At 41.0% G+C, this 288,358-nt stretch overlaps 3 protein-coding genes and 1 pseudogene across 4 annotated transcripts; all 4 read right to left on the reverse strand.

Annotated features, from left to right (window-relative positions):
* Positions 1–3,076: 3,076 nt before the first annotated feature.
* On the reverse strand, positions 3,077–176,033 carry ARHGEF12 (Rho guanine nucleotide exchange factor 12). Of its 2 annotated transcripts, XM_010597933.3 has the most exons (41): positions 175,625–176,033; positions 93,608–93,631; positions 92,247–92,332; positions 90,497–90,553; positions 71,391–71,489; positions 70,676–70,725; positions 67,827–67,884; positions 64,961–65,139; positions 63,471–63,548; positions 62,008–62,127; positions 60,344–60,484; positions 54,948–55,022; positions 52,254–52,346; positions 49,971–50,081; positions 49,583–49,681; positions 46,864–46,906; positions 46,453–46,558; positions 45,654–45,791; positions 45,122–45,154; positions 44,663–44,777; positions 43,048–43,153; positions 41,478–41,690; positions 37,435–37,567; positions 37,092–37,127; positions 36,619–36,773; positions 35,380–35,526; positions 33,064–33,149; positions 28,642–28,767; positions 26,102–26,216; positions 24,588–24,688; positions 20,889–20,966; positions 19,715–19,790; positions 19,070–19,237; positions 17,955–18,042; positions 17,462–17,548; positions 17,078–17,157; positions 16,567–16,800; positions 13,554–14,024; positions 11,812–12,128; positions 10,470–10,539; positions 3,077–9,887 (listed from the first exon to the last, which is right to left on the reverse strand). In XM_010597933.3, the coding sequence occupies exons 1-41, from the start codon at positions 175,654–175,656 to the stop codon at positions 9,877–9,879; spliced, it is 4,635 nt and encodes a 1,544-aa protein (XP_010596235.2). In that variant the 5' UTR covers positions 175,657–176,033; the 3' UTR covers positions 3,077–9,876. The 2 variants fall into 2 exon arrangements, with proteins under 2 accessions (XP_010596235.2, XP_010596236.2); XM_010597934.3 differs by lacking the exon at positions 90,497–90,553.
* A 4,004-nt stretch (positions 176,034–180,037) lies between these two features.
* Positions 180,038–185,112, reverse strand: TLCD5 (TLC domain containing 5). The gene is made up of 2 exons (XM_010597932.3): positions 184,578–185,112; positions 180,038–183,390 (listed from the first exon to the last, which is right to left on the reverse strand). The coding sequence occupies exons 1-2, from the start codon at positions 184,774–184,776 to the stop codon at positions 182,852–182,854; spliced, it is 738 nt and encodes a 245-aa protein (XP_010596234.1). The 5' UTR covers positions 184,777–185,112; the 3' UTR covers positions 180,038–182,851.
* Positions 185,113–196,198: 11,086 nt separating this feature from the next.
* Positions 196,199–226,377, reverse strand: POU2F3 (POU class 2 homeobox 3). Its single transcript, XM_064268331.1, has 11 exons — positions 226,341–226,377; positions 218,536–218,678; positions 217,150–217,252; positions 214,755–214,837; positions 211,681–211,863; positions 211,132–211,273; positions 209,631–209,767; positions 207,792–207,953; positions 198,702–198,768; positions 197,239–197,374; positions 196,199–196,238 (listed from the first exon to the last, which is right to left on the reverse strand). Exons 1-11 carry the CDS (start codon positions 226,375–226,377, stop codon positions 196,199–196,201), a joined length of 1,233 nt encoding a protein of 410 aa, XP_064124401.1.
* A 35,265-nt stretch (positions 226,378–261,642) lies between these two features.
* LOC100660134 (large ribosomal subunit protein eL22-like) lies at positions 261,643–264,916 on the reverse strand (annotated as a pseudogene).
* Positions 264,917–288,358: the final 23,442 nt, after the last annotated feature.

Genomic DNA, 288,358 nt, shown 5'->3' on the forward strand with positions numbered 1-288,358 from the left:
ATATTTCATTTTTCTCCTCAAACCATCTTCAAACACTCTGCTCCCACAAGTCCTTGTTTTCTGACACAAAGCAGGGAATAAGTTAATCAATTAATCAATCAACTCTTTAGTCACTGCTGCCAAGCCACTCTGGCTCAAGATAGAAAGATTCCTGCTTATTTTAATCTGTCTAGACACACCCAGCCTTATTTGCAATTCAGCACAGACTTCTCTGAAGAGAAAGGACGAAAAAGATGTTGAGAATGTCAGTTAACCATAACTCACGCTTAAAGACCCAGAGTCTTACCCCCACATACTCCTAATGGAGTACAAATATTCCCACAGGAAGCAAACATTTGGCTCGCTATGTATTGCAGCTAAATGTCACTGTCTGCCCAACCAAGGTAGAATTTATCCCAAAGAGACCAATTACTAAAAGGAAAAGAGCAAAGACCGTTGAGAATATTTGAGTCCTTTTTTTTTTTTTTTTAGTTCCAGTAGGTGGCAAGACATGGAAAGTTTTGTTCCACATCCTTTCCCTTCACTTTAGCTGTTAGTTTGTAAATATTTGATTGCATGAAAGCTTCCAAGTTCTCTGGGACTTATTCTTGCTGACTGGACCAGTTTCCCTGATGGTACATTTGCTTGCTAAAGAATCAATCCAGCTAGCTCATGTCCCAGGGACTCAGCTTTTAGGAAGTCTCCAAATTGCATAAACCTTTCAAAACAAGCCATCAGTCAGGACAGGAGCTGGAGTGGAGATAACATCTGTCAGTTTCTCCTCAGCCTAATTTCAACAGGTCTCTCTGAACCAGGAATGTCAGCTCTTTTCCACCAAAGCCCCCAAGTTTCTTGTAAACTGGCAGTGAGAGTAGGATTAAAGAAATGAAAATAATGTTTCACCAGCCTGCAGGTAACACTGAACTAGGGGAAGCTATCCAAAGAGAAGTACTCCAAGGAATAGGAGAATTGTCCGAGGACAGACTCCTGTGGGTGATATTAAGATCATACTTTTTTTTTTTTAATTGTGCTTTAAGTGGAAGTCAGTCTCTCGTATAAAAACTTATACACACCTTGCTATGTTCTCCTAGCTGCTCTCCCCCTAATGAAAGAGCACCCTCCTTCTCTCCATCCTACATTTCTCATATCCATTCAGCTAGCTCCTGTCCCCCTCTGGCTTTTCATCTCGCCCCCAGACAAGAGCTGCTCACATAGTCTCATGTGTCTACTTGAGCCAAGAAGCTCACTCCTCACCAGTATCATTTTCTGTCTTACAGTCCAGCCCAATCCCTTTCAAAGAGTTGGCTTCGGGAATGGTTCCAGTCTTGGGCTAACAAAGGGTCTGGGGACCATGACCTCCGGGGTCCCTACAGTGTCATTTAGGCCATTAAGTCTGGTCTTTTTACAAGAATTTGAGATCTGCATCCCACTGTTCTCCTGCTCCATCAGGGATTAAGATCATATTCTTATTTGAAGCAACACACAAGGTTGGGAAAGAAAAGAATAAAGCTTACCTGAGACTACTCAGCAAGTCGGCAGTAAGCGCTGTCTCTGTGGTCCTGTGTTGTCAGTTTCACAGATGGGAGAGTCGAAGGCACTTCCTCAGTGTACAGTGAGACAGCTGAGGCCCAGATGAAACAAATGACTTGTTCTAGATTAGAACACCAGCTAATATCAGAGCAGAGACTAGAAAGCACTGTTTGGCTTGGTCTTGCTTCCTTGGTATGCATGCCCTCTCCCTTTGCAGAGGAGAAGGTGGAGAGAAATCCAGAAACCTTGCCATATGCTGGACATTGTAATGTCTAGGTTGGCTCTAGAGTTCGCAGGAAAGGTCTCAGTGTACTATAATGATCTGCCTATCAAAATCAGTAAACAAGGCAATCAATGCATTTTCAGGAAGACAAAATGCAAACGCTCATGAAATACAACTTCGTCTTCCATTAAGAATTAAAAAGAATGTAAGCAGCCTCGTGTATTTTGAGGTTAAGGATATTTCAAAACTACCAAGATCTAGTTTTAACTAGAAGATAAACTCAGGCAGTATTAGCATGTTACATATGGAAAGGGGCTTTCAGCAAGAAAAAAATCACTACAGTTACACATAAGTGTTGATGTTTCTAGAACATTCAATACTACCACACCGTACCCCCTTATAACAGTAGCACCAAGACGGCACAAGTCCAATATACAGGCTTCTCTAAAAGGAAGGTTCTTACTAAATCAAATGGAAAGTTTTCTTTCTTCCTTCGCATCTAGGAAAGTAATTACGTTAAACAAGTATATTATCATCAAGGTCAGCAAACCAATTTTTAAAAAAATGAACACAAACACACACACACACATACCTAAGAGCCTAGGGTTTACATATACAGAGCCATTATAACCATTAAGTCAGCAAGAGAGGTTTACACGTTCTAAATTCATTAATCGTAGTTTTCCTCTCCAACTTTAATTACCCAGATCCTCGAAGGAAAGAAAAAAATATTTGGGAGATAACCAACCACATGCGTGGCGATTTCTCATTTAATTAATCTTCACAACAACTCTGCTGAGTTAAGTATTATTTGCCTCATTTTACAGATGAGAAAATGGAAACCAAGAGGGCAACCCTCTCAAGGCCACCCAGCAAGTAAGTAGAAGAGTTGGGACTGAATCCAGACGGTCTAAGGTCAGGCTCTTTTCACTATACCAACAGTTATCAAAGTGTGGTCTGCAAAACCTTGAGGGTCCCCAAGACTCTTTCAGAGGGTCTAAGAAGTCAAAATTATTTCATAAAACTACTAACACACCACTTGCTTTTTCACCGTATTAACGTTTGCACCAATGGTGCAAAAGCAATGGAGGGTAAAACGGACAGCTTAGCACAGATCTGTATTACTAACACTCACTTGTGATACAAACAATGACATTTTTACTTGAATACCCTCATTGAAACTGTAAAAATTAGTCATTTTATTAAATCTCAATACTTGCGTACATATCTTTTTAATATTTCTGTGTGATGACACGGAAAATATGCGTAAAGCACCCCGTCACATACCAAAGTGCTTGTGTTTCAGGAAAAAGTACTTGTGGAACTGTTTATGCTGAGAGCTAAACCAGTCGCCTTTTTTTTTTTTTAATGGAAGACCATTTTTACTTGAAAAAAATCACTAATAAGCAATTACTATTCAGATGTGGGTATCTGGCAGGCATTTTCTCAAAAACAAAGAAAGTGAGCCTGTCATTTCAAGGAAAACAACTGTATTTGTTGCCAAGGATGAAATCCAAGTTTTCAAGGACAAATTAGAATTATGGGAAATTTGTATCCACCACCCTGAGATTTTTCCGATGAGGTCAGTAGCGATATTAACAAATGTCTTTTTTTTTTTTATTGTATAAAGAAATGTGTCATAACTTTGGAAGACCTGCATAACTCAGTGAACTAATACTTTCCAAAGGTCCGATACAGGATGTTACAAAATCATGCATGGGTAAAAGATCCCATCTTTTGCACATTTCAAGTTTAAATTAGACCGATGGGCTTTAATGGAAGAGTACAAAAAGTTCTTTGGTTTCAGATTTCACATTGCAGTAATCCTTTAAGAAACTACCGCTTTGTAAATTTTGGTGTAGCATCAAAGAAGAATATTCACTATTATCTGAAAAGGCCATTAAAATACTCCTTCCTTTCCTAAACTTATATTTGTGTGAGGCTGGATTTTCTTCATATACTTCAGAGCAACATATCACAAAAGACTGCATGCAGAGCCAACGTGATAACTCAGCTGTCTTCTATTCAACCAGACACTGAAAGAGATTTGAAGAACTATGGACATCGCAATAAATTTTTCCTATTGTGGAAAATACAGGAGTTTTTCATAAAAATGGGACTTACGTTATCATGTAACATGTTTAGTATTATTTCTAAAAGACTTAATAGATGCTTCAGTTTAATAGATGCTTCAGTTTTCTCATTTTAATTTCTAATAAGGTAAATGTCAATATAATCCACATGAAAATCAGCTCCTTAATAAAATAAAGGCTTCAATGATTTTTGAGCATAGAAAGGGGTCCTGAGATAGAAGAGATTGAGAACTGCTGTACTATATCATGCTACCTATCTTTAATATTAAAAATGATAGAAAAAAATTCTCTGTAGAGATACTTTTGTAAACATTTTATAACAGATTACCAAGATGTACCCTAATTAGTGTTACTGAGCAGGGTGTGTTCAGGCAGCCCCACCCCTATGGTCCCTGTGCAAAGAAAGGAATACCCTCGAATAAATGTTCTAAGGGAAGCCTTAAATTATTGGTAGGTCCTAAAGCACCCTAATCAAACACAGAAAGGCTAGCAAGAGAGCTTTACCGGTTGTCTTCCAGTCAATTCCCACTCGTAGCAACCCTATGGGACAGAGTAGGAGTGCCCCATAGGGCTTCCGAGGAGTGGCTGGTGGATTCAAACTGCCAACGTTTTGGATAGCAGCCTGAGCTCTTAATCATGGCACCACCAGAGTTTTCCCCACTTTAAATGATTTCAAACCAAGGCCTCAGCTGACGCTAAGGTAATGCTGATATCTCACTAGTAATAAAACCATTACACTCACAGAGACTCTACAGGACAGAGCAGAACTGCCCCACAGGGTTTCCGAGGCTGTAAATCTTTATGGAAGCAAACTGCCACATCTTTCTCTCATGGAACAGCTGGTGGGCTCGAACTGCCAATATTTCAGTTAGCAGCTGGTGCTTAACCATTGCACCACCAGCTCTCTCTTCACTAGTAATAATAGGTGGCAAAACAAACATTCCCTGACAACTAAAATCAAGAAAGTGCTTTCAACTAGTAATAATAATTATACTTGACATTATGGGGGAAAATAGGAAAGACATCCAGCTATTTATCTGTAATGTTTTACAACACTCACCATAGCGGGAAGACATGCTGAACTGAAAAGCAGCTTTTTAATCAGGGTAGAGCCTCTTGTCTTTCAAGTTGGTATTAAACCTTTGGAAAGCCAGTCACTTGGCTTGAAAGAGTTCAGCAAAAAGTCAAGATACTGCTCACATGCAAATATAGTGTCATTTTCTCCATTTCTACTGGATGATGGCTAACCCTGGTGGCATAGTGGTTAAGAGTTCGGCTGCTAACCAAAAGGTTGGCAGTTCAAATCCACCAGGCGCTCCTTAGAATCCCTTTGGGCAGTTCTACTCTGTTCTGTAGGGTCACTGTGATTCAGAACTGACTCGACAGCAATGGGTTTGGTTTGGTTTTGCCGGCTATCTAGGAGCAAGTGAGAATGGTATAGGTATTGTTCTATCACAAACAGGTGAACTGCTCTTATGCAAAGCACATTTGAATGCCGTTCATTTTTTACATGTTTAAAAGATCCTTAAAAAATACTAAGTGTTTTTGTTATGCTCTATTAGATCTGGTAGCCAAATGTGCCCTGTGAATGACTTAAAACAAAAACACCATCTCAAGGATAAGTCAAATCACGTGTCTACTTCAAAACCAACCTGCAGAAAAGACCAAAACTGAGTGAGCTTTCTGGGTAAACTGGTATCCACTAGAACATAGAAATGTTCGTTAGGAAGCCTGGGATTGGGGGATAGAAATGATAATACTTTTTTTTTTTTCTTCTTCTTTTCATTTAGGGTAGCAGTAGGCCAAAGTTATCGTCAAGTGAATCATAAAAGCTGCCCCAGACACTAGGCGTTCCCCAATCCCGGCTTGCCAGTTTTCTCGTGGAGGTTTGTAAGTTACTGAGATCAACTGGCCACTCTCACTAGTGAAGATGCTCCCATGAAGCAGGAAGTAACCACCAGGCAGGTAAATTAAGGCCTCCTCTGCTCCTCAACTTTTCTAATATAACTAGCACAAAGAGAAAAAAAAACAAGAATACAAATAAAAAGTCAAGTATTTGGTTCCTTTAAGCTTATTTAATATTTGAACTCTCATTTTCTATTTTCCCAGACCCCAGAAAACAGAAAGTTTTTAGATGACCAATATTTTGTTCCAGAAACATACAGCCTTATCAGCTAATTCATAAAAGAGCTATTTTACAAAGGTACATCTGGATAATTAGAACAATAAAGTCTTTTAGGCATTTCAAAATGTGATCAGTAAAAATACATGATTATTAATAAAGATTTTTAAAAGATAGTTCCAGATTTTTTTTTTAAAGCAATTTCTGTTAAAGAGTACATGATTGTATGGTGAACAAGGAGAATAAAATGTTCTAACAGGAAGAGGCTTATTAAAAATAACCAACAGTGTGCACATAACAGTTACCATTTCTGCAGTATGTCCGCTTAGCAGTTGGCGCCTGGGAACGAGGGGAGGGCTTCCTTCTAGGAGGTGCATTTTTTTCCTACCAACTTATGATCAAAACCATCAGTACCACTGGAGGAGGCATAAGGAAACAGCACAAGAAACTCTTCTTGAAAGAGAACAATTTTGTAGATCGCTTTGAAAAGGAGGGGCAAAATCAGGAAAAAAAAAAAAAAAGCTCTATGATTTACAAAACAAAAATTGTAATACTAGGGGGGGATACGAGCCAGCAGAAAGTTCCCGGGAAGGTCCCCTCATTTCTGGGTTTTGAGGTCCTCTGCACAGGTTGGTGGTGCCCTGTGTGGCAGACGGGAAGGAACGAGTGACCAAAGCTCTAGTCGCTCCAAACAACATCACACATCAACTTCAGAGAATACAGCTTCCCATTTAAAATATGTAGGCCCGTGTAATACACCAAGTTTACCAACACCAAAGAGAAAGAGAGAGAGAAAAGTATGCAAGGAAAAGAAAACTGGCTGGAAGCATATTTTCTTTAGCTTCCAAAAAGAAGAAAATGGACTTTTCTCCTCTACTGTCACATTAGCCCTGCCACCCCCTGAAACAAACAACAACAAAACTTTTTAAAAGGGGACCTGTCCTTTCTAACAGTGCTAGTTATTTTAGGGGAAGAGAAAGCCAAAAAACTATTTATTACACCATAAATAGTTAACATTTTAGGTCCTAAAAGCCAAGATAACTCAAGCAGTCCAAGTTAGCTGATTTTATAAAGTATGCAAAACATATGGCTTCTAGGACAGTAATCACGATTTTAAATTAGAGTACTTTGGGGGCTTGCTGATTTGCCTTGATTAACTCTGTTCTCTGAAGAGGAAGGAGACACTCCAAATGTAATTTGCCACTTAATAGCAGAGGAGCCATTAAGCCCCCAGGAGAGAGCGCAGTGTCACAGCAGGTCACTTCAGTAGCTAAACCCCAGCTCTCCAGCTCTGGGAAGGCTGCCTTGTCCACCGTCCTGTGTCGTCAGGTAAATGAAGTAGATTCCAACTTGTAGTCACACAGCTTCGCGAAAAACACTCTGAGAGTAACAGAGTAACAGGTCTCACCCAAAGACAGGATGAATATCGAATTCCATCATCCCGAAAGGCTGATATAAGTATCAAAGTAAAAATGGATGCGACTGTAAGGAAATTACAGTCAAAATGAAATGAAAGGTGTGGGGTGCCAGGCTGGGGAGGCGGAGCGAAGACATTAAGCCGGTAAGATGAAAACAACACTCAAAATTGTGGGATCTTTTCAAAAGAAAACTTCGTCTTGGGGGCTTTATTTGGAAGGAAAAAAAAAAATGAATTTATTCAGAAGTACTAGAGCTACGGTCAAAGTATCTTCCCAGTTAGCCCTGTTACTGTTCCCAGGGGAGGTTAAACTGGGCAACAAGAAAAGCTAAGGCCAGGTTATTGGCTGAGCTAAAAGACAACCGAAAACTTTGCTTAACCCACAAGCTTAATTAAGCACTACAGAATTACGTCATTACCCTGTAGTGTCTGAAGTTCAGATGAAAGTTCTATTATATTTACCTTTCTCCTGATTACCTGCCAGCTGACAGTGTTAGTGTCAAGTGGCTGCAGGTGTACAGCTACAACATTTCAGCAGCCCAGTGTAACCATTTGGTTTCTACTTGCTTCTCCTAAGAGATACAGATCGTTTCCGGTCCCAAGCGTCACCAGATAAGCCTCCCTTTCTAAAATGTTTTTATTTCCTTCTGATTTAAGTTATACTTGATATACAACTCACAAGATAATTCTAGTTCATAGATGAGGTCCAAAGATCCAAGGGGATCCATCTGAAAACAGAGATCAGTTTTGAAAAGACAGAAATAGCCATCTGGACATAGACGAGCTTGTTAAGTTGCAGAAGTGTTTATAAAAGTAGTTGGGAATCCTTACTATTTGTCATAAGAAAAAAAAAATTTTTTTTTTTGACTGCAGGAAAATACCAATTACATCCTGACTACTACCCACAGAGACCAGAGGGCACTATAGAAGGCTGTGAGCAGTGGACGAGTTTCTTGTATATTAACAGAATTTACAGATTTGGCAAATGATTTGGTTTCAGTTGGCAGAAATACTTCAAAACATATATATACCTGATGTACAAAGAAAACCACAGAAACCCAATATAATTGAAGGAGTTCTCAAGTGACAATTCTGAAACATTTATTCTCTGTAGGGTGTTGCCGGTACCACCGTCATCCCAGAGCAGGCAGTTACCAACGCCTTGCCTGCAGTATCCAGTGTATGTTCTGGTCTGCAATTTTGAAGGTCAGCCATGCACCAGTGTGGAAAGAGCTCTGGCAGTGAAGGCAGAGAGTGTACTTCTGGAGCACGTTTTGGGCAGTTCTGCCTTTTCCACCTCCTCTCTCTCCACTCCACCCTTGGCTCTCCTTCTGACTCAGAGAGCCCTTTGGCACCATCAGTGCAAAAATTAGAGTCAAACCTCCAGGTACTAAAATTTTACTGGCCTTAGAATCAGCAGTACCCGTGGCTAATGACAGCCATGGTTTAACTCAGTAGTGATTCAGTTAGATAACCTTCCCAAACTCTTTACCCACTCCCATCCCACCCTTCCTTAGCAACCCCCACCCCTACCACCGTCTGAAGCAGTTCCATTTGTTTTTACTTCCTGCTTGAGCTGCAGGGATAATTTTACACAAATGCCAAAGTCTAATGTATAATTATAAAAATGAAACAATACCAAGAATAACAAATTTATAGTCAAGAAAATAAAATTTGCTTTCCTTTCCCTCCCAAATCCCAACCCTCAATAGAAAAGAAGACAAGAGAAGAAAACATACCCATTTTCAAGTGCCTGGCTATTTAGTACACTGAGGATTCCTATTAATTGGGGGTTGATGCCAGCTACAGAGAAGAGGTGCTTGCCTCGCGGGGGACCTACTCTCTGACCACCTGCGTAGCACACAGCTCTCAAGTCCTCTGCACGTAAGAGCCACACAGCACACTGTGCCCCTGAGGTGACCCTCAGAGAGGCAGCCTAACTGAACAGCAGAGAGCAAGGAGTACCCCTTCCTCGTCCCCCTTCTCACTTCCTCATCTTCTTCACCTCTCTACCCAACCTCCGAAAACCCCATCCAGAACTCTGCTTCAGGAGCAGTTGATCCTTGGGTGTACTAAATACAATGGGCTAAAACTCTCACTACTTAATTAAAACAAAACATGGCAGAATAAAAATTAAAATGTGCTTTCAAATACGGAATGAAGTCAAATAAATACATTTGATTTTTTTTTTCTTTTTCTTAAGTCTAAGTACAATTTCATATCCTACACCCAAAGCTCTGTACATTTGGTTTTTGTTCAGAATCAAAGTGAATTTCCAATAGTGAGGAGAGCAGAGTGAGAGAACGGACATCCCCTCACAGACAGACTAGTGCAGCTGCCAGACTGTGAAGAACGAGTCCCGCTTTGGGCACACTGGGACATGGCCAGCCCCAGGTGGTTCACAGGCAGACCCTCTGGCACACTCTCTGCGTCCACGCTGGAGCCGGGATGCGGTGATACAGCGCTGATGCTCAAAATCCAACAACCTTCAGTCCCTCCAGGACGCGCGGCTCTAACTTTTATCTGAGAAGAATACAGATAAGTGGGGACCACATTAAGGGGAAAGAAGAAATTAACACTGTAAAGAACAGCTATGAAATACGTGGGCGTGGTTACACCTGCTTCTAAATCAGAGCAGCTCCCTCTGAAAGGATGTGCGCAAATGGGTGGAAAGGACTGCACTGAACAGATGCGTTTCCAGTGAAGGGGTCACTGTCCTCCTCATCGGGGCAGACACAAAAGCACTGCATCACCCAAGGACACCAATCCTCCACCACTAGCGAGTCCCACGGGCACCAGCAAATCTTGCACCAAAACTAAGATTTACTAGGCTTACCGCCGCCCCGCCTTCTGCTTTTGAAAAGGTAGAGAGCGGAGGGGGCGGCCTGGGAACTGACAGCAGCAGTTCCTCTCTGAGAGAAGGAAAGCTGAGTCAGCAGACCACAGCCTCTGCGTGATCTACAATGTTTAGAAATACGCAGTTTTTTAAAAAACAGCAAAGAAATGGAATCTCAGAAGGTTTTCGCTGTAAAGAATAATAAATCATTTTATTCAATGTAGTGCTCAGGCAGGGTGATTCTGAAGTCTAGAGTCCTTTTCACATACCTGAGTGCTTGTCTGTGAGGGCTGATCCAGCCAGCCTTTGGCAAAGAATGGTGTAACTTTCCTCCACCTTCTGTAAAATAAAACCCATATGTTTTTCACTTAAACTTGATGGGGAAAGAAAAAAAAAAAAAAAACTTCTGAAAATAATAAAGGAGGCTTTTTTTTTTTTTAACATTATAGGTATATGCTTCCAAGTTTCAACATTAACATTGTTAGAAATTTTCTTAGTGGGGGGAATAGTGAACTTTATTCTTTTATTCATTTTTCTCTTCAATGAATAACTTCAAACTTTCCTATGTAAAAAAGAAAGCGAAGAGGGGACAACCATACAAGGTGATTTCCTCACCCCCAGAAGTTGCCCTAAAGTAGTCCTATATCATATGGTATGATAAACTGTATTAGAAAGGACCTGCCCTCAATTGCCTTGTGGATATTTCACCTCATCTCAGCAATGGGGTGATACTGCATACCTATAATTATATGAAACAAGGGGAAACCTAGCATATAAAGTTAAAGGAAAAACGGAGCAGCATCAGATTTTAACTTTGTCCCCAACACCTCTAACTACTTGAAGCTCTTATTTTTCCAAATGTAATGAAATGGGTTCCTGCAGCTGTGTCTACTGATGGCAAATGTGAACAGGGTCCTTTTCTCAGAAATTACTATACAAGCCAGTTTTAAAATAGTGGCTAAAACAGGGCTATTTTCAATTACCAGTTAACAAAAATCCCAGTCATGGCCTGGTTTTTAGATTATGAGAGTCACCGAAGCCAATTCCTACCTGTCACAGCGTCTGGGAAACTACCCACACCGCCTAATGATTCACAGATAATTCATAGGTTATGGCAAGTTATAGCATTTCCCGGCCTAGATGCCTGACTATACAAACCCCGCCTATCTATGCTTACTGTTCACATCTTCTCATGGAGGATAGCCAACAATCCCAAATATATTTTGGTTCTTAAACTTGAGAACTCATATAAACACAGTTTATAGAGCTACATCTTTTTCTGTTCCTGTGATTTATAACCAGAGAAATAATGCTGATCTCAGCTTTTAATCCAGGTAGAAAGAAAGGCCTAGTGATCTACTTCCAAAACTCAGCCACTGAAAACCCTATGGATTACAATGGTCCAATCCCATTGTGCACTGGGTTGCCATCATCTGGGAACAGAGTCAATGGCAGCTAACAACAACACTACTCATGGATAGGATCAAAGAAGCATACAAATCTAGAACCTGAACAAGTTTACTGACATCAGCATTTCAATCATTCTGTACTTCCCCTCTGCCAAATGGGTTTCTTATAATCAAGTCCTGAGGATGCTGAAACTGGAGGTACCTTTAAGTGTTCAAGGTCAGCCTCTATCTTATGGATGTACTCCATGATCTGGCTTTGTGAGTCTGCACAAGAAGAGGGACTCTGGATCTCAAAACAGGAATCCTCCATAGCTCCCCAGCGTTGCTGGACCAGGAATTCTGGGGTGAAGGGTGAGCTTGCCCCATCAGAATGAGCATCTTGGGGAGAATGCTGCTGCTGGTAGGTAGAGTCCGTAGAGGGGATGCCTGCCGTAGGCTGCAGGGGAAGCGAGGAGACAACCTCCTCATCTGTGGAGCTCTCCTGCACGGTCTCATAGCCATCAAGGATGAAGTAGTTTCCTGTTGATGGGAACAGAACACTTTGATGAGATTAGTACTATCATCATCAAATCAGAGAACAGAGACGGTAATTTGCTGGAACAATAAGGCAACACGATGATAAATGAGAAAAGACTGAAGTTGTCAAGGATTTCATTTTACTTGGATCCACAAATCAACACCCATAGGAACAGCAGTCAAGTAATCAAACACCATACTGATTTCTGCAAAAGACCTCTTTAAAGTGTTGAAAAGCAAAGATGTCACTTTGAGGACTAAGGTGCGACTGACCCAAGCCATGGTATTTTCAATCGCCTTATATGCATGTGAAAGCTCGACAATGAATAAGGAAGACTGAAGAAGAATTGATGCCTTTGAATTATGCTATTGGCAAAGAATATTGAATATACAATGGACTGCCAGAAGAACAAATCTGTCTTGGAAGTACAGCCAGAATGCTCATTAGAGGCGAGGATGACAAGACTTCATCTCACGTACTTTGGACATGCTATCGAGAGGGACCAGTCCCTGGAGAAGGGCATCATGCTTGGTAAAGTAGAGGGTCAGTGAAAAAGAGGAAGACCCTCAATGAAATGGATTGACACAGTGGCTGCAACAATGGGCTCAAACACAGCAATGACTGTGACGATGGCACAGTACCAGGCGGTGTTTTGTTCTGTTGAATGTAGGGTCGCTATGAAGTGGAACCAACTAGACAGCACCTAACAACAATTTGCTGACAACTTTGAAGTTTATTAAATGGGAAAATGCCATTAATTCCTTAATTCTCAAATTTAGTTTTAAATACATTTTATCACTTCAGATTATAGCTAAATTTAGCAAAATTTCAAGGCAATTCCTAAATAATTTATCAGTTAATATTTTAAAAGTTAAAAGTTGATAATTACAAAGCCCCTATTTGATCTTGCCACCACTCCCCCTGCCAAATCCCTCTCTTGTCTCATCTCCAACCATTTTCTCCCTTCTTCTAGCCACGTGACATCCTTGCTGTTCCTTAACCATAAGGAGCTTGCTCTGGCCGCACAGCCTTGGCTCCCCTGCTTCTCTCTGCTGGAGCACTCTGCTCCCAGTTGTCGACGTGGCTTGTTCCCTCACTTCACCCAGGTCTCTGCTCAAATGTCACCTCATCGGAGGCTCTCTGCCTGATCACTCTACCTAGAACAGCACCTCCCTGCCTCCATTACTCCCTTTCCCCCGGGGCTGACTCATGTTTCTTCCTATACTTCTCACTATCTGACATCTACTTATTTGGTCACTTATTTATCATTACTCTTTCCCCTACTAGTACTCGTGCTTCATGAGCAGAGGGATTTTTCTGTGCACACACACACTGTAATGCTAGAATAACAAAACAGCACCCATTTCTGCACACATGACATCTGTTAACAATCCAAATTAAGGTTTCAATGGGGAAAAGAAACTTGCCTGAGATGCGTGAATGAACATCCTTCTCTTCCTTTTTAATGGCTCCATCGCCTTCGGATGGATTATCATCACTATGTGCTTCACGGGCATCGAAAAAGTGCTCTCCACTCTCATCCAGACCCCCTTCAGGCTCCGGGCTAGGCATCTCTGGGGTCATATTCATATGGTCCATGACTACAATGTTACCTGCCTGGCTATCATGGGATGCCAGTACCACTGAATCCCGTGGAGCAGAAGATTCAGTTGAAGTCCTCGGACTGCAATAAGCAGAAATGTTACCAGTTCCAGTTCTAAAGGGCATCTGTCCTTCACCAGGATGATAGGCTTTAATATTTTCAGAGTTCTGGATTCCACTCTCTGCCTGTACCCCCTGAGAGGCTGTCCTAGATCTCGGGAAATGGTGCCAGTCTTCCTGAGTGCTCCTCTCAGTCAAACCTAGCTGGTGTACCAGCAACTGCTTCAACAAACCCACTGAAAGATTTAGGAAGGAAAAAAGACAAAAAGCACACTCATTACTATAATCTCAGACTGCCAGAATTACATTTGCTGAATTGCCAATTTGTACCTCAAAAAGTATCTTTTTAGTAAAATAGGATCAAATATTAATTTCATATAATCATGGTTTTGTTTTGAAAAATGAAATAGGGCACCATTTTCTAGAGAAGATTTAACATTAAACTAGAATGGAAGAGATCTAAGCATAGTCTTAGAACTCCTAAATAACTATGCCTCTATTTTTCATTCCGTATAACTGGAATAACACCCCAGAGGTACTTCTTAAGGATGTTGAAAGCCTTGGTAAGCCAGGAAAAAAAATGCTAGAAGTTCTGCTTTTTCCAGAAGCAGGTACTCTACACATAAGCGTTATTTCTTTTTCTAATTTTCTTAGATACACAGAACATTTATATTATCATTTTATGATAACCCAAAGAATCCCCCTAAATGATGAAGAAGGAAATAAAAGTGCCTCATAATAAAATTTAATTCCAATGATCTGGTCCAAAAACCCAGTGCCCTCGAGTCGATTCCGACTCATAGCGACCCTATAGGACAGAGTACAACTGCCCCATAGAGTTTCCAAGGAGTGCCTGGCGGATTCGAACTGCCGACCCTTTGGCTAGCAGCTGTAGCACTTAGCCATTACAGCACCAGGGTTTCCAATGATTTGGTCACATGTATAATTTCAAAGAATAAGGAAATATTTACCAGTGTTTTAAAAATTACCTTACTAGTGGCACAGCTTCTTGAGGTTGTTGAAAATAAGAACCAATTGAATTTTGAATGGACAAAGTGATGCAATGAGGTCACTCACATCGTGATAAAATTACTCAGACAAATTTAGTCAAACCATCAGAAATCATTAAGACAATGCCAATTTAAGAGAATTCAGAGTAAATTAGGTTTTGAATAACTTTACCAATTCCTTTACATCCTTTTTTTTTTTTTTTTACATCCTTTAGGTAAACAGTTTCCGTGTAGGTTGAGTCTTTGGCCCTCCATCTTTCTGCTCTACATTCACCTCCTCAGAGCTTCTATGAAGTTTTAAGGCTTTGAAACTCAAACCCACCTCTTCCCTAATCTCTCTCCAGAGTTCCAGTCCTAGAACTCCAACTTCTTGGTAGTCACATCCCCTAAATCCCTTGTCATTCCTTATCTTAATCTCAACATGTTTTAAGACTGGGCCCATAATCTCTGCCAAACAAAAAAAGAAGTGTGTCTGAGCTGGGGGTGAGGGAAGGGGGGCGTCCCTTTCTCCCTCTTATTTCTCACAAGAATACTGAAAATACCTCAGTATTCCCTTTCCTTTGCCCTCACATTCAAAGTCAATTCTTTCAAGTATTGGTTGACACCATCACTTCATTTTTATCCCTTCTGATACCACTCTAGTCTAAAACCTTTTAGCCTCAAGCCCAGGGTACTACCCACAACAGCTTATTTAGTAACTGCACCCCGCACCCCCCTCCCCACCCCAAAACTTCTTTCCATCATAATCCTTATGTGGCTTTCCCAGATTAATCTTTTTTTCATTAGCCATGCTAATGAAAACTCTGAATGGTTCTCCACAGCTAGAGGAATGGTTCACAACTTTTTTCCCACCTCAGTATACCTGGAAGATGTGCTACACTCCCACCTGTAACAGAGACATAGCCTATTAGTGATTCTCCACCAAGCTGGGAAGGGAGGGGGCAGCTATGGAGTGACAAGGGCCACACACTCTCATGTGTATGTGTATGGGGGTGGGAGGGGTGCTGGGATGGGAGGAAACAGGGCCAGCACAGTGAAGAATACTAGAATCTCCGCAAGAAAATGTAGTTTGAAAAAGTCCTCAAAACACTGCGACGTGTCATCCCTAAAGTATGGAGGATTCAAGATTCACGACAGCTGGGCTCAACAGCACATCTTCATCTTTCCAACCTTATCTCACATGATTCCTTTAACTTATACATTCTACCTCAGCCCAACTGGTCTACTCACTAAAATCCATTGCCAGTGAGTAGATTCCGACTCATAGCGACCCTACAGGACAAAATAGAACTGCCCCGCAGGGTTTCCAAGGAGCGGCTGGTGGATTCAAACTGCTGACCTCTTGGTTAGCAGCTGAGCTCTTGACCACTGTGCCACCAGGGCTCCAGTCTACATGCCACTCTCTGAAAACCCTCAGAGTTTTCTCCCCCTATGCTTTGGACCTACCATTATTCCCATCTAAACGCCTTTCATTCCTCTACACACTTATCTGAATCACACCCATTCTTCAAACAATAATCACATCTCCCTTGTTCTCTGATGCTTCCCCCTTCTATAGTTAACCCGACACAGGCCAACTGTGACATATCTTCATTGATAAAAAAGGAGGGTGAGGGTGTTGTTTCTACCATCTTCCCAACTAAACTAAATTTCTTAAAGGTAAAAATCACAGCTATTACTTCTTTGGATTCTCCGTAAATGCCTGGAAAATACATTATACAACTTAGTCCTTAATAAGTATTGGTCATAAGGCGTGAATAAAACTTACAATTCCTTAGGGCGTCCAATGCCCACCGTTCCTCTGAGACAGGAAGATGCGGACCTGGGATTGAGATTTGGTAACCGACTCCAAGCTCCTTTAGGGCCCCATCTGCGTGCCGCTCCTCTGCAAAGGGTCTCTCAGCTGCCAAGAACTCGTCAACCTCCGGTTTCTCAGCGGTGCCCAGTGAACGAGCCTGAGCTTTTGAGGACATTAAGGGAGACCCTAATCCCAAATCTCTGTCTGTTCAATGGGAGAAAAGGTAGAGTGTATTTTAACAACACTTAACTTTTAACATGAAGCATTCAGGAAACACTTGGAAAAAAATAACCACATTTGCTACAGAGGTAGCTGTTAAATAAAACACACAGCACTCTGGGCAGGCAGAAGGCTCAGAGCGAAGTTTGGAAAACTGAATAGCTGATGCCAGAATCTGCATTAACCAAAAGAGTTTTAACGTTTCTTTGCATTTTAAAAGACAGGCTCCATTCTTTCAGGTTAACTTAAAGGAAGTGTCTACCTGGACTCTGCAGGCCAGTGCCTGAAATGCCACGATGTTCCCCTTTTAATTTTGAAGGTTCTTCTTCATCATTGTCTCCTCTGTGGGACAAAGAAAACAATCTTTCAGCTTCATGAGGTACTTAAACACCATTGCAACAAAATTAAGAATTAACTATTCCTTTTCTGACCAAAAATACAAAATAGCCAAACCCGTTGCCTTCGAGTCAATTCCAGCTCACAGCAACCCTATATGACAGAGTAGAACTGCCCCATAGGGTTTCCAAGGAGCGGCTGGTGGATTCAAATTGCCAACCTTTTGGTTCGCAGCTGAGCTCTTAACCACTGCTCCACCAGGGCTCCAAAATACAAAATAAGACCTATAAAGCACAAAGGGAACACTCACTCGCAAGGTGGTGACTCTGGTAATGGAATTGGTTTTGTGGATTGCTCTTTCACTGATGCAGCCATCCGACAGATTAGGTCCTGCCAGCTGCAGGAAGTATTAAAAGAACCCAAAATACAAAAGGGGAGGGAAAAAGAAACACCCTTAAATATACTCAGCAAAAATCAAAACAAAACAAAAACACAACACCTAAGAGAACTCTACCTTAAAGAAAAGCCTGACATCATTTTGGATATACTACCCATTAAAAAAACTTCACTTGACACTTCTGAGAATTTTTTCTTTTACAAAAAAGACACTTCCAACAAAACAGAATCAAAATAAAAGACTTTCGAAAAGAGCATCTCTGAAAGAGTAACAGGGGAAGTGTTTGGTTTCCACTCCAGTCTTTGGTTTTCAAAGTCCTACTAAACAAAGTCAAGTTTGTTAAACAGTATACCTCAGGATAAAGATGAATATTAGTTGGGGTAAGGCAGCTAAATCTAATACTTACACGGTCTTTTCAGAAACTGTCTGAGCCACTAGTTCATAAATTTGGGCTCCATTGTCTGACATGGAAATGACGAATAACGCTTTGTTATCTGGGGGGGAAAAAAAGACAAAACTGACTCTAACACTATGACCTACAGCAGACATAAGAAAGGTTTCTAGGACCTTGGTAATATTCTGCATCTTAATCTAGATAAAGGTTATATGGGTTCACCTTGGAAACACGTATTCACTTTGTAAAAATTCATCAAGTCGTATACTTAAAGTGTGCAACTTCCCGTATATTATACTATACACAGGCTACTTCAGTAAAACAAAGATTACAAAAAGTAACAGGGGTCCCACAGGATTATCAGACACAGGAAGATATCAACACATCTAAATCACTGCACTGAACGCTACTGCTCTTTTGCGTTAATTCGGGATTGCCCTCTCGGTAGGCCGTTAATAACACTCGATGGCTGTTGAGTAAAGAGGCCATTAATTTATCTTGCCATCCCAGAGCTAAAAGGTTTTCAAAGGGATTTCATCTTTAATAGTTAAAATATAACTTGCCAACTCATTGATTTCAAAAACCCCAAACGATACTCACCTCCTTCAGTTTCTGCTTTATTTTTACCAAATCAAAAAACACCACTCTAATGAAAGCTTTTTCATTGGGATTACTTGTTACACACATAAACGTCTATTCTAAACTGCCACCAAAAAAATCTGTCAAAACAACTACCTAGTGAAGTGGTACATGAAAGATTTAAGACCCTAAAAAAGTTACTTAATACAAAAAGCCTGTGTGCTAGACGTGGTGATTAGATTACCCCGGTTCACTGTCTTCACTGGTATCTATCAATGATATGAACACAGAAAAAAAGACCACAGTAATCTGCATAAAGCAAACTACATAAAATGTTTCGAATGCAGAAAATCACTCAGAGGATCTAGGCATCCGAAATCATTTTGGGGTATAAACTCTTACTTGAAATTCACTATACGTAAAATTAATCTAATTTGCCTAAAAATATAAAATGAGCAAAACTCTATGCCAGGTATGCTGCTTAAACACTACCTTCTGCAACTTCACAACAAATCTGGAGATTAGCGTTGCTCAGTGGGCATACTTGCCTGTGGCCACTTGTCGAACCAACACTGTATTCAGCTTAATGACAGGGCTAAACGTGTGTTTGCTATCAGCTGTAGATGCCAGAATCTTACTGTGACACCTTAGCACCAGTCTATCATCCTGCTTTTGTAATAGTACAAGAATGTCTTCCAGCAGCAGTGTGTATAGGTCTAGAAACAAAAGCAGGAAAGGTGATAAGTACAGAAGTTAAGATGTGTTTTCTAAACTTCGTAACAACTTGACAGACATTTTACATCTTAAATGTACAAATTGACTTGTATGTTGCCTTTATTTCATTTTTTTAATCATTTATTTTTACTGTAGTTCACAGAAGTGTCAGTCTGTGACAGATCTGAAATTGAAAAAATGTTCTTCACCACAGATAGTTTGAGATGCACTAATCTAAGGAAAGCTTATGAAAAACTCATTAGAATACAACGATGATGAAAATAGTACTCAATCATAAAGTCTTCTGCAGAATATTTAACGGACTTCAGGCCTAAGCAGATCTACAAGTGCACAAATGACACAAAGTAACACTGCTAACCGGACACTGGTAATTATCTGGCCTTCCCTTTGGCATGAGGAGATTTTCCTGTTCTTTCCCTTCTCCACTTCCCCAAATCGGCATGTAACATTAGACCTACCAATCGTTTTATCTCTATTCACCTTCCAAACCAACGGCCCTTCATGAATCATCTTCCTTTTTGTTAAATCCAAATTCTGCAAAAATAAAGAGAATTGCACACAAATTATTTCCCAGTGTTCAGTGAGATGATATTCTGTATGATCTAGTCTCTTTTTTCAAGAAATTCTTAACAGATACCACTTACGTTCACTATCATTACTGTTGTCTATTTTGAAGACAGAGTAAAGACCAAGTTAAAGTAATCTGCATCAATTTTCTAGAAAGGTAAAGGTGTCTTCCAGAAAAACATTCAGGGGTACTGCCTTCCAAATCTCAGTCTAAGTAGCTGAGAAGATCTTAGGAAGTTACATTCAGCCACTAGATTCTTAGCCCACCCCTTAATTTTTCCGCGAATAAGCAGATGGGGATGATGCCTGTGCTAGTCTGTCAGGGACCTCGGAGATCCAAGGCCCTAGTTCCAAAGGCGTCCTGAGAAACACAGCATTCATCATGAGAAGTCCAGGCAATATGCAGGCTTGCATTAAATACGAATAATTCATTAGCAGGAGAATCACCTTCTAGGATAAGAAGCTCTAGAAAAATGTCATTCTCTGGAAGCTAAGGGGCTAAGAACACTAGCATACCTCCTGAGAAGCTGTTACGTATGACATGAAAGTCTGTTTTGAACAGTCACTAAATCTGCCAAAACAACTACCTAGTGAAACGGTACCAGAAAGACTTAAAATCCTCAAAAGTTACTTAATACAAGGGTCAACATACTAGAAGTAGCAATTAGTACATAGTGTACTATCATTTCTATAACAGTTTGAGGTTTAATGCTTTTGAAGAGCTTCATGGAAAAACAAGTTATTTTTCTTTACTCGACGATCTAGAAAGTTCCCGCATTAAACAGTACTACACCTATTCAAACTATAAAACACAAGAAAATTAAATTTAATAACTAGCGTTCCTTAGTCTCCCGCCAATTCCTGTCACATAAAGTTAGTTTCGCACAAAATATCTCTCTAAGGAAAGACTAAAGTGATCCTTACACAATCAGAGACTTAAAAGAAATAAAACCGTCAATAAAGAACTCCTTCAGGTGATATGTGTTCCCACTGAGATGTTTTATTTAAACGCCAGGTCTTTAGTAAATTTTATGTTTTTAAAATTATGATTAGACCATCTCTCACCCTGAGCTCTTCCACATTCGGGTACTCCGACAGCTTCAGACTGGAGGTATCGAGGCGACGCTGATAATCTTCTAAGCGCTGAAATTAGACAGGTTGAAGCCAAGGTTACTACTTTGATCATCAGCGACCTCCCTATTCCCAAATAAAATGGACGTTTTAAATTTGCATTTTACTGGGCTCTCAGCAATATTAGACAGGATTGACAACACATTCTTTCTTAAAACACCCTCCGAACTGTTGAATTGGTAATTCTCAACAATAACAACAAAATTAATAAAATTAAGAAGAAAAAACACTCTCTGCCCTTGGCTTTGGTGATATTACACTCTCCTGGTTTTCCTCCCACCTCTCTGATTGTTCTTTCTCAATCTTTTTTTCAAACACACTGCCCTCTAACTAGCTTATATTTATTTTTTGAATATGCAAATCCTACACACGGTACAAAATTTAGAAGGTAAAACAAGTCACACAATACAAAGTAAGTCTTCCTCCAGCCCTGTCCCCTTGCCCTCTAACTTCCTCTAAAGAACAGATCTCTAGTACCCATTTCTTGAGGAGCCGTCAAGAAGGCTAATAGAATATCTGTGAGTATAAATGTATGCTTGTCTCTGTGTATGTGTGTATCCCAAAACCCAGTGCTGTGTGTATATATATCTATATATCCTTTTAAAAAAACTAAATGGTAGCCTAATATATTCATATACATATTCCTGTGTGTGTATCACTTATTAATATATCTTGGAGATTATTCTATGTTACTGGAACATGTAGAGCTGCCTCATTCATTTCAATGGCTGCCAAGACTCAACTCTGAAAGAACTACAATCTACTTAACTAGACTTTACTGACGGACATTTAGGTTACTTCCAACCTTCTACTATAACAAGCAACACCACAATAAAATGGCTTCCAACATGCCTTTACACAAGTGTGTTGAAATGTCTGCGTGATAAATTCTTAGAAGAAGAACCCTTGGGTTGAAGACTATGTGCATTTTTCCCCAACATCATAAAAATTTCCAAACATATAGAAAATTTTGAATATGAATATGAATACCAACATGTCCTCCACCTACATTCTACAATTCATATTTTGCCATATTTGTTTTATCAATTATCTATCCCTCTATTCACCAACCCATCTTATTTTTTTGATGCATTTCAAAACAAGCTGCAGGTATAAATACACTTCACCCCTAAACGTTTCAGTATGCATATCACTAATAAGAATTCAGTATTTGTTCACAGTTTAAGTAACATTTATATGCAATGAAATGCACACATCTTAAGTGTACCTTTCTATGAGTTCTGGCAAATGCATACATCTGTGCAAGGCAAACTCCTATCAAGATATAAAATATATTACACCACGGCCTCACCCAGCCTGAGACCGGAGGGACTAGATGGTGCCCAGCTACCACTAGTGACTATTCTGACAAGTGACACAACAGAATGTTCTCAGAATGGGAGAGAAATGTAGAACAAAACTCAAATTCCTAAAAAAACCTGACTTACTGGACAGATAGAGACTAGAGGAACTCTGAGAGTATTATCCTAATATACGCTTTGAATTGGGAACTGAAACCACTCTTGGAAGTCACCTTTCATCCAAATAAAAGATTGGCTTATAAAATAAACAATATCACCCATGAGTAAGTACTCCTTTAAATAATCAACTATATGAGACCAAATGGTCCACATTTACCCTAAAACAAAGATGAGATGGTCAGGAAGGGCAGGGAGGCTAGATTAATGGCAACAGAACAAACAGAATGGGAATAATGAGAATGCTGACACACTGTGAAAAATATAACCAATGTCATAAAACAATTTGTACAAAAATTGTTAAATGGGAACTTAATTTCACCTAAAACACAATTTAAAAAAAATTATCATCATCCCAGAAAGTTCTATCGTAGTTCTTCGCAGTCAGTTTTTATCTTTTATACTCTATTACATGCGTATACCATCACTGGTTTATGAATAAAGCTGCTATAAATATTCTTAGACAAGTCTTTTTGTGGACATATACCTTCTTTATTCCTGGGATTCCTGGGTAAATCACTAGAAGTAGAATTTCTGGGTCAGAGGTAGACATATAGGTATGCTCATTTTTAATTTAATAAATACTGCTAAATTGCCCTCTGGAGTTATCTATTGCACTAAAACATACATTTGAAAGTACTTGTTTTCCTACAGCCTCACCAACACAACTGTCATCATACTCAGTTCGTAAGAAATTTACATCTATGTCCATAGATTCAATGAGCCTCTCTGTGGTCACAATCTTAAACGTTTATCTTCAGCACAGTTCTCTTAGAGCTGGACTCACATAGCCAATTGCTTACTGTTGATTGACCTCCACCCACCTGACATCCCAAACTGATCATCTTCCCCACAAATCTGGGGCTTCTCCATTCTCCTATCCTGTTCATTCAAATGTGTAAGCCAGACGCCTGGGATTTATCCTTGACGTCACCTCTTCTTCGAATCCTACCCTAAATCAATCACCAAGTCCTGTCAGTCCACCTTCTATATACATGTCCAATTCTTACACTTCTCTAAGCTACCATCACCTCTGGCCTTGACTGCTGCAATGACTACTAACTGAGCCCTTTTCGCCCACTCTCTTGCCCCTGTGGCCCATTCTCCATGTAGTTCAAATGATACTTCTAAAGTGAAAATCTGAACATGCTACCCCATCCTTAAATGTCTATAATGAATTCCTATTAGAATAAAAAAAAAATCTTCAACGTGGTCTCCAGGCCCTATATGATTTGGCCCTGGCCCACTTCACCTCATTTCACACCACTCTGACTTCTGCTTTGGGCATGATCCACATTAATCTCTCAATTCCTCAAACAGACCATGCTTCCTATTACCTCAGGACTTTTGTACATGCTATTCCCTATACCTGGAAGGTTGTTCTCTTCCACATCCTTTGGCTTCATTTCTACTCATTCTTCAGAGCTTGGCTCAAATGTCAATTCCTCAAGGAAACTTTCTCTGATAGCTATCACCCAACATCCCCAAGCTAGGCTAGGCCCCCTAGTTATACACTCGTTACTGCTGTTAGCTGCTGTTGAACTGGCCCCTCACTCATGGTGACCCCACGCAAAACGGAACAAAACCCTGCCCAGTCCTAACCATCCCCATGATGAGTTGTGGACTGAACTATTGTGATCACTGGCTGCTTTTTAGAAGTAGATCAGCAGGCCTTTCTTCCTCATCTGTCTTTACCTGGACGCTCCGCTGAGGCCTCTTCAGCATTATGGCAACATGCACGCCTCCACTGATGAACAGGTGGTGGCTGCACACCAGATGCACAGAGCAGGGCTCAAACCCGGCTCTCCCACATGGGAGGTGAGAAGGTGAGAATTCTATCACTGAACCAACAACATCTCTTGTATACTCATAGCATCCTGAAACTCTCCTTCATAGCAGCTATCACAATGGAGAAAAAACTTGGACTATAATCTATTTAATACAAACAACCAAATATAATGCTCAAAAAAGTCAAATATAACTTTAATGTTCTATCACGAAATGATCCGGACCCAACTATCACATGCACAGTTAACAAATGTCTTGCCTTCAATTATGTAGTGATAGTTTCTATGACTATTTTACAGATTCCACTTAATACTAACTTCATATTCTCACTACGTCAGCCTGTATTTTCTTGCTTTTCCCTTCTTACCTGCTTGTTTTCTGCCTCCTTGACAGCCTGATTTACATAATTTAAGATCTGACGGCAATGATCTGCAGCTTTCTTCACCCTTTCTCTTTCTGTTGGCCACTCTAAATATTCAGGGGAAATCCAAAATGGAGGAAATTAGAAAAGAGTTACAAAAAAAGAAAAAATATATATATGTGTGTGTGTGCATACATATACACACATATATATACATAACTTCATTTTATTCAACAGTGATAAGAACATACTAAGACCTTGTATATTTTTATGCCAAGCTAATACCTATGGCAGAATCTCAATTCAGATAGTCTTTGGGCAAGTAAGCCTTTTTATGACTGTACTTTAAACATAAATACTAATCTTTAAAAAAAAAAAAAACATAGTATAGAATCCAAGAAGTGATGCTTTGCACCAAGTATCAAGGACACTATGTTATATATAGCTCCAGGGGTGGGTCCCACTCCCATCAAAAGCTATACAAATGGGGCCCTCCCCTGCCCCGAGATCCACAGTACATGGCCTCCATGATGTGCAGTGGATCTTCTAAGCCATATTTCTGAATGACAACACAATTCAAAATAACCTCAAAAAAGTTTCTTTAAATTTGAGATTGTTTAAAGAAAAAAAAAAAAAAGATTACAGCATTTGTATCATTGAAAGAAAATGAAATTTACCAAAATGTGTTGATGTCTACAATGTAAACAATACCAAAATCAGAATATTCAAAATTATAATCATCCAAATCACAGTCCAACTACACTGAACTGATTCATTCAAGTATAAAGGTTAATTTATATGAGTACAAACCACTTTTGTTATAAGGTACCATAATTTAAAATTTTCCAATTATGCACTCAAATTCTCAGACATAATAAACAGTTTGGTTCCACAGACTTATTAATGAGATTTAGGTATAAGAGCCCAAAGACCAACTAAGAAATTCAGATTCACTTCATGTTTCAAAACAGGAGAGCTGGAATTACAATGCACTCTAAACCTTGCTTCCTTTCCGGAGCCTATGTTAGTCTGGCTTAATAAAGTACATATATAGACACAAAACGTCTCTTTGATCCAGTGTATGCTCTCTTCAAATCAAATATAATATCTACTAGAACAAGGGTTGACAATTTTTTTTTTCTGTAAAGAGCCAGATAATAAATATTTTACACTTTGCAAGCCATACAGTTATTGTTGCAACTACTCAACTCTGCTGCTGTAGTGTAAAGGCAGTCACAGACAGCATGCAAACCAATAAGCATGGCTGCGTTCCAATAAAACTTTATTTATAAAAACAGGTGGTGAGCCATATTTGACCCACAAGCCAGGATTTGTCAAACTCTTTACTAGAGCTACTAATGGAGCACATTAAACCAAACAGCCTGAAGAAGACTTGATTATATCTTGTTAGAAAATCTTGCCATACCATTTGGAAATCCAATCTGGACACTGAGAGATTATTTAGCAGGACATGTTATTTTTTGTTCCTAAGCTTTTTTATTTCAGTGAGAATGCTGTACCTGTATATTTGGCAATATTATCCAATAAAAGAGGATACTTAGTAAGCCTCTGCATTTGGGTGGGAATGATATCCTTCAGTTGCAGACGACGACACAGCGGATTACTCTCAGCATCCTAAAATTAAAGTCAAATAATTAAATTCTTATAGTCCTAATTCTTATTAAGACCGTAATTACCTGACATGCACCATGTATTCCCCATATATGTCTACACCATCATAGTTCTGACTATTAAATAGAGATGGGAAAAAGGTGAAGATGTCTCCTCACCAAGCTACACTCTGCTTTCTCCCTTAATCACATAATAGGAAAAGGGGCCTTTATCATTAAACCAAAGACTTCTTTGTTTTCTGTTTAAACAAGGAACGAGAGCACCTATAATCAACTCTAAGAATTGCTCTTGTGTGACAAAAGGGTTTCATCCTCACCTATTCAGAAAATCTCATCACACTTTCCGTGATTGGCATTCCTAACCAAAAATTAATCAGCTAATTTGCTCTCTGACTTTCCATGTAGGCATAATGAAGTATCAGTTTGGATCTGTCAGCTCATCTACGCCAGGGGTCTGCAAGGGTTTCTATAAAGGGCCTGAGAGTAAATAATTTAGACTTGGGAGGGCATATGATCTGTCACGGTGACTTAACTCTGCCCTTAGGGCACAAACACAGCCATAGACAATAAGGAAATGAATGGGCATGGCTTTCAAGATTCCCACCCTCTGGTAGTACCAGTGGAACTCCCCTTGAATATTGCTGCAGCCTATGAATATGATGGGATATCACTCCCATGAGGAGGTTACTAATCAGTTTTCTTGGAGTTAATCAAAGTCAGAGGAACCTTTAACCCTTTCAACACCAATTATTTTCTGCTTTGAATTTTCTGTTGATACCATGTGTTTTAATGAATGGAAACATGCTGAATCATTGGGTGTGTCTGAATTTTTGGTAAGTAGTATAGACTTTTTTTCTTGCCCCCTCCTACAACCCTACCCTCAGAGTACAGTGGTACATATGTGTACCCCTAACTCGAACCCCAGAACCCAGAGGTACGTATCTGTACCACTTAAAGATTTTTCAAAATCCCTACTTTACCCAAAAAGAAAGATCAATTCAGTATCCCCTCATACGATGCCCTGTAAAAACAGTGATTTGCAGCACACACCTGTTTCTTGGCTTTCAAACAGTCATAAAGGCCCCTGCTTTGTGGCAGCACACACTATCAATGGAAAAGCAGCTTCCTAATAAACCCCAGAGGCTGAAAAAGTAAGTGGTCACTACACGTACAACAGGTAATGAAAGAGTAAAAAGAAAGTAAAGTGTCAGAGAGATACACCTCTCCTTACCTGAAAAAAAATTTTTAAAAAAGCAAATATCCATGTTGTGAACTATCTATGGGGACTACAGCCCAGAAGCGTAGGTGTTCTCTAGGAGCTGGTCCTGGCTAACAACTACAGGAAGATGCCAATTCAGTTACACAGCCAGTGAGCTTAGAAGATGACCCTGAGCTTCAGACAAGAACTGCGGCCCCAGCCAACACCCTGGATTTCAGCCTGGTGAGACTCCAAGCAGGGGACCCAGCTGAAGGAAACCCAGACTCCCAAACCACAGAAACTGTGAGATAATAAATTTGTGTTGTTTTAAGTTGCTACGTCTGTAGTAATTTGTTATGCAGCAATAGGAAACTAATACATTATGTTCCAATAGAGCTTTATTTACAAAAACAGACAACAGGCTGGATGTAGCCCATAGGCTGTAGTTTACCATCCCTTAATATACACCAACATACAGGTAGTCCCCAACTCATGGTGTATGCTAGTTAGGGTGAACTGCACCAAAATACACGTAGTCCCCAACTCACGGTGTACACAAGTTAGGGTGAACTGCACCAACACACAGCTAGGCCCCAATTCACAGTGTATGCAAGTTAGGGTGAACTGCACTTACAGCCGTCTTTTTTTATGCTTCGTGTATTTTTTAATGTATATATGTATCTATCAAAATATATCTGTAAGTTTATATGTAATGTTTTCAACCCCTCAAAGACAAATAAAGATTGTATTTATAAAGAAATTGATAATAAAAGGCAATAATAATGAAAACTCAAAAAAACAAAAAACGATTTATGTCAAAACCGACGTATGACAGCGTTGTCAGAACGGAACTCCATCATAAGTCAGGGACTAGCTGTATCTCTCAGTGGATACACCTGTTGTTATATTCTTCCCTGGGCCTGATATTAGCCCATTTTAATGTTTTGACAGTGTTCTTTTAATAGTGTGTGTGAGTCATTTCCTGGTAATATTCCATGGCAATGTGGAATTCTATGACAAGTATTTTAATCCTGACCTATATTCTTTATTATTTACCATTCCAATATCAACTTTATATCTGCCAGTAATTTAAGGAATAACTTATAGCTTTAAAAATTGTTAACATAGATATAATCCTTGTAAACAATTTAGACACAACTCCCCAGTGTTTTCTATAATTGATAAAAACTTGCATTAGTTTTTTTTTTCTTGCATGAATCACTCAACTCACTTGCACAAAAGTCTGGAATCGAGAATCCTTTTTCTGACGAGACTTGATCATTTCCAGAGCGAAAGGTTGGTTACTACAAAAGGTAGCAGCAGCATGTTTCAACTTCTCCTCTCCTGCTCCGCTGAACTGTGCCAAGAATGTAAAGAAAACAATCGAGAATGGGATATTGAGCTTATATAACGCCAGGCAAAACGACAGACAACCACAATCCTGTTCAACATTCAAGTAAGTATTCCCAAGTGACAGGAAAAACAGAACTATAGATCTATGTGGAATATCCATGTTTATCCATTAAAAAGGCTGACCTTGCATATTATAGTTTATGAAGAATATGTTCAACATTCTACTGTGGCGAGTAGCGTCCGGGGTCTTAAAAGCCTGTGAGTGGCCATGTAGGATACTCCACTGGTCTCACCCCTTCAGGAGTAAGAAAGAATGAAAAGAACTAAAGATACAAGGGAAAGATTAGTCCAAAGGACTAATGGACCACATCTACCATGGCCTCCACCAGAATGAGTCCAGCACAACGAGATGGTGCCCGGCTACCACCACTGACTGCTCTGACAGGGATCACAATAGAGGGTCCCAGACAGAGCTGCAGAAAAATGCAGAACAAAATTCTAACTCAAAAAGAAAGACCAGACTTGCTGGCCTAACAGAGACTGGAGAAACACTGAGAGTATGGCCCCCAGACACACTTTCAGCTCAGTAATAAGGTCACTCCTGCAGTTCACCCTTCAGCCAAAGATTGAACAGGGCCATAGGGAAAAAAAAAAAAAAGACTAAAGGGACACACCAGCCCTGGGGCAGGGACTAGAAGGCAGGAGGGGACAGGAAAGCTGGTAGTAGGGAACCCAAGGTTGAGAAGGGAGAGTGTTGACGTGTTGTGGGGTTGTTAACCAACGTCATAGAACAATGTGTGTACTAACTGTTTAATGAGAAACTAGTTTGTTCTGTAAACCTTCACCTAAAGTACAAAAAACTAAAAGGCTGACCTTGACATATCCAGACCTTTCCTGATCACATTCCAATGTTCTCTTGCTCTCAGACTACCACAACTTATTACCTTTCAGTCTGCACACTTATAAATTAGACAGAAAGGTTGATGTTTGGGGACTACGAGACAACAAACACCTGGAAACTGAAATTAAATTTTCATTTTCTTGGATCCTGACACCAGCAGAAAAATTACTCTGTGACTGTTCCTGGAAGCAAATCCTTGGGATTCCAGCTTTCTCTCTTACTCACTATTTATGAAACAGGGCTTCGAACCAGTTCAATGGTTCAGTCATGGCCAATATAAATAAGGCAGGGCTTCAAACCAGTTCAAAGTGGTTCAGTCATGGCCAATGGAAACAAGGGCAGCATACACATTGTGCAGCAAGCAAATCTCTTGTGTGTCGGCTTTTGACCCAAGTAGGAAACAGGCACCAGTGTCCCACTCGAAGATGGCAGCTGATCACGCCACTGTGTATGTCACCCTGCACAGTCCTGCCAATAACCGAGTCTCCCGCATCAGGAACCTGTAAGGAGCCAATAACTAATCTCCTGCATCAGGAAACTTTCAGAAGCCTGATTGATGCAGGAGACTGGATTATTGGCAGGGCTATGGAGAGCGATACATATTCAAAGTGGCATGGTAGGCCACCATCTCTGAGCAGGGCATTGCTGCCTGTTTCCTACTCGGGTCAAAAGCCAACACACAAGAGATTTGGTTGCTATGCAATGTGCAATGCTGCCCTTGTTTCTATCGGCCATGGCTGAACCCCTTCTAACCAGTTTGAAAGCCTGCCTTGTTTCCCTTGGCCATGACTGAACTGTTTAGAACTGGTTTGAAGCCCTGCTATGAAACCCAGAAACAGGTCATAACTTTTCTGGGTTGCAGTAAAATTAAATCATTGCCGTTTCACCTGTGCAGAGGCTGGAGCCGACTTGGGGGAGAGACCCACGAGTACGTGAATCTCTTTTGCCAAGTATTATACTTTTAACTGATATTTTTTAATTTGTAAGTTTGTGTATGCCATTTTAAAGTTTCTGATAAAACGCCTACTGAGTGCTCCATTCACAGTAAGTACTCTCGTAAACCACAGAGGTAATAAACTCTTTTTTAACACCACCTCAACATCTGTAATAACTGGTGTATGCTTTACACTTTTCCATACAATCTCTTATTTAAAGCCTTATTCCCAAAAGTTTGTACGTGAAGATATTTTGTGAAAAATTCTTTTGTAATGGGTTTGTAGATAAAATTCCGAGTATTTTTCTTTTCAAGTAGGACACACAGAAAGTGATATTTTAATAGGTTACTCCAATGTTGTATTCTTAGTCTATGAAAAATATGACACTTAACACGTTTAAGGATAAAACTAGCAGCATTACTGGCATGTTAGTCAATCAGAGGGCCATAAGAATACTTAAGGCAGCTGGGCTTACAAAAGAAAATAACACCCCTAACCTCAAGCAGTTCCACAGCAGAATAGCGGGAGTAAATCTAAAGGCCTATTGATAATTTTTGCTTTTTGGGATTTCTGGCCAATGCTTTTTTCTAAATTAATCCTTTGTATGTAATAGTTACAAGCCAGGCTGCTTAGTCCATTCTGTTTTTTCCTTAACTTTTTATGGGTATATCACACTGATCAAGAATCCACTTCTTTCTGCATGTTCTAAAAAAAATTCTTTGTCCTCTCTGCTCAGAAGTTTCTCCACTTCACCCTGTAGATCTATGCAGTGCAGTCCAACGAACCATGACAGGAGGACCAGCTGCACTTCTGTGCCTTATCAATGATGACTCTCACTTGATACTTGGTGTTAAACATTATTAACAGGAGATGCAACTGTTAAGATGAGTGAAGCCACTTAAGAATCAAGACATGCTATCTTAAGTCCACATGACTTGCAACTTTTTAATCAAGTTTGACATGGAAATGGATGCTACATTACGTAGTATTACAAAATGAAATGATAATCTTATAAAATTTTCTGTTTTCGGTTTCAACTTGAGCAGTGTACTGTCAAGCCAATAGAACTAGCTATAAGTTTTCTTTGTTATACTGAGATCAAGACGCAAAATGAAAACCGACAGCCACACTGTCATAGAGTAGCCATAGATAGAAGTCAAATCTTAATAACAACATTGCCAAGGTGGGCCTGAGGTTAGAAAATGCTTCGGAGAGTTGAATAGCTGCAGCAGGAAACTGGTTTATGATTCCTTGCTTCTGTTGTATGAGCTGAACGGCTAAGGAGAGATCTACTAATTGGATTAGCAGATTCTAAGCCAGATCTCACCACCAATGACAGGAGTAAGATGATTGTTTTAGTCGACTTCCTAGTCTTGAATCTTTTAAAAAGTTATTATTGTAGAATTAACACAGTCTTGTTGCATTTCCCCAAGTGGTCTATATGTTGAAGCAAATTTCTGTGGGCATATCTAAACAGTTCTGTTCAAATTATTGGAAGACTCTGGGGTGTACACCACAACTTTACTATCATTTGTAGCCTTAACTGCAGTACTTTCTTTAAAAGCCTCAGTCAAATGCACTTTTTCCTAGTAAGGCACTCTGTACGTTCTAGTTTAGGTCTCCCTGTTCCAGTAACAACTTGCACTTTGACATTTTTGTAACACTTATCATACTAGAAAGAATTAATGACTGTTTTCCTGTTGACTGTAAACTCCAGGATCTGCTTTGATCACTACTATACGCTCAGCACACAGCACAGTGCTTGGCACAAAAGTACATACGGCATTGTCGAGAATACACTGACAGCGTCAGACGTAAAGATAAGCAGATTATGACAAACTGCTGCCACATCCTCTGGACTCTTTCCTTATACTGTGAACAAGATTAAGCAATCATCACTTTTCCAGTACTGGTGATGATAGTTTTGGGGCTATGTAATTGCCTAGTGTTGTATATTAAGATTTCTAGATTTGGAAAACAGAAGACGACTAAAAATCTACATCAGATGAATTATTTCTATCAAGATCTATATTACTGTATATTCTTTAAAACACAAAGGACTAGTGTCTTTAATTTGATGAAGAAGCTGAATATATGCTCTAGACAGTTTATATTAAAAAAGTTTGCTGTCCGGAGGCAAGACAAGAAGGCAGAAAGGAAAAGAGTTGGTTGAATGGACATGGGAAATCTGGGTTGGAAAGGAGGAGTGTGCTGTCACATCATAGGGAGAGGAACTAGGGTCACATAACGATGTGTGTATGAATTTCTGTATGAGAAACTAACTTGAGCTGTAAACTTTAACCTAAAACACAATAGAAAAAAAAAAAAAGTGTGACATTTACAAAGCTTAACATTATCATTACAAAACGGTTGAGTTTGCATATTTGGAAAGGTTAGTTACTCAATCTTGATTCTCATCAATTGTCTGTAATGATATTAAAAAAAAAAAAGGAAATTTCCTTACCCAGCTCAGCAAATCTTCCCCAATCTGATCAATAACAGAAGTCTCATTCCTCTTTCGAACAACCTTCATTTGTTCATTCAATCCAACTAAGGAAAAAATTAAGTATGTAATCATTTTAAGCTGAGTATAACAAGCTAAATTTTCCAAGAAAGGATTTTCAGAGTAGTAGAGCTGCTTCCAATATCCTTAAATCTGGACAGAAAGCTTATACATCTATGAATCTCTGAGCTCTATCAGAAAAACAGGTGCCAAAGCATGAAACAACACCTCTGGAACTAGTACATTACACACAGTGCAGTTGCATCAAACATGCATTTAACATCAAGACCCCATCTATAATCACGCTAGAAGAGAACTTAAATTTAAATAGTGCACCTGACTCTGCCTACTGTTCCTCTCAAAATGTCTATGTGCACAGGCACAGGGAGGAATCGAGCCTGACTCTGGCAACGCATAATGGTGAAATCAAAGATGGCCCAGAAAGAAGTAAAAGGCATCCCATTTAGTGGGCAGGAAGGGGAGGTGATGACATGCTTGACGAAAAGAAAGACTGAAAAATTAGTTAAGCATCATAGAGAAACAATGACTTAAAAAAAGAGGAAATGATACGACTCTCTACAAAAGTCCAAGACAACTATAACCAGGGAAAGCCAGCAAGGTCAAATTTTTGTATGCCTACTCGAGTGCTCCAAGTAACAAAACAATAATTCAGTTCCTGAAAATTATCCCACCATGGGATTATATACTATTACTATTTACAAAACACACTTATACATTAAAGTAGAGGGTCAGGGAAAAAGAGGAAGATTCTCAACGAGAAGGACTGATACAGTGGCTGCAACAATGGGCTCTGACAATGACTCTGAAGATGGCCCAGGACCAGGTAGTGTTTCATTCTGTTGTGCATAGGGTCGCTATGAGTAGGAACCGACTTGACAGCACCTAACAACAACAACATTATTATATGGGACATATCTTTTGAAAAACATATATACTGTAATTCTATTATAAGAACTCAGGATATAGTCTAAACAGAGAAGAAAATATTCTCTGATGGTTACAAGAGCAGGGAGGGAGAGGGGGACTCACTACTTAGACAGTAGACAAGAACTAATTTAGGTGAAGGGATGGACAACACACAATACAGGAGAAGTCAGCACAACTGAACTATACCAACAGCAAAGAAGTTTCCTGAATAAACCGAATGCTTCAAAGGCCAGAGTAGCAGGGGCCAGGGTTTAGGGACCATGGTTTCAGCAGACACCTAGGTCAACTGGCATAATAAAAACTATTAAGAAAACATTCTGCATCCCATTTTGGAGAGTGAAGTCAGGGGTCTTAAACACTAGCAAGTGGTTATCTAAGATGCAACAATTGGTCTCAACCCACATGGAGCAAAGGAGAATGAAGAACACCAAAGACACAAGGTAAGTATGAGCCCAGGAGTCAGACTGGGCCACATAAATCAAAGACTACATCAGCCCGAGACTAGAAGAACTAGATAGTGCCCAGCAACAACTGATGACTGCCATGACAGGGAGCACAACAGAGAATCCCTGAAGGAGCAGGAGAGCAGTGAGATACAGACCCCAAATTCTAGTAAAAAGGCCAGACTTAACGGTCTGACTGAGACTAGAGGAATCCTGGAGGTCATTGTCCCCAGACCTTCTGTTAGCCCAAGACAGGAACCATTCTCGAAGCCAACTCTCCAGACAAGGATTGGACTGGATTGTAGACAGAAAAATGATACTAGTGAGGAGTGGGCTTCTTGGATCAAGTAGATACATGAGACTATCTGGGCACCTCCTGTCTGGAGGGGAGATGTGAAGGCAGAGGGGGACAGAAGCTGACTGAATGGACATAGAAACATAGGGTTGGAGGGAAGGCATGTACTGTCTCATTAGGGCAAGAGCAACTAGGAGTATACAAAAAAAAATAAAAATTTTTTTTTCAAGGTGTATATAAGGTTTTGTATGAGAGACTGATTTGATGTGTACACTTTCACTTAAAATAAAATTTTAAAAAATACATACTGTAATTAATAGGAAATTTAAGAAAATTTTCAAGGGTAATTTTGACTACTCATATTTTTTACTTTATGTACTGACTTTAGATCCTAAGCTCTACACAAAAGGTTAATTGTGGGAAAAAAAGATTCAAAGATTCAATCATTTCTTTAGGTTCCATGCTCACATATAATTTCAGGAGCACTAACATGGATACATTCACAAAATTTTACTCTTATGGTACCTTTATACTCACAATCTCTTCTCTATGGAAATGTTAGGGACAAAGAGCAGAGTCAATTTCTCTTACTATGAAGTTGAAGAATATCTTCCAAATTTGAGAAAATTTTCCGTAGTTCTGAAGGTGACAAAATTCCTTCCCTGGACACTCGCTGATAGAACACTTGATCAAGAACCTTCAGTGTTCGGACATGAGCTCTTTCAGTGTAGAACAATTCTAAGCAGAAGAAAGGAGATAAGAAATGTTACCTTACTTGCAATCATTTCATGGGGCCAAACATCAGCCACATCTGGAAGGAAGTAGCAAATGAGTTACATAATAAATGAATTAGTTTAGAGAGGAGGCAATGGCTCAGAAGTCCCCTTCTTGAGTCCATGAAACTCTCCTACATACTGGCTCTGACAGTTGAATACTGACAAGTGAAAACTATCATTCAAAACTACTTTGTATTTAAAAGTTAACAGTGTACCCTAAAACTCGGCCGTCTTTTCTGTTACAACTACAAAACTAGAAAACCATATGCTCAGACATCATACAGCCTTTATACTGAGTCCTTTTCAGAAATAACAGTACTTTTGGTTATCTTGGGGCCCTGGCGGCAAAGTGGTTAAGTGTTTGGCTGCTACCAAAAGGTCAACAGTTCCGATCTACCAGCTGCTGCTTGGGGAGTCAGAATCGACGCGACAACGGGTTTGGTTTTGGTTATCTTATCTGCCTATACACCCTCATTTTTGGAGTCAGACTTATAATTTCATTATTTCTCAATGTTATTAGAGACGGGAAGGATATTCACTCAAGTCACATGCTAAGGGCAGCAGAGGGCACAGCACCCATGTCACATATCTGCCACAGGCACGCTAGGGTGAAATAAAGAACGCTGCACTAGGATTAAGGACGACCAGGATCAGAGTTTTCACCTTATTACTTATCAGCTGTATGATCTTAATTAACTCAACTAATTTCCCTGAAACTTAGCTTCCTCACTTATAATTTATGACTAAAAATAAGAGGATGGGGTACGTGTTATCCAAAGCATTTTTCAAGTTTAAGATCATAATGCTATAAACCTTAAGTATCCTAAGGCTAAACACCTTTCCCTCTAAAATTATCAGTAAGAGTCAAAGAACCATTTGCATTTTTTTTTAGTTGAAGCGTTCAAAGATCATCTACCTAATGTAATTTTCACTTTACTTTAAAAGGCTAGCAGAAACTTGGAAGCAGACTCCAGGGCTGACGGGTTTGCTTCGCCCCTTACAAAACTCAATATATAGAAACTGAAAGAACAAAACAAAAATTGATTAAACTCACCATTAATCACTTCCTGTCTTTTGATCTCACAAGGTTTTAGTTCCAGTAACACTTCTCGACTAACAAGCTGCTGCCAGTTGGGTGGATCTGTCTCTAAGTCATTTTCAAATTGTTCATCCTCACTTTGACTTTCTCTAAAGGCTATGCTGTCAAATCTAATGAAAAGAAAATGATGAATCCCATTTGAAAACATCAGGTGGACAACGGGCAAAAAGACAAGTCTTCACAGTCAGATTTCTAAAGTATGGCTTAGCACAGAGCCTGAACGACCATCATCTCCTACCAAATAGCTAACGGTTGTTATACGCACCTGAATGGATGGCTTTTGAATGACCTGTGCTCATTAAGAACTTTCTTTTATACTGTCTAACAGATTAATGTACAGGACTGCTTTCCTTTAAAACTGGGACCTTAGGAGAAAGACAGATTTTTTTTAATGTGCATTTACTGAAAGCTACTTAAAAATTACTTACTTTCGAAAAGGCTTTGGTGTCCCATGTTCAATCGCCCTAAACAATGAAAGGTAAAGAGTCAACATGAAAACAAAACAGTGATCAAGAAATTTACGCCGAAGATACTCAAAACCGGATTAAATGGCAGTAGCTTGATAATCAGTTCTTCTGGGTAGTGTAGTGATTTAATAAAATATAAATTAAAGAAAATTTCAGTGCCTATCTAATATTTACTGCCAAAAAGTGCTAGCGCTTTCCCAAAAATTACATACAGTAAAAAATCCCAGAAAGTACAGGAATAATATGCACTGCAGAAAAACTTGAAGCACTTCCCCAACCCTCTCCAAAGGCCTGGCTGAATTACCTTTCTACTTCACACTCCTCCTCCTGCACCTGGTCTAATGGAGGAGGTGGGAAATCGAAGACGGTATTAGGGGTACGAGGTGTGCCATCTGTGGAGTCTCCAGATGTTGGTGGTTCTCCAACTTGCTTTGACCCTGAAAAGTCAAAAGTCAGACATTCAAAGAGTATTAATAGTAAAGTCACTGATTCCAAAATAAAAAATTAGTCCCCAAAAGAACTTCAACTGAATCCATAGGCACATTCTTATATAAACAACCGTAGATTAGTTAAAACAAAATTTTTAATATATCAAATTCTAAAATGCACTAAAATATAAATGTAAAAATCATTTGTAATCAGTTTTTAATATATCGATATAAAACACGGCAACAACTCAGAGTTCAGAAGAGCTTGTGATAAGCAGCAACATTTTCCTACCCCATCCTTTTCTATCCCCAGTGCCAGCCCTTTTTCGTGGTTTCAACTTTGAATTCTTTCAGTGTTCCAACTCCAAGTAATAACCTATGTCTTTTTCTTGATTGATTATCTTTTAGGCAATATCTATTTCTTCCTCCCTGACAATCTGGTTCACTTATACTTCCCGTCTTCACTTCCTCCCATTTTGTTCCAAAGTTTAATAATTATATTATTACAATTATTAATGGTGTTATTAGTTATTACCTAAATTAAGATGATACAATCATAATCTATATTTTTGCTCCATCAAGGAGTTAGCATCTCAACTCTATCCTATACTTCATCAGTTGTTTTAAAATCCTGTCACTTTTTATTTTGCTTCATGTTTACATCATGGTTTATTTCCTTGCTGTCAAAATAATATAATTTATTAAGTCTCAAATTTTTTCATCTCCTACATCATACTATCAACTGCTTCAAATCCCCCCTTTTCTTAAAAGCTTTCCTATATTCTCGAGCTCCAGCCTGGGGCAGTGGCGACCTGCGACAACCACCATCATCCTAAAACTTTCCATCACTGCTTTCCTGGGTTGTCTCCTGGACCCATAAGATTTTCTTAATTTTTCCTCTCATTTTGCTGGAGTGTGTATCCTCAAATAATTTCCAAGCAAAAGGTGTGTTTTAATTAAGCTTTCAATCCTTGCTTCTCTAAAAATGTCTGTTCTTTCTTCATATTTGTTAGGGCAGTTTGGGTGGATACAAAGGAGCCCTGGTGGTACAATGGTTAAGCACTCGGCTGTTAACACAAAAGTTGGCAGTTCAAACCCACCAGCCACTCCTTGGGAGCAAGATGTGGCAGTCTGCTTCCTTACAGATTTATAACCTTAGAAACACTACAGAGCGGTTCTACTCTGTCTGCTGGCATTGCTGTGAGTTGGAATTGACTCGATGGCAATAGGTTTTGTTTGTTTGTTTGTTTTGGATGGGTGGGTATAGAGTTCTAAGTTTAAAACCAGTGTTATTCAGAAAGTTGAAGCCAGTGTGCCTTTGCATTTTAGCACCCACTGTCATCATGAGAAGTATGATGCAGCATAATCCCTCTTCTCTTTCTCTTAGACGCTCTTAGGACTTTTTCTTTATTCCTGGCACACTGAAATTTCCAAGGACATTTTAGGTATGGGTCTTTTTTTTTTTATTATTATTCATTGTAGTTGGTTCTTGGGGAGCCCCTTCAATCTAAAAACATGTATTGTTTTTCAACTCTGGTAAACTTTCTTCTATTGTGTTTTGTTAAATATGTTTCATCCATTTTCTCTGTAAAAATATAATGTAAAGAGATGGATATTGGACTTGGACCTCTGTAATGGCTATCTATATGTTTTTTTTCTCTCAAATTTCTACGCCTTTAATGTTTCCAATCTACATTCTGAAATATTTCCTTGACTTTATTTTCAGGGACTTCTTTTAATTCTGGCTGTAGTAGTGGTTTGGAAGTATTGATTTCTCAAAAAAATAGCACACCCATTTTCTTCTGGTGCATAAATGATAAACAGCTCGTATCACACAATGCAGGGGTCAGAAGCTGCTGACACAGTTGTTTTGATTACAGACCTTCAATTAAATTCATCATTTTCAGCTCTACTTATTATCCATGTGCTGCGTAACTCATCCCAATTCTAAGACCAAAGTCTCTTCAGGGATCCAGTGGGCGTACTGGCTTCCATCCTGGGCCCCTTACACAGATTATGGATTCTGGCTTCCTTTTCATTCTTTCATCTATCTAACCACTCTTGTTTACTTTCTTTCTCCCAAATATTTATTGAAATCTCTTATTTGCTGGTAATGTTTTCCCTTCCTCTACTTCCTTTCACTCTGCAGTTTTTGTTTATTCCTTTAAATAAACAAAACCATTGCCTTCGAGTTGATTGCAACTCAGAACAACTCTATAGGACCAGGCAGAACTGTCCTATAGGGTTTTCAAGGAACAAGTGGCAGATTCAAACTGCCGTTAGCAGCCCACCTCTTAATCACTGCACCACCAGGGCTCCACTCCTTTAACTACTATGTTTTTATTTCAATGAACTATGGGAGTCTTCAAATATCAATGAATATACTCAATCCAACATCTTCAAAATTCCGTATTTGACAACATTCCCAGACTTTTCTCCAAACGTCATTTTCATATCTTTCTCTTAAACAGAAACCTGTCCATCCCTACCCCTGATCCCAGAAGAGGGGAGTTACCTCTCCTGCTACAGTCCTTTCAAACAGATGCCGGCGCTTCTGTCATACACTGTGTACTTCAGGGTGGTGAGGAAATGGATACGCTCCTTGTTCCTCAAAACTGATTTCAGACTATTACCTTGCTGCCTCTTCTTATCAAATGCCTTGCTCCACTGAGGCTCACACCCTCTGGATATTATCATGCCTCCATCTTAACAACAATCATCCACCAACACTGAGCCTTGGCTGCTCGCTCGGTCTTCCTCTCCATGTAGACAGCACACTAGGGGACCTTTGCACCCACACCTATTGAATTATTCAAACCCCTGGCTCCTTGGTTCCTTGACTTCTTCATCTCCAGTAACCTCCTCTCTGCCACCTCCATGACCCATACACACAGCCTTATCCTTGATCTTGTCGTCATGAGAATCTGAACCACCTCTAAAATCACTAATACAGACAGGCATGCTCTTCTTCAATCAAAGCCACCTATTTTCCCAGCTCGCTTGTTAAGACATCCATTATAACAAGTATGAAGAAATACGGTACGATTTCTCCAATAAGCTCCTTTCCCAATTATCGGCAACAACTACTTCATAGCACTCTTTACTCTTCAAACCCCTTTGCCCTTCTTAAATCCCTACTCTCAGCAAATAACCTAGCCCTTCACATACCCTCTGCCTCCCATCTCCTTCTCAAGCCTTTCTTCTGTTGGTGATACCCTCTGTCTCCCACATTTTCAACCTCTTTCTCTCAACTGGCTCCCCCTTAGTATTAAAAAATCTAGTATCTCAGACTTTAAAAATGTCTTCCTTAGACCCCCCATGTTGCCTCTACCTACTGACCAGCCCCTCAACACTCTCTTTCCTGTTTCTTTATGGGACTTAGCACAATATGAAGCTTTTATTTGTAGGACTGTCTCCCCCTGAGACTAAGCAGCATCATTACCGCATGCTAACATCTAATGCAAAGCTAATGCCTGATGCCTGGCAGAGAGTTTAATGAATCTTTTTTGAATGAGTGAGAACTAGAAATTATCACTCAGCATGTATTTGTCAATAGGTCCTTCGGTGGCACAAGTGGTCTGCCCTCAACTACTAACCTGAAGGTTGACAGTTGAAACCCACCCCACAGCACCATGAAAAAAAAGGTCTGGAGATCTCCTTCCATAAAGATTACAGCCAAGAAAACCCAACAGGCTAGTTCCACTCTGCAACACATGGGGTCGCCATGAGTCAAAACCAACTCAACAGCAATGAGTTTTGCTTTTTTATATTTGTTGCTGGTTGTGGCATGTTAAGATTTTAAAACTAAATTAAACTGGGGTTCAGTCTTGACTAAGTAACCTGCTACTAGATTTTCCAGTTAAGGTGTTTGTTCTAAAATCATGATACTTAGTTAAATTGAACTATAGCATTAGCTCACCCATATCATTCTCTTTCCCTCCTTCCTGGGAAAGAGTGGTCCCTGCAACCACAGAGGACGTGGGATTGGCAGGCAGATATCCAATATCTGGTCCTTCATTTGCTATTCCACTCTGGCGCAACTTAGCAGAGTCTTGAGTCTCAGGACTCAATGATGAGAGTGTGGATAAATGTTTAGGATGGCGCTGCTTCTGTAGTTCCATGGCTCTGCCAACTGAACAGAAAGCAATGGTTAGCGATATGGGCCGCAAAACAGTTAAACAAAGATAATAATGTAAAAGGATCTGAAAAATGCCTGGGACCTGGTAGGCCCTAGAAAAATATTAGTTGAATTATTATACAGAGTCAGAAATAGATAGATGGATAGACAGACAAATGGAGGGAGAGAGAAAAGAGGTAGGCAGAGAAAGGCAAAGGAGAAAGAGGAGGAGATGGAGGAAGGATGAAGAGAAAAGGAAGGGAGGAGACGAAGAGGAAGGGTTATGAGAAAAGGAGATGGGGACAACAACAGTGGGGAGAGCAGAGAGGGAATGCTCAGAGACAGAAGCAGATTCCTAAGGAGCTGAGCTCGTGTGTAAGAGTGAAGGTAAAGCCTTAAGCTCTGTGAACGCTTAGCAAGCCTCCCACCCCACTTCTGCCCAATGCCCACAGCTGTCTCATCACGATATGCCTCAGGCCATCCAGATGATTTCCCACTCTGTTCTTTATCCCTGTTCACATCAGTCACCACAAGAGGCTAAAGTCTCTCAGGTCATCATCCTCCACAGCACTACACACCCTTACACAGCTTTGTACAGTCCTAATCTAACCCTATCTCCCCTAATTCATAAAATCCTTCTTCTGTACCCCTAGAACTCGTGGTTAGTATCTGTGAAATCCTCCATCTCCTCAACCTGCTCTCTGAAAATTTATTTCATCTTCTGTGTTTCTCAACAAGGGGCGCTACTGGCATTTCAGTGAAAATTCCTCACTGTGTGGGGCATTCAGTATCACTGTTCACAACACCCACCCCAACTAAGGTGATGTTTTAAAATGTGGTACTGCCAAGGTTGAGAACCACTACCTGATCGAGTTAAGTCTCTCCCCAGTACCACCCTCCCTAATTCTCCTACAGCCCTCTTGAGTGGGCTGACCTCTCTCCATTGACCTGGGGGTGGAGGAAGATCATGAAATAAAGTACATTGGAGAGGTGGAGAGATCGCAGAAGAAATGTGGAGACAGTCAGTAATATAGGTATAAAGAGATTAAACAAAGTATGTTGGAGAGATCTATGTACACTTTTCTTAATTTAACCATCACAAATTGAATGCAAGCAAAATCAGAATACATAAATTCTGCCATGAATAACTGATGTGATACTGTACTGCCATTAAAGATGTTTATGACAATTATGTTGCAACATGGGGGTACGCAGTTCAGAAATAACACTGAAAGGAAACACGGCACATTGGAAGCTCAGTGGGGTTAGATTTAAGTACACTCTTTTCCAGTAATTCATCCTAGCTGAATGAGTCTCTGATATAAAGACTGCAGGGAACGGTGCGAACGCAGCATTTTAAACTTCAACGTACTCGCACTGTTGTCATGGCGGCTTGGTCTCCTTGGGGGTCCCAGGATGCTGGTGAATCCTCTTCGCTTCCCTTTTTCTTCGCCTTCCCTATCTTTCTTCATGCTGTGCTAGAGTGGATATATACAATTAAAGATGTAAGAGATGTGTAAAGAACAGATGTCTTTTTACTGCTTTCAAACACAGAAATGCAATCTAATGGTGAGTTGACAGAAACTGGTTAAATACAAATGGAAGACACACACACACACACACACACAGAGAGCACCCATCAGAGGTGAGTATACAGCATTGTGTATGCATCAAACTCAAGATGTCTTCTCAGATCCTTTAGAGCTGACAATTTTGGAAAATAAAAAGGTAGTTTGATAACACATTTACCAGGAACTTGTTCTAAGCAATTCACTCACATTTGACAAATGTTTACGCAGCTCAGAATGTATGAGGGTGCTTGGCTAAAAGCTGGGGTTACACTGATGAAGACATAGACAAGGTCCTCACCCTCAATCTAGCAAACATTAAACAAAAACACAAATAATTACAAACTGTAGCAGATACTAAAAATGAAAAGTCTAAGGCAGTGAGCTGGGGACGGTACTCTGTGTAAACCACTATTTACACTTTTTGCACTGTCTAATAATTCAGTCTTAACTCTGGATTTCTTACTGGATTTTGACTTTCTTGAGAACAAGGACCATATCTTACATCTATTAGGATGTCTAACGCTAATTTGACGAATAAATAAATACAATTAAGAGAAGGAAAGCACTACAACCAAATGTAAAGAGGCACAGAGGCCCTTAGTCTCATGGGACAATTCAGTCAGTTGGCATAATATAGTTCACAAAGTTCATGTTCTGCATTCTAGGTGAGGTGAGTAGCATCTGGGGTCTTAAAAGCTTGTGAGGAGCCATTCAAGATACAACTATTAGTCCCTACTTGTCAGAAACAAAAAGGAAAGAAGGAAACCAAAGTCTCAGAGGAGAAAGTAGTCTACAGCGCTAATAGCCTACATAAGCCACGGCCTCATCTACCCTGAGACCAAAAGAACTAGATGGTGCCCGGATACCACTATCGATCGAGCTGATCAAGGCCACAACAGATGGACCCTGATAGAATGGGAGAAAATCTGAACAGAACTCATTCTTAAGAAGTCCAGACTTTCTGGACCAGTTGAGACTAGGAGATTCTCTGAGACTATCACCCTGAGATACTCTTTAAACCTTGAACTGAAACTATATATCCCAAGGTCACCTTTTGGCGAAATGACAGATTGGCACACAAAATAAAGGATATTACCCATGAGTACGGTACTCCATTACAAAACCATCTCTTTGAGACCAAAAGGTCAACAATTACTCTAAAGGCAAAGATGAGAAGATAAGGATACAGGGAAACTAACGTACTGGAAATGGAACTACCAAAAAGCAATTAAAAAGAACACTGACACACCATGAAAAATGTAACAAATGTCACTGAAAAATCTGTACAGAAATTGTAAAATGGGAACCTTACTTGCTGTGTAAACTTTCACCAAAAACACAGTAAAATATTATTTAAAAAAAAAAAAAGAAAGGAAGCACAAAGACTTGAACACTCCGTTATCATTCCAGTCTCACCTTGATTTTTGGAAGGAATCCAATCCGACCTCGCTTGTGCTCCAAATTTCGAGGTTCTTTCACTTTTACACCCAAATGCTTCATGTACATGAGAATAACATACTGCATTGTTGAACTGGAAAGGAAGGGATTAGTAAAATAAGACTTCTGAGATGGGGCGTGATTAGAATAAAGACATAAAATGACATCAAACCCAAAACTCCAACTCTGGAATTCTTGGAGTTAATTCATCAAGCAAAAAATAAGGAATTATCTATTCACTGCAGACAGGAAGGGATTCCATTCAAGAAGTCACTAGAATATGAATCAGATAAAAAACAGGCCACCAGAGGGAGACCACAGCCTATATTTTTAAGTTAAAAGAAAGAAGTCATAATTTAGGGCTGACAGGAGAAAACACAGTTTGTTTGTTTGTTTGTTTGTTTTTCTTAAAACCCCAGGATTAAACAGTTATATTACCTTTTATCTTCTTCTATGGCCTGAGCAGTCATCCTAAAAGCAAAAATGTTAAAAATGAAATATGAAAGTTTAATAAAAGAGTTGTTATTATACTCAGATACCTGAAACAATAGAACAGAGTCAAATGCCTTGGTCCCTATCCTAATGTCCCCTAGAATAAAATGCCAAAAGGGACTCTAATCCACAAAGGGACTACGTGCTTTTCATGCTCATGTCATCGAATGTACATGTTACGTAGCAAAAAAGTATTTCCAAAACCAATGAAAACATTCAACCTATTTTTGATCACCGACTAGAAATTTTAGAGTTACTCATTTAATCAACATCCAGAAAAAGAAACACAAGGACTTTACCAGAAATAAGATATCATCAGAGAGGGGGAAAAAATTCCAGCTTCTCAAGTATTGTGACAAAATAAACAGCTCCATGCATAATCTGACATTCCTTCTAAATTTGTTCAGCTCATACTTCAAGCATAATTATGTGGCATCTCAGTAGAGAGGGCGTTTCCACATATACTTCTATTACTTACAACACTTCTTCAATTTTGGCAACGATCTGTTCTGCACATGCCCGTTCCTTCTCCAAAGTTACCCGGTCCTTGTCTCGCTCTGCATCGAGTTTAGTCAGCTCACTTTCAGCCAAAGTCAGCCCCATACTACGCTTTTGCCTAAAAAGAATAGGAGAAATTTCCTCATATAACTTAAGAAAAACTATCTTCCTCTGGAGTTGGCTCATCGGACTCCCCACAGCTATGAGTTTCTAGCTACAGGCAAAATGACACAGTGTTCTACATCTGTACCCATGTCACCTAGGATGCCAGAGGAAAAAAATTCTAGAGACACTCACTCAACAGAACACACATCCTAAAGGGACACACTTAGCACAGAGCCAGTACTGAGCTCAAATTCTGAAAGCTTACGGAATGGGGACCATGGGCTCTCAGTTCTACTCTAGCCCTTTGACTCCAGATGTTCATTCTACTTGTAATATGGTGATAAAGACCGTATACGGTTTACCTGGCACTAAGGTAAGGATGGAGTCCCTGGGTTGGCTGCTTGACTACTAACTGAAAGGCTGGCTGTTCAAACCCTCCCAGAGGCATCTCAGAAGAAAGGCCTAGTGATCTGCTTCCAAAAGGTCACAGCCTTGAAAACCCTATGGAGCAGTTCTACTCTATACACACAGGGTTGGAATCAACTCGATGGCAACTGGGTTTTCTGGTTTTAAGATAAGGATTAAATGTGTAACATTTCCCGATCAAAAAAAAAAAAAAAAAAAAAATTTAATTCAGAATGACCTTATTAGCTTATATCTACTGCCAAGATTACCGGAAATCTTCCAAGTGCCTTTGAACTTCTGGGTGAACTCTTTCTTGCATAGTTTGGATATAATGGCGATGCAGATCCTCAGGAATAAGCTCTGGTCTTCTCTTTTCTGCAAAATGGAAAGGAAAGAAGCATTCCGTCTAAAGGTATGTTCTGTGCATTACAGCTGGCAAGGGGTCAGCGCTATCTGGGGGAATCCGACCCGAGGGGCAGCCGAAGAGAAGTGCCTCAGCGCTTTTCACCTCTCTGATTTCAGAACTCGGGTTTCATTAACCTTAAATGTATTATAAACTTTCCTTCTCTTTCAATTCGTGTGACCAATTAGACACCACATGACACAAAAAACTTTCTTTAAAGATGAGCTACATATCTACAGAAAAGTAATTTTCCAGGATATTGGTGCTCCCAACTTACCTAGGTCTATAGATATTTCATCAGGAACAGAAACTTTCAGGTGCTAAAACAAAAATGCAAACAAAAATTGAAATAGCACAAAGGGATTTTCAAGATGTATATAAGTGCTTGTATAAACTAAAAGGATATAATACGACTTGGGATACCTGTTCTTAAAAGCATACTCATACATAAACTCATTTATTGAGTTCCACTCATCCAAATTTCACAGCTTTGGAGCACAGTATTGATTAAACTTGAAAATAAACCCTCTTCCCAAGAACCATACTGTAAAGAAAATATCTACGGTCATTTCACTAGGTTACTGAACGCTTCTGCACCATATTTATTCCTAATGAATATGCTGCCTTGGGCTTTTTAGAATCATTGGTTTATATAATCAGTTATATATAATTTTAAGTCAATACAGATAAAATCTAAACAAAGCGTCTATTATCGTATGAAGATTTACTGATATATGACCATGATTTTTATTTTCTGTATCTGAGATATTCACACTACAGACCATGATACTCACAGTCATTTTTCCACATAAAGAATTGTCACATTAGTCACACGCCCAACGAGAAGGTGTTGTAGGACAGTGTTGAGTTTTTGGAGTCTTCTATCTCCAGTAATTTATTGCTGAACTAACTAAGGGGGCTATCTTATAATTTACCTCGTCTTAGCTAGGATTTTCACCATAATAACTGCAGTTTTTGGTCCCATTATCAGAAGGTGGTTTTCCCTCATCAGTTTAGAATCTGTCTTGAAAAAAATTACTCTGCATTAAGAGGAAATGTCTTAACCTCTTCGCACTTATTCTGGAGAGCAGACCCACTTAAGTCATGAGCTTCCAGAAACGAAACAATTCCTACGAGACATGAAGTTTTAAGTTTGAAAGAATCACTTCTAAGAATTAGATTTCTCTTATTCATTTAAAGAACAACGAAATGGGTTTCAAAGCTTCCTCTTTAACTGAGACTGCCACGCGGTTGCACAAATCAACTTTCTTAAAAACACATCTAGCGGAAGTGCACAAAGTAGACAAAAGTTCATTTGTGTATGTGGGTGTTTATATAAAATAAATATCACTTGTAGCACTAAAAGAATGTGAAAATTATATAACTAGAGTTCTGATTTCACTTTGATGATATATAGCTCATGGGTAGCAAAACATCAAGTTTTAACTTAGCTTGGAGCTCCCTTTAAGAAATGTGAGATTCAAATATACTTGAATATATTGTCATTTCTTCATGGGAGCAAATTATTTTAATAAAAATAATGCATAATAGTTTAAATAATGGCAGCACATCAGAACTGTAATTCATTCAACAAATATTTAAGTGCCCACTACATGCCAGGATCTGTTCAACGTTGGGGACACAGCAGTGAACAGACAGAAATATATGCCTTAATGGAATTAACACCCAGGGCAGAAGAGGAGGAATATAGGCAAAAATAAATACATAATTTCTATGGACAGAAATAAAGCAGGAAAAGTGCCAGAAAATGAAAGGAGTGAAATCTGAGGAGGTTGGTCAGGGATGGCCTCATTGGGAAGATAACTGTATTTAGCAGTGTGAAGGTATGCAGACGACTTTGTAAAGGAATGCAAAGAAAATGGGGCCAACCAGGAGAGATTGGTGGAGCCGAAGTGTATTTGTGCGTGTTTGTTTTAAGATAGGAGAAACAACGATATGTGAATGATTCAGCTGAAAACAAAACACAGCTGATGCAGGAGAAAGAGGAAATAATTGCTAGAGTGAAGTCTCTGAGTAGGTGTGAGGAAACAGAAACCAGTGCACACGGGGAAGAGTTGACTTCAGGCAAGACCACGGACAATCCATTCATGCCACCAAGGGCAGAGTATATGGTCTGAGAGAGTGAGGAGATGAAGGCAGTAGGTGTTCTCTTCTACATGCTTTAAATTTCTCAGAGAAATAGCAAGGTCATCAGCTGAGAGAAGAAGAGAGGAAGTGACAGAGGTTTCAGAAGACAGAAGGTACATAGCAGTCATGTAAGAGAACTGCAAAAGTGGAAGGACTAGGAAGTGCACCAGGAAGCAGCAAGGGCTAACTGCTATTTACCCTGTAACAAGGCTAATAATAAAACTAACTAGAGTTTAAAAACTTTGCTAAGATTTCTATTGGTAAAACACTATTACTGTTTGTTTCACTGTTAAGATCTTTTTCATCACCTTTTACTTAAATTTGTGCCTCCAAACTTCACAGAGGGCAGCCACAGTTCAATTATGCAAGTATTATCCCCTGCATCCTAATATATAAACATATATCATACTTGACATCTTCTTCACTCCCTCACTCTAATTAAGCACATGTATAAACCCCAATACACATATATACACCTACTGTGAGAATTCACATGCCTACAACTGATTTAGAAAGGATAAAAAAATAAGTCAAGAGTAGTCAATAATTGAATATAGGGGTGAAGCTATGGGACCCAATTATTTTTTAAGGAGAGACTATCAAACACAACATCCAATGCACAAGAACCAGAAAACGAAATAGGTAACTGGGACCTCATAAAAATTAAATACTTATGTTCATCAATGGACTTTATCAAAACAGTAAAAACAGCAATCAATAATTGAGATGTAATACAGATGTCAGAAAATACAATAAAGTCCAAAAACACAAGGATGGAAGGTTAGAAGCAGGAGGCCAATAATTCAATGTACTAAAGCAAAGATTATAACTTTAATTTGACAACTTACTGCAGATCGATCCAGGAAGAACTGATGAAACTCAAGGAAGACTCGACGAGTCTCCTTGGAATTGGTCTGTTTATACAGGTCTGAATAGAGATAACAGAGCTGCCGCAGAGAAAGTAATAGAAAAGTTAAAGTTAGAAATCACAAAAAAATGTAATCTGCTACATCACTGGGTAGGAATATTTGGAATAGGTAGGTCACCATAACCAATGTACTTGTGAGCATGTAACCAAGTCTTTAAAAAAAATTAATAACATTTTAATTATCTTTTACTTTATGTATATAACTGGAAGACTGAAAAAAGGCTCACTTCTCACGCAAATGTGAAATGCATAATGGTATATAAATCAATATAAGAACTCTGAATTGGCTAAATCATAAAACATATTACCAATGTTGCAGGGTCAAACTGTGAAACCACATGGTGTAAGAAAACAGCCAAATGAGCAGGACGAGATTTTAGCAGTTCAATGCTCTGGAAACAGCTGCACTGTCCATTGATCTAGAAAAAGAAATTATTGAACATCAATAACTTCAACACACAAATCAAAAATGCACTGTAGGCTCAACTTCACCTAACTGTCCAAATTCTACTCTGACCTACCCTAATTATTTTATGCTTTAAATCAGACAGAAAGGATTAAGTTAGATATTACGAAAATTCAATATTTTAAAAAATTCACTAGAATTTATTAGCAACATAGGCTATGGACTCTCTTCCTCTCAACATGCAACATCTCTCGGGGAGAGATGGGAAAAAAGACCGTCTGCAGAAAACGGAAATTGAGGAGATGATTTTCAGGAGCTTCAATATTTATAAATTGATTTTTTTTATCGGGTACTACTCTGACATATACGGGGTCATGATGGGTTGGAATCAATTCTATGGCAACTTTTTTTTTTTCCTCACCATTCAAATATCAGTATATTAAAAATAGTTTAAAAACATTTCTAAAAAGACAATGGAAGGCCTTTTGCCTAACAATGAAATAGCTCTTCCGTTTACTTTGGGACTAATCACAGAAATGGTGGTAGGAAACAGAATTGTATGATTTTAAGTAGGGAACTCCTAGAATACTTGTATATTCCCTAAATACAATGAACACAGAAAACAGTAAGAGTGTAGGTAAACTAGCATCACAATTTCCATATAGTTTTTCATCTTCACAAAAATAGAGAAGAAAGTTCATCTAAGAGAACAGACAAGAATCCTTCACTTTCCCATGTGGGGAGTTTGTAAATAACTATTGATTGCTCCATGACCTAACTCTTAAAAACCTCCCCCAAAAGAAAACTTCAGACCCAGATGGTTTTATTGAAGAATTTTACCAAATAAATTTAAGCAACAAATAATACCAATTTTATATAATCTCTTCCAGAAAACAGAAAAGGAGGGAACACATTCTATAATGCCAGAATTACCCAAATACCAAAAAACAACAAGCAGTGACATCACAGAATAGACACCACATAGAAAGAAACTACAGACCAATATTCCTCAGCAGAATATTACCAAATTGAATCCAGCAATACATAACAATAAAACATCATGACCAATTGTGGTTCGCTCCAGGAATAAAAAGTTGGTTCCATATTCAAATGGAGTTCCTGGGTGGTGCAAATAATCAACATGCTCAGCTGTTAACTGTAAGGTTGGAGGTTTGAGTCTACCCAGAGGCACCTTGGAAGAAAGGTTTAGCAATCTACTTCTGAAAAATATGCCATTCAAAACCCTAAGGAGCACTACTCTGACATATACGGGGTCACCATGGGTTGGAATCAACTCAATGGCAACTTTTTTTTTTCCCTCAACATTCAAATATCAATGTAATTTACTATATTAACAGACTAAATAAGAAAACTCATACGATTATCTCAATAGATTCAGAAAAATCATTTAACAAAATTCAACATCCATTCATGATAAAAAAAAAAAACTCTTGGCAAACTAGGAACAAAAGGAAACTTCCTTAACCTAATAAAGGCATTGACAAAAAACTACAGCTAACATCAGACTGGTGAAGAGACTGAGTGCTTTCTCCCTGAGACCAGGAATAAGGCAGGGATGTCCTGTCTCATCACTCCGATTCAACCTCATAGTGGAAGGTCTAGCCACAGCACTAGGGCAAGAGCCAGAAATAAGAGATACACAGATTGAAATATATTTGTCTATGTAGAAAACCCCGAAGAATTTACAAGAAAAAAAAAAAAAAAACTCCTAGAAGTAACAGGAGAGTTTAAGCAATATTGCAGGACACAAGATCAACAATCAAGCTGATCGTATTCCTATACATATGCCACTGATAAACAACTGGAAGAATTTGAAATAAAAAAATACCATTTATAATAAAGCCAACAGTATTCCTATACATAAACCATCAACGAACAATTGCAATTTGAAATAAACAAACAAAAAATACCATTTATAATAATACCCACCAAAAACCGAAGTACTTAGGTATAAGTCAGTGACCTAACTCTCATCAGTTTTAAAATCCAAGTCATTCCTATCGGTGAAAGCTGAAATAAGCAATTAACTTAAGGGACTACCAGCTCTGATATTTAGCTTTCAGCCCTTACAAAGTTATTTCAAGCTCCAGAAAGTGTTAAGTTTTGCAGTAAATCAGACATCTCATAAAATTAGTAACTTATTTTTTAGAAAAAATGTCATCACCTGTTCATGTTCAGTGCCAAAATCATCATCCTCTGCCCCAATAATATGAGGTGTTATACGGGTTGAAGGACTCCCGATAAGTGACTGAGTATCCTGGTAGCGTTCAGAGAAAAGGAACAGAAAAATTATCCGATGGTCAAATTTCAAAGAAGGAATAAAGCCAAACTGATACTAAAAAAAGACATGATTCACTTAACTTTTAAAATTATTAAAGCCTTGGGGTTATCTTCTTATTTATGTTTCAAGGTACTTTATTTACAAGGAGTCCCTGGGTGGCATAAAAGGTTAAGGGATCCACTACTAGCCAAGTGACTGGCATTCTGAACCCACCCAGAGGCCCCTCAGAAGACAGCCTGGTTATCTGTTTCCAAAAGGTCACAGCCTTGAAAACCCTATGGAGCAATTCTATTCCGCACATGTGGGGTCACCATGAGTCAGAATCAACTTGAAGGCAACTAAAAACAACTTTATTTTCAAAGTAGTAGTTCTCAAATTTTCAAGGCCATGAATCCTTTCAGCACAAAAAACCACCATAATAGTACTAATTGCTTTTCATGGGAAAAAGCATTTCCTCTGGGAACAGCAAATACCCTTTACCCACTCACTATACTGTTGTTGTTGTTGTTGTTGTTGTTGTTGTTGTTGTTGTTAGGTGCCATCGAGTCGGTTCTGACTCACGGCAACCCTATGTACCACAGAACGAAACACTGCCCGGTCCTGCACCATCCTCACAATTGTTATGCGTAAATTCACTGTTGCAGCCACTGTGTCAATCCATCTCACTGAGGGTCTTCCTCTTTTCTACTGACTCTGTACTTTACCAAGCATGATATCCTTCTCCAGGGACTGATCCCTCCTGACAACATGTTCAAAGTAAGACACAGTCTTGCCATCCTTGCTTTCAAGGAGCATTCTGGTTGTACTTCTTCCAGGACAGATTTGTTCATTCTTCTGGCAGCCAATGGCATATTCAATATTCTTCACCAACACCACAATTCAAAGAAATCAATTCTTCTTCAGTCTTCCTTATTCATTTTCCAGCTCACTCACTACCCTCTCATTATAGCATTGGTTATCTGATTCTAATCACTTTCTGAATACTTCACTTATTAATTCACACATACCTACACCTTGTTACAGAAAAAACTGAAGTTGATTTACATAAACAGTTACAATATAAAAAAGTTAAATTAAAAAGAAAGTGAATGTGGACAACAGGACAAAAGGAAAATGATAGCAGAGATGATAAGACAATGTTAGCAGAAAGGTTAATACACCTCAGAAGTACTACCAAAAGATTTCCATTAATGTCACATAATTTAAAGTCATTGCTGAATCCTACTACTATTTTTCATTTTTAATTCACTGTCATGAGTGTATAATGCAAGGTTTCTCAGCTTTGGCATGTGGACATTTTGGGCCAGGTAAAAAAAAAAAAAAAATTTTTTTTTTTTTTTTTTTTTTAATTTTTGTTGTGGGGGTTGTCTTGTGCATTGTAAGATATTTAGCAACATCCCTGGCCTATACCCATCCATTAGATGCCACTAGCAGGCCCCCAGTTATGACAACCAAAAATGTTCCCAGACATTGCCAAATGTTTCCTGGGGGGGCAAAATTACTCCCAGTTGAAAATCACTGGCATAATGCAATAAGATTTTCCAAGGAATCACACAAACACTGCTATAGAAACAGAGATAGCAAAACGGCAGCAAGAAATTGCAGGTCAGCAGATAGCATCCCCATGCAACAGCTCTCCACTCATCAACTGACTTTACTAAGTTGGATTCAATGTGGTCAAAGGCAGTGCAGAGCCATCAATGTGCAATATAAAAAACACGGGTTGTCTGAAAATCACAAGTACCAAAATCAAAAAGACCATATACCATTAAGAGAAATAAGAATTTGGGGAGAAAAAGGAAATGAAGAAATAAGTTTGGTTCAAATACGACAGCAGTTAAACATGTAGGACCTGGAGGTCAGCAAAAAGGGTAAGGCCAGAAATAAAGATCAGCATAGTTGTTATAGTTGAAACTATAAGCAGATTCACAAGTTATAAATGGAGTGAATAATACGTAGCTGTTGCTTTTTCCTCCTTAAGTATGTTGCAACAGTGTGTACTTGCATCTCTGAAACTTGATTCTGTCTTTTTTACTATTTTTTTTTTACCCCCAGAGCTTTAATAATTAAAAAAAAAAAATCAGGTAGAACAACAGGAATTTGTTAAGAGCAGCAGTCAGACAACTTTTGATTTTATATTTGATTAGATGTATCTTGGTTTTTAATAGTCCTTTTGTTGCTAATTAATAATCTGTGCATCGCAAAATACTTTTAAATTTTTTACTAAAAAGATTTGAACAAGCCTAATTAAAAAATAAAATCAGAACACTAAAAGCATTCAACTAAGAATATGCAAAATTATCAGGCACGTCTATTATCACTTAAGTACCAGGACAGCTAAAGAAAGCACTGAACCAAAAAAAAAAAAACCAAACCCAGTGTCGCCGAGTCAATTCCGACTCATAGTGACCCTACAGGACAGAGTAGAACTATAGAGTAGAACTGCCCCATAGAGTTTCCAAGGAGCGCCTGGCAGATTTGAACTGCCGACCCTTTGGTTAGCAGCCGTAGCACTTAACCACTACGCCACCGGGGTTTCCAAAGAAAGCACTAGCACAGTATGTATTCCATACTCACGGTGTCCGGAATGACTTCGCTTTTGTCTGGGCTTTCTTCTAGATAAATCCTCTCTTTCAGGCCACTCCTGGGGCTCTAAGGCAAAAACGACATTCAATTAATTTCAACTGGCTCACCAAAAAGGAATAAGGAAAAAAATCGTGAAAGAATGATGTTCTGAATTTCATGTTTGTCTCTGGGGCTACTAAATATCTTTCATGTAATACCTGGCTCTGCTACTTTCTTCCTGGCTTTGGGCAAGTCACTTATTCTCTCAACTTTTTAATTTCACATCAATAAAACAATATAGAACCCAAGGCACAATTTAAAACTTTAACAAGATAGAACCAAGAGAACAGTTTAACCTAATCTCCAAACCTGGAGGCTAGATTTCTACCAAATCACTCTAACTGAATATATCATACAGCTCAAACTTACTACATCAAAATCAAACTCTAGCCACTGCCTTTAACCCCTTCCTCAAACCGTTCTTTCTAAGTTAAAAGCATTTTGTCCTATTTACAGAAATGAAATTAAACTTCTGTTTTCTGTTACTACCTCATGTGAAAACGGGTAGGTAGATTTTTATAAAATTTACGGGTATGTTTGGGATGATCTAATATAAAATATAGACTATGTAACATGCAGAAAGTTCACTTTGGAGGAATAGAAACACCTCAGAGCATCAGGAGTCATCCTTCAGAGCAGCTGGAAATGAGAAACAAGAGACTTGTATAAGAATGCCAATACAGAAGACACATGCTACCTATATGTGTACCAAGAGACCACAGACAGAGAAAACAGGAGTTTCAAATACAAGCCCCACCTTGGAGAAATGGATGACTCTGGGTCTCAGAAATAAGACATAAAAAATAAGACTAAAATCCTGTCACAACAAAAAAGCAAGGAAGCTATCAAAGACACTGGGGGATCTCGTCAAAAGAACACAGATGACAAAATGAAGGGACTCGCAACCAGTCAAAAAGGGACAATCTGAATGTCAAAAGGAATAATGACTGTAATGTACTGAAATACAACAAGCAAATATGTTAAAATCTGAGTTAAACACATACACACAAACACATACACGCCCCTGATCTGTCACCTGGGGAGTTTGTTAGGGGATTGACTCTTCTCAAAACAAACACATGAAGGGAAAGAATTCAGTATCTTGTATTCCTGTGTAAGCTGTATTTTAGTGTAACCCAGCAGCTAATTGGAAACCCTCGTGGTATAGTGGTTAACCATTACCGCTGCTAACCAAAAGGTCAGCAGTTCAAATCCACCAGGTAGTCCTTGGAAACTCTATAGGGGCAGTTCTACTCTGTCCTATAGGGTCGCTATGAGTCGGAATCGACTTGACAGCAATAGGTAACAGTAACAGCTAATAAGGGAAAATTTTCCTCTATAAAATAATTCCATCTAATAAATGCATAAAAAATTGACAAAATTATAATATCATCATCTTGAAACCCCCAATTTAATAACGGACCTAGGCATTTTGATCATTAATGGCAAGTAAAAACATTACAGGAAAGCCTGATGGGGCACTGCACCGACATAATGAAGGAATTGTGCTGACATAGCCTGAACACATTAAAGAAACAACCAGACAACCAGACGTTCACCTCCTAATAGGATGAAGTATGAAGTACACAGTACCATCTACGAATAGTTCTTGCCAAATAATAACAGCAGCCACCACTGCCAAACTTTAATTTGATCAAGACTCCAGCTCTAACTATCAGTTTTCAGGAAATATAGACAGAAAAATATGTTAAGCACCATGAAAACACAATTAGAATGTGGGTTATTCTACTGGACACGAACCAGTTTCTTTAACACAAAAATAGCAAGGAAAAAAAAGAACAAGGGTGGAAGTATTATAAATTAAAATGACTCCTCAACAAAGTTAAAGTGAAAAACTTGAATGAATTCTAATTCAAATAAACCAACTGTAAAAACTTCATTGTAAGACAATTGGGGTAATCAAAGTGGATGATATTAAAGAAACATTAATTGCTAAGGTTTGATAATGATATTGTATTACTTATTATATTATCTATTATTATACTGGAAACCCTGGTGGCGTAGTGGTTAAGTGCTATGGCTGCTAACCAAAGTGTCGGCAGTTCAAATCTGCCAGGTGCTCCTTGGAAACTCTATGGGGCAGTTCTACTCTGTCCTATAGGGTCACTATGAGTCGGAATCGACTCAATGGCACTGGGTTTTTGGTTTCTATTATTATACTATTGTATATTATTAATTATATTACTTGATAATGATGTTTTTAAAACCCTTTTTATCTCCTAGAGATGCATACCGGTAAAATAATACCTAGGATTTACTTTAAAATAGCCCCGTGTTTGGCAGTGTGGGGAATGGGGGATGCAGACAAAGCAAGTCTGCGCAGGCATTGGTGACTGCTGAAGCTGGGTAATTAGGTACATGACTGAGGATCACTATCCATTCTCTCTACTTCTGAATATGTTTGCAAATTTCCCAAAATACACGTTTTCTTTTTAAAAATATCAGCCACAAATTGCAAATCAGAGTGGCAGACACGCTGAATGTTAGATGATGATCTGTGACCAGTTTGCTTCTCTGATGAGAACTGGGCATGTGGACACTCTTAAAGGCCTTCTCCAAAGTAAGCAAGAGCAGGGATCTTTCTTCTCTTTTTTTTTAAATGATAAATGATTATCAGAAACTCCACCAGGAGGTTATATTGTAAATATGAGTAGGAAAAAAAAAAGTGTTGACTCAAAAGGTAAGAAAACGGATTCCTATAAACTTAATACAGTACAATTGAAATAAACATGGAAATCCATAAGCTAAAAGAAGCAAATTTTTAGCCTCAAATGGACATTTGTAAGAATTAAACCAGTTTGTTATATGTTCAGTAGATATCCTAGTTTGGGCTTTATCATCTCTCCTGGATTTCTACAATTTTAGTTTCTTCATTTGGCCTCAGTTTCCTCATCTCTAAAGGGGTGATACTGCTTCGTCACATTTAATTTGGGGATATTATGAGAGTTAAATAAGAATATCTGTAAAGTATGATGTACATTCTCTAACTAAAAGTAAGTAATCAGCAAATGGTAACTAGTAGCCATTCTACACACTTGTTAAGCATCTGTTAAGCCAAACATTCTTCTTTTCTTACAGATCTCCTTCCCTGTCTCTTGACCCTAATTCATTTTCCATACTGACATGTTTTTGATATATATAGGCCTGACTGTCCCTCTCCTCTGCATGCAAGATAAAGACTAAACCCTTTACTTATTCTCTCATTTGTTCATTTTGTTGTTAATTTTTATTAAACGCTAATTACATGAAAAAAAAAAAAAAAACCCAAACCTGTTGCTGTTATGTCGATCCCAACTCTCGGTGGACCGTATAGGACAGAATAGAAATTTCCCCATAGGGTTTCCAAGGAGTGGCTAGTGGATTCAAACTGCGGACCTTTTGGTTAGCAGCTGAGCTCTTATTTACATGTCAAGCAGTCTTAATTCACAGGAATGCCCATTTCTACACTCACCAGTTCACTCTTTATATTATAAAGGTATCTTTCTAAGACACAGACTTGATTGTAATATTCCTTACAATTCAACATAGAATTCAAACTTCTAATTCAGATCACTTGTTCTGAATTCATATAATCTGCCAAGCTTTGGAAACAGAAGGCTGAACAGACAGTCGAATCCATTAGCCACTCCTTGGAAACCCGATGGGGCAGTTCTACTCTGTCCTATAGGGTCACTATGAGTTGGAATCAACTCAAAGGCAACAGGTTTGGGTTTTTTGTTGTTTTTTGTTTTTTGGTGCTCTCATGGAATTTCCCATCTAACCGTAGACAAGCCATGAGCACACAGAGGAGAGGCAGTCCTAAGTCACAAAGATGGGTTCCTGAAAGCACTCCTGTTACTACAAGCTGAACCCCTGTATGACTTGGCCTCAAAACTTTGCTTCTAAGATAATCCTAGCCATTTCATCCATAACCCAAATATACCAGGCTGTCCTAAAGTTTTCACTATTTCCCCAAAATGTTACATGTTTCCACATCTCAGTGACTTTGTTTATATTTAGGGTATTAGTACTTTGGAGCTAGGTGAAGGAAGACCACGAATTGCCTGGGTAAGTCTGGCAACTTCGTTAACTCCCTTTAGCCTCTGTTTTTGTTTTGTTTTATTTTGCAAAGTTATGTTAACAATAGTGCTACTTCATTAGGTTGTTTTGAAAATTAACTAAGATAAGGAATGTAAAACATTTATCATAGTTATGGCAATAACTGTTAGCTATTATGTTAGCTATTATGAATTTTTTTCTTAAGTCGAAACTGAAATTTTCCATGAAAATCTTTAGCCTACCCAATCACAATTTTTTTTTTTTAATTTTCCTTGCATGAGGAACTGAGTCATTGGGCCTAAACCTCAAAAGTTGGCCTGAATGATGCCTGAGACTAGTGGCTTTCAAATTTTTTTACCACGACCATTCAAAGAGATAGATTTTACATTGTTACCCAGTACACACATACATGTAAACAGATACACACGTCTGTGTACGTGTGAAATCAACAAAAGTCACGAAAAAATAACACTTTCCTCTTCTATACGCAAAGCACTCGTATTTCCTATCCTATTCCTCTTTCAGCCTTTTTGCTGGTCCCAACTCACTAAACTGATTTTCATGACCCGGTGGCTCAGACTACTTCCCCCATTATTTAAAGAGGTTCATCCATTTTCCAGTCGTCATTGCTACCACTGCACACTACTTAAAAGTACTGCTGAGGAAACAACACTGAGCTCAGCTTTTAATTACTCCTATGACAATGGCGCTTCATCATAGTCAACTTAAAATATTTCATTATCACCTTCTGACAAATACCCATGTTCAGTTGGCAGTTTCTGGGTTAATCAAGAAAGATTTGTTACTAAACATGGGTTATTAACTGAAGCCTATCTAATTTTTTTTTTTTTATAGGACTAGGGCTTTTCCTCTTGGTAATGACAAAGTGTCCCATGATTCAAGACTGAGTCACTCTGACCACAAATGGAATATTAACGTGCTCTTAAAGATATCAACACTTGGCCTCTCGGTTCAGTAGAATCACTGACATTATTAACTTCTCTACCCACAAACAAGATGCCTGCTGGGAAATTCCAGCCCCTCAAAAGAAACAACATTTGGCAATGGGTATCCAAGGGAAAAAGTGAACTCTGGAATTAAAAGCTCATATATACATAGTGTCCAGAATTTCTGCTCATCAAATTGCTATGTTAAAGATGAACTGCATGCAAAAGAAAAAAAAAAAGTAATAGGATAACACTTTAATCTGCATAACTTAAAATCAAATTTAGAAAGGGGCTGTGAGAGAGAAGACAAGAAGACAAAGATCAAGAACACTTCATGCTTACATCTGCATTGTCACTACTGGGCCGAGAACCATCGCCACTGCTGGAGTCAAGTCTGCCTAGTCCATCACCAGGATCTGCTTCCACGTCACTGACCGTTACTGCATCACATAAAGGCTTGGAGGGTGTAAATACAGCTCCATCCTACAACAGGTTAAAGAAAAAACAAACAACTTTCACTACAAACCACACATAGAAACTGACCTGCATTACAATCTAAATGGAGATTGTTAAAAGTTGGACACTCCGGTGTGATCAAGAATGCTTAAAGCTTTAAAAGTAAAAAGCGTAACTACAAATTCTAAAACGGCATGACCTCAAAGACAAAAAAAGTGACATCTGAATAAAGGAAATACAAGGTGAAACTTTGAAATAGAGCAAAAAGATAAAATTGTTTATCGACTTATATAATTCATATTTCCTGCCTATTAGTCTTTACCCCTTAAGATTAAGATTATTATGCAGTACTTCTGGTTACGTCCCTTCCATTAACTCAGAATTTCAAGAAGTTGCCAATTTGGGGACACAATGCTATACCATAAATTATCGTAAGCTTTTAGATCAGGAACCACATTTTTCATATTTGAACAGACTAACAATGTTGTCTTTGTTCAACTGTCCACATAACTGAAGCATAATACTCCAACTGGATAGTGAAACTACAAATTATGGAAAAATTAATGAATAACATGTAATGAAAAGTACACCAAACCAGGAAGTCAGGAGAATTTATAAACTATGTGGCCTTAAATAAGTCATTTAACTAATCTAGGCCCTAGTTTTCTCAACTGTAACATGATTTTTCAGCTTTAAAGTGATCGGATTAGGCTGATGATGGTTTAAAAAAAAAAAAATCCTTTTTGTTTTCTATGAGTCTGTGGCTTTCACATACGGATCTAACCCAGCAACAGTGACAAAACAGCTTTTATCCATTTAAAATGGTGTAGGCAACTGGATCATTTAGCTTTAAGATGAGGTATGAGGAGCTTATAATTAAAGTTTCTTTTCATAGGTCAAATATCAGTATTATAGAAGATAAATTTGGTTGACATACAAATGCTGAGCTTTCCTTTTCTAACGAGACCGTTACCTCGGTAAGTTACACCCATGCAGCAAATGCTGTTTACAAGTACAGTAAAAACACAGTCATTCAGAATATGAACATGCTTTGAAATCATCAGACTGAGTTTGAGCTACATAATCTTAAACAAGTTATTTAATCTAAGTTTCAAAACGTTTAACATAAAACGGGGGAAAAGCAGAAATTAAAATCAGAGGGTTCTTGTGAAGATTAAATAAGAGAATGCCTGTCATTTTGTAAAATATTAAGTCCCTACTTAAAAAAGTATCGATTGCTATTCTGTTTCAAAATGGCAGAATGAACCACAAAAAAAGTTCACAGGTCTATGTACATACTTTTTAGTAGTCTGTCACATCAAAGCAAAAGCACTCAATTGTTTTTTACATTTTTATGGAACAAAGAAACATGCTATCATGGCCAAGCAAACAATCAGAAGCCCACATTTCTTTTCATCATTATTTCTGTTACATCCTCTACAGGACATCCTGTTGTCCCATGCTATAAAAAATAACTTCTCTTAAAGGCACATTCCCAGAAGAAAATTCTCCTGCAAAACGTCGGGTAGCACTTTTAATAGTGATGCTACCTGAGCAGAGCCTGTGGCTTTGGATAACTGCTCTTGCAGCTGGGGAATGTGCTTCTTGGCCTCTTGGATCTCTTTTAGCAATCTTTGGGCAGGTGTCCGGTTGTAATCTTCCTGCAATGACTGAAAAGTTAGAAAAATATTTTGAGAATTAATTACTTATATCAACAAAACATAGAAAAATCCATGCTATAAGCATACAAAGCATCCATTCCACAAAACAGATGACAGCATCTTCCCCCTTTTGACCAGGATTCTTCTACAGAATCTCTGATCAAAATCGTCAGTCAACAGTAGCCAGGTACCATCCATCAGGCAAAGTACGCAGTCGTTCATGGAGGCAGTCAGCCACACATTCCATATCCTTCTCCTATTCCTGACTCTCCTCCTTCCTCTGTTGCTCCAGGTGAATAGAGACCAATTATTGTGCCTTAGATGGTCTCTTGCAAGCTTTTAACACCCCAGGCACTACGCAAGGAACTAGGAGGTAGAGTAGAAGCACTAAACACATTATTAGGCCAGTTAACTGGGATGTCCCATAAAACCATGACAGTAAACCTCCAAACCAAGGAAACAAATCCTCTGAGGTGTTTGGTTGTACATAAGCAGCTTCAGCTGCTACTCCTTTTTTTCTTTTTCTTGTCATTGTTGTAAAAATGTCTATCACACAACTTTTTCCAGTTCAACTTTGTATAGGTGTACAACTTATTGACGGCAATTGTAATAATTCCCTGTACAACTCTACCCTTAAACAATATGACTTGTCCATCACCGTTACCCCTATTGTCCCCCTCCCTCCCACCCCTGGTAACTACTAACAAACTTTTAGTCTCTACACATTTGCCTTTGTACATAAGTGAGGTCATACAGTATTTGTCCTTTTGTGACTGACTTATTTCACTTAGCATAACGTCTTCCAGCTCCATCCATATTCAAATTCTCAAGGATTTCAGACTTTCTGGAGCCAAAGGAGCTGAACGAACCCCTGAAATTATTGCCCTGAGATAAGCTTTAAACCTTAAACCAAAATTATCCCCTGAAGTCTTCTTAAAGCCAAACAATAGTTTAGCTTAACTAGTAGAAAATGTCTCCCTTGAGCATTACGCTCTTTTAAGAACTATCTATGTTTTTTTATGTGGAATCAAAGTGACAACAGCAATTTGAAAGAGTACATAGGAATCTTAGGGTGCAGTGAGTTTATGTTAATGGAGGAGGAACAATTCAGAAAAGGAAGATCAGAATGGTTGCACAAATCATAATCAATGTCACTGATTTGCACATGTAGAAACTGCTGAGTTGGTATATATTTTGGTGTGTATATTCTCAACAATAAAATAAAAATTAAAAAAAAAAGATGATAGCATTGATTACAATACTGCTTAATTATAATTCAGATAAATACCAACTTAACTACTCCCACTCACATTTTTATTGGCCTGTAAGTAGCCCCATTTCAAATTCAGTACCTGTAGTCGCTCCTGTTCTTTTTGTAACATTTTTCTCAGAATTTCTACTTTCTGGTTATGAACCACATTGTTTTCCTCCTAGATAAAGATTAAAAAAAAAAAAAACAGTAAACAAGCAAACAAGAATCAATACAGGGAAACTGAAAGCTACCTATTGGGTTTTCTTTATTCCTGGTAGTTATAAAGACACGCTTTTAAACATGACAGTTTTAAAGATAAAAGATTACAGAGAAATTTCTGGCCTTCTATTTTGGGTTCAAAAACATTAAATACTGATATTGGTTGGAGAAATGAAATTTCTTTAAGTATAATATTTTATACTTGTTCTGCTAAGATCTTCAGTATCGAACCCCATGCATCCTCAGATTCACAGGACCTCCTACCTGAAATATGAAGACAGGCTCCTAACTCATCTCCCACCATCTCTCCTTGCTTCACAATCCTATTTACCGCATTCATCTTCCTAAAACCATGTCATGATCACATCACTCTCTTGCTCAAGAAAAACTTCAATCGGTTCTGATTGCCTACCTAGTTACAATCAAAATGATTTTCCAAAATAAATTGTCAATCTACTTTTTTCAAACTCATCTCTCTCAACATACCTTCTTAATTGGCATCATTTACACCAATCAAAGAAGAGTCCTGGCTACTTTCCAAAAGTACTTGGTGCTTTCTTGGATCTTTACCTTGGTTTATTCTACTCCCCCTCCACTTGCGTGGCCTTTTTCTCATCTCTACTCCTTAAATATAACCTGTTTTCCAAGGGTCAATTCATATAGTACCTTTCTATAAATTCCTTCTTTATCACAACTGGATGTGCCTTCTTCCTTCTCATAGAACTTAATATTTTTTCCCTCACAATGTCTACATTCTGACTTTGTATTAGTTACCTGTATACTCTTGATTCAAACTCAATCACCAAAAGTTTATTAAACACCTACCATATACTAAGCAATATTCTAGGCAACGGGGACCCACAGTAAACAAAATAAACAAAAAGTCCTTGTCCTCTTAGAGCAAACATCCTAAGATGACTACAAACCTTGACTATAAGATGTGCTAATTATATTCTCACGGCTGGAACACTGCTTTGCATATATTAAAAAAAAAACAAAAACCTGTTGTCGTCAAATCAATTCCAACTCATAGCAACCCTACAGGACAGAGTAGAACTGCCCCACAGAGTTTCCAAGGAGTGAATGGTGGATTCCAACTGCCAACTTTTTAGTCAGCAGCCATAGCACTTAACCACTACGCCACAAGCGTTTCCACTTTGCATATGCATATTTGCTGAATTAAATCTGCTCCCCCAATACTCTATATAATCGTTCTAAATTATGATGGAATTTCTCATTAAGAAATTATCTTCTAGAACAGTTCAATTAAATTTATCAGCCCAATACTTTAAAACTCTCAATACAAAGCAAAATAAAGCAAAGACATCATTATGCAACTGAGCATTTACAAAGAAATAGTCCTACTCTTACCCCCACGAGCACAGGACTAGTGATTCTCTCCATATTCCCAGACGCTCCAGGTGAATGAGGGGATGACATGATGGGAGACATATGTCCAATGACTGATGGCTCTACTTCAGGATCAGCTAGTGGAATCTGGGGCGACCCAGGTGGGCGTCCCTGAACAGTGAGCGCTACATAGGAACCAGCTTGGAGTGGGGAGATGGAAAAAAGGGGAGGGAGAGAAAAAGCACACTGTCATGAAACATTTTATACCACTTCACTATTTAACCTTTGACCGTTCTAAAATATCCAGTTACATGAGAAAGTCAGTTGCTAACCATGTCTCTGCAGGAAAAAAATCAAATTGTCAATTCTCTTTTGTGACTGCCCTAAAAATCTGAAAAAAAAAAAAAAAAAAAAATGCCATTTTCAGACAACAAATTACTACTCATAAGATCAGATATTACTTAAAAGCAAAAAAAAAAAAAAAAAATTAAAACCCTGAGAAACTTTTCTTTTTTTTTCAATTTAGAGGAGAGTGAATTAATATCAACCATCTATCAATGGCTATGTTCAGTTAATTTTTTTAATGTAAATCTAAAAAATCATCACATTTTAAGATGAAACGAGGCAGGTTTAACTAATATTCTGGAATATGATGCACTTTTAAATTAACTTCACAAAATGAAAATGATAAAAAGATCCCACAGAAAGACAAAAAAACACAATAAATACTCAGTGGGTTTTAATTTTAAAAACTTGCAGGACAGAGGAGGAAAATTCACTAGGCCTATTACAGAAAAAAAATTCTAGAAGGCAAAATTCGTCATCAGAAAGACTCAACAACAGACATCCATTATTTATCTAGCATCGGCAAGAAATCTGGTGTTCCAAATAAACGACTCTTCTAGATAACTGATCTTTATGTGACAAAACCTTTTTCTTTGCAAACAGATTTAAATATATTTCACACTTTTTCCCCAATTTAACCCTCCTATGGGCAACAGTGGGTTTGGTTTTTGTTTATTTTGTTTACTTTTTTTTTTTAATATTATTTCACAACGTTCCAGGGTTCTAAAAATTACTATTGTTACACTGAATGGTCCCAAATACTGTATTTTTAAAGGTTGTCCAGTCTTTTTTCTCATTGACAGAAAGTCATCTGTCATGCCGTATTCACTCGCTCATGTGTCGGCTTCCAACAGCTTCCTAGCTCTTCCTTTCTTCAGCACTTTCTAGACTGCTTTTGAGTTGAAACCACATTTCCTATTTCTAAAATATGCACTAAAATGTAGAACATGAAGGAGTTCTTTTATAAGAACAGTATACAGGTTTCAGGCATGCCAAATTTATATCTGGTTTTGGATATTCAGAATTGTTTTACGCTTAACTTCAAGATTTTAGCTAGGCTCTGGCTACTGGGGAAAAAAATTGCTATAGTCCTAGGATTTAATTTTTAAGTAATATTTATATTGGGATGAACGAAAAATATAACTTAGAAAGCTAAAGAAATTATCTTACTTTTTATACTCTGTAATAGTCAGACATCAGGCATATACTTATTACCTCTATTATCATAAACCATCATATTTATGTAGCATATAAAAATTTATAAGTCACAATCTCAGAAAATAAGTAATCAAATTTATTCAAATATGGAGATCTAATTTTGATCACCACATTTCTTATAAAAATACACTGAACTTTAAAAATACGATCAAAGTGACCACTTAGACCATTGACACTTTGATGAAAAGGTAAAGGAATTTAGCATTGCTTAACCTAAGAAATAAGAAGTCCAAAAGAATTTAATTTATTGAATTTATTCTAAAGATGTTCACTCAATTGAAGAAATAGGATTAAATAAAGCAGTAGTGATTCTGCTTGGAAACAAACAGTTCTCTCTTATTTGTGCTCTAAAGTGAAATTCCAAAGGTTAGAAGTTCTTAACCCTGGAGATTTCCCAGAGAAGATAACTACCCTGGATTATTGAATCATTTGCTTGTCTGAGGCAAAGTGATTATGCTAAATGATATTTTTAAAGTTTCACTACAGTTCAACACACCATTGACTCTGATTTCAAAACCTCCTCCCTCTCAGGTGACATATGCATCTCTTTCAGATATATGAGATACTATAAACAACCATATACATGGGGTTGCCAGAAGATAGCTGTTTGTAAATTAAGAGCGTTCATATCAGACTTTCCATTAATGCCATGAGCTAAATCCAGGGCACAAGCTGCTTTTGTAAATAAAGTTTTATTGGAACAGCCAAGTCCATTCAGTTACATACATTTATGGCTGCTCCTGCTCTACAATGACAGAGTTAAGTAGTTTACCACCCTCGGTGCCGTTGAGTCAACTCCGGCTCACAGTGACCCTACAGAACAGAGTAGAACTGCCCCACAGGGTTTCCAAGGCTGTAAATCTTACGAAAGCAGACTGCCGCATCCTTCTCCCTTGGAGCAGATGGTAGATTCAAAACGCCAACCTTTCAGTTACTGGCCAAGAGCTTTAACCACCAGCGCTCCTCAGTAGCTGGCCATACAGCCCCAACCAAAACCAAACCCACTGCCATTGAGCTGATTCTGACTCATAGAAACTGTATAGGACAGAGTAGAACTGCTCTGTAGGGTTTCCAAAGCTGTAAATCTTTACACAAGTAGTCCGCCACATCCTTCTCTCATGGAGCGGCTGGTGGGTTCCAACCACCGACCTTTTGGTTAGCAGTCAAGTGCTTTAACCACTGTGCCACCAGGACTCCTTGGTGGTTTACCACATGGCCCACAAAGCCTAAAATATTTACCATCTGTCTCATTAGAAAAAAGTTTGCTGATCCTTGCTTTAAGGATTTCAAAAAATAATTAAAATTGTGAATAACATTCACCTACATTTGATTAGCTTCACCACCTCCAAATGGTTTGAATGAGTCACTAGAGTTCCATTCACCTGTAAGAAAATGAAAACAGTGCATGTCAGATACGTTCTATTGGAACAATGGATAAAATGATTTCAGGAGTTATCATTCATAATACAACCAATTACAATATAGGAAACCAGGCTATAGATAAGGAAACCAGGCCACAGATAGATACACAGACTGACAGACAGATGTATAGATATATTGTTAGGCATCATTGAGTCAGTTTCGACTCATAGTGACCCTGTGTACAACAGAATGAAACACTGCCCGGTCCTGCGCCATCCTCACAATTGTTGCTGTGTCTGAGCCACATATGTGTGTGTGTGTGTACAGGTATGTATATGTGTGTGTATATATGTGTGTGTGTATACACCTACACACTTGGTTCAATATCCACTTTTACAAATATTCTATAAGTTATACTCAGCAACAAAATGAACTTGAACACAAAACAAGGCCTTGATTTAATGAACATTACAACTTATTCACCATGACAAATGACTATACATGCCAAGCAACAGATTTACAAATCCATCACAACTAAGGGCTCTTATAAATAGAAAATGTCTCTTTGTTTTTAATTACTAATTTACCGATTTGTCAAAATCATAATAAACCAAAAAAAGATAAAATATTAAGTGAACATTTCGAAAGCCAGCATAGCAGCAGCGTAGATGTCAGGGGACATCTTGGTCAATTGGCATAATAAAAACTATTAAGAAAACATTCTGTATCCCATTTTGGAGAGTGGCGCCTGGGGTCTTAAACGCTAGCAAGCGGCCATCTAAGATGCAACAATTGGTCTCAACCCACATGGAGCAAAGGAGAATGAAGAACACCAAAGACAAAAGGTAAGTATGAGCCCAAGAGTCAGAATGGGCCACATAAACCAGAGACTACATCAGCCTGAGACCAGAAGAACTAGATGGTACCCAGCTACAACTGATGACTGCCATGACAGGAGAGCACAACAGAGAATCCCTGATGGAGCGGGTGAGCAGTGGGATGCAGGCCCCAAATTCTAGTAAAAAGACCAGACTTAATTGTCTGACTGAGACTACTGGGACCCCAGAGATCATTGTCCCCATGCCTTATGTTAGCCCAAGACAGGAACCATTCTCGAAGCCAACTCTTCAGACAGGGATTGGACGGGACTACAAGACAGAAAATGATACTGGTGAGGAGTGGGCTTCTTAGATCAGGTAGACACATGAGACTATCTGGACAGCTCCTGTCTGGAGGGGAGATGTGAAGGCCGAGGGGGACAGAAGCTGGCTGAATGGACGCAGAAACACAGGGTGGAGAGAAGGAATGTGCTCTCTCATTAGGGGGAGAGCAACTAGGAGTACACAGTGGGGTGTGTATGAGGTTTTGTATGAGACTGACTTGATCTGTAAACTTCCACTTAAAGAACGACACACAAAAAAAATTAAGTGATATTTCCACGATAATAACTCAATTTACTTTTAATTTTTCTGATCATGACCTAATCTTAAAAAAGATAATTACTTTTTAGGCAGGTTAAAGGTAGGAAATGTTATCCAAAGTCTCCACTAAATCAAACAAATTAAGGTAAAAAATAGCAAACATGGATCTAACATTTTTTTTCTGATGCAAGGAATACTAATTTTTAAAAAGTGCAAATACAACAGAGGATAAAACAAAAGTATCCTTGTCATGTCCACCAGAGAGAATCACTGTTAACCATAATGTTTCACCTTGGAAACACTTTTCAAGCATGTACCCACCAGATACACAGACACATACACACATTAAAAAAAAAAAAAAAAAAACTATAGTATAGCTTTTTCCCCTTAAGAAAAAATAAATATATACATGTGTTTTTTTATTGTATTGTGGATATCTTTCAATATAGATACACACAAACCTAGTCCATTCTTCTTAAAAGCTTCAGATGAATTGTAATTTATTTATCTATCCCTCATTTTATGCACATTTACATTCTTTTTAGCTTCTAACAAATATATTTTTCACTTATCACTTTAACTTCTTTGTTATTAATGCGGTTGAACATATTCTCATTACTGTTATCGACTTCAATTATTTTGGGGAATTGCCTAATAAAATCCTTTGTCCATTTTTTGATTTATTGCTTTATTAATTTTAAGAATTCCCTTCATATTAAAAATATTATACTATATAATAAGTTTCAAATATTTTCTCCAGATTGTTTTTATTTGTAAAGTATATTCATGGTGTTTTTTCCTATACAGCAATTTGATTTTAAGTAGTCAAATTAGTTGTCTTAAAAGTATTGACTAATCCATTCTTTTCCCACTAATCTGAAATGCAAGACCTCTTTCTGGCCTCTCTGCTGTGTCCCACTGATAGGTCTAGACCTAGACTAGAGTCACATGTTTTAAATTAAGCCACACCATCTCCCTTCATACATACCTATACATACAACACATTTTTTTCTTTAGCTATTATTATACCTTTGTAAAGTTCACCTGGGAGAATAATCAGTTTGACAAGTAACAACACACCTCCCCAATTCTATTAGTATATTTTGACAGGAATTCCTTGCTAACAAATTAATTTGGAGTGAAATGGTTATCTTTCTAACAGTTTGTTATCCTCCTACCCAGGAACATATATGATTCCTTTTATACAAGCCTTTTATTATGTCCTTCAGTAAAGAGATATATTAATTTTAAAACAAAATAAATTTTTAGAGTCAACAGATCCATCATCAATTATGTGCCGTTTTTTATAAAAATCTGCATGAAAGGAAAATCAGAATATGGTTAATACGATGTTTTTAAATCCTGCCATACATTCCCTACCAGCTCTTACCTTGATGATTCGATCACCTGTCTGTACTCCAGCCCGCATGGCTGCTCCATCTATAAGAGAAATTACTTTACTTAAAATCTAATTCAATTGCATTCACTCATAATTTTCTTGGAAGAGAGGCACTGACTAAACACAGGCTGTTAAGGTCAGACTGACAGGTTCAAATCCTGCCTCTGCCACTTACTAGCTGCGTGGCCTCAGACTGGTTGTTTTTTTTGTACTCTAAGCCTCGATATCAACTGTGAAATGTGGATAAAAAATACCTCAAATTATAACACTCAATACACAAAGAGGTATTCAGTATATAGTAAGACTAAAAGATACTGTTATTGTTGTTTTTGGAAATAAATTAATATTTTTGAGCCTATAACCATCTCTTCAATCTTTATCTACCAAAACATTCCTGGTGTCATTAAGAAGTTCCAGAAATTAAAAACTTACAGTGATGATGTATAACGTATCATGACCAAGGTGTCATACGATTTCTAAAAACTACTTAAGAACTGTTTACTTTCTGCAGAGTACAATGAAAACCAACTGAGGTAAACTTATGCCTATTGCTATGGTACAAAAGACAAATCTCGCACAAAAGCACTTATGATTTGCAATCTACATAATATTGTATCCAAAAGAAGAAAATAGACATTATTTAAGCCTTTCCATTCTTACTGTTTGCTCTCAAGTAACAAGACAATTTTTTTAAAAAATGCCTTGCCTTCTTTGACAGACTGTACGAAGACTGGATTGTCTCCACTGACCGTCAGCCCAAATCCATTGTCGTCCTTCTGGATAATCACACAACGCTGAACAAGACCTGCGCAAGAACAACAGGGAGAGAGAAAAGGTAGAGAAAATAGAAAGAAAAAGACAATACGTGTTAGCAATGAACTGTATTCTATCTGGAGAAGCACAAAGCAGCAAATGAAAACCAATATAAAATAGAGGGTGGTAACCTCATAAACCAAACACACACAAGAACATCACAAAGAATCACATATGTTGGTTTCTCACTGCAGAGGTACAGCAGAATTGCTCCAAGGTTAAAAACACTATGGCACACTGGAAAGGATGAAGTATTAGAGATGAGACAGTTAGAAGGAAAGCCCATTCACATCTACCCTATTTATTTGCAAAACAAAATCCTCCCCCACCACGCTATGTGTTTAGTGCTCTAATTGGTGTTTAACATTTTGGGGCTTTAGGCTAGGTGCATCCCATGGTAAATTCTGGGGAAATCTAATCTCACTCTCAAGAAAATATACTTAAGGAAAGCAGACTGTAAAAAGAAAAGAGGTGTGTCCAGAGCACCTGCAGCGCAGCTTTTATCCCAAGAGGGAGACAGAAAAGGAAGCTTTCTAGCCTAGCTCATAGGGAAAATAAGCAGGAAGGAGAAAAAGGTAGAAAAGATGAAGAACCTATGAGCTCAACCATTTCTTTCATCTATTTCATATACTCACCAGCCTCCTAGAAGAGAATTTGTTTTTCTTCTAGTTAAACAGCAAATGAAAAGACAAGGTGAGAGAAAGAGGACCCCAACCAAAGGAACAGGGGTGCCCCCTTCTAGAACCCTGATTAGCACCCAGGGCTGTTTTATCACAAATGCCTCTGAGGATCCTGAACTCTGTGTTAGCCAGAGACTTAATATAGACTGAAAGTTTTGCAGAATCTAAACATTTCCTCAAAAATCAATGTCTAAGAACACATAAAATAGCACAAGTACAATGATGATTAGAAAACAAAAACATCTTTCAAATAAAGACTTTTATGCAAAAAGCCATGATCTTCTACACATGTCTGATGTGCAAACCAAAGGATATATTAAAATTATATATTAACGAGTCTATGTGTGTATGTATATATATATGGAAACCCTGGTGGTGTGCCCTGCTGGTTAGAGCTACAGCTGCTAACCAGAAGGTTAGCAGTTCGAATGCACCAGGCGCTCCTTGGACACCCTATGGGGCAGTTCTACTCTGTCCTTTAAGGTCGCAATGAATCGGAATCGACTCAACAGCAACCGGTTTGTTTTTTTACTTTGGTTATGTGTATATATATATATATATATATATAGGAGCTCTGGTGGCACAGTGGTTTAGAGCTTGGCTGCTGATCAAAAGGTCAGCAGTTCAAATCTACCAGCCACTCCTTGGAAACTCTATGCGGCAGTTCTACTTTGTCCTATAGAGTTGCTATGAGTCGGAACCAACTAGACAGCAATGGGTTTGGTTTTTTTTTTTTTTTTTTTTTTTGGTTTATACACATAAGTATATATATATATTCTTGTTGGTAATGCTATGTCACGAGGATGTGATCACAGTATAGCTAAAAGACTGTAATAACTAAATACCCATATGGAAAAAATAAACCTTGAACCTTATCTCATACCCTACACAAAATATAACTTAAAATAGATCATGGTCCTAAACATAAAAGCTAAAGCATTTTAGAAGTAAACACAGGAAAAAATCTTATCTTCGAGCCCTCAGTAGACTAAGATCTCTTAGGACATAAACTATACCAACCATAAAAGAAAAAATTGATAAATTGGACTTCACAATATGAAACATCTGGTCCTCCAAGGACACTGATAAGAAAACAAAAAGACAAACTACGGACTGGGAGAAAATATTCACAATAAAAAAAATCTGATAAAAGGATTGTACCCAGACTATATTTAAAAAAAAAAAAAGTCTACAATTTAATAATGAAAACAAATTTCAAAGAATGCAAGAGATCTAAATAAACATATCACAGAGAAGGATACACCAATGGCCAAAAAGCACATGCAAAGATGCACGATGTACAAATGCAAATTAAAACCAAAAACACACACCACCATACAATTAGAATGGTTAAAATTAAAAAGAAGAATAATATCAAGGGTTGGCAAGGATATGGAACAACTGGAACTCTCAAATATTGCTGGTATAAGTGTAAAATGGTACAGTTTGGAAGTTTCTTATAAAGGTAAACATATACTTACGACTCAGTAATTTCATTCCTAAGAAAACTGAAAACTCATGTCCACATAAAGACTGGTATGAAAACCTTCACAGCAGTTTTGTTCTTAAGAGCCAAAACTGCAGACAACTCAAACACCCATTAACAGGTGAAAAGATAAATAAACTGTGGTTTATATAAGAAAATACTACCTAGTTAAAAAAAAAAAAAAACTCACCATAAGCAACAACATAGATAAATCACAAAAGGACATACTATACGATTCCAATCTCAGAATAGGCAAAACTAAAGTATAGTAACAAAAATCAGATTATCCCTTGGAAGCAGCCATCCAAGTTATACCAGTTGGTCTCTATTCGCTTGGAGCAAAAGAGGAAGAAGGAGAGTCAGGAATAAGGGGAGGATACAGAGTGCATGGCTAACTGCCTCCATGAACAACTGCCTTCTTTGCCATGAGACCAGAAGAGCTGGATGGTGCCCAGCTACCACTACTGAACATTGTGATCAAAGATTCTATAGAAGAATCCTAATCAAAAAGGGGAAATGCAGAACAGAATTTCCAAGTCTCAGAGAATCCAGATTTTCTGGAGGCAAAGTGGCTGCATGAACCCCTGAAACCACTGCCCTGAGATAATCTTTAAACCTTAAACCAATAATACCACCTGAAGTCTTCCTAAAGCCAAACAACAGTGTAGCTTCACCAGTAAAGAATGTCTGTCTTGCGCATTATGCTCTTTTAAGATCTATATATATGGGATCAAACTGACAACAGAAACTTAAAAGATTAGATAGGAAACTTAGGGGGCATTGAGTTTATGTTAATGCAGGAAGGACAACTAAGAAAAGGAGGGTGAGAAGGATTGCATAACTCGAAGAATGTCATCAGTGTCACCGAAATGCACATGTAGAAATTCTGAATTGGTGTATATTCGGCTGTATATATCCTCAACAACAACAACAAAAATAAATGATTAAGGTAAAAGCAGATTATCAGTTGTCTAGCAGTGGGGTGGGAAGGAGAAATGGGAATGAATGAAAGAATTCTGGGGGTGATGGACTCTTGATTCAAGTGGTGTTTACATAAGTATGCTCATTTGTGAGCACTCATTGAACTGTATACTTAAAATGAGTGCATCTTATTTTATGAAAATTGTACCTCAATAAAGTTGATTTTGAACATTAAAAAAAAAAATTTAGCCTCAATTCTACTAAACTGTACTTGAATTAAAAAATTCACCACTCCCACAAAATAGTCAATTGTAAGAAGGACCGAGGAAAATTCAGCCTTTTTCATTTGTGTATTTAATGTTGCTTCTTTCAAGTAATTAGGAAGAACTATAAATAGAATAGGTATGAATATATACAATCATGTAAAACAAGCACTCTTTATAAATTTCTAGTACATTATAAAATAAATATAAGAATCAGTAAGAGTGGAGGAGGGAGGGAGAGAGAGGGGAATTCACTAATATTATATAGTTGTTGTTTTTTTTTATATAGTAGACAAGAATCAAGGTGAAGGGAAAGACAGCACACAATACAGGGGAGGTCAGCACAACTGGACTAAACCAAAAGCCAAGAAGTTTCCTGAATAAACCCAACGCTTCAAAGGTCAGTGTAGCAGGGGCGGGGGCGTGGGGATCATGGTTTCAGGGCACATCTAGGTCAACTGGCATAATAAAATCTATTAGGAAACTTTTGGCATCCCATTTTGGACAGTGGCGCCTGGGGTCTTAAACGCTAGCAAGCGGCCATCTAAGATGCATCAATTGGTCTCAACCCACCTGGACCAAAGGAGAATGAAGAATACCAAAGACACAAGGTAAGTATGAGCCCAAGAGTCAGAAAGAGCCACATAAATCAGAGACTACATGAGCCTGAGACCAGAAGAACTAGATGGTGCCCGGATATAACCCATGACTGCTGTGACAGAGAACACAACAGACAACCCCTGAGGGAGCAGGAGAGCAGTGGGGCACAGATCCCAAATTCTCGTAAAAAGACCGTTAACGGTCTGACAGAGACTAGAAGGACCCCGGAGGTCATGGTCTCCAGGCCTTCTGTTGCTCAAAACAGGAACCATTCCAAAAGCCAACTCTTCAGACAGGGATTAGACTAGACTACAGGATAGAAGGAAACCCTGGTGGCGTAGTGCTTAAGTACTACAGCTGCTAACAAAGAGGTCGGCAGTTTGAATCCGCCAGGCGCTACTTGGAAACTCTATGGTATAGTTCTACTCTGTCCCATAAGGTCACTATGAGTCGGAATAGACTCGATGGCAGTGGGTTTTGGTTTACGGGATAGAAAATGATACTGGTGAGGAGTGAGCTTCTTGGATCAAGCAAACACATGAGACTACAGGGGTAGCTCCTGTCTGGAGAAGAGATGAGAGGGCAGAGGGGGGCAGACACTGGGCGAATGGACACGAAAATAGAGAGTAGGGGGAAGGAGTGTTCTGTCTCATTAGAGGGAGAGCAACTAGGAGTATATAGCAAGGTATATACAAATTTTTGCATGAGACTGACTTGATTTGTAAACTTTCACTTAAAGCACAATAAAAAAATACTTCTGTATTAATAAATTCCTCATTAAATACAAGCACTCCCTTAAGAGAATAAACTCTCACTCATGCATTTGTCCCACTTTATTTTGTTTTGTATTGACAGACAAGCAAATCAGTTTTTTTTTTTAATTTTATTGTGTTTTAGGTGAAAGTTTACTGCGCAAACTAGTTTTTCATTCAAAAATTTATACACTAATTGTTTTGTAACATTGGTTGCAATCCCCACAAAGTATCTGGACTCTCCCTGCAATGTGTCGGCACTCTCCACCTTTCAATGTCCACCCTGGGTTTTCTGAGCCCATTCTTCCAGTTTTTCTGTCCCTTCCTGCCTTTGCTTTGGGGGTAGTATTGCCCATTTGGTCTCCTATCCTTGACTGAACTAAGAAGCATATTACTCAAGTGTGTTATTGTTTTATAAGCCTGTATAATCTTTGGCTGAAAGGTGGACTTTGGGAGTGGCCTCAGTTTTGAGTTAGCAGGGTATCTGGGGGGCCTTAGTCTCGGGGGTTCTTCCAGTCTCTGTCAGACCAGTAAGTCCTGGACTTTTTTAGTGAGTATGAATTTTGTTCTACATTTTTCTCCTACTCTGTCTAGGACCCTCTATTTTGAAACCTGTTACAACGGGTGGGTGTGGTAGCCGGGCACCATCTAGTTCTTCTGGGCTCAGACTGGTTGCTGTGGCTCATGTGGTCTACTAGTCCTTTGGACTGATCTCCTTTGCTCTGAATATGATGTGACAAATAGATGTATCTTAGATGTCAGCTTGAAAGCTTTTAAGAACCCAGATGTTACTCACCAAAGTAAGAGGCGGGACACTTTCTCTATAAAGTATGTTATGCCAAATAAACTTAGAGTCCCAAGTCCACAGTCCCGAGCCCTCAGAGCCAGTAATTCAGTCCCTCAAGGTGTTTGGATATGTCCAGGAAGTTTCTATGACTTTTGCCTTGGTCAAGTTGTGCTGCTTTCCCCTATATTGTGCATTGTCCTTCCCTTCACCAAAGTTAACACTTGTCTACTATTTAGTGATTTTCCTTCCCTATCCTTCCCCTTCCTCATAACCATCAAAGATTGTTTTTTTTTTCCCTGTGTGTACACTTTGTCTTGGGTTTTATAATAGTGGACTCATACAATATTTGTTCTCTGGTTATTGATTTATGAGCTGGTTCATGGATTCATCATTGTTATTTATCGTTGCATAGTATTCCACTGTGTGTGCATCATATTTGTTTACCCATTCATCTGTTGATGGGCACTTAGGTTGCTTCCATCTTTTTGCTACTGTGAGTAATGCTGCAGTGAACATGGGTGTGCATATGTCTATTTGTGTGACAGCTTTCACTTCTCTAGGATGTATTCCTAGGAGTGGGATTGCTGGATCGTATGGTATTTCTGTTTCTGGCTTTTTAAGGAGGTACCATATCATTTTTCAAAATGGTTGTGCCATTTTACATTCCAACCTGCAGTGGATAAGTGTTCCAGTCTCCCCACGACTTCTCCAACATTTGTTATTTTTTATTAGTGTTAGTCGTGTCAGGGTGAGATGATATCTCATTATGGTTTTGATTTGCATTTGGCTAATGACTGTGAGCATTTCCTCATGTGTCTGTTAGCCACCTGAATGTCTTCTTTGGTGAAGTGTCTGTTCACACCCTTTACCCACTTTTTATCTGAATTATTTGTCTTTATATTGTACAGGTGTGGAAGTATTCCATGGATTTTAGAGATTAGACCCTTGTTGGATATGTTATAGCCAATTTTTTTTCCCAGTCTATAGGTTCCCTTTTTATTCTTTTGATGAGCATAAATGTTTAATTTTTAGGAGCTCCCAGTTTTTTAGTTTCTCTTCTGGTGTTCGTGCATTGTAAATTATGGTTTGTATAGTATTTTTGGCCCCTATTTTTTCTTCCATGATCTTTATCATTTTAGGTTTTATATTAGGGTCTTTGATCCATTTTGAGTTAGGTTTTGTGTATGGTGTGAGGTATGGGCCCTGTTACATTTTTTTTTTTACAGACAGACATCCAGTTTTGGCAGTACCGTTTGTTAAAAAGACTGTCTTTCCCCCCATTTAATGAACTCTGGTCCTTTGTCAAAGATCAGGTGACCATAGGTGGATGGATTTATGTCTGGGTTCTCGATTTTATTCCATTGGTCTACATGTCTGTCACTATACCACTACCACGCTGTTTTGACTACTGTGGTTGTATAGTAGGTTCTGAGATCAGGCCTTCTGCTTTGTTCTTCTTCTTCAGCAATACTTTTTTTATCCAAGGTCTCCTTCATTTCCATATAAAATTGGTGATTAGTTTTTCTATCTCGTTAAAGAATGCTGTTTGTATTTGAATCGAGATTGCACTGGATCTATACATCTCTTTGGGTGTGACTGACATTTTCACAATGTTGAGCCTTCCTATCCACGCACATGGTATGTTTTTCCATTTATGTAAATCTCTTTTGGTTTCTTGCAATGAGTTTCGTAGTTTTCTTTGAACAGGTCTTTTACGTCCTTGGTTAGATTTATTCCTAAGTAATTTATTTTTTTAGGGGCTACTATAAATGGTATTGTTTTCCTGATTTCCTGTTCAAAATTCTCTTTTTTAGTATATAGGAATCCAACTGGTTTTTGTATGTTGACCTTGTATCCTGCTACTCTGCTGAATCTTTCTATTAGTTCCAGTAGTTTTCCTGTGGAATCTTTTGGGTTTTCTACTTATAAGATCATATCATCTTATGAATAGGGATAGTTTTACTTCTTTCTTTCCAATTTGGATGCATTTTATTTCTTTTTCTTGCCTTATTGCTCTAGCCAGGACTGCCAGTACAATGTTAAATAAGACTGGTGATAAAGGGCATCCTTGTCTTGTTTCCATTCTCAGGGGGAACATTTTCAGCTTCTCTTCATTGGGAATGATGTTGGCTGTTGGTTCTGTATAAACCAAAAACCAAACCAGTGCCGTTGAGTCGATTTCGACTTACAGCGACCCTATAGGACAGAGTAGAACTGCCCCATAGAGTTTCCAAGGAGTGCCTGGCGGATTCAAACGGCCGTCCCTTTGGTTGGCAGCCGTAGCACTTAACCACTACACCACCAGGGATTCCTTGGTTCTGTATCGATGGCCTTTATTATGTTGGGGAATTTCCCTTCTATTCGTATCTTATTGAGAGTTTTTATTAGGAATGGGTGTTGGACTTTATCAAACGCCTTCTCTGTGTCAACTGAGGTGATCATATGATTCTTTTCTTTTGTTCTATTTATGTGATGGATTACAGTGATTGATTTTTCTAATGTTGAACCACCCTTGCATACCTAGTATACATCCCACTTAGTCATGGTGTATTACTTTTTTTATGCAATGCTGAATTCTATTGACTAGAATTTTGTTGACAATTTTTACATCTATATTCATGAGAGATACTGGTCTTAATTTTTTTCATAGTGTCTGCCTGGTCTTGTATCAGGGTTATACTAGCTTCAGAGAATGAATTCAGGAATATTCCTTCCTTTTCTATGCTCTGAAACAGTGTGAGTAGTGCTGGTGTGAGCTCTTCTCTGAATGTCTGGGAGAATTCTCCAGTGAAGTTGTCCAGACCAGGGATTTTTTTTGCTGCTGTTGGGAGTTTGTTTTGTTTTGTTTTGTGTTTTTAATTACCTCTTCAACCTCTTCTCTTGTTAATGGGTCTGTCAGATTTTCTATCTCAGCTTGTGTTAGCTTAGGTAGGTGTATGTTTCTAGAAATCTGTCCATTTTCTCTAGGTTTTCAAAATTATTAGAGTACAGTTTTTCATAGTATTCTGTTATGACCCTTTTTATTTCACTTAGATCTGTTTTCATGTCCATGATCTCATTTCTTATTGGGTTATTTGACGTCTCTCTGGTATTTCTTTTGTCAGTTTGGCCAATGGCTTGTCCATTTTGTTGATCTTTTCAAAGAACCAACTTTTGGTCTTGTTGATTCTTTCTATTCTTTTTCTGTTCTCTATTTTATTTATTTATCCTCTAATCTCTATTATTTTCTTTCTTCTGGTGGCTGTGGCCTTCTTTTGCTGTTCTCTATTTTTATGAGTTGTTGGGCTAATGTTTTGGTTTTGGTCCATTCTTCTTTTATAATATGTGCATTTACTACTATAAATTGACCTCTGAGCACTGCCTTTACTATGTCCCAAAGGTTTTGGTAAGCAAATTAGTTTGGGATGGGGAAGACAGACAGAATGTAAACTTTAAAAAGCAGGGCTTCTTGTGATAGGTACCTTTATAAGATGAGAGATAGCAAGAAGGCTGCGCAGGATACAGGTTACCTCCTCTGGTAGCTTTTCCTGACTATATAGACTAAGTTAGCTTTCCTTCTTATCGATTCCTACTACACACTGTATTTACTCCTATCATATCATTATCACTCACCTGGGTTAGTATTTGTTTGTATCCCCTCTTCAGACTACATGTTCCATGGATGCAGAAGCTGTATCTTATTTACAATTTTATCTCAGAACCTGGCTTATATCCCAGTACATAGAAGAAAATGAAAACAAAACTGCTAAATAAATAATGAAAATCAGAAAAGTAAGAGAGTCTAAAATTGAATGCAAGTTCAAAAAGGGAGGTGATCAGAGGGACAAACAAAAAACAAAGCATCACCACTACTACACACAGGCAATTGTACAAATATGACAGGGCTCTAGCAGACTGCTAGGATTGAGTAAATACAGTAGGATTATCTTAGAATACTATAAATATGTCTTCTCCAATTCATAGCCATTTCAGCCTAATACTTCCCTTTTTAATTCTACATCAAAAGAAGAGGGGCAAAGGACAAAAAGGAAAAAGAGCTATGTGCACATCCTATCCGTCTTTCTACTCTCCCCAACCTCACTATATTATCATTAGTCTAAGTCAATCTGCCATTCTGAGCATGTGATGCACATAAACATAAGAATTACTAGGCTAGGAGAAAAAGAAAACACACTTTATGTATACAGGCAATTCAGGATCTATGGAATTCAAATTAACGATACTATCCTGTCTTTTGAATCTGTGCTGTCTGCATAAAATTAGGTTTGGGGTCAAAATTAACTGAAAACTAAGCTGTCCTATCATTCAAAATTTAGAAATCCAGCTACTCAAAAGCTCATGTCTATTATGTTCCTTCCCATCCAAAGTCAAATAAAATTGTTTTCCTGTTTCTTGAGAGAAATGTTCTACTCATTGTATACCAGAAGCTGTTTTAACACATTACTGTTGTTGCTATTCTTAGGTGCCATCAAGTTGGTTCCGACTTACAGCGACTCTACGTACAACATAACAAAACACTGCCTGGTCCTGTGCCATTCTCACAATCATTGCTATGTTTGAGCTCAGGGTTACAGCCACTGGGTCAATCTATCTCACTGAGAGTACATGAGACCCTTGCTTCTAAAGAGCATTCTTGTGGTGCTTCTTCCAAGAAAGATTTGTTCATTCTTCAGGCAGTCCATGGTTATGTTCAGTATTCTTCGCCAACACCGTGATTCAAAAGCATCAATTCTTCTTCAGTCTCCTTTATTAATTGTCCAGCTTTCACATGCATATGAAGTGACTGAAAACACCATAGCTAGCGTCAGGTGCACCTTAATCCTCAAGGTAACATCTTTGCTTTTTAACACTTTAAAGAGGTCTCTTCAAGAAGATTTGCCCAATGCAATACGGTGTTTGAGTTCCTGACTGCTGCTTCCATGGGTGTTGATAGTGGATCCAAGTAAAATGAAATCCTTGACAACTTCAATCTTTTCTCCGTTTATCATGATGTTGCTTATTGGTCCAGTCGTCAGGATTTTTGTTTTCTTTATGTTAAGGTGTAATCCATACTAAAGGCTGTGGTCTTTGATCTTCATCAGTAAGTGCTTCAAGTCCTCTTTACTTTCAGTAGGTAGGTTGTGTAATCTGCATATCTCAGGTTATTAATGAGTCTTCCTATCTTGATGCCATGTCCTTCTTCATAGAGGTCAGCTTCGCAGATTATTTGCTCAGCATACAGATTGAATAAGTACGGTAAAAGAATACAACCCTGACTCACACCATTCCTGACTTTAAACCACACAGTATCCCCTTGTTTAGTCCAAACAACTACCTCTTGATCTATGTACAGGTTCCTCATGAGCACAACTAAGTGTTCAGGAGTTCCCATTCTTGCAATGTTATCCATAATTTGTAATGATGCACAGAGTCAAATGTCTTTGCATAGTCAATAAAACACAGGTAAACATCTTTCTGGTATCCTCTGCTTTCAGCCAAGATGCGTCTGACATCAGCGATGATATTCCTCGTTCTACATCCTCTTCTGAATCCGGTTTGACTTTCTGGCAGTGCTACTTCAACCCTTTTTGTATGATTTTCAGCAAAATGTTACCCGTATGTGACATGAATGATACCGTTTGATAACTTCCACTTTCTGTTGGATCATCTTTCTTAGGAATGGGCACAAATACGGATCTCTTCCAGTTGGTTGGCCAGATAGCTGTCTTCCAAATTTCTTGGCATAGATGAGTGAGTACCACCAGTGCTGCATACATTTGTTAAAACATCTCAATTGGTATTCCATCAATTCCTGCAGCCTTTTTTGTTTTGTTTTGCCAATGCCGTCAATGCAGTTTGGACTTCTTCCTTCGGTGCCATCCGTTCCTGATCATATGCTCCCTCCTGAAATGGCTGAACATCAACCAGTTCTTTTTGGTACAGTAACTCTGTGTATTCCTTCCATCTTCTTTTGATACTTTCTGCATCATTCAATATTTTCCCTGTAGAATCCTTCAATAGCAACTCGTGGCTTGAATTTTTTTCTTTCAGCTTGACAAATGCCAAGCATGTTCTTCCCTTTTGGTTTTCTAACTCCATGTCTTTGCACATATCATTATAATACTTTACTATGTCTTCTTGAGCTGCCCTTGAAATCCTCTGTTCGGCTCTTTTATTTCATCATTTCTTTTGTTTGCTTTAGCTACTCCGCATTCAAGGGCAAGTTTCAGAGTCTCTTCTGACATTCACTTTGGATTTTTCTTTCTTTCCTGTCTTTTTAATGACCTCTTGATTTCCTCATGTTAGATGTCTTTGATGTCATTCCACAACTTACCTGGTTTTTGGTCATTAGTGTTCAGTGTGTCAAATCGGTTCTTGAGATAGCCTCTAAATTCAGATGTGATATACTCAAGGTCATATTTTGGCTCTCATGGACTTGCTTTAATTTTCTTCAGCTTCAGCTTGAACTTGCATATAAGCAATTGATGGTCTGTTCCACAGTGGGCCCCTGGCCTTGTTGTAGCTGATGATACTGAGTTTCTCCATCATCTCTTTCCATAGATGTAGTCAATTTGATTCCTATGCGTTCCAGCTGGCGAGGTCCATGTGTATAGTCACTGTTTATGTTGTTGAAAAAAGTATTTGCAATGAAGAAGTCGTTGCTTGTGCAAAATTCTATCTCATTTTGAGTCATACCACATTAGCAAATGAAGGTCCCCAATGCTTGACTTCAGCTACGTCATTAAAGTCGACTGTACTTTGAGGAGGCAGCACTTCCCTACTCCTATCTTCAGTGCCTTTCAACCTGAGAGGCTTATCTTCTGGCACTAAATCAGACAATGTTCTGTTGCTATTCATAAGGTTTTCACTGACCAATTTTTTCAGAAGTAGACTGCCAGGTCCCTCCTAGTCTGTCTTAGTCTGGAAGTTTCACTGAGGATAAATTCTACCCTTTATGTTACCCTTTAGGGCAATAGTGGTTCACTGATAAAATTCTCGCCTTCAATGCAGGAGACCATGGTTCAATTCCTGGCCAGTGAACCTCGTGCTCAGCCACCACCTGTCTGTCAGAGGAGGTGTGCGTTGCTATGATAATGAATAGGTTTCAGTGGAATTTCCAGACTAAGACAAAGAAGAAAGATCTGAATATCCACTTCCAAAAACCAGCCAATAAAAACCTCATGGGTCACAACAGTCTGCTCCTGTTGTGCATGTGGCTGCCATGAGTCGGGGCCCCATCCAATGGCAGCTAACAAGAACATGCTAACCTTAAACACTGAAACCACTAAAAAAAAAAAAAAAAACTGGCTAAGTCATCATAAAATCTTTAAAGTGTCTTTTTTGACCAAAAAAAAAAACCCCCACCACTTCTTTTTTTCAGCAAATTTGTATTCAGCATTTGTTTACTAGTTGTTTTAACACTGTTATCTGTAGATGCTGTGAGTAATACAAAACTACAAGGGGTCCTTGCCCTCAAAGAACTTAAAATCTTGACAGGAACAACAGAACAGAAACAAACAAGCAATCACTATGCCTAGGAATTAGAGTATGGCACAGAAAATGGGCCCTATATGTTATAAAGAAACCCTGGTGGCGTAGTGGTTAAGTGTTACAGCTGCTAACCAAAGGGTCGGCAGTTTGAATCCGCCAGACGCTCCTTGGAAACTCTATGGGGCAGTTCTACTCTGCCCTATAGGGTCGCTATGAGTCGGAATTGACTCAACAGGCACTGGGTTTGGTTTTCTGTTTTTTGTTTTTTTGGTATATGTTACAAAGGTGCCCTGGTGGCCCTGTGGTTAAGAGCTCAGCTGCTAACCAAAAAGTCAGCAGTTAAAATCTACCAGCTGCTCCTTGGAAACCCCATGCGGCAGTTCTACTCTATCCTACAGGGTAGCTATGAGTTGGAATTGACTCGACAGGAACGGGATTGGTTTTTTTACGCTATAAAAGAAGGGAAAGATAAACGTCGACTTCTAACTCCACATTTCATTAATATAAAATAAACAGCTTTCATTATTTTTACTTTAATGGTTTTTATAGACACACAGAGTCCATGATTTTTCTTGGGGGGGGGGGCTAAATCTCTTATTGTCTGGTATAAAGAATATTATTCATAATTATCATACAAATATATTTATCTCTGAATATGAGTTTTATAACGTCACATAATTACTTTTATATGAGCTGTGTCCATATGGAGACAGGCCAAGAGGGTACTTAACAAGTAAGGTAACGATAAGGCTTAAATTTCCTCAAAACTTAGTCACAGTAATACCTCTTCATTCCCATTGTTCTTGGTTCCACATAAAGGTTTTTTTCATAACTATTTTTTAATGCATAATAAGGGCTGGTAAATGAATGTATCCTTCTATTACTGCACTTGTCAAAATATATTACAATTCCTTCTTTTTCACCAGACTGTTAGCTTCCTGAAGGCAGGTACAGTCACCTATTTTCTTTCCATCTCTATGTCTTAGCATAGTACCTCGCAATACAGTAGGTGCTCAATGAGTAAGTACTAAATAAATTTGTATTTATTCTATGTAAAGTTTTAAGTGAGTCACTTTTTTAAATAAGTTTTTCCAAAAACTTTTTAAAATAAGTTACTTTTTTTTTATGAAAAGTAAAATCATAGCTCCAATGGCTATTCAAAGTAGAAAAACAGTTTTATAAGAACACTAATTAACCTTCTGCCCTGGCTAAATTCCAACCAAAATAATTTCATTGCTTATCTACCCCAAAATAACTGCTCTGGTTATAAATAAATTTATTTTCATTTCCTATTTTTTAAGAACCATGATATTTCACCTCGAAGTTGTTAGACATTATACTTCATACCATCAGTGAAATAAAGATGTCCTATTGAATTTTTTTTTTTATTATTGAATTGACATAAACACTATCCTTTCCTAGATTTTGTTTTTTCTTCATAACAAAGGACATGCTTTTGTTACTTGTGTAACAATGTGGTATTTGAAACCAGCATAAAAGGACTGTTTCTTACTCAAGAGATAATTACCAAGGATTCTGAGTGTGAAAAAAATTAAGGTGTAGTCCTTTGCAATTTCTGGAGGAAGTGATATAAAAGGTATTCTGAAAAAGGTGAGAACGCGCTCTCAAGTGTCCTGAAAGACGGCCACATCTGTGACACCAGACAGTAAATCAGTGAAGACAGAGTGTTAAACGCGTAAGGTGACAGGCTAGCCCTTCCAGGCTGCGCTGACTTGAGTGAAAGCATGTTCTTCTTTCTTCACCTTCGATTTTACTACATGACCAAACTTCTCCAAGTCTCACCTCTCAAGAATTCACTTCAGGGAAGGGTGTGGAGAAAGACCATGTGCAACCTCATAAAAACAGCTCATTTTTAAACTGCTGCCAGACATACATGTTTTATGAGTAAGACCTCTGATAATCCTTTGATTAAGAAGCTTCTTGATTCTCAATGCACAGTGCTGCCAGCAAGAAGAGCCTGAAGTTCCAAGTATACTGATTTCATTCTTTTAGACTATTTCCAAAAATAAGTCTCTTTCCAAGTCACACTTTCTTCTAACTTAAAATTTTTCAGAAAGGAAGAAAAATCCAGCCAAGATGAGTCAAGATCTTAATCCATCAATTCTCTTTATTAAAATATTTCATCCCAATCTCAACAAGCATTCATTCAAAACACTTAATGAGTGCCTCCGCTGCATCAGGCACTAAGGGAAAGATGCGAAGATGGCAAGTACAAATAAGCAGATACAAAGCAGGATGTCAAAGCTCAGAAACAGGATGTCCAAGTTCCGAAACAACAAAAGTAGATGGGCAAAACTAGGAAAACCCTGTGAAAAAGGTAACACCGGAATTAGGCATTGGAGGATGGGTAGGGTTCTAACAGGGCGTTGTAGAAGGCAAGCCATTCCAGACAAGGGAACAACATAAGCAAAGGAAGAACACCAAACCATATTTGGGAAACGAAAATTTAGAGGAGAGTCTGGTACCTTTAGGCAAATGGTAGTAGAGTAAGCCAGAAAGATGAGCTGAAAACAAATTTTATGGCATATCTTAATAACTATTTATACTTTATCTTATAGATAAATGGGAAGTCATTGAAAGTTTCCTAGCAAGAACTACCAAATCCTTACTTTAGCAATATTAATCTGACAGCAATATAAGGTAGAATATAGTAGAATGGAGGAAAGGAGGTGAAGGAAAATAACAAGAAGTAGGAAAGAAAGTTATGAGTCTATTTAAATATTCTAATGCAATGATAAAACGCTGAACAAGACAGCGGGGATGAAATGAAGGTGTGAGAGGGGTAAAAAACACTGTGATGGTAGAATCAATGAGACCTGGCAAATAGTTGACTACTGGGGAAAGAGAGAAGTCAAAGATGACTGGGGAAACAAGACCAGGTGAATGGAAGAATGGCAGTACCACTAAAGGATTCAGGGACATCAAGAGGAAGAGTGACTTCCAGCAGTAGGGAACAATGATGAATTTCAGCCTGGTCATTCTGAATTTCAGGGGCAGTAAGCAAACTGTTAAAAATATAAGACTGGAGATTGGAGGAAAGATCAGGGACGGAAATTCGGAAATTTGGGTCATTCCTACACTTGTAAGAGGGAAAAAGTAATCAAAGAGAAGACAAAACAATTAAAAGAGAAAAGAACAAGGAGGATGCACTATTACAGACATTAAAGAAGGGACATCGGCATTGCCAAATGGCTCAGAAGGAAGATGAGAACTGAGAAAAAGTTCATGGATTTTCAATTTAGAATGTTTTGCTTCAAGATAGAAAGAATTCAGACGTCAGATTACAAGAGGTTAAGAAATGAATGATTCATGAGGACACAAGAAAGCTAATGCTCTCTGCAAGGCTGAAGAAGAAAAAAGGCAGAATAATAATTTGGTGGGCAAATCAAACCAAAAACTTTTTTAAAGATTTGAAAAGCCTGAATAAGAAAAGTCAGAAGAATTTTTTTTAAATAGCCTCTGAAGTATCCAAATCAGCATATCTCAAGTACTAACACTTTACTTCAAAAATACATGGCTTATTTTCTTTTACAACAAGACTATATCGGCTAGAATCCCTTCATGACACTGAGAAATTAGGAAGAAGCTGTAGTCTAACTCAAAACTCCCTTGCTTCATCTCTCATATTCCACAAAGATCCACAAAAGTTCTCCATTCCTATATTAATGAGAAAAATAGAAATTAAGTATTGCCAAAGTTGCAGATCAGAAAACATATCCTACACATTTAATAGAGTCCAAAAGGTACAGAGGGAAAAATAAGGGGAAATGGAATATTGTCCTACCGCACTGAGAATAAACTTAAAAGAAGTCAATACAAATCAGACTCTTGGTTTCCTTTTAAAATGAGCAAGTAAATCTTTCCCACAAAATAGCTTTAAAAATGGCTAGGAAAGTTTAAAATAAATAATTTGTAAGTAAATAACATTTGTGATAAGGACTCGGCTGATGAATTTTACCTCAATAGAAGACAATGTATAATCTCAAAAGCTAGAAGTGGGCTTGTTAGGAGACCCTACACTAAAGTACAATGTCACAATTGCTACAACTGTAATCATATTCCAGGATTCCCAAGCTTCCTTGCCTACTCAGAGATTCCTTTTTACCCATGCTGGAAGTCTATTCACACTGGTGATAAAATATCCGTGATATCAAAGAGATTTAAGTGAGTATGCAAGCCCTGTCCTGATCAACTCACCCCTGTGATGAGCGCTTTTTTGAGGACTCATGGTTCACGATTTCTTCCAAAAATGTATTTCAAGGGTTCTCAACAAACAAGCATGCAGAGAAGCCACACCTTACTTCCCCACTTAGAATGTTTCTATTACTACCAAGCCAATGGCATGTCTGAACCCGTGTTAATATTCCTATCACTGGTAAGAAAAATATTAGTACAATATTTCTAGTCAAAGATTCCTGAACTGTTAGTCCTAATCCAAAGCAACCAGCAAGCTTGTGCGTATATACCACGAATCTTGGAGAACAGTGGGGGAGATCCACTGCAAAGGCTTCTAGAGATGAATAGAGCAATAAGGATAGTGTCAGGTTCCCAAGGAGAGAATAAACTATAGGAAGCCTTTTCTGTAGAGCAGAAAGCAAGCCTCAAAAAATTAGAAAGCTATGTCTTACTCATAAACAGCCAAAACACTGTGGTGGGAAGAAAAACCATAAACTTGACATGCCACAAGACACAGTATACATTTCCTGTCCAATTACATGTAAAAGTTTAACCGCATTAAAAAAAAAAAAAAAACACTGGTCATGAAAACCCGAGCTAGAACTTTGTGTACGTATCTAAATAAAAGCAAACACTGAGGCTTCATAATATTAAAAAGTATCTGATATTATGGACTCAAGTGCCACGACATTCAAACAGTAAAATGTCTTAAATGAACGAAGAGATTGATCATCACAGGGATGAGTTGATCAGAACAGAGTTGGCATGCTAACTTAATGTATTCCCACATATATGTTTTCCTTTCATGAATGTCAAGCTAGGAAAGAGCTGCACCTGAGGAAACTTCTACTTAATAGACTTTGAGTCAGAATTGACTCAACTGCAGTGGGTTTGGTTTTAGTTTTGGGTAGAGAAAACCCAGTTTTCCTTGGAGGTCAAATCTGGAACCTTCCTGAAAAGAAATAATGTCTCAGTCTTCTAGAGATTATTTTAAAAGCCTTGGGTCCAGGCAGCCACTCTCCCAATCGCTCTTCTCAGAAGACTAATTAAGACTCCAAAGAAAGGAAGGCGGCAGGTGTAACCAGGAAAAGGAAGAGAAAAAATATGTATGAACTTCGAAACTGCTCCGTATTTTCTCTGGAAGACAGGACACCGTTTGGAAACATTAGTGTTTCAATCGTCTGTTGCAAAAGTTGACCACTGAGGTTAAACCTACCCTTTGTGAAGATTATTTTTAAAAGGTGCCATTTTGAAACTTTCCCGTTCAGGATAAGCTTCGGAGAAACTTATAAAAGGCACAGATTCTTCACGTGGAGAAAATAAAACACTTTGGTGTTTTTGCTACTGTGGATAATTGTGGATAAATTATGTAAGAATGGCTTCTCCAGCTCATGAGATGATTACAAAGAAAACGAAATTAAAACTCCCAAGAGCTGCTAACGCATCCTAATTAGGCCGGTCGGTATGCTGCTTAAATTCTGTGTGATCAAAAGTCCACAAATGAGACACGGGGAGAGGATGTCAGGAATTCAAAGTCCATCCGTGTGATCTGGAGGAACCTGACCCAAACATAGTAGAGACAATCACTTGCCTAACAAAAACAAGAGAAGAGGAGAAGATGGGTGATGTGGCCTGTCCTTGCTCTACAATGTTAGTTTCTAGCAACCTTGAGCTTCCACGTCACAGCCACATCAAAACCCAGGCTCCCTCTCCCTGCAGAAGATCACGCCATGCAGAGCAGACATAAGAAAGGATGCAGTTATTTAAAAAAAAAAAAAGGACGAAAGAAGCAGCATGAAGCAAGCTTCCAAGGTGCAAGGCTGAATTGGCTACATGATCTTACCATATGTCTCGGATCTACTCTCCTCTGAACTAGACTTTGTCTTCTTGGAGGAGCTATCTGCACAAGAGCGGGAGAAAAGGAGAGAGATATAGAAAATATGGAGACCAATGTAAGGGGAAAAAACTTCATGGGTGAAAAAAAGAAGGAATCATGATCAAGTTAAATCGTGCAAACACAAAGTATGAACATCGCAGGTGACAGCACTTAGAATAGTCACGAATAGCATAGGTAACGACAAATTTTAAAGATTTATCAAGGAAAAGACAGTGTAATAAAAATACATTCAAACAAAACAACACATGAATAACGAGAGTCTACAAAATACATCATCTGGCAATTGGAAAGATGACAAAGCACTGAAATCTGTAACAACTTCATTATGAAGCACTGCATACCCCTTTGCTAAATCTGTCTTTTGAGATGGGTACCCCACAGGTGAACAATACAGAATAAGTCAATCTAACATGACTATAATACTTTTATGAACACTGGGCTGAAACTTGTGACCCGAATTAGCAAGACAGTAACTAATCATATAAATGAAAGCCTCTGAACCCCATAACTTCAAAATTAGGGGTCAGAAACAAAGAATTCTCTCTTAATGGAGATCCAGACGTGACATGCTACCTACTCCCACCACCTAAACCTCCTGAACTGATGGCTGGAATTTCATTTTACTTACTGCCCCATACGCAGGTAAATTATTAACTATTCATTGATTACTTTTCCCTTTATAGATCATATTTATAATCCTTTTCAACATAAGAGAACAATTTATACTAAAAGTATGAAGCATCTTAATTAGATACAAAAAACATATTTACTTTCTATTAAATACTTAAAATTATATTTATAAATAAAAATGTAAAAATATTTATATATTTGAGACCTCAGCATTTACTTACTTTGTTGCCACAGAGACATACAACTGAATAAAATAGCACGTGTACAAAAAACATATATCGGTTCCAAATGACAAAAGCAAAATTATCAAGCAATTTTTATAAATTAAATACTGAGTGAGTTTACTAGGGGAAAGTTCTGAAACAATCTGCTTATAACTATGAGGTCAACTTTTAAAGCAAAAGCCTCTATTTTATAAGAGGAGTTCAATCTATACGCATAAAAATTAAGAATATAAATAGTTAACGGTCCACTAACATAAAAACTCTAGGATAAATATTCAACACAACTGAGACTGAACGACAGCTCTCTGACTTCAGAACACTTTTGACTGAAGAATAAGGGATCTTTATTCATTTGCTGACTCTAAAATGAGTCAATCATTAATTTTGAAGTCTTATTTTATGCAATGCTCTAATTCACCATGATCCCAACTGAATTTTTAAATGACTACAGAAGTTTGTAGTTTTTAAGTCTTGCCTTTATGACACACTGCTATTCATATTTATGATTTATCTTCATACTTAAGTCCTTCATCTGATCAAAATCTCCAATTAAGATATTACTCTGTTATTAGTATTATTTTTCAATATAATACTCTCAACAATGATGTTTCCAGAGTGGGAACTATAACGTTAAAAGTTAAGAATGCTTGCATTTCTCTGGTGTGCAAAGGTTTAGGTTATAAAATGCTGGGGGTGGGGGTTCGGGGTTGGGGGGAGAGAAGGGTATTAAAACAAATCTAACCACTACTTCTGGATGTTTCAGGAAGTTATTCAGCTTAAGCTATATTACTTCTGAACTTCCCTGCTTTCAATACTCTTTGGAAGAACTGACAGTGTTTTACCTGTGGGGTCAAAATCATGCGATGTACTGCGCTCAACTTTCTGCTTCTTATCTGTTGGTAACTCTCGGTTCAAAATACTTCCATGCCTAAATTAAATCAAAGCGATCAAGTGTTTACTATAAGAAAATCCTTAGAATAAAAACTTAATTTAAAAATCCCAAAAGTGTGTCTTACAAAGAGAACCTAGGAAATTAGTTCACCTTCAAAAACACCAAAAAACTTACGCAGTATCATAAACCACTCTAATTTACCTTTTTCAAGAAGAAAATTCAAAACTGAAAAATTTAAAACTCAGTCTATGCTATGTGTAATGCGCAGCCTATTTACTTTGGTTATAAAAAGTGCTTGAAAATAATACAGTATTTAATATTACAGTCTATTTTAGTTTTAGAAATAACTGCTTAAAAATGTTCAGTGGTTTTCAGAAGTTAATTACTATCATTTCCATTTTGACAGATAAGAAAACTGGGCCAAAAAGGAATCAAATAAATTCTCTAACCCTACAGCATGCATGGGAACAGTTAAAAAAAAAAAAAAAAAGTTAGGCAAGCCTCACTCTAAGCCTGCTTATAATTCTAGCATAGAAGATTTAGCCAACCACCTTCAGGCCTGGCTGGCACTAGGATTATTATTTTTCCCATGGCCCGCCCTATTACACTGATCAGATAATGGCTAAGCAACAAATAAGGCTATGACAATAATACATACACTATTAAATAACTGAAATGCCAAGATTAGCATTTGGTATCCTAGATTATGCTATTACTGAAAAATGATAAAAGTACTGTAGCAATTAGGAATGACACATTATTCTACATTTTAAACAACATTTATGGTAGCTAAGATAAGAGAGACGTTTAAACACAAACACTGAGGAAAAAGCATTTAATATCTGGAAGTGAATAAATATGTAGATATAAATATAGGCACAGACATATTTCACCATTTTAGATTTTTTTCTTTAACATTTTACAGTAATTAAGATTAAATCAGTTTGCCAGAGTTCAACAACTATATAAAACACATCAAAAACTTGAAACTCTTTTACACTCGCCATGCTGCTCGTGACTGAAAACATCACAGGTTTTAAAATTGAGTCTTTTCATAGGGAGTGATCTTAAGTATCAATTTGAACAAACTTTTAAAATGCTTACATTAAAAACACTGAGAATGTTATCAAAACAACACTGTCTTCTAGTAAAAATACGCAACACCTGTTATATTTTACATTTGTAAACATTTTGAAATTTTCAACAACTTAAAGCCTCATTTTCAAAAACCACGAAAATCCAACATAATTTCAAAGAAATGAGTCTAATTAAATTTAACCTAAACTTATGAATTGTAACTGGACAACTTACCTTATAGGTTTTTTGGGAGGAAACCTAAAACAAAGAGAGAAAAAAAAAAAAGATGCAGTTATTTCATTTGTAATATTCCGTAATTAAATTTATTCATTCTACTAAACCAGAATAAGGGATTTAAATCTTATGCTAACTTTCTGAAAGCCAAGATCCAACAAACACATGGAGTAAGAAGCTGGATACCACCTTTTAATACCTTAACTACTTTGCTGAATCTTAAATTGCAGGCACATTTACCAGGTCTCCCTGTGTATGGGTTCTCTTTTTAAAAATCCAAACAATAATAGCAACAGCTAAATTCATTAAGAGCTTGCTATAAGGTCACTATGAGTCGGAACTGATTTGACGATAATGGGCTTGGTTTTTGGTTTTTATATACTAAACGCTATTCTAAACTATATTATCTCATTTAATCCTCAAAAATAATCCCAAGAAGAGATATTGCTATTTCCATTTTACAAGTTTAAAAAACTGAAGCAAGGAGAACTATTTTACCATTAAGACATTACACTTAGCTTCTCTAGCAAGGAAAATCTTTTCCTGCTCATCACCTCTCCCCATCCCTCAAAATAAGGGGGTTCTGATTATTGCACTATTTGATCTTTGCCTATCCTTTGATCAAATCATGATCCTCAAGTATTTATGTTTGGCTTTAGTAACAAATAATAGGCACATCCAAGAAATCTAGATCAAAACTGGGGTACTACTAGTTACTAAAAATACATTTCACAAGTAGGAAAAATAAAATATAGGTTCTTTTTTTTGGGGGGGGTGGCTCTGTACACTAAAAGAACTACGGTATTTCTTCCCGGTTGTCTTTCTTGAAATAAATATTATTGGAGGTTTTGTGAGATGAATTTGATGCTAAACAAAAATACTAACCTAATTCTAAAAGGGTGGTCTCAAGTTTCCTCCTATTCCTCTTTTGATTTCTGTCCTTTTTAGATTCTACCAATCTTAGGCATTTTATAAAAACTATTTAGCTAGGTAATAAGAACAGTGCTTATCATCAGAGTTTAAAAAAAGGCTATTAGACTCAATGGTCTAACTGAGACTGGATGGACGCTGGAGGTCATAGTCCCCGGACCCTTTATTAGTCCAAGGTAGGAATTATCCACAAAGCCAACTCTTCAGACAGGGATTGGACTGGACTATAAGACAGAAAATGATACTGGTAAGAAGTGCCCTTCTTGGCTCAAGTAGACACATGAGACTAGGTGAGCAACTCCTGTCCAGAGATAAGATGAGAAGACAGAGGGGGAAAGGAGCTGGCTGAATGGATACGGGGAATACAAGGTGTAGAGGAGCAGTGTGCTGTCTCATTACGGGGAGAGCAGCTAGGAGTACATAGCAAGGCGTGTATACGTTTTTGTGTGAGAGACTGACTTGGTTTGGAAACTCTCACTCAAAGCACAAAAAAAAGGCTATATGAAAAAAAAGACTATTAGTAAAGACTGTAAGAAATAAACATAAAACAACCATACTTGAAAGAATATAATTAGTAGAGAGGTACTTCTGTTAAAAAAAAAATTCTAAAATATCCACTTAATTACAATCCCATTTAATTCCTATTTAAATCAAAGTGACTTACAGGAGAAGGCAAAGAACCTAAAAACTTCCCTAATAAGTGATGGCATGTTAACTCATAAGAAAGTTAGCGATAACAAGGAAAAGGGGTTCTGGAACAAGGGGACACTGCTCTAAGAGAACATAGGCTTACAAAAGACTACCAAATTCCTCAGAAATAGGAGTTCATAAATAGCCCCTTACCTGTTAGAGAAAGAGAGAAAATGAATATGAATGAGAATATGTTCTTTTTTAATTTACAGATGAATGTAAAAGTTGGCAGAAGAAGATTCCCAACTTAGTTTCTGCAAAGGACAACACCTATAGTTATTAACCTCAGCCACTCTGCCTCACAGCCATTATAAAAAGTCCAACCCCAAAACAATGCTGCTTTCATCAGGGACAGCAAAATCCAGAAGGATTCTGGTAAAGAATCCTGAAAGTTCTCAGACTTAACCAGTTTCTGGAGCTATTTTCTCCTTTAAGGGAATGGAAAAGGAGGGGAAAGAAGAGGACAATCTACATTCCACAATCTACATTCATTAAGTACAGAAACATTTTTCAAATAAAATTTTTAATTCATAACAATCTTTTCTCTAATCACTGAATTCTACTTATATGATCCATGAGACATACAGTATCCCACCCACTTCTTCTGGCTCTCAGATTTCTTGGGACTCTACTTTTTCCACTAAAAGCATTTGCCTTCCTCCAGTGGAAATTTGTGTAATGGCAAACAGCAAAAGAAACATTCATTGAAGCAAAATAGCTGGGGTATCAGCCTTAAATATAAGGTAGCAAATCCAGGAAGTGTGATTAGGTTGAAAAAATTGTCTCTTTTGGCTTTTGCACAGCTAAGTAAGCCTTGTAAGCATATTTATGGTTTCCTTGTGACAGTTAGGGAGCCCTGGTGAGTTTGGTTTCTGTGTGTTGCAATACATCCTGCCTTCCATAACCAGTAGGACAGACAGGCACTCACTAATCCTGGTGCCCTAGAATCCCTCCCCGCCAAGGTTTACGGGAACCACGTATTCCCAAATAATATTTCTCGAAACCCATATTATAAACCAAAAATTTAATTACACTCCAGGGCTCAGCATGCTTCTGTTAATGAAAACATATAGTATAAAAAAAAAATTCAAAGCAGAAAATAAAGGGTTAAAAGTATCTGGTAAAACAAACATCTATGTACATATGTGCATAACTACATAAACACATAAGTAACAATGTCAAGAGCCTTTATGATTATTTCATTTGCTCCCTCTGCTGCAGCTAAGAAAATCACCAAAATAATCCTGCAGTTTTGAAAAAATGCTGTCATCTCCTGGATATTAAGAAGGGGGTGCCATGGATTGAACTCTGACCCCCCAAAAATATGTGTCAACTTGGTTAGGTCATGATTCCCAGAATTGTGTGGTTGTCCTCCATTTTGTGAGTCTAATTTTATGTTGAGAGGATTAGGGTGGGATTGTAACACCACCCTTACTTAGGTCACCTCCCTGATCCAAGGTAAAGGGAGTTTTCCTGGGGTGTGGCCTGCACCACCCTTTATGTCTCAAGAGATAAAAGGAAAGAGAAGCATGCAGAGAGTTGGAGACTTCATACTACCAAGAAAGTAGCCCCAGGAGCAGAGCGTGTCCATTGGACACGGGGTCCCTGTGCCTGAGAAGCTCCTGAACCAGGGTAAGATTGAAGACAAGGACCTTCCTCCAGCACCAATAGAGAGAGAAAGCCTTCCCCGGGAGCCGACACCCTGAATTTGGACTCGTAACCTACTAGACCGTGAGAAAAGTAATTTCTCTTTGTTAAAACCATCCACTTGTGGTATTTCTGTTATGGCAGCACTAGATGACTATGACAGGGGGTGTAATCAGGTAACTGGAAAAAGTTGGGGATGGTTATTGAAACTTTAAACAGCATATAAAGAAAACATCGAATCCTTTGGGAAAACTAGCATCTCAGTGATGCAGAATGGGGGTGGCAGCCAATGAAGGAGATGAGGGTGACAAGTCAGAAAAGAAAAAGGGCTGTCACAGAGGCCACGGAAGAGGAAATAATCGATACTATCAAATGCTGAAGAAAGGCAGGTCTGAAAACTAAAAAGTAATTATGTCCTAAACAACAAATTAGTCCAACACAAGACTAGTGAAACAAATTCTATATTCTCAACTCTCCTGTCCACTGCACAGTCCATTCATGAAATCAAGGCAATCTTGTTTTGGTTAGGTATTTAAACCACCAAACCAAACCAAGTGCCATCGAGTCAATTTCGACTCATAGTGACCCTACAGGCCAGAGTAGACTACCCCATAGAGTTTCCAAGGAGCGCCTGGCGGATTCGAACTGCCGACCCTTTGGTTAGCAGCCGTAGCACTTAACCACTATGCCGCCAGGGGGGTAGGTATTTACGGAGAACAATCATACTTGAATGCTGATATAATGTTAGATGTGTCTAATCAAACTGGCCTAGCTTTTGAAAATATCATATTGATGACTTGGACATTGAGCCAACAATGAATATGTTTGTGTATATCCCCTGGGTAATGCAAATAATTAATACACTCAGCTGCTAACCAAAAGACTGGAGGTTTGATTCCACCCAGAAGTGCCTTGGAAGAAAGGTCTGGTGATGTACTTGCAAAAAATCAGCCACTGAAAGCCCTATGGAGCACAGCTCTACCTTGACACATCAGGGGTTGCCATGAGTCGGAATCTACTCGATAGCAAGTGCTTTGTTTGCTGTTACATGTGTTTGTGTACACCTTTCTAGATATAACCCAAAGTCAAAGCACCAATACGAAGAACCATGATGAATAAAGAAAAGGAGTATCAGGAATTCCAGCCATTTGGATAAGGATAAGACGCCCTGATTTACACTAAGTATACTCATGAATTGTGGTACATGTGTTTCTCTTACATGGCCTTTCTGACCGAGTTTACAATTCTCTTAAAATGATTGGTCAGGCCACAATCTGCCATGGGATTGGTTGAGCTGCAATCTACATGAGAGGATCGGTCAGTCTGCAATCCTGCCTGAAAGCCAGTCTTGAAATTAACAAGGAGTTTTCCTATATGAGACCAAACTCACAAAGGTTTTTGGGGACCTCCTGATCAACAAGCGTCTGGAGAGGAACACATCCTTTGGACTCAGGGTCTCTGGGCTCAGAACTGCCTAGACCCAAATGAAAGGGCTGCTGTAACACTGAGCTGGTAAAACCGAAGACAGTGCCCACAGGTGGCAGTAGTGGGAAAACCCATGGAACAGACTGCAGTAGGTGACACAGAGCTCCATCCAAAAGGGCCCAGCCCTCAGAGAAGATGCCACAAAGCAAGCGGTGAGCGGCGGGAGCCAAGAGGCCCATTGCTGGTGGCAGTCAGGGTGGCAGCGGGAGCGAAGCCAAAGACTAGCACTGCAGACCTCAGCAGCAGAGCTGTGGGGGCGCAAGGCCAAACCGGCTCTCAGCAGTATATGGCAGAGCGGGTCAAGCCACCCCACTGAAAAAGTAGCAGCAGAAGCCCCAGCTGAGCTGAGAGCTGTCGAGGGCACACTCCAGACAGCGGTACAGGGATGTGGACAGCTGCAAGAAAGACGGCAATCAAAGTCCCGGCTGAGCTGAGAGCTGTCAGGGGGCCCCCTCAGATGGCGATGCGGGCCAACCTGGCCACCAAAATGCAGAAGTGGACACCTGGCTGTGCTGAAAGCTATGATCCTTGGAGAGAAGGAGGCCTGCCCTAACTTGTGAACGGGGCCCGCTGGAGCCTGGCTGGGTGCACTGCAAGCGATGCTGCCTGCAGAGGCTTGGGCATACTCTGTGCGGGGGTTACAAATAAAACTCCTGCCTCCAGAGCTGACATGATGACGGCACAGGTCCAGGGTTGTCCCAGGTTGAGAGCTGGACCAGTAACCACAAGAAAGCAAAGGCTGCCAAGAAAAGCCACAGAGGGTGACAATGAGACAGAAAATACAGCAATGTGTACCTGGCCTGAGCTGGCAACACACATGGCCACCCGGTGACACAAAAATGGACATTGATTCTTTGGGAAGGTGAGTGGACACCCCCCCACTTATGTAGGTCTCTCTCCTAAGGGGTCCAGGTCACCTCAAATCTGTTCCCCTTGTTTACTGTTTGTTTTCCATGAGTAATTTGTTCCTGTTGTTTACTATTTTCCATAGGTAATAATGACTTTCAATTGGCAACACTTTGTAAAGTGTCTTTGTGTGTGCGACCCAACTGGATCCTAATGGTCTCATGACTGCTTGGGATTTAGAGTACAAAACTGTGTGTATGTACACATGCACACACCAAGGGCCTTAAATGTTCAGAATACATTTATTCTCTCAACCTGGGATGTCTTTTCCTTCTTGGTTCTGAGCTCTAATATTAAAACCTTAGGTGGCAATATGCAGAAACTTCCTCAAATTCTATTTTTTCACACCCCTCCCAATATGCTGTTATTTGCAATACAGTATATACACAAATGTAATTAATTAAATAAGCCTAGCACATTAGTTAAAAGCTCCGCTGCTAACCAAAAGGTCGGCAGTTCAAATCTACCTTAGTAGCCCTATGAGGCAGTTCTACTCTGTCCAGAAGGGTCACTGTGAGTCGGAATCAACTTGACAGCAATGCATTTGGGTTTTTTTGGTTAACCCAATAAATTAGTATGCTAGAGTCAGACTTCCTTTAGCAAGATTTAACTATTCTACAATATATACATACACACGATTTTATGATCGGGATATTTCTTTTAAAGGTTATTAAACAGAATTTCTTCTGGGTTAAAAAAAAAAACAATGGGTCACCAAATTTTTACGTTGCCACATATTTGCTTATAATAAGCAGTCTACTAGAGATCACATTTTCCTGTTACCGGTTTTAGTTAGAATAGTTAATTACTAGACTTTTGACAACACCCCAGTGAGAGGTATTCTGAAAACATCAGAAATGGGCAAGAATGGTATGGGGATATTATCAATGATTGTTACAGTCAGTCCACGTGATCTCAAGGCCTTCGGTAGGGGACTCCTCAGAAAAATATGCCTGAGTTCATATTATAGTTTCACAATTGAATAGGTGCTTCAGCTTGAGAGGTTGCTTAACCTCTCCAAGCCTCATCTGTAAAATGGAGATTAATAATAGCACTTAAATCTCACAAATTTGAGAATTTAGAACGAGAAGCATTGCCTAGCACATAGCACCAATTACTTATTATTAGCTATTTGGAAGAACAAAATGAAATCTCAACATTAGTGGTATGACTCCAAAGTAAATAGAATGGGAAAATAAAAGACTAACAATATTCAGTCACCGTATTTTTACGCAAATAATGAATTTGACCTGCTTTTTTTTTTTTTTTTGCCAACCGCACCCTCCCCCCAAGGTATTTTTGTAAGCACGTTATGCTAATTTTTTATAGCAACATGTAAAAACAAATTAGCATAGCAAGCTTATGAAAATACCTTGGGGCAGGCACGTTGGCAAATAAAAAAAAACCTAGAATGCACGCATTATTTGCGTAAAAACACAGTTACAGGCAAACCTCAGGTTATGAGCGTCCAACTTACAGAGAACTCATACTTAAGAATGGACTGCCATAAAGTCTATAATATTAAAGTTCTGAGTTAAAAAAAAATTCTGAGTTAAATACATACAGTAGTTCGTAATAACAAAAGCATCCACTACTTTGTGACACTGAAAACATCGCACAGTTTGGGAGTGTTCCTAAGCGTTTATATGCACAGAGAGGTAAAATATATATTACATACTAAGACAAACATTTGACTTCCTGATGCTAGATATGAACTGTATGAACACCTGTTCCGGCTTACCTACAAATTCAACTTAAAGACAGACTTAGGAACGGATCTCCTTCGTAGCCCAGGGACCGCCTGTATTCAAATAGGCTCCATGAGATCCACAGAAGTGAATAGTGCACAGCCAATGATAAAACCACAGATTTAAGTCACAAAGTCAAAAGTGCATAAAATTAATATCAATACTCAAAACAACTCCCAGATACTACAGGGTAAGAAAAAAAAATATCAGGTTATAACCTCAGCTTTTAATTTGCTTAGCAACCAGGGTCAGTGGTTTTTAGAAACATTATGAAATTTTGTTCCCCATACTTGCCATTTATCAGCAAACAAGCTCATTATTTCCTCATCTCCTTTAAAATATCAAGAATGATTAAGGCATTTTGTGGGCTGGATGCCGAATCAAGTTTTTCATTTACCTATTTTTTATTTCTATAAGATAATCTAAGCAGCCTAAAGCATAATGCTTAAAATCTGAAGCTACTCTAACATAAATATCAACCAGCTTGCTCTAGTATTATATCATTTTTCAAAAATAACAAACGAAACAGCTCAGAGAGCATTTGTCTGCAATGTGTAAGAACCCTTAAGTATAGGGATTTATCACCAAGTGCTGACTCCAGCTGAACTGTTAATTCAATCTTCAAATCTCTGAACAGAAAAATTTACAGAACCAAAAGCAGTAAAGAACCACCCCCCTCCCCAAAAATAGCAAGTCATAAATCCTTTCATCATCTACAGTGTAGCTGAAAGTCACTAAAAGAACTAGAAAAGTATGGAACTGGTCAAAAAAAAAAAAGAATCTGAACATTACCTGCAATAGCCTTACCGATGTACCTTTTTATATATCTACATAAACCCAAAGCATGAAAAGTTGTTAGCAGAGCTGCCAATAAAACATGAGTTCTATCAGTAGGACTGGAAAGCTGAAGCTACAGCTGACAGATGACTCACAGAGAATTTTTCATAATGTTATTTGTTTTAAACTTCTTGACTTTGCAATACAAACCACCTAATGACATGGATCAAGGAGCCCAGTTAATGTAAAATCCAGATCACTAGATGTAATGTAATATCTCAAATTAACCTTTTAAATATAGTTTAATACACTGCTACTTTTAATAAATAGAGCCTTGGTAGCTCAAAGTAAGTGCACCGTTGCTAACTGAAAGGTTGAGATGGTTCAAACCCACCCAGCAGCTCCGTGGGAAAAAGACCTGGTGATCTGCTTCTGTAAAGATTACAGCCACAAAAACCCTATGGGGCAGTTCTACTCTGTCACACGGTGTTGCTACGAGTCAGAATCAACTCGATGGCCCCTTACAACAACTTTTAATGAGAAATTGAAACAGGTGACCGACCCTTAGTGTCACTGTCAGCGGTCCCTGAGTCTGCTCCTGACTCCATCCACCCCCCCCACCCATAGAGTAGATTTATTCAAGAAAGTAAACATGTCTACTTATTATTTTATATTTATGTTGACGTATTATTTTATATTTTAATGAAATTCTTGGGCTCAGGTTGAGAAGTAAACACTATATGCTGGAACCTGTGTCAATGACACCAAAACGCAAAAGATAAATGCTAACTAGAACTTTCTGCTTTTTTCAGGAGCACAATTATATCTTCTGGCAAATTTCCAAAAAGCAGCTTGTCCTAACAGATCTTGTACAACTATTCTCACTTCACTTTACAAAATCTGAACAAGTAATATTAATGTAGTTTATAAAAAAAACATTGGTAGGAAAAATGCCTACCCCAGTTTAAGAGTATCTTTTTCCCTCTCATTTTTACTATTTTTATGAGAATATCTTGAAAGAGGGAAATGTGAAACAAGATTAAGATTTAAATTCCCAACTAACAAAAATCATGCACTGCCCCGACTTCATAAATCAAGAGATTCTGTAAATTCAGTTTATTGCTTATACTTGCTTGATTTAATATTCCTTTTATAAACTTGGACTTGATGGTCTGAGTAGTGGTCAATGGGATCAGTAGTGGTCAATGTGGCAGTTCTGTTTACCAGGTTTTCTGTAATGAATAGTTTAGGCTCTAAAAAGAAACTGTGTAACAGTGATGCTCATATATCTTAAAAGAAAGTTATGAATTAACCTTAGAGGAAATATTCACAAAGGTGATAATCTTCCAGGCTGTTAATAAGGAAATGGAAGCCTTTAACAAAAGCTGTGACATTTACCGTGACACAGTTCAGAAACAGCAATGTTCAATCCATAAGAGCGCTCTCTGGTAACCAAGTCAAACCCTACAAGTCGATTCCGACTCTTAGTAACCCTACAAGACAGAGCAGAGCTGCCCCATGGGGTTTCCAAGGCTGAAGATCTTTACAGAAGCAGACTGCCACACGTTTTTCCCAGGGAGGCTGCTGGGGAGAGCTCTGGTTACCACCAACCCGCTGCCCTCGAGTCAGTTCCGACTTGTAGCCACCCGACAGGACAGAGTAGAACTGCCCTACAGAGTTTCCAAGAAGCGCCTGGTGGATCTGAGCCGCCGACCTTTTGGTTAGCAGCCGTAGCTCTTAACCACTATGCCACCAGGGTTTCAGTAGAGGGAATTAAAATAATGTAGAAGAAATTTACTGTTTATCAAAGTAAGTCCAGGAAATAAAAGGCCCTCACTAAGGGTCTGGTCCCTGGGTGGTGCAAATGGTTAACATGCTTGGCTACTAAGGGAAAGTTTGGAGGTTCAAGCCCAACCGGAGGTGCCTCAGAAGAAAGGCCTGGCGATCTCCTGAAAAAATCAGCCATTAAAAACTCCACAGAGTACAGCTCCACTCTGATACACACGTGGTCACCGCAAGTCGGAGTCGAATGAACAGCAGCTGGTTGCTAAGCGTCTACGGGGTAATGGTGGTGCAGTGGTAGAGCTCCCGCCTCCCATGCCGAAGACCCAGGTTCAATTTCTGGTCAGCGCACCTCGTGTGCAGCCAGCAGCCATCTGTCAGTGGAGGCCTGGGTGTTGCTACGCCACTGAGCAGTCTCAGCAGGGATTCCAGGCTACGGCAAACTAGGAAGAAAGGCCTGGTGACCTACAGCTCATAACACCAGCCACTGACAATCTACGGAGCACAGTTCTACTGTGACACAAACAGGCTTACCACGAGTCGGGGTCAACTCAACCGCAGCTGGTTTGGTGGTTTTATATCATAATTAAATACATTATGTATAAAACTTTTGGTTACAGATCCTTAAAGTTATGAACGGTATATTCCTTAGTTGGTAAATATATTTCTATAAATATGTAAAATTTAGAGGCTGTAGGAATATAAAATATAGGTAAAGATAAGACTACTAAAAAAACTGATCACAGCCAATATCGTTACAATTAAATCTTCTATATAACAAACCTTCCACACATCCACGGAAACAGTATCTTAATTATTTTCTTCTGAGAAAATTCTTTTTCATTAAAAATACTTTTACTGGTTGTTTATATGACAAATGCTCTAATGAAAAGTTTCGCTTTATACTAAAAAGATTTCTCTTCATGACTGCTTTGGTTCTGGCATCAGATATTACCAATTCCTCTTAGCTATCTATCCACTGATTTTACCACGAAAAACACATCTTCGATTGCCAAATCTGAATACCCCAAGCCTTCAGACCATAACATAAAGAAAGATCTCCAATTTTATGTGGAAAGGGTGAGAAAATTAGTCATATATATGCCGCTTCACAGTTGCTTAGACAAACGTTTTTCCTCACACAAGATATTCTTCTCAGTAATACTGGCTCCCACAGCATGGAATTTGGAAGGTTGGAAGGAAGGGGTGTTTTAATGATTTTGATATTTCTCTTACATCATTCCAGCATTGGGAATCACTACTCTACAAAGTTTAGTTCATTTTCTAACTCACTTCTATTTTCTCTTTCGGCTGCTGAAAAATGTGACTTATCCTAGTACACGTTACACATAAGACTGTTGACGTTAATAGCCTCCAAATACATGTTACTATTTTGATAACATTTTCAAAACAATAATTCTTTCTCAAGGGATTGAGGAATAAAATTATCTTTTCAAAATATGAAGTTTCCCCTTTCAGCTCAGTAATGAAGTCTCCCCTGAGGTTCACCCTTCAGCCAAAGATTGGATGGCCCATAAAACAAAACGAGACTAAAGGGGGCACACCAGCCCAGGTGCAAGGACTAGACGGCAGGAGGGAACAGGAAAGCTGGTCATAGGGAACCCAAGGTTAAGAAGGGAGAGTGTTGACATGTAGCGGGGTTGTTAACTAATGTCATAAAACAGTATGTGTAGTTTATTTAGAAACTAGTTTGTTCTGTAAACCTTCATCTGAAGTACAATTAAAAAAAAAAAAGTAAAGTTTCCTAAAAAAAGCTCTCTACCTTTTCACTATGAAGAAGTATCTCTCTTCCCTGCTGAAGAATTTCACATCTGCTGTCACTATTGGTAATGGTGAGCACCTTTGTACACGCTGATTTGCCGTCTGTACATCTCTGGTGACATGTATGCTCGAATCTTTTGTGCGTTTTTGCACTGGGTTGTTTGCTTTCTTAGTTTTGAGAATTCTTTATACATTCTGGATACATGTCCTTTCTCAGATTAATCCCCTGCAAATATTTTCTCCAAGTTCTGTGACTTGAATTTTCATAAAAAAAAAAAAAAAAATTTTTTTTTTTTTTTGATAAAGTGTCCTTCAAAGAGCAGAAGGTTTTTACTTTAATAAACTCCAATTTATCTTTTTTTTTCTTTTATGGATTGTGCTTCTGCTGTTACATCAAAGTCTTTGCCCAATCCAAAGTACTAAAGATTTTCTCCTATATTTTCTTCCAGAAGTTTAATAATTTAGGATTTTATTTTCAGGTATATGGTATATTTTATGATAATTTTTTGTATATAGCATGTGGTATGGATAGTTTTTTTTTTTTTTTTTTGCATATGAATATGTAGTTGTCTCAACACCATTCGTTGAAAAGACCATCCTTTCTCCACTGAATTTGCCTCTCCACTTTTGTTGAAAATCAGTTGTCCATATATTGTGTGGGTCTACTTCCAAAATACCAGAGAGGTGAAGTGCTCTTCTCATCGTATCATACCAGAGGGTACATGATATCAACATGACTTATCACTGCTGAGGGTAACTTTGGTCATTTGGTTAAAGTAGTTTGCCAGGCTTCTCCACTGCAAAGTTACTATTTTTTTCTTCCATACTCTATTCTTTAGAAGCAAGTCACTAAATTTAACCCACATTTAGAGTTGGGGAGATTAAGCTCCATCTCCTGAAGGAGAGAAAATCTACATATATTATTTGGAATTCTTCCATAAGGAAGATTTGTGTCTTCTCCTCCACTTATTCATTCATCTATATCACCATGGACCCATGTACATCTATTTTATACTTTGAGTTCTAATCCAATGCTACATTATTTATTTTCTTTCTCAAATTGTTCTAGCTTAAGCCATTGACAGTTCTTTTAGGTAGGTGCCTGTGTCCCTTGGACATACACCCCAACTTTTGCTTTTGAGCACTTTCTGGCTTTCTTGTGTTACAAGATGCTCCACGTTCATCTTTTATTTTCCCTACTGCAGTCCTAGGAGCAGCCATTTCTCTAAAAAGCCATGGTTCCTTTTACTGGAGAATGGTAGTTAGAAGCCAAGATCTGGGTGCTGAGTGTGCTCACTGCTCCTGGGATGTCACTACTTCCAGGTCCTCTAAGCAGACAGGAAACTTATGTTCATAAACTAACCTATGTGTACACGCACTTACACACATTTCTGTAATTGTGTAACTATCCATTTGTATATATATTAAGCTAAACATAAGTTCATACTAATGTCTCTGATTCTAATCCAGTACCAAGTTTTTAGCTTTCCTATTGCTTATCTGCAACTTCCTTATCTGAGAAACCTGGCTCCAATTCATTTATTCATATTGATTGATTTTTGAATGTTGAACCAGCTTCACATTCCTAGAATAAACATAACTTGTTCATAATGTATTGTCCTTTTTATATATTATTGGATTTGATTAGCTAAAATATTGTTTGGAATTTTTGCACCTATGTTCATGAGAGATATGTCTATAGTTTTCTTTAATGTCTTTGACTCTATTTGGTATCAGGTTAATGTTAGCCTCATATAATATGTTGGAAAGTATTTCCCCTTACTCAATGTTCTAGAAGAGTTTGTGTAAAACTGGTATCATTTCTTTTTTATTGTCTGATAGAATTCATCAGTGCCTACAGTTTTCCTGTGGAAACATTTCCAACTATAAGCACAATCTACACAAACACATATCTTTAACAGATATAGGGCTATTCAAGTTATCTATTCTTCAGTGAGCTTTGATACTTCGTCTTTTAAGTAATGTATCCATTTCAGTCTAAATTGTTGGATTTACTGCCATAAAGCTATTCATAATATTCCCTTATTATCCTTCTAATACCTACAGAATATGTAGTGATGTTACCTCTTCCATTCCTGATATTGGTCATGGTGTGTCTTCTCTCTTTTTTTCCTTATCAGCTTGGCTAGAGGTTTATCAATTTTATTGATCTTATAAAAATAATCAGCTCTTCATTTCGTTAATTTTCCCTATTTTCTGTTTTCTGCTCTGATCTTTACTACTACTTTTCTTCTAGTTACTTTGGTTTTAATTTGCTCTTCTTTTTCTAGTTCCTTAAAACAGAAGCTGATGTCGTTAATATTAACCCTTCTTCAATTCTAATATAGGTGTTTAATGCCGTAAATTTCTAAGTAATGATTTAGTGGTATCCCCCAAATTATATGTTGTGTTTTCATTTTCGTTCAATTCAAAATACTTTCCCTGTTGATTTCTTCTCCTACCTACAGTTATTCAGAATTGTGTTGTTTAATTGCCAAATACTTGGGAATTTTCCAGAGTTCTCTTTTCAACTGATTTAACTGATTTCTAATTTAATTCCATTGCGGTCAGAGAACATACTTTGCATGACCTGAATCTTTTTGAATTATTGAGACTCATTTTATGCCCCAGAATATGATCTATCTTGGCAAATGCTCCACGTACACCTGCAAAAAAGGTGTATTATGTTGTCGGGCAAAGTGTTCTACAAATGTAATTGGTTGGTAGTGTTAAGTCTTCTATAACCTTGCAGATTTTCAAAGTCTAGCAATTATTGAGAAAGGAGTATTGAAATTATTGACAATAATGGTAGATTTGTCTATTTCTTCTTGCAGTTATATCATGTTTTATTTCATGAATTTTGAAGCTCCGTTATAAGGTACAAAAACAAGTTTTGAGCCATTATGTCTTTTTTTTAATTGACCCCATTATCATTTTTGCTCTGAAATCTACTTTGTCTAATATTACTGTTGTCACTCTAGCTTTCTTTCGATTAGAACAGCATGATATATCTTTTTACATTCTTTTATTTTTAATCTACTTGTATCTTTATTTTTTAAAACGTTACTTGTAGACAGTATGTAGTTGGGCTTTGCTGTTCTATACACTCTGAAAATCTCTGCCTTTTAATTGAGGTGCTTTAGACCATTTACCTTTTTTAAAAATAATATTTTATTGTGTTTTAGGTGAAAGTTTATACAGCAAATTAGCTTCCGCTAACAATTTTTGTACAGATTTTTCCATGCCATTGGTTACAATTTTCACAATATGTCAGCATTCTCATTATTTCCATTCTGTTTCTTTTCCCATTGACCTAGCTTGCCTCTCCTTCCTTGCCTTCTCATCTTGCTTTTGCATAAATGTTGACCCTTTGGTTTCATATGGTTGATGGTTTCAGGGAGGATGTTACTCACAGGTGATACTGTTTGTTTACAAGCCAACCTATTATTTGGCTGAAAGGTGACCTCCAGAAATAGCTTCAGTTCCAAGTTCAAAGGGTGTCTTAGGCCCATAGTCTCAGAGGTTCCTCTTGTCTGTATTGCAGACCATTTACTTTTAATATGATTATTGATGTGGTAAAGTTTAGGTCTATCATCTCGCCATGTGTTTTTTATTGTCTTAACTGTTCTTTAAAAAGGAGCTGTGATGGTGCAACAGTTAAGCGCTCAGCTGCAAACCAAAACGTTGACGGTTTGAACTCACTCAGCAGCTCTGTGAGGGCAAAAGACCTGGAGATCCACTCTTGTAAAGATTACAGCCTAGAAAACCCTGTGGGGCATTCTATTCTGTCATATTGGGCTACTATGAGTAGGAATCGACTCCACAGCCCCTAAAAACAACATCTATTCTTTGTCCTCCTTTTTCTCTTTCTCTGCCTTCTTTTGAATTAAATTATTTTAACCAACTAATTGTTATTTTAAACAATTTTAATAGCTTGTTAACTTGTCTGTCTCTTGCACTAGACCTTAAAATGATCTGAAGACAAAGCTCATGTTCCCTTTAACTTTATATTCTAATTAACTGGCACAGTGCTGAGCACATACTTGACATTCAGTCCATGTTTACTAAGTGAACACACTGAACAACTTTTACTTAGAATTATAGAGGATATAGGTGATTCCCAATGCAGAAACCACAACCTTCCAAGACAGCCCCAATTTTATTCAGTTATGCACTACTACCTTGGATCCCAGCAGACCCAGTCTGCAGCAAAAGAGATGGGCCTTTTCAGCCTAATGGTGATTCCATTCTTGGGTGATTGGTTCAGAAACAGGCAATGAGAATGAAAAAATTCACTGGACGTATCTGTGAAAGTACTTCCTTACTCTCAAGATAGAACCACAAGAAACTTCTTTCCCCTCCCTCCCACTGCAAACAAACAAGGAAGCAAGTAGCCCTGACTGCTACTGAATACCCATCCTTAAGAACTAGTTTAGGAAGAAGCTGGCACTAGATGGCAAGAGTGGAAGGATGGAAAGAACCTGGTCCCTTGATACAATCAAGCCACCAAATCAAAAATCCCTGAAGCCTACCCCTGGAATGTCCTTACTGCTTAAGTGAGTTTGATTTAAGTTCCCTGTTCCATGCAGTCAAATGCGTACTAAGTTACACAAACACCAACTTGTACCAGGCACTGTTCTCAACACTGGAGATTACTGCAGTGAACAGATAAGGCCCTGCTCACAAGAAGCTTACATTCTACAGGTAAGGTATAAACAGAACATGTATCAAATAATTTCAGATAATGATAAATGCTACGAGGAAAACAGAACAGATGTGATTATGATAAAAGGTGTTAATTTTGTTTATTCAAAGAGGACCCTCTGAGGCATTTAAACTGAGACCTAAATGAGGTGAAGAAACGAGCAGTGCGAAGATCTGGGGCCAGAGATTTACAGGCCAAGGAAATAGCTAGTACAAGGGTCATAAGGGAGAAGAAGCTTAGAGTATTTGAGAAAACAAAGTCCGCTGTGGCTCAACAATGAGTAATATTGAAATAAGATCAACAAAAGCAGACAGGGACCAGATAATGCAAGACTGTGAGCCATGGTAAGGAGTTTTAGATTTTATTCAAAGTACAATGGAAAAGGACTGGGGAGTTTCAGTCACAATCTGATTTATACTTCAAAGGAGCACCTGATCAATGAATAAGCCTTTATATTTCATAGATGTGAACACTAAGAAAGTCAAATTCAGTCTATGTTTACAGTGACAGTATATTTCACCACAAATATCATCAAATGAAACACCTAATATGTGAAGAACACTACACAAAGTTTACACTGTTAATTTATTCTGCCCTCTGTCCCATGGAAGAACTCCACATTACATTGAAGGTAGATTTTATTTAGGAAAAATAATAAAATGAGGAGAAACTAGCAAAGAATTGGGGGAAAAGGGGCACTGAACGAGCTATCGTTTCTTTCCTAATTTCCAAAAAAAAAAAAAATTTCTCTACGTATGTCTAAAACTCATACACTTAGTATTTTTTCAAAATGCATAACATGGCTGAGGCATTTGGTAAACTTAGAACTATATAGTTCAGCCATTTAGTCTCTGCCCAGGCAAGTGTTTCAGCCGTGTTCTGACACAAGTATTTGGATTTTTCCAAGAGCTGATGTCAGGGCTTTTCACAGAGACAGAACAGCATTTACAGGCCAGAGAAGGAAAAAGGGTTTCCCCAGCAGCTATGCTCAATGTGGCCTTTGTACTGTTCCACTGCTAAAGGCAGGAAGACCCTGCTAGATAGAGCTATTTAGTTCCCGAAAAAAATTCTATCCTGAGAGGAAGGGAGAGGGTGGATGGCGAGATTCCTCATTAAGGGAACCCAGCTTCTTTTTCTCTCAGTGCTCTACTCCAAATTTAAATGGGCTCATCATCAGAACAAAGGTTTCTTAATTCTTATGAGAAAAACCATTATGCTGAACTCTATTTAAAGAGGAGGTGAACTAGCTAGAAATAAAAAATACAGAGGTAAAGAATAATACAGTAAGCTGTTCCGTATTTCCTGGGGTTGGCTTCCCTAAAGCAAAATCTAAAACAATTACTCATACAGGAAGAATGGTTAGCTGAGGAATACTCAATAACTTTAAGTCACACTTGGTAGCCAAAAATTATTTGAGGCAGACTGCTCCAAATACACGTCCTCCACTATCCATGATGATACGTAACAATTAAAACCATGGAAACTAAAGTTAAACTAAGTTTGGAAACTAACTTAAAACTTAGTCCAGTACTTGCCATGTGCCAGTCTCTGCTTAAGTACTTCAGAGGTATTAATTCATTTAATTTTAACGATAAACTTACGAGATACATATTATTTTTAGCCTTATTTAACAGAAGAGAAATTGTGAGGTTCAGAGGTTAAGTAACTTATACAAGTTAGGTGACGAGCAGGTAACTGGAGACGCTTAAATTCAAACACAGTCTAACTACAGCCCCTGCTCTCAACCTCTGGACTTAATGCCTTACAACGAAAACATTACCAACTTCCTTTTGAATGGGTTTTTTTACAGTTTTCCACCAGTGGAACTCAGAAAACCAGATCTAGTATAACTACTATGGTCAGTAAAACTAAGCTTACCACAAAACAGCTCTCTATCAGTCATAAAGATATTTAGCTAGCAAGGTATTCACGCACTTTATATAGTTTCAGATAAGGCCGATTAAAAGATTAGCCAACATAAACTAGTTTAAAAAGAACTCCCAATCCTGCAGAATCTGTGTCTGCAAATCCCACAGCCAGTAGAGAATTCAGCTAATATCTAGTTGCCACATGGGCAACGTGCCAGCTACACATCTAAAGACAAACCTGTTTGCACCTGAATGTGTTTCTTCGTGGCAAACCACTCATTCCTTCTATAAATATGTGTTAAATTCCAGGTAAAGATGGAAGACAGCAAGAGCAGTTACTTCACTATCCTTCCTTAGAAAACACTAAAAGCAAAAATAAATTAAAAAATAAACAGAGGGAAAATAATCCATCTTCCATGAAAGGACATGACTATAACCTCAAACCCCTAACTGTAAAACATACTTGCCAATCTGCTCAATTCTGGACCAAAACCAAAGAAGTCTGGACTGGTAGACTTTGAACAGGAAAACAGATTTCCCTAAACGTAAGAAGCAAAGACCTAAAAGGCTGATCCAATCCTTTGATTAGGAAGGCAATATCCAGGTGTGTGTGTGGACCAAGGGAGTAAGGGACCCTGTAGAGACCCAGAAAACCAACGGGAGGTGGAAACAAACAAACATGTTGACACATTTCTAGGTTTAGGATACACTGCTGGGGTAAAGTGGAGAGAAAGAGCAACTGCTACCAGGTCACACAGAGAGCCTGTGACCTCAAAGACTTTGCTATGAGCAGCTCAGGCCTTCTGAGCACTGACAGAAGAGTAAATAACAGAAATACGGAATTGCTGATGATAATATCTAACCCTCGGTGTGCACGTAATATATGGCACTAACGGATGTTAATTGCATTACATATATTAACTCATTTAATCCTTTTTTTAAGTACTGTTATTATCCCTATTTTATAGATGATGAAACTGAGGCGCGGAAAGATTAAGGAACTTGCCCTAGATTAGATACTAAGCAGAGAGGCTGAGATACAAACCCAGACCTTATAGCTGTGGAACTTGTTTTTAATCACCATTCTTTACAGAATAAAGAGAACATTCAAACACAGCCTAGAAAAAAATTCCAAAATATAAACAATGACTTGAATCTGGAGATTGAAAGGGCATACTGAGCCCTAGAAAAAAATTGATAACCAGATAATCAATACTAACACGCTGCTAAGATAATCAATACTAACACGCTGCTAAAGCTATGAAAACAAGTCTTTAAAATAAAGAGCTCTATGGCACCTAGGGAAACCCTGGTGGCATAGTGGTTAAGAGCTATGGCTGCTAACCAAAAGGTCACAGTTCGAATCCCCAAGGCGGTCCTTGGAAACCCTATGGGGCAGCAGTTCTACTCTGTCCTATACAGTCGCTATGAGTCGGAATCAACTCGATGGCAGTGGGTTTGGTTTTGGGTTTTTGGTATGGTACCTAGACATAAAAATTTAAGACAAATGGGAAAAATTAAGTTGGCCTCAAGATTTCTCCAAAATAAGATCCAATGCAAGAAGATAGCATGCCCGAAATTTCTTTCCAAAAATTTTGTTTCTGCCCCAAGTCATCCAATATTAAAACAAAAGACATATATTTTCAAACTTATTGGAAAACTAAGAGTATAGAGCACTCACAAGCCCTTCTTGGACAGAAATCAAACAATAAAAAACCTACTTGACAAAATCCATCCAACAAAAACACAATACTACTACTAAAAGAATGCAGGAGTGGAGGCTAAAAGGATTGCGAATAAGCACTGGATCTATTAACACACAGAAACTAATAAGCACCTTGTAACAACAGCTACCCCAACCCCATTCGGCAAAACATTAGCATTTCTTCCCTAGAGAATTTGTATTAACTTTGTACCCTTTCTACACCGCATATGTCAGTTACTCAACAACAACCAATTTATGGAACATAAACTCTGTGACGGCAAGATCTCTGGTTCACTGCTATACTCCAGGACAGCGGTAGGCACAAAGCAGGTGTGCTCAATAGATACCTGCCTACCGAATGGATGGACATCAGACATGGGCAGATGGACCTGCTCCAACCAACTGCTTACTAGGCATGTTATTGTTGGCTGCCATCAAGTAGATTCCAACTCATGGAGATTCCACGTGTGCGGGGTAGAACCGCTTCATAGGATTTCAAGGCTGTGACCTTTCTGAAGCAAATCACCGGGCCTGTCTTCTGGGAGTCTCTGGACAGGTTCGAATCACCAATCTTTTGGCAAGTCGTCAAGTATATAACCATCCCAAGACTCCTTTTTCTGAGCATATTCTTTTGGCTATCTCACTGGCATTGCTAATTTAATAAATCCAAAACTAAATTGTCCCTCTGCCCCCAAAACCTACTTCTCCATCTCAATAGCCTTCTACTCACCTAACTGATCTAGTCAGAAATCTAGAAGCTATTAATTACACCTTCCTTTTCCTCAGCCCCACACTCAATGTAGCCAACTCTCCATCCACCCAATAATATTTATTGAGCATCTATTGTATACCAGGCAGTGTTCTAGAGGCTGAAGATACCATGATAAATAAACCTCTATTTTCATTGAATTTACATCCATCATCATAGTCTATTGATTTTTACCTTCTATAAATATCTGAAATTCATCTATTTCTGACCTTCTCCATTGCTAGCTTAGAGCTAGCAACGAATACTATAATAGTTTAAGAGGCCTTGTCATTACCACTCTTGCTTACTCCTCCAATTAATTTTCCCATACAGCAGCCATATAATTTAAAAACATAAATCTTATTGTGTCCCTTCTCTGCTTAAATGCCTTCAAGAGCTTCCCACTACATTTATGGAAAAAAATCCAAATGTCAAACATAACATACAAAAGCCCCAAGTAATAGAGCTCTTTGCCACCTCTCTAACTTTAACTCTTATCACTCTCTCACTCAACTATTCTCCAGCCATAGTGGCCTTTCTTCAGTGCCTCAAATGTTCTCTTCCACAAAAACCTGTGTCTCGCACGCTGTTCTCTCTATCCGGAACACCCTCTCACCCAGTTCCAACTTCTGAGCATACTTTAGGTCTCTGCTTAAAGGTTGCTTCCTCAGAAAGACCTTTCCTGACCTCTGCTCCTCCATTTAAACTAGGTTCCTCATGTTATTTTCTCCCATAACTACCCGTTTTTTTTTTTTTTTTTAACCATTTATCACATTTTATAGTTATACAATTACAGTGAAACCTGTGAGAGCCAGAACTCTACGGGACTGCCTTATTTTTCCAAGTCTCACAAGTTTTCTGCCTTTGACAGACTGCAGTCTTACTACTTTTCTATCACTTGTTTTAGAGGAAAATATTTGCGTTTTCCTTCTCTGACAGGTTTCCACCTATCTTAGTTATCTACTGCTGGTACAACAGAAACGCTACAAGTGGGTGGCCTTAACAGGTTTATTTTTTCACAGTTTCGGAGGCTAAAAGTCCAAATTCAGAGTGCCGGCTCTAGAGGAAGGCTTTCTCTCTCTGTTGGCCCTCATGGAAGGTCCTTGTCTTTTTCTACTCCTGAGCAATCTTCACGTGGCTCAGTATCTCTCTTCCCCTCATTTCTGTTCCCTCACTTGTTTGTTTAATCTTTTTTTTTTTAATTGATTCATTTATTTATTCAATGAATATCTGAATGCCTACTACATGCCAGGCATGGCTCTAGGTGATGATTTTAGAAGGGCCCTGTGTGTTGGCTCAGTGATATTTTTCAAGCTTTTCATTTTTAATGGTAGAATTCATTTTTAAAATATAAAACATAGCTGAAATGGGGCCCCAGCAATACCACCACCTCCCGTCCCTACCTTTCACAGTCTCTGAGGCATCATTAGTTAGTAGTCTCCTTGAAACAGTCTGAACACCACTGCTCTAAGGCTGAAGGTACTGTTCCTCTAACACAGCAGGTCTCTGAGTTCTGCATCTTTGCTTATGCTGTTCCCTCTGCCTGGAACAGGGCCTCCATCTTTACCACAATCATTCCCATCTGTCAGAGTCAGCTGTTTAATCTCTTTTATACATGTCTCAAAAGAGATTGACTCAAGACATATAACAAAGACAACCCATTCCCAAATGGGATTATAACCACAGGCATAGAGGTTAGGATTTACAACACATATTTTGGGAGGACTCAATTCAATTCGTAACGCCAGCTTACACAGGTTCTGGCTTTTGCAGGTTTTGCTCTATTTTGTGTCTAATATTAATCTACACCATTAGACAGCTCCATGAGTATATGGGACTGTAAACGCAGCAACTGGCTTAGCTCCTGAAAGTGTTCAATAAATGTTTGTTTAACGAATTAATAATTTAACCAAGGCAAAGAGCCAAGTAGAGAAATTCTAAGGAAAGGGAGTAGCACATGCTGACGTGTTTGGAGAAAATGCAAGTGGCTCAGTATGGCTGGAGCACTGGGACTGGGTGGAGCTGGAGAGATGAGCAGTGGCAGATCTCTATACACCATATAAGGTGGGTCTATATACCATACAAAGGAATTCATGGTCCCTCATGACTTGTGGTACCACAGTATCCCAACTGCTTCTTATGCCTCTTGAGTCCTTTGGGAATGGAGGTAGCTGACTTTATTACGTGTTTAGCCTTAAGGTGGGAGCCAGTGAAACTCGAGAAACCTGACTTGGGGCCTCATTTTTTTTCTGTAGACTGAACATTGTCTTAGGATGTGCCTCCTGGATGTGTGAATTTTCTAAACTTTTGAAGGCTAGTCTTTATTTCTGTGAGGGGGGTCTCCTCACTATGTTTCCCAGTTACTATGTTCTCGTGAAAATGTACTTATCACAGGAATAAGCTATTCCTAGTTTTCATTTAGTCACAGTGGCCGTTTTATCCCTGACGCCATTCATTGTTCCCAGGTGTCACTGGTTCCCTATATTTCTAGCTTCTGAACAGTGAACAGTGTCTTTGCAATAAGGAATAATGCACTGCAGCGGGACTTCACGAGACAAGAGCTCCTATAAGTTATTTTTACCCTCCCTCCAATATCAGGGCCCAAACATTGCTTCCACGTGTAGCAGGAGGAATGCCTGATGTCAGTGGTTCCGCAGTATTCTAGGGCTGCTGTAGCTGCTTCCTAGCTATTAGTACTGCTTTTGTTATAATGAAGAATACGTAGTTGACCTGTTGCCGTCGAGTCAATTCCGACCCACAGACAGACCTATAAGACAGAGTAAAACTGCCCCATAGGGTTTCCAAGGAGCAGCTGGTGGATTTGAACTGCCGACCTTTTGGTTAGCAGCCGTATCACTTAACCACTGCACCACCAGGCACCCTATATAGTACTGGTCATTTTCCTGAGATTCAAATTCCTTTAGTGTTACTTATTTGGCCTCTTCGTACTGCTTTGCAGCAATGAATAATGTGTTGGGGTGGTAATTTTCCAGAGATAAAAAATCCCTTGGCTTTATTTAGGCTGTAATTACTGCTTTTGCAGTAAGGAAGGATGCGTTGTACCATGTTTTGAAAAGTTTCATGAAAAATAATAAAAAGGCTAAGAAAAGGAAACCAGAATAAAATGTTATGTGCTGTCATTGCCAGGTGCCTTCATGTTTTACTGCATGTTTTGCAAATTTTCAAGAATTAAAAAAAAAAAAAGATTTTTATCATTGACCCATAGTGGCAGACTTAAAACATCCCAGGTGCCCTGAGACATATGTGATCTCTGTGGGTATCGAAATCCATGAATCGTAACAATTTTGGTCCTTTAATCAGCATGCCTTCCATTAGTGAAAACACATGGTATAAACAAAAAATTCAAAGGAGAAAATAATGGAGTCTTGAAAGGGTTAAACTTCTGTAGAAAAAAGGTTCTTAAGCTAGGGTTCAGCTTCTATGGGTAATGAATACTTTGGGGTAAGGGAGTCTCCAGGGAGATACTCAAAAGGGGTCGATAAAACCCTCCCCCAAAGAACCACTGCTAGAGACAATGTGATCCAATTTGTATTTCAGAAATACTGTCCTGCAAAACAGTGATGAGAATGGATGGAGAAGTTACGGAACTGGTGGCAGGGACACCAATTAGGAAACTGTAATAGTACATGTAAAAAAAAAGAAAAAAAGATTTAAACAAGGGCAATATCAAAGACGATAAAGAAAAGAATATAACGACCAAAAATAATATAATAATACTAAGGAAACAGGCACTATAAATCTAGTTGACTTAGAAAGTGAAAGAAGGAAGGAACGCCCAAGTTTCCGGCATAGATGACAAACAGGTAGTCGTGCCACTCACCAAGAAAAGAAATACGAGAGCAATTTTGGAGAGAAACAGTTTTATGTCTGTCAAGGTACCTGTAGGAACCCTGGAAAAGATGTCTACTACGGACTTGAGTTCAGAGGAAAGGTCTAATCTGGAAATTCAGATTTGTATGACATCAACATGACAGCACAAATCATGAAAGTAGATGAGATTCCCCCAGAGAATATCACACCACCTTAATATCATCTGTGACATGTAAGGGGTAGACTAAATAATCTGAAATGCCCTATAAATAGCTGTTGTTGCTAGGTGCAATGGAGTCTGTTCTGACTCATAGCGACTCTATGCACAACAGACAAAATACTACCCGGTCCTGCGCCATCCTCACAATTGTTTCTGTGCTTGAGCCCACTGCTGCAGCCACTATGTCAATGCATCTCCTTGAAGGTCTTCTTTTTCGGTGACCCTATACTCTACCAAGCATAATGCCCTTTTCTAGGAACTGATCCCTCCCAATAACACGTCCAAAGTATGTGAGACGTAGTCTCGCCATCCTTGCTTCTAAGGGGCATTCTGGTTGTACTTCTTCCAAGACAGATTTGTTCGTTCTTTTGGCAGTCATGGTATATTCAATATTCTTTGCCAACACCACAATTCAAAGGCTTCAATTCTTCTTCGGTCTTCCCTATTCATCTTCCAGCTTTCACATGCGTATGAGGAGACTAAAAACACCATGCCTTGGGTCAGGCGCACCTTAGTCCTCAAGGTGACATCCTTGCTTTTCAACACTTTAAAGAGGTCTTTTGCAGCTGATTTGCCTAAGGCAATGTGTCTTTTGATTTCTTGACTGCTGCTTCCATGGGTGTTGACTGTGGATCTAAGTAAAATAAAATCCTTGACAACCTCAATCTTTTCTGCGTTTATCATGATGTTGCTTATTACTCCAGTTGTGAGAATTTTTGTTTTCTTTGTGTGTTTTTGTGTGTGTGTGTGTGTGTTAAGGTGTACTATAAATAATACAAATACTGAAACACAAGAAATCAGTCAATTATTATCAGTGGTTTTTCTGTGTGGCTTATGGAAACAAGCCCATTATTTTGAAGTTTATATTAGACACCTTTAGTTTCTACCTCCTCATCGTGGTCTTACAATATATTTTGAATTCAGCTTTATGTCGCAGCTATTGCATAGGAGGGAAAATATAAGACGGCTTAGCTACGTCTTCTTCTGCAATGCCAGAATACTGGTAGTGGTAGAATTCACCTGCTTAAAACCTTTTTGTGACCCAATTATTTTTTCCTTTTAATTTGTTGTTGATACTACGTGTCTTCAATAATGGAGAGCATGCCAAATCACTTAGTGTGTATGAATTTTTGGTAGGTAATATGGTTTTTGTTTTATGCGTTATTTCACTAATCATACCATCAGAGTCCAGAGGTACATACGTGTACCCCTTGTGAACATAAATTTTACCAAGTCCAGAGGTGTACCAAGTAGAATTTTCCAAAACTCATGTTTTTTCTGCCAAAAATTCAATGATTCAGCACCACCTCATACAAAACCCTATTTAAAAAAGGAATTTGCAGCACATGCCTGTTCTATCCATTTCAGACTGTTATATAGGACCCTGCCTGTATAGTAGTCTACAGAAGAGTAGCTTCACAATGAATATGCCGCTGGTCCTGAAAGGGTTCAAAGAGTATTACCATTTTGAAAATACTCTGAAAGCCCTTCTTCCTAAAATATTTACATGTGATCATTTCTAGTCCTGAAAGCAATAAACACTTATAAAAAGTCTAACCTGACAAAGGACATCTACAGAAACCCACAGCTAACATCATGCTTAGTTGTGAAAAACTGAATGTTTTCCCCTAATATCATACCAGGACAGAGATGTCCCCTCTCACCACTTTTATTCAACACTGCACTATAGGTACTTACAGTGCAGTAAGACAAGAAAGATAAATAAAAGGCCTCCAGACTGAATACACACATATTTACATACACACATCAAAACTTACCAAACTGCACAATGTAAACATATGTGGTCGATTAGATACCCATAAAACCACAATAAAGCTGTTAAACATTTTAAAAGTCTAACATTCAAATAAAACAAAATACTAGCAAACATTTTTATACTTCATGAGAAATCATAAAAGATTCAATAGTCTGCATATTAAATCCCCTGTAAAGTGACAGCATTTGAGAGTATGCGTAAGTTAACTAATTAATCAAGAAAGAATTCTGCTACCATGCTTTTCTGTGTAGACATGAAATCATCTCATATCACTTTAGTAAAGTATTATTAAATAGACACTGAGCAAATCTATGATTATCAAGTTCTATACTATCAACAGCCTTATATGGGGAAATTCCAACAAACTTCAGTTTACTTAACTAAATTTGATTGTCTTGCAGTTTTCCTTCTCTTCAAGATTGTCACACTACTTCCTTAGAGGACTACTGTAAGTTAAGTAGAATAATTTTAGTCCCAGAGAATCTGTTTGTGTTAAAAAGTATATGTAGTTACTTATATATTTTGCCAATGTGCTGTACAAATCTAGGATTCATTTATTCGTTCTTGCAACATGTACATTTATTCAGTGTGTACTGTGCAGCCAGGCACTATTTTAGGTCCTTGAAATGTTTTTGGGTGAAGGAGGAGACAGGCAATACTGACCTTAATAATTAAGTGTATATTATAACTTGTTAAAAAGTAATAAACATTATAAAAAAACCCCTTAAAAAGTGTAGGGCAGGTCATGAAGGATCAAAAATGGAAACGGAATATAATAAAAACCTCAAAATCATGAGCCTCTTACACTGAATAGAATCACAAAACGTTAGACTAAACCGAAGCTTCAGGTTACCTCGGCTAATCCTCAGATTTTACAGGTGACATTAAATGATTTACATAGTCACTCAGTTCTTGGCAGAGGTTAGGATCCCTATCTTCTGTTCACCCCACTGGCCTCACTCTGGTTGTGTCAAATATTGTGATAAAAAATGCCTTAATCTGGTCTTATGGAAACATGGAAAGAGCTTTGGAATCTGGCTCGCCTGGGCCGCATCACTTCATTGTTTTGTTACTTACGGCAAATTAACCTCTCTAAATTTGGTTTTTCTCATCTGTAATAGAAGGGTGATGATAATCTTGTGACTGGGTTATTATGAGGATTAGTTTATGTACAATAAGTTATGTAACCTGTGTAAAATACCTATATGCCAGTATATGTGTGGTACAGGACATACGTGAGTTCTTAGATCCCTTATTAGACTATAAACCTCTTGTGGACAAAGACTGAACTGTTCACACATACACAGCTAATGTACCCTAATACAGTGTCTAACATGATGTAAATGCTCCATAAGCATTTGTTAATTTCTCAAAACTTCAGTTGCCAAAATGTGGCACACGATATGATAACAACTCCATCCTATAGGGCCGCTATGAGTCGGAAGAGACTCCATGGCACTGGGTTTTTTGGGTTATCACTCTGATGGAGATAATCAAATTAATCAAAAGCTTCAAAGCATGCTTCCAAATTTTTTGGTCTATCTTTTCTAAACAGAGAAAGCTGTAGCACTACACACTATTTAGCGTCATAAACTAGAGTCCTGGTGTCTTTTTGTCCACAAGAAAATAACTTCTATCATGAAAAACACCTTCAGGAGAAAACAAAAAAGCCTTCAGCATTCTACGTCTCTTCTCTTTTTCAAATGTATACCTTTGCTCCTGTGTTCACAGACGGGACTGAAAAAAATTTTAAAAAGGCAGAATGCAATTTCAACACCACCACATAGCAACCTGGCAGCTTCTTGATATTTATAACCAACATTTTAGCTGACAAAAGCAAAAATACCACAAACTGAACAAAAGAGAAAATAATTCAAATTGATAACAGTGTTTGATGCCATGGCTATCACCTTATCCAAATGATTATATATTTCAATTCTGTACAAATGGAAAAACCATCAGGACGATTAACCCCTCACTACAAGATTAATCCTCCCCCCCATGGCCCAGCCGTGGTCCCTTGGGTATCAAAGGGAAACAACCATCCCGAGGAGGCAGATAATTAAATCACAATTCACAGAATAATAAGTCAAAGTCCCTTGCTAAGATTCACGAGAGGTTATGTCAATCCACTTCTAAGAAGGTAAGAGGAGATGCTGCTTCCTAGCCTTCTGAAGGAAGATAGCCCTGCAACGCTGCGTGTTAAAACCTTTGTTCTCAAGCCAAGCAATTAAGGCACCGGGTTTCAAAACTAGGATTTTTTTTTTTCCCCCTACAGGTCAAATTAGGCTTTTTAAAACATGAAGAACCTTAAAAGATACTGTAAGAAGTAATAACAAACAATATAGAAATATCCTTTTCCTCCTTTATTTTATTCCCGTCATAGGTACATGCCTTTCTCTGAAGCTATTTTTCTACCATTTTGCTACAATTCACACACCACCGAGAAAACAAAGACAGCTATAGATTACCTGGATCACGGGACAGATCAGCAGACAAGTAACAGCTCGGAAGGCTGCTTTCCAGGGAGTAGAGGAGAATGCAGTCCTCATCAAAGCACCACTCCCTTAGCAATCCTAGGCTTTTCCTTTACATACACATTCGCCATCCTTGGAAAGGCATCTGTCTGATGATTTTACTGACCACAAGAGGGATGCTAAGAAGAAACCCCACCTCCTCTCCCACCCCCCAATCATCTACCACCATCATCTGAAGCCCACAGTGCGCTGCTAATGGATAACCAGAGAACAGCATCTATGTACATTTCGCTAGAAGGTTACGTCTAAAAATAAGGGATAAAGCAAGCAAAGATCAAGGCTGACAATTTTTTAAGGGAGCAGGCTGCACAGCTGCCATAAAATGTAAAATATGCTTGTAAAGAGTCCAATTATACAGACACACACAAAAAAAACTGATTTTCTTCTGAATCTCCTGAATATAGTATGATTTTTTAGAAAACATACAGTCTCTACCAAAAATAGAATCCCTTAAACATCTTAAAAATCTGTTGCTGCCATTGCTCGTTTCCCTAAAGCCGGATGAATTGAATCAAATAAGTTAAGATTTACAAAAAAAGTCTCCTTTTGTTGGTGATCCCTTCAAAGAGAATCTGGGACAGGAGGTGGAGTGGAGGAAAGAAGTTAAAAAAAAAAAAAAAAACAGGGGAAAGAAAATATTTTCTGCCCCAATAAGCCTAATTAAGTTTTTAAGCAAGGCTGGGAGGATTGAAATTTCTTCATGCTACTCTGTCTGTTTGTGTTTTATTATCATAAATCTTCCCCAGTCTCTAACTATGCCCCAGGCATTGTGATGTCTGGTACCATGTTAACTAGGATCCCTGCCTCTTACAGGAGAATGAAGGCGGGACAAGAAACACACTCATTCAATCTAACCCCTAGAAGCCATGTAATTTTGCCAGAACAGTAATTTGCCTCAAACACTGCTCTCTAACAAATGCAATGCCGTACTGTGCAGACGCTCTAGGCTCTACTTTCCTCTTCTGAAGCATCAATCCAGCTCGACAATTTGAACACACATAGTGTCTAGAGTCAACACATAATAATAGATGAGAAAAAATGTTCTTTGGTTTAGAAAATACATTCCATCTGAATACATCTGATTTTAAATTCAATCCTAGGAATTGCTTCACCCATATGAATTATATCCCATGGTTCTATGAACTTATACATGAATTCATAGAACATCAGAAGCACAGTTAGGAATCTATGAAAGATCAGCTTCCAAGGAACCACATCTTAGCAAATGCAGTTTGTAAAAAAAAAAAAAAAAGAAAAACCAGATGCGTCGATTTTGTAGATTTTCTGAACTACAGACTACTGACTGTGATGCCCTTCCTGGGCAATATTAAAGACCACATTTACTGAAGTTATGGTTTATAAGCACTTAATTTTTTTTAATAAAGAAGAAGTGATCATGACAAATAGCCCAGATTTGCTAAATAACAAGTCAGACTAGACTACCAACTCCTCCACCTTTCCTAGGGTTTCCGCAGATGCTCAGCACCTTCCGACCAGCCCCCACCCGAAGATTCATGACGCTCCCCATATTATTTGAAATGAAAGTCTGTGTTTGCCTATACTGCTGACACAATTAAACACCAGAGTGCACCTCAGAACTCAAGGCCAGTTCATTTCATTATGTCTTAACATCTCTACCATCCTAGGCCACCAAACAAGGCTTTAGTCCTCTGTAACACCTTGCTTCTAACAAAACCTTCCACTCCTCCCCTCCCTAACAAACATTTTCGCCATTTACTCTACAGCTGTCTTTCTACAAGAAATGAAACACTTCTACAATCTAAATTTCTTCATAAAATGTACTTTGACGTCCTTAACTAAAACTTCGCTCCCCCACAAAGGCACTGCTTCCCTTACAACCTTCTCTAGTGGAAATCACTCATCTCCCAAACCCCAAGGTTTTCAGAGCCCAGAAGGAAGTTTATTTTCTCAGTTCCTCTGAATAATTGATAAATATATATAAATGTGCTCAATTTCAGGGAAATGCAAATTCAAGCCACAATGTGATACTTCTACAGAGAAACAGAGAGAATGAAGGGATATACACAGTACTCTTGAGGATGCGGCACACTTGAGACCCCTACACACTGCGGGTGGGAATGTAAATTGGCACAATCATTCTTGAAAGCTGTTTGACTGTATTAACTAAACCTGGGCCAGCAATTCCACATCTAGGAATATACCTGGCAGAAAAGTATACATCTGTTCACAGAAAACATATCCATGAATGTCCCTAATAGCATTAACAGCAATAGTCTGAACTAGAAACTCAAGTGCCCATCCACAGTGGAACGGATGAATTGTGGTATAGTCACATGGTAGAATACCCATCAGATATGGGAAAAATGAACTACAACCACCAGCAACAACACAGATTAATGTCACAAGCAATTTAAGCAAAAGAAGCTAGACACAAAAGAGTAGATACTGCATAGCTCCATTTATGTGAAGTACAAAAATGGTCAGAAGTTAAACACAGACTTACCATACAACCCAGCAATTGCACTGTTAGGTATGTTCCCGAGTGATCTGAAAGCTTATGTCCACACAAAAACCTGCCCTAAAAACTGAAAGAAACCAAGATGTTCTTCAATAGGAAAATGGATAAACAAACTATGGTGCATCCATACAGTGGTATACTATTGAGCAATGAAAAAGGATGAACCTTAAACACATTTAACTAAGTGAAAGAAGCCAGATGAAAAATGCTACAGATTGTATTGTTCCATTCATCTGATGTACTCTGGAAAATGCAAAAATGTAGAAACAGAAAACAGCTCTGCGGCTGCCAGGGACTGTGGGAGAGGAGAACGGCTGACTATAAACAGAATGCGCAGGGAACATTTAGGGTGCAGGGTCTGTTCCATGTGGTACTGGGGAGGTGGATACAGGACTCTACGCATTTCTCAAAATCCACAGAACTGTACATCGTGAAGAGTGAATTTTAATGAATGCTAACCAGAAACAGCAACTAAAAAAAGGTACACATCAACCAGAATGCTCGAAGATCCCAGGATAAATGTGGACGATGACAAATGAATCTAACTGTATTACAAATGTATGACATTACTGCACTGAAGGCGTGGGGGAATAGAGGAGCTCACCTAAGTAAGTTTGGAAAACAGTCCTCTGACTGGAAATTCTAAGGCTAAAGACAAAAGAAACTGTACATAAACACTGTACTCTAGTTGATAAATTTGTTCCTCATGGGTATACAGGTTAACAATTCTGAAATTACTTTTCATGTATACTGGGGTTGAACAAATAAGTAAATGGGTGGTGGATGGTAAGAGCCAGGTTTGCCACTGTGAGGCAGGTCAGATAAACCAGAAATATTAGAATGAACCCTGTGGTACTTGATTAAAAGTAGGAGACATCAGTATGAACTCATGTTTAACTACACACACACACACAAGTACAGATAGATGGATTCAGAAATAACTATAGATATGTGTGAATAAACGTGTTAGCATGCATACATACAGAGCCCTGGTGGCACAGTGTTTAAGAGCTTGGCTGCTAACTAAAAGGTCCACAGTTGGAATCCACCAGCAGCTCCTTGGAAACCGTATGGGGCAATTCTACTCTGTCCTATAGGGTCCCTATGAGTCAGAATTGGCTCGAAACCAACAGGTTTGGGTTCTTTTATTTTAATGCATAGATATATTACCTGGTTCAGTCCCTTTAGACTAAGGGCCTAAAAGCCATGACATTCCAATAGCAATGAACCACACTGAGTTCAGATCTTGGTTTCTAAATACTATTCTACAATAAGTAAGGAGCCCTGGTGGTACAATGGCTAAGTGCTCAGCTGCTAACAGAAAGGCTGGCAGTGTGAACCCACCCGGCAGCACACAGGAGAAAAAGACCTAGCAATCTGCTCCCATAAAGATTACAGCCTAGAAAACCCTATGGCGCAGTTCTATTCTGTCACATGGAGCCGCTGTGAGTAGAAAATCAACTGGATGGCACCTAACAACGACAACAACATGATAAGGGCAACGAAAATACCAGATAAGCCTTGAGCATCTCATACTGTCAGAAAGTAGTGCTGAAAAAACAAAGGGACAGAGGCCTATCAGGGGCCACAACACCAACCTGAAAACTTCCCCAACAGTCAAATATGCAACAGCTTGAGCAAAAATAAAAACATAGTATTGGAACCCCGCGTGTTGCTTCCTGGAGCAGCCTCCGGAGGTCTCCCCTACAAATGGACTCCGTGGACTAGCTCCTCCCACCCCTCAAACCACCCATGAAAGCGCACCAAGGCCCATGAGTCCCACAAGCAAGAATAATGCAGCCATCCCCTCCAGCAGCTCACTCGCACCCACAACTATTGTCGGAGCTGCCTGGTTCCCATTTACAGTTAACAGCTCCCGCAGAATTGTGGAGTACCCTGGGGAAGACATCCCCCACCACCCGGGGCTTCGCAAGGCTGACCTGGGCCACAGGTGGGTGAGCTTCTACTTTGGGAAGGCCATTGTCCCATTCATTGTATGGAGTCACCAAGAACTCTTGGAACCTCCCCAGGCCTCAAGCAGTATGATCACCTATGATCTGGCTCAGGATGACACAAGGAAGCAGCCTGGCAGCCCGCCCAGCGACACAAGTGCCCAGCCCCCTCCTGAGCAACCACCACCACCGGCTGGCAGTTCCAGAGGCTCCAGGTGCCACAGCCCTTCCCTGCCCCTCCCCAGTCTGCAGACTGCTCTAACTGGAAACTCGGTGTACCATCTTTGCAACTTCTTGGTAAATCTAAATTTTTCCAAAATGAAGTTTATTGAGTAATTAATCCATGGTGCTAGAAGTCAGAATACTGGATGCTTTCTGGGGAGTGATAACTTAAATCACTGGTTAAAGGCATTCTCACAAAGAAAACTCTACGTTCATTTTTTTAACCTTGGTTAGGCAAAGATTCTTAGATGGGACCCAAAAAGCACAAACAAGAATTGAACATCAAAATTTAAAACATGACACAGGGCCAAGATGGCAGAGTAGTCAGACCTGGAAAAACAATTATATATATGACAAGCTAGGAACCCTGAACATCAAAGGCAAAGTCAGAAAACGGACTGAGCAGCAGGGGGAGGGAGAGATGGTTGAAAAGTGGCAAGGAGTTGCTGGACCTGAACTGCCAGAAACCCTGAGGCACCACTTCCTGGAGCGACCACGGTGGGGCTGGCGGTAGCATTCCAGACGCGATTTCCTCAGGGATAGACAGCGAGCTGCACAGCCTACTCAGGCCTCCGGGACCAGAGAAGAACAGTGCCCTCCACAAAAGCTGAGTACTTGCATTTATTTTATGGTGCCCCAGTCCCTAGCTGGCTTCAGTGGCTGTTGATTTCCCCGGGCCTGAGATAAGTTCTGCTGCATGCCCTGAGCCATTCTCCTAACCTTGGAGAAGGAATAAATTCACAATTGAGGGAAAAGATAACCTGTCAGGTCCACTAAGCTGGGGAGCTCAGGACAGAAGCAGCTCCTGTCCAGGCACAAATGGTTCGCGGACACTGAATACCTTTCACCCCTGCATGGACTTGTGTGGGCCCATGTCAGGAGAATACGCCCTTCTTGGAAGACTGCAACCGTTTCAGCTGTGCGGTAGAGAGGTGGGTATTTGACGTTTGACACCATTTTGCATACTAAACAGGGTCCTCACCTACCCACATCATGCACCTAAGAACTGGTGGCTCCACCCATGACAGGAGTCTAAGGACAAGTGGTACATCCCAGTCCTTACAACCAAAAGCACTGGGTGCCCATGGTCTGTCTGCAGAACCCATTCACCTGCGTGCTCTAGGGAACCGGGACATGCTTTACTCACAGATACTCAGGGGACGGTTGTCAGCCCTCTGCCTTGTTCACAGCGTGACCCCCTGCTACAACCAGATACCAGTACCTACATCAACCACCCCTGCCCCTCTAAGACTGTAGGACAGAGCCTGTACCATACACTTGATGACCAAGTACTTGGACACCTGAGCTGAATCAATACAAGAAAAGCGAATGGACTCCTAGGCTCATATTCCTGGTAACAGCTCTATCCACCTGGTGACAGGACATTAGAGCTTCAAAGGTGAAAATAAGCTAGCTCACTCAAGCAGCCTATCTGGAGATATCAAAACAAAACAAAGCAAGAAGCTAGGATGCAGTAAGCAAACATAAAATACACTAATACAGTAACATATAGATGGCTCAATATCAAATCACATAAAGCAGCAGATCATGACTGCTTCAACAACCTCTCAAAACAAAGAATCAAGGAATCTTCTGGACGAACGTGGATTCCTGGAATTACCAGAGGCAGAATACAAAAGATTAATACACAGAACTCTTCAAGAGATCAGGAACGAGATCAGGAAAAACGCTCAACAAACCAAGAACACACAGGTGAAGCAGTTGAAGAAATTAAAAAGGTTATTCAAGAACATAATGAAAAATTTAATAAGCTGCAAGCATCCATAGAGAGACAGCAATCAGAAATTCAGAAGATTAACAATAAAATTACAGAGCTGGACAACTCAGTAGAAAGTCAGAGGAGCAGAGTTGAGGAAGTGGAAGGCAGACTTAGTGAGACTGAAGACAAAACACTTGGCACCAATGTATTTGAAGAAAATCAGATAAAAGAATTTTAAAAAATGAAGAAACATTAAGAATCATGTAGGACTCTATCAAGAGAAATAACCTACTTGTAACTGGAGTACCAGAACATGGAGGGATAACAGAAAATACAGAGAGAATAGTTGAAGATTTCTTAGCAGAAAAACTTCCCTGATACCATGAAAGATGAGAAAATATCTATCCAAGATGCTCAACGAAATCCACATAACATAGGTCTCAAAAGAAAGTCACCAAGACATATTATAATCAAACTTGCCAAAACCAAAGATAAAGAGAGAATTTTAAGAGCGGTTAGGGATAAACGAAAAGTCACCTACAAAGGAGAGTCAATAAGAATAAGCTTGGGCTGACTGCTCTGCAGAAACCATGCAGGCAAGAAGGATGACTTATATAAAGCATTGAAGGAAAAAAATTGCCAGCGAAGAATATGAAGGTGAAATTAGGACATTTCCAGATGAACAGAAGTTTAGGGAATTCATAAAAACCAAACCAAAACTACAAGAAATACTAAGGAGAGTTCTCTGGTTAGAAAATCAGTAACGCCAGATATCAACCCAAGGCTAGGACACAGGACAGAGCAACCAGATGTCAACCAAGATAGGGCAATCACAAAAATAAATCAAGATTAAAAAAAAAAAACACTCAAGACAGGGAAACAGCGATGTTATTATGTAAAAGAAGACAACATTAAAACAATAAAGAGGGACTAAGAAATGTAGTCACAGATCTTTCATATGGAGAGGAAGTCAAGGCAATAGAAAGAAAATAAAAGTTAGGTCTACACTTAGAAAAACAGTCATAAATATTACGGTTAACCACAAAGGAGACTAACAATTCTACCCATCACACAAGAAAAAAATAAAGACTCAGCAAAAACGAAACAAACGAGTAAGAGGAGAAGATAATATATAAACTACTCGGCCCAAAAAACTGAGTGGGAAAAAGAAGCCATCAACAATACACAAAAAAAGGTATCAAAATGACAGCACTAAACTCATACCTATGCATAATTACACTGAATGTAAATGGACTAAATGCACCAATAAAAAGATACAGAGTGGCAGAATGGATTAAAAGACACGATCCATCTATACGCTACCTACAAAAGACACACCTTAGACTTAGAGACACAAACTAAAATTCAAAGGATGGAAAAAATTTATCAAGCAAACAACAGTCAAAAAAAAGCAGGAGTGGCAACACTAATTTCTGACAAAATGGACTTTAAAGTTAAATTCACCACAAAGGATAAGGAAGGATACTATATAATGATTAAAGGAACAATATGCCAGGAGGATATAACCATATTAAATATTTATGCACCCAATGATAGGGCCACAAGATACATAAGACAGACTCTAAGGACACTGAAAAGTGAGAAAGACAGCTCCACAATAATAGTAGTAGACTTCAACACACTACTTTTGGTGCAGGACAGAACATCCAGAAAGAAGCTCAATAAAGATACGGAAGATCTAAATGCCACAATCAACCAACTTGACCTCATAGACATATACAGAACACTCACTCAACAGCAGCCAAGTATACTTTCTTCTCCAGTGCTCACGGAACATTCTCTAGAACAGACCACATATTAGGTCATAAAGTAAGCCTTAACAAAATCCAGAACATTGAAATATTACAAAGCACCTTCTCTGACCACACGGCCATAAAAGTAGAAAATCAGTATCAGACAAAGCAGGGAAAACAAATCAAACACTTGCAAACTGAACAATACCCCTGCTCAAGAATGACTGGGTTAGGCAAGACACTGAGGATGGAATAAAGAAATTCACAGAATCCAATGAGAATGAAAACACTTCCAATCATAACCTTTGGGACACAGCAAAAGCAGTGCTCAGAGGTCAATTTATATCATAAATGCACATATACAAAAAGAAGAAAGGGTCAAAATCAAAGAATTATCCCCGTAACTTGAACAAATAGAAAGAGAGCAACAAAAGAAACCCTAAGGCACCAGAAGAATGCAAATAATAAAAATTAGAGCAGAATTAAATAGAACAGAGAACAGAAAAACAACTGAAAGAGGTAACAAGACCAAAAGCTGGTTCTTAGAAAAAAATCAACAAAATTGATAAACCACTGGCCAAACTGACAAAAGAAAAACAGGGAGAGGAAGCAAATAACCTGAATAAGAAATGAGATGGGTGATATCACAACAGACACAACTGAAATTAAAAGAACCATTATCAGATTACTGAGAAAAGTTGTACTTTAACAAATTTGAAAACCTAGAAGAAATGGATGAATTTCTAGAAACACATTACCTACCTAAACTAACACAAACAGAGGCAGAACAAGTAAATAAACCCATAACAAAAGAAGAGATTGAAAAGGTAATTTAAAAACTCCCAACAAAGAAAAGCCCTGGCCTGGGCAGCTTCACTGGTGAGTTCTACTAAACTTTCAGAGAAGAGTTGGCACCACTACTAAAAGTATTTCAGAGCATAGGAAAGGATGAAATACCCCAGAAGAACTCATTCTATGAAGCTAGTATAACTCCAATACCAAACAGGTAAAGACACCACAAAAAAAGAAAATTATAGACCTATAACCCTCATGAACTTAGATGCAAAAATCCTCAACAAAATTCTAGCCAATAGAATTCAACAACGTATCAAAAAAAAAAAAATTCACCATGACCAAGTGAGATTCATACCAGGTATGCAGGGATGGTTCAACATTAGAAAAATAATCAATGTAATCCATAATATACATAAAACAAATGACGAGAACCACATGATCTCATCAACTGATGCAGAAAAGGCATTTGACAAAGTTCAACGCCCATTCATGATAAAAACTCCCAGCAAAATAGGAATAGACGGAAAATTCCACAACATAATAATGGGCATTTATACAAAGCCAATAGCCAACATCATCCTAAATGGAGAGTCTGAAATCATTCCCCTTGAGGACAGGAGCCAGACAAGAATGCCCTTTATCACCACTTTTATTCAACACTGTACTGGAGGACCTAGCCAGAGCAATTAGGCTAGATAAAGAAATAAAGGGCATCCAGATTGTAAGGAAGAAGTAAAAGTATCTCTATTTGCAGATGACATGATCGTATACACAGAAAACCCTAAAGAATCCTCAAGAAAACTGCTGAAACTAATAGAAGAGTTCAGCAGAGTATCAGGATACAAAATAAACATACAAAAATCAGTTGGATTCCTCTACACCAACAAAAATAACACTGAAGAGGGAATCGCCAAATCAATACCACTTATAGCAGCCCCCAAGAAGATAAAATACTTACCAGAGACCTAAAAGACCTGTACAAAGAAAACTACAAGACACTACTGCAAGAAACCAAAAGAGACCTACATAAGTAGAAAAACATACCTTGCTCATGGATAGGAAGACTCAACATTGTAAAAACATCTATTCTACCAAAAGCAATCTATAGATACAATGCAATTCTGATACAAATTCCAATGACATTTTTTAATGACATGGAGAAACAAATCACCAACTTCATATGGAAGGGAAAGAGCCCCTGGATAAGTAAAGCATTATTGAAAAAGAAGAACAAAGCGGGAGGCCTCACACTACCTGATTTTAGAACCTATTATACCACTGCCGTAGACAAAACAGCCTGGTACTGGTACAACAACAGATACATAGACCAATGGACCAGAACTGAGAATCCAGATATAAGTCCAACCACATATGAGCAGCTGATATTTGACAAAGGCCCAAAGTCTGTTAAATGCAGAAAAGACAGTCTCTTTAACAAATGGTGCTGGCATAACTGGATATCCACCTGCAAAAAAATGTAACAAGACCCATACCTCACACCATGCACACAAACTAACTCAAAATGGATCAAAGACCTAGATATAAAATCTAAAACGATAAAGATCATGGAAGAAAATGTACAGACAAGGCTAAGAGCCCTAACACATGGCGTAAACAGTATACAAAACAATACTAACAAGGCACAAGCACCAGAAGAGAACCTAGATACCTGGGAGCTCCCAAAAATCCAACACCTGTGCTCACCCAAAGACTTCACCAAAAGAGTAAAAAGACTACCTACAGACTGGGAAAAAGTTTTTAGCTATGACATTTCCAGTCAGCTTCTGATCTCTAAAATCTACATGATACTGGAAAAACTCAACTACAAAAAAGACAATTAAAAATAGGCTAAGGATATGAACAGGCACTTCACTAAAGAAGGCATTCAGGTAGCTAACAGATACATGAGGAAATGTTCACGATTATCAGCCATTAGAGAAATGCAAATCAAAACTACAATGATTCCATTTCACTCCAACAAGGCTGGCATTAACCCGAAAAACACAAAACAATGAATGTTGGAGAGGCTGTGGAGAGACTGGAACACTTACTTATACACTGCTGGTGGAAATGTAAAATGGTACAACCACTTTGGAAATCGATTCGCGCTTCCTTAAAAAGCTAGAAACAGAACTACCATATGATCCAGCAATCCCACTCCTGGGAATATATTCTAGAGAAATAAGAGCCTTTACACGAACAGATATATGCACACCCATGTTCACTGCAGCACTGCTTACGGTAGCAAAAAGATGGAAGCAACCAAGGTGCCCATCCATGGATGAATGGATAAATTATGGTATATGATAAATTATGGTATATTCACACAATGGAGTACTACACATCGATAAAGAACAATGATGAATCCATGAAACATTTCATAACATGGAGGAATCTGGAAGCCATTAACCTGAGTGAAATTAGTCAGTTGCAAAAGGACAAATATTGTATGAAACCACTATTGTAAGAACTCAGAAAATAGTTTAAACAGAGAAGAAAATGTTTTTGATGGTTAGGAGAGTGGGGAGGGAGGGAGGGGGAGGGGGGTTCACTAATTAGATAGTAGACCAGAACTATTTTCGGTGAAGGGAAAGAAAATACACAATACAGGAGAGGTCTGCACAACTGGACTAAACCAAAAGCAAAGAAGTTTCCTGAATAAACCCAATGCTTCAAAGGCCAGCGTAGCAGGGGCAGGGGTTTGTGGACCATGGTTTCAGGGGACATCTAGGTCAACGGGCATAATAAAATCTATTAAGAAAACATTCAGCATTCCACTTTGGAGAGTGGCATCTAGGGACTTAAAACACTAGCAAGCGAGCATCTGAGATGCATCAGTTGGTCTCAGCCCACCTGGGGCAAAGGAAAATGAAGAACATCAAAGACACAAGGTAATTAAGGGCCCAAGAGACAGACAGGGCTACATAAATCAGAGACTACATCAGCCTGAGACCAGAAGAACTAGATGGTACCCAGCTACAACTGATGACTGCCCTGACAGGGAAGAAAACAGAGAATGTTTGATGGAGCAGGAAAGCAGTAGGACGCAGACCTCAAATTCTCGTAAAAAGACCAAACTTAATGGTCTGACTGAGACTAGAAGGATCCTGGAGGTCATGGTCCCCAGACCTTCTGTTAGCCCAAGACAGAAACCATTTCCAAAGTCAACTCTTCAGACAGGGATTGGACTGGACTATGGGAAAGTGATACTGGTGAGGAGTGAGCTTCTTGGATCAAGTAGACACATGAGACTATGTGGGCTGCTTCTCTCTGGAGGGGAGGTTAAGAAGGCAGAGGGGGACAGAAGCTGGCTAAATCAACCGGAAATACAGGGTGGAGAGAAGGAGTATGCTGTCTCATCAGGGGGTGAACAACAAGGAGTATATAGCAAGGTGTGTATAAATTTTTGTATGAGAGACTGACTTGATTTGTAAACTTTCACTTAAAGCACAATAAAAATTAAAACGTGCTCTTGAAAAACATTGTTATGGAAATAAAAGACAAGCCAGAAACAGAACTTCAAAACACACAGCTGATAAACAACTCATGTCTAGAGTATATAAGTAACTCTTACAACTCATGAAGATGACAACTCAATGTTTAAAAAGGTATGAACAGACATTTCATGTAAGAAAACAAATGGCAAATAAGCATATGAAAAGTTCTCAACATTAGTCATTAGAGAAACGCAAATAAAAACTACAAGGAGATGCCATTACACACCCAATAAAAAAAAAGAATGACTAAAATTAAAAAGACTGATAATGCCAACTGTTGGGGAGGATGTGGAGCAAGTGAGACCCTTCTGCATTGCTGGTGGCAATGTAAAATAACAGCACTTTGAAAAACAGTTTGGCAATTTCTTATAAAATACATACTTACCATACTCAGCAATCCTACTCCTACGTATTTCCCAAAGAGAAATACTCATATGCAAATGTTCACAGAAGATTTATCCAAAGTAACCAAAAACTAGAAACAACCAAAATATCCATCAACAAAGAATAGATAAAAAAAAAAAAAAAATACACTGTATATTTACCCAATGGAATACCATATAGAGCAATAAAAAGGAACAAACTACTGCTACAGGCGACAAAATGGATCAATCTCAAAAGCGTCAGGCGCAATGAAACAGAGCACAGACGCAAGAGATCCAATTCCATGATTTCATTTTCATGAAATTCTAGAAAATGCAAAACCATCATGACAGAAAACAGATCAATGGCTGCAGGGGACTAGACGCAAACGAAACAAGAGAACTTTTGAGGTGATGGAAATGTTCTATATCTTAATCGTGGTGACGGTGGTTAAACGACCGTATACATTCGTCAGAACTCACCAAGCTACACTTAAAATGGGTGAGCTCTACTATATGTAAATTTTACCTCAAAGTTTATTTTTAAAAGGATAAAATGAAGGGAACAAGTCTAGGTATGCAGAATTTAAACAGCTAATAAATTGACCAGCTTCTCTTCCTACTTAATATATTAAAACCTTAGTTATTCTCTATAGGAAGGTAAATCTGTATTTTAAAAACAAAATTTTAAAGACTGAAAATTTTAGAAGTTTAATTCCAAGCTCTAAACATATTATTTGTAAAAATCTGTAACATTTCAATGAGCAGTATATCAGTATGACTTACTTTAGTGCCAAAAAGAAAAAGCAATTACCAGAGCAAGTCATGCAACTAGGATACCCCTGCCAGAACATTCCAACACTTTACAGTAGAGAAACCTAACAAACACTACTTCAGCCAGGTGATCAAGGTCAATGTCAACAGTCATAACTCATCATGGTAACACTATGCACCCTCGATACGATGTAATGAAACTGGCACTTTACTTCTGTGATCTTCCTCTCAAGAAATTCGTAACTCGAATCTCATCATGAGAAAAAAACATCAAATTTCAATACAGACCATCCTATAAAACGGTCAGGTTTTTTGTGTTTTTTTTTTATAAAATACCTGACCAAAACTGTCCAGATCATCAAAACCGAGGAAAGTCTGAAAAATTGTTACCAACAAGAGGAGCCTAAGGAGACCTGACGATTAAATGTAATGCATCCTGGATTGGATTCTACAGCAGAAAAATATTAGGTAAAAATATAATAATAAAAAACCGTGGACTTCAAAAGTCAGTTGCATCAACAGAACTTAACTGAGAACACTACAGAAAAGGGCAAGGGAAGATGCAAGGGGAAGGCACTCAAGAAAAGGATTGTATGGGTGCTAATTTAAAGAACATCATCACAGCTTTGGTAGGAAATTCTATTATAAAGCACTTTTTATTTATTTAGTGGAAGAAGAGAAAGCATAACAGGGGAGGTCAAAAAAACGATCTAACAGGGACGTTAAAAATCCTCTTCCCACTGCTTATACAGCTGTACTGCTGTTTTGACATCAATCTCAAGACTCCCATGGGTTACAGCAACACTCCACTCTGGTGTTCGCTGTGTAAATTTCAAAGTAAAACCAGTTGCTAATGAATATTCATGAGAAGACTAACTTGGGTTAAAACCTGAGACACGCAGTGGCTAACGATGGGGGGAGAAGGGGGATGGAGCGGGTCACTGGAGCATACTTATTTGAGTTCTGGAACATCACTGAACCTCAATTCCTCACACATAATGAAAATAAGTACTTGCTTTACAGGAATGTTGTGACGGTTAAAAGGATTTTGGACACACTAATTTTAATACACAAATGCTGATATCCTTTAATGAAAAGTCTACTGAAATATAAGAATATCATCTTAAGTTCCACATAAAGTTTTCTTATCATTAAAAAAAAGTATTCTAACAGATTTTTTATTATTAGAAGCATTTAAACAACAATTTTCTCATGCTGTTCCATAATCTTTAGAAAAACTCTCAACACTTTTTTCCCAAAAACTACAGAACATTTTGCAAAGCTGTTCACATATCGCGAATGTTCTTAGATGTGAACAGAAGATTCAAAAATCATCTACTCTCTTCCTTCTTGGGCTCTGTGAGTCCCTACTTCAGTAAATGCCAAAAGGTCAGACGCAGTAAAGCTGCTGGACGGCAATTAAGCGGCTTCAAACTACCCAACTCTACTATACCACAGTGTAGTAGTGACTGGCGAGAAATTCTTCTTTTCTATCTATCTACCCACCTACAGAATATACGTCATCATGCGATCACCCTGCAGGGAAGAAAGGCCTGGTGACTGACCCTGAAAAATCTGCCACTGAAAACTCTACAGAGCCCAGTTTTACCCTGACACACACAGGGTCGCCATGAGTCCAGATCAGCTTGATGGCAACTGGTTTTTGGTTTGATGACCTTGAGGAGGAGAAGATAGGCACGTTCAGAATAAGGAAACTGGAGTCAGAATGTTGGGGACAAGCTGTGGTCACATTAATTCACCTGCTGCTCACAACCAGAGAAATTAAGAGATCAGCCAATACTTTTGTGGAAAAATAAGGAACTTTGTATATTTGAATCACCCAGAACATAACACTCACTGGGTTATTTTACTGCCCGTGAAAGGATAAAAAAAACTCTCCGAAAGCAAGTAAATTTAAATTAAATTTGGGGTCCTTTAAGAACAATCTTTTTGGTACTGTTTTCTGTTTTTAATCGACCCTTCCTCCAGAGTCCTGCAATAGAGGATCAACTGGCAAATCTTTTTTTCTCTCTAATTTGACCTAAAAATAATCTTTCCCTAGTTGGGAGGCGCTCCTTTTCACTAAGCTTACAGCTTCAGGAGTGGTGAACATAAACTGGTGACCAAGTCAACTAACACTTATCATGCTGACCACGTCCACTGACTGGCCATTCACAAGGTTAACAGATGTCAGAAACATAGTACCTTTACAGTCACATGACCTATTTGTCCTTTTTGAGCTTAACAAATTAGAAATAGGGCGTTCAACAAGAATTGTATAAGGAAATTGTATAAGGGAAACTACTTAATTAATGACCTCCCTAAATTTAAATATTCCCCAAATACTTTTTTCTTAACAGCCAAACTTTCATCTCAAATTCTTCACATTTACAGTAAACATCCAGAACTTGAGAGTCATCCTAACCCAGAACCCAGTGCCGTTGAATTGATTCCGACTCATAGCGACCCTACAGGAGGGATGACTCTTTTTCCTTTATTCCTATGTCTTATTCGGAATCGACTTGATGGCCTGGATTTGGTTTTTGGTTTTATTGGTCACAATAAACCAAAACCAAACCCACTACCATCAAGTCAATTCTGACTCATAGCGACCCTATAGGACAACTGAGGAGAACTGCCTCATAGGGTTTCCAAGGAGCAGCTGGTGGATTCAAGCTGCAAACTTTTGGTCAGCAATCTGAGCTCTTAACCACTGCACCACCAGCACTCCTAGTTCTCTTCAATCCTATCACCACTGCTCTACTTCAGGAACTCCTCATATTTCACAACATAGTCTCTCATCTGCATTTCTAGTCTCAAGAATTACTTACCTCCAACCATCTATCAGATTACTAACTATATTACTTATTCAGTAGAAAAAAAACCAAATAAATTAACGAATAAATAAAAACAAAATAGAGCTGCCACATAAAACCAAAATAAAACCCCTCTATTTACAAAAGAGGAAACCCCGGTGGTGTAGTGGTTAAGTGCTACGGCTGCTAACCAGAGGGTCGGCAGTTCAAATCTGCCAGGCGCTCCTTGGGAAACTCTGTGGGGCAGTTCTACCCTGTCCTATAGGGTCGCTATGAGTCGGAATCGACTCGACAGCACTGGGTTTGGTTTTGGTTGGTTATTTACAAAAGAAATAAGTATTCATTGTTAAAAGCCTGGAAAATACAGGTTAAGTATAAAAACAAAAATCGCCTATAATCTTACAACCCAGAAACACTGTTAAAAATTATTACTATCCTAGAAGTATTTTTTTTGTAAACAGTTTAAGTATATATACATTTTAACTTGAAAGGCCTTAAATTTGAAGCTTTATCCCCTACTTTTTCACTTATCATTGGAACTTCCCCACTCAAGTTTATTTAGAAATGTTTTTAATGCTTACATAATATTCTATCAACTGACATACAGTAATCTATTGACCCCAGTACCCTGGGAGTTCCTTGCTACCACAGTCTCTAGGTCTCCCTCTTCAGGACATCTTTACATAAAAACTGACAATTTAATCTTTACTTCCTTGAGGTCTTCAGATACATACTCAGAAGTGACATTACTGGATCTAAGGTTTTCAACATTTTTTTAGGCTCTCCTGAGCTATACCGTCAAAATACCTTCCATAAGGTTTAACCAAATGCTGAATATAAGAAACACTCTTTACCTCAGGTCTCCCTACCACTGAATATTTGTTTAAATTGCCATTTAAAAGAAGACAATGGCGACAGAGACAAGATAGTAAATATGAAGCTCTGGCACAGCATGGCCATAAGAGTTTTTCTAAAATTTTTTTTGCTTGATGCCCATGATTGGGCCTATACGCGATGGCACTAAAATTCTTATTTGGGTTTGCTTGTTCATTCATCAATTTATCCAAGTACTTCCTGACTGCCTAATGTCTTCCAGAAATTGGAAACACAAAAGTTACTAAGACAGACAAGTTCAATAAAGCCAGGAAAAAAAAGCTACACGGTTCCTCTATCCAAAGTAATGTCCTCAGAGCTATCAATTCCACTCTCTGCCAATGGCTTTCTATGTCTGATCTGGGACTTCTCCATGAGGAGAGACAATCCCTAAATTCATCAACATGAAGTTTGTGATAAGGGAAAGTGGTGATACATAAGGCTGGAAAACTCAGACAAAAACCAAATAATGAGTGGCCTTGACTGCACATTAAGGAACTTGCCTTGATCTTGCAGGCTATTTTCCACACTTAAATTATTTGAATATTATCTTAATATTGCATTTGCCACAGTCATATAATCCCTGAACTATTAGTTACTTAATATTTTTCTTTAGGAACATTACCTTCATTTCCAAAGGAAACCTTATTTCAATATTATAAACAGAAAGTCAGTATAATTTGCCACAAAGAGAGGGCAACAGTAGAAAAAAGCTATTATTAAATTCTAAAAATTATAAATGAAAGGCAAGTAAACTACTCCTAGAAACAGGACCACTAATTAAATCAGCACATCTGCACACAGTCATTATAGCAGCCCCGAAAAGGAGGAATTTCATGCACATGAATCATGTTTCCTTCTCTTCAAATCTCCTAAAGTCATAACGTGCATTTAGTCATACAGTAAAAACTGTCTTATAGAAATCCATTGGTACCAGTGGTTGATCACTTGATGGAAAACAACAGTTAAAGTAGGAAATTATTTAAAAAAAAAAATTCATATATATCTTAAACATTTTATTTCACCTTAAACGGTATTAAACGTATATCATATTAAAACAAAGTTTGTCAATTTTTAAATGTAGAATCAAGGCCTTTTCATTAGGTAAGGGTCTACTGACTGGACTGCCCTATTATCTTTCTTGTACTAAAAGTCATACATCAGCTACAATTTATTTCCTGTTTTGGTTTCCTTATGGTGGAGCATGAAACTAAAGACACTTGTAATAATCTAGGTATACTTTTTTCCCCCAAATAGCTTATCTATTTGACAACAATTTCTTTAGTCACTAGTCTTTACTTCTATTTCCAAACCATAGTTTTCATAAAAAAGAATTTTTGCACTCATATTTCAATGGTTTTCCTAATATTTAACTAAATTATCTAATTATAATTATAATAATTATAATATGGTTGAGATTATATAACTCAGCTGGAAGCAGTAGAAGCGTTCAGACACACTAGCCCAGTAGACACAAACATTTAACTCACGGTGGGTAAAAGTCATGCTCTTCAGAGGAAATGGAGTAGGTACACTGAATGAGGGTCACTAACGGATTTCAACTACTGCTTCTCTCCGCTATTCTTCCTGAACATATTGGTCATTTCTTCCAAGACTTAATGTTTAGTTTCCTTTGATGTTATAAGGACATCATGAATTCCTAAATGATCACCCATCTTTACTACACATTTCCTGTAGTAAATCTACTCAGCCACCCTGAGACACTTGAAAACTTTCATCCTAACATCAAGCATGATACTCTTCCTCGGCACTTTTGCAGCCATCTCTATCACTATTATTTGCATGCCTTTTGTCAGCCGATACAACTCAAAACCATTCATTAAACATTTTATAGAAGTATTCCCCATTTCAACTTCAAAAGTAAAGCTACATATAGAGTTTGGCAGAAAGAGTGGAAAGTCTTCAAATATCCACTTGAGTTGCAGGAAGAATTTCAAATATTTCTGGAAGAATCTTCAATTTGTGAGATTATCTGTATGACTGAGACAAGCTTTACAAATAAGCATATTTTGACAAATATATTTGTTCTTGTGAACTACTTAAATTTATCCCAACAAATTTTTACGTATTCCACGTACAAAACACAGTGAACAAGGTAACTGCAAAACCAGAACTGTAAGATATGTAAGTGAGTTGGATTCTTTTTGCTCTCTGAAAGAGCTAGTTAAAAGCTCCTCTGAAAAACTCACTGAAAATATTTTGAATATTATAAAGGACACTTGAAAGAATTGGTAATTTTCACCCAAACTGGATGGCAGCAAAGAGCAGATGAGGAACTTATTTTCCATCACTTCATGGAAGTCAATTAATAAATAACTTGACACGTTCAGAAGAACAGATGTTAAAGATTATTTCAGATGGCTTCTTGGAACAAAAGGTTTAAATTTTATTAGTGCCTAACTGTAGATCAAAGTCAACTATTAACAATCTTATGATCTTCTCAACTACAAACACCTGTGAGTTGGGATTCTTGGTGCTTGTTAACATCAAAATTAAAAATGGAACTGTTCTCATGACCTCAAATCTCATCTTAGTTATAAAGCAAACAATGTTCAAACAAATATCCCTTTATTATTATCTGACCAAGACCAGTCTTCTCACTGAGGAACTTATTTTCAGGCAGACATTTCTGTAAATCAAAGGACGTATTACTGTATTTCCTTTTTAATTGTTTAAATTTAATAATAGTTGGTATTTTATATACTGTTGCCTTCTATATGTGGCAAACAATATTGGTTTTCTATTCATGATAATAAAATACAGTTTTCTTTGTAAATGAACTTTAAGTTTAAAAACTAATGTCACTTAAAGAAAACCAGTAACTAAAGTGCATTATATGACTACGGCAAATCATTAAGGTAGTATCCAAATAATTTAAGTAACAAAGAATCAAGAGCCTACAGCATAAAGGTAAATTCCTTAACATGTATTCAGGACTACTCTCATCGGCCTTCTAGCCTCTTTTCTCACCACTTTCCCTCAACACAAACTTCATTTTCTAGCAATATTCCACACATAACATACTGTCCTTTCTGCCTAGAATGCCCATAACCACTAGCAACAAACACCTCATCCCTGTCACCACATACACACATCCCCTAAACACCCAACTCAACCCCTTCTTATCCTTTAAAGAGGCACTACACTAAGTCACTATCTCCAAGAAACCTTCCACTCATATCTCCTCATACTGTGTTATGTGTTATTAGGGACTCTGTCTTATTCATCTATGTACATTTCTCTGGTCCCCCAGCATAAGTCTCAAGAAATCTTTATTAGGAGAATGACTTTTTTCAGTTTTATTCTTACTTAACTACTCTGCATCATTTAATAATGTTAACTGCATTCTACTTTCAACTTTTCTCCCTTCATGTCTTCTTTATAATGACTATTCCTCCGTTACTGCTCCTTTTCGATAGTTTTTTAGGGCACTTCTGTCCTCCCCTAAACGTGTGATCCAAGATACTATATTGGGTGCCCTTCTGGCACAATCTCACTCTTGACCTCACCTAGTCAAATTACTTCAATTACCATCACAAATACAGTATTCAGGAGCCAAGACCTCACTCCTATATATCTAACTGCCTATTTTGACATTTGCACCTAGATATTCCATAAGTACCTGTGGTAGACAGCATCCTCAATGACTCCCAATGACCCCTGCCTTCTAGTATTCATGCCCTTGTATAGCTCCCTCCCATGATGAATAGGGCTGATATGTGTAATCAATGTTCTTGCTGTTGTTAGGTATTGTCAAGTCGTTTCTGACTCATAGTGACCCTATGAACAACAGAACGAAACATTGCCTGGTCCTGTATCATCCTCACAATCGTTGCTATGTTTGAGCCCACTGTTGCAACCACCATGTCAAAAATGACAGTGTGAAACTTCTTAAAAGTTAAAACTTTTAACTTTATAAAATATATATGGCTTCCACCCTGCTCTGTCTACATCACTTGTTCTGGGTAAAGTCAGCTGCCATGTTGTGAGAACCCTCAAACATCCCCATGGAGAGGTCCACCTGGTGAGAAACCAAGGTCTCCTGTTAATACCAGCACTCACCTGCCCAGCAGGTGAGTGAGTCTTGGAAGTGGATCCTCCAGCTACAGTCAAGCCTTCAGGTGACTGAACCATGAGACCATAAACCACAACGACACAGCTAAGTCGCTCCCAGATTCCTGATCACATTTAAACTATATGAGATAATAAATAGTTAGTAGCACTGCTTAATAAAATTTTTTGCAATGATTAAAATGTCCTATGTCCACCATCCAGTACAGTAGCCACTGGATACATGTGGTTTCCGAACACTTGAAACTAGCGTGACTGTTGTTGTTGCTGTTGAATTGGCTGCGACTCATGGCAACCTTACACAGAACAGAATGAAATGTTGCCCAGTCCTGTGCCATCTTCACAATCACTGGTTGTTTGAATCAACTGTTGTGGCTACTGTAGCAATCCATCTCATCGATGGTTTCCCTCATTTTACTGACCCTCTACTTTACCAAACATGATGCCCTTTTCTAGTAATTGGTCTTTTTGGATGATGTGTCCAAAGTAGAGAGCCAAAGCTTCGTTATTCTTGCTTTTAAGGAGCACTCTGATTGTATTTCTTCTAAGTCTGACTTGCTTATTCTTTTGGCAGTCCATAGCATATTCAGTATTGTTCACCAACACCACCGTTCGAATGCATCAATTTTTCTTCTGTCCTCCTTTTCATTATCTAGTTTTTGCATGCATAGAAGGCACGAGGCACTGGAAAGACCATGGCTTTGGACAGGCACACCTGACTCATCAGAGTGACATCTTTGTTTTTCAAACTTTAAAGAGGTTTTTTGCAGCAGAATTGTCCAAGGCAGTATGTCATTTGATTTCTTGACTGCTGCTTCCACGGATGTTAATTATTGATCCAAGTAGAATGAAATCATTGACAACTTCTATTTCTTCTTCATTTATCATGATGTTGCTTATTGGTCCAGTTGCGAGGATTTTCGTTTTCTTCACATTCAGTTGTAATCTATACAAGGTCATCCTTGACCTTCCTCAGTAAGTGCTTCAAATCATTTTCATTTTCAGCAAGCAAGGTTGTGTCATCTGCATGTTGCGGGTTGTTAATGAGTCTTCCTCCAATCCTGATACCATATTCTTCTTCATATACTCTGGCTTCTCAGACTATTTGTTCAGTATACAGATTGAGTAAGGTGAAAGGGTACAACCCTGTGCACGCTTTTCCAATGTAAATTTTCAATTTTATTTAGTTTTAACTAATTTAAATTTAAACAGCCACATGTGGCTAGTGGTTATCATATTGCACAGTGCAAGTTTATTGTTTTAGGATAATCTCTAATGCAGCAATAGATAACTAATATACTATCTTAAACTAAATCTGTCCCTTACTACATCTGTTCTCCAGCTAATCAATCAGCCAAACAAAGATAACAAAACAAGACACATCTCCTTCCTTTTATGTTCTGCGTCTTGGTGATGGTACCAATAACCACTCAAGCAACCAAACCAGAAAGTACCTCACTTTCACCATCTATCTTTTTTAACCCAGTGGTATTTGTCCCTTCTCTCTCTCTCTCTTTATTATAGTGATATACATATAACAAAACATACAATGTTTCATCAGATCCTACATGTATACTTCAATGACACTGATTACACTCTTCAAGTTGTGCAGCCATTCTTGCTATCTTTTTTCCAAGTTATTACACCACCATTAACATGCGCTCAATGTATTCTGCTCAAAAAACCCACTTTCTCGTTCCTTCCACCTGTGGTAACCACTAATTACTTAAAGTTTCTATATATTTGTTTATTTCATAAGTGGTATCACACAGTATTTGTCCTTTTGTGTCTAATTTTGCTCAGTATAGGGGTCATCCATGTTGTGACATGCATCAGGACTTTATTTTTTTTATGGCTGAGTACTTTCTCTTTTAAAGTTATCATTACAACTTCAGTTTAGAACTTTATCATTTTTCATCTGATACTAAAAAATGTACCCTTATTGGTCGGTCTCTCTGCCCCTGATACTACTTCTCAAGACTAGTCCAATTCTTCACACTGCCACCTGAATGAACTTGCTATAACACAAAACTGATCTTATTACCCCCCTGATTAAAATCCTTCAGTGGCTCCCCACAATACAGAGGATGACATCCAAACTCCTCAAAATGATATAAAAAAAGCAACTCACTGCCATCAAGTTGAATCTGACTCACAGTGACCCTACAGGACAGAGCAGAACTGCCCCATAGGGTTTCCAAGGCTGTGAATCTTTATAGAAGCAGGCTGTCACATATTTCTCCTGCAGAGTGGCTGGTAGGCTCAAACTGCCCGTCTTTTGGTTAGTAGCTGAGCATTTTAACCACTGCACCACCACAGATCCTAATGACATAAAAGGCCCTCCATAATCTGGTGCCACCCATCTATCTGATCTATCTAGGTAGTACTGATCATTTCTTTCCTTTGAGTTCCCCCTCTACCCTGTGCACTTTGCTATCTACATTTCCATCTCGCTTTATAAAACTCTGAGACCCTAGAAAGCAGAAACATATCTGATCTGACTCTACATCTGGCACTAAAGCATAGTATTTAAGAATGCAGTTTGGGAAGTCAGACAGACTCCAACTAGAACCCCAGTTCTATCATTCACTAAGCATGCAATGTAAACTCTCTGAGTTTGTTTCTTCACCTGTAAAATGGAGATTATATAATAAAATTTAGTATCTCAGAGGCAGAGCCAACATGGCACCCTAGATAGACATACTATGCCATTCCCCTGCAGCAAAGACCTGAAAAACTAAGTAAAACAGATACCACCGTCAATTTTGGAAAAACGAGCATTAATCTAGTAAAAGAATACAGAAATAGATCAAACACCAAATGGGAGAAGAAACTGATGGAAAACAGAACCAGGAGAGACATCGAGTGGAGGTCGCCTGCCTATTAACACAGCACAACATCGCCATATTGAAACACAGCTAATGACCTCAGACAGGGAGTGCAGGAAGGCACCTTCACAGAGCTGCCAGCAGGAGACAGAGCACCTGGTAGCCAGAGAAACATGTTTTCCCACCCCTCACCCTTCTGGTAAGTAGAAGCAAAAACACCCCATTCCAGCAGCCCCCACTGCTGGGGTCCATAATATGAGCACCCCTTGGCCCCCTGAACCCACACCGCCCCTTCCCATCATGCAGCATTTTTTTTCCTTTTGTTCTTCTCTTTTCTTTCTCCTTTTTCTCTCCCTTCCATGTAGCCCCATACACCACCTCCCCCTCTTCCCACTAGCCCCTGCTGTGCCACTGTAGCTAGACAGCCACTGGCCTGCCACCACCCCAGGTCTGCCCCACCTCCATCCACTGACTCTCGCCATGCTGCCATACACCACCTCCCCTCCCTTTACATCAGCCCCTGGGTTCACCCACCCCCACTTGCCTGTCCCCTCTGTGCTGTCACTTTTTTTTTTCTTTTTATCTTTCTTCCTTTTCTTTCTTCTTCCCACCTAGCCCTGTATGCCACCTCTCCCACCATTCTTGCCAGCTCCCATCACTCAGCCACACCTAGAGAACAACCGGCCTCCCACCGCTCTGGATCTGTCCTGCCCTCACCCATCAGCTCCTGTCACGTCTTTTTTTTTTTTTAACCTTTTTTCTTTCTCCCTCCTATGTGACCTGCCCTCCCTCATGGCCCCCTGGTCCGCCCCACCCTCACACATCAGCCCCAACTGCACTGCCATGTTTTTTCTTTCTTCCTTTTCTTTCTCCCTCCCACCTACCTGGTACACCAACCCCCCACCCCACCACCAGCTGCCACCATCCTGCATCAGCTGAAGAGTCACCAGTCCACTGACAACCTGGGGCCCACCCTGCCCCAACCACTGGCTCCTACTGCACTGCCATTTCTTCCTTTCTTTTCTTTCGTTTCTCCCTCCCATGTAGCCCCAAAACCCACCACCCCTCCCTTCATACAGGCCGCCAAGTCTGCTGCTCCCCAACTTGTGGGCCCCCACCAAGCTGCCATTTTTTTCCTTCCCTTTTTTCCCCTCCCACCTAGCCCAGTACAGAATCTCCCTCAGCTTCCCAATGGCCTCCGCACCACCGCCACAAACAGAATAACACCAGCACACCAACCCACTGCTGCACTCATCCCACATTTGCCAGCCCCAACGTGCTGCATTTTTTTTTTAATCTTTTTATTGCCTTTTCTACCTCCCACCCACCTAGCGCCGTATGCCACCTCCCCTCTTTCCTGCCAGTGCCTGGATCCTCCCCAACCCCAACCGCTACCAGCTCTTACTGTGCCACTCTTTTTTTTTTTCCTTCTCTATTTTTTCTCTTTTCTCCCCCTACCTAGCCCTGTACACCACCTCACCCCCATTCACGCTGGCCTTCACTGCACCACCACGGCTAGAGTGCTCCCAGTGCTCAGGAACACCACCGAACTGAGCCTGCACTGCCCCTGCCCTCTCATCAGTCAACCAGACACTGAACAGCAGGAGCAAGCCCGTACCACACCGCATCCAACACACCCACTCATTTCATGAGCTGTGAACACTCACACACCGCTAGACCAATATCAGGAGACAGACCACACTCTACCAGTCTGCCCTCAGCCACCTCACCAAACCAGTGTACAGCAAAGCAGGCTCACCCTGTCTGCTGCTGCCCTGTCCGCCCCGAAAAGGTGGTGAGAGCTGTCATGCCCATAGACGGAGGAAGCAGCAAAGAATGCCCAGCTCGCCCACCCTGACATATTGAAACAAAACAAAAAAGCAGGACGAAACAAACTTACAGTTGATAAATAAGGAAAATAATACCTTAGTGTCTCAGAGACAGAACACAGTATCAAAACATATTAAAAAAACAGGACAAAATGGCTCCAGCAAATGACCAAAATAATCAGATTACCTTCCGGTAGAAGAAAAGTCATTGGAACTTCCTGACATGGAATTCAAAGTCTAATATTTAGGGCTCTCCAAGAGATTAGGAAAGAGATCAAGGAAAACACAGACAAAAACAATGAAAAAAATAGCCAAAATCATAGCAAACACAGACAAAACAGCCAGAATCAAGGAAAACATATACAAAGCGATAGAAAAATAATACAAGAACAAAATGTCAAAACAAATAAACAATTAAAAAATCATGCAAAAACAGTGATAAAAATCCAAAAAAAAAAAAATCTCAGAAATGGATAACTCAATAGAAGATTTTAGGAGCAAATGTGAAATAACGGAAGACAAAATTAGTGAGATTGAATACAAACTCATGGGCACCACTTTGTTTAAGGAAAAATCAGAGAAAAGAATGAAGAAAATCTAAGAATTATGTGGTACACAGTGAAGAGCAAAAATTTTCACAATGGAATTCCAGAACAGGGGAAGAAAATGGAAAACACAGAGAAGATTGCTGAGATTTGCTGACAGAAAACTTCCCAAATATCATGAAAGATGAAAAGCTGACCATCCAAGAAGCTCCACAAACCCGACATAGGACAGACCCCAAAAGAAAGTCACTAAGACATATCATAATCATACTTGGAAAACCGAAGACAAGAAAGAATCCTGAGAGTAGCTTGAGAAAAATAAAAAGTCACATACGAAGGGGAAACAGTAAGACTAAGCTCTGATTACTTGGTAGAAACTATTCAGGAAAAAAGGCAACGAGATCACATATATAAAATCCTGAAGGAAAAAAACTGCCAATCAAAAACAGTACATGCTGCAAGACTCTCTCTCAAATATGATAGTGAAATTAAGACATTTCCAGATAAACAGAAATGAAGGGAATTCATAAAAACCAAATCAAACTCACAAGAAAGATTACAGGGAGTCCTTCGTTTAGAAAACCAACAGCATCTGACAACGACTGCAGTCTAGGGCACAGGATAGCATCAGCCAGGTACTTACCTAGGTAAAGGATTCTCAGTAATAAAAACAAAACTAAAAGACTTAAAAGAAGGAAACAGAGATGTCAATCTGTAAATGACAACAATGCCAAACAATCATAAACTGTGTAGGTACAGAGCTTTTAAATGTACAGAAAATCAAGGCACTATCAAGCAATAAAAGACTGGTTCATACTTAGGAAAGTAAGGGTAAATGCCAAGGTAACCACAAAGAAAATTAACAAACCTACTCATCAAAAGAAAAAAGAAAAACATAATCAGTAAACACAAACTCTGTAATAATGAAAGAAATTTCACAAACAAAAGAAACTCAGCACAGGAAAATAAGAGGAACAAAGAAAACATCGGCACCACAAAAAAAAAAAGCACAAAAATATGACAGCAATAACCTCATACCTACTGATAATCACACTGAATGCAAATGGCTTAAATGTACCCATAAAGAGACAGAGACTGACAGAATGGATTTAAAAAAAAAATGACCCATCAGTATGCTTTCTACAATAGACACACCTTAGACACAGAGGCAGTAATACATTAAAAATCAAAAGATGGGGAAAAAAAACATCAAGCAAACAGTAACCAAAAAAGAGCAGAAGTGGCAATATTAATCTCAGATCAAACAGGCTTTGAGATAAAATCCACCATAAAAGACAAGGAAAGACATTATATAATGCTTAAAGGGCCAATCTACCAAGAAGACATAACCTTAATAAATATATACACACCCAACAACATGTTTCCAAATTACATAAAACAAGCTCTAATGACACTGAGAAGAGAAAGAGACAGTTCCACAATAACGGTAGGAGACTTCAACACAAGGCTTTCAGTAAAGGACAGAATATCCAGAAAGAAACTTAACAAAGATACAAAACATCTAAAGGCCACAATCAACCAACTGGGCCTCAAAGACATATACAGAACACTTTACCCAACAGCAGCAAAGTACATATCCTTTTCCAATGCACATGGAACATTATCCAGAAGAGACCACATTTTAGGCCACAAAGCAACCCTCAGTAAAATCCAAAACATTAAAATAATCACTACACCATAAAAGCAGAAATGAATAACAGGAAAACCAAGAGAAAAAAAAAAATCAAATACACGGAAACTGAGTAACACCTTGCTTAAAAACAACTGAGTAACAGAAGAAATACTCCTAGAATCAAATGAGAATCAAAACACATCACTCCAAAATCCATGGGACACAGCAAAGGCGGTGCTCTCAGAGGTCAATTTATAGCAATAAATGCACACATCAAAAAAGAATGGGCCAAAATCACTATGTTAGCCCTATAACTCAAACAAATAAAAAGAAAACAGCAAGAAAAAAAAAAAAAGCCCAAAAGTGCCAGAAAAAATAATAAATATTATAGAAGAAATAAGTGAGAGAACATAAAAACAATAGAAAGAAATGAGACCAAAAATTGGTTCTTTGAAAAAAGCCAACAAAACTGACAAACCAATGGCCAAATTGACAAAAGAAAAATAGGAGAGGAAACAACCCAAATAAGAAATGAGATGCGGGACATTACAACAGACCCAATTGAAATTAAAAGGAAAACAGAATACTATGAAAAACTGTGCGCTAACAAATTTGAGAACCTAGAGAAAATGGACAAACTTCTAAAAATATACTACCTACCTAAACTAACACAAACTGAGATTTAAAAAAAAAAAAAATCTGTAACAGACCCATAACAAGAAAAGAGATGGAAGAGGTAATAAAAAAATTCTCAACAAAAAACAGTCCTGCCCCAGGAGGCTTCATTGGACATTTCTATCAAACATTCAGAGAAAAGCTCATACCAGTACTACTGAACTATTTCAGAGCATAGAAAAGGGAAGAATACTCCCAAATTCATTCTATGAAGCTGGCATAACCCTGATACCAAAATCAGGCAAACACACCCCCAAAAAAAGAAACTTACAGACCAATATCTCTCATGAGTATAGATGCAAAAATTCTCAACAAAATTCAGTATCATATCAAAAAAAATTACACATCGCAACCAAGTTGGATTCATACCAGGTACACAAAGACGGTTCAACATTAGTAAATCAATGTAACTCACCACATAAATTGAACAAAAGAAAAAAAATGACCTGGTCATTTCAACCAATGCAGAAAACACATTTCATAAAATCCAACACCATTCCTGATAAAAACTCTCAATAAAACAGGAATAAAAGGGAAATTTCTCAGCATAATAAAGGGCATCTATACAAAACCAGGAAACCCTGGTGGCATAGTGGTTAAGTGCTACGGCTGCTAACCAAAAGGTCAGCAGTTCGAATCCACCAGGCGCTCCTTGGAAACTCTACAGGGCAGTTCTATTCTGCCCTAAAGGGTCGCCATGAGTTGGAATCAACTCGACGGCAGTGGGTTTGTGTTTTTGGGTTTTTATACAAAACCAAGAGCCCTGGTGGCACAATGGTTAAGCACTTGGCTGCTAACGAAAAGGTCAGTGGTTCAAACCCACCCAGCGGCTCCACTGAAGAAAGACCTGATAGTTGGTTTCCATGAAGATTACAGCCTAGGAAGCACTATGAAGCAGTCTACTCTGTCACATGGGGTCACTATGAGTTGCAATCAACCTGATGGTACACAACAACAACAATACAAAACCAACAGCCAGTATCATTCTGAATGGAGAGAGGCTGAAGGCATTCTCCCTGAGAACAGGAACAAGACAAGGATGCCCTTTATCACCACTCCTATTTAACATTGTCCTGGAAGTCCTAGTTAGAGCAATAAGGTAAGAAAAAGAACTAAAGGGCATTTAAATTAGAAAGGAAGAACTAAAACTATCCCTATTCACGGATATGATACTATACAAGACTCCACAAGAAAACCGCTGGAACTAATAGATTCAGCAGAGTAGCAGGATACAAGGTCAACACACATACTTTGAAAAGGAAATCAGGAAAACAAGACCATTTATAGAGCCTCTAAAAACATAAAATACTTAGGAATAAATCTAACCATACAAAGAAAACCATAAAACACTACTGCAAGGAACCAAAGGAGACCTATATAAATGGAAAAACATACTATGCTCATGCACAGGAAGACTCAATATTGTGAACATGTCAAATCTATCCAAAGCAATCTACAGATATAACGCAATCCCGATCCCAACACCAACAGCATTCTTTAACAAGATGGAAAAACGAATCATCAACTTTATACGGAAAGGAAAGAGGCCCTGGAAAAGCAAAGCTTTATTTAAGAAAAGGAACAAAGTAGGAGGCCTCACACTACCTGATCCGAGAACCTCCTACACAGTCAGAGTAGCCGAAACAGCCTGGTCCTGGTACAGTGACAGACACACAGGCCAATGCAGGAGACCTGAGAGCCCAGACATCCATCCATCCATCCATGGTCAGCTGATCTTTGACAACGGACCAAAGTCCATTCAACGGGGAAACACAAACTTTTTTAATAATAAATGGTGCTGGCAAAACTAGACGTCCATCTGTAAAAAGTGAAACAGGACCCACACCTCATGCTACGTTCAAAACTAGCTCGACAGGGGTCAAAGGCCTAAATATAAACCCTAAAACAATGAAGACCACGGAAGAGAAAATAGGGACAAGGCATGCATTCAATACAAGCCATAAGTAGCAATGCACAAACACCAGAAAAGAAACTAGGTACCTGGGAGCTCCTAAAAATTAAACACTTATGCTCATCAAGAGATTCATCAGAACAGTAAAAAGATAACCTACAGGCTGGGAAGATATTTTTGGCAACGACACATCTAATCTCTAAAATCTACAGGATATTTTAACACCTCAACAAAAAAACACAAATAATCCAATTGAAAAATGGGCAAAGGATATGAACAGACACTTCACCAAAGAAGCCATTCATTAGCCCCTAGAGAAATGCAAATCAAAACTACAATGAGGTACCATCTCACCCCAACATTACTGGCACTAATGAAAAATAAAACAGAAAATAACAAATGTTGGAGAGGTTGTAGGGAGACTGGAACTCTTATGCACTGCTAGTGGGAATGTAAAATGGTACAACCATTTATGGAAAACAACATGATGCCTCCATAAAAAGCTAGAAGTAAAAATACCCTACGATCTAGCAACCTCACTTCTAGGAATATATCCTAGAGAAATAAGAGGGGTCTCATAAGCAGACATACACACGCTCAAGTTCATGGCAGCATTACTTACAATAGCAAAAAGATGGAAACCTAAGTGCCTATCGACAGATGAATGGATAAACAAATTACAGAATACTGCACAAGAATAAAGAACAACAATAAATCCACAAAACATCTCATAGCATGGATGAATCTGGAAGGTATCATGCTGAGTGAAGTAACTCAATCACAAAAGGACAAATATTATATGAAAACACTATTATAAAAACCTAAGAAAAGATTTATACACAGAAAAAACAACCTTTGATGGTTATGAGGGAGGCAGAGGTGGGGAGGGAGGATCACAAACTAGATAGTAAACAAGTGTTAACTTTGGTGAAGGGAAAGACAACATACAATATAAGGCAGCACAACTTGACCAAAGTCATAAAAGCTTCCTAGACACAACCGAACAACTGGAGGGATCAAGTCATTGGGGCTGAGGGCTAGGGACCATAGTCTAAGGGGACATCTAGGTTAATTGGCATAACATAGTTCATAAAGAAAATGTTCTACACCCTACTTTGGTGAGTAGCATCTGGGATTCTTAAAAGCTTGCAAGCAGTCATCTAAGATACATCTATCGGTTCCATACTGTCTGGAGCAAAGAAGAATGAAGAAAACCAAAGACACAAGGAAAGTATCAGTCCAGAGGACTAATGGACCACATGAACCACAGCCTCCACCAGCCTGAGTCCGAAGAATTAGATGGTACCCAGCTACCACCACCCACCACTCTGACAGGGATCACAGTAGAGAGTCCTGGGTAGAGTGGGAGAAAAATGTAGAACAAAATTCATATTCACAAAAAAAGATCAGTTACTAATCAGACTGGAGGAACCCCCAAGACTATGGCCGCCAAACACCCTGCTAACTCAGAACCGAAGCCATTCCTGAAGTTCACCTTTCAACCAAAGATTAGACAGGCCTACAAAACAAACAACAACTAAGGAACAAGCTTCTTAGTTCAATCACGTATACAAGACCATGTGAGTAACACTTGCCCAAAAGCAAAGATGAGAAGGCAGGAAGGGACAGGAAGGCTGGACAAATGGATACCAGGAACCCAGGGTGGAAAAGGGGAAAATGCTCACAGATTGCAATCAATGTCACAAAACAATTTGTGTATAAATTTTTGAATGAGAAACTAATTTGCACTGTAAACTTTCACCTAAAGCACAATTTAAAAAAAATTATGCTGAAAAAAATTCCCTATCGCACAGGATCATTGTGAGGATTAAGTAAAATAATGTATACATAAATGTTACAGTGCCTACTACATAATTTTTACTTAAAAATATATATTTTGAATGGTTAGATTAATGGTCTTGGTTACTAACCCCTAGGTAGGTGAAGAAGGTGTGAGCTAAGTCAAAACAGACAGTATCATCCTTGAAATACTTTTCCTAGGCTACTCTAAACAAAAATAATAAGTAATCCAGGAAGCCTAATTCAGCATCTAATGAATGGTCAGAAAATTGCAGGAAATGGAAAAAAGACTGAACAAAAAAGTCAAGGATAAGACCCAAGGTGGGGTCACATGGTAGAGGTTAGAAGCCTGGTGTCTTAGTTACCTAGTCCTGCTATAACAGAAATACCACAAGTGGATGGCTTTAACAAAGAGAAATTTATTTCTTCACAGTAAAGTAGGCTAAAAGCCCAAATTCAAGGTGTTAGCTCCAAGGGAAGGCTCTCTCTCTCTCTCTCTCCCTGCCTTCTCATCAATCTTCCCCCAGACTACGAGCTTCTCCGCGCAGGGACCCCAGGTCCAAAGGACGCGCTCTGCTCCCAGCACTGCTTTCTTGGTGGTGTGAGGTCCCTGACACTCTGCTCACTTCTCTCTTTTATATCCCAGAAGAGATTGCAACAAGACACAATCCAGTCTTGTAGAGTTGAGTCCTGCCTCACTAACACAGCTGCCGCCCATCTCCTCTTATTAACATCATAGAGGCAGGATTTACAACATATAGGAAAATCACATCAGATGCCAAAATTGTGGACAATCACACAATACTGGGAATCACGGGTCAGCCAAATTGATACGCACATTTTTGGGGGGACTTAATTCATTCCATGATACCCAGGGATGACAAGGAAGGCTAAGGGTACGTGCAAAAGGATATGGAAGAAAAGAAATAGAAGACGTTGTTACTGTTAGCTGCCACCGAGTTGGCCCCCGACTCATGGCGACCCGTGCATAATGAAACAAAACACTGCGCGGTCCTGTGACATCCCCGTGATTGGGTGTGGATCAGACTGTTGTGACTCATAGGGTTTTCACTGGCTGATTTTTGGAAGAGATGGAAAAACACAAAGATTTGAAGTAGAATCCTTCCAAGCAATGACAAAATCTAAGATGTAGTCATACCGATTGAAAGCCATAGGCTGAATCATACGAAGTAGCAAATATTGGACTGTTTTTGACTAATAAAATGGATTGAGCCATTTTCAATTAATAAATTGGATCCTTTTATACTAAGAAAATCAAAATTTGGGGATTACGCACTAATTCTATTTAACATACAGCCTTTTGTCTTGAGTGCCTGAAATAAGTTAGGGCTCGCAGGACAATTAGGTGAAACAAAAAAATTACACCCTCATTAAAGCGTTAAGGCTGTTCCCTAGATCACAAGTTAGGAACTGTTTACACGATTCACATCAGAAGACAAGAGACACCAGGAAGACAATTAACCAAGAACGTGGAAGATTTATACACAAAAAACTATAAACATTACTGAAAGAAACTAGGGAAGGCTTGAATAAAGGAAGGACAGTCTGTGTTCATGTAACGGAACGCTCAATATAGTTAAGATGTCAATACTACCCAGACCAATCTATAAATTCAATGCAATCTTCATCAAAATCCAACATCCATCTTCGCAGAAATGGAAGGGTAACCCACTGCCGTCGAGTCGATTCCGACTCATAGCGACCCTACGGGACAGAGTAGAACTGCCCCCACAGAGTTTCCGAGGAGCGCCTGGCAGATTCAAACTGCTGACTTAGCACTTAACCACTATGCCACCAGGGTTTCCTATGGAAGGGTCCAAAAAAAAGTGACCCTAAATAGCTAAAGCAATCTTGAAGAATAATAAAGTAGGAGGGCTCACATTTCCTGACTTCAAAACATGTTATAAAGTTACAGTAATCAAACTGCATGACACTGGTATAATAATAAACCTGTAGACCAAAGGAGCCCTGGTGGCGCAGTGGTTAAAAACTTGGCTGCTAACCAAAAGGTCAGAAGTTTGAATCCACCAGCCTGTGGGACAGTTCTACTCTGCCCTATAGGGTCGCTATGAGTCAGAACTGCCTTAAGGCAACAGGTTTGGTTTGATTTGGTTTGGCACAGACCAATGGAATAAAAACGAAAGTCCAAAAATAAATCCAAACATCTATGGTCAAGTGATTTTTGACAAGACTGCTAAATCCACTCAATGGAGAAGGAAGAATCTCTTCAATAAATGGGGCTGGGGAAATTAGATTTCCACACACCGAAGAATGAAACAAGATCCATGCCTCATGCCGTATCTAAAAACCAATTCAAAATGGATTAAAGACCTAAATGTGAAAACCTGTAAAATTCTAAGAAGAAAATATAAGGGCATGGCTGCAGGACCTAGTATTTAAGGAGGGATTATCAGATAAAACAACAAAAGCAGGAGCAGCAAAAGGCAAAACAGGTAACTGGGACCTCAAAAACATTACTTTTGTTCATCAAAGGACTTTATCACAAAAGTGAAGAGACGACCTACAGATTGGGAGTAAATTTTCGGGAACCATTTTTCTGATAAGGGTCTAATATCTAAAACGTATTTTTTAAAAAACTCCTACGACTCAATAACAAAAAGACAAACAACTCAAAAACTGGCCAAAGAATCTGAACAGACAGTTCACCCAAGAAATATTCGAATGGCCTACAAGCAGATGCAAAGACACTCAGCGTCATTAGCCACTGCTGTTATGTGCTTCTGAGTCAATTTCAACTTATAGCGACCCTATAGGACACAGTAGAATTGCCCATAGGGTTTCCAAGGCTGTATAATCATTAGAGAAGCAGACTGCCACAACTTTCTCCCACAGAGCCACTGGTGGGTTCAAACCACCAATCTTTCAGTTAGCAGCTGAGTCCTTAACCACTGTGCCGCCAGGGCTCCCTCATTAACCGTTAACCTATAAAAAAACCAAACCTGTTGCCATCGAGTAGATTCTGACTCATAGCAACCCTACACATATCAAAACCACAATGAAATATCACCTTACCCACGTTAAAATGGCAGCGATGAATAAAAACAGAAACAAAGAGATGCTGGAGAAGATGTGAGAAAGTGGAACTCCCATCCAATTTCCTTTAACTTTTTGACCACACTCATCCACTGCCGATGAGAATGCAAAATGGTACAGTTTGGCAGCTCCTCAAAAGGTTGAACGTAGAACTACCATATGACCCAGCAATCCCAACCCTAGGTAGACACCAAAAAAAAGTCAAAGTGGGGATGCAAACAGAAACGTACACACTAATGTCCAGTGCAGCACTATTCAGAATAGCCAAGGGATGGAAACAACCAAAATGTCCATCAACAGGTGAATGAACGAACAAAATGTGGTACATACATACAATGGAATATAGCTCAGCCGTAAAGAGAAATGAAGCCCTAATACATTCTACGACATGGATGAACCTTGAAAACGTTGCTGTGTGCCATCGAGCTGATGCCAACACATACCAACTCAGAGCGTAAAACTGCCCCATGTGGTTTTCTTGGCCATAATCTTTATAGAAGCAGATCATCAGGTCTTTCTCCCGCAAAGCCACCGAGTGGGTTCAAACCACCAGTCTTTCAGTTAGCTGCCAAGTACTTAACCACTGAACCATCGGGCTCCTTTTGAAAACATTATGTTGAGCAAATAAGTCGGCCACAAAAGGATAAATACTGTATGACCTCACTTATATGAAATAAGCAAATATTTGAAAACCAAAGTTTATTAGTGGTTTACCAAGGATGGGGTGGACGGGGTAAGGGGAAGTTTTTGCTTGGGGGCACTGTGTTTATGTTAATGGTGGTAGAATAATTCGAAAAAAACAGGGATAAGGGCTGCACAACATGAAGAGTGTAATCAATGCCACCGAACTGTGCAGACACCGGAACTGGGGAAGATTCTGTTGCGTACACTTGCACCACAATTAAAAAAAGAAGACAACAAAAGAGCCAATAAATCATCTTCTTTGGTTGAAACTTCTCATTCGAATTTTATACTTTCTACTTGTGTCTGGATTTTAACTTCACAAAAATAGAGCTACCCAACATTGTGTGCAATAACAAATACAATGAACCAAGAATCTGAAGACCTGATTTTAAACCTGGTTCCAAAATGTGCTAGCTGGAAAATTCTGGCCTAGTCAGTCTTAGTTTTCTGATCTGCTCAACAGGAATAACACCTGCCTTGTAGCACTGTATGTATTAAATATAATGTCTGGAAGACACACAGAATTATATTTAATAAGGAGAAGCTGGCTGTTACTGTTATCAAATGAGAAAACAGATGCAAAAGCATGGCAAATGCAAAGGTAAATTACTACTAGTACACAGATAAACAGGTGACAGTGACAATGATGTGTTAGATATGACCAGGCTGAAGTGAATCATATTGGCTGTGTGATACTAACCTCACTTTAGAAAATAAAGTTAATAGGGAAAAAATAAGCACAGGCAAATATTTCTATAATAACGAAATTATCTATGGTCTGTGAACTGGCTGTTTATCCGTCATTTCTCCCCCGCCCCCCAATCAGGCTTTTACTTCATCAATCCTCAAAAAATGACAGAACATTTTCCAGACTAGTCATATTGATAACAATAAACTTTTCAAGCTGGATAAGCAAAGTCTCCTTATTGCTAACAGTGTGAGGAAGCAAGGCTAGCTAAAATGAGATATGGTAAATATTTATGCAAAATTAACAGACCTTTACCCCACAGGGAGGCTGCAAGCATGGGAAAAGGCAGCTTCCCAGAACTCAGCATAGCGGATGTCTGTAGTTCTCCCTAAGGGCTAGAAAGTCTCCGCAACCATAAGAATGCTTCAAAGGGCATTGCCTTTAGCATGGTGCCGCTCTGTAAATCTTGAACGTAGTAAAATCCTCTAATTACAATTCTCTAGTGTTTCTCTACCTAGAAACAGTACTTATTCAAAGATTTGGTTTGTGGCCTTCTTTTTTAAACCAACTATCTACCCAGCCCTGTTCTATATTCTCCGAGTAAAAAAGGATTAAAAAATAACATACACCTAAATATCTCTCAGGCAAATTTTCTTTCCAATGTTATGGCATAAAAAATAGCTAGAATAAAATGATTCATGCCATGGAATTTCCGTAACAGGAAAAAAAATCATTTGTAGAGAAAAAAAATGAAGATTAAAAGTAACAATTTTTTTTGGCCCAGAAGGTGAACCCAGACCTAGAATAAAAGAGACAATGTACTTATTTCTGTAAGTGGTAGAAAATATCAGCTGAATGATAAGAGAAGATCACTACCATAACAAGAAATGTTTAAAAGGAAAATCTTATCTCCATGGCTACTTAACCAAACATAGATCCTTGCTAAGACAAAACAGAATCCAATTTGCTCATATTATTTATGCCTCACAAAGGCCGGATCATCTACTATTAAAATCATTTGTTTGTTGACTTTTCCCCCTTATATAATTAATGTAACAATTTTTAAGTCGCTGTTTACTGCTTTGTGTGTCTATCACACATACACAAACCACAAAACTTGTATTCGATGGGCCTTATACTTCTTAAAAGAATTTTAGAATAATTATGATGGAAAACTGCTTATAAGCAATACAAATCAGGCTTCAAAAAAGTCCAGTGTTCACAGATGTGTGTATATTTAAAGCAATGACTAAAAACCTGAACAGAATGTAGGCATTTCTTAGAGGAAATGACACAAAATTCCTTGTGTCAGAAATCTGGAAAAAGGAATATGTATATAGGTAATTGAGAGCAGAAAGAATAAAATATAATTACAAAAGTATTCTTTGAAGAAAACACTTAAACAGTGCTGAAAACGATATCCACTTTCTGGGTTCATCCAGAAGATTCCAAAGACTGCCCCATGAGTCAATTAGTACATGGAGGAGTGGGACAGGCAGGCCAACAGGAAACGGGCACTGGAGTCATCCAAACCCCAACTCTTCTGTTTAAAAACCACGTGACCTTGAATAAGTCAGTGAGCCTCTGAAAGCCTCATTTTTCTCAGTTTTAAAATGGAGACAATGATATTAACGTACAGAGTTGAGAAGATTAAAAAGACAACACACAGAAAGTATCCAGGACAGCACCAGCACTTAGTATTCACTCATTTCTTTGTAATGTTAAATTCCATCCAATCTTTAAGAATGCTCATTTCACCTACACCGCAGTCTTGCCACTTTTCTCAAGTCTAAAATAATAAAGTAACAAGTTATGATTTAACACTGCCTTGCTAACCAAACCAAACTACCAGAATCTTCAAAATCTTTCTCTGACCAAATCACCACCATATGTAACCAGTTTTTACTGGATGCACAAAACTCAGGGTCGCTGAGGAGTAGAAAGGTTCTCTGAGAAGCGACTGAAGCAATGCCTAATCCTGAAAACGTGATTTCCTTCTCAGGCTTTAACTTTCGTATTCAAAAGGAAGGAACCTCTAAAGCTTCTCAAATTTCAATTTACACCACACCCTTTCCATTTCGGCTTAAGCAACTCACCAAAAAACACTTAAACTGAAAAATAAAACAAAAAGATAAAAGGAGAGTATGCAATAGAAGTAACCATATTTATTTTTTATTTGCGAAATAAATTTACTCACTAATTATGATTTCATACCACTACTTGCCCAAAAGATACATGACTTCTCACCTTTATCTTCAGCACTATTCAATGAACTATCACTCTTACAGGTAAATTTCCTAATTCTTAAATATAAATCAACAGGTAACAAGAGCTCAAAATAGCTTTGCAACACAAAGACCGATACAGAGCTGGCATTTGGTATTTACTGAATGAACAAATGAATTAATACTGATAAATCTAGAAGTGGACAAATCCAAAGCGATCAAAGACAGATTCAGAAGCTGACTGCCAATCTGAAAAATCTTACCTATTCTAGAACTACAGACATTACCTATTCACAGTCTGAACTGAGATAACTGTCTCTCTTTAAAATACTCCTCACATTCAAACGCATCTTGATTCTAAAATCAGCCTATAATTCAAAATATAAAGGATAGAGAATATTGTAAGAGCAAGGGGAAAAAGCAGCCCTAGTGGCACGGTGGTTAGGAGCTCAGCTGCTAACCAAAAGGTAGACAGTTCAAATCCAACAGCCACTCCTTGGAAACCCTATAGGGCAGTTCTACTCTGTCCCATAGGGTCCCTATGAGTCAGAATTCACTCAAGGCCAATGGGATCTTTTTCAGTGGAAGAGGGAGAAAAAAACTCTTAGCAGCACCAGGTGTAAAGGCATGAATTAAAAATCACTTTACATACATAAATAAAAGTAGGAAAACAATTTCCGAGGTTTCAACAGAATCAGCTGCTCTAACTTCCTGATCTCTTACTATGTGCTAGCTACTTAAACACATTGTCATTTAATCTCCATAATAATAACTCAGCAAAGCAAGTATTCTCATTTTTACAGACGAGGCAACTAAACTACTATTCAGAAAGGGTAAATAATTTGCCTAGCAAGTAGCACACATCTGACAGACACCAAAACTCTGACTCTCTTCTGTTCTCCTCATTCAGTTCTCTTCCACTGCACAGCTACTCTCTTACATGGACAGGTTAAAAAAAAGAAAGAAAAGAAAAGAAAAAAAGGGAAGTAAGGAAAGAAAAGAAAAATATTTATATACAAAAATATAACTAAGGGCTGAGATACCTTTTCCTTTAAAAGCTAATTTTTATTTCTGATAAAGAAGATAGTCTCAAAAAAAGATTCTGCTAGGGAAGTAAAAATTAATTGCTAATATTTATCCAGATAATAGAGACTTAATTTCTATTTTTGGAAACAGAATTGTACTTTGTATCCTATTAAGCTACAATTGCATGGTGAGAAGCTTCTCATTTTTGACTGTTCACATCCAGGCAACACACTCAATTTACCTTTAAATACTGTCTCAAGAATTCTAACCATGTAGGGCTTCTGGGTAAATACAGTAACTAAAAACCACAAACCTTCCCCCAAATGGTGCACTTGTGGTGCACTGGTTAAGAGCTCAGGCTGTTAACCAAAAGCTCAGCAGTTCGAATCTACCCGCCGCCCCATGGAAACCCTATAGGGAAGTTCTGCTCTGTCCTACAGGGTCACTAAGTTGGAATTGGCTTGACAGCAACAGGTTTTTTCCCCCCCACAAATTATGCAACTAAAATGCAACCAAACTACAAGTATATTATCTTGACGAAGGTACTGACAAACTATTATCTCCGAAAACTAATGTTTTTCAACTGTAACAGAAAAATAACACAAACAATGGCAAGTGAGTTACTCTCCATGAAAAAAAAGGTATTTATTTACTTGTTTGTTTGTTTAGATTTTAAAGGGACTACATGGCCCCAAACAACCAAAGCCAGAATCAATTCAATGCCAAGAAAAACTCAAATTTAAATATAAATTTTATTTACAAGTCAGTGATAGCCATTTTTTACTGTAGTCCCTACATGGATTCTGAAATGAGATTAACAATATCATTTAATTAAAGAAAACTAAAGCCATCTGGCTATCTATAAAGGTCACTTTAATATAAATTTGTCTATGCCCATGAAAGAAGCCAGTTAAGATGATACAGTTTATTTGATAGTGGTACTATATTAAAATATTTTTATCATGTTACGTACAATAATTTCTCATTATCACCTGCCAAACAACTCTTTAAATTTGTTTAATCTGCTTTCTACCAATTATTACATACCGAAAAACAAAAACCCAGTGCCATCGAGTCGATTTCGACTCCTAGCGACCCTATAGGACAGAGGAGAACTGCCCCATAGAGTTTCCAAGGACCGCCTGGTGGATTCCAGCTGCTGACCCTTTGGTTAGCAGCCGTAGCACTTAACCACTCTGCCACAAGACTTTCCGTTTATTACATAATACCCCGCAAAAAGAATGCCCAGTGATGATCTTAGCTCTACAGTGTAATGCCTATTACACCCCACAACCATACAGATGACAAGTAGACTTACTGTATTGTATTATATTATATGCTAATAACATCTGTGATGTCTTGAGTCAAAATGGAGGTTTTAAGGTCCTCAGACCAACTATCCCAAGCAGTCGAAAGTGGCTTTAATTATATGTAAACTAAAATTAGGTAAGATTCAGTTCCTCGCTTTTACATTACCTGTTTTTGTTTTTTTTTTAGGGATCTGATAGTCCTTTCTCTGCACAACAAATAGCATAGGTGAATGCAGGATTTTTGTAAATTATCCTGATGTTCTTCTCCAGAGTAAATAACATCATTGACTGAGAGCTCCCAGAAGACATGAGCCCATTCAGGGCTGGGGTTCCTTTCAATTGGCTTCATTCCAACAGAGGCTCACAGAGAAATGCAACCGCTTGCAAATCAAGTCTGTTGCAATGTTATTTTTTCCAGAGGTTAATTACCTGCTTCGGCTACACACACACGCAAGTGAAGAAAAGAAGATGCTGGGAAAGTGGACAACATTCTGCTATAAGCCTCCCCCAGAAATACTCAAAATGAAATCCAAACAAGTTTCTGGTTCTCAAATTCTAAATACACTCCATGAACATCCTCCTCTCCTACTTGATGCTTGTCGGTCCCTGATACCATCATCTCAAACTATCAGGCAGTCAGAATTTAGTATAAGAAGCCACACTTCCAGACTTTCTTTTTAGAGATGCTTAATGAAATATTTATGAGTGAATTATATGATATGTGGCAACTGTTTCAGAATAATCCAGTGGGGAGTCAGGGGAAGAAACAGACAACCAAGATTGTCTGTGCAGTGGTAACTGCTGAAGCTAATGACAGAAACCCGGAAGTTCACCACGCCATTCCCTCTACTTTTGTGCATTTCAAATTTTCCATTAAAAAAAATTTCAAATTCAAAACAAATCACTTAACAACCATTTACTGAAAACCTCCTGCGATAAACTGTATTATCGTTTCTAATTATTCACTGGACCCTTCCCTTCTTTAAAAGGATTACACAGCCCTCATCATCATGTGACTCGCAATGCCACCTGTGGAAAGACTAAACATCCCTGGCCCACAATGAGCTTGACCGTATGACTTGCTCTGGCCAATGGTATGGGAGCCGATGTGATGTACACAACTGAGTGGAAGCTTCAAAAGCCACTGCATGTTTGCATTAGTCTTCTTGCTCTTTCCCTCCACCGCGATAATGACATATCCCAGACAGGGGCTGCTCCTTCAGCCAGGGTTCCAAACCTAGACTCACGAAGCAATGCTGCAGCCAGTCCACAGCTGCCATCATGTAATGTGCACAAGAAATAAACCAGTTTTATAAGCCACTGAAATTTGAAGGAGCTGCTATGGCAGCATAACCTAGCAAAAGCTGGCTGCCATGGGCTAGGTACAAAGAATATTGAAATAATAGGCTGGTATACACGAAAAAACAAGGTGTTGGAAAAGACGCCAGAATTTAACAATGGTTACCTTTGGGCACAGGGGCTAAGAACTAGTGGGAGTATCACCAAAGAGAGAGATTTTTAAATTTATACCATTATATACTGCTTGAGTTTTCTTTATATATATATATACACACACATGCACACAGACACTTTTTTTTTTTTTTAATCTGAACAGCATTATCTGGGTAGTTGGCCCATTTTGGCCATTTTTTCTTCTTTATACTTTCTGGCATTAAAAAAGAATAAAAATACTAAAACAAATAGGATCGTTCCCTCAGTATCCATGGAGGGTTGGCTCCAGGACCCCGGAGGATACCAAACTCCGAGGACGGTGAAGTCCTTTACGTAAAGCGGTATAGTATCTGCAGATAATCTGTGCACACCCTCCTGTGCACTTTAAATCATCCCTGGATCACTTACAATACCTAATCAATGTAAATGGCATGCAAAGAGTTGTTATTCTGTATTGCTTAGGGAATGACAAGAAAAATGTCTTTTTTTTTTTTCCGATCCGCATTTGGTTGAATCCATGGATGTGTAACCCACGGATACAGAGGGCCAACTGTAGTAATTACAACTATCATCCTCAAAAAAAAAAAAATTTCCAATCAAACCTGTTGATTCCAACTCAGACTGACCCTAAAGGACAGAGTAGAACTAACCCTAGGGTTTCCCTGATGGCACAGTGGTTAAGTGCTACGGCTGCTCAAAAGCTTGGCAATTCAAATCCATCAGCCGCACCCTGGAAACCCTATGGGGCAGTTCTACTCTGTCCTATAAGGTCACTATCAGTCAGAATCGACTCCACAGGAACTCTTTTTGTTTTAAGGTTCACGGAAGCAGACTGCTACATCCTTCCCCGTCAGAGCAGCTGGTGAGTTGGAACTGCCGACTTTTCAGTTAGCAGCCAAGTGCTTTAACCACTGTGCCAGCAGATAAGTTGACAATTTAGCTTTAAAGAAAGTCTCTCCCCAAAAAACCTTCTATGTTAATTTTTTTTAAGAGAAAGACTAAATGCAAAAAAAAAAAAAGGAAAGAAATTTCTTTAGGAGTATGACATGCACAATTCCATGAATTCGCTCACCTCCAGGTTTCACAAAACAAATACAGTTTTCTATACCGCTGACCTCAAAAGGACATTCTCTCAGTTTCATTATTTTAGTGTGCCAGTTAAACTGGTAGACACTTGTACTAGGCACTAGGTTCCATGAACAAGCCTCAACCCGTACTACAGGCCAGTACTACTCCATTAAATTAACACCCATCTGGGGTAAAAATAGAAAGAAGAGTTGTAAGAAGAAAAAAAAAAAAGGAGGGGGAGCAGAATTCGAACCATGGCTCTTGCAGTGAAATTAAGCAACCCCTTGAATGATTTTGGAAATCAAGTTGGTAGAATAACACTTTACTACATGGACATGTTTCCACCTAAATCTGAGCAATACCTGAACATAGCAGGAACTTGCAACATGATTAGGAACATGTCTGTACTTTTCATCCTAGGATCTCAAAACACTTTACATTTATTTAACCCTTGTATCACCCAAGAGGTAGACACACAACATTATAGCCACCCAACTGACCACTATGAAATATTTAAATATCCCTTTGGTATGAGTCGGAATTGACTTGACAGCAATGGGTTACCAGTCTTCAGCAGTACTTGCCCTGAAAAGGTCTTGCCTAAGCAGCCGATAAAACAGGAAATAAGCTGACGGTGCATGTGCCACCGACAATCTCTGAAAAGATCAGACCTTCACCCACAAGAACCACTTCCTCCGGGTAAACCACACAGACTGTACTGGGCAAACCACAACGTATCAGCTTGTGTCTGGAAAACAGGCAGACAACCCATTTAAAACCTATGGAAGGACACGTACAAGCACCTTCACAGGATTTCCTATGTGTACTTAAGTCTATTTTGGGGATTTGTTACTCTTCTGGAAAAGACATAGCCACCTCCTGCATTACATGATTAACTTCTGGTATAACTGCTTCACATAGCTGATAAAATCTCCTGTTTTTCTACAACAGATTAATCTACAGTTTCTGAATCCATGGAAGACCTACAAAATCCTCTTTGATCTCAAATGTGTGAACCTAAAAATGAACATTCAAATGTAATATCTGACCAAAGCTATAGTCTCTAAGCCAAAGATGTCAATGATTACAAAAGGGTTTATAACTTCAAAAGAAAAACCAGTGCGGTAAGTGGCTAACTAATTGGAAGCATTCATTAGTCCAGGTTCTCCTACATATTTCCAATTTCTGTGTGAACTGTTACTCACAGTCCCAAGACAGAACATCTAATCTTTCATTGGCCATTAGATTTGCTTGTCTCTCAACACTGGGAAGCCACCCAGGTCTATCATGTGACTATGACCTCAAAATCCAGGACTAGGCATTTAAATTAGTAAAAGATCCTGTTTTGGTACGAATCTCAACTGTCCGCTGCACTGCTGCATACTAATTCAATGAAGTAAACTTGATTTATTTTCCTTTTACTAACAGTCCAGAATATACGCCTATGTAGTTTAGACACAGCCTCTGACCTTCAGCACCATCGTGCGTTACCTCTGACCTTCAGCACCATCGTGCATTACCTCTGCAGAATCAAAAAGCCGAAAATGATTCCAGGCACTAGTTTCACAGGCTTGTCTTCGACTTTAACAACTTCCTTCACGTCTGGCTGTTTTGGTGCTCTAGAGCTCTACGCTGAAAAAATAAAATCCCCTAAATGTGGCATGTCTCTAAAATTTTAAAATCTGAGGAAACAAAATTACTAGCAAAATACAAAAGAGTGACAACATCTATTTCAATAATATTACAATAAAGTAGTATCAATAAAAAAGGCCTTACTAACAAAATATTTAAGAATTCTATAATCTTACATATTTGATAATAATTTAAATATTGACTTTTTCTGTTACTGTCTTTTGTTATGTTAGTAACCATTCTCGCAAATAAAGTGTCAAGAATGTAAAATGTTATTTCAATTTTAACAAGTGCTTTTTTCTGGAAGAAATACTTCCAAGAATGACAGGTGTATTTCTTTTCACTAACATGGAGAAATAGCAGGAAACCAAAAATAAGGCAAAATTTAATAAACAAAATAATGGTTAAAAAGTAACATACAATTTAAGGTAAGACAGACTGAAAAACTACTACCAAAAAAAAAAGAGTAACAACTTCCAGAAGCGTCTCCCCATATTGCAACAGACACATTACTCTAAACCTACGACCACATCTCTTTGCTCAGTTCCAAGTTCAGAGATGTTTTATCTTCACTTCTGATTGATTTTCAATCAACAGCGGCTTCTGACACTTAGCATTTCTGTACCCTATTTTTATCCTGGGTAGCGCGAATGGTGAAGCCCTTGACTACTAACCCAAAGGTTGGAGGTTCTAATCCACCCAGAGTTGCCTAGAAGACAGGCCTGGTGATCTGCTTCTGGAAGGTCACAGTCTCGAAAACCCTGTGCAGCAATTCCACTCTGCACACATGGGGCTGCCACGCATTGGGAGGGCAACTGGTAACAACAACAACAAACTCATTTTTCACTTACTTGAAAGAGCCATTTTGTAAAGAAGCCTTTTATAACATGAGTTATAACGTGAGTTAATTAGTCAATTCAGTAATTATGTTGTTCGTATAAGTTTACATATTGTTTTATTGGATTGTGACATCTCCCATACCCATTCTAAAAACTGTCTAAAATAAAAGTGAATTAAAATGATCTTGAGAATCTCTTTACCCATCATCTTGGGCCATGCCTACAGAAAACTGAAGATCTCCTGCATCACAGTAAAGTTGGAACTTGCTGCTCTACGATACTGATGAAGATAAAACACAGAATATCACATATTGCACTAAGAGTACCGAGGGGATAGGAAGACAGATCACATTTTGTATTAGAAGAGCAACTGAGAAAATCTAATAAAATATTAAGAGGGACAGGCTGATTTTTAGACTAGGGATCAACAGAAATCATACAATTTGGCTAAGCAAAAAATAATGGTGGGGGATAACTGTGTGAACCATTTGGAGTCATATCAAACTGGAGAAGAGCAATATTTAGCCTGGTACGACAAGTATACACAAGTAACAGGACAACTTAAAAGTCTGAGCTAAATATCAGGAAAAAACTTTCTGACTACAAGAGCTATCAGATTGTTGTTCAGTCTCCTGAGGAAGTGACGAAAGCTTTATCCCCTAGAGATATTTAAAATTAGAATAGATAAAAAAAAAAAAAAGGTACTAGAAAGTATCCTGTAAGAGAAACAGCCAGCTCTGACTTGGTCCATTTGGGAAGTCACAAAAGCAAAGCAGGACAGACAAATAATATACAGAAAAAGACAATAAGATAAAGTGAATAGAGGACTTCAGAGCCAGAAATCCTAGGTTAAAATTCTGGGTCTATCCTTTCCAATTTTATATCTTGACTTAAGCTCTATAAGCCTCAGGCTCCTATCGTGTAAAGGATGGAAACATGATGGGCCCTAGCCTGAGTGGAAAACGCTGTCAATGTCAGAGAATTACATTACCATAGAATATTATTACACACATAAGGCTATTTACTCAAAAAGAAGCCCTGGTCGTCAAATGGTTAAGGGCTCTGCTACTAATTACCCAAGGTTGGCCAGGAAGAAGAAAAGACCTGGTGATCTGCTCCTGTAACGACTATAGACTAAAAAACCCTACGGGGCAGTTTTACTCTGTCACGTGGGGTCACTATGAGTCAAAACCAACTTGATCCAACAGCACCTAACAGTAACAACATTTACTCAAAAGAAAACAAAACACAATTTCGCAGATTTTAAAGTTCCAGTTCAAACGGCAATGTTTTGAAGACCCCTAAAAGGGAAAGGAATATTTCTTCAAATAAAGCTTTAAAACAGCATCAAAACCAAGTTTTAACAGATGAGACAGAATGAAATTATGCTTCCCATTCCCGAAAATGTGGCATGGTCGATTTCCAGGAGATGAGCAATTATGTGATAAGACGTATTTCTACTAACTTTGTCTGACAACCAAGATGTAAAAGTCCCTCCAGTTAACCCTGAGAGCCATTAAAAAATCCCGTTGTTTCTGTGACTTCTACCAGCTTGGTGGGCAATTCATACTTCCGCAGGGTTTTTAGACAAGGAAGCCAGGTATGTGCACTCAAAGCCTTTCAAAATATTTTCCCTAGAATATCAGTGCTCCACAGACATGCTTCCGGGGCTCCATACACGTCTGCCTTAATTTTCATTTTTTAAATTGAAAATGCAAACTTTGGTTTGAAAAAACTACATGGTAACTTAGAGTTATAGACAACATTCTAACAACTGTAAGCTACTAATGTGATAAGCGGCGCTACCAAGTTAATTCATTTTTGTAAAGATTTCAAATAAAGCTTCTCTTGTCACCTCACTGAATAAACACCTTACAAAAATGCCACTAATCAGGAAGACTACATAGCTCTGTACTTTTAAAAATTTTACCCTGGTGGTGCAGTCATTAAGAGCTCAGCTGCTAACCCAAAGGTCGGTAGTTCAAATCCACCAGCCGCTTCTTGGAAACCCCATGGGGCAGTTCTACCCTGGCCTCTAGTGTCATTGTGAGTCGCAATCAACTCGATGGCAATGGGGTATGCCCCTGTTCCCTCAGACAGAACTGTACCAATGAATGTATTTTTGCATACCTTTTTTTTTTTATGAATTAGAATTTTATACTGAGCAACTACAAGACAAAAATAAAACTGAATAACAAACCTAGCGCTATGGCTTTTTCCCCAAATTCAATTTTGTGTTTATCTATTGACTGACTTTATAAGTAAACGTTACAAATAATTCCATCTTGCAGATGACTCATGCAACCTCGAAATTTTTTTTTTTAATCAAAAGCATTATACAAGCAATTTTTGCAGCAAATGTATCACGAATGAAAATGTTAATTACTAGGTGAGTAAGGTGCACCTGACCCAAGCCATGGTATTTTCAACCACCTCATATGCATACAAAAGCTGGACAATGAATAAGGAAGGTCGAAGAAGAACTGATGCACTTGAATTTCGGTGTTGCCAAAGAATACTGAGTATACTATGGAGTAGCAGAGGAATAAATGATCTGTCTTGGAAGAAGTACAATGAGAATGTTACTTAGAAGGGAGGATGGTGAGACTTTGTCTCACGGACTTTGGACATGTTATCAGGGAGTGACTAGTCCCTAAAGAAGGCCATCATGCCTGGTAGAGGGTCAGCAAAAAAGAGGGAGACGCTCAACAAGATGGACTGACACAGTGGCTGCAACAATGGGCTCAACCATAGCAAGGATTGTCAGGATGGCACAAGACGGGGCAGTGTTTTGTTCTGTTGTACATGGGGTTTCTATAAGCTGGAATTGGCTCGACAGCACCTAACAACAACATGCATATAAAGGCACAGGGTTCCACACTCCCATTAAAAGTTTGATTAAACAAGGTTAAAGTTGAATTCTGTGCTAAGAAAGTACCATTACATCAAAAACCGTGGTTTATTTACAAATCAAAAACAACAAAATCCATAAGCCTAGAAGAGACAAAGGTCCATTTATTTCAAGGAGGTCCCTTACAACAAAATTCTACCTGTACTGTGCCTGAAATATCATTGTTATAGAATCTCTCTTGAAATAATTTATTGAATTCACCCAAAGGGCATTCTCTCCACTCCACCTCTCAGAAGAAATCCCAACTGCTTTACCAGTACCAGTTCCCATCAGAGTCAATAACAACTCATGGCAACCCCACGCATGCTATACCCATTTTCACCCATTGCCGCTGAGTCGAATCCAACTCACAACGACCTATAGGACAGAGTGGAACTGCCCCACAGTTTGCAAGGAGCGCCTGGTGGATTCAAACTGCCAACGTTTTGGTTAGGAGCTGTAGCTCTTAACCACTACGCCACCAGGGTTTCCATGCGTGCTGTAGGTCCCCGAAACTTTCAAAGAAAGACAACTAGGAGGATTGGAAATGATTATGGATTTATTTTAGGACTAAATGCAGCAATCAATGGAGACCCAAAAGCAGCAATCAGACATTTCCGCCACTTTTCAAACGTTTCTTGTAAAAGATGAAAACTATAGTGTTCAGGTCTCACAAAAGTTATAAAGTAAGAGCTGTTCGGATATACTACGTAAAAATAGTAGCTACCATGAACACAATTTAGGTTTTATACCTATGACTATACCTTTAAAAAAAAAAAAAAAGGAGGGGGGAATAGAAGATAAAGAGAAGGCAGTAAGTGAATGTATTAATTTAACTGCAAAATAATAACAGACTTCTGAGTATCCAAAGTGACCAATCAGAGCCTAAACAGAGCCGAATTCCATCCCAGCCCCAGCACGTTCCTACCACAAGAATAAAACCCTTCTTATCTTGTTCAGCCATGTGTCGCCTGCCACAAACTGCAAAACAGAACAACGCCCAAACCAGCTAGTCTGATTTCAGCTGAGGACAGACAGACTCTGTAGTCAGAAGCACCACAATGAAAGAAGTCTAACTCACACAGCTGGCCTGATGGTTCTGCACACACTACAAAACAAAGCCACACCACATACAGTACTTCAGACTTAAAAGGATCTTTTAAAAGCTACACAGCCACTGTTAATTTACCAATAGCTCTAGAATCAGCAAAATATACAATACACTGGAGTTAGTGAGAAAAGAGGATGAAGTAGGTAGGGCTGAGAGGAAACAAGTGACTATTCTATGCTCATAACTTTGTGAAGGTCCCCCAGCTCAGAAATACTACGAAACCAGTATTTCCAGATTTCACCCCAACATCTGTTCAAGTCAAGGACGACTATTCTCCTCAAGAGCTTGATGTTTACAGAGTAAGATATTTACAGAATAAGAAAGGCTTAAAGAAAATGTAGTGGTCACATAAGAACGTATTTTGTTCAAAAAAAAAGCTCGTATGTTAAAAAAAAAAATAATAAACCCCTGAGAAATAGGTATCCATGCTGTCTTAGCAGCGCTTATTAAATGAAGCTGGTTTTAAAAGGGTTTTGTTTTTCCTCCTAAAAATATGTAAAATCAGGCAACACCTGAACCAGTTCAAGGATATTAATACCTAAACTAATCTGCAGGTTAATCTTAGAATACTAACCTTTCGTGCCTAGCACAGTGCCTGGCTTTCAACGATTGCATACTGAATGTCTATACCCCACACCCAAATTATAAAAAGGACACAGATCTCAAGATTATAATTTCTAAAATAATGAAAATATAAAGAAAATCCTGGGAAGCAAAGTTGAAGGTCATTATTTGGATGCTTTTTTTTTTTTTTAGGTGATTTACACGTGGAATAAGCTGGTGGCCCTAAATTCTGTTTCTATAAAATTAAACACCTCTAGCATCACAATAAAAACTACAAACACATTAGTTCCTAATCAGACTTTTTGTCCACAGGCTCAACAGACCGAGCAAGAATTGAATGAAACAGGAAAACAATTACCCACAGACCCGTGAAAGTGATTTCTCAGAAGCAAAACACCCTGAAAGGAAAAAGAAATGAGGGTAACGAGAAGAAAGCACATTGAATGTGCTCTCAGAAAAATAAAAAATGATTTAACTGAAAATTAAAACCCATTTTAAAGACTATGCAACCAAAGAACGAATATAAATAGTTTAAACATTTAATGGAATCTTCTAGGTGAACATTCACATGACACTGGAAAGCACCAACAGGAAGAGGAAGTCCTTCTGTTTCTGGAGTAGCTGTTATGGTATGATAATGGAATTTGGCCCTTCTAAAAACAACAAATTAGTCTTACAATTGGGTGAAACGCTCCTATTAGGAAATTCTGCAGGACCTCTATTGTTGCACTTTCATCAAAGTGTTTTTAAAAACCTGGCCCTCTAATGCAGTTATCTGATCTATTTTGTGTGTGTGATGTAACAGTTTGAAGGTTGACTTAAAAAAAAAAGCTGAAATTTCAGTTCAGAATACAGTGCCATAATTAAATCGAGCATCAAAATGTGGCAAAGGAATAAATGTACTTATATCTCTTCATCTACTATTGAGAAGAGTAACTTAAGACTAATAGAGGGTCTCTTCAACCAGACACCTAGTTCAATTCACCAAACAAAGGTGCAACTTCGCTGGGTACTGTAACAAAGAATTCAACGAACCCACCTGCTGCATTTGTACTACATAAATCACCTAGGGTTTTTACAAGCCCTTAAAGGCAAATGTTTTTTTGGAAAATGAAATACTAAAATATAACAATTAAAATCAAGTCCCATGATTTTCCCTCATTTTTCCCCAGCTCCTTAATGCTGCTTCCAGCCAGAGGCTGTGATTTACTGGCAATTTTAACATTCTGGAAAATTATGAGATAATTAAATATTGTGTAAGTCAATACGTAAGAGAGATCAAATTCATAAATCACCATGCAGCAGGCTCAAGATCAAGTTCACGGATAAAAATTCCTAAAATATAGCAGTGTCTAGAGGATCATGGGACAGGAATCACACTGATGAAGCACCAATACCCAGCTGACTTTAGGCACTGACCTTCACCCAAAATGACCTTCCTCTGGTTCCAAGATGAGTACAGAATACTAAAACCCCTACAAACAGAAAACCACAATCTCGGTTTGACCTACTCCTTCTCTGGGACTCTAGAACAGTTTCTCTCCAGAAAAACGAACATTTCCAAACTCAGTCAGCCGATAACTTGGCAGCAACCCTAGGCTATTCGAACAGCTCCGCAACAACCCCCTCTCCCATGGCTGTCAACTTCTCTGGGCAAAGGCAATGGGCATCGCTGCCTCTCCTGCGGGGACCGGCCGAGTCTAGAAGGCTAAGCGAAGGAGGAGCTTCATACCAACCTGTCGGTGATAGTAGACTGTGTGCCACTCATTGGGGCCCTTGGCGAGAGGTTCTCCTTTTATCCAACTTGCATTTTACAGTAACACCTCCACCCCACCCCCAATGCTCTGGGATCAGGCCCGACTCCGTAAGGGACACAGAAGTCCAACTCAAAACTCCATTCAGTCATCTAGAACATCCGATTGGAAAGGGTCAAGGAAAGGGGCTATGGGTTGGAGCAAAATCAGTTATCTCCCAAAACAAACCGAGAAAGTCAAGCTCGCCAGAAGGGGCGTTCTAAAGCTAGCGATAAATCCTCAAGAAGGCACAAGGAAAAAACTTCGTCGCAGTGGGAAGTCCGCGCGCCGTGGGGCAGGGGGCCCGGGGAGCCCTCCGGGACCGGGGAGGGATCAGGTCGGGATGGGTGCCGGCTCCTCCTCCGGCTCTCGGGGGCGCAGACCGCCGGCCGCGGCAGCCGGGCCCGCTCGTCTCCGCTCTACCGGGGGCTGCCGGCGGCTCCTGGCTGCAGCCTCGGCAGCGTCTCGGGCCGTCCCGCGCCAGGCTCGCGCCGCTCCATGTCCCCGGGGCGCAGGACCGCTCTCGTCCTCCTCAGCGCCCGCGCCAGGCTCCAGGAGCTGGGACGAGCCGCGCGCGGCTGCTGGGGCGGAGGGGGTCCCGCAGCCAGAGGTGACAGGGGCTCGGCTCTCTCAGCGCCGCGGGCTGCTCCCCATCCCTGTGGGCCCGGTCTCTTCCGCAATCGGCACAGGCGGCGGCGGCTCCTCCCCGACGCTCCGGTAGGCGGTGGTTCCCGCGAGGGGCGGGAGGTTCCCGTCCGGCCCGGCCTGGAAGCGCCAGCCCTGGACGCCCGCGGGCGGAGGCAGCGGAGACTCCGCGCAGGGCCCGCTCGCCGGGTCCTGGGGGCCCTCGCGGGAGCGCGCGTGGGGGGCGGGGAGCACGCCGGCCGGGGGGCTGCGCGGCTGAGCGCGGGCGCGCGCGCGGGTTCCGGTTCCGGTTCTGCCTCCCCGGCCCCAGCCCCGTCCAGCGCGAGCTCTCTGTCCCCTCCCCCGCCGACTTTTTTGGCCTCCTCCCCTCTGACTTCGGGAAGCCGGCTCACTCGGGATCCCTCCGCCGCGCTCCGAGCCGTCGCGCTGCCCTCGCCGCCCCGCCAGGTCTGAGATTTCGCGCCGCCCCCGCACGGACGCCTCCGCCGGAGCCTTGTTTGGAGGAACGAAAAAGTAGTTCCACGGGGCGGAGGGAGGTGGGAACCGTCCTGCCCGCGGGAGTCCCACCCACACACCCACCGTCGCCCCCAGCGCTGCAGTCTTGCTGAAGTCTGGCGTGTAGTAACTCAGCTTTAACTACAGATCGCCAAAGAGCACTCCCACAATCCCGGGGACTTAATAGGGGCTCTTTGGAAATACCTCCCACCTTGTCCTAGAAACTTTTATTCTTTGACTGCACCGGTTGTCCTTATTTTCTAAAAGCACGTATAGAATGTTTTTGGCCGATGGACGTGAACTTAGGTCCAGGTGTCTGGACACATCCCTCTCTTCTGAAGGAAAGACAGGTTTTAGTGTTGGGCGCTCACCTGGGGCACCTGCTGGCCTGGCCCCGGAGAGAGGCTGCTGCGCACAAATCCTGGTTACTAGGGGTGGGAGACCAGCGGGCTGGGAGTGTGCATAAGAGATGTAGGACTTGAGGAAAAAGAGGGTTTGGGAGCTGGAGCCTCCTTGAAGCTAGGATTTCTTGGTATAAATATTGCTTTTAGCCTTGGCGAAATCAAATGCATTATTTGCCAAATAGTGCTTTCCACAACGACTTAACAAGCTTGCTGTGGAAAGAAATCGGAGAAGAAAATTAAGCGTATTTATCCAGTAAATTGCATTACAGTTCTCTTTGAAGAGTTCCCAAGTATTTTTTTTTTTCTACCGAGTGGAGAAATTTAGATATCCATTTAGTTTTATGATTGAATAATTCAATATTGTGGCAATTTAAGTAATACATACGTGCATATAGTTATTTAATTCTGCTACTAACATCTAAAGTGACTATCCCTTTTATCAGACTTTGGAATTTAAACCTGGTTTGGTGAGTGACTTCAGCCATTTTGTGGAAATCAAGTGGCAAATCAAAACTAATAAACAGTGGATGTGGACAGAGGAAACAATTACCTAACAATGCTGTTTCTAGTCGTTCCGAAACAGTTCATGAAAGGATGGTTACCCCTGAATAGATGCATGAGCTAAGGCTGACGTCAGAACAGGGAGGGGGGGAAAAAGAAAGAAAAGATAAACAGAGTCCAGAGATGACTCTTTACTGCTCGATTTTTTAAGTTCAGTGCACAGCCAGCTAATTCTGTAATGTTTATTTTTGGAAAGAATAGAAGCAGATTACGGTCCCAAGTCATTTTCCTAATGATCAGACCAGGGCACATTGCCACCTGCTGGTATATGCTAGCATGACAATTCTATCCTAAAAACTTAAGTTGCGTATTTTATACATTTAACAGGAATCCGCTCATCCCTCTACTGTGACCAAAATGCAAACTTTAGTCCCAGCTTAATAAATCTTTCTTAAATGTACTGAATATCTTATTTTCCTCTATTCTGATAATTTTTATAGTGTAAGTATCAAATTAATTGGACCAATGACTCATCAAATCATGCACTTTAAAAATGAGTTCCTCTCTTCCCTTCAAGAACGTCTCAATACTTGAGCTTCAGGAATAAAACAAACTGGGAAAGTTTCCTAATTCACCTTCTCTTCCTTGCATACAAAACCTCTTGGCAGGCTGCTTTCAAGATCTTTCCAAACTTAAGCAAAGAAACTTAAGCAGAGAAGGCATTTTGCAGTGGGAAAGCTTCTGAAGACTGTAAGCAAAGGACTTAATTAAACCAGTGGTTATTCATTCCAGAACTATTTTTCTTAAATGATGAAAATCTCTATACACACCCACACAAAGCTCTAATGATTTTATTGAATAAGTACCCTGAAAGCCTCTTTATGGCTGTCCGTAGCTCTCCACTGTTCTAAAGGTTTGATCTATACAGTGCCTTCAGAAGAGTCAAACCAGTGTAGGTAGAACACACCCCTCAGGGTCAAGTAGTCCTTTACATAGAAAAGTGACATTGCTGACCCAATCAAATTGGTGAGCCCAATCTAATGGGCCTTATTCTAAACCACATTCTCATTTCCTCATTCACTATTTCAACATGTTTATTGAGTACCTGCTACGCATCCAGGAGGGCAGTGGTAGTTCAATGGTAGAATTTTCACCTTCCATGCAGGAGACCCAGGTTTGATTCCCAGCCAATGTACCTTATGTGCAGCCACCACCATCTGTCGTTGGAGACCTGCTTGTTACTATGGTGCTGAACAGGTTTCAGTAGAGCTTCCAGATTAAGACTAGGAAGAAAGGCTTGGTGATCTACTTCCAAAAATCAGTCGGTGAAAACCCTATGGATCACAACAATCCAATCCACAACTGATCATGGGGATAACACAGGGTCACAGGGTTGACTATGAAGCTCTTTCCATCACTGTGCATGGGGCCGCCATGAATGGGGGGCCAACTCGATGGCAGCTAACAACAACATTATGTGTTTAACACAGTTCTAGGCAATGGAAGTACAGTTCTGAAGAGAGCCAAAGGTTCTGTCTTCTTCATAGAGCTCATCTGACATCATTTTCAAGGCAACTGCCCAAACAGGTGGCAGAACAAGAAAGAAATCAGATTCTTCTCTCTTTTGGCCAACTGCTTTCTTTATGCAGATTGTAGGCCCCCCCCCCTTAAGAATAGTAGGAATGGTTGATGACAAACAGCAGACAAGAAGTATTTTACTGATAAGTTGAATGTGAGTCAACATTTCTGCAGGCCAAAGGCATGTTTATTTTTTCTTCCTTTTTACTTCTTGTCAAAACCACAATAAAAACATAAAGGCAGATGCTGAATTGATATAAAGTTGTTTATTTTTTATAAAATTTAGTACAAATGTTATATAGAAATCCTTCTTGGGCAGTATAAGTAATTATTACATAGTAATCCAAGTGCAAAATGAGTACTTCATTTGTCTGACCATACCACAGGTTAATTAGTCCTTCATTTCCCCGTGATGTAAAAACTCAGCATCTTAACTGCTGAGTCATCTTCCTGTCATTTTCTTCTCAGAGAGGCTTCCTCGTAGTTATTATCTACAAAGTCAAATAAAGCTGAAATAAACAATTCCCTTTCCCTTACCAATTATTCAAGTTTCTCATCATTCAAAAAAAATCTATGTACATTCCCACGAGAGTGCCCCAAAACGGCAAGACTGCAAACACCTCACTTCTAAGGAATAAGGAAAAAAGAGCTGGTACCAGATTAGGCCTATTCATTTGTTTGGTATGGAACAGGTTGCACTGTGCCAGAATTCAAGAGCCAGCTTTTTTTCATCTTCTTTCTTTTTTTTTTTTTAAAGCTCATGGGCCAAGCCACTTTTTTTACTAGGCTTTTTGCTAAAAATCAGCATTCCCCAGCATCCTATTTTGACCACAGATTTGTTGGAAAGAAGCTCACCAGCACTTTAGGGATACTAAACATAGAAAAAGGAGCACTGGTGGCACAGTGGTTATGCGCTTGGCTGCTAATGGAAAGGTGAGTGGTTCGAACCCACCCACCGTTTTGCTCCACAGAAGAAAAATGTGGCAGTCTGCTTTTGTGAAGATTTGCAGCCTTGGAAACCCTATGGGGCAGTTCTACTCTGTCCTATAGGGTCGCTAGGAGTCAGAATCGACTTGATGGCAATGAGTTTTGTTTTCTTTTGTTTGATCACAGAAAAAAAAGGAGGTAGAGAAATGGTACCAGATTAAGACTATCAAGGTTATTTTAATGCCCAGCAAAACTCTCTAACCAAATGAAGACCCACTATGCACATACCTTTAAAGTTGCCCTTCCCATCACACAGATGACTTTATGCAGTTCCAGTCATTCCCTCATGCCTGGTTTCTGTGGCCAGTAACAACCACTTTCAAGACCACTCATTAGGTTAGTAAGTGACCCTGAAATTGACTGACACTGCGTACTGACCTTCAGCCTTGACTTCAATCACACCATCCACTTGCTAACCAACTGAGCTAATTACCCACTGGTCTAAATAACAGAGTTAAATAAATAAATGAACAATAAATAAATAAATACTTCATTTTCCCATAAAAGGCCTATGTGAAGGACTACCAATAGTTAAATGCCACATAGTATCTCTCTATGAAATACACCATGGCATATTTCATTCATTCACAACAGGGTTTAAACTGAAGTAGAGTAAACAAGTGACCTGCCCAAACCATCTGGCAAGTAAATAGCAAAATTAGTTTATAACCCAAAAAACCCGTTGCCACTGAGTCGATTCCAACTCGTAGCAACTCTATAGGACACAGCAGAGCTGCCCATAGGGTAAAAAAAACAAACAAGACCTGTTGCCACCGAGTCAATGCTGACTCACAGCAACCCTAAAGGGCAAAGTGGAACTGCCCCATAGGGTTTCCAAGGCATGTCTGGTGAATTCGAACTGCTGACCTTTTGGCCAGCAGCCGCAGCACTTAACTACTACACCACCAGGGTTTCCGCATGGGGTGGATAACCCAGGAATTCTTAATTCCTAACCCCCTGATCTAAGTTTATATTTTTGCTTCTCCTAGGTGAGATCAGCGACTTTTGCATTAAGAAATATTCGTTTTCCTTCTAAGACTGGCCTTGTGATGATACTTTGTCTGTAGAGAGTGGCACCACTTCAAGAGGAGAAGAAAAAGTAATAAGAGGACTAAAAGGGAATAAATCTGAAAGGAACAACAGCAAAATTAGCCTTATCACCCTGAGGCCGACGCACACGTCTTCTTTGACATCTTTGGTTCTAGTTTGCAGTATGTACAGCAGTGCTGAAACCTAAGCTGCCATCCCAAGCACAGTGGAACTCACATAGTAAACCCCTATGGGATTTAGGCATAGCCTTTCATGCCTAGGAGATTAATGCACAAAAGCCCTGAGAACTGGCATACAGTTTTCCTGGTTGGGCAGAACGTGTACAAAAGGACTCAGTAAATCTGCCCACCCCACATTCATCTTGCACCCAAAGCCCTAACTATATACTTTTTGTGCAAAAAAAAAAAAAAAAAAAGTTAAAATAGCAGGCCTAAACTGCCACCCTTAAGTTCCAGGTCTGCTTGCAAGGTTGATCCTAGGCCAGCATCTGGGACCTTAAGATTTCAGGACGGTTCCCACCACTAATGATAAGAGTGGTTCACTGGGTCTAAACTATTGGTGCAAAACAATATGGTTTATGCCGAACACCTGCTTTCCTTCTGACAGTGAGTCTGGAATTTTGGTACGTGCCAGGCAGAGGTGCCTCCACAATCAGTTCTAATAAAAACCCTGGTCACTAGGTCTCTAGCAAGCTTCCCTGTTTGGTAACATTTCATACTTGTCACAACTCAGTGATGGAGGAATTAAGCACATTCTGAGCGACTCCACAGGAGAGGACTTTGGAAGCTTGTGCCTGGTTTCCCCTGGACTTTGCCCATGCGGCTTTTCTCTTTGCTGATTTTTCTTTGTTGCACGGCCATTAAGTACAACCATATGCTGAGTCCTTCTAACAAATGACTAAGCCTGGGTGTGGTTTTGGGATGGAGGAGTCAGTAAGTACCCCACTACCACTGCCACAGTTTCACCTCATCCTTCTAGCCCTCTTTGTTTAAGCAGAGGGCAAGTTTGGCTTCCCTGATCCAATGCTCAGAATGCCAAAGCCACGTATCTTCCTGAAAGTCCCTTGCTTTATAGCAAATGGAATGAAGTTATTTAAATTATTTAAATATTACATGGAAAGCAGGAATAAGTATTTGTTGGACTCACTTCTCTAAGGAACAAGGAAAATATTGCACTAATCTTTCTCAACTTCCTAAGTTGTCTAAATACCAAGCCTCTCAGGCGTAAAAGGGCCTAGGGTCACCATAGACTAAAATGTATACAGTGGTGCTCATATAGTTCTGCCTTACAACCATCACTAAGTACTCTCACTTTCTACAACTGTGCCACTGTGGAGGTCAGTGTTTTAATACTGGTATAGGCTTGGTTCAAAGACTGACCACACTGATCAATAAATTTAGCCCTTTTTTGTAACCTAAGTTTGTCATAAGCATGATTCCATGATAGCCATATTTTCAACCTGGTTCCCATGGCTGACTTAACCCAATCCATTGTCTGGAGTTAGCTTTGGCTAGTGAGTCTTGAGACGTCCATTATGTTTTAGCTGCCGCTCCTCACTCCGCCTGCTTCTCCAGGCATGGTACTTCTTGATGCTTTTTCTCCATGCAAAATGCCAGATGCTAAACATGAAACACCAAGACACAGCATACATAGCTACTCCCCCAACCTTCACAAACCACTTAGGCTTGGGCGAGACCATTTCACAGAAAAGGAGGTGAGCTCCTACGCCAATCCGCACTCCTGTGAACAGAGCCACAAAGAGGAGGTCCACCAAGTCTCCAGTGAAACTGTGGTAGTGCCCTGTTTCACGGAGAAACCACCGCATCTGCAGTAAGGGGTTGGTAATCTCACTTCCAAAGAGGACTGCATTGACCTCTGTGCCTGACTCTCCAAGCACCAGGGCCATGATGATGCCCAAGATACTCAGTGTGTGGTGAGCCAGCATCAGGGCACCCTCCGACTGGAAGTAGATGCACCAGCCCAGGTCAAAGATGAAGTAGCCCAAGGTGAGACACAGAACGTGCACCTGGAGAGGTGTATTGGGTGAGCCTGGAACAAACGAAGACAGATGCAAATTGAGTGACTGCATTGTACCACCTTGCGCAGAGATCCTGTGTTGTCTCTCATACCTCTTTGAATCACAGAACACAAAGCAACGCAGGCATATGCTTTTTAACGACAGCCAAACATAAACTAAAATTGAAAACCTTGGTCTTTACCTAACCAAATGATGTTGCAGGCCCCAGGAAATGCTATTCTGACGAATCAGATCTCAATGAGGGATTTAAGGACAGGCAGTTATTTCTGTGTCCTCTCCATGGAACGGCATAAAATCAAGTTATTTTGTTCTTTCAATTAAAACCCTTTGCTGTGTTTTGTTTTGTTTTGAACCAGCTAAAGGTCTGTTTCCAGACTCCTGAGTCATTGTGTCCTGAACGTTAGATTAATTTCTTAGCTTAATGAATTAGATTATCGGACACTGGGAGAAGCCTAGAAATTAGAGTATTCTTATGCTCAAGAACATAGGCTGCAGGGATCTAAGATGTTCAAATCCATTAAAAAACATTCATATAAAATATAAGGCTTAAAAGTTGTTTCTATCTCAGTTTGACAGTTGTGGGAAAAACTCAGAAGCTCCATATGGGGATCTAAGGAAATTTAAAAAAGCAATCTAAGGAATTTTTTTCTTAAATCACATTCCAGGGTACAATTTTTATGTATTAAGGAAGTAACACTTGTATATCTAGCAGTTTAAAAATTAATATAGTTACTCAAAATAATGAGGCACTGGTTAAATAAATGATGATAAATTTAATAAAATATAATATTATATAACAATTAAAAGATAGCTAAGCACTCAGCTGCTAACTAAAAGGCTGGCAATTCAAACCTACCCAGGGGCTCCGCAGGAGAAAGTCCTGGCAATCTGCTCCCATAAAGATTACAGTAAAGAAAACTCTATGGGGCAGGTCTACTCTGTCACCTGGGGCCACTCTAAGTCGGTATTAACTCAGTGGTACACAGCAACAACAACAACAACAACATTCACAGCCATGGAAAGGATGCCCATTGAGCATACAATTCGGTAAAATTGTAGGTTACCAAAAAGTACGTATATTATAGTTCCAACCTTTCAGTTAGCAGCTGAGCGCTTAACCATCTGTACCACCCGGGGACTCCTCCACCCTTCTAAGACTAATTCCCAAGGAAAAATTCCATTAAGATCTTCCACGTACCTGGGTGGGTAAAAGGCCAAGGGCCATCAATGAAGCCAATATAAGCCGAGAGACCTATAGAGAGGACTCCATGGGTGAATGTAACCAGCCGGCAGCTCCACTCATAGCTTCGGTGCTTATTCAGGCGGCAGAAGGAAATGTAGAGAGAGAGCCAGCCACCCAGGCTGCACAGCACCTGCAGACACAGAGCTAATGCCATCCTATGATGAAAAGACCAAAACCAGAAAAACAAAGGATGTACCCTAAGAAAACAGCAGTGGGTTGTTTCGTGTCTACGTCTTCATTTCTACTAGAGAAGAGCACAAACATACAGCCTTCACTGAAACAGTCTTCCTTATCTGCAAAGCCAAGAATCTTCTGCTTAAATATGGCTCTATTCCTGCATCCATGTTCCTTGCAGATAACATGTCAAGTAGAGAAGGCTGTAAACTGCAAACCAGGAACCACACTGATTGGTAGACTAACATAACGTGCTGTTATGATGAGTAAATGTCAGTAATAACCCTCCAGTGTTGACTGATCTAGGACAATAATACCACCGCTTGTGGGCTCTGACACAGGTCACATGGCACATGGCAGTCTATTGTGGTCTTAAGGAAAGATGTCACTTTGAAAACTATCATGCACCTGACCCAAGCTATGGTATTTTCAATCACCTCATATGCATGAGAAAGCTGGACAATGAATAAGGAAGACTAAACAAGAGTTGATGCATTTGAGTTATGGTGTCGGCAAAGAATACTGAATATACCATGGACTGCCAGAAGAATGAACAAGTCTGTCTTGGGAAAAGTATAATCAGAACACTCCTTAGAAGCGACGATGATGAGACCTCATCTCAGGGACTTTGGACATGTTATTAGGAGAGACCAGTACCTGGAGAAGGACATAATGTGTGGTAAAGTAGAGGGTCAGTGAAAGACAGGAAGATCCTCAATGAGATGGACGGACACAGTGGCTGTAACAACGGTCTCAAACACAGCAACAACTGTGAGGATGGCACAGGACCACGCAGGGTTTCATTCTATTGTACACAGGGTGACTATGAGTCAGAACTGACTCAATGGCACCTAACAACACTCAGCTGAGGTTTGGATTTGGGTCATAGGTTTATTAGTCAAAATCAAAACACGGGATAAACCTAAATACAGAAGTAAACAAAGATTCCAGGCATCTTGGAAGGGGAAAAAAAAAAACAAAAAAACAAAATCCAAGTTCTATTCAGTTCTCAAACCCAATTCAAAGATTTACCAAGGGGGAAGCAGAAGAATTTTGAGGTATAAAAAGGGGTGTTTTGTTGAGATACAGAAATGTCTTTAAGGCATTCATTTAGTTAAAAATGAAACCAAGTCAGAAAGCTACACTTTGGAATTTTTACTGGTTGACAAACATATCAGGACAAGAATAATTGTAACAGAATCAATCTAGCATGCAAGACTAAAATCTAAAAATGACCAAGGCATTGTTATTAATAGTCATTAGCTTCTCTTTTAAAAGTACATATTAAAAAATTGAAAACATTTCAGATATCTGTCTCATCTCAGCAGGAATTTTCTGCATAGCCACACTTATTGCTTAAACCTACTCTGACGAACGAAACAGTATCTGGGGACCCTGAGGTCTCAATATGCAAGCCATTCCCAAGAATGCCATTCTGAGAAGGTGTTATGAAGATCCAGTTCTGTATAACTTTGAGCCGAAATCAGATTTCTACTAAAAAAAAAACAGTAGGTGTCAATCATAGACCTCAGTTCTAATGTCTCTGCCTCTTAACTATCCATAAGAGTGTGGACAAGTCCCTTTAGTCCCTGAAGCTTCGGTTTAAAAAAAAAAAAAAAGGAGAGAGGATTGAAGAATTCTATGGTTAGGTCCACTTCTGACACTGAGTTCTGAGACAGATTTTGTAAAACATCTAGACGAATCTTCAAAGCAAGGGCCAGAAATGCAAAGTAACCGAGAAACAAAAGAACCGTCTTCCCCTGTTTCCTTTTAAAGGCCAAGGCCGCCGGCCAGTAATGCGGATCAGCTCATCTGGATACACCGATTAGCGTTTCTAGAGTACTTGTCTTTGAATCCTAATTCCCTGGCAGTACAGAAGAAACCGTTACCCACTTACAAACACCTAAATAAAAGATATCTCTAAATGACAGATATAATTCTGTGACCTTGGGAAAACCAATCCAACTCTGGGTGTCGACCTTCTCTTGTGCAAAAGAAAAGAAGGGTATTTAGATTGTCATTCCGGCTCAAAATCCCAAGGCTCCTCTCCTCGCTTCTCCCGTTCCTGGTCCAGATTTGGGAGGAGGGGCACTGGGCGGGCCCACCTGGCTCTTGGCCCGGGAGCAGACAGCTGGCAGCGAGCAGCCACCCTGGGCGCCTCGTAGGTACCACGGCCGCATCTCCACTAGGTCGTGCCTTACAGACTGTCGGCCACGCCCGGCTCCGGAGCACCAGAGCCAGACCGTTATCCCGGCATCCGGCCGGACGCCTGGAGCCTGGAGCGGAAAGGACTCCGGCGCCCAAAGGCAGGAGGATGCCCCTTCCCCTTCTGAGGCCAGGCCAGACCATCTCCCCGCCTCCTGCCCCACCAGTGAGCCCGGCAGGGCCGGGACACCCCCGATTGGGGGGCGAGGCCGGCGCCCACCACCCCCCGCTCCCCCTCTCCCCCGCGGGAGCCGGCCGGGCCGGGCGGATCGCGCTGCGCTCTTACCTGGCTTAGCGCTCCAAGGAGCCCCGGGACCCCGGCGCCCGGAGCTCAGGGCCCGGATCCCGAGAACAGGAAGCAGCGGAAAGAGGGGAGAGGAAAAGGAGGTGGCGGCGTAGGAGGAGGAGCTGGGGGTCTGGGGGCACCTGGTGGCTGGGAGGACGGAGCGCAGAGCCGGAGCGCAGCATGGGACGCTCAGAAGGCGAGCTGCAGGGTCCTCCTTCTGCGCGCAAGAGGGGGCGGGGATGTGGCGGTAGGAGGGAGAGCGGAGGGCGATCTAGTCGTGACGTGAGACCTGTGGGCTGATGTTCTTGTTTGTTGTCTGTCCGGTTGGCTTATTATCCATCCCCGCCCCCAGGATGCAGCAGCCATTTATTGAGCACCTACTGCGTGCCAGCACCACTACAAGGCACTGTGGCAGATGTTAAAGACAGTCCTTGCCCTCCTGTTTGCAATCTAAGTACGAAACAAGCACACACACAGCTATTTCCAGGAAAAGTGCCCCGGCCTGGGAGTAAGATTTCATCTGTGTTACCAGCTTGGGAGTTTAACATAAGGGTTAAGAGCAGACGTGATTGGCCAAAGACTGTGTGCCCTTGGGCAAGTTATTTAACTTTTCTACGCCCGTTTTCTAATCCACACAGCGGGGAGGAGGTAGTAATAATACCTATCTCATCAAGGTTATTGTGAGAATTTTTTTTATTATTTTCTAATCCACACAGCGGGGAGGAGGTAGTAATAATACCTATCTCATCAAGGTTATTGTGAGAATTTTTTTTATTATTACGTATCGTAATGTAAAGTGCTTAGAACACTGGTTGGCACGCTGTTGTTAGTTGCTATGCTCCGACTTACAGCAACCTTAAGTATAATAGAACAAAATGTTACTTAGTCCTGCACCATCTTCATGGCTGTTGGTATGTTTGAGTCCATTGTTTTGGTTATTATGTCAATTCATCTCATTGAAGATTTCCCTCATTTTCGTTGACCCAAACATGATGTCCTTGAGGTCACTATAAAAATGTTGACTATTATTGCCGTTTCCGTTTAGGTAAATCCTTTCTCCATTATGAGTTTCTATATTTCAATACTAAGGAAACCCTGGTGGCGTAGTGATTAAGTACTACAGCTGCTAACCGTAAGGTCGGCAGTTCAAATCCACCAGGCGCTCCTTGGAAACTCTATGGGGCAGTTCTACTCTGTCCTACAGGGTCACTATGAGTCCGAATCGACTCAACAGCAGCGGGATTTTCTTTCTTTCTTTTTTCGGTTTAGGAGAGTAAGTTTGAAGAGATGACCAAACACAAGTATGGAAGTTCAAATAGGTTAAACAGGCCATCTGACTTGGTAATCAGGACAGGCAATGAAGGAGTGCTACCCGGTGCAGGCATTCTTAAAAAGAGAAGACCTTAAACAGATGTGTGAGTGTTTGGGCCATGTCTGGGGAATAGTAAATAGTTACATTTTGGTCTTTTTTTTTTTTTCTGGCTAACCCCCAAGGACAAGGATGGTGCCATATTCATCTTTCTTTCCCTAGTACAGTGTGTACAATGTGTTCCTCTTTATATGTGGCCTTTCTGGCCTCGAGTTTATAATTCTGCCAAAAATGATTGGCTGGGCCACAATCTTCCAAAGGATTGGTCGATTACTAATACAAATGGTCAAGTACTTAAACCCCAACAGGGTTTGCTAACTTGCAGTCCAGCTAGGAGATTGGTCAGTTTTGCTATCCTGCTAGGTTTACATAAAGGCCAGTCCCACAGAGGTTCAAGGGGAACCTCACTACCATCAAGAATTGTCTGAAACACAGTGTGTCCCTTGGACCCAGGGGTCCCTGCATTGAGAACTTCCTAGACCCGGAAGAGAGAGCTATAACACTGAAGATGGCAAGAAAACAGTAGCAAGCACAGCAGAGTCCAGCAGCAGAGAAACAATAGCAAAAGTACAAACAGCAGGAACCAGGAGACTGGCACACAACAATGCGATAGGCTTACTGGCCCATGGAGAGAGAGAGAGACTGCTGCGGTGAGCTTACCTGCCCACAGAGAGAGAGAGAGCTGAGCGCCTTCAAGCAGGAGACTTGCTGGTGGAGCTAAAGAGCTGTAACACTTGCCCTAGCAGGGCAGAGGCCAAGAGGAGGGACTGGCCTGCAGGCATGGGCAAGAATGAGCTGAGAGTTGTCCTGGTTGGAAGCTGTCCAGACTGATGAAGTCAATCCTTTCCCCTGAGCTGTATCCAGTTACTTCCAAGTTGTCATGGATTGAATTTTGTCCCCCCAAAGTGTCTGTCAACTGCTTTAGGCCATGATTCCCAGTATTTTATGATTGTCTACCATTTTATCATCTGATGTGATTTCCCTATGTGTTGTAAATCCCATCACTATGACGTAATAAATTAGCGGCAATTATATTGATGAGATCTACAAGATGAGATAGTGTCTCAAGTCAATCTCTTTTGAGATGTAAAAGAAAGAAGCAAGCAGAGAGACATGGGGACCTCATACCACCAAGAAAGCAATGCCTGGAGAAGAGCACATCCTTTGTACCTGGGGTTCCTGCACTGAGATGCTCCCAGACTAAGGGAAGACTGATGACAAGGACCTTCCTCCAGAGCTGACAGAGAAAGAAAGCCTTCCCCTGGAGCCAGTGCCCTAAATTTGAATTTGTAGTCTACTAGACTGTGAGAGAATAAATTTCTCTTAGTTAAAGCCATCCACTTCTGGTATTTCTGTTATAGCAGCACTAAATGGCTAACACACAAGTTGATCCTGATCCCAAGTTATAGGCTGTTCCTTTTGCCGTCAAGTCGATCCTGACTCATAGCGACCCTATGGGACACGGTAGACTGCTTCATAGGGTTTCCAAGGAGCAGCTAGTGGATTCGAAGTGCCAACCTTTTGGTTAGCAGCCGAGCTCTTAACTACTGCACCACCAGGGCTCCTGTAGCCTCTCACTTCCCTAATAAAGCACATAACTCCGAGTATGGTCTGTAAGCTCTATGTGGCCATTGCAACAAATTATTGAACCCAACAGAGAGGTAGACGGTGCTGTGGGGGAGACAGCTGGTGACATAAATGGTCAAGAATTTGGAGAGTGGAGATATGTCTGAACTCCACCTCACAAGAACCACCTTTTTGCTGATACTGATTTTTTTTTTTTTTTTTTGGAGCCCGAAGCATTTTATCTGGTATTTATTGGCTGATACTGATTTTTATCTCTCCAGAATCTAGAGGAGTTGAGATGATGCTAGATTACAACCTGGTATAAGGCAGGTACAGTAAACGTTTGCTGTTTGAATGAATGGGAAATGAGCTTGAAAAAGTATATTGGAAGCATATTTGGTTCGTAAACCTTGTTGGTCGTGTATACCACTTGGGAAATGTTTTCCAAATACCCTTGTACACGCTGCACCCTGAAGATTGCATGGGGCCCAGGAATCTATATATTTTTTAAACCTGTTCAGGTCATTCGAATGATCAGTTCTACTTCAGAAGCACTGATGTTGGAGGCCAAAATGCCAGGCAAGGTATTTTATCATGTAGATAACAGTAAGTCTATGATGTTATTGAGCAAGGGAATCATATTGTCATGTTCTCTAAGGCCTTGCTACTCAAAATATGGTCCATGAACCAGGAAAATCTGCATCGACAAACTCATACCCTAGCCCAAAGCTAAAAAAAAAAAAAACCCAAACCAGTTGCCTTCGAGACGATTCCAACCCATAGAACCCCATGAGTTTCAGAGAAGAAATGCACTTCACTGGGTTTTTTTCAAGGCTGTGACCTTTCAGAAGCAGATCACCAGCCCTTTCTTCTGAGGCACCTCTGTGTGGACTCAAACCACCAACCTTTTGGTTAGTTGTCGAGTGCCTAACTGTTTGCACCACCCACAGACTCCTAACTGTAAGCTACTGAGTCAGAATCTGCATTTTAACAAGATTCCCAGTGATCTGTATGCACATTTCAGCAGTGGTTCTCAACATTGATAGCACAGTAGAATCACTTGCGGAGCTTGTTAAAAATTTTTCAATGCCGTATACTTAAAAATGGTTTAAAATGGCAAATATTTTGTTATATGTATTTTACCACAAAAAAAACGGAAAATAACAAGTGTTGGCAAGGATGTGGAGAATATAGTACCCTCGTGCATTTCTGATGGGAACGTAAAATGGTGCAGCCATTGTAGAAATCGGTAGGCAACTCCTCAAAAGTTACGCATAGAATTACCTTATGACCTAGCAATTCTACTCCTAGGTTGTTGTTAGGTGCCATCGGGTTGGTTCCAGCTCATAGCGACCCTGTGTACAACAGAACAGAACACTGCCCAGTCCTGCCCCATCCTCACAATCATTGTTATGCTTGAGCCCATTGTTGCAGCCATTCTGTCAGTCCATCTCGTTGAGGGTCATCCTCTTTTTCGCTGAGCCTCTACTTTAAAACAAAAAACCAAACCCAGTGCCGTGCAGTCGATCCCAACTCACAGCAACCCTATAGGACAGAGTAGAACAGCCCCCATAGAGTTTCCAAGAAGCGCCTGGCAGATTCAAACTGCCAACCCTCTGGTTAGCAGCCATAGCACTTAACCACTATGCCACCAGGGTTTCCACTCTCTACTGAGTATAATGTCCTTCTTCAGGGACTGATCCCTCCTAACAACATATCCAAAGTATATAAGATGTAGTCTCACCATCCTTGCTTCTAAGGAGCATTCTGCTTGTACTTCTTCCAATACAGATTTGTTCGTTGTTTAGGAAGTCCATGGTGTATTCAATATTCTTCACCAACACCACAATTCAAAGGCATCAATTCTTCTTTGGTCTTCCTTATTCATCATCCAGCTTTTGCATGCACGGTTGGTGATTAACCCATGGCTTGGGGCAGGTGCACCTTAGTCTTCAAGGTGACATCTTTGCTTTTTACCTTTAAAGAGGTCTTTTGCAGCAGATTTGCCCAATGCAATGTGTCTTTTGATTTCTTGACTGCTGCTTCCATGGGTATTGATTATAAATTCAAGTAAAATGAAATCCTTGACAACTTCGACCTTTTCTCCGTTTATCATGGTGTTGCTTATTGATCCAGTTGTGAGAATTTTTGTTTTCTTTATGTTGAGGTGTAATCCATACTGAGGGCTGTGATCTTTGGTCTTCACAGTAAGTGCTTCAAGTCCTCTTCACTTTCAGCAAGCAAGGTTGTGTCATCTGCATATCACAGGTTGCTAATGAGTCTTCCTGCAATCCTTATGCCCTGTTCTTCACATAGTCCGCTTACTCCTAGGTATATACTCAAAATAATTGAAAACAGAGATGTAAACGGATACTTGTATGCAAATGTTCATAGCGGCATTATTCACCAAAAGGTGGAAGCAACCCAAGTGTCTATCAGCAGATCAATGGATATACAAAATGTAGTGTATACATCCAATGGAATAGTATGCAGCCATAAAAAGGAATGAAGTTCTGATACATGCTACAACATGAATGAACTTTTGAGACGTTATGCTAAGTGAAATATGCCAGACACAAAAGGACAAGTAACATATGATTCCACTTACATATCTGGAATAGGCAAATGCATAGACAGAAAGTAGAATAGAGGTTTCCAGGGGTTGAGGGTGGGGGCGAATGGGGAGTTATTATTTAATGGGTGATAAAAAGCTCCGGAAATAGTGGTGATGGTTACACAGCATCATAAATGTACTTACCCAGTGCCATTAGTGTCACTGAACTCTACACTCTAAATTGTTAAAATGGTAAATGTTGTGTTATGTATGTTTTACCACGATTTAAAAAAAAAATCCACATGCCACTCCAGAAAAAGTCAACCAGAATCTCTGTTTGGGACACAGGTATCAATCTTTTTTTAAAGATCCCTAGATGATTCCAGTGTGCAACCAAACTTGAGAACTCCTGCTGTCGGAGAAGAAAGCTTGATTCAAGGGTGTTAGAATAGACCAGACAAGAGGTACTTATAGCCTAAAGAAAAAATGGAAAGATCTGTTTCACTAAATGGATAGTATCCAAATCTCAACATTTTTCCTATTCATTTTTCTTGCAGTATTTTTTTTTTTTTAATCCTTCTAATATCTGAATCTAGGGGTTTCTTCTTGCTGCCACCATTTCCTATGGAAGAATGGCGTGTTAAAGGTTCTGGGGGCCTTAAGGCTAAGGGAATAAGGGAGAATGCTAGGTCTTCCACTGGGGCCTTTATTTGGCTTTTATCTCAGGGCGATTGGAATTCCAGGTTCAAGTTTCCTTACCTGGGATTAAATTTGTTAATTTATATATCTTTGGCCATAACCCTTGTTCTACCAGATCAGATCTTTGTCAACAGTGGTATCTCCCCAGAGAAGTTCTCCCCACAAATTTACTTGAATAACAATGACAACAGTAATCATAATAATTACAGATGACACTGATGTTGCACTTGTCATGTATCAGATGTTGTTCCAAGTACATTACATATATTAACTCATTTAACCCTCACAACAATTATGGGGAGTGGGACTAGCGTTATCCTCATTTTAGAGGTGAGAAACTAAGGCATAGAGCAGTCAAGGAATTTGCCCAAGGGGGTGACATTAGTACGAGGCAGAGCTGGGTATGAACCTGAGCAATGTGACTACTGGGGGTATGCTCTTATCTACCAGATATACTGCCTCCACTGGACTAGAATCTCCTACAGGTGTCTACTGTACTCTCCTGTATTCACAGTGCTTACATCAATAAAGGGCATTGGAAGGTGTTTTGAAAAAAAGGAATTCAGTTTTTAAAAATTTGAATTGCCTATTATGTGCTAGTCACAATGCTAGGCATGGAGATACGGAAAGAAAAAAGACAGCCTTGACTACAAGGAGCTCACCACGGTCCAGGGGAAGCAGCAGAAGAGTCATCATGTTCAGTACCTAAGACTGTTATGCACAGCATGCACGTGAAGGAGGTGTACCGAGCCTGGAAACCTGGAGGCTCATGGGAGCATGCCTAACTGGAGTCCTGGGACTAAGCTCACCTTCTGAGTTGGACACAAGCCCTCAGTCTTGGGAGCTCCCAGTTGAGCCCGCCAGTCTTGAGTCAACTAAAGATTAAAGTATTAAAAGCTGAAAAGCAGCAACGACGACCTTTTCCCTGTTTCTTTCTTCCTAGACAATGATTAGTTGTCATTGTACTAGATTCTCTTGTGCCTAATTAAATGCTGAAGAAGCTAAACTTAAACTTCATTGGAATTATGGCTTTTATGGAATCGTGTAGACATGAAAGGCGAATCTGTGCTCGCTTTTAGGTTTGACTTTGTTCAGTAACTGAGTGAAGTCCATGAGCAATGGAAACTACTGGAGGATGAACAGCTAGGCTACACTTGTTTATTTCTTTCATAAATAAAAGCCACATACAAATGAATGAAAAGTAGAGTCTTGGACAGTATAAGAGATCTACTTTCAGCACTCACCTGAGCAAGTTGTCAGGGTAGCCAGGATCACTGCAGGAAAGGGTAGGCTCTGGCACCCATGAGTACCAAGGAGAAATGCACACATGTATCCATTGCATGTGTGCACCAGTCTCTTGCCTGCTCTGCCCTCAATGTAAGCACAAGACTTAATTCACCAATTTGAAACATTATTCCCATCCCATTTCATTATATGCACTAACATCCCCCCCACAACAAAAAGACACAGAATAATCAAAACCACTTCTTAAGAACAGCTGAATAGTTTATGTCATCACTGTACAAATTTATTTAGGTATGTAGAGATTCCTTTGAATCTCAACATTTTCCTGGATATGCAATCTTTAAAAAAATTTACCATTTCTAGAATGGTTTCATGTTACATCTCTACACAGTGGCCCACAAAGAAGGAGACTCTAGAGATATGTTCCCAAAGAAGTCAACAAAGACCCCCACCCCATGTGGGAACTCTGTGGAAGCTAGCATGGCATTTCACACTTTGGTATTTTTCCCTTTTTTTTTTTTTCTTTTTTAAAAAGAAGATAAAATATTACAGAGACATCTTCAAAATTCACACCTGAGTTAAACATGTTGCTGAAAAACTCCACATAGAGGAGAGAAAAAGAGAATGCAAAAACAGGAAAGGGCTATATACAGGTATTTTGCCACCATAATTGTTTGTGTTTGCTTTTGTGTTCTTCCTCCTGCAGCCAGGAGAAGGGGAAAAGGACAGAGGACGGAGAAATGTGGAGAGGGAAAGAAAGAACAAGGGCTCCTAAGCTCTGGGGCAGAGGCGAGCAGACAGACGAGCACCTGTGGGCAGAGAAATGTGCCCACAGACCAGAATGGCTCAGCCTTCTGTAAAAGAGGAGGGAACTTGGGGAATACAATATAATGAATGGATTTGGTTCTAGGAAAAAGGAACTTAAAGAGAAAATGGGGTGAAATGATGATTCAGTCAGAAAACTTTGCTGAAGAGTAAACATCAAGGCTTTGGTGGAAACATCAGATTCCAATCTTTTCACACATTTGGGATCAGTTCAGGGATTGTGGCTGCGTTCAGAGTCAAAACCATTATCTCCCCTTCTGGTAGTTGGGCACACCAGGCAAATGGCTGTCCCCGGAATCCCATAGATGAGTTGGAGAATAATGGCCAAGAAGTCCTTTTTCTGAAAGAGTATTGCCACAGTGAAGCCATCTAAAATATTCAGAACTAGAAGACAAGGACACAGGCAAGGAAGGTGAAAATGGCCAACTCCTGGGAGGGGATGTGCATTTCAAGAGCATTGAAAGTCAGCACATGGTTCAGTCACAGTTTGGATCTCCAGAGGCCCTTGCTCCTGAAGATGGCAAGAGTGTGGGTTCATTGGCAGTGGGGATTCTCCTCCACTCTTCTTAAAGCAATCTGTCCATGCATAGAAGGCGTGACTCCCTTCCAGTGGGGAATACAGGGCCAGGTGGAGTAGGAAAAAATTTTTGGTCTCAGTGGAGGTAGGTGGGATGATTCCATCGGTACCAAGATCTGGAAGGAAGGAAGGAACAAGTCAGTCAAAAAGCTATTAACGTGAAGGAGGACAGTGAGAACGGGGAGTGTCTAGCAAGTGTATGGAGTTTCTTTTTGGGGTGATGAAAGTGTTCTGAAATTAGATAGTGGTGATGGTTGTATGAGCTTGTGAATATACTAAAAACCACTGAATTGTACACTGTAAAATGGTGAACTTTATGGTATACGAATTAATCTCAATTTAAAAAATGTTTTTAAAGCTACTAATTTATATTACATGATTTCTCCCCTTTTTTGTTGGGGTGGGTGAGGAGCTTCAACTTTTTGGGCTATGCAACAAATAGGCCAATAAAAGCTGGCTGCCCTGCTGGACTGTCTTGGTTTGAAGAAGTAGATTAATTTCCCCCAAAAAGTTCAGGGCTTTAACCTAGCCTCCTTTCTTTTAAATCTCTGTTTTTCTCAGGATCAGGGCAGACACTCTCAGGGCATCAGCTCTGAGAATATTTTTTAGAGTAGTAGATTCACTGATTCCTGAGCCAAGGCCAGGAGCTGCTTCCCAGCTGCCTCCAGCAGGGAGAGGGAAACGGAGTAGCCCAGCTTCCTCTCACCCTGCGTGCCACGCCCAGGGCTCAGTGTTGTCTTTGTGCCTGAGCTCCAGGCTTGTTTCAGAAAGTCCTGGAGAATTGGCTTTCTGATATGAAGTGGAACCCTCCTAAGCCCAGTGAAAGACTGGCCCTTTCTGACAGGAGTGTTTGGAAATTTCCATCCTTGAAGTGAGGATAGAAATTTTGGCTTTGTCGACATCATCTCCTTGCCAGGACCACTCACTGGCTGAAGCTTCTCATTTAAATCCCCACTCCCTAGGGATACAGTCCAGGCACTGGCTCTTTACTCCAGGCACCCCGCCCCTTGCCACCCTACTCCCCTCATCCAACCCTATGATGAGCTCAGAGTACTGAGCGTCTCACATGCCCTTGGCCCTACTGGGATGGCGGGTGCACTCTCCCCTCCAGCTTACCCTGAAGAGTTAAAACCGGAGGAGGAGTTCACTGCTGCCTTTGAGTTATTTTGAGATGCAGTGGGGCTGCTGGTGTGGAGTCCTGAGCCAGGAGACGAAGGCCTGCTGTTATTCCCAGGGGAACAGGATGATGTGACTGAGGACAAGGAAAGGGGAAAACAATGCTGTGGGTCCTGGGACCTGGTGACATTGCCCTGCAGACACTTGATTCTCCGGCATATCCCCCAAGGGATCTCACCCTCTCCCTCTCCACCCATCTGCCCACCTCCTACCATGTTAGCATCAATGCCTGCACCCCGGGGCTCTCATCACAAGGCTCTTTGTGGCCCAGGCCCTAGAGAGTGGCACAGCTGGTTCTGCAAGTCCAAGACTTGCCAAACACAAGAAGGACACATGCCAAGATCATCCTACTCCTGGACACACCCTGGGCTGGGTATATGCAGCCCCAGACCAAGAAGTGGGAGGGGAAAAGGAAACAAGTAGCTTAGGAAAGGAAGAGAGGAAGAAAAAGAAAAGTGCAAGCCTCTCTAGTTTTCCCATCTCCACGGAGAAACAGCACAAGGTCTTCTAGAGACAGCTCTGAACTAGGAGCGAGGACACCTGAGTCTGGGTCCCAGGTCATCACTTAACAGCTCTGGGGCCTGTGGAAACTTACTTCACTTCCCTGAAACTCATTTTCTTCCTCTATAAAATGGCAGATTTGGATTAAACTGAACTCTTGTGCTGGGGATTCCCAGTGTTCCATGGCTAACCAAAAACCCACTGCCATTGAGTCGATTCCAACTCGTGGTGATCCCACGTGTACAGAGTAAAACTGCACTCCATAGGGTTTTCAAGGCTGTGACCTTTCAGAAGCAGATTACCAGGCCTGTCTTCTGCAGCACTGCTGAATGGATTCGAACCAACGACCTTTTGGTTAGCAGCCTGGCACAAATCGTTTGTGGCACCCAGGGAAGGACCTTTGTTCTGTGGATAGGGTGACGTATACTTTACTACCCAAATGAAGACACTTTCTAGAGTTGAAGGAGGTACTACTGATAATTCTCTCAGGACAAGAGACAGGTACTGGGACTCCTGGGCATACCTGTCATATGGTCAACCTATCGAATTCTATGAAACGCTGCAGGTACTTTTTGAAAAATAGAGTTCTGTATAAATTGATTTGGAAGCCCCTGCCTTCCTTCAGCCTTCCATTGAGCTCCTTTAGGAACGTGCAATGCGCTTGAGTGCTGAGAAGCGCTTTAATTAAAACCGAGCAAACAAGTAAGCACTTACTGAAACTTTGCTTACTCAGCGTTTCCCAAACTGACTTGATCACGGAACCCTGTCTTTCCCAGCACAGATTTTAATATCCTTTGAAGTACACTGAATGAATGCTGACTTAGGTAGGGACCTTTCGGGTCTAATGTCTCATTACCCCAAGGAATTCTTGTGTTGTTTAGAAACTTCATTTTAAAGCTTACCTGTTCCAGACATGGTGCTGTGGACAGGAGGGACAGAAAGGGGGCCCAGAGACCCCGAGGGAGAGACCTGAAAAACACCAGAAGCTTATAAATGCCAATCCCACTCCCTTTTCCAACCCTTTACCCTTTGCCCAGGATGCTGGGACCCAGACTCAGCAGAGACCAGAGCATGGCCTCCTTGATGATTTCTGAGTGCCAAAACTATACTCCATTCTCCCTTTCCTAGGAAGGTCTCGGGGCCAAGCACACACATCCATCTCCTGTTCTGGTCCTTTCCCGCAGCATCCTGGTGCCGTGATGCCTGGCCCTCCCCTCTCTCTACGTGCACCCTGGCAATGTTTCGGGACTGCTGGGTTGAAGGCCACTTTGCTTGAGGGCTCTGGTGTTAACAGGAGCAAGCCTTTTGGACCTCACTGCACAGATACTGCTCATTGCCTGGCTATTTTCCCTTCCCCATTTTTTCATTCTTCTAAGAATCCTGGAGTCCCTGGCTGCTGCAAACAGTTAACACACTTGGCTACTAACTGAAAGGTTAGCAGTTTGAGTCCACCCAGAGGGACTTTGGAAGAAAAGCCTGGTGATCTACTTCTGAAAAATCAGCCATGGAAAACCCTACAGAGCACAGTTCTACTCTGACACACATGGGGTTGCCCTAAGTCAGAATCAAGTTCATAGCCACTGGAAAAGAACCCCACCTCTGTTCAGGGTGGCCAAGTGCCCAGCCCTCAGGATCCTGTCTGGAACTTTCCTAGCCTGATAGATAACTGGGCCATGGACTCCACAGAGATAACTGAAGGAGCTGAACTTTGGTCTCTGAAACTTCATTTTGCCTCATAGTATCATCGACTGAGATTATTTGGAGAGGACATAATTGAGTGTAATCTCCCACACGGCTCAGGAATCTCCCCCTCGGTGTTACTATCTGACAAGCAGTAATCAAAAAAATGGGCTTTGGAGCCTGGGGAGATCTGGGTGTGAGACCTGCCTGCACCACAGGCCATCTGTACAACTTTGCGCAAGTTACCTCACCCAGTAAGATTCAGTGTTCTCATCTGTAAAATAGCAGGAATGCCTCCCTTCTGTTTTCTTTTAATTAAGATTTAATGAGATAATATCCATAACGCTCCCAACCCAATGCCTGGCAAAGAGTTCCAGCTAGTTAAATGTTAGCTCCTTCCCTCCTGAAGGAAGCTGTCTACTGTTGTATGTCTCTGGTGTTATTTTTGCGCTGACACCTGCAGACTTTCTCTCCCCCTTACTCTTCTCAAGCTGACATGGGAAGTGTTTTCAAAGGACAGCGATTTGGTATGTTCCATCCCGCCCCCCCACAGACTATTTGGAACCTCCCATTTTAACAGGATGCAGCATGTACTCATTTCCTAATTAATCAGCAATGCTTCTCACTTCTTTCGTTTACCTTTCCTTTTACACTGAGTCTCCTTTGTAGGCTGGGGGCCCACGAACGGTGGACATGGGTGTGGGGCACCACCTGGGAGGGTGGCAGAGTGGTAAGAGATGGTAGCAATAATCTCCCTCCCTCTTCTCCTTCTATCCCTGCTGCCACACCCAAGAAATTTGTTGTTGTTTTTAAATAAATAAGAATGTATTTAGTCTTTGTGACCGGCTTCTTCTGTTTCCTTCCAGAGACAAGCTATGCAAATATGCCAGCATTCGTGTACATGTACCTTGCCCTGTTTTTTATATAAAAGGTAGCATTCTGCCCACAAAGCTCTGCGCTATTTTGCCTATTTCATTCCATGTTCGCTTAACCACGTGCCTCGGAGATCATTTTATATCAGAAGCGGAAGAAAAGAGGTGCGAATCCCAAGGTGTGTGAGACCTGAGAAGATTAGAACTTTTTTTTCTTTCAGTCTTAGGTGAGGCAGCAAAGGGTCAAAGCTTAAGGTAGGTGGGAGGAGAGGAAGCAATTAAAGAACAGGTCAGCTGCTCATTATTCTCCCTTGTGGGCTGTCCCCTTCCTTCATGACCCTATCACAGTCCTAGTGTCATTACTGATTTAATGCCATTCTCCTCCCTTAGGCTGTAGGCTTCCTGAGGCCCGGAGAACACCTGAGGATCCCCAGTGCCTACCACAGTGCCTAGAACTCTGCAGTACCCAGTGAGCATGTGCTGACTGAACGATGATAAGGAAGGACTCCTTCATGGCTCCCAAACACCTCCCACAGCTTCTCTCCATGTTGGCGTCCTGGGCTGGGATTGAAGCAAAGCAAAAACCTCCCTCCCATCTGCTCTAAACAAAGCCCCATCTTTGAAAAGCTCTTATGACATGGCATGGCCTACCCTGCCCTACCTGCCCTCCAGCCCCTGCCTGCCACTCCAGCCTTGGCATTCACACTCTCTTTCACTGCCTGGGTTCCAGCCCATTCCAGCCTTCCATGCTTTCTCCTCACCACACCCCAGCCTCAGGGCTTTTGGACACACTGTTTCCTCTGCTTAGAATGTTTTTCTCTACACTCATTTTCCCCTGCCCCCACTACAGCCCCTTTGCCCATTAATGTCTACTCACTCTTTTGGTGTCAGTTTAAACATTGTTCCTTGAAGAAGCCCCTGACTCCCCAGACTAGGTTGTTGTTGTTGTTAGGTGCCGTCGAGTCAGTTCCGACTCATAGTGACCCTATGCACAACAGAAAGAAACACTGCCTGGTCCTGCACCATCCTCACAATCATTGTTATGCTTGAGCTCATTGATGCAGCCACTGTGTCAATCCACCTCATTGAGGGTCTTCCTCTTTTCCGCTGACCCTGTACTCTGCTAAGCATAATGCTCTTCTCCAGGAACCGATCCCTCCTGACAACATATTCAAAGTACGTAAGACACAGTCTTGCCACCCTCGCTTTTAAGGAACATTCTGGTTATACTGCTTCTATGATAGATTTGTTCATTCTTTAGGGAGTCCATGATACATTCAGTATTCTTTGCCAACACCACAATTCAAAGGTGTCAATTCTTTTTCAGTCTTCCTTATTCATTGTCCAGCTTTCACATGCATATGACGCGATTGAAAATACCATGGCTTGGGTGAGGCGCACCTTAGTCTTCAAGGTGACGTCTTCGCTTTTCAACACTTTAAAGAGGTCCTTTGCAGCAGATTTACCCAATGCAATTCGTCTTGACTGCGGCTTCCGTGGCTTTTGATTGTGGATCCAAGTAAAATGAAATCTTTGACAACTTCAATCTTTTCTCCATTTATCATGATGTTGCTCATTGGTCAGTTGTGAGGATTTTTCTTTTCTTTATGTTGAGGTGTAATCCAAACTGAAGGCTGTGGTCTTTGATCTTCATCAGTAAGTGCTTCAAGTCCTCTTCACTTTCAGCAAGCAAGGTTGTGCCATCTGCATAACACAGTTTGTTAATGAGTCTTCCTCCAATCCTGATGCTCCATTCTTCTTCATATAGTCCAGCTTCTTGAATTATTTGCTCAGCATACAGATTGAATAAGTATGGTAAAAGGATACAACCCTGATACACACCTTTCCTGACTTTAAACCGCTCAGTATCCCCTTATTTTGTCCAAACAACTGCCTCTTGAGCTATGTAAAGGCTCCTCATGAGCACAATTAAGTGTTCTGGAATTCCCATTCTTCGCAATGTCATCCATAGTTTGTTATGATCCACACAGTTGAATGCCTTTGCATAGTCAAAAAAACACAGGTAAACATCCTTCTGGTATTCTCTGCTTTCAGCCAGGATCCATCTGACATCAGCAATGATATCCCTGGTTACACGTCCTCTTCTGAAACCAGCCTGAATTTCTGGCAGTTCCCTGTCAATATACTGCTGCAGCCATTTTTTAAATGATCTTCAGCAAAATTTTGCTTGCATGTGATATTAATGATATTGTTCTACAATTTCCGTATTAAGTTGGATCACCTTTCTTTGGAATAGGCATAAATATGGATCTCTTCCAGTCAGTTGGCCAGGAAGCTGTCTGCCATATTTCTTGGCATAGACGAATGAGCACCTCCAGCGCTGCATCCATTTGTTGAAATATTTCAGTTCACATGCCATCAACTCCTGGAGCCTTGTTTTTCACCAATGCCTTCAGAGCAGCTTGGACTTCTTCCTTCAATCAGTACCATCGGTTCCTGATCATATGCTACCTCTTGAAATGGTTGAACATCGACTAATTCTTTTTGGTATAATGACCCTGTGTATTCCTTCCATCTTCTTTTGATGCTTCCTGCATCGTTTAATATTTTCCCCATAGAATCCTTCACTATTGCAACTCGAGGCTTGAATTTTTTCTTCAGTTCTTTCAGCTCGAGAAACGCTGAGCGGTTTCTTCCCTTTTGGTTTTCTATCTCCAGCTCTTTGCACATGTCATCATAATACTTTACTTTGTCTTCTCGAGCTGCCCTTTGAAATCTTCAGTTCTTTTATTTAATCATTTCTTCCTTTTGCTTTAGCTGCTCGACATTTGTGAGCAAGTTTCAGAGTCTCCTCTGACATCCATCTTGGTCTTTTCTTTCCTGCCTTTTCAATGACCTCTTGCTTTCTTCATGTTAGGTTAGGTTAGGTTAGGTCACCCCAATACCTGTGCGTCTTCTCTGAAGCCTTCATTACAAATAATCCCCCCAAAACCTCTGTTGCCCTTGAGTCCATTCAGACTCATACCTTACAGGATAGAGTAGAACTGCACCATAGAGTTTCCAAGGAGCAACTGGTGGATTCAAACTGCCTACCTTTTGAGCAGACAAGCTCTTAACCACTTCACCACCAGGCCCCTCATTACAAACAGCATTTGTTTAATGTGTGTTTTCCCTACTAGACTGTAAGTAGGGACCACATGTGCCTTATGTACTACTGTATCCCTAGCACTGAGCATATAGGAGCTGCTCAATAAATATTTAAGAAAGGAATGAATAATGGTTGTCATGTTGTCTCTAACTTAAAATTTTCAATAGTTTCTCACAGCTTTTAGGGTAATTTAGCATTCATGGCCCATTCCAATCCAGCCCTTATCAACTTCTGCAAATCTTAGTTCCAAACCGTTGGCTCCCGCCAGACTACGATGCTCACGAGTCCCCAAATACATCATGTTGTTTTATAATTCCGTGTCTTCTCCCAGACTGTTCCCTCTGCCTGGTATGCTGTTCTTCTTGCAAACTCCTAATTTGTACAAATTAGGCATCAGCCCTCCCTGGCCCCATTCTGATTTAGGCATCTTTCATCGGTGTTCATATACCACTCCTACAGGGCTCCTCCCTGTCCATCATCCCTCGCATCTACTTGGTTGCAATTTCTTGACTTTCTGGCTCCTCCTCAGTTTCTTCCCTTGATCCTCTTCTTTTGCTCTCCCTCAAATGCTGGTGTTCCCCAGGTTTTAGACCTGACACTTCCTCTTTTCTTCTTGTGTACAAAGTCCATAGGTGAGCTCCTTCTCACCCAGGATTTCAATTACCCCACTTGTATGGTTATGATGCTCCAATCCATGTCTCAACCCTAGCCTTCTCTCCTGACCTCTAGACCATAATCCCAAGTGTCCACAGACATTCCCACTTCGGTGTCCCACAGGCCTCACTATACATAGTAATGGTGTAAAGAACTGAAACCATCACCTTGTCCTACTCCCAGATGAGATTCTCTTCATGTTTGCTTGCTCCATAGACGGCATCACCGTCAACCGATCAGCCCAGCCTGAATGCTGAGAGTCATTCCAGATTATTCTCTACCCTCCAGCACTCTCCCTGCTCCCACCCAGTTCCTAATTCATTAACCAAGACCAAATAATTTTCCCTTCTAATTATCTCTTGAATCTCTCCCGTCTCTCTCATCCTTACTACACGGCTTTGCTTCAGCCCTTATTATTTCCCTTTTGGATAAGCGCAGTCACACCCTAACTGGTCTCTCTACAGGCAATCTTGTGCCTCTCAAAGCCATCTTCTCTGCTGCAGCCAGAGGGATAATTCTAAAAAGCAAATCTGATCATGTCAACGCCCAGCTTTAAAATCCTTCGGTGATTCCCCAAAGCCTTCAAGTTCCTTAGCATTGTACACAGTCCCTCCACAACCGGGCCCCTGCTTCTCTGTCTAGCACCATCTTTCCACATTCCTCCACACAGAGCCACATGCAGTTCCTTGGATGTGCCATACGTTCTCCCTGCTCCATCCTACTGTCCTCGTACTTTCCCCTACTGAGAACTTCACCTCCCACTTGTTTGGCTCTTCACTCCTTCTTTTCCTTTTAGACTCAGCTCAAGTGTTAATTATCTCCTTGGGGAAGCCTTTCCTAACCACCACCTCCCAAGACTCTGTTAGCTGCTGCTCCTGCAAAAATTATCATGTTGTTTGTCATTTGTTTATTTGCCTCTCTCCTCTGCTAGGCAGTGAGGTCCTTTGGGGAGGGAACAAGTAGTATTTATCTTTGTATCCCCAGTACTTGGAATAAAGTCCAATATATAGTAAATCCCAATAAATGTTTGGTGAAAGAATGGACAATGGTGTGGGTTTTATGAAGCACTTATGTCCTACCCCTGACAAGGCTGAATCACACCATCATTGGGTGTTGAAGGCGTCCCTGGGTGGTGGAAATGGTTAATGCTCTCAACTGCTAACCAAAATGTTGGAGGGTCAAGTATACCCAGAGGTGCCTCAGAAGAAAGGCCTGATGATCTACTTTCAAAAAAGCAGCCACTGAAAATCCTATGGAGCACAGTTCTACTAGGACACACATGGGGTCACCATGAGTCAGAATCGACTCACAGGCAATTGGTTTGGTTTTGGTTTTGAGTGTTGAAAGGCTCAGGGACAATATCGCTATGCCTAACTCCCTTAACCTTCAAACTTCATCATCCCTGGGGATGGAGAAGAACCATCTCTCCCCTGGATGAAGAAGGCTTTCTACTCCTTGGACTTCTACGTCTGCCTGGGATGCCAAATTATTCTCAGCCCTGACTTCTCCCTTGAACATTTGTCATGGATTGAATCGTATCCCTCAAAAGTATGTGTCACAGTGGTTAAGCTCTCAGCTGCTACCCAAAATGTTGGCAGCTGGAACCCACCAACCAACCACTCTGTGAAAGATTTATAGCCTTGGAAACCCTATGAGGTGGTTCTACTCTGTCCTATATGGTTGCTATGAGTCATCATAGACTCTGAGGCAATGGGGTTTTTTGTTTTCTTTTCTGTTATGTTAATGAGGGCAAACGAGAGTAGCGTATGTCCTAAACCTAATCACTTCTGAATGAGAAAATGACCAGAACAGACACACAGACACACACGGGGAAGAAAGATGTCAAGGATCACCAGCAGATGCCAGAAACTAGAAAAGAGGCTCACAGAAGGAACCAACACAGTCAAGACCTCGATTTGGACTTTTAGCCTCAAGAACTATGAGAAAATAACATTTCTGTTCTTTAAAGCCACCCTCTGTATTTCTGTTACAGAAGCACTAAAAACCAGGTAACTAAAATACTTACGTTAAATGATAAAATAGGATATGCTTAAAAAAAGTATGTGTCAACTTGGTTAGGCCATGATTCCCAGTATTCCGTGGTTGTCCTCCATTTTGTGATTTTCCTATGTGTTATAAATCATAATCTCTGCCTGTGGCTAAAGTGGATTAGGGTGGGACGCAACACCCTTGCTCAGGTTACATCCCTGATCCATTGTAAAGGGAGTTTCCCAGGGGTGTGGCCTGCACCACCTTTTATCTTACAACAGGTAAAAGGAAAGGGGAGCAAGCAGAGAGTTGGGGACCTCCTACAACCAAGAAAAAGAAGCACGGGAGCAGAGTGCATCCTTTGGACTGAGGGTTCTTGTGTGGAGAAGCTCCTAGTCGAGGGGAAGACTGATGAGAAGGACCTTCCTCCAGAGCAGAGAGAGAGAGAAAGCCTTCCCCTGGAGCTGACACCCTGAATTTGGACTTCTAGACTGTGAGAAAATAAATTTCTGTTTGTTAAAGGCATCCACTTGAGGTATTTCTGTTACAGCAACACTAGATGACTGAGACAATGTTAGAATCACATGCACAACTGCCTACTTGACATTTCCTCTTGGATGCCTAGTAGGCATCTTCAACTTACTATAACCAGTCCCAAATTCTTAATTTTTTCCCTCAAACCTGCTCTTCCTAAAGTTTTCATTGTCTCAAAAAATGGCAGTGCCTTCTACCAACCAGTCGCTCAGGCCAAATCCCTAAAGTCATTGTTACCCCATTTCTCATACCCCATATGTGACCTAACAGCACAGCTTATTGGCTCACCAGTTGAAATATATCCAGAATCCAACCAACCACTTCTCCTTACCACCACCGTGAGCACCCTAGCCCGGGCCACCACCACTCTCAGCCTGATTATTGCCATCCTCCTAGCTAGACTTCCCACATCCACAGGCTTCCCACCCCGCAGCCAGTGTAGCCAGATCATGCTTCTCTACTCACAGCTCTCCGATGGCTCCTTAACTTTCCCAGGTTCAAAGCCCGGGTCCTTTCAATGGCCTCCAAGATCGTCCCTGTTACTTCCCTAACTTCATCTCCTACTTCTCTCCCCCTTCTTCACTCTGCCCCAGTTACACTGGCTTCCTTGCTGTCAGTCAAACATGCCAGGTCTTTTCACTTGCTAATTCCTCTGCCTGGAACTCTTTCCCCCAGATATCCACATATTTCATTTCCTTACAACATTTAGATCTCTGCTTAAATGTCACCTTCTCAGGGAGATCCTCTTTGACCTCCCTATTTAAAAACCATCTCTCCACCATCACTTTCTATCTCCTTACGCTTCTTTAAAAACAAAAAAAAAAAACCAAACCCACTGCCGTTAAGTTGATTCTGACTCATAGCAACCCTATAGGACAGAGTAGGACTGCCCCGTAGGGTTTCCAGGGAGTGGCCGGTAGATTTGAACTGCCAACCTTTTGGTTAGCAGCCGAGCTCTTAACTACCGAGCCAGGGCTTCTTATTTTTTCTTTATATTATATATATTTTATATACAGTCTTTATTTGCTTATTAGTTTCCTGTATGCCTCCTTCAACCCTCCAGCCACCATCTCCACCTAATGGAGAAGACCTTTTACCTTCCAGACATTACTTTCCTCAGTGCTTGGCATGCAAGCAGGCTCCTGGCCACTCACCAGCCGGGAATTGTAGATGGACGACTTGATGGGTGTAGCCACAGGGCAGTTGATTCGCTTCTCTTTTTGGCGACGGTTGCAGAACCAGACCCTCACTACCTCCTTCTCCATGGACAACTGCTCTGCGATCATGGAGATCTCCTCTGAGCTGGGCTTTGGATTCTACAGGGATAGGAGGGCCAGAGTATGGTCAGGAGGCAAAGGGTCCAGGAGTAGCGATAAGGGACAGATGTTTTAAGGAAGCAGGATAGAACAACAGACAGATTAAAGGCTTTAAAGTCAGACAGACCTAGGATGGAATACTGCCTTTATCAGCTACTTACTGTGTGTCCTTAGGAAACTTTCTTAACCTCTCTGAGTCTCAGTTTTATCATCCATGAAATGGGAATAATAATGCCTACCATGTAGGACTATACAACAACAAACTATAGTGAGAATTAAATGAGAAAATGCATATAAAACTGGCAAAAATAGGGCCTGCCATGGAGCAGAGGCTCCATAAATGTCGGTTCTGTTCTCCCACTGTGTCCTTCACAAACAGTTCTGAAGAGAGGGGGTCCACTGATGAGTTATGTGGGGCAGGCACAATCCCTAGAACCCATGCTCCTTTCTGTGTTCTTTCCTCAGAACCTGGTATCCTTCTCCTTTCTCATTTCTTCCCATCCTCCTCCATCTAAATAGGAGGTGACAAAGCTAAAACACACGGTCCCAAGACTGTAGGATGTATATACAGAATACAAAGGTGTCATTCCCTTGTTCTGACTCCTCTCACTCTGTCTTTGATCTCTGCCCCCTCCCTCCCTTCTACACCTTAATCTTACCGCTCTGAGAAACCTAATCGGAAGGAAAAGCCAGCTCCCATCAGCACGCCAGCAAGATGTGGCCACCAAACCCTTCAGCCAGGTGCCCTGACGACCTGCTGCAGGGGTTGAAGTCCTGAAGGCCTGGGGCCTGCAAGATTGGACTAGGCCATGGGCCTGTCCTTTAGGGACCTGTGTGGTGGGGATGGAGGCTCTGGAGGCTGGTACCTAAGGGATCCTGACTAACAGCCATTTGGACTACACCTGTTTTCCCCCCATTCCCTCCCCCAGCTCCAACAGGGCTCATGTGTGATATTATTAGCTTCCACATACTGGCTCAAGAATATACTTTTGCTACAAGTTAAAAAAAAAGTATGTGTTGGTTTTTTGGTTTAACAGTGCGATTGGGGTGGTGGATATTTTTCATTCTATTTCCCTTCCTGTATTTTTCAAATTCCTACAATTTATCACCTTTGAATACAAAACATACCTCATAGAAAGTAAGGAATTTATATACGGTATTCTGGTTTTGTTCCCTTTTCCTCAGCTAAACTCTCTTCTGGAACCCTATATCTTATCCTTTAAAGCTCTCAGTGAAAGGGAACAACCAAAAAAACTGAACCCTTTGCCGTCGAGTTGATTCCAACTCGTAACGACCCTATAGGACAGAGTGGAACTGCCTCGTACGGTTTCCAAGGAGCGGCTGGTGGATTTGAACTGCCGACCTTTTGGTTAGCAGCCAAATGCTTACGTGAGAGAGACAGTGGGCCACAAATAGATGTCAGGGCAAGAAGGGGGAAGAAGTTTCTGGAATCTGAAATGAAGAACAGCTTTTGACTCAATAGACTACTCTCAGTGGCCTGGACACTTGGAGAGGGAGGGTGTTTTGCTTCCTAACCATTTCCAAGGGCAGGTGTGTGTGTGGGGAGGAGCTGGTACCTAAGGGGCCTGTGCTCTGGCAGGCCATTGGCCAGGTACACGCCTGCTAACCCACCTGTGGAGGGTGGCCTGCCCACTCCCACCAAAAGGAGTTGCTTACATCTTGAAATCTCTTCTCCAGAGTCAGGCGGATATTGGTCTCAATGCTGGTCCGTTTCTTCCTCTTCCTCCCAAATACTTCACTGAGGGTGGGGTAAGAGCTGGGGGTGCTCACTGAGGAGTCTGAAGGAGAGGACTCTGTAGGAAAGTGGAGTAGCAAAGAAAGTCAGAGAAGGGGATGAGAGGCTGGTTCAGGCCCTGTTTTGGTGGGCTTGAGGTCCAATAACCCTTCCCAGTGGGTTCTGCAGTGGCATTTTCAGGAGTAGCCCCTTTCCCCCAGCAGGGGAAAAGAACAGACTGAGAATCCTGCTTCTCCTCACTGTTCTGGGCAAAGATCCTCCATGCCTTCAACAGCAGCATCTCCAATGTTTGCAGTCATGGTTCAGGGGAGCCCAGACATCAGTGGCATGTGTGGGTGTGAGTGGGTACAAGCAGGGCTTCTACAAGTAACAGTCACAAGTCTGTTTTTTGTAAACACGCCTGGATGTGAATACCAAGTAAAATGTGAACTGGCACTCTGAGCTAAAATCCCTGGCATTTGGCAGTAGAGTACTGGTGCTAAAGCAATCTTCTCACCATTGGAAGTGTTGGAGCTGAGGATGTAGGAGCAATAGGTAGGGATAGTCCCTTAGGAAGGACCCAGGCATCAGTTGGGAGTCACACTAGAGGTGATCTCTGAGGTCCTTTCCTAAAGATTATAACATGTTATGATAATTTCTCTCATTTCAGTGCCTCAAGAAAAGCTGCTGAAGGGACAGCCTGTTGGGGGCAGCTTCCTTGTCCCTCTCCCATGTTTCCATGTGGAGGAACTTCCATGAGGGTGACACTCTTGTCTGCCCACCCTACTGTTTCCTCCCTCTCCACAGTCACCACAAATCCATGTGTGTCCATTGAATAGAGCCAAGCCCTGGGAATCGACTCTGCTTCTTCCCTCTACTACTAGACCAGTGGTCCTCAGCCAGGGGCTATTTTGCTCCCCTCCCTCCAGGAGACATTTGGCAACGTCTAGAGATATTTTTGAGTGTCTCAACTGGGAGGGGGTGCTACTGGCATCTTGTGGGTAGAGGCCAGGGATGTTGCAAGACAGCCCCCACAACAAAGAATTATCCAGCCCAAAATGTCAGTAGTGCCAAAGTTTAGAAACTCTGATCTAGGCCTGTTTCAGATGCAATCTGGTGGGTGTCTCTGCTCTGCAGACCCAAACTTTGTCTCTAGTGAGCTGCCCTAAGGTCTAGGCTGGGCAGATCTGGGGTAGGAATGGAAGTGGGGGCAAGTCTTTTTGGCCACAGATCTAAAGTCTGTGTCCTCCAAAGCAATAAAGCTGACGTTTTCATCTCCACTTGCTATCTCCTGAGTCTTACCTCTCAGTTGGTTCCAGACTCAGGAGGAAAAGAAAAGGGTGTTATGTATCGATCCCCTAAGGTCCCCAAACAGCCATGTCACTAGCCCTTTCACTGCAGAATCCTCCAGGGCTCCATCCATCTCATTTCCCTGGGGCCTACCTGCATCATTCAGCCACTTCTCCAGCAGTGGCTTGAGCTTGCACATGTTCTTAAAGCTCAGATTGAGGGCCTCAAATCGTGAAATAGTAGTCTGGCTGAAGTCATTGCCATATAGCTTTCCCATTGCCAGCCCCACGTCTCCCTGTGCATGGGGATCAAGAGGGAGAAACATGAGAGACAGGCTCCTCCCCCTCTTTGCCCACATCCGCCTCCCCCAGCACCTATCACACACCCACTCACATTGCATCAGCTCTTTTCCAAGTCTTTTCCCTCTCAGATGGAGAACTGGTTTATTTTTCTCCCTAGACTCAAAGTTGGCCATGCTCATGTGCCTGGACCCTTGCCTGGCTCTGGTTTCTCTCCCCTCTCCCAGCACCGGCCTCAGTTTTCCCGCCAATGGCAACTCTGCCCTATACTCAGGAACACAGGGACACTATGGGCTTGCCTCAAACACATCAAGCCTCAGGTTGCTCTTGACACCTGCTCTTGGGAAGCCAAGTAACCTCTCATTGAATTCAATTTCTTTCAGCTGCTTCCCCAAAACCAAACCTGTGTGAATCCCAGCTTGATGCGCCTCTGTTTGAAGGTCTTGGCAAACTTCTCCAGCTCCTCGAGGTCACTGGGCTCATCGGCCCCTCCAGAACTGGGCAGATGCTTGGGCACTGGGAGATGCTGGGGTGATTCCAGATGGGGTTCTAAAGAAGATCCTGACAGCCCAGGGCGCCCAACAGCCTAATAGGAAACACATGCCAAGCTGATAACCAAACATTCAATAGGTCAAGTGGCATTTTCTGCTATTTCTCGCCAGTAGGCCCACTTAAAGGATGACAGGTCTCTGGGTACATTCGATTCCTATTTTTTCGATGATGTGAAAGCGTCATCGTTTCTGTGAAGGTTTCGCAAATAGCTAGAATAGCTAAGATAGAAACAGCAGGAGTGTAGAATGGGGAGGTGGCCTTTCTGGGTTTTAGTCTATGACTCACTGTTTGACTCTGTGCAGGTAACTTCCTCTTTTCAGTTTTCCACCATAAAAGGAGCTAGCAGAGTTGTTTACAGATTCCAAAAACAAATTTCAGAATGGAATAAGGAAAGGGTTGTTTGTCTTGCCTGTTCTTTTCCACAAAGCAGGGTAACTGAAGTATTCGACAAGTGTTAATGGAAGGTAACAGGACATCTGAGTACACGTTACACTAAAAGAAGTTCCATAAAAACCATTTCAAACTCTAATGACTGCCATTGTACTTTCAAGACCACCATTTTCTTTCATGAGAGTGTTTTTTGTTTTTGTTAGTCAAAGGCAGTCCAGTGCTATCTAACATGTACCTTAATCTCATTCATGGTTCTCCAGAGACATTCTTCCTTTAGTTGATTTTCACAAGAAAATGTACCCTTTAACCTAGAATTCATGGTGTGCCCTTTCGGGGTTAGGAATGAATCCAACTCTTGGAAACATCCATCTTTCCACAAAGACAGAGTGGAGCCCAAGTCCAGGGGTCCAGCCATTGTATCCAGCCCCGGGACCACTGCCCATGTAGATAACCTGGGCTGAATCCACCCTCTTCTTTCTCCTTCGCAGTGTACTTGCTCCTTAAAAAAAAGAAACCAAACCCGGTGCCGTCGAGTCGATTTCAACTCATAGCGACCCTATAGGACAGAGTAGAGCTGCCCCCCTCAGAGTTTCTAAGGAGCGCCTGGTGGATTTGAACTGCCGACCCTGTAGTTAGCAGTTGTAGCACTTAACCACTATGCCACCAGGGTTTCCACTTGCTTCTTAGACTGGAGTTAATTTTCTGCCCTCTCTCTTACAAAATATTCAGGTTTACCATTCAGATAGGCATCCTTACGATGAAGATGGTAAAAGGACCAGAGAGAGAAGTTAAGGAAGTTTTTCCCCTATGAAGGGCCTTTTTGAACAGAACTGTTTGAAACCAACATGGATTCAAACCTGTTTTGGGTCCAAATCAGACGCTCAGGACAAAGCCTCAGTCCTCTTTGATCCTTCCTTTTAATTAGTTCATTTGTTCTTTCACTTGCGAAGTACTTATTGAGTTCTCTGCTCGATCCTTCCCCACCCTCCACATCCATTTGATGGTCATATAGTATCCATTCAACTTCTCCAAATATCTCCTGGTCCACCCACTCCTCTCTGTGTTATTGCCACAGCCCTAAGCCAGGCCCTTATTAAACTGCCCCAGGCTGATCTCAATAATCTTCTAAATGATCTTTCTGCTTCCAGTCTCCTCCTGCTCTAATATTATAAGACATGAATGTTGATCTTGAATACTCTGTGAGATCTCTTCCCACTTTAAATCTACGGTCACGACAGTCTGAGGAGAGCAGCCAGTAGGAGGTGGAAGAGCAGCTTAGGACTCTGGTGTCCCCATTTCTTTAACCACTAGATGGCACCATCGCCCTTCCAGGCATCTTCAGTGGGCTCTCTAGCCCTCTCTAAGCCAGAGCTCTCAGTGAGCCAAGGGGACCTTACCACAGAGAAGCTGCGTTACCATCTCTGCAGTCGTTCCCTTCTATTCTGCGTATCCACCTGCATAGAGCCATCTCATACAGCCGTGCAGATCATTAACTGCAGAGAAGCACCCAGGTGAGGGGAAGAGAGACAGCTAAGACACAGCTCATGCTGCTGTCACCAAGCTGTGCATCTGAGCACGAGACTGCATCTGGCCAGAGGAAGAGGACCGTTTTCCTAATTGGCAAAAAGGTGCTGTGTGGAACCCGCTTAGCTCTGCAAATGGCCCCACTCCCAGACCTCGGTCGGCTTGACCCTCAAGTGTGCCCACAGCAGGAGACATTCTAGAATGGTGAGCCTTAAGAGAGGTCCAGAGGGCATTGGTGGTTCAGGGCTAGAATTCTCACCTTCCATGCTAGAGACCCAGGTTTGATTCTGGGCCAGTGCACCTCATGCGCAGCCAGCACCCCTATGTCAGTGGAGGCGTGTGTGTTGCTATGATGCTGAACGAGTTTCAGTGGAGCTTCCAGACTAAGAAAGACTAGGAAGAAGGGCCTAGCAATCTACTTCTGAAAAATCAGCCAGCAAAAACCCTATGGATCAGAACAGTCTGATTTGCCACTGATCATAGGGATGGCGTAGGACTGGGCAGTGTTTTGTTCTGCTGTACATGGGGTCGCCATGAGTTGGGGCCATCTCGATGGTAGTGAACAACAGCTACAAGAGAGGTCCAGAGGTAAGAGACATAACCTGTGGCCTTGTGGTCTCAAGACGTCAGGCCTATGATAGTCTGGTCTCCTCCTCAGGGCTGGAGAGCACCTAGGCAGAGCGGATGGTCAACTTGGCGTACCTGGAAAGTTAGCTGACCTCTAGTTCTCAGACGAGTGATGCTAGGGTCGGATCAGGGATGGAACCAAGTGGCTGCAATGCAAAGCAGGCTAGCCTGGGCATCCAAATCTCTGGGTTCTAATTGTGGCCCCACCATTGATGTTGGGTAAATCGTCTCTCTGACTGGGGCCTGAATTTCCCCACGTGTGAACAGGGATAGTCCCCTGACATTCCCTCTGCCCGGAGGGGTAAGTGCCCTGCCAAGGGGGTGGGAGAAAGACCCATGAGCAGAGACCTTCCTAGAGGAAACAGGAAGAAAGAGTTTGTTTACCTGGGACGTAAGGCCTGGCCCCGTCTGAGGGAGGAGGAGACTGCTTTGTTGCTGTGGAAAGGGGAGAAGATTTGGCTGCAGACCTGGGTGGGAGGGGAGGGACAAAGGCACAAACAGATAAAATCCAGGCCATCTGAAAGACGTGCTGTACAGCTTCGGAACCGTGATAACTGCCCCCACCCCCTGCTACCTAATCAGGTCCCTCAACCCACCTCGAGTCTTGTGGAGAGGCCTACACGGGCACTGCCAGGCATTGCCACACACAGGTGGAGGCGAATCAGACATAAGGATAAATAGAGATGTAAACAGTAGTCCCCAAACCAGTCCTTCTGCTTGCCCGCCCACCTACTGCCTGCCCACCTGGAAAGGTGCAAAGGAGGGTCAAGACAAGCTACTCTGGGATCTGATAACCAGGGCTGAAGAAATCCAAGAGGGGAGGAGACGCCAAAGCGGGTGACTGCTGAGAATTCAAGCTGGAGCAGAGGATTTCAGTTTTTCCTGCAGGACAAGTAGCTGGGATGGCTGCAAAGGCCCAGCTGAATCTGCAAGGATGTCAGACCCAAGAGCTGGGGCCGTACAGCTTCAAATGGCAGTGGGCCATTGGCCAGAGACTCATTGCAAAACCAGGATGTTTTATACATTGGAGCATGGGAGGGAGGGCTGAAAAAGAAGGGAAGCTCAGGGTCCCAAGGGTCTCTGGAAGCTCCACCTGGTGGCATGGACTCTACCTGCTTGTTGCTACCTAATCAGGTCCCTCAACCCACCTTGAGTCTTCTGGAGAAGCCTACATGGGCACTGCCAGGCATTGCCACATACAGGTGGAGCAATGGGACCTAATTCCCCTTCCGTATTTAGGAAAACTGTCCGAGAAGGCCATGGCAGGTGGCCACCCTCTTGGGAGGGGCACAACAAGGACCTCTCACTCTCACTGCAGGAATGGGGCCACCGAACCATCAAAGCAGATAACAGGCATGGGTCACCCCAACTACTCTGCACAGTGGAGAACCTTGGGCTATCTGCTGTCCCTAAGCTGTTTTGGGTCTCTGATTTAGAAAACCTGTTGATACTGACCTTTATGCTCCTCATTCTAAAAAAGGCAGGCCTTAATTTTTCCTTATTAAAATAAATAAGCAAGAAAGAGGGTCAGGAAGTCTGAATTACTAGTGGTAATTCTACCATTTATATTGCATTTTGAAATGCACAAAGTCCTTTCACCTGCATTATTTCAAATACCCTCAATAACCTTGGGAGGTAGAGTTTTACAATTCTCTCATTTTTATGGAAGAGGAAATGGAAGCTCAGAGTGGTTAGGTACATCTCCCAAGGTTACACAGCCACTAAGCGATTTTCTTACCAACCAGGTTTTTAGACTCCAAATCTTGAACTTTTTTTTTCCCTTGCATCATATGCTGACCTTCCAAGAAAATATAAAATTAACCTTTATCTTCCCTTTCCTACCCCAGAAATATGATGTGTATTGATTAGCCAAAATAAACACTTGAAAGGAAATTTCAAACATGTTGTCATCCGTCATCATCACCATCACATTCAGAATGCCTTGGAAGCTAAAGATAAGGACTCTGAGCGGGTAGGTGCTAAGGAAAGACGAGAGAGTTGCATTTTGTTTGAATTCTGGATTTCCAAGGCCTCTACTTGGGACTTGTACAGCAGACGTGAGAGATTTTCTTTCCCCATCACTTCTGGCCCTAAAAAGGCCCTAGTAGGTGGCTAAAAAAAAAAAAAAAAAACCCAAACCCGTTGCCATCGAGTTGATTCCGACTCATAGCGACCCTATAGGACAGAGGAGAACTGCCCCACAGAGTTTCCAAAGAGCACCTGGCGGATTCAAACTGCTGACCTCTTGATTAGCAGCCATAGCACTTAACCACTATGCCACCAGGGTTTCCCCCATAGGACAGAGTAGAACTATTGTTATGAATATCCTTATCTGTTCTCTGGTAGTGAATTTCCCTGCCAAAGAAAACCTGAAAATCCTCTCACAGCCTGTGGGCGGCACTGCTGCTCTACCCAGAGTCAAAGAGACGCTTCCGGAGGTGAGTCTGAGTTCTTGTCCAGGAGAGCTTTCCAAGGAATTAGGACTTATCTGGACTACATTTCCCAAGGAGCTTCTCCTTCCTTGTCCCCCACTCCTCCTTTCCACCTTCAGTCTCAACTCTCCGTGAAATTGAAGCAGGAGGCTAGGAGAGGAGGTAAAGAAGGAGACTAAGCCTGGAGGGGCCATTCCAGGGTCTCTTAGGCCCCAAGGTGGCCAAGCTGGTCTGAAAACCAGAGGGTGAGTGACCCACTGTGCTCCGCACTTGGGCCCCTTCACCCAGCAAGCAGCAGCTGGTCCTTCATTGGACTGGCTCCGTATGGAACTCCCCAGGGCTCTTACCTTGCTGACCAGGCTGGGTCTGAGAAAGCAGGAACTGGGATACAGACTGTAAGTGGCTGGGAACCAGCACCAGCTGTTGTAGTGGATGGAGGGAAGTCATGTCCTGCACGTGTGGAGATAAAGACATCATCGAATGATCTAGCTCGGGGTGCCGGCCTCATCTGCAGATTGCTGACCTGACACATGTATTAGGTCATCTCCAGGCTCAGCGTTTGAGGGCAGTGACCTTGACTTACGCTCCCCCTGTGCACACCAGTGTCCAGCACATTGTAGCTGCTCCATTAATCTTCGTGTTGTTACAGCCCCTTCACTTGGCTAGCAGAGCCTTGCAACATGTTGCAACTTAACCCTTGTCTTGTTTTTTTTGTGTGTGTGTCAGCCCTGTCCCCCAACTAAACTGAAAATGCCTTGGGGGCAGAGATTGGATATTACAGATCTCTCAAAAGCTTACCCTAGAAATGACATGCAATTCCAATTGCCCCTCCCCCCATTTATTTTATTTTATTTATTTTTTTTAACCTCAAGCCACTTGAGGCTGCAAGTCAATTCCTGGGGCTGAATCTTTCCTGGAGTGGCACTGGTGTGGGAAATGGGGGAAAGAGCAAGGTATCGGTTCTTAATAAAACCAATTTGGTTAAATAGGAAGCCCATTTCCCCTGGGTTTCTCCCACCAGTCCAGGAAATGGGAATACCAGTCCCAATGCTTGGGGGACCTGGGAGTCCTCTGTGCTCTAGACCCCAGGACTGCGCCCCCACTGGGCTGAGCTCAGCTTTGTGCATACAGAGAAGACTAAGTCAGCCCTTGCTGCATGAAGTGAAGGAAGGGTTGTACATTCCAGTCTTAAATATTTAAGGATAAGGGGTAGCTCTTTCTTCCCCAGGTGATCCACACCAAGAACGGGGCTCACCCCATGAACACACTACTGTTTCAGGATGCCTTTCTCCCCCATACCAGCACTCCACTCTAGTGTGGCTTTGATGTAAAACCTGGGGGGAGGGAAAGTGGCCCACTGGGGACAGAAATGTTCACAACCCTAGCAGGAGCTGTCACCATAGGCTTCCCCTGAATGTGGCAGGCAGACACCAAGGACACAGCTGCTAGGCCCACTGTTTTGGCAACACTGGCTCCGTTTTCCCTCAGAGAGGCAGGGACTGGCCTCTTCACATTCCTAGCCAAGCTTTACCTTTAAGAGGAGTTTGCTTTGTTCCTCTACCCCTACCCCAGGCCTCCTAATCTCTTTCTAACCTTCCCTGCAGGGGCTTCTTTGGACAAATACTGATTAGCTGAGTTCCAGGCCTTGAGGCCAAAAACTTTGCAGAGGGCTTGAAAAGAACTCACTGGCCCAAAGAGAATATCAGGGTTCCCTGAAACGGGCTGGCACTTACCCCAGACATCTGGTTTCCAGACATCATGGTAGGTCCTTGCGACAGGTGGCATGGCCGATGGGAGAGGGGCTGCTGCAGGGAGTCACTGAGATCCTCGGTTTTAATCTGCAGGCGGAGGCAGGAGGACAGTGTCAGTCCTGGGCCTCCCAAGCAGAGAGAAATGGAAATTTAGAGAAGATCAAGGCAGGAGGTGAGCGAGGAGCCCGGCAAGTAAAGAGCTCAGTGCCTCCCAACCTGTGGCTGCACCTCCGGCTGAGTTCCCTGCCTGTGTGTGCCCTGCAGACCGGGGCGGCGGGCAGGGACATGTGTGAGCGGCCACTCCAGGCACCCATCTGCAGGATGGGGAACCCACTTAGAACCATGGTTCCCAAACACCATTCTGGGGGCTGGGCAGGTTCACCACGCAGCACAGGCTCTTCCTCAGTGAAGTGGGGAAAACGCGGTATTGGAGTGACCTTAAAAACAAAGCTTAATGTATTCTTTTCAATTCTGAAATTGTTCTTTTTTTTTTTTTTCCTTTGGTGGGGAGGGAGAGATGTTAGAATACATTTGAGATGATAGTGATCCTAAATGGTGTTTTTAAAACTCCCTGCCTAGCAAAGTAAAAACTTGGCAACTCTTTATTGCTCTCCCCCAGTTTTGTTTTTTATTTTCCTGGTCCTTGAAATCCCAAAGTCTGGGAACCACCGGTCTGGAAGACTATCTTTCCTCCGTTCCCCACTTGTTTACCACTGCTCTGTGTCCTCTGAGTGCAAAGCTGCCTCGGCAGCTCACCTGTGTGGCTTTGGTGACAGTCCTTGCCTGTCTCCCGACAGGTGGGGACATGCCTTCCTTACAGCCACCATTACAGTTGCAGCCTGAGGGGCCAATGGCAGTTTGCAAACTCTCTACAAGCTCTCCCACCCTTCAGTGACGGCACAAACCACCCACCTGTGTTTCCCAGGTGTCCAAGGACAGGGCAGGAAGTACTGCTTGTGCCCAGCCTGCCCCCACCCAGAAAATGACTACCCTCTTGCAGCTTCTCAGGAAATCCATGGGGGAGGTGAAGCCAAGTGACTCTGAATTCCTATAATACGCCAAGGAACCCAGGATCTAGACCACACCTTAGGAAAGATATTGGTGAGACCCTCTGGTGGAGACAACTGGTGGTTCCCCTACCCAAATGGAAACTCTTGGCCATAGAGATTCTGGCTTAAACCACTTTCTTGGTCCACAGGGGGAACGTTGTCGCTGACATCCTGGAATCTCTCCTGCCCCAGATTAGTTTAACCCATTAGTTAACCTGTTTAGGTTCACACTAACAGCTTCAGGCTCAGACTAATAACTATAATGTTTAATTTCTGTGGAAAAACTGTCTTTGGGTCACTGAAGAAAGAATTCCTCTTGGTTAGACGGGAAGATCCCATTGAGTGACATTAGAGAGTGAGACGGAAGCTCATGTCCTAAATGTGGTCCCTTGCACATAGTAGGAACCCACTGCATGTTAATTGAACAAGACATAAACAGAACCTAACTCGCCATCGTCTTAAATGAGGTACAGGGAGGAAAACATTGAGCAGGGAGCTAGGCTGACCTTGTCTCTGGTGCTAACTCTGCCCTGACTTATTATGTAAGCTTGAACAATCACTAAGCTTCTATAGGACTCAGTTTTCCCATCTGTTGTGTGATTCTCCCCCTTTTAGCTCTAAAATGGAATTACTATTGTTATGCTATAGTGCATCTGGGAGACTTGGCTTGTCCAGGTTGCTGCAGTTTTCTTAGCTAAAGCAGCCTGAAAGAGCACCAAGAAGCCCTGGCTGCCCAGGCATTGGCAAGAAGATGCCTCTTCCAGGGACAGTCTTTATAAATCAGTCCTCTCTTCTGTCACCCAAGAAGCCTCTCCTGGAGCTTTGGAAGCAAAGAAGGAAGAGGGGGAAAGGAGAGAGATGGGAAACAGCCCTGTGGGCAGACAGTCAGACTTTCTGAAAACTCAAAAGCTATGGCTGCTGAGGGGGACAGTCCATGACAGCCCCACTCCCTACCCACCCCCCCATATCCCTTTAGCTCTTCCCACTCCCACTTGGTGCCTCTATCTAAGAAGACTTGGTGTCCTAGTTCTGCTCCTAGAAATGAGAGCTTCCACATCCTAGATTCCAGGAAGAAATTTGGTAGCAGATTTCAAAAAACTAGAAGTAGATGATAAATGACTTATTTAAAAATCACCACCACCACCACCACCCCCACAGCAACTTTAAGGGCCCCTCTCAGAGGAGATTTTGACTTAGCTAAAGGCTTTTTAGTCAACCTCCCTTCCCTACCTCTCCCCTCTAGCCCCCGGGGATCCCCCATCTCAGAGGGGGTAGGTGAGGCAGATGGAGGAAGGGGGGCAGAGGGAGAACATGGAAAATGGGCGCTGCAGTCATACTGGTGGAGCCCCCGCGGGCAGGTGGCTTGGCCGGCCTCCATCCAGCTCAGAGGCGAGTGGCAGGGCCCCTCATAGACTCATTATGCGCAATAAAGAGATAAGGAGGAACAGCTATGACAGAGCTCAAAAACATGTGCTTTGCCTCCAACCTGGGTGCTATCTGTTAGAATCAGTGCCAGGTCCTCCTGCAACACTTACTCTCAGAAACCAGTGCCATCATAAAAGAAAACTCACTCTTTCATCTGCTTCTTGGATCAGTTGCCCTCCAAACTCTTTGGGGAGCACTCTGGATCTCCCAGTTTTGAAAACGAAGAGCCTGATAGTAGAAAAGTCCTGTGGGTATGAGTCTGGGGGTTTCTGATAAGCCCGTGTCTGATGCTGCTGTATTATGGCTTCACAGATCTTTAACTCTTCCATTTTTTCACAATTAATCATTCATCGGGTCTAATTACCCTAATAAGACAATCCTAAGCAAACCAAATTGAAAGACAAAAAGGAGACTTCTTTTTCAATGACAAGTTCTAAAACCTCAGCTGAGTGGGCTGCTGGGTCTCAGAAAGGGCAGAGTCAGAATAATGGGGAAAGGAGATACAGCCACAACTTCCACTGCCTACAGTGACATTTCTTGGACACTCTCCAGGGGCTAAGAAACTCAGAAATTAAAAAATAAAGTTCGTTCCAATTAAAAAAAAAAAAAATCCCCTCTCACAGACATTGGGTGGAAAAGGTTGGAGTCTTTCCAGCCAACTGGGTGTTGGCTGTGGACTTGGGAAACGAGATAGAGAAACTTCTGTTGGATCCCATTGACTTCTAATGTGAGAACCGGAGGCAAATTGGATGAAAACCTGACTTCTCCTGGACTTGTGAAAACTCAACCAAACCTGAATTGTTCCTGGAATCAGAAAGATGTCCCCGGGGTCTCTTTGGCAGCTCTTCTTACGCAGGTGGACTATTTCTCCAGGCTCTACCCGAGACGGGATAATCCCAGGGACGGTGGCCACCACAAAGTGCTGGGCTTTGTCACAGCCATGATCATTCTGTCCACTTAGTGGACAAGCATTGTTGGTTCAGGGTCTTCTCCACCTACTGAGCTGTGTAAAGGTGTTACATTGAGTCTTGGGCAGTGACCAGGGCGGTAAAAAAGTATGTGTGATTATCTTCTCTAATCCCGGTGAACTCCCTGACACCAACTACTTTAGAAAGCAGTAACCTTATTCTGGAAGGAGAGAGCCCCTTCTGAGGAGGTGGAAGCCCTTTAGACATTCCTTCCCTGGCTTTACCTCCCAGCCAGGAGGTGTAGAGGCAAGCATTCACCTTACCATCTCTCAGAGGCCCAAGGCACTTCCGAGACAGTAAAGAGTTATATAGCAAGACGTTGACAAGACTCAGACAAGGGAATGGTCTCCTGACCCTTCCCTGGTGCTCTTCCTACAAAACAGTAATACAAAATGCCCCAGGGGTAGGGGAGAAAATAGACCATAGCTGATGGAAAAGGTGAGGTTCTGACCCAGATGTACACTTGGACCTCCTACTAATCAGCCGCTTTGAGGTGATGGGACGGGGCATGGTGAAGCTGGGGTCCTCACTCTTAGCCCCTTCCCCAGTGGCATTTTCACATGGCCCTTTTGGGGGAAAAACAGCCCAACACTAATGAATATATCACTGGCAATGGAAATGATCAAAGCTGTTGTCCCAGTTGCATAACTCGTTTGTGGAAAGTGTTTCATAAACATTTCACAAGAAGGAGGATTTCAAAGCATGGACATCTCCCAACCTGCCTTCAATTACAGGCAAGGTTTTTTCTTTCTTTCTTTCTTTTTTTTTTTCTTTCTCCCCCTCTACACTTTTCCCTAGCAGTGAATAAGGGTTTCTGTTTTGTAAATGATCTATACAATGTTGGCCAACATGTTGCTCATGAAAACATCTGACAAATACATTTCAGGTAGTGGAATGGGGCAGGCAAGTAACTCATTTCAAGTAAACGAGGGTGAAAATACCCCAAGAGATGGTGGCTGTTTCTGCTTGGAGGATGCTCCTCTCTGTGGCTCTTGACTGCTCCCCACAAGCCCAGGGCCACAAGCCTCCTGGGTGACCCTGGGAAGAGCCTAGGGAGACGGCTTCATTCAGGCCCCAGTCTCCATTCAGACCTATGCTAAACCAGCCTAGCTGCACCTTTGCCAGTGCAAACTGGGATCTTCTCCCTGACAGCATCAGGCTTCCAGACAAAGGAGGAAAGAAAAAGACACGGGACCCTTTAATAAACATATAACTCCATGGTGGGCTAGAGCCACTTGAAGTTGCTTTGTCCTTAAAAAAAAGCTTTCTGAAGAGGCATCCTTGTTTTTCCCGCTTGCACCTACCCTGGAAATGCAACATGCTTATCCGTCCTGTTGTTAATACTTTGTCTCCTGTTCTTAGGACGAAGCTTTGCGAGTGCCGACACATGTGTGAAAAACCCCATCATTTTAAGCCCATAAACTTTTTCTTCTCCCTCTGGGGTGTAAGTCCTTGAATTCGCTAGGTTAAAAAACCCTAGAAAGGAGGCTGTGCCCTCAGTGAGGACCCATCCTCACACAGTTTTACGGTGCCCAGGTATAAAAGGGCAGACTTGAACAATTTTAACCAGTGCACCTCTTTGCAGCCCCTCCTGGCATCCCCTCCAGCGGGAGCTACATAGGTAGGCGTTCTAACCAGAGCTGTCTGGGTCTCCTGGTAGCCTACCTAGTAGACAAGAGGACTTTGGCTGGGGAAGAGTGCCACACATTGCTCACATAGGGGGCTGCTCTGCCCACCAAACAAGTAAAATGGTGGGAGGTAGGGGAAGAAATGTTGAGCATGGTTTTTTAATCAAACTCTGAGAACCGTCTCTGGGCCCAGTGGCTATTTTGGGGAATGCCACTCACCATCCCACTTGGTCCTCTGTATATACGTATGCCGCCCAACACGGAAGGGCTCTGCTATCCTTCTCAGCAGACATCCCAGAAACAAGCATAAGGCTCAGCACCAATCAATACACCTGACTCAAGGTCCTGCCCCTGCCTCTACCTAGGTGCACGGTCTTATACTATTACTTTGCTCACTCTCTAGGCCTAGATTATTCCTCTGAACAAGAAGGGAAATAGACTAGATGAATCTACTTAAGAAACCTGTAATCTATAAAAGAGAGAGTGGGAGTAGACTCCTTAAAGTTTGTTGTATTACTAGACCCATTTTACAGATGAAAAGACTTAGGCTTGGAGATATTAATAAACTTGCTTAAAGTCACACTGCTGGTAAATAATACAGCTGAGGTTTCTATCTGAGTCTGTCTTAACTCCATACCTCCTCTATATGACCCTCTACATCTGGTATAAGAAACCTTGGTGGCACAACGGTTAATCGCTCAGCTGCTAACTGAAAAGTTGGTGGTTGGAATCCACCCAGCAGCTCTGTAAGAGAAAGGCCTGGCAATCTGCTCCCATAAAGATTACAGCTAAGAAAACCCTATGGGGCAGCTCTACTATCACACAGGGTCGTTATGAGTCTGAATCAACTTGACAGCAGCCAACAGCAACGACAATAACTGGTATGGAGGGTATACTCTAACTTATTATGTATAACGGGATCATAAAATCATCAAGGTAGCTTGGTGCCAAGTGCACAGCAGATACTCAACAAGCGTTGACATTCCTCCTTCCCTATCAGAGCTGGTAGGAAATGTAGATATCACCTGATGCAAACCTTACATTTTACAGATATAACTCCTGAAGCCCAGAGAGGGGAAGTAACTTTCTCAGTGAAACACAGCTAAAGTTGCAGCCAAGCCAGGCTTGGAGACCAATCCAGGGCCAATTAGGATAATCTCCTAACTCCCCATCCAGTGTTGCCTCATCTAACTCAGTAGTAGCCCTGATCTCATCACCCCGATGGGATTTAGCCTAAGTCAAAAAGAAGTCCCCACTCAGAGAGTTCTCAATTACTGCACAAGCTGAGCTCTAAGTACAGGTGAAGCACACATCTATTAGATGCGATAACATAATGCATCTGGTGCCAGCCCCAGCTTCCTGTCCTTCCTCGCCTCTCACGTATACCGATTAACTCCAGGAGCTTGGTATTTGTTTTTTCCCTCCCTCATTACGGGAAGAGAGATGAAGACGAGAAAAGAAGACGCAGACGTGCTGTGAAATCCCATCCTGGTGTGTGTTTACTTTACTTTGGGGTTCAAAATGAAACCAGTAAAAGGAAGTGTAGCTACCCTGCCTGCCTGACTTACACACACACACACAGAGCACCGAATCTGTAAAGCACTAGACTAGTTCTGTGAGAATCAGCTGAAGAAAACACTTTAGAGATTGACAAGCACTTTTAAATGTATTATCACGTATTCTTCACGACAATTCAATGAGGGGAATAATCTTATCAAACAGTTTTCCCAGACCTAGGAGCCAAGGCTCGGAGAACTTAAGCAGCATGCTCAAAGTTACACCGCGAGGAAGAGCAGAGCCTGATTGTATAATTAGGTCTTTGGCCCACAGACTCTACCCTCTTCTGCCTGTCCCTCGCTGTGTGAGGCAACTTCCCTGGGTCTCCCACCCAGAACTGCTGTACTCCCTGGAGTTACTGAGAAGTGCCTGTCAAGTTTTGCCTTCTCTGGGCATTATGTTGTTTTTAACTAGGATGCATGCTTGGTGTAAACATTTCCACAAGCGCAGTGTAGGACTTTTCACATGTATATGTAGTCTAAGCAGTTATTGAAAGTAGCGTTTTCAACAAGTTTGAATTGGACTCTTTTTGGCATTTCTAGGTGCCTGTCTCTGAGGTAGTTGCTTGTCTCTGAATGACTAAGCATTGACTGTAGGTGAAAGTAGTCTTCCAGCAAAGCTGGGGTCTTTGTCTCTTGTCTTCTTGTGCCACCCAAAAGTAGGGTACCTCTCTTGGTCCTCTGACACCGGGGTTGCTCCCACCACTGTGGAGTAGATGGTCTTCCACGGAGCAGGCCTTATGTGCAGAGGTTTCCTGCCTCATAAAGGTCCCTTTCCAAGTTCAGTTTAGCAAACATTTACTAAGCACTTATTACGTACCAAGAGTCACTTAAACCAAACCAAATCTGTTGCTGTCGAGTTGATTCCAACTCATAGTGACCCTACAGGACAGAGTAGAACTGCCCCACAGGGTTTCCAAGGCTGTAAATTTTTACAGAAGCCATCCGCCACGTCTTTCTCCTGCAGAACTGCGGTAGTTTTGAACTGCTAACCTTTTGATTAGCAGCCGAGTGCCTAACCACTGTGCCACCAGTGCCCCTTTGGAGGATAGCCAGAGAAAGGCAAGTCAAGTAAGGAAAGCCCCACTGAAGAAAAGTCCTTCTGAGCAGCCTCGAAAGACAGAGTGGAGCTCCCAAGGAAGTGGAAGGAGCTGCCCATACCATGGGCAGAGGCGAGGGCAGCAGGCAGGGGCCGCATGGTGGAAGCCTGAAGCCTGTATGCCATGCAAAGGGGTTTAGACTGGACTTTGAGGGCAGTGTGTAACTAGTAAAGGGGAGTGACATACAAGCTTTTAGTCGTAGTTCAGTCATCTTAAAAGGCGTGGGAAATCCAGATTTGAAGAGTATAACTGTAAGCAGCGTAACTGGTTTAAAAGTTATCCACTGCAATCGTCTTGGTAAGAACTTACAAGGGCGCGCCTAAGGCCAAAACAGGGAGAATGGGGCAGAGAAGACAGAATGGAGAGCTTGTAGGATATAAAACTCATTTCCACCCCTGAAGGTGTATCTTTTGTAATAAAGGACTATTATATTTTAGGACTTCCTTATAGAATGCTTGAAGGGCTGAAAGAACTAGCACTAAAAACTCTGAAAGACCATAAGCCAAACTCCTAATTATAGAGGAAGTGGAAGGAATTTGGGGTTCTAGAAGGTATTCACTTTCTAAGTCATATATTTCTGCACTGTTTAATTTTTTTAAAAGCTAATTATTAATTTGAAGTTAGGAAAAAACTAAGATAAAAACAATAAAACTAAAAAAAACCAAACCCGATGCTGTTGAGTCAATTCTGACTCATAGTGACCCTACAGGACAGAGTAGAACTGCCCCATAGAGTTTCCAAGGAGCACCTGGTGGATTCGGACTGCTAACTTTTTGGTTAGCAGCCATAGCACTTAACCATTACGCCACCAGAGTTTCCTATAAAAGAATAAACAGTCAAAATTTATAGTTTACAGGTATTTCATTGTTTCATTACAGATGTTTTCATTATCTACTGCTGCTATAACAGAATCACCACAAGTGTATGGCTTTAACAAAAAGAAATTTATTATCTTACACTTTAGGAGGCTAGATGTCCGAATTCAAGGCGATGGCTCTAGGTAAAGGCTTTCTTTCTCTATTGGCTCTGGAGAAAGGTCCTTGCCTCCTCTGCTTCTGCTTCCTGGAGATCTCCCTTTGTCTTGGCGTCTATCTTAACCTGTCTCTGCACACTCGACTGTTTGTTTAATCTCAGAAGAGATGGACTCAAGACACACCCTACACTAATCCTGTCTTGTTAACATGACAAAGACAACCCATTCCCAAGCGGGATTATAACCAAAGGCATAGAGGTTAGGATTTATAACACATATTTTGGGGGGACACAATTCAATCCATAGCAATAGCCATTATAGTTTTGGAGTTTCCCCTTTTGCCTGGGGAAAGGAAAGGGTGAATTAGAGGCATATTATATAAATAAAATAAATAAACATATGTGCGTGTGTATATATACGTATATCTCCCGGTGCCATCAAGTTAATTAGTCGATTCCAACTTATAGTGACCCTATAGCACAGAGTAGAACTGCCCCATGGGTTTTTCAAGGAGCGTCTGGTGGATTTGAACTGCCAACCTTTTGGTTAGCAGCCGTGGCACTTAACCACTACGCTACCAGGGTTTCCATATACATACATCCATATATCTAGATACTCACACACACAGTAAAACCTGCAAAAGCTGGAATCTGTATAAGGCAGATACCTGTCAGAGAAGGAAAACTCAAATATTTTCCACTAAAATGAGGGAGAGAACAGCGGTAAGATTGCATCCTGTCGAAGGTGGAAAACTTGCAAGACCCAGAAAAACAAGGGACTCCCAATTGGTTGCTGTCAACTCTGATTTACGGGAACCCTAGTGGCACAGTGGTTAAGAGCTACGGCTGCTAACCAAAAGGTTGTCAGTTTGAATCCACCTGCCTCTCCTTGGAAACCCTATGGGGAAGTTCTACTCTGCCCTACAGGGTTGCGATGAGTCGGAGTCGACTCGATGGCAATGGGTACAGGTATGTGTCTCAGAGCAGAACTGTGCTCCAGAGGGCTTTCGATGGCTGCGATCTTTCGGAAGTAGATTGCCAGGTCTTTCTTCTGAAGTGACTCTGGATGGACTCAAATCTCCAACCTTTTGGTTAGCAGCCGAGCATGTTAACCATTTGTACCACCCAGGGACTGACAGACTCTGTGTGTGTGTGTTTTTTTTTTTTTTTAAAGCTTTACCTGGAAATACACCTCCTGCTCTCACCACATCTTGAGTCACTGTCTCCCAGAAGACAACATCTGGGATGTGGTCTGAAGACCTCACCTATACATTTCCACGATGCTTTACAATTTACAGAACACTTTCAAATAGAGGCATACCTCAAGAGATATTGCAGTCAGGTCCAGACCACCGCAATAAAGCAAGCATAGCAATAAAGTGAGTCACATGAATTTTTTGTTTGCCAGTGCATATAAAAGTTATATTTACACTACACTGTAGTCTATTAACATCGGAAGCCCTAGTGGCATAGTGGTTAAGAGCTACAGCTGCTAACCAAAAAGGTCAGCAGTTCAAATCCACCAGGCTCTCTTTGGAAACTCTATGGGGTAGTTCTACTCTGTCCTACAGGGTCACTATGAGTTGCAATCGACTCAACGGCAACGAGTTTGGTGTTTTGGTTTGGCAGTCTGTTAAGTGTGCAATAGCATTATGTCTAAAAAATGTACATACCTTAATTAAAAAATAATTTCTTGCTAAAAAATGCTATCATCTGAGCCTTCAGCAAGTCAAAATCTTTTTGCTGGTGGAGGATCTCACGTCAATGTTGATGGCTGCTGACTGATCAGGGTGCTGGTTGCTGAAGGTTGGAGTGGCTGTGGCAATTTCTTAAAGTACGACAACAATGAAGTTTGCAGCATCGATTGGCTCTGCCTTTCACAAAAGATTTCTCTGTAGCATGCGATGCTGTTTGATAGCATTTTTCCCCACAGTAGAACTGCTTTCAAAATCGGAGTTAATCCCCTCAAACCCTATTGCTGCTCTATCAACTAAGCTTATGTAATATTCTAAATCCCTTGTTGTCATTTCACCTTCTTTGCTCATCCATAAGAAGCAACTCTTCATCTGTTGAAATTTTAACATGAAATTGCAGCAGCTCAGTTACATCTTCAGTTTCCACTTCTAACTCTAGTTCTCTTGCTCTTTCCACCACATCTGTGTTATCTCCTCCACTGAAGTCTTGAACCCCTTAAAGGCATCCAAGAAGGTTAGAATCAACTTCTTCCAAGCTCCTGTTAATGTTGATATTTGGACCTCCTCCCATGAATCACAAATGTTCTTAATGGCATCTGGAATGGTGAATCCTTCCCAGAAGGTTTTCAATTTACTTTTCCCGGATCCATCAGTGGAATCACTATCTAAGGCCGCTATAGCCTTACCAAATGTGTTTCTTAAATAATAAGACTCGAAAGTTGAAATTACCCCTTGACCCATGGGCTGCAGAGTGGATGCTGTTAGCAGGCACGAAAACAACATTAGTCTCCTTGTACATCTCCATCACAGCTCTTGGGTGACCAGGTGCATTGTCAATGAGCAGTAATATTTTGAAAGGAATCTTTTTTTCTGAGCAGTAGGTCTCAACAGTGGGCTTAAAATATTCAGAAACCATGTTGTAAACCGATGTGCTATTATCCAGGCTTTGTTGTTCCATTTATAGACCACGGGCAGAGCAGATGTAACATAATTCTCGAGGGCCCTATGATTTTCAGAATGGTAAATGAGCACTGGCTTCAACTTAAAGTCACCAGCTACATTAGCCCCAATAAGACAGTCAGCCTGTCTTTTGAAGTTTTGAAGCCAGCCATTGACTTCTCCTCTCTCGTTATGAAAGTCTTAGTATCTTCTTTCAATAAGGCTGTTTCGTCTACATTGAAAATCCATCGGTTAGTATTAGCTAGAGCTTCTGGATAACTTGCTGCAGCATCTACATCGGCGCCTGCTGCTTTGCCCTGCATTTTTTGTTATAGAGATGGCTTCTTTCCTTAAACCTCATGAACCAACCTCTATTAGCTTCAAACTTTTCTTCTGCAGCATCCTTACCTCTCTCAGCCTTCATAGAATTGAAGAGTTAGGGTCTTGCTCTGGGTTAGGCTTTGGCTTAAGGGAATGTTGTGACTGGTTCGACCTTTTACTCAGACCACTAAAACTTTCGCCATATCACCAAGGAGGCTGTTTCACTTTCTTATCATTCGTATGTTCACTAGAGCAGCATTTTTAATTTCCTTCGAGAACCTTTTCTTTGCATGTGCAATTTGGCCAACTGGGAAAGAGGCCTAGCTTTGGGACAGTCTCAGCGTTCAACATGCCTTCCTCACTAAGGTTAATCATTTCTAGCCTTTGATTTAAAGTGAGAGACTTGCAACTCATCCTTTCACTTGAACACTTAGAGGCCACTGTAGGGTTATTAATTGTCCTAATTTCAAGATTGTTATGTCTCAGGGAACGGGGAGGCCTGAGGAGAGGGAGAGAGATGGGGGAACAACTGGTTGGTGCAGCAGTTAGAACACATACAACATCTATCGATTTAGTTCACCATCTTATATGGGTGTGGTTCATGGTGCCCCAAAATAATTACAATAGTAATGTCAAAGGTCACTGATCACAGATCACCATAATAGATACAATAATAATGAAAAAGTTTGAAATATTGCAAGAATTAACAAAATGGGACACAGAGACATGAAGTGAGCACATGCTGTTGGAAAAATGGTGTCCGCAGACTTACTCAACACAGGGTTGCCACAAACCTTCAATTTGTAAAAAACACAGTACCTATGAAATGCAATAAAGCAAAGTGCAATGAAACACGGTATGCCTGTACACCATTTTAGCTGATTTTCATAATACTCCCATGAGGTAGAAAAAGCAGGTAATGTTAATCCCATTCTGCAGTTGAGGAAACCAAGGCTTACAAAGGTAAGAGTTTACCCAAGGTCACATAGCTAGCTAGCAGCAGAGCTATGGTTTGAACCCAAGCCATCTGACTTAACATTCAACCTGCCTTCCTAATTCCTAAGATTTCCTGAGGAGGCCTTGCAAATAAAAGGATTTTCAAAGTCACTGAAATCTATCCCTTGAAGCATCAAAGCATTTTATTTCAGTTTTAGATAGGTTTTATTGATTTCATTTTGTATAAAGATATTGCAAAAAGGTATCATATATCCCCAAAAATAAACAAACCTGTTGCTGTTGAGTCAGTTCTGACTCACAGCAGCCCTACAGGACAAAGTAGAACTGCCCCCTAGGGTTTCCAAGGCTGTAATCTTTACGGAAGCAGACTGCCACATCTTTCTCCCTCGAAGTGGCTGGTGGGTTCAAACCACCAGCCTTTTGATTAGCAGCCAAGTGCTTAACCACTGCACCACAAGGGCCCCTTGACGAACAAGTACTGACACGTTATTATTAACTAAGGCCCACAGTTTACATTGGAGTTCACTCTTCGTGTCCTATGGGTTTCAGTTTTTCCAGGTTTTTGCCACCTTCCCGACAACCAGGTTTTTATCTGCTACTGTTGGTATGCTTGCTTCTAGCAGCCCCCTATCCCACCTCTAACATGCAGTTTTTATTCACGAAGGCCTGGAAAAACCAGAAAATTAGGCTTGTTAACTGTATCTAAAATACAAGTCAAATGATTTCCTAAGGCCAAACATCTAGGAAGTGGCAAAGCTGGAATTCGAACCTAAGTCTGACAGGAATCAAAATCAATCCGCTTTCTACCACATCACACGGACTTAAAAAGTCACGCCAAGCTCAACTCGTTTCCTTTTATATAAGGTTCCTATATGGTAGACCAGGTGGATGCTATAATTGTGGTTTGTTGTTGTTGTTGTTAGGTGCTGTCAAGTTGGTCCCAACTCCTAGCGACCCTATGTACAACGGAATGAAACACTTCCCAGTCATGTGCCATCCTTACAATCATTTCTATATTTGAGCTCATTGTTGCAGCCACTGTGTCAATCCATCTTGTTGAGGGCCTTCCTCTTTTTTGCTGACCCTGTACTTTACCAAGCATGATGTCCATCTCCAGGGACTGGTCCTTCCTGCTAACATACCCAAAGTATGTGAAACAAAGTCTTGCCATCTTTGTTTCTAAGGAGCATTCTGGAGGTACTTCTAAAACAGATTTGGTTGTTCTTCAGGCAGTCAATGGTATATTCAATATTCTTCGCCAACACCATAATTCAAAGGCATCAGTTTTTCTTCTGTCTCCCTTATTCATTGTCCAGCTTTCACATGCATATGAATGAGGTAATTGAAATACTATGGCTTGGGTCAGGCACACCTTAGTCCTCAAAGTGACATCTTTGATTTTTAACACTTTAAAGAGATCTTTTACAGCAGATTTGCCCAATGCAATATGTCGTTTGATTTCTTGACTGTTGCTTCCATGGGTGTTGATTGTGGATCCAAGTAAAATGAAGACCTTGACAACTTCAATCTTTTCTCCGTTTATGAAGATGTTGCTTATTGGTCCAGTTGTGAGGATTTTTGTTTTCTTTATGTTGAGGTGTAATCCATACCGAAGGCTGTAGTCTTTGATCTTCTTCAGTAAGTACTTCAAGTCCTCTTCACTTTCTGCAAGCAAGGTTGTGTCATCCGCATATCACAAATTGTTAATGAGTCTTCCTCCAATCCTGATAGTGTTCTTCTTCATATAGTCCAGCTTCTCGGATTTGCTCAGCATACAGTTTGAAAAAGTATGGTGAAAGGATACAACCCTGAAGCACACCTTTCCTGGTTTTAAACTATGTAGTATCTCCTAGTTCTGTTTGAACAACTGCCTCTTGATCTACGTACAGGTTCCTTGTGAGCATAATTAAGTGTTCTGGAATTCCCATTCTTCTCAATCTTTTCCATAATTTGTTACGATCCAGACAGTCAAATGCCTTTGCCCAGTCAATAAAACACAGCTAAACATCTTTCTGGTATTCTCTGCTTTCGGCCTCAATCCATCTGATATGAGCAGTATATCCCCGTTCCATGAACTCTTCTCAGTCCAGCTTGAATTTCTGGCACCCCTAGATGTTTGTCGATGTACTGCTGCAACCGTTTTTGAATTATCTTCAGCAAAATTTTACCTATATGTGATGTTAATGATATTGTTCGATAATTCCTGCATTCCATTGGATCATCTTTCTTAGGAATGGACATAAATATGGATGTCTTCCACTCGGTTGTCTAGGTAGCTGTCTTCCAAACTTCTTTGCATAAATGAGTGAGTACTTCCAGTATCGCATCCATTTGTGGAAACATCTCAATTGGTATTTCGTCAATTCAATTGGTTTTTCACCAATGCCTTCAGTGAAGCTTGGACTTCTTCCTTCAGTACCTTCTTGATCATATGCTGTCTCCTGAAATGGTTGAATGTTGACCAATTCTTTTTGGTACATTGACTCTCCGTGTTCCTTCCATCTTCTTTTGATGCTTCTTGTGTCATTCAATATTTTGCCCATAGAATCCTTCAATACTGCAACCCACTGCTCGAATTTTTTCTTCAGTTCTTTCAGCTTGAGAAATGCTGGGTGTATTCTTCCCTTCTGGTTTTCTAACTCCAGGTCTTTCACATTTCATCATAATACTTTATTTTGTCTTCTTGAGCCACCCTTTGAAATCTGCCGTTCAGCTCTTTTACTTCATCATTTCTTCCATTCACTTTAGCTACTCTACATTCAAGAGCAAGTTTCAGAGTCTCTTTTGCATTCATTTTGGATGGTTCAAATGGTTAATGTGTTCGACTGCTAACCAAAGGGCTGGAGATTCAAGTCCACCCTGGTGATCTACTTCTGAAAAATCAGCCACTGAAAGCTCTACTCTGACGCTCATGGGGTTGCTATGAGGTGGAGTTGACTTGAGGGCAACTGAAACCCGATATATGTACAAACGTATTATTTCTGGAGGTCAAGATGAGGTCGTATGGGCTGAGATGGGGCTGATTAATGGGTCTCTGCCATCCAGGAGGGAAGTCTCCAATGGCGTGCCATAGACTCTGCTCTGGTCTAGTTTTACTAAGAGTGTTTTCAATAACCTGGATGAAGATGTAGCATGCTAACTTATTAAATCTCCATATAAGGAATAGGGCTAGCTAGTACCTTGCTCAAAGACAAAGACATCAAGATTCAAAAAAAAAAAAAAACCAAGCTTGAAAACATAGAAGGGAAAAAAGTAATAAGATAAAACTGAATAGAAGAAAATGTTAAAATCCTTCATTTAGAATATGAAAATTACCTGCACAACTTGAGATTTTATATTCATAAAGACTCGGGAGTCATTAACTGACTCTAAGAACTTGTAAATTGACAGTGTGGTATAATTATTTGTAAAAAACCTGTAAGATAGGCAGAAGAAACAGAAGTAGAGTATCTAAATCAAGGACAGTTGCCCTGCTTGACCATTTAAGTTCCATGAAACCAAAAACCAAACCAAACTCCTTGTTGTCGAGACAATTTTGACTCATAGTGACCCTATGGGACAGAGTAGAACTGCCCCATAGGGTTTCCAAGGAGCAACTGGTGGATTTGAACTGCTGACCTTTTAGTTAGCAACTGTGTGCTTAACCACTGCATCACCAGGGCTCCAGCTCCATAAGGGCAGTCCCCATTCCCGTCTTATTTGTGACTGGCACAACTGGAATCAGGGCACAATAAATTAACAGTACCTGCTTGATAAAAATGTGATAGATGAATGAATGGATGGTCCCACCGAACTCTGGCCTAGCCAGATCTCATATGAGTAGTGAGTGTTGTACAGTTGGGGACATTATACTTAAAAAGGACGATGGACAGACTGAAGCATATGCATATAAAGGCCAGGGCACAACCAAACAAGTTCAAAGAGTTTTATAAAAGCAAAAAATTAGAAGCAGTCATCAAAAGGGGGATGAAAAATAAAGTTATATTAAAACAGGAGAATGTTAAATCCATTACTATAAAGTCACTTCTGACACACGGCGACCCCAAGCCTTACTGAGCAGAACTCGTCTACAGGGTTCTCTCCTCTGTAATCATTATGGAAGCAGATTGCCAGGCCGTGGTGCCGCTGGGTAGGTTTGAGACACTAGCCTTTAGGTTACCAGCTGATCACAAACTGCTTGCGTCACCCAGAGACCTTAGTGGAATATTATGTAGTCATTAAGAAGAACTTTATAACTCTATATGTACTGCCATAAAACTATCTGTAACTCCTATTATTAAATTTAAAAAGACAGTTACAGAAGGATACATGAAGTATACAATACATACAAAAAAGCCAAAGCAAACGCATCGTCATCAAGTCGATTCCAACTCATAGCAACCCTATGTACAACAGAACAAAACATTGCCAGGTCCTGCGCCATCCTCACAATTATTGTTATGGTTGAGCCCATTGTTCTAGCCAGTGTGTCAATTCTTATTTATACTATAAGAATATAAATATGTGTATGTATATATATGTGGAGCCCTGGTGGTGCAGTGGTTAAGAGCTCAACTGCTAACCAAAACTTCAGCAGTTCACCATGAGTCAGAATCGACTCAACAGCAACGGGTTTGGGTTTTTGGTTTGGTATATTTATGTATGTATATTTTTTATATGTATGTATATATCTATGATACGTATAAATACACATATTTATACTTCCATAGAATAAAAAAAAATTGACACAGTGGCTGCAACAATGGGCTCAAGTATAACAATGATTGTGAGGATGGCACAGGACTGGGCAGTGTTTCGTTCTGTTGTACATAGGGTCACTGTGTCGGAACCGACTCAATGGCACCTAACAACAACAACATATTTCCACAGAAATTTATACATTTCCTTTTGTACCCATCTCCATGAAAGCACAGAGAAAAATCTTCTAGACATATACACACCACACTGATAACAAAAGTTACCTCTGGCAAGAGAGCTGAGCCTGAAAGGCATCACGAGTCTTCCCCTTCATTAACTTTTTCTACACCAAGAAAGTATTCATATAGTCTGCATAATTGTCCTAAGTAAGGTAATCAGAAACATAATATGTGGAATCATGTACAGAATTCAGGATATTAACATAGGAAACCACCACCTGTCTGTCAGTTTGTTGTACTGTAGTGGCTTATGTGTTACTATGATGTAGAAGTTACGCCACTGGCATTTCAAATATGAGTAGTGTTACCCATGGCGGAAAGGTTTCAGCAGAGAGTCCAGACTAAGACAGACAGGAAGAAAGTCTTGATGATCTATTTCTGAAAATCAGCCAATGAAAACCTAACGGGCCACAATAGAATACTGTCTGAATTAGTGCTGGAAAATGAGCTCCCTACGTAGGAAGGCACTCAAAATATACAGTGGCTGTAATAATGGACTGCAGCATACCAATGATTGTGAAGATGGTGCAGGACCAATGTTTCTTTCTGTTATACATAAGGTCAGTATGAGTCAGAACCAACTCACTGGCAACCAAACAACAACACAGAAAAGAGGACAATTTCAGGATGACAGGGCAGCTCTTCTCTAGTACTGATGGACTGTCATGTGAAGAAGGGCAGACTTACTCCCTTGGAGATGAGGCAGGCAGAGTGGTGGCTACAGAGGTGACGATCACAGGGAGGTTGATCCGGGCCTAACAGGAGAAAGAACGGTTCAATATTTCAACCTGCTCAACCCTGGAGTGGGCTGCCTTCTAGTAACGAGCTCCATATCCTTGGAAGAGTTTTGGCACAGATGTAGGGCTATCAGTTAGGGACATCGGCAGTAGAATTTGTACACTAGGAGTTATGTCAGACTGGAATCACTTGGTCCCAGGCTGTTGAAGTTCATGGCAAGTAAACCTTCCCCAGAGTCTAGCTAGGGTTAAAGGAGTCCTGGTAGTGTAGTGGTTAAAGCACTCAGCTGCCAACCAAAAGGTCACCAGTTCGAACCCACCAGCTGCTCTGTGGAAGAAAGATGTAGTATTCTGTTTTTGTAAAGATTTACAGCCTTGGAAACCCTATGGGGCAGTTCTACTCTGTCCTATAGGATCGCTATGAGTTGGAATCTACATGACAGTAGTGGGTTTCGTTTTTTGGTGGCACAGTGGTTAAGTGCTCGGCTGCTAACTAAAAGGTTGAGGGTTGGACCTCAACAGCTACTCCATGGGAGAAGGATGTGGCAGTTTGCTTCCATAAAAATTTACAGCCTTGGAAACACAATGGGGCAGTTTACTCTGTCCTATAAGGTTGCTGGAAACCTTGGTGGCATAGGGGTTAACAGCTATTGCTGCTAATCAGAAAGTTGGCAGTTTGACAACATGGCGCCATAGACAGAAGCACCACGCCATCCCTCCACAGCAAAGACCCGAAAAACTAAGTAAAACAGAGACAAATGTCATTGCCAGAACATGAAGTGTCAAATGAAGAGATAAAGAACTCAGCCAGGCACCAAAGGGAATAAGAAATTGACAGAACCAGCAAAATTGAAGACAAACACTTGGATACAACTCTATCTGAGGAAAAATCAGAAAAAAGAACAAAGAAAAATGAAGAAACCCTGAGAATTATGTGGGATACAATGAAAAGCAAGAATTTGCGAGTAATTGGAGTTCTAGAACAGGGAGAGAAAACAGAAAGCACAGAGAGGATTATTGAAGAATTGCTGACAGAAAACTTCCCTAACATCATGAATGATGAAAAGCTGACCACCCAAGAAGCTCAATGAACTCCGCATAGGATAGGCCCCAAATGAAAAACACCAAGGCATATCATAATCACACTTGCTAAAACCAAAGGCGAAGAAAAAAATCCTGAGAACAGCTCCAAAAAAACAAAAAGTCACATACAGAGGAGAAACAATAAGACTAAGCTCTGATTATTTGGCAGAAACCATGCAGGCAAGAAGGCAATGGGATGACATATATAAACAATATAGGTATAGAGCTTTCTAATGGAGAGGAAGGTAAGGCGATAGATATCAAGTAATAATAGACTGGTTCAAACCTAGGAAGATAAGGGTAAATGTCAAGGTAAGCACAAGGAAAGTTAACAAACCTACTCATCAAAATAAAGAAGAAAAATGTAGTTTCAATAAAAACAAAAACAAAAGAAATTCACAAATGAAAGGAAGTCAGCACAGGAGAGCAAGAAGAACAAAGAAAATGTTAGCACCACAAAAAAAGCACTAGAAAATGACACCAATAAACTCACACCTATCAATAATTACACTGAATATAAATGGCCTAAATGCACCCGTAAAGAGACACAGAGTGACAGAATGGATAAAAAAACAGGATCCATCAATATCCTGTCTGCAAGAGACACACCTCAGAAACAAAGATGTAAATTTATTAAAAACCAAAGGATGGAAATAAATATGTCAAGCTAATAACTACCAAAAAAAAAAAAGCAGGAGTGACAATACTAATCTCAGATAAGATAGAATTTAAAACAAAATCCACCATAAAATATAAAGAAAGGCACTATATAATGATTAAAGGTATGATCCATCATGAAGACTTAACCATAATAAACATCTACACACCCAATGACAGGGCTCCAAAATACATAAAACAAACTCTAACAGCACTGAAACAGAAATTGACAGTTCCACAATAATAGTAGGAGACTTCAGCACACCACTCTCAGTAAAGGACGGAACATCTAGAAAGAAACTCAACAAAGATACAGAAGAGCAAAAGAGCACAATCAGCCAACTTGATCTCATAGACATATGTAGAACACTCCACCCAACAGCTGCAAAGTACACATTCTTTTCCAATGCACACGGAACTTTCTTCAGAATAGGCCACATCTTAGGCCACAGAGCAGCCTTCAACAAAATATAGAACACTGAGATAATACAAAGTATCTTCTCGGACCACAATGCCATCAAAGTATAAATTAACAACAGGAAGAGTAAGGAAAAAAATCAATTACATGGAAACTGAATAACACCCTGCTTCAAAGCCACTGGGTAATAGAAGAAATCAAAGATGGAATCAAAAAGTTCCTAGAACCGAACAAGAATGAAAACGCATCATATCAAAACCTTTGGGACATAGCAAAGGCAGTCCTCAAAAGTCAATTTGTAGCACTAGATGCACACACCAAAAAAGAAGGGACAAAATCAAAACATTAGCTACACAACTTGAACAAATAGAAAGAGGAAAGCAAAAGAAGCCCACAGCCACCAGAAGAAAGGAAATAAGATCAGAGCAGAAATAAATGAAACAGAGAATAGAAAAACAGTAGAAAGAATCAACAAAACCAAAAGTTGGTTCTTTGAAAGGATCAACAAACCACTGGCCAAACTGACAAAAGAAAAACAGGAGAGAATGCAAATAACCCAAATAAGGAATGAAATGGGAGACATTACAACAGACACAGCTGAAATAAAAAGGATCATAACAGAGTATTACGCAAAACTGTACTCCAACAAATTTGAAAACCTAGAGGAAACAGACAAATTTCTAGAAACACACAACCTACCCAAGCTAACACAAAATGATGTTAAAAATCTGAACAGACCTATAACAAGAGAAAAGATTGGCAAGGTAATTTAAAAAACTCCCAACAAAAAAAAAAGCCCTGGTCCAGATGGCTTTATTGGAGAGTTCTACCAAACATTCAGAAAAGAGCTTACACCAGTACTAAACAAACAAAACCAAACCCAGTGCCGTCGAGTCGATTCCGACTCATAGTGACCCTTTAGGACAGAGTAGAACTGCCTAATAAAGTTTCCAAGGAGCGCCTGGCAGATTTAAACTGCCGACCTCTTGATTACCAGCCGTTGCACTTAACCACTACACCACCAGGTTTTCCACACCAGTACTACCCAAACTATTTCAGAACGTAGAAAAGGAAGCGGTACTTCTGAATTCATTCTATGAAGTCAGCATAACCCTGATACCAAAACCAGGCAAAGACACCACAAAAAAAGAAAATTACAGACCAATATCTCTCATGAATACAGATGCAAAAATTCTCAACAAAATTCTAGCCAATAGAATTCAACATCATATCAAAAAAAAAAAAAAAATACACCACAACCAAGCAGGAGTCATACCAGGTATGCAAAGATGGTTCAACATTAGAAAATCAATGTAATCTACCACATAAACAAAAGGAAAGAAAAGAATCACATGATCATCTCAATTGACGCAGAAAAGGCATGCGACAAAGGGCAACACCCATTCTTGATAAAAACTCTCAATAAAACAGGTATAGAAGGAAATTTTCTCAACATAATAAAGGGCATCTATGCAAAACCAATGGCCAACACTGTTCTCAATGGAGCGAGGCTGAAAACATTCCCCTTAAGAAGAGGGACAAGGACGCCCTTTATCACCACTCCTATTTAAGATTGTGTTGGAAGTCTTAGCTAGAGCATAAAACAAGAAACAGAAATAAAGGGCATCCAAATCGGTAATGAAGAAGTAAAACTGTCCCTATTTGCAGACAATATGATACTATACTTAGAAAATCCAAAAGTCTCCACGAGAAAACTTCTGGAACTAATAGAATGATTCAGCAGATTAGCAGTTGTATTCCTACACAGTGATAAAAAGAACAATGAAAAGGAAATCAGGAAAACAATACCATTTATAACAGCCCCTAAAAAAATAAAATATTTGGGAATAAATCTAACCAGGGTTATAAAAGACCTATACAAAGAAAACTACAAAACACTACTGCAGGAAACCAAAAGAGATCTTCATAAATGGAGAAACATACCATGCTCATAGATAGGTAGACTCAACATTGTGAAAAAGACAATTCTACCCAAAGTGATTTACAAATACAATGCAATACAGATCCAAATACCAACAACATCCATTAAAGAGATGGAAAAACATTAACTTCATATGGAAAGGGAAGAAGCCCCGGATAAGTAGAGCACTACTGAAGAAGATGAATAAAGTAGGAGGAAGACTCACACTACCTGACCTCAGAACCTGCTATATAGCTACAGTAGTCAAAGCAGCCTGGTACGGGTACTTCAACAGATACATTGACCAATAGAACAGAATTGAGAACCCAGGTGTAAATCCACCCACCTATGGTCACCTGATCTTCGACAAGGGCCCAAAGTTCATCAAATGCGGAAAAGACAGTCTTTTTAACAAATGGTGCTGGCAAAACTGGATGTCCATATGTAAAAAAATAAAATAGGACCCATACCTCACACCATATACAAAAACAAACTCAAAGTGGATCAAAGACCTAAATATAAAGCCAAAAACCATGAAGTTCATAGAAGAAAAAATAGGATCAATACTACAGGCCCTACTACACAGCATTAACAGGATACAGATCACAACCAACAACACACAAGCTCCGGAGGATAAGCTAGATAACTGGGATCTTCTAAAAATTAAACACTTATGCTCATCAAAAGACTTCACCAAAAGAGTGAAAAGAGAAACTACAGACTGGGAAAAAATTTTTGGCTATCACAAATCAGACAAAGTTCTAATCTCTAAAATCTGTAAGAAAATCCAACACCTCTACAACAAAAAGACAAATAATCAAATTAAAAAATGAGCTAAGGTAATGAACAGACACTTCACCAAAGAAGACATGCAAGTGGCCAACAGACGGATGAGGAAATGCTCACGATGTCTAGCCATCAGAGAAATGCAAATTGAAATCACAAAGAGATACCATCTCACCTCGGCATTACCGGCACAAATCAATAAAACAGAAAATAACAAATGCTGGAGAGGCCGCAGGGAGACTGGAACTCTTATGCACTGCTGGTGGGAATGTAAAATGATACAACCTTTTTAGAAAATGATATGGCATTTCCTTAGAAAGCTAGAAATAGAAAAACCATTTGATCTAGCAATCCCACTCCTAGGAATATATCCTAGAGAAATAAAAACCATCACACAAATAGTTACATGTATGCCCATGTTCACTGCAGCATTGTTCACAATTGCAAAAAGATGAAAACAGCCTAGATGCCCATCAACAGGTGAATGGATAAACAAACTGTGGTATGTACACACAATGGAGTATTACACAACACTAAAGAACAACGATGAATCTGTGAAGCATCTGATAACATGGATGCATCCGGAGGACATTATGCTGAGTCAAATAAGTCAGTCACAAAAGGACAAATATTGTATGAGACCAGTACTGTAAAAACTCATGAAGAGGTTTACATACAAAAAGAAACAATATTTGATGATTACAAGGGAAGGGAGAGGTGGAGATGGAAAAACACTTAATAGACAATAGATAAGTGATAACTTTGGTGAAGGGTAAGACAGTACACAATCCTGGGGAAGCTAGCATAACCTGTGCAAGGTAAGGCCATGGTAGCTCCATAAACACATCCAAACTCCCTGAGGGGCTGCATTGCTGGGCTGAGGGGTGTGGGGACCACGGTCTTGGGAACATCTAGCTCAACTGGCACAACAGAGTTTATAAAGAATATGTTCTACATTCTACTTTGGTGAGTAGCATCTGGGGTCTTGAAAGCCCGTGAGCGGCCATCTAGGATACTCTACTGGTCTCACCCCTTCGGGAGCAAGGGAGAATGAAGAAAACTAAAGACATAAGGGAAAGATTAATCCAAAGGTCCTTTAATGGACCACATCTACCAGACTGAGTCCAGTACAACGAGATAGTGCCCAGCTACCATCACCGACTGCTCTGACAGGGATTGCAATAGAGGGTCCTGGACAGACCGGGAGAAAAATGTAGAACAAAATTCTAACTCAAAAGGAAAGACCAGACTTGCTGGCCTGACAGAGACCGGAGAAGCCCTAAGAGTATGGCTCCCAGACACTCTTTCAGCTCAGTAATGAGGCCACCCCTGAGGTTCACCCTTCAGCCAAAGATTGAACAGGCCCGTGGAACAAAACAAGACTAAAGAGGCGCACCAGCTCTGGGACAGGGACTGGAAGGTAGGAAGGAACAGGACAGCTGGTAATAGGAAACCCAGGGTTGAGAAGGGAGAGTGCAGACATTTCGTGGAGTTGTTAACCAGTGTCATACAACAATGTGTATACTGTTTGATGAGAAAGTAGTTTGTTCTGTAAACCTTCATCTAAAGTTCAATTTTAAAAAATACTAAGGTAACTAGTATCATCTGCTATGACCATCAATACATCAAATTTAAATACCAAAAAATGCAGAAACTCACATTTTAAAAATCGAATATATTTAGCCTTATAAAAATTCACCACGTTGCCTTCCTTTTTAAAAATTTTACTACAGATAGTGAAAACTTAGATATAAGATATCATATTATTAATAAGTAAATGTGAAAACACACAGGATAAAAGGAAGAAGAGCACCTCTATCAAAACAGCAGTGATCTGGGAGCACTTTGGGAACCACTAGGCTGGATGACCTAAAATTCCCATTAGCCCTAAGAGTCTATAACTCACCAGAGGGTTAGAGGGTCAACCAAAATTTGTCCCCACCATTTATGAAAAATAGAGTCACAGTGATATCAGTTGTCACTGGGATACCCGCAACCATGCTGTTTCCATTAAAATGGTCATGAGAGGGTAGCCCCAGAAGAGTCACTTAGAATCTTCCGATTACTTCCTAAGGGCATTTCTAAAGGTCTGTTCTGGCTTGGGTTCTGTAGCTCTGTTCTGAGCTACTAGTCTCAAAGAATTTGGAAAACTGGGTCAGGCAGGGTCTTATCTACAGACCTCTGGGTGCCTTGAGACCAGGCCCCAGCACCTAGCAAGCAATGAGCAAACAGTTGAGATGCCTCAGCAAACAGCTCCAGGACCCAGCCAGCAAGTGATGGAGTTGGGAAATATTTACCAGACCTGAATAAACGGAGCCCATTGCACACTCCATTTCCATAAATCCAACCACCTCACCTTCCTAGAAAAAGCGGTGTTTTTTTTGATTATTGGCTGGGAGAAAAGATACCAGGGAACAAATCGGCATGAACAGTAGAAGGCCCTGTTGCACAGAGCAGACAGGGGTTCATGGCACCCAGGATGGATGAATGGGTAGGTGGATGGATTCATTCCAAAAAGCCACCCATCCCTTTATTTCACCCACACTTATCGAACACTTACAGCGCCATAGGTTGGAAGGCACTACACAGTAGCCACAACGACGGGCTCAAACAGCCTCAGACTTACCAATGGTCATGAAGACGGTGCAGAACCAGGTAACATTTCGTTCTCTTGTGCGTACGGTCGCCATAAGTCTAAGCTGACTGGACGGCCACTACCAACAATATTGAACATCTACTCTGGCCAGCTGTTGCTCTACTATAATAAATAAGATATAGTTTCTTCAAATATTTTATTGCCTGATGGGGCAGACAAACATACACAGAAGAAAACGACAATCTAGTGTGCTAAGGACATAGTAGAAAGAAGTCTTTCAGGACACAGAAGGTAGAAGTGAGGGTCCTGGAAAGCTACTTGGCCAAGTATGGGAAGATGAACAGGAACTTGACAGGAATATGAAGGGCAGGGGAAGGAATGGAGGCTGGTGCCTACACTCATTCACAATAGTCAAGCTGCCTATCTCCTCCTCTGTTCCTTCTGCCTCAGGACCTCCCACTGTTCCAAAGAGGCTTGGCATTGCTTCTTCTTATTATCTTTTTTTTTTTTTTTTGGTGAAAATAAACCTAACAAAACATAACCCATTCAACAATTTCTACCTGTACAGATCAGTGCCATTGGCTACATTCTTACACCATGTCAGCATTCTCACTATCTCTACCCATATTGTTTCACCACCATTAACTTTCACTCTCTGTGCCCCTTAAAGTTCTCATTTGTGCTTTAGAGTTACTGTTACCAATTTGATCTCATATACATAATTCTTTAAAAGAGTACAATGTTCAAGGCTGACATTCTTTATTAATTGAACTAAACTGTTGTTTTTAGTTTAAAGAGGATTTCATGGGCTAGTTTTGGTTCAAGGTTTAAAGGTTATTTCAGGACAATAGATTTGAGGATTCCCCCAGCCTCAATGAATCCAGGAAGTCTGGTTTCCATAAGAATCTGACATTCTGCTCCACATTTTTTTCTCTTGATCAGGATCCATCTCCTGGGTCCTTGATCAAAATGTTCAGTAATGGTAGCTGGGCACCAACCATTTCTTCTGGACTCATGGCAATTAGGCCTACAGTCCATTTCCTTCTCCAGTGCCTGGGTCTCCTTTTTCTTCTACTGCTCCAGCTATTGCATCTTGGGTGGCTGCTCACAAGCTCTTTAGACTCCAGATGTTATTCACCAAAGTAGGAGGTAGAACAGAAACTCTAAAAACAATGCTAGACCAGTTGACTGGATAGACCCATGAAGCTATGACCCTTAACCTTTGAATCAAGAAATCTACTCCTGTGAGGTATTTAGTTGTACCGTATCAACCAGTGGCATTGCTTCTTAACAGCCCTTAGATGGTACCTGGGAGTCCTTAGGGTCTGGGTAACAGGGGAAGGGAACACTATAAAATGGGCTCCACCAAATCCCGGGCCCTACAGCACACGCAGTGGATTCTGGTCAGTGGGCAAAAGATAAAGCAAGCCTCAGAGTGCGGGGGTCTCTCGTTGAAGTTGGGCTCCTCACTCCAGCCCCCTCAGAGGCCTGCCCAAGCAGGGTGGGGACAGTCTACTGCGAGCACACCAGGTGCTCCTCCAAACCCCTGGCACTGCTGCCCTAGCTTTATGCTAGAAAAGTACCTGTCTCTCCTAGGCCCCTGGGCAAGGACAGGCTCTGGAGGAGTGCCTGCTAGCCAGGAAGTGCTCTCTGTGCTGCCGGCAAACTATAAGGGAAATCACCACATCCTCGGGAAGGAAGTTGGTTCTGGTCCCACTTCAGGGACCTAACATGAGACTCAGCCTATTAAGTCACCTTACAGCACCTTTACTGCTTCCCCTTCGCCACATGGTGTGGTGTAAATATAGCTCCTTTTAACCTTTTCCAACCAGGTGGCTCTTGCCCTCCAGCTCAGCTTCCATCCTGATCATTTCTCCCCACCACACTTCAGAAGGTCCCCGTCCAGAGCTAGGGGCACAGAAACACACTGCACTGGCCCCTGTTTTTTTTTTCCCTCAGTGACTCAGGGTTCATCAAATCTTTCCAGGCCTCAGTTTCCCGGGTACCCAAGTAGCCACTCGAGCCCTCAGATGAGCCCTTCTGCACTAATGGCCTGGGTTAAATTTAAAGCATACCTTGATGGGATCACACACTTGTTTGCAAAGATGTTATCAAGGGGGAAAACGTAAGATGAATGCGTAACTCATTTTTTTTTTTTTTAAACAAAACCTATAGATGATGTTGGAGTCCCCAGGTGGTACAGTTAATGGGCTTAGCTACTAAGTAAAAAGCCCACTCCGAGGCACCTCAGAAGAAAACGCTGGAGATTTACTTCCAAACAACTAGTCATTGAAAACCCTGTGAAGCACAGTTCTACTCTGACACACAGGAGGTGGCCATGAGTCAGGGTGGACCCAATGGTAAATGGTTTGTTATAGATGATGTTTGGATTTAACTGACTATGAAAAGGTATTCACTGTTCTCTGAAAAGATTCAGTCTAATAGTCCTTTAAATAGCAGGATCTCTCGATGAAGTAAATATAAGACTTAGCTTTCTAAACTTGGATTTATGCACATTTCAGGAACCACCCTTTCAGGTACAATGAGGCATGACTGTGTTTACCTGGCACAGACCTGTCTTTCTTATTATCGTCTGTAGCAATGGGCTGAGTCAGGTACACGCGTACAGGTAGGAACAGTCAGAGGAAGACCCGCTGTTGGGTGAATCTGAGCAGACCACCTACTGAGAAAGGTGAACCAAAGGTCTCCAGAGCCCCTCCCCGGGCACCTAGGAAGAGTCCATCTAGAGCCAGGCTGATGAGAAACGGGGCGACTGGAACCAGAGGGACAAGAACAGCGGCAATAGCTACGATAATCACTTACATTTATTGAACACTTACTATGTCCCAGATATGTTACATGGAAGATATCATTTAACCCTCTTCCAAGAGCTTGGCTGCTAACATAAGGTAGAAGGTTCGAGTCCATCCAGAGGCACCTTGGAAGAAAGGCCTGATGATCTGCTTCTGAAAGATCACAGTCATTGAAAACCATATGGAACACAGTTCTACTCTGACACACATGGGGTCGCCCTGAGTCGGAATAGGCTCCACGGCAACAGGGAAACATCACCATAAGGTTGATGATACGGCTTCCTCCATTTACGGGGCAGTGATTGAGGCTCGTAGGGGTAAGTAAGCAGGCTGTGCACCTCACTGATTCGAATCTAGGTCTGTGTGATTCCAGGGCTGAACCTTTGACTACCACACTGTGCTCTGCAGGGCTAGGCCCAGGGGCACCCTGCAGCAACCTGCGCCAACAAAGTCCTGGGAGAAAATAATAGATGACGCCAGTGGAGGGGAGGGGCTGCCAAGAAAGAAAAGCAAAGCAGGTTGTGAACTAAATATCCTCGGGGCTTGGGAGCAAAGGGGATTTGGGTGGCCATGCAGGGGTGAGGGGAGTCTTGACACTTGATTTGAACACCCACAGCACAGTCCCAGGGGGCTACCGGGGCGATGAGGGTAGCTCTAATGAGTGGAATAAGCCAGATTTGGAGACAAGAGACAGCCCTGAGAATAGTGCCTGCCATCAGGCTGTTGTTTTTGTTAGGTGCCATTCTAACGACCCCATGTGACAGAGTAGAACTGCCCCCACAGGGTTTTCTAGTGCCAGGTCTTTCTCCTGCAGAGCTGCTGGGCGAGTTTGAACCACCCATCGAGCACTTAAATGCTATGCCATCAGGCTCCCTGCTGTCCAGTAGGCACTGAATAAAAGTGAACTGAGTAAGTCCCAGCTCCACTGCTTAACTGCAAGTCATTTAGCATCCTGACCCTCAGTTCCTGTATTTTTCAGGTGAGAATAACAACACTCCCTTCACACAGTGACTGGGAGGAGGAAGCATAGTGGCTCCTTAACAAGGTCCTCTGTAAGCTGTCAGGCAGAGAGGGCCATGAAATCGGATGTGACCTGTGCTGTCCGATGACAAACAGGACAGGTACACTGAAACAGCTGCTGAGCTCTGATGCGGTTCCCAACGCCACTGCAGACTGGACAGAGGCAGGCACGATCGAGGTGAAGAAAAGTTTATTTTCAGCCAAAGCCGTGATTCTGGGAGAAGCAGAGTCTCCTGCTTACTGCAGCTGCCTTGACAGCCCTCTCTGACTCGGAGGCAAAGAGAAAGCCAGGCTCTGCCTCTGCCCTGCAGGCACAGGCGGGCAAACACGCCTCTCTGCCCTACACCCTTCTCACGCAAAGGCTCAGGGAGGCTGCTTCTCGCAGGCCCAAGGGAACCCTCTTTGGGTGGGAACCCTTCTGCACCCCACCCTTCGCCTGGCAACCTTCCCTGCAGATACTATCTCTGCCATCCGAGCTGCTGGCAAGCATCAGCCGTGAGAGGTCTGAGGCAGTTGGTATGAGGGAGAGGGCTCTGGAAATGTGGAAAAGTACTGTATAAATGTCAAAGAGGGGTTCTGGGGAACATTCAGTCATGTCTCACATTCAAGGACTGTATTGCTCTCTTTTCTCTCTCTGTCTCTCACTCCTTCTCTCTCTATGTGTCTCTCAGAAGTAGCCTGGTATGGTGGAAAGTCAGACAGGCCTGTTTTACATCCAAGCTCCACCTCGAGCAAATTACTTAACCTCTCTGAGCTATGGTTTCCCCAGCCGTGTAATGGGAATAATAGTGCTAACCTCACCAGGCTGTCGTAAGGATTAAGTCATTAATATCAAAAAAGATGTAACCTATGTAAAGCATCTGACAGATCGCATCAACCTCTAAGCAAGGCACTTAACCTCTCCAAGCCTCAGTTTCCTCATCTGTAAGATACGAATAAAATCCACTGCTCTGGGTTGTTGTAAGGTTTAAGTGAAATCATCCATATAAACTGCTCAGCCCAGTGCCTGTTACCAGCTGCCTTTTACCAACTCATAGCAACCTCATGGAAACCCTGGTGGCGTAGTGGTTAAGTGCTACGGCTCCTTACCAAAAGGTCGGCAGTTTGAATTCACCAGGTGCTCCTTGAAAGCTCTATGGGGCGGTTCTACCCTGTCCTATAGGGTCGCTATGCGTCAGAATCGACTCGATAGCAGCGGGTTTGGTTTTGGGTTTTTGGCGACCTCATGTGTGTCAGAGTAGAACTGTGCTCTAGGGTTTTCAATAGCTGGTGTTTTTGGAAGCAGATCACTAGGCCTTTCTTCCAAGGTGCCTCCGGGTGGACTTGCACCTTCAACCTTTTGGTGAGCGGCTGAGTGTGTTAACTGTTTGTACCACCCAGGGACTCCCGTTATAAACGAGGAACTCAGCAAATGGTATCGACTTTTCCCATTATTGTCTGTGGCCAAATCCAGCTTCTCTTTTAAGACCCCCTGCTTCGAAGAGACTTCTCCACAAGAGGGGGAAGGTCTGGCCCTGCTTTCAGTCTCACCGGTGTCTACATCAACCAAAGGCCATGAGCTCGCTGTAATCTCCAAAGAAAACCTACCTCTTCATCCCTGCAGAATCAGGGAGAGGATCCGGGCATCTTCTTCTCCTCCCTTCCTGCATCCTCACTGCTCTCCACCCCATACTTGGGTCCAGAGGAGAATTCTGGCTCCTGTCCCCATCCAGAATGATCCCCTGTTTGGTACCAGTGCTAGGAGCCTGCCTGAGGTAACCCCAGACCCAGTCCCCAGAGGAGGATTTTCAGTGGTGTTTGGGGCTGTCTGATACACTCAGGGACGAATTACCCAATAAACAAGGTACACGCAGGCTTATTTGTGTTTGCTTACTAATCTGTAGTGCACAAATTCACTCGTTTTTGAAAAGCAGTGAAATTGTGCAGTACGGATTAGTAAGTAAACACAAGTAAGCCTGTGCGTGCCTTGCTTACTAAAAGCCCGTGTGAACTTTGCTTACTGGTTAATCTGCCCCTGGATGCACCAAGGTACAGTAGGGACAGGCCTCCGGAGAGCCCAGGCAGCCGCTCCCATCCCTACCTGCGCCTCACCTTCCTGCTTTCGACACCCAATACTGGGACCCACAAACAGGAAACAGTTGACACCTGAGCCTCAGGCCAAGAAGCCAGACACAGCTGGCAAAGGAGAAAAAGTTCCCACCTCTCCAGAAGCAGACACACACACCAACTTTGTCCCCACCCAAGCTTGGAGAGGGTGGTGGGGATTACACTGGAAGCATCCTCAGCCCATCTGAATTGAGGCAAACTCAGCTAGGCAGCCACATAGGGAGAGGAGAGGAAGAGGAAAATTAGAGCTTCTCATTTGTCAGAAGTTAATGGGAACTAACATTTCTTGGTTGATTACTATGTGCTAGGGACTATTTAAAGTACTTTTTTTTGTCTAGCTTAACTGCATTAGTGCTTGCAACATCCTAGGAAGTAGGTGCTGTTATTGTTCTCACCTTCAGATGAGGAATCTGAGGCACAGAGCAGGTAACCAATACCGCACTGGCAATCTGGTTCAAGCACCAAGTCCCACTGCCTCCTCCCAAGACAAGCAGAGAAGTGGAGCACTGAAACCAGGAAGTGTGGATTCAGGCAGGCCCAGCTTTAAAGCCAGACTTCTCCACTTACTAATGCTGTGATCAGGGGAAAATTCCATTACCTCCCAGTGCCTCAGTTTCCGCATCTGTAGAATGGGGGAATAATAACAACTACCACGCAGGGTTGCTATACCTATTCAGTGAAATGATGTCTATAAACCATTGCCTGGCACACAGTTAGGGTTCCATGAATTACACGATAATTATACCATTTTGGCTACAATGGGGATATGGCTTTGGAGAAGGGAGTCATTGAATCTCACCAGTTAGCTCCTGTTTGAAATTGCTGCTCCATCCCTACCCTGTCAGTTTATTCTCTGCTGAGGCGGTACTAGTTTAACCCAAACCAAGCCCGGTGCCATTGAGTCGATTCCGACTCATAGCGACCCTATAGGGTTAGGGTTAGTGTTTATGCACCCCTTATTCTGACATCTTTTAGGAACTTTTCAGACCCATCTCCCTTATTGAATAGCAAGTAGGTGCTCTGAAGGCAGAGCTAGGTGTATTATTTCTAGGGTGCCTCTTCCCAGCATCAGGGGAAACCTCCATTTTCCATTGCCTTGTATTTCTATGTGGAAGGACTCATCTAGTTAACATCTTACTCTCCGCCCCATGGTAGGAAAAGTGACTTGTCTCCTTGGTGGGTCTAGGTCAGCTGTTGTCTGGGGGGTAATGTCTACCCTGGTAGATGCTTTCTAAAATCTGTGGGGGGTGGTTTTGTTGACTGTCTTAATAATTAGGAGGCTCTATTCTTTTTTTGTGTGTTTACTGGAGTCCTTGGGTGGTGCAAACAGAGTCCACCCAGATGCACCTTGGAAGAAAGCCCTTGGCAAACTATTTCTAAAATATCTGTCACCGAAAACCCTGTAGAACACAGTTCTGCTCTAATACACACGGGGTCGCCTTGAGTTGGAATCGACTTGATGGCAACTGATATTTTATTTGCATTTACTGGGCAGGGGCAGGGTATTCTAGACATCTTGCAATGTAAAATACAGTACTGAACAAGAAAGACTTGTTCATGGCCAGTATGACTTTCATATGACCTTCATATTAGAGCATCTTACTGATTTTTATTTATATTTTCAATAAATTTTATTTTAGGACATTAAAAGGGCTTTACAGAATCCTAATAACAAGGGACACTGGGGCTGATAAGGCAGAGAACTGAAGGGTTAGAAGGAATGGGGCAGCGGAGGGGGGGGACTTGGCCCCCTTCTGAGCCCTCTCTTCAGACCTCTTGGTGAGGAGGGTACTTTTAGGTCTGCTCTCTGCCAGGTCTGTCTGGGATTGGTAGGTGTGTTTAATTCCGGAGTGGGGTCTTACAAAGCCCACTGTGGCCATACATCAAAACCATGTCTCCAATACAGCTCTCTCTGTCAGGCTCCAGTATGTTTTCAACTGGGTTGGCACCACAGAGGGCAAGAAAAAGGAGGATGTTATACACTGATATCCTTAAGCCCAACCCTACTGCTTAGGATTCCACAACCAATCTGTCAGTTTGTCACACTGTGGTGGCTTGCATGTTGCTGTGATGCTGGAAGCTATGCCACTGGTATTTCAAATGCCAGTGTCACCCATGGTGGACAGGTTTCAGCAGAGTTTCCAGACTAAGACCAGGAAGAATGGCCTAGCAATGTACTTCCGAAAATCAGCCAACAAAAACCCTATGGATCACAAACAGAATTTTGTTCGACATAGTGCTGGAAGATGAACCCCCTAGGTTGGAAGGGACTCAAAATATACAGTGTATGCAACAACGTACTGGAGTATACCAAAGGTTGTGAAGATGGTGCAGGACTGGGCAACGTTTCGTGCTGCTGTACATGGGATTGCTATGAGTTAGAACCAACATGATGGCAACTAGCAACTGTTTAAAAAAAAAAAATTAGGATTAGCAAAATGTGGTTCACTAGCCCCTCATGTTCTTCTCTCTCCTAGCCTGACCCTCTGGCTCTATGGGGCAGTTCTACTCTGTCCCATAGGGTCACTATGAGTCAGAATCAACTAGACAGCAACAGATTTGGTTTGTTTTTTTTCTGACTCCTCAACACCTGGTTAAGTACAAATTTATGGAACTAATCAGTCAAAGACACCCCCTTAATTCCCCCCTTGTCCTCTGGAGCTTAGCTGCACCAGTGCCTGTTCCTCTGAGACTCTCCTGGGTGGTGCTAGGGGCTAACTCTGCTGTCACCCACAGACCCCCACATGCCAGCTTGAGAGTGCCTCCCCTGCGTCTCCCTCATGGGCCTCCCTGAAGAAGCCTCTCCATCATTCTGGATCCACAGAGACCTTTCCTTAGGCTGAATCGTGTTGATTTTAGAGAAGATGCCCCATCGAGCCGATTAAATACCACAAATCAAAGCATACCAGGGGCAACCAGACAACCATGATAGTTGCTCTGTCATGTTTGAGAAAACAAAAAAGGAAAGTCCCATGTGGTTAAAAACTAAATGCTATACTGGGGCAACTGCTCTGGACTAGCTGGCATGGGGGTCCAGAGAGAGGCACAGGAGAGCCATATATTGGTGTGGGTGAGCTGAGAACATTGCCCAAGCTGAGAGGAAACCCAGGCCACTGATTCTCAGCTTTGGCAGCAGAAAGCTTAGGGCCAAGGACACCTGCCAACTTGCTCCAGACTCTCCTCTGGCCTCACAGAACTTTTAGGAGGTCTTCTAGAAAAACAACATACTTCGAAAACACTTTTCTGCTTTATTTTGGTGGAAACTTATGGCTCTGGATGATGGGGGATCCAGAAGTCACAAGGACAGGCCAGTGTGAGGCTACCGAAGTATACATCTGTTCTTGTGGACTCTACAAGCCCCTTTAAGGCAATTCCACCTCTCAATGTTCTTCTGAAGTTAGCTGTTGTCCCAAAGAGCAGGAAATGGAAGTAGATAAACTCTGTGACCAGGAGAGCTATCCTCTGGGCTCCTGAACTCACTGGTAAGGCACTCAGCCCTCCCTTTCCCTCAGAGGAGCCCTCCTTCTCTTCTGGGCTAAGCCCTTCACTGGGTCTTCTCCCCATCCAGGTTTTCTTTTCTTTTTTTTTTAATTGTACTTCAGATGAAAGTTTAGAGAACAAGCTAGCTTCTCATTAAACAGTTGGTACACATATTGTTTTATAACACTGGATAACGACTCCACCACATGTCAACACCCTCCCTTCTCAACCTTGGGTTCCCTACTGGCAGCTTTCTTGTCCCCTCCTGCCTTCTTGTCCTTGCCCCTGGGCTGGTGTGCCCCTTTAGTATCTTTTTGTTTTATGGGCCTGCCTAATCTTTGGCTGAAGTGTGAACCTCTGGAGCGACTTCATTACTGAGCTAAAAGGGTGTCCAGGGGTCATACCCTCAGGATTTCTCCAGTCTCTATCAGGCCAGTAAATTTGGTCTTTTTTTGTGATTTTGAATTTTGTTCTACAAGTTTTCTCCAGCTCTGACCAGGACCCTCTATTGTGATCCCTGTCAAAACAGTCAGTGGTGGTAGCCGAGCACCAACTAGTTGCACTGGACTCAGTCTGGTGGAGGCCGTGGTAGTTATGGTCCATTAGTCCTTTGGACTAATCTTTCACTTGTGTCTTTAGTTTTATTCATTCTCCCCTGCTCCCGAAGGGGTGAGTCCCGTGGAGTATCTTAGATTGCTGCTCACAGGCTTTTAAGACCCCAGACACTACTCACCAAAGTAGAATGTAGAACATGTTCTTTATAAACTATGTTATGCCAATTGAGCTAGATGTTCCCCGGGATCCAGGTTCTCTTTTCTATCTCCTTTATTGCATCTCCTATCTCTCTCCAGATGTACAACACACTCAAGTCTCCCTCATCCCAAAAAGCCTTCTCTCCATACTGTTTCCACTTTAGGCCAACGCCTCCATGCCCTTATTGTCATACTCCTTAAAGGGGGAATACTTCAATCCTTGTCTCCTTCATTTCCTTAACTTCTACTTACCCCTCAATCCAGCATCTACTCTCACTATGGATACCATAGACACTACAATAAGGCCTGTGCTGTCACCTCACTACCGAAGCCATTAGCGTGCTCTTAAGCTTTGGGCTCTATAATCTCTGCATACTTTGACACTGTAGGCTATCCCCAGCTTCATGGAAACCTCTCCTTCGTGGGCATGGTTCTCCTTTTGTCCCCTTGATCAATCCTTCTTAGTCTCAGCTATGTGTGCCCACTCCTTGGCCTGTCCTTTAAATGCCCCTTTTCCTCTGGGTTCTGTCCTTGGTCCTCTTCTCACTCCACATACTCTCCCTGGGTGACTCCCCCCCTACCCCCCCATGATGGTTAAGATTAGTGTCAACTTAGCTGGGCCATGATTCTCAGTGTTTTGGCAGTTGTATAATTTTGTGATCATTCCCCTGTTGAGATTTGATATGTGATCATCCCCATGATGGGATCTACCATGAGTAACCAACCAGTTGAAAGGGAGTTTCCTTGGGTGCGTGGACTGCATCGAATATCAGTGAACATTCTGGCAGGGCTGGGGTCTTTTTACTCGTGCTGGATCCTGCAGCTAGCTCCTTCCTGTTTGTCTGACCTCTGGTTCTTGGGACTTGAGCTAGCTGTTTACCTGCAGTCTTGCCTGCCAGTCTTGGGATTCATCAATCTTCTCAGCCTGTGAGCAAGAGCCCTGCTCTCTGACTTGTGATCTTGGGTTCGCCAGCCCCTGCAGCTACACGAATCAGGAGAAGCCTCTATCCTGACCCACAGACTTGGAATGTTCTGGCCTCTACAACTGTGTAAGCCATTTCCTTGATATAACTCTCTCTATATATTTATACATTTCACTACTTTTGCTTCTCTAGAGAACCCAGCCTAAGACACTTCAGTTAATACCCAGTCAGTGGTGACCCCCCAACATCCATTTTCAGTCCTGACCGGTCTCCTGGGCTTCAGATCCAAATTTTCACCACAATTTTGACACCTAAAGCTTGTTATCTGCCCTTCTTCCTCCTCTCACCATCTGGACAACTTGCTCCACGTCCTGTCTTCTTGGTCTCTGTTGGTGGCTCCACTGATGCTCAGCATCCCAAGCTAGGAAGCTCAGAATCATGCTTGACTCTTCTTTCCGCTGTCTATGTCCAACCTGTTGCCAAAATCTTCCTGAACTTATCCCAGAAATATCTCTCAAATCTTGGTCTCTCCATGCCTCCTGACACAGCAATAACAATAGCAAACATTTTTATAGTGCAAGTGTTTATAGATACTTATAGATATGGCTCAACATGGAAACTTCCTGATGAGCCAATGTCCCTTGCTAATGCAACTCCAGTGCTGACATTTACCCAGTGCCTGGCTGTAACTTCCAATTGTCCACTCGTCATACATTCATTTAATCCCCACGATAACCCTGTGAGATAGGGACCATTATTTTCCCCGTTTTACAATGAAAAAATTGAGGCACGGAGAGATTGAAGAATTTGCCTAAGGTCACATAGCCAGGTAGTGCCAAAGTAAGAATTCAAATCCAGGCAGTCTGGCTCTGTTTGTGTGCTTAACCTTTTTGCTATAATCCCTCTCCTTAGCATTCCCCACTTGTTCCTACCACAAGGGCATTCCATTGGGCCTCTCTTGCATCAGTTCTTCATTCGCCCTCCCTTCCCTTCTCACCCACTCCCCCCCCCCATGCTCTTCCATTAAATGAAACTAATCTTGTTTGAAAACACCCAGTGGCTCCCTACTGCCCAGAGGATAAAATCCAAATTTCTTTGCTGGGTATTCAAAATATTTCATAATCCAACTGGACCCACAGTTCTAGCCTCATCTTCCACCATTTCATCCCATGCTGATCTTCTCACCATTTCCTCAAAGCCATGCACTTTTTAAACAGTGAGCCTTCAAGCTCACTGACTCCTATGCCCAGGATATTCTTGCCACCCCTCTGTGCCAGTCAAACCCTACTCTTTCCTGTCACTCACCTCAGACACCACCTCTTCTGTGATATCCTCAGGCAGTATCTCAAAGCTTGGCACCCTTAACATCTCTTACAGAATTCACTGAGTAGCATATTTATCTTACAAATCACCTCCCAACTACCTACCATGTAAGAAGAGTTAAATATTCAAGGAACTAATGGATGGCCCGAGATCTAGACTACTGGGTCCTTCTGTCTCTTCCCCTAAATTGCTAAGAATTCCTTTCACTGGATCACACAAGATCCTGAAGCCTGGAATGATTCCATGTGGCATGCTTCCCCTTACTTTCTACAGCTCAGGGTGAAGAAATGGACACTTTCTTCACCCTTTCTCTTCAAAGAAAAAATAAGAGGAGAATGGAAGTCAATGAGTACAACTACCCAGTCAGAATAGGGGATGAGACGAATGATAGAGCCATAAAATCCAGACTGCAAAGGACCTTAGAGCCCATCTTGCCCAAACTTCAGCTTCGTGAGGAAACTGGGGCCCAGAAAGGACAGGAGGTTTGTTGAAGGGCAGTAACTAGAGAGAGGCAGAAACAGGTCCTCTGAGTCCTTATCCAGGGATCTGGGTTTATCCTGTTGCCTCTCAACTCTTCTGAGAAATGGGTGTCCCAGCTTCTAGAACCCTGGCTTTCCCATAATTACCCTCCAAACAGGCTCAGGCTGTCTTTCTAGGACAGGAAGTAAACAGGCTCAACATGGAGGCTTTCTACTGAGCCAATGTCTCTTGCTAATGCAACTCCAGCACTTCGGTTTACCCAGCACCTGGCTGTAACTCCCAGCTGCACCAACTGACTTGGGGCCTTCCAACCAGAACACCACCAAGTACAGTGGCTCTTGCTTTGCGTGCCTGTGTGTGCCAACCCCTTTTCTGTATCAGATACAGAGACTGCTCCTACACAACCACTCTTTCTTCCCCTCCCTCCTCTCTTTGTCTCCCAGTTTCTCCCAGTTAGTCACAGTGAGGTCACGTTCAGCCTCTGGCTCCCAGGCCTCTTCCTAAGGCTGGTGTGTATATACAGGGAGAGGGGAGTTGAGAGAGCACAGAGGAGTAGTAGGATGCAGCAAGGCATCATGGTAAAATAGGCTCTGGAGTCTAAGAGACATGGGTTCAAATCCTAGCTCCATCACCTGACCAATCGTGTGATCTTGGGCAAGTTACTTAATCTCTCAAAGCCTTGGTTGAAAAAGACGGGGCTGCCTGGGAGACAGTTTCCTCACCTGCAAAATGGGGATGGTAACAATTACCTCACTGATTTGTTGTTGTTGTTGTTAGGTGCCGTCGAGTCAGTTCTGATTCATAGCAACCCTATGTACAACAGAATGAAACACTGCCCAGTCCTGTGCCATTCTCAAAATCATTGTTATGCCTCAGCCCATTGTTGCAGCCACTGTGTCAGTCCATCTCATTGAGGGTCTCCCTCTTTTTCACTGACCTCTCTAAGCATAACGTCCTTCTCCAGGGACTGAGCCCTCCTGATAACATGAGGGATGATAAGACATAGTCTCGCCATCCTTGCTTCTAAGGAGCATTCTGGTTGTACTTCCGAGGCACATTTTTCATTCTTTTGGCAGTCCATGGTATATTTAATACTCTTCACCAACACCACAATTCAAAGGTGTCAATTCTTCTTTGGGCTTCCTTATTCATTGTCCAGCTTTTGCATGCATATGATGCAGTTGAAGACACCATGGTTTGGATCAGGCCCACCTTAGTCTTCAAGGTGACATCTTTGCTTTGTAGTAAAAATTAAATGAGACAAAGCACCAAAAGAACCTTGCACAGGGCTCAGCAGCTGGCCAATGTTCATTTCCCTTGAAAGTGGGGGAAAGTGAAAAATGGGGCCCTGACTAGAGTCCCTGGGTGGTGCAGATGGTTAACGTGCTCCGCTGCTAACAGAAAGTTTGGAGGTTTAAGTCTACCCAGCGGTGCCGTGAAGAAAGGCCTGGCAATCTACTTCCAAAAATTCAGCCATTGAAAACCCTATGGAGCACAGTTCTATTCTGACACATGTGGAATCGACTCCACGGCAGTGGGCTGTCAGTGCAGTGGCATGTGGCATCTTGGGTGCCCACCTGTGGCCTAGTGAGTGCTGGTGTGAATGGGAGTGTGTGGGAGTCAGCGTCTGGCGGTATCTGGGTGACAAAGTGAGAGGTGGAGGGGAGGAGACTTAGGCACAGGCAGTCTGGTTGGGGTATGTTTGTGACAGCATAAGTGTGTAAATGAGTATGACTTGGCTGATCATCTCTTCCTCCAAAATTCCTACCTCTTCAAAAGAAAGACTTGTCCTGTCTGTTCTTGTCAGTAATGAAAAATCCAAAATCCCCTCCTAGGGGAGGGAGGGAATGACCCACCCCATGAGGCTGATCCAAGGGAAACAAACTCAAGTGAGGCCCACTCCTGGCAGCAGCCAGGATATGTTCTTCACGCTGGTGAAGAAATCAAGCTCCAGGTGTGTTCAGAGGGTCGGAGCCTCCCTGCAGGCTGCCCAGGATGGAGGTGCTGCCACTAGTCTTGCCCCTGTATGAGGGTTTCTCAAGCCGAGCTCCGACAGATCACATAGGCAGCCAAAGCCACCTTGCCTGTGTGGAGGCCACCTTCCATCTGGGCTGGTGTGGCCATAACCTGGTGTGGGACAGGCCCTCCCCATGCATCTTGGCCAAGGGCCTGGGTAGTGAGAGGTGGACCCTGGACCAGGGAATCCTGAGTTCCCAGGACAGAATGCACAGGGCACAGGCCACATCCCAATCTGCTAAGGCTCTTCTTTGGGATTGCAGAATCCTTAAGGATATGCTCCTGCCCTTCAGGCAAAACAGGCCAAATTGTCCCTTAGATAAGATCTGTTTCTCATTTAAGGTCTTGGAGTGAGGCACTGAGTCCAATCTCCCTGCCTTGGCAGCTGTTCCAGTGTTTAATCAACCTCATCGGCTGGAAGTTCTTTCTCATAGCTAACCTCAATCTCTCTTTAATTGAAGCCTATCTCCAATTTTAGGTCTTGAGTGGAGAGGGAGAGTAGTTGGCCTCTAATGGTCTAGGTAACTCTTTGAGGAGCAAAATTGCAGAATTTTCCTGCCTAAGAGATTCTGGCATAGGATTCAAGGGTATTCCTCCCTGTGACTGTGAAGGGTGTACCCAGAGCTGGCCGCCTTTCAGGAGATGTTGATAGTGACTTCAAATCATTCCACAGATAGAGGAGAAGAAAAATGTGTGCCTGTGTTTGATCCCCAGCCCTGCCTCAGACTTCCATGTAAACCTGGGCTCAGAATATCAGAGCGGGAAGGAATTCCAGAGATTATCTAGTGCACCCCACATCGAGACTGCCTTCCCTCCCTGCTTGCTATCTCCCTCTTCACCCTGCTTTTCTCTGCCTGACAAACTCCTACTCACCCTTCAGAGCTAGACTCAATAGCACCTCCTCCATGAAGTCCGCCCTGAGCTTCCAGGCAAAATTAACTATTTCCATTTCTGTTTAACACCACACTTTTTATACATCTCCAATAGGGCACAAATTAGACTATATTATAACTAGTTACTTAAAGGTCTCTCTCTCTCTCTCCCCTACTAGACTGTGAGCTCCTCCAGGGCAGGGACCATGTCTTAATTTTCTTTGAGTTCCCACACCTGGCACAGTGTAAGTACCCTCCCACAAACTTAGTGAATAAATTAATTTTTTTTTTTTTTTAGGCTAAGAATACTCAGGCCCCTGCAAATTAAGTGACTTGACCAAGGTAATAGAGCTAGTGAGTGGCAGAAAAGGGACCAGAACCCAGGTTCTCTGACTTAGTATCTAATTCTCTGCCTCACTCTGGGGCCTCCCATTATTGCTTATATTCAGAGGGTCAGAGGCCTCCCTGCAGGATGCCCAGGGCAGAGGGGCTGCCACTAGCCTTGCCCCCAGTGCAAGGGTTTATCGTGTGCCTATAGCTTAGACTTTCTCCTCCTGATAAACTCACCTACTCCTACCATTTGCTTCTGACATCACGCCCTGTCCAAACTCCCCTCCCCCAATCTTCCAGTGAGCTCTGATCTCAGGGGTAAAGTCCACACCCTCTGCTTCGCCCTTATCTTTGCACATCCACCTCCATCCATTCTTTCCAACACCACCTCCCCACATCCAAAGCCTTCCCTGACAAACTCTAAGCCCACCCAACTTGGTTCTCTTCAAAAGCAGCAAGCTTGTGTCTACACTGTCCCCCTGAGCCTGGTTGCATACTCATGGGTAAGCTCTTGTTTTACTTGTCCCTTGTCCCTTATCTTCTTCCTTTAAGTGGGGAGTTCCCTGAAGAAACATGGGCATTTCACCCTTTATACTTCCCCCCCACACACAAAAAAACCCCCAAACCAAACCTGTTCCCATCAAATCAACTCCAACTCATAACGACCCAGAGGGACTCCATAAATTGATCTACACACTGTTGGTCCAAGCAAACAGACTCAGAAAACCCAGGTTAAGCTTTGACAGGAAAAGAGCAGTTGTCTTCCATTTCTAGATGACATCTGACATGGCATGCAGTTAATCTTAAATAGATACTCTGTTTGTCAGTACTCTTTTGAGGGGATACTGAAGAGGAGACTGTAACATTGGATCACGGGTTGGGGTGGGGGTATGGACTCAGCGTCCTTTAAAGATCCCTTCCAATTCTGAAAGACAGGAGTCTATGAATAAGAGCCCTCCAACTTTACTTCATCTTCTTTGTATTCCCCACATTTGATGTAGTATAGGTGACCCCTTAAATATATGGAATAAAGGTTTCCTTCCAACCGAAGAACTTACTTGTCTGTTGAAATCTAGGCCGTTTCGATCATTTCCTGGAAAAGATGAAACAAAATATTAGTCGTTAGCGGGCCTCGAAGATGCCAAAGGTTAAAGGAAAACTAGGATGTTGGAAGGAGTATGTCTTTATTTTATTTTTTGGTTCCCAAGTTTTATTCAAGGACTGATACAAAATATTCCAGATAAGTGAGTTTTAATCCTCATCTTCTTCCTCTTCGTCATCCTGGTTAATCTGGAAGTAATGTAATTCATAACTATCTTTGCTGTTGACAACTACATGCAATGAATCATGTAGATTGTTCTTCAAATATTTTTGGTGACATATTTCAAATACCTTTTGGAAAAAGGCACCTCGAAGGTTACAGTAATCTTGTTCTTCCTTTGGTCAATGGTTGTAACCCCTCCACTGAGATCACCAGCTTTCCCATTAACTTTGATTCTTTCTTGAAGAAACTACTCAAAATTGACAGCATCCATGATTCCATCTCTACATGGTGGGTGCAGTCAAAGGTGAACTTCAGAACCTGCTTCTCTTTTTTGCCCCCCTTTGCCACAAGCTTTTCATAGGTGCCATGGCGGCAGCTGAGGTAGAAAGCGCATGTCTTTATTTTTTTAAAAAAAAGAACACGGGCTTCCTCTATGGCTAGGATCTTCCCGTTGACTCTGTTACCTGGAAAAGTCTTTGGAAAATCTCCAGGGCAAGTGTTGTCCAGGAGGGAAGACTGACTTCTCTAGAGAACTTGCCATTCCAGAGTGTTGTGTTGCACACTTTTGCTCCTACGCTGCACCCACTTCGTGTTATACCCCTTTCGTGTATGACTGAGAAGAGACAGGCTGTGGATCCTATGGGAATCACTCTAACGCAAGACACCCTCCCATCATCCCGGCCCTCCAAGCATGATGACACCTAAGTCATGTCAAGTAGACAAGTGTCTGTCCTGATTTTTTTTCTCCCAACTTTTATTTCTTGTTCCATTCATTTTTGTCTTTTTTGAATAAACGGTGGGTTGAAAAACTAAATATGTGCTTAATAGAGAAAACTTGTTGGTATAGAAAAAGTACAAAGTAGCAGAGTAAACGCTTTGCTCAGAAGCAGCCATCATTAATCCGTTTGTATATTTTATGGCCTTTTTTATGTTTGTCATTCCTTGTAGATATGTATCACTCTGTAGAAATTTTTACCCTGATTTTTTCAGTGAGTATGATAAATATTTCTCTTACGCTATTAAGAACTCTGGAAACCCTGTTGGTGTAGTGGTTAAGTGCTATGGCTGCTAACCAAAAGGTTGGCAGTTCAAATCCACCAGGCGCTCCTTGGATACTCTATGGGTCAGTTCTACTCTGTCCTATACGGTAGCTATGAGTCGGAATCGACTTGATGGCAGTGGGTTTTGGGTTTTATCGAGAACTCTTTGTAAACATGATTTTTAACGGCTACATAATATTCCATTATATGGATGTACCATGATTTGCCTTAACTTATACCTATTGTTGGGGAATTGTTTCAATTCTTAGTTATAATAAATTTTCTTATTCACATAGCTCTCCAGAGCAGGAGCTTCCACCCAACCTCTTTGGGCCCCATGGATTGTTGGCTGTATAATAGCGTGGAGTATGACTCTTTATTAGATACCATATACTCAGAGTGCTTAGGATATAAGAAGAGCTTAAGACATACTGATTGACACAGTTACGGAGGCTTCCCAGACATATTCAAACAATTCATGGGATTGGTTTACTGGGTCAAAAGGCTGGGGGTCATAGTTCAGGGGACAACTTAGTCAACTGGCATAACATAATTAACAAAGATAACGTTCTAGATCCTAGTTAGGTGAGTATTGTCCAGGATCTTAAAAGCTTGCAAGCGGCCATCTAAGATACAACGATTGATCTCTACTCGTATGGAGCAAAAGAGAGTGAAGGAAATCAAAGGCTGAAAGAAGAAGCTAGGCAACAGGACTAATAGCCCACATGAAACACAACCTTTTCTGAGACCAGAAGAACTAGATGATGCCTGGTGTCTTACTCATCCAGTGCTGCTATATAACAGAAATACCACGAGTAGATGGCTTTCACAAAGAGAAATGTATTCTCTCACAATCTAGTAGGCTACAAGTCTGAATTCAGGGTGCCAGCTTCAGGTGAAGGATTTCTCTGTCAGTTCTCAGGGAAGGTCCTTGTCGTCAATCTTCCCTGGTCGAGGAGCTTCTCAGTGCAGGGGCCCCGGGTCCAAAAGACTTACTCTGTTCCTGGCACTACTTTCTTGGTGGTATGGAGTCTCCCATCTCTGCTCACTTCTGTCTCTTATATCTCAAAAGAGACTGACTTAAGATACAACCTAATCTTGTAGATTGAGTCCTGTCTCATTAACATAACTGTCATTAATCCCACCTCACTACCATTATAAAGGTAGGATTTACAACACATAGGAAAATCATATCAGATGACAAAATGGTGGACAATCACACAATACTGGGAACCATGGACTAGCCAAGTGGACACACATTTTTGAGGGATACAATTCAATCCATGACATCTGGCTACCACTATCAACTGTTCTGACAAGGGACACAATAGAAGGTTCCAGATAGAATGGGATAAAAATGGAGAACAAAACTCAAATTTCTAAAAAAAAGGCCCGATCTACCAGACCAATAGAGACTAGAGAAACCCCAGAGACTATCACTCTTTGAACTTGGAATTGAAGCTATTTCTGCAGGTCACTATTCAGCCAAATAACAGATTGGCTTATAAAATAAACAGTATCACCTGTGACTAATGTGGTCTCTTAACCAATTAACTGTATGAGACCAAACAGTCAACATTTATCCAAATGCAAAGATGAGAAAGCAAGGAGGGAAAGGGAAGCTAGATCAACGGAAACAGAACAAACAGTATGGAAGTCATGAGAACACCGACACACTGTAAAAATGGTAACCAATGGCACGGAACAATTTGTATAAAAATGCTTAAAGGGGAACCTATCTTGCTGTGTAAACTTTCACCTAAAACACAATAAAATATAATTTAAAAAAAAAAAAAAGCATGAGTGCTGGTGGGAGCTAAACCTTGACTTGGAGGAGGAAAAGAGCAGAAAAGGAGGAAGAGCCTGTGAAAAGTGGGAACAAGAAGACCCAATTTAGCCTAAGCAAATGCTACTTCCTCAGTAATTCCATCACACCTCATCCCCCTCCCTCACCCCAGGAGATGAAATAATAATAATAAATGAACACATGGATAAATCCAGAACTCTCATAATCAAAAAAATTCTTCTGCTTTTCATTCAATCTTCAATAGCTTTGGAATAAAGTCCAAATTTTTTAGCCCAACATACAATTCCCCAAATGGCCTGGCTTCTGGCTACCTTTCCTTCTTTGCCTTCTGTCACTTATGGCCCCAGCTCACTCCTTCCCAGGTACCCCCAGCTCCAGACACACAGAATACCCACTGCTCTCCAGACTCCCCATGCCTCTAGGCACTGTCCCTACTTATTTTCCAGGTTACTTCTTATTTGCCTGCCCGAGTCTCTCTCCACTAGTCTGAGAGAGCAGGACAGTGACATCCATTTTTGTGTCCTCAGCAGCCACCACAGTTCCTAGCACATAGCAGAGGCTCAAAAAATGTCTGCTAACAAATGAATGGGATCTAAGAGAACCTCTGAGGCTTTAATTGAAGCTCCTTTACCTTTGCTCTGTTCCAAACAACAAAGGGCAAACACGGCCCTTTCTGTACGACTTTGAAGCATCTTGGGAAGCCACCGGGCCGGCAAGGTGAGAGAAGAGAGGAAAGGGTGACCGGATCCCAAGAAAAAGCAATATAGTGAGTCACGAAGTGATCTCTGGGTAGGAGCCTAATTTTGAGTTCAGCTAGAAAAGACATGTAAAATCTGGGCAGGGCTCTAAAGATCAGAAGAGCCCGTAGGCTGAGAATAGCCATGTGTAAGGGCTTAGACTTACAGGTAAAATTGCTTTTATCTTTTAAAAAACTCCTTTCATGACATTTTAGAGTTGTAAAGTTGGTCGAATAAGGAGTCATTTTAAAAGATTTGACGAAAAAGCAAATTCAGCCAACAAATATTCATTTAGCACATTCTATGTTCCAGAATGAATAAATCTGTCTTGGAAGAAGCATGACCAGAATGCTCCTTGGAAGTAAGGATGGAGAGACTATGTCTCCCATACTTTGGACATGTTGTCAGGAGGAATCAGTCCCTGGAGAAGGACATTACACTTGATAAAGTACAGAGTCAGCGAAAAAGAGGGAGACCCTCAACAAGACGGATTGACACAGTGGCTGCAACATTGAACTTAAGCATAATAACAACAGTGAAGATGGTGCAGTGTTTCATTCTGTTACACGTGGGGTCACTATGAGTCAGAATCAACTCGAAGGGACCTATCAATAACAGTATGTTCCAGGCAGAAGTCCCTGGATGGTGCAGTTAAAGCACTCAGCTGCTAACTCAGCTGCTAACAAAAAGGTTGGAGGAAACGAGTCTACCCAGAGGTGCTATGAAGAAAGGCCTGGTGTTCTACTTCTGAAAAATCACCCATTGATTGGAAAATGTATGGATCTCACATTTCCCAATCTCAGAACTAACTATACAGCTGTCAAAATGGCCTGGTATTGGTACCATGACAGATACATAGACCAATGGAACAGAATTGAGAGCCCAGAGGTAAATCCATCCAGCTGTGGACAGCTGATCTTCGACAAAGGGTCGAAGTCCACTCAATGGGAAAGAGATAGTCTCTTTAATAATTGGTGCTGACAAAACCGGACATCCATCTGCAAAAAAATGAAACAGGATCCATACTTCACACCATACACAAACAAACTCAAAATGAATCAAAGACCTAAAAGTTAAACCTAAAACTATAAAGTTCCTGGAAGATACCATATGAACAAAGCTAGGGTCTTAATTTATGGTGTAAATACGCTATCAAACATAACTAAAAATGAACAAACAACAGAAGATAAACTAGATAACTGGGGCCTCCTAAAAATTAAATACTTATGTTAATCAAAAGACTTTACCCAAAGAGTAAAAAGAGAACCTACAGACTGGGAAAAACGTTTTGTGAACGACGTTATCTGACAAGGGTCTAATCTCTAAAATATAAAAAAAAATTTAGCACGTCAACAACAAAAAGACAAACAATCCAACCAAAAAATGGGCAAAGGACATGAAGAGACACATCACCAAAGAAGACATTCAGACGACTAACAAACACATGAAGAGATGCTCTCGATCATTAGCCGTTAAAACCAAAAACCAAATCCATTACCGTGGAGTCGATTCCAATTCATAGTGACCATATAGGACAGAGTAGAACTGTCCCATAGGGTTTCTGAGGAGCAACTGGTGGGTTCACATTGCTGACCTTTTGGTTGTCAACCGTAGCTCCTAACCACTGCACCACCAGGGCTTCCCGCAGGGGTGAGATGGTACCTCATTGTAGTTTTGATTTGCATTTCTCTCTATTAACCATTAAAAAAAAAATAGAGAGATGTAAATAAAAATTACAATTAGCTAGCAAGCAGCCATCTAAGATGCATCAATTGGTCTCAACCCACCTGGACCAAAGGAGAATGAAGAACACCAAAGACACAAGGTAATTATGAGCCCAAGAGACAGAAAGGAGCACATAAACCAGAGACTACATCAGCCTGAGACCGGAAGAACTAGATGGTGCCCAGCTACAACCGATGACTTCCCCAACACGGAACACAACAGACAACCCCTGAGGGGGCAGGGGAACAGTGGGATGCAGGCCTCAAATTCTCATAAAACGACCAGACTTAATGGTCTGACTGAGACTAGAGGGACCCCGGAAATTATGGTCCCTAGACCTTGTGTTAGCCCAAGACAGGAACCATTCCCAAAGCCAATTCTTCAGACAGGGATTGGACTGGACTATGGAAAAGAAAATGAAACTGGTGAGGACTGAGTTTCTTGGCTTAAGTAAACACATGAGACTATGTGGGCAGCTCCTGTCTGGAGGGGAGATGAGAGGGCAGAGGGGGTTGGAAGCTGGCTGAATGGACATGAAATTAGAGCTGAGAGAAGGAGTGTGCTGTCTCATTAAGGGGAGAGCAACTAGGAGTATATAAAAAAAAGTATATAGCAAGGCACTGGGTTTATATAGCAAGGTGTATATAAATTTTTATATGAGAGACTGACTTCATTTGTAAACTTTCACTTAAAGCACAACAAAAATTAAAAAAAAAAAACTACAATGAGGTACCATCTCCCTCCCGCAGAACTAGCACTGATCAAAAAAGAAAGCAACAAATACTGGTAAGGTGGTGGGGAGAATGGAACTCTTATACACTGCTGGTGGGATTGTAACATGGTAAACCACTTTGGGAAACAGTATGGCGCTTCCTCAAAAAACGAGGAATAGAAATAGTGTATGATCCAGCAGTCCCACTCCTAGGTATATACCCTGGAGAATTAAGGATAGTGACGCAAATAGACATAGGCACAGCCATTTTCACTGCCGCATTATTTGCAATGACAAAAAGACAGAAACAACCTAAGTGTCGAGCAATGGGTGAATCGATAAACAAAATACAGCGGAATACTATCCAACAATAAAGAATAAGTCTGCAAAACATAACATGGATGAATCTGGAGGACATTATGCTGAGTGAAATAAGTCAATCGCAAAAGGACAAACATTGTATGATACCACTTTTATAAAAAGTCAAAAACAGGTTTATGCACAGAAAGCCACACCTTTTTTATTGTGCTTTTGCTGAACATTTACAGACCAAATAAGTTCCTTATTAAACAATTAATACACATATTATTTTGTGACATTGCTCTCCAGCCCTGAGACTCGTCAACACTCTCCCCTTCTTGACCTTGGATTCCCCATTTCCATTCCTCCAGCTTTCCTATCCCCTCCTGCTTTCTTGTTCTTGCCCCTGGGCTGGCATGCCCATTTATTTCCATATACGTGGTTGAACTACATGTATTATTGTTTCATAGGCCTGTCTAATCTTTGGCTGAAGGGTGAACCTCAGGAGTGACTTCAGTACTGAATTAAAAGGGTGCCAGGCGCCATACTCTAAGGGTTCTCCAGTCTCTGTCAGACCAGTAAGTCTGATCTTTTGTGTGTGTGTGTGTGTGTGTGTGTGTGTGCGTGTGTGTGTGTGTGATTTTGAACTTTGTTCTACATTTTTCTCCAGCTCTGTTCAGGACCCTCTATTGTGATCTCTGTCAGGGCAGTCAGTGGTGGTAGCTGGGCACCATCTAGTTGTGCTGGACTCAGGCTGGTGGAGGCTGTGGTAGTCATGGACCATTAGTCTTTTAGACTAATCTTTCCCTTCTGTCTTTGGTTTTCTTCATTCTCCCTTGCTTCAGATGGGGTGGGACCAGTAGAGTATCTTAGATGGCCACTCACAAGCTTTTAAGACCCCAGACACTATTCATCAAAGTAGGATATAGAACATTTTCTTTATGAACTATGTTATGCCAATTGAGCTAGATTGAGACCGTGGTCCCCAGCCCAGTAACTCAGTCCCTGAGGGAGTTTGGATGTATCTATGAAGCTTCTATGACTTTGCCTTGGTCAAGTTGTATTGACTTCCCCAGTGTTGTGTACTGTCTTACACTTCACCAAAGTTACTACTTATCTATTGTCTTAGTATTTTTCCCTCCCTAACTCTCCTCCCTCCCTCATAGTCATTAAAAATTGTTTCTTTTCATTTCATGATATGGAGGAACCTGGAAGGCATTATGCTGAGCGAAAATTAGTCAGAGGCAAAAGGACAAATATTGTGTAAGACCACTATTACAAGATCTTGAGAAATAGTATAAACTGAGAAGAACACACACTTTTGTGGTTACGAGGCGGGGAGGGAGAGAGGGTGGGAGAGGGTTATTTACTGATTAGTTAGTAGATAAGAACTACTTTAGATGAAGAGAAGGACAATACTTAATACACGGAAGGTCAGCTCAACTGGACTGGACCAAAAGCAAAGAAGTTTCCGGGATAAACTGAATGCTTCGAAGGTCAGTGGAGCAAGGGCAGGGGTTTGGGGACTATGGCTTAAGGGGACTTCTAAGTCAATTGGCAAAATAATTCTATTATGAAAACATTCTGCATCCCACTTTGAAATGCGGTGTCTGGGGTCCTAAATGCTAACAAGCAGCCATCTAAGATGCATCAATTGGTCTCAACCCACCTGGATCAAAGGAGAATGAAGAATACCAAGGTCACACGATAACTATGAGCCCAAGAGACAGAAAGGGCCACATGAACCAGAGACTTACATCATCCCGAGACCAGAAGAACTAGATGGTGCCCAGCCACAACCAATGACTGGCCTGACAGGGAGCACAACAGAGAACCCCTGAGGGAGCAGGAGATCAGTGGGATGCAGACCCCAAATTCTCATAAAAAGACCAGACTTAATGGTCTGACTGAGACTAGAGGAATCCCGGTGGTCATGGTCCCCAAACCTTCTGTTGGCCCAGGACAGGAATCATTCCCGAAGACAACTCATCAGACATGGAAGGGACTGGACAATGGGTAGGAGAGAGATGATGATGAAGAGTGAGCTACTTGTATCAGGTGGACACTTGAGACTGTGTTGGCATCTCCTGTCTGGAGGGGAGATGGGAGGGTAGAGAGCGTTAGAAACTGGCAAAATTGTCACAAAAGGAGAGACTGGAAGGGCTGACTCATTAGAGGGAGAGTAAGTGGGAGTAAGGAATAAGGTGTATATAAGCTTATATGTGACAGACTGACGTGATTTGTAAACGTTCACTTAAAGCTCAATAAAAATTATTATAAAAAAATTTGTTTCTTTCTGTGTGTAAACCTTTTCATGAGTTTTTATAATAGTGGTCTTATACAGTATTTGTCCTTTTATGATTGACTTATTTCACTTAGCATAATGCCCTCTGGATTCATCCATGTTGTGAGATGTTTTGCATATTCATCATTGCTTTTATCATTGTGTAGTATACTCCATTGTGTGTATGTACCATAATTTGTTTATCCATTCATCTGTTGATGGGCATTTAGGCTGTTTCCACCTTTTTGCTGTTATGAATAATGCTGCAATGAACATGGGTGTGCATATGTCTATTTGTGTGACGGCTCTTATTTCTCTAGGATATATTCCTGGGAATGGAATTGCTGGATTATATGGTATTTCTATTTCTAGCTTTTTAGGGAAGCACCATATCATTTTCCAAAACAGTTGTACCATTTTGTATTTCCACCAGCAGTGTATAAGAGTTACAATCTCTCTGCAGCCTCTCCAGCGTTTGCTATTTTCTGTTTTTTGATTCATGCCAGGTGTGAAATGGTACCTCGTTGTAGTTTTGATTTGCATTTCTCTAATGGCTAATGATCGTGAGCATTTCCTCATATGTCTGTTAACTGCCTGAATGTTTTCTTTGGTGAAGTGTCTGTGCTTTTGACCATTTTTTAATTGGATTATTTGTCTTTTTGTTGTAGAGGTGTTGGATTTTCCTACAGACATTAGAGATTAGACCTTTGTCAGATATGTCATATGCAAAAATTTTTTCCCAGTCTATAGGTTTGGTTTTTACTCTTTTGGTGAAGACCTTTGATGAGCATAAGTGTTTAATTTTTAGAAGATCCCAGTTATCTAGCTTATTTTCTGGTATTTGTGTATTGTCAGTTATGGTTTGTATCCTATTTATACCACATATTAGGGCCCCTAGTGTTGACCCTATTTTTACTTCCATGATCTTTACAGTTTTTGGTTTTATATTTAGGTCTTTAATCTATTTTGAATTAGTTTTTGAGCATGGTGTGATGTATGGGTTCTGCTGTTTCACTTTTTTTACAGTTGGACATTCAGCTTTGCCAGCACCATTTGTTAAAAAGATTGCCTTTTCCCCATTTAATGGAATTTGGGCCTTTGTCAAAGATCAGGTCACTGGAGGTGGATGAATTTACTTCTGGGTTCTCAATTCTGCTCCATTGGTCAATGTCTCCGTAGCAGTACCAGGCTGTTTTGACTGCCATAGCTGTATAGTAGGTTCTGAGGTCAGGTAGTGTGAGGCCTCCTGCTTTATTCTTCTTCAATAACGCTTTACTTATCTGGGTCTCTTTCCTTTCCATATAAAGTTAATGATTAGTTTTTCTATCTCATTAAAAAATGCTGTTGGTATTTGGATTTGGATTGCAATGTATTTGTAGATTGCTTTGGGCAGAATGGACATTTTCACAATGTTGAGTCTACCTATCCATGAGCATGGTATGTTTTTCCATTTATGTATGTCTCTTTTGGTTTCCTGCAGTGTTTTGTAGTTTTCTTTGTATAGGTCATTTACATTCCTGGTTAGATTTATTCCTCAGTATTATTTTTTTAGGGGCTATTATAAAGGAGTACTGTTTTCCTGATTTCCTTTTTGTAGTTCTCTTTATTGGTATATAGGGATCCAAAAGATCTTTGTGTGTTTATCTTGTATCATGCTACTCTGGTGAATCTCTCTATTAGTTCCAGTATTTTTCTTGTGGAGTCTTTTGAGTTTTCTATGTATAATAACATATCATCTGCGAATAGGGATAGTTTTACTTCTTCCTTTCTAATGTGGATGCTCTTTATTTATTTTTCTCGCCTTACTGCCCTAGCTAGGACTTCCAGTACAATGTTAAATAGGAGTGATGATAAAGGACATCCTTGTCTTGTTTCTATTCTCAGGCGGAATGTTTTCAGCCTCTTGCTGTTGAGAGTAATGTTGGCTGTTGGTTTTGTATAGATGCCCTTTACTGTGTTGAGGAATTTCCCTTCTATTCTTGTATTATTGAGAGATTTTATCAGGAATGGGTATTGGACTTTATTGAACGGCTTTTCTGCATCAACTGAGATGATCATGTGATTCTTTTATTTATGTGACTGATTACATTGATTGATTTTCTGATGTTGAACCATCCTTGCATCCCTGGTACGAATCCCACTTGGTCATGGTATATTATTTCTTTTATATGATGCTGAATTCTATTGGCTAGAATTTGGTGAGAATGTTTACATCTATATTCATGAGAGATACTGGTCTGTAATTTTCTTTCTTTTTTTTTTTTTTGTGGCACTTTTGCTTGGTTTGGAAACCCTGGTGATGTAGTGGCTAAGTGCTATGGCTGCTAACCAAAGGGTAGGCAGTTCAAACCTGCCAGGCACTCCTTGGAAACTCTGTGGGGCAGTTCTACTCTGTCCTTTAGGGTTGCTATGAGTCAGAATCGACTCAATGGCAACAGGTTTGGTTTGGTTGTCTGGTTTGGGTATCAGGATTAGAAAGCAACATTCTTTGATGGGTACCGGGGATGCAATGGGGAAGGATAATAGACAGGTGTTAATTCTGGTGAAGACAAAAGCAATACACAATATGGGCGAAGTCAGCACAACATGACCAAGGTAAATGAAGACACCAAGGTACACAAGAAAAAAGGACAACTACAGTAAATGCTACAACATATATAATTCTACAACAACAGTAATAACCAAAAATTTGTGAATGGCTACATAAGTAGATATGGATGCTATATAGGTGTGGGAGGGTGAATGGGAGTACATGCATGTGCATATATATTCATATCTATAATAGTCCACATAGGGGGCACAGTTATGGAAACTTCTTAGACATATCCTAACACCTCATGGGACTGAGTTACTGGGCTTGAAGGCTAAGGACCATAGTCTCAGGGGACATCTAGGTCAACTGGCATAACACAGTTCATTAAGATAATGTTCTACATCCTAGCTGGGTGAGCAGTATCTGGGATCTTAAAAGCTTGTGAGCAGCTGTCTAAGATACAACTATTGGTCTCTTCCCACCTGGAGCAAAAGAGAGTGAAGGAAACCAAAGACTCAAGGAAGTAATTAGTCCATAGGACTAATGGCCCACACAAACCACAGCCTCCTGTAGCCTGAGACCAGAAGAATTAGATGGTGCCCATCTACCGCTACTGATCGCTCTGACCGGGGACACAATAGAAGATCTCAGTTAGAATGGGAGAAAAATGTAGAACAAAACTCAAATTCATAAAAAAAGACCAGACTTACTGGACTGATAGAGACTGGAAGAACCCCCAGGACTATGGCCCTAAGACACCCTTTTAACCTGGAACTGAACCCAATCCTGGAAGTTACCTTTCAGCCAAATAATAGATCCCCCTATAAAATAAACAGTAACACCCATGAGGCATGTGCTCCTTAGAACAATCAACTATACAAGACCAAATGGGCAACATTTGCCAAAAAAGCAAAGATGAGAAGGCAAGGAGGGTCAGGGAAACCGCAGGGATGAAAATGGGAAAGGCAGGGTAGAAATGGGGAGAGTGCTGACACATTGCAGGATAGCAACCAATGTCATGGAATAATTTGTGTATAAACTGTCGAATGGGAGACTAATTCGCTGTGTAAACTTTCACCTAAAACACAATAAAATGTTCAAAAAATAAAAGAAAGAAAGAAAAGAAAACCCAATGGAGCACAGTTCTACTCTGACCCAAATGGGGTTGCCAAGAGTTAGAGTTGACTCAACAGCAACTGGTTGGTTCCAGACACTGTTCTAGGCACTAAGGACAAAGCAAAGGAGAAGACAAACAGAAATCCCTGACCTCATGGAGATTCTTTTCTAGTTGAGGAGACATAAAAGGAACAAGCAAACAGAACTATAATATAATTTCAGTTAGAGATGATTACTGAGGAGAACAGTAATATATGGTAAAGAACAAAGAGGATCAAAAACTGCTTATAAGTATGGTGGTGTGGGAAAGTCTCTCATGGGAAGTGACATTTGCACTGAATTAAGTAAGAACCCAACCTTTCCAAGGTCTGGGGAAAGATCACTCTGGATTGGGGCAGGGAAGGGGGTGGTTAGGGGCAACAGGTTCTGAGGCAAGAACAGGCTTGTAAGCAAAACATTAAAAAAAAAAAAAGAAGAAGAAGAGGCTTGTGGCTGGGGGGAAAGCAATGAGGTCAGTGGGGCTAAAGAGAAGTAGTGAGGGGAGACAGGACTGGGGTGACCGGAGGTGAGATGATGTGGGGGCTGGTAGGCAGGTCATGATGAAGACTTTGGGTTTCGCTACAAGGAAGATGAGAAGCAATTGAAGGCTTTTGAGCAGAGGAGTAACATGACCTGACTTATGTTTTAAAACCCTCAGTGATGCCTGACTACCATTTCTGAACATTTTGGTCAAGGACCCAGTAGATGGATCCTGATCAAAAAGACAAAAGATGTGGGACAGAATTTCAAGTTTTTCTAGAAACCAGACTTACTTAGACACATTGAGACTGGGGGAACCTTTGAATCCACTGTCCTGAGATTATCTTTAAGCCTGGAACCAAAACTATCCCACCAAGTTATCTTTAAACTAAACAACGGTTTAGCTCAATTAGTAAAGAATGTTTACCTTGAGCATTGTACTCCTTTAAAGAATTACTTATATGAAATTCAAGCCAGATTCAGAAGAGGACATGGAATGAGGGATATCATTGTTGATGTCAGATGGATCCTGACTGAAAGCAGAGAATACCAGAAAGATGTTTACCTGTGTTTTATTGACTGTGCAAAGGCACTTGACTGTGTGGAGCATAACAAACTATGGATAACATTGAGAAGAGTGGGAATTCCAGAACACTCACTTGGGCTCATGAGGAACGTATACACAGATTAAGAGGCAGTTATTCAAACAGAACAAGGGGATACTATGTGGTTTAAAGTCAGGAAAGGTGTGTGTCAAGGTTGTATCCTTTCACCATATTTATTCAATCTGTATGCTGAGGAAATAATTCTGCGAAGTTGGACTACTTGAAGAAGGACACGGCATCAGACTGGAGGAAGACTTATTAACAACCTGCAATATGCAGATGACACAACTTTGATTGCTGAAAGTGAGGAGGACCTGAAGAACTTACTAGTGAAGATCAAAGCCTATAGCCTTCAGTATGGATTACACCTCAACATAAGTAACATAAAGAAAGCAAAAATCCTCACAATTGGACCAATAAGCAACATCGTGATAAACGGAGAAAAGACTGAAGTTGTCAAGGATTTCATTTTACTTAGATCCACAGTCAACACCCATGGAAGCATCAGTAAAGAAATCAAATGACACATTGCATTGGGTAAATCTGCTGCAAAAGACCTCTTTAAAGTGTTAAAAAGCAAAGATGTCACTTTGAGGACTACGGTGTGCCTGACCCAAGCCAGGGTGTTTTCTGTCACTTCACACACATGCGAAAGCTAGAAAATGAATAAGGAAGACCAAAGAAGAATTGACGTTTTTGTGTTGTGATGTTGGTAAAGAATATTGAATACATCATGAATTGCCAAAAGAATGAACAAATCTGTCTTGGAAGAAGTACAGCCAGAATGCTCCTTAGAAGTGAGAACGATGAGACTTTATCTCACATATTTTGGACGTCTTATCAGGAGGGACCGGTCCCTGGGGAATGACATCATGCTTGGTAAAGTGGAGGGTCAGTGAAAAAGAGGAAGATTCTCAACAAGTTGGATTGAAACAGTGGCTGCAACAAAGGACTCAAGTATAACAATGATCACAAGGATGGCGCAGGACCCGGCAGTGTTTCATTCCGTTGTGTACAGGGTCGCTAAGAGTTGGAGCCAACTCAACAGCATCTAACAACAATAACATATGAGATCAAACTGACAACAGTAACTCTAAAACACAGAGGAGAAGTTTAGGGGATAGAGAGTTAATGGTGGTGAAACGGTATGGTTAGAGATAGTCAGAATGGTGACACAATGCAAAGAGTGGGGCCAATGTCATTGAACTGTACATGTAAAAGATGTTGAATGGGTATTATGTTTTGTTGTATGTATTTTCACCAAAAACACAAACAAACAAAATCTGAAGTGATCAGCTGTAGGGAGTAAGAAGGAAGGAAGGGAAACCAGTTAGGAGGTTATAATAATGGCCCAGGTGAGAGGGACAGTGGATGATCTCTGTCTACTCTGGAGTAGAGGTTGTGGAGACAATAGGAAGTAGTAAGTAGTGAAGGTAGTGAGAAGGGATAGCTGACAGACTGGCTGATGGATTGACTGGGAAAGGAGGAATTGAGGATGATTCCTAGGGTTTGGACCTTCTCAGTGGAGTGAGTGGTAGAGCCATTCACTGAGATGCGAGTGACTCAGAGAGGACCAGGATGGTGGTAGAAAATCAAAAGTTACATTTTGAACGTGTTAAGTTTGAGATACCAAGAAGATACCCAAGTAGAGGTAGGAACATGAGTTTGATTTAGGAGAGGTGTCAGGTCAGTAAGTACAAACTGGGTAGTTATCAGTTTATACATGTTGTTTGCTGATGTCAAGTCATGGTGACCCCATGCACAATGAAATGAAGCACTGCCCGGTTCAGTGCCATCCCCGTGATAGGTTGTGGATTGGACCATTGTGATCCAGAGGGTTTTCACTGGCTGATTTTTGGAAGTAAACATCCAGCCTTTCTTTTATCGGCATGTAGTGGTATTTAAAGCCTCAGAACTTGGTAAGATTATAAAAGCAGTAAGTCCAAAAGAAGAAGAAGAAAGAGTCAAGTTTGGAATGATGTGGAAGAACCAGCAAAGCAGGAAGTGTGGACAGTCAAGGAGGAAAACCAGGCAAGTATGGTGTCCTGGAAGACAAGAGGACAAAGTATTTCCTCAAGGTGGCAATAATATGCACACGAACAAGACCTAGAAAGTAAGAGAAACATGGGGATTAAAAAAAAAACTTTTTGACTTAGAAGGGGTCCTCAAGTTTGTGGACAATTAAAAAATGTCCTTGCTTTTGATTTCCATGTCATTACAATGTTGTTTGTGAGATACACAAAATGAAAAGGCAAGCAGAATTCAGAGTTTATTTTTAAGACTCATCAGCCAACAAAACTAAAAATTTCCCTTGTCCAGATTTTCCATGGTCTTTCTCAAGAGCTCTCTTGCCATGAAGATGCACCTGCTGCTCTTGGAGCCTGGTGATGTTGTAAGTAGACTTTTCTCTCTCATCAAATTCATTCTTATCTTCACCAGTATCTCTGTCTAATTGTCCCTGAATCCCTGGGCTAACTGAATGGCTGAAGTGGGGGTACTGGGGCCAGGAGAGCACAGAGCTGCACAAAGAGCAGTGCCTGGCACTTACTAAGGGTTCAGTTCCCCAGAGCTATTCTTATTCTTATTAGAATTCCACTACGAAGAAGATAAGAGCATTCTTTGGAAACATGAATTCCGTCAAGGCCCCCAGCCAATGAGGAGGCATTCTGAGCATCTGGGGGCCTTGGTTGAGACGCGGTGATGAAGTCTAATATAGGCATTAGGTTAATTTCTTATGGCATTGTTGAGTCTCTCTCCAGATCTAGGTTGAGGGGGAACTACCTCAGCCTTCATTTTACTATCGCACTTGTTCCTACTCTCCCATAGTCCACTGGACTGGTTCCACCTGGCACCTCTCCCCACCTAGCCAACAGGAAAGTCCTGGGAGGTGGTCCCTGGGAACTCCAGGCTGTGATCAGGCTCACTGGCATTTTTCTGCTGCCCTAATGCTCTTGAGAGACTGGAGAGTGTATTCCCAGGACTCAATTTATTCATCTCTGAAATGGTAAGAAAGGTGTTCCTCTTTTCCAGGGGAAAAAAAAAGCACATCTAACATATTGTGTTAAATGCTGGTTCATAATCCCCAGATGCCACTTTCTACCCCTTTAAGATGCTATGGGCAAATAGTTTGCACTCAACTACTTGCCTAAAGGTTGGTGGTTCAAACCCACCAGCGGCATTGTGGAAGAAAACCCTGGCAATCTCTTTCCATAAAGATTACAGCCAAGAAAAGCCTTTGGAGCAGTTCTACTCTCTAACACATGGGCGTCACCATTAGTCAGAACTAAGTTGATGGCAACAGGTTTGTTTTTTTGGTTTGGAAGATGCTATGCAGAGGAGCAGCAGGGCATGCTTGGAAGGAGACCTGTTGTGAGGTCAGAAGACTAGGATTCAAGCCCTGGCTCCACCACTTCCAAGCTATTTGAGCTTGGTCAAGGCAGGGACCTCCTGAGCCCCAGGCTTCTCAGTGGCAAAATGAGGTCATAATTTCTGCTCCATCTACTTCCCAGGAACATGATGAGGCTCAAGTAAGAAAAGCTAATTATCAGCTTTGTAAATTGGGAAGCACTAGACAATTGAGGAGCTGAGCTCAGAATCTTGATCTATTCCCCAAATAGGTTGAGCCTAGCCCTATCTGATGGACTTTGCATATGCTATTCCCGCTCACTGGAATGCTCTTCTTTTACCCTTCTCTGTCTAAAAAATACTCATCCTTCAAGACCCATTTCAAATATCACATCCCCCATGAAGCTTAACCAGTTACCCTCGAGTAGATCCCAACTCATGGAAATCCCACGTGTGTCAGAGTAGAGCTGTGCTCCACAGGGCTTTCAATGGCTGATTTCTTTGAAGTAGATTGCCAGGCCTTTCTTCTGAAGTGCCTCTGGCTGGACTTGACCCTCCAATCTTCTGCTTAGCAGCCGAGTGCTTTAACCATTTATACCAGCTAGGGATTCCCCATGAAGCTTATCCAAGCCAAGCTGTGGGTGTATGGGAGTGTGTGTATGTGTGTGCATACATGTGTAGTATATGTGTGCGCACACTGTATATGTGTGTATATGTTTCCTCATCTATTATTTATATCTTTTATAGCACACATCACATTTTTTAGAGTCAGTGATTTCTGTGTCTATTTCCCTCATTAGCTTGTCAGCTCTTTGAGGCCAACCTTATATATTATTTGTCTTTGTACTCGAAATGCCTGAAACAGTGTCTGGCACATAGTAGCTGCTGAATAAATGTGTTCAACTGATCCAAATTACTGAAAAACTGCTACAAAAACTAACCTTCTGTTCAGATCAAAGAAGCCACAGACACCACCATCTGCAAATATGTGAACCAACTCTATTGCCAATCTCTGGTTACTTCTTTGGAAGATGGTGGCCACTTGCAGAAAAACAGAGCAGGACAGACACACATACAGCCTGGGGCATTATTTTTAGGGTTGGAAGCACACTGGAGCCCAAGCTCAGGGAAAGCACCTTGCTGAGGTCACACAGCCTCAGAGAGCCTAACCTGGGACAGGAGCCCGATCTCTCAACTCCTCGACTCACACAATTTCCCCACTACACTCACTGCATTCAGTGCTTAACAGAGAAAACTGGGTTTCAACAGCTCAGTGAACAGGCTAGATACTAATCAAATCTGGAGACAATTCAGAACAGAGTGGGAGATTAATACAGAAAACTGGATGACTAAATCAGGGTTAGACAATATCTTGTAGGCTCTAATCAGAGGCCTAAACCAGCAAAAAAAAAAAAATGTAAAAGAAATAAACATAAAGCCCAGCATTCACGTTAAGGTTAAAAAGCCAAAGGTATAAACAAAACATGGTGGCGGGGGAGGGGGGTGGCTGGTATATCTCACATGAAAACAAACAAGCCAGCCAGCTACAGGTTGCCACCAAGCTGATTGTGACTTATGGTAAACCCACGTGTGTCAGAACAGAACTGGGCTCCCCATGGGGTTTTCAGTGGCTGAGTTTTCAGAGCTGGATTACCAGACCTTTCTTCTGAGGCATCTCTGGGTTGACTCAAACCTCTAACCCTGGGTTAGCAGCCGTGCATGTCAACCATTTATACCACCTAGGGACAGGAACAAAAAGGGAGGGAGTTTTAGTTGACCAAAGCTCAATACTGGCCCAAAGGATGCTGCCCAATGTGTGGTGTAGCTGCTTACTAAGTGAATGCTGTCTTATGCATTAGTGGACAGGTAGATCACCGAAGGCTGAAGTCCCTTGCACTCACTGGGAGAGTCATGCCTAGTTCGAGGTGCCATTTTTAAAAAGGGTCCCTGATGAACTGGACGACTGAACACTGGAACCAAGGCAGCAAGGGGCCCAGATATCATACCAGATGAGGAAAGGATATTTAGCCTAGAGAAGAGAACACGTGCCTTTAGATCACACCTGCCTTATAACGTTACCATACAATTAAATGAAGGATTAATCTTAACGGTATTGTGGTTAAGTAGGAAATTCAGGCTGGTTTCAGAAGAGGATGTGGAACCAGGGATATCATTGCTGATGTCAGATGGATCCTGGCTGAAAGCAGAGAATACCAGAAGGATGTTTACCTGTGTTTTATTGATTATGCAAAGGCATTTGACTGTGTGGATCATAACAAACTATGGATAACACTGCAAAGAATGGGAATTCCAGAACACTTAATTGTGCTCATGAGGAACCTTTACATAGATCAAGAGGCAGTTGTTCAGACAGAACAAGGGGATACTGATTGGTTTAAAGTCAGGAAAGGTGTGCAGCAGGGTTGTATTCTTTCACCATACCTATTTAATCTGTATGCTGAACAAATAATACGACAAGCTGGACTATATGAAGAAGAATGGGGCATCAGGATTGGAGGAAGACTTATTAACAACCTGCATTATGCAGATGACACAACCTTGCTTGCTGAAAGCAAAGAGGACTTGAGGCACTTACTAATGAAGATCAAAGACCACAGTAGGGATTACACCTCAACGTAAAGAAAACAAAAATCCTCACAACTGGACCAATGAGCAACATCATGATAAATGGAGAAAAGATTGAAGTTGTCAAGGATTTCATTTTACTTGGATCCACAATCAACAGCCATGGAAGCAGCAGTCAAGAAATCAAAAGACGCATTGCATTGGGCAAATCTGCTGCAAAGGACCTCTTTAAAGTGTTGAAGAGCAAAGATGTCACCCTGAAGACTAAGGTGCGCCTGACTGACCCAAGCCATGGTATTTTCAATTGCATTATATGCATGTGAAAGCTGGACAGTGAATAAGGAAAACTGAAGTAGAGTTGATGCCTTTGAATTGTGGTGTTGGTGAAGAATATTGCATATACCATGGACTCCCAAAAGAACGAACAAATCTGTCTTGGAAGAAGTGCAGCCAGAATGCTCTTTAGAGGCAAGGATGGTGAGACTGCGTCTTACATACTTTGTACATGTTGTCAGGAGGGATCAGTCCCTGGAGAAGGACATCATGCTTGGCAGAGTACAGGGTCAGCGGAAAAGAGGAAGACCCTCAACGAGGTGGATTGACACAGTGGCTGCAACAATGGGCTCAAGCATAACAATGATTGTAAGGATGGCGCAAGACAAGGCAGTGGTTCGTTCTGTTGTGCATGGGGTCGCTATGAGTCGGAATTGACTCGACGGCACCTAACAACAACAACAACAAAGGAAAATGTTCTTATGCTTGCCCTTTATGTTTACTTTGAATATATCATCAGGAAAGACTAATTGCTACAAAATGACATCACGGTTGGTAAAGCAGAGGGTCAGCAAAATTGAAGGAGGCCCTCAGTGAGATGGATTGGCAATACAGCCCCAACAATGGGCTCAAACACACCAATTGATCTTAAAGATGGCAAAGGACCAGGTAATGTTTCACTCTGTTATACATGAGGTCACCATGAATCAGAGAGTGACAGCAACTAGCAACACCAACAACAAATGTCCTTATGTTTTAGAGATGCATACTCCCATCTTTATGGCTGAAATGTTATAATGTCTACAATTTACACAAAAATCTTTCAGCAACAAGAATGGCAGAAATTGGATGGAAATGGGTGATGAGTACATGGAGTTCATTGTATTAGTCTCTACTTTTGTGTATGTTTGAAAATATCCACAATTCAAAGTTAAAAAATAAAACAAAACACTTAAGAAAAAAAGAACGAGACAATTATGGCCAAATGTTATCAGCGATTAAATCCGGGTAATGGGTGTATATGGCTGTTCGTCAAACCGCTTTCTTTACTTGTCTGTATGTTTGATATTTTTCAAAATAAAAGTTTAGAAACATAATTATATGAGGAAACATCTGAAAGCCCCTGGCACTGTGCCTGGTACATAGTAAGTGTTTAAATAAATGTCGCTGGATTTTTCCTTCCTCCCCAAATGTTAACCTGGCTGGGAAGCCAGTTTAGCTTGCAGCTCCTACGAAAAGAACAAGGGCCAAATGGTGGAAGTTGCTGGAGAGCAGGCTGTAGTTCAGCATAAGGAAAGGCTCTGAGAAGAATGAAACCATCCGAAGCAAGTTTCACAGTGAGGGAGCTTGCCATCACTAGGAGTATTCAAGCAGAGGCTGCTTATTTCAGGGATGGTACAGAAGTCAATTTTTGAATTGAGGGGCGATTTGGTGGCATCGAAGGGGGATCTTAGGTGACCTCCAAAATTTCTCCCATCTCCGAAGTCTTAGGATTCAATGCAGTTGACTGAAATGAATGAGGGCCTTTGTTTTCCCCTCTCAGAAGCTGGATACTGTCTGCAGTATCTGCAGAGAGAGGCACAGGGAGGCCTGAAGAGCTCCTCACCATTTCCTTCTGCCCTGTTTCTTCTGACCCTGGTGGTTCAGTGGTTAAAGAGCTTGGCTGCTAACCAAAAGGTCGGCAGTTCAAACCTACCAGCTGCTTCTTGGAAACCCTATGGGGCAGTTCTACTCTGTCCTATAGGGTCACTATGAGTTGGAATCAACTCAAGGCTAACGGTTTGGTTTTTTGGAGGTCTGTTTCCTCTGCACACAGATGAAAGATAAGTACACAGAAGGGAGGGATGGGGCAGAGGGTTCAGCAAAAGAAGCTTTAGAATCCTCTATCTGGAGGTCTTGGAGGCAAGTGGGTGAGGTCTGTGCCCAGCTGTAGGGGCACCAGCTGGGGTCTCTCCAGGCCGCTTTGGTTCTCATAGTCTGCGGGCCATGAGGTGTCCGTGGCAAGAAAGCAGGAGGAGAGCAAACACCTCCGAGCCCTGGCTTGTGGAGCTGGGAGTGACCTCAGAAGATGATCCAGGCAAGTTCCCTGCCTTTGGGAAGATGAAGTATTATTATCCACCCCATTTTACAGGTGAGAAAACTGAGCATCTAAAGTCTAAGTGATTTGTATGAAGTGACAGAGCTTCTAAAGTACGGGTGTGTGTTGGGAATGATTGTCGGGGGAGACAAAGAACCCATGTCTCCAGTCTCAATGTGGTGTTCTCCCTAGCCTGGCATGACATGATTCCAACGTTATGGTCTCTTAAACTAGGAAGGAGACTATCTGAGGGCTCCACCCAAGCTACAACGCAGCTTCTCCCAAAGTCTAACTCCAGTGTCTCCCTGGTCCCACACCCAAGACTGTTCATCTCCACCAAAGAGCTCCCAACGAAGTCAGGGGCTGGGGTGCAGTTGAAGAGGTTTGGGTTAAACATGAAGACAATAATCCAGTCCACCAAAACAGAGGAAGATGCGAGGCACATTTAATTCCCAAGGAGCCTCAGGACTCTGGGTAGAATCTGCTTAGGCCAGGATGGCTGTAACACTGAATAGAACCCTGATGAGAAAGCCAAGGATCCATCAGCACTGTGCTGTGGAGTAGCTTCCACCTCTGCCTCTCCTCCCCTAGGCATCTGGCGAGCACAAGGGTCAGCCATGACCTGCACTGCCTGGCCAGGCTCCACCACTCCCAGCAGTGGGATGTAGCCCTCTGGGAGGGCCTCCTGATTTCCCACCTCTGCCCAGCGGCCTCGCTGGCCCAGCTGATTTGCATAGCTTTGGCAGCCACTGGGATGTGAGTTTGCCTGGGGAGCAATTGTCTGGGTGAGGGAGGTGGAAGCCGGAGAACCCAGAACTGTTCAAGCAGGATTTTTCACTTCTGTCTGGTAAACAATGCAGAGAGAATTCAGCAATAAGGCTGAGCCTCTGCCATGTCTGGACTGCTTCTCTTCTCACAGCTCAGCTCCCCAGTATAAGCCAGTAAGGCTTCCAGGGAAACTTCATGACTGCTTGGCAACTGGCTGGCACTTTCTGGGACAGCAATTATTAAGGTCACTAGGACTTCGCAAAGATCCCTAGATGGTACAAACAGTTTACGCTCAGCTGGTAACCTAATAATTGGTGGTTTGAACTCACCGAACAGCATCATGGAAGAAAAGGCCAGGCAACCTGTTTCTGTAAAGATGACAGCCAAGAAAACCACATGGCACAGTTATGCTCTGTAACACTGGGGTTGGGTTTGCCATGCGTAGGAATTGGCTCGACAGTACAAGACAACAAGGACCTCGGAAACCCTCCTGGGCAGTCAGTCACTAAAGCAAAGGAAGAGACTTCTCAGCGCAGACATTTACATCCCAACAGACACGATGCCTACCCTTTTCTTTTTATCAGTTGACATTTCTACAGGGAACTGGGCAGGGTGGCCTAATGGTGATAGTTCTGGACAGAGAACACAGAGCGAACTGAGCCCTAGGGTTACTTCAAAGGCTACTGTACTCTAGACTTTGGGCCGGTAGCTTCATCTCTGTAGCCTCAATTCCACTTAAGTATGAAAAGAAAAAAAGCTTTCGTGCTCACTCCTGCCATCTCCTTCTTCAACCAAAACCAGGCCAGCTGCCATCGAGTAGATTCTGACTCGTGATAACTCTCTACCTTACAGAGCAGAACTGTGTCCCATAGGGTTTTCAAGGCTGTGACCTTTGGAAGCAGATGGCCAGGTCTTTCGTCTGAGACACCTCGGGGTGGGTTTAAACCAAGCAACTTTTCGGTTAGTGGTCAAGTGCTTAATCATTTGTGCCACCCAGGGACTCCTGCTTAAAAAAAAAAAAAACTGCTTAGGAGAAAGGAAATGCTCTGGGGGAACCTGAAGACAACCCTTGAAGTCACCTGAAGAGCAGGACAGAGGAGGAGCACTGGTGGGCTGTGGAAAGGACGCTGGCGTAGGAGGCGGGAGAGCAGAGTTTCAGTTCTTCACTGACTGTCTGTGGTCAAGTCACTTTCCTGCTCTGGGGGTCTGGATGGTGAATGAGAAGATACAAGGTGCAGGCAAGCCATGCCCAGGGCAGACACCACTAAAAGATCGTGGCCCCCTTTTCTTTTTCCTAAACTCAGTGCTCAGAGACCACCACCACCGCTTAGAATTACCTCTCCTGAAAGAACCCACTTCTACCCCAGCACTGGATGCTCTCTCAGGATCCTTCTACTTCGACAGTCTCTGGATTTGGGGATTTTACAACTTAAAGTTTCTACCTTTATACCCCAAGGGAGGGAACCAAACCAAAAAACCCATTGTGGTCGAGTTGATTCCAACTTATAGCAACCCTATAGGACAGAGTAGAACTGCCCCATAGAGTTTCCAAGGAGTGGTTGGTGGGCTCGAACTGCCGACCTTTAGGTTAGCAACCAAGCTCTTAACCACTGTGCCACCAGGACCTCCAAGGGAGAGAAGGCAAAGTAAAAACAGGCTTTCCTTGTGACATGGCCCGTGTAAGCATCCTAACTTTCCCCACATGCGCAGTTATGAGATTCAACCCTGAGGCCTTGCTCTCCAGTTCTTCCCCACATATATTGGGGGCCTGGGGCCAGGTCACAAGGAACAGAAGGAGCTCTGCTGTACCCCTTTGCTCAAGTGAAGCCCAGCATCCTCCTAGCTTCCCTCTGCAATTTTTCATAAAGCTCCCACCAATGTTTCCTAGTTCACTAGGTCATAAAATCCACGTCTTCTCAGTCTGAGCTCCAGATGAGGCTCCCTGGGCTCCTGGGTGCTGTCCCTTCATCTCTTGCAGGCCACAGTGAGGTTGCAGGTCTGCCTGCCGATCCTCAACTCAGGGACCAAGAGTGGGCAGGTGGGCAGGCTGAAGCTGAAGAGGCATACTAGGCAGACAGTGCCCGGTTCCAGAAAGTGCCCAGGGACCCAGGTTACTGTTGCTCTGAGCAAGGAATGGGCCCAGAAGAGCCAGTTTCCTCAACTCCTAGTCCCCTGACTCTGGAAAACATTAAAAGCCTAACTTCAAAAGAAGCCGTGGTTAGCTGCTGTCATGTTCACTCCCTACTAACGGCAACCCATGTACAATGGAATGAAATGATGACCAGTCCTGCACCATCCCCATGATTGGTTGTAGATCAGACTGGTGTGATCCATAGGGTTTTCACTGGTCTTTCTTCCTAGTGAGGAAACCCTGGTGGAGTAGTGGTTAAGTGCTACGGCTGCTAACCAAAGGGTCGGCAGTTCAAATCTGCCAGGAGCTCCTTGGAAACTCTATGGGGCAGTTCTACTCTGTCCTATAGGGTCGCTATGAGTTGGAACTGACTCAACGGCACTGGGTTTGGTTTTGGGTTTTGTTCTTCCTAGTCCATCTTAGTCTGGAAGCTCCGCTGAAACCTGTTCAGCATCCTAACAACCCGTAAGCCTCCACTGACAGACAGGTGATGGCTGCGCATGACGTGCATTGGCTGGGAATTGAACCAGGTCTCCCACATGCACGGTGCGAATTCTACCCCTGAACCGCCAATGTCCTCCTCAAAGGAAGAGCTCTTTAAATAAACACAGGGTCCTGGTCACACACAATAAACACAGCTCCAAGAAGCAGCACAGCTGCTATTTTTCCTGTCAGAGCATTTTAGTGCTAGAAAGGACCACAGAAGCTCTTGGTCCTGCACTTGCCTTCTACAGGTGAGGAAGCCAAGCCCCAGAGACGACAAGCGATGAGCCAAAGGGAGCCAATGAGTGGCAAACCCACCATGAGTGGCAAGCAGGAGCAAAATCCCAGAGCTCCAGTGCCAGGATCTTTCCACCACAGGCCACAGGCTTCTTCAAAGGCTAATTCCAGACCAGCCAGCACCCACCCTCCCACCCCCTACCCCACTCCACCATGAGAAGAAAAGAGGTTCAAGGATAGTAAGAGACTAAGTGGCTAAGCTAGTCTCTTCCCAGGGTTGAGTGAGGTGGGGTGAGAAGGGATGGGGAGGAAAGGGAAGGAAGCGGAGTTGTTATCAGCAAAGGGCATGGCTGGGCTTTCATTCTTAGGTGGACACAAAGGTACCCTTTGTGCAGCTCAGAGGGGCACGTGTGTAGTTGGAAAGCTTAGGCGGGAGATGCCGTCTCACATTTGTAGAACAACTCACACTTCTGAAAGCTGCCACAGATATACCCTCATTTCATTCAATCCTCACAATTTGTTTTACAGATAAGGAACCTGAGGCTGGGAGAGATTGGGTAACTTGGTGGGAAGGAGCTCAGATCTTCATGTTCTGACTCCAAGGCCTGCATTCCTGCTGCCGCCACGCACATTTTACAGTTCAGGGCACTGATTTGCTGCTTTAGCTTGCAGTGCCCTTTGATAAACAGTTTCTTATTTGATCCTCTCCCTGGCCTGAGAGGCATGCAGGGCCGGGATTACAGGACTTCTGTTTTACCAGTGAGAAAACTGAGGCTCAGAGATGTTGAGATGTTGCACAGCTATCTTGAGTCTAGTCCCCATGTCCTTTCCATCACATGGTGGAATGGGGCCAGGGTCACATCTTCCTCTCCTCTCTGGGGTCCGTGTCCCCAGGGCTGGGAGTAGGTGGGTTCAGAGGCCCTGGGGCCTGGAAAGAATGGAACAGAAGCTCTTGTTGGGGAGCCTATTACCCACTGCACCCTGGAGAGGACCAACAGCCATGGGACCCCAGACCAGGGCCACAGAGACCCCCTTGAAGTAAGAGTCAGAGGACATGGAGACCCAAGGAGGTGGGAACAGTGGGTCACCTGGTGCTGGACCACATCTAAGAGAACAAACAACAGGACAAACACAAAGAATGGAGGCCATGCTTCTGGGGTGGGTGAAAGGGCTCCTTAGAGAAAGCATCAGTCTCCAACTCTTGCTGTGACCTTAGGAAACTCGTTGCTCTTCTCTGACCCCAGTCTCCTTGCCCATAAAATAGGGAAGTAAGACTAAATCAGAGAACCTTCAAACACTTTGGCAGCAGAACGCTTTTTTCAAGTAATAAGGACTAATTAGTAGATGACATTTACTGAGCACTTACCACACACCAAGTTCTGTAGTAAATGTTTTATGCGCATGACTGCATTTAATCCTCACAAC

Source organism: Loxodonta africana, chromosome 15 (genome assembly GCF_030014295.1).
Source record: "Loxodonta africana isolate mLoxAfr1 chromosome 15, mLoxAfr1.hap2, whole genome shotgun sequence".
Classification (NCBI taxonomy): domain Eukaryota; kingdom Metazoa; phylum Chordata; class Mammalia; order Proboscidea; family Elephantidae; genus Loxodonta; species Loxodonta africana.

Bases quoted from the DNA above. Each gene is read 5' to 3' on its own strand.
- ARHGEF12 (XM_010597933.3), bottom strand. From the start codon at position 175,656: ATGAGTGGCACACAGTCTACTATCACCGACAG. The intron at 44,778-45,121 runs GTAATATAACTG...CTTCCTTTCCAG, and splicing joins GCCATAGAAGAAGATAAAAG to TTCAACAATGCAGTATGTTA. The intron at 33,150-35,379 runs GTAAGAGAAATT...TTTTTTCCTTAG, and splicing joins AGATATTCTTCAACTTCATA to TTGGATTGAATGAACAAATG.
- TLCD5 (XM_010597932.3), bottom strand. From the start codon at position 184,776: ATGGCATTAGCTCTGTGTCTGCAGGTGCTGTGCAGCCTGGGTGGCTGG. The intron at 183,391-184,577 runs GTACGTGGAAGA...CGTTTGTTCCAG, and splicing joins TTGGCCTTTTACCCACCCAG to GCTCACCCAATACACCTCTC.
- POU2F3 (XM_064268331.1), bottom strand. From the start codon at position 226,377: ATGCGGCCCCTGCCTGCTGCCCTCGCCTCTGCCCATG. The intron at 217,253-218,535 runs GTAAGTGCCAGC...CCACACGTGCAG, and splicing joins CTGGAAACCAGATGTCTGGG to GACATGACTTCCCTCCATCC. The intron at 214,838-217,149 runs GTAAGAGCCCTG...CCTCCCACCCAG, and splicing joins GACCCAGCCTGGTCAGCAAG to GTCTGCAGCCAAATCTTCTC.